Genomic DNA, 204510 nt, shown 5'->3' on the forward strand with positions numbered 1-204510 from the left:
CGGGTTTTTCGTGGTGCGGCGTCTAGGTGAGATAGGATCTTGGGAACCAGCCGTCTTGGTAGAGCGGTATTGGGGGGGCGCCGAGCTGGCTACCCTCCCCCCCTGTGGTTTCCGGAGGCTTGATCGCCCTGCGTTGCCGCAGGGTCTTCCCGTTTGAGTACTTTTCAATTTAGACCCAGTGCTGTGGAAGGGCGCGGACTTGTGCGGTGTTACCCCCTCGACGGGGGCTATCTCCCCTGGACTAGCCCAGGGAGGGAGAGGCGGAGGAGGGTAGTAGTCTCAGGAGGCTGTTTGGCGTCTTGTGGTGTGAGCTCTTTGCGCTCTTTTTTGCGTGAGGATTTTTGAGCTTGGTGACCTCCCCAGCCCGGGAAGACTCGTCGGGCTCCCGGTCGCCCAAGTCCTGGTAGCGAGCTCTCTGAGATGCTCGGTTCGTTCGGTCGGCAGGAAGAGCCCCCCAGTTGCGACTTCGTTTATGTTAGGAGACCAACGGGCATAGATCCCGTCTAGTTGGAGCGCCAAACAAGCGCTGTTGCGTGCCGGCCGTCGTTTCCCGTGCGGCCTGACCCGGGGGCGGAGTGCATGAGACTAACCAGCCGTATGCACCCGCCCCCCGCGCTGTGCTTCGGCCCTGGGCCCCCGGCTTTTCAGCCCACAGTGTAATCAACGTCATACATACATACATACATACATACATACATACATACATACATACATACATACATACATACATTCTCCTCTCTCTGAAGTCGGATGGGGTGAATGGATTAGGGTGCCCCTCTCGCAGGGGAGAGCATGGAACTGCCTCCAAGGGAAAGGGGGCCGCTGGTGAAGCTATACCACCCTGTAACAACATACATACATTCGCCGCGTAATAGTGGTGATATGGGGGATGGCCAGTAATGCGTTGTACTAACTGGCCGCCAAATCGGCCAATCGGGGTGCTGGAAGCGAAGTGCGCTATATATAGAGCGCGTATTTGTATTGACGATATGTGCCGTACTGCACGACAGCCACTACATGCGTTGCATAGAAATAACCCTAAGTGATCGCATGCTGGGACCCGGGGATATGTACGGCGTTCACGACCCCGGCAGTAACACAGCAAAAGGCGTAACCCGGTATACTCAGATGGGCCTTGCGTCGTTACACCGGCCCCCCCTGGCGGCAATAAGCAAGGCTGCCAGCAGCAAGTATATGTACCGTATGTATAGCCGGGGCTCGGGTCGGGCCCTCTGCCGGCCTATATCTGTATACTATCTAGACACCCCGATCGCGGGCTGGGACGGCCACTTTTTTCAGAGTTTCAATGGTTCACCGTACGACAATTGAACTTCGTACGATGGGTCGAAGTCTAGCTAGGATGGTGTCGCCGGCTGTCTGTATGCTCTGGTCGATGCATCCATGGCCATGCGTATATATAGCCGCCGTGGACCTGGCGAAAATATTATTAGCAGAGTTGCCAAATACAGAAGTACGGAGGGCCCTATGCCAACCCCGGATATCACACCAGTACGAGACAGTCCGAGTTTGGTCTTTCCAGCACAGAATGCAGAGTCAGACAACAGATACAAACTAAGCTTTATTAAGACAGGTTACAGAAAATAGACGACTAGAAAGACTAGAGAAAGTCGATGTCGCAAATCGCTTGACGAGTGATGTTAGATTGCCTTTGTCTTTGGTTTTGCCTACAATAGGACGCCGTCTCTTATATATGAGAGGACAACAACAACGGCGGCGCGCGGATCGACATTGTGGGACGACGGCCTCCATGCAAGTAAGTGAAGTGCGCGGGCACCGCGCGGGTGGTTGGGTTGGTTCGGCCTTGAGTAGAGGCACCTGATTAGTGGGCCCTGTTGCTTGTCGGTAGGCGGGGTGAATTCTAGTTGGATTCGCGAGGTCCGTAGGTTAGTAGGGGAGGTGGTTTTTATTTCGGCCTCCCGCAGTTGGCGAGCCTTTAGCTGGGAGTCCGGTTTGCCTGGAGTAGCTCTTGGTTGGCAAGGGGTTGCGAGTGGCTTGGTTGGCGTCCTTTGTCTTGAGTATCTTATTTTGAAGCCGAAAATGTGGTTTGAAGAGGGGCGTCAGAGCGGCGTCGTACGGTGCGGTTAGTTGGTTGTTATTTTGAACTGCTGTTTGCTCGGCGGTGTTTCGTCTTGTCGAATTATCTTCCGGGTGATCTCAGACTCGGCTGCTGATTGATACGAGCTCTCTTTACCAGAACAGCTGCTAGCTGCCGTTGTTATTGTCCATTGATCAGCGGTGTGGATTTGGCGGCCTTTCTTTTGTAATCTTCAACTCATTTCGGTCATATCGGTCTTATCATCCGCAGCTCATTTCGTCAGTTCTTCCGGTGTTGGTTGCTGTAGACATGCCGCCCTTTGACCATCTGCGCACGACCGCCGACTGCGACCGAGAGCTGGTCTCCTTCCCACCGCTTTCAGCGGATGAACTTGACATATTGCAACGGGTAGAAGACCAGCTCCTGGCCATCGACGAGGCGTTGGCGACAGACCTCGGCCAGCAGGAGCAGCATCTGCCCGCGCGGGCCTCGAAATCAGCCAAAGAGGCTCACAGCCAAGATCGAGTCCATTAGGCGCAAGTATGAGGCTCAGCGTTCGAGGCTCCTTCGAGCCAACCCGACCGTCACGGACCTGAAGACTCGCGATGCCGCTCGGCTCGCGATCCAGGAGCGTAAACTTCAGCTCGTCTCCGGCGTGCCGCTTCAAGGCTGGCACCCCCTCCCAAATGTGGGCGAGGAGGACACAGGTGAGCTCCCCGCGTTGGACAACGCGGGACCGGGTGGCTCGGGTGGGCCGGGTCAGCTCGGTCGCGTCCAGGGCACCGTGGAGGGCGGAGCTCAGGGGGCTCGCGTTCCGGCGGGATCTGACCTTGAAACAATAGTCGACAACGGTGGGTACAACCAGCTGGCGCGGACGATCATCGGCAACCTAGAGATGCAGCCCGCCCACGGCGCAGCTCCTACCCAGGCGGTCGCAGCCGCCTGGCCGGCACCCCGCCCTCCAGCGGCTGTTCGAACCGAGGTCCCTCGCCAGGCTGGCGTCGTAGTAGTTCGGCATGCGCCCCCCCCGCCGCACCCCTTCAACGCACCCCTCCAGCGCTCGCTGGGCCAAGCCACCACCGGAGGCCTGTTGGCAGCCGACCTGACCGCTGCCCCTAGCTTGCTGGGACCCTTCAGCGATATGCTCGGCCTCGCAGCAGACCGAGAGGACGTCCTGGACGCCGTGCCGGAGTGGGGATCGATGTTCAAGGCGGCAGGAGGACAGCGCCTGGCGTCCGACCAGTCAGCTTTCAACAGTCATGCAAACCGCGTCATCAACCACAACATTGCGGCCGCTCAGGCGGCTGCAGTGGAGTTCGACGGGACACAGGACCCCGAAGCACGGGCGCAGCTGGCCGTGCAGGTGGTGCAGCACTACAAGACAGCATCCGAGGCGCAGCAGACCCAGAAGCAGCTCAACGACATGTCACAGCTGCTGCCCTACAAGGAGGTCATCCGCCTGGCAAGGGATGGGGACCCGCGCAAGACCTCCCTCGTCGCCTGCCTCGCTTCTCTCTCCTCTGAGCAGCGAGCGTACCTGGGCGCGGCGCTTACAGGACAGACTCAGTCGGCCAGCCGGTCCGGCTCCAAGCGGCCCTTCACCGCCACGTTGGCCCCCGGGGGGGCTCCCAAGAGAGCCCCGAGGACATCACGTGCCTAATCTGCAACCAGCGGGGCCACCGCTTTCGAAACTGCCCACAACTCCAGGCCATGCCCCGGGACCAGCAGCAGGCAGCGGTCGACAGGGCTCGGGCGTGCTTGTGGGCGGGCGCCCGTGGGGCACCAGCTTCAGCGTAGGTCGCGGAGGCGCCGGCCGCCGCTTGCCCCCTCCCTGGAACGCCACCGGAGCGGCCGGGGCCTGGGGGCATACCCATCAAGGCGGCCGGCGCCCAACAACAAGCGGACGTCGCTGCCCAATGTGAGTTCCATAAGGGGCTGCTTGTGCACCCCGTCCCCGTTGGGCCTTGGTTGCGTGTCGTGAAGAGGCCGAGTTATAGTGCGGCGTGCCTTGCTTAGTGCGCCTGTCAGTGTTTTGGGGAGGGACTACTTCGCGTTGCCCTGTGTTGGGGTCGTACCTGCCTTGTCCGCGAGCCGGCGTTCGAGCTGCCCTCCCCGTTGGGCGATAGACGGGGCGCGCACCGCGATATCGGCCCCCTCCTCGGGGATAAGGAGGCGTCTTGCTGACGTTTAGCCCAGTTGGAGGGCCCCCACACGCTGCGGGTTAGAGCTGCCCTCCCCGTCGGGCGATAGATGGGGCGCGCACCGTGATATCGGCCCCCTCCTCGGGGATAAGGAGGCGTCTTGCTGACGTTTAGCCCAGTTGGAGGGCCCCCACACGCTGCGGGTTAGAGCTGCCCTCCCCGTCGGGCGATAGACGGGGCGTGCACCGCGATATCGGCCCCCTCCTCGGGGATAAGGAGGTGGCAGCTGATTGTTCCTGGGGTGCATGGTTCGGTTTCCCCCCCCCTGTCCCGTTCGATGAGTGTAGGTGCGGGCCCCGCGCCTCCGCAGCAACTTGAGATGGTCTCCGACGCAATGGCTGCAGAGGCCGCTGCAGCAGTGGTAGCACAGGCGTCAGCCTTAGTGGCGGCGGCCATGATCCCCGAACCGCTCCATCCGGCCCCGGGGCGCCCTTGGTTCAGGCAGGCGGGCAGCAAGCTCGTCACTGAGGCATGGCTGCGGTATGGAGTGGATACGCCAGCGTCCCGCAACGCGGCCGTCTGGACATTCCACACGGAGCCTAACCCGTCCCACCACCTCCGTAACTATCCCTCTATCCTCCCGCACCTCGCCGACATGAGCCAGCACTTCGATGACCTCCTGGCTTCCGGCGTCACCGAGCAATATGACCCCAGCGTGCATGGCTCCGAGACCGACTTCGCAGCCGTCGTCAACCCCCTACACGTCGTCCTCAAGCCAGATGGCTCCATCCGTCCCATAACCGACCCCTCCCGATGTGGGGTCAATGAGTGCATGACCAAGCTCCCCTGTCCGCTCCCCGATCTCGCCACGCTTCTCGAGCAGCTGCCAGCCAACGGCTTTCTGGGGAAGCGCGACCTGGCGAGCGGGTTCCACCACGTCAAGCTGGCACCAGAGGCGCGCCGATTCATGGCCTTCCGGCACCCCTCCACCGGCGCGCTGCAGTGATGGGTCTCCCTTCCCTTCGGTGCCAGTCAAAGCCCAGCGATCTTCGTGGAGCTTACCACCACCGCCGCCAGCATTTTCCAGCAGGAGTGCGACCGCCGGGGCCTGCAGGTGCGCATCTTCGTCTACGTAGATGACTTCATGATCATGGGTCACTCGCACGCAGACGTCCAGGGCGCCTTTCAGGTCCTCGACGACATCGGCACTGAGTTGGGCCTCGAGTGGAAGGCCAGCAAGGACCGGGGGCGCGACGCCCCCTTGCAGCAGCTGGAGTTCCTGGGCATGCTCTTCGACACCATCCGCATGGAGATGCGTATGGCTCCCGACAAGCGGCAGCGATATGCCAGTGAAGTCACCGCCATCCTAGAGGCGGCCGCCACAGGGCCCATCCGCCGAGGAGACCTTCAGACACTCGCCGGCCGCCTAACGTTTGTGGCGCGAGCGTGCAGATGGGGCTACACATTCCTGCAGGGCATCTACGACGCCCTCGGCACCTTGCAATACCCCCCGCCGTCATCAGTCGCCCTTCCTGAGGGGGCTCTTGACGACCTGCGCTTCTGGTAGGACGTCCTCCGCCCGGACTCCTCCGTCTGGGACGGCGTCAAGCGCTGTGTTATGGCCAATCTGGACTTGGTGAGGGGGGAATTCTTGGGGGAAGAGGGCGCCACCATCTTCACAGATGCGAGTGGCGCGGGCTTCGGGGCGGCCTGGGGCCAGTCCGGTTTGCCTGGAGTAGCTCTTGGTTGGCAAGGGGTTGCGAGTGGCTTGGTTGGCGTCCTTTGTCTTGAGTTCGCCGGATTTACTCTGGTATCCTCGCGAGTCGCCAGACAGCCCGGCGCAGGATACTTACCAACAGAACAGCTACCCTAAGTGCGAATGCGTACAGAATAACGAGCAAAACAGGCAGACACGTTGGCTTCAAGAAATCTGCAAGCAAACGAAAGTTGAAGTCAAGACGCGTGGACGGACCTGGAGTCTTCGGACGTGTGGACTGGCAACAGCTATATCATAAAGCTGCTGTGGCGGTCCGCTAAGTGCGGCACAAATGCATGACAAGCGGAAAAGATCAGATATTCTGAACCGTACATAGATACAGTAGATAGATACATACACATACCGTACATAGATACAGTAGATCAGATATTCTGAACCGTACATAGGCACCTCCCTTCCATGATTCACCTGCACGGCTTCCATCCTCGCCAACGGGTCCGTACTCAGGTCGACTATGTCCGCGGCCCACCATTCTACGCATTCCTTCTCCATTCCATTTGCTCCGTCGGAGTCCTCTCATTGGATCCCGCCATCAGGGGTCCGCGTCCCTGCAACCAACGGTCAGCCAGGCTTGGCTCGGGTAACTCCATCCTGAGCGCCCACTATCTCACGCCACTATTCTTGCCATCTACACCTTAATCTTAAAGAAATAGTACTAGTCCACCCTGGACCACCGAGCGTACACGTGTCCCTCGCCACCACTGCGCGTCCTATCGGACGTCTCACCCTCCCTCCAATTCGAATCGAGCTCTGTCTCAATCGCCGGGGTCTCCTCTTAAGTTCCCATTCGGTGAATGCAGTTCTCCTTCTCTGATGTCTGTCGATCCGATCACCGTACACAACTTTTCTTTCGATCCGCCCAATAAATAGCGCAACCCCTCCACCTTTTGTCCTATTGACCTACCGGGGCCCCTCTGACGGGCTGTACAAACAGTGTTATCGCGTCCGCCACTCCTTCCGGGGGCGTGTGACGCCACCGGCATTCTCGGCCTTCCGCAAGCAGTGGGCATGCCCCGGGAGTGAACCCCGCAGCTGTGTAATGGAAGCACAGCTTGTTCTCCTGTGTCACCTTGCGCAGGTCTGTGTCCGTCCTCTGGCTCCCCGGCTTTACAGCCTGTAGCCGCGCCCTCAACGGGTCCCAATTGATCTGTCGCTGAGTTGCCCTGGGACGGTCACCCTCCCTGGTTCTGCTGTCCTTAACAGGAGGTGGTGCCAGAGGCGGAAAACCTCTCGGGACCGGCCCTGCCGCCATTGATGCCAAGCCTGATGGCGCCAGCGGTACCCACTCTGACGGGCCTTGGGGGCCGCGAACCCTGTTATCCGCGGGTTATCCTGGGTCCCCCGCCATGCTGTTGCATATGACGGCGCCTCTCCCTGCAGTGGATATGGCGCCGGGGAATAACCTGGCTCTCCCCAGGTGCTGAAGACAGACCGGCCCCCATACATATCCCCAGCCGGTGCTCCTTGGGGGCCTTCAGCCCACTGAGTCCCACTAGGAACTCGATACGCACCGCCGAACAACTGCGGACCCTCCCCCCCCGGAAGACTCGTTGTGTACCTTGGTCTGGTATACTGCTCTCGCGCTCCGTCTCGGCGTTTACCTACCGCTATGACTTCTGTTTCCGCCAGCGCTGCCTTGGCGGCGATAGTTAGTCGTACCAGGCTCACTGCGGCTGGGAACAATCCCCGGCGCAGTTCCTGTTCCGAGAATTGGGCCCCGGTGTCTGAGCATGAAAACTTACTCCGGTGCGCCGCCAGGAATACTCGCCACAACGGAATTCCTTCGGCCGGGAGTTGTGGCTGAATCTTCTCGCACTCCTCGACCACCGCCGCGCCTCAACCAGGCGGACATAAGGCCTCTGCCATTCGCTGTGACCATTCCTGAACATCCGGCACCTGTGCAGCATCGCTTGCTCTCTGACACGCGGTAGTCATCAACTGGGGAACTGTACACTTTCCCCCGAAATCTGGACTCACACCCTGATAGGTTCCCGCTGCTGTTCGGAAGGCTGCTGCCAGTTGGTCTGCTATCTCCTCGATAAGGGGTGTCAGTCCACGTCGTAGCCTCGCCTCCAGTGATTCGTGTATCCATCGCAGAGATCCTGCCCTACTCGCCAGAACAAACTGTTCTAGCACGTCTGCCAGACTGATCGCCATAAGTTCTTTGCACCGCCCCACAAAAAGTTGACGGCCGTCCTCGGAGCCCAAAAACTCTTCGATTCGTAATGCCACTATCGCTCCTGGGTCTGAGGCCGGGTTGGACTCGAGCGTGCCTCTGAGTGACGTGGCCTTGTCTCCGTGTTTTGCAGCCAACGTCTTTCCCAAGGCTCGCCAATCCATTTGTCGCCCGACCGGGCCCCTGGATTCGGACCGGATGTCCCCTTCCGCTTGTCTGCCGGCAGCGGATGACCCTTCGGCTCTAGCCTGGCGTATGTCCTCCGATTCCGCCCTACCGGCCCTTCCTAATCATGTTGCCTTCCACAGCCGCAGAGGCAAGGATGCCGTGAGGGGAGAACGGCGCTCCAAAAAGCCAAGGCATGCCCAGGCGCAGGCTACGGAAGTACCAGAGAGGGCCGCTAGACTGCCGGGGCCAGTGAAGGTCACCCTGTTAAAACGCAAGGCACGGCCATGGGAGCGGAGGAAAATTGGCCGAGAGCTACCGGAGCAGTCGGCTTCCTCGAGCAGTGGGGAATCGGCGAGTGGCAGTGACGAAGATATGCAACCCGGGCGGACGACTAGGGCCAGGAGGGCGGAATCGGAGGACATACGCCAGGCTAGAGCCGAGGGGTCATCCGCTGCCGGCAGACAAGCGGAAGGGGACATCCGGTCCGAATCCAGGGGCCCGGTCGGGCAACAAATGGATTGGCGAGCCTTGGGAAAGACGTTGGCTGCAAAACACGGAGACAAGGCCACGTCACTCAGAGGCACGCTCGAGTCCAACGTGGCCTCAGACCCAGGAGCGATAGTGGCATTACGAATCGAAGAGTTTTTGGGCTCCGAGGATGGCCGTCAACTTTTTGTGGGGCGGCGCAAAGAACTTATGGCGATCGGTCTGGCGGACGCGCTAGAACAGTTTGTTCTGGCGAGTAGGGCAGGATCTCTGCGATGGATACACGAATCACTGGAGGCGAGGCTACAACGTGGACTGACACCCCTTATCGAGGAGATAGCAGACCAACTGGCAGCAGCCTTCCGAACAGCAGCGGGAACCTATCAGGGTGTGAGTCCTGATTTCGGGGGAAAGTGTACAGTTCCCCAATTGATGACTACCGCGTGTCAGAGAGCAAGCGATGCTGCACAGGTGCCGGATGTTCAGGAATGGTCACAGCGAATGGCAGAGGCCTTATGTGCGCCTGGTTGGGGCGCGGCGGTGGTTGAGGAGTGCGAGAAGATTCAGCCACAACTCCCGGCCGAAGGAATTCCGTTGTGGTGAGTATTCCTGGCGGCGCTCCGGAGTAAGTTTTCATGCTCAGACACCGGGGCCCAATTCTCGGAACAGGAACTGCGCCGGGGATTGTTCCCAGCCGCAGTGAGCCTGGTACGACTAACCATCGCCGCCAAGGCAGTGCTGGCGGAAACAGAAGTCATAGTGGTAGATAAACGCCGAGACGGAGCGCGAGAGCAGTATACCAGGCCAAGGTACACAACGAGTCTTCCGGGGGGGGAGGGTCCGCAGTTGTTCGGCGGTGCGTATCAAGTTCCTAGTGGGACTCAGTGGGCTGAAGGCCCCCAAGGAGCACCGGCTGGGGATATGTATGGGGGCCGGTCTGTCTTCAGCACCTGGGGAGAGCCAGGTTATTCCCCGGCGCCATATCCACTGCAGGGAGAGGCGCCGTCATATGCAACAGCATGGCAGGGGACCCAGGCCGCAGATAACAGGGTTCGCGGCCCCCAAGGCCCGTCAGGGTGGGTACCGCTGGCGCCATCAGGCTTGGCATCAACGGCGGCAGGGCCGGTCCCGAGAGGTTTTCCGCCTCTGGCACCACCTCCTGTTAAGGACAGCAGAACCAGGGAGGGTGACCGTCCCAGGGCAACTCAGTGATAGATCAACTGGGACCCGTTGAGGGTGCGGCTACAGGCTGTACAGCTGGGGAGCCAGAGGACGGACGCGGACCTGCGCAAGGTGACACAGGAGAACAAGCTGTGCTTCCATTACGCAGCTGCGGGGTTCACTACCGGGGCATGCCCACTGCTTGCGGAAGGCCGAGAATGCCGGTGGCGTCACACGCCCCCGGAAGGAGTGGCGGACGCGATAACACTGTTTGTACAGCCCGTCAGAGGGGCCCCGGTAGGTCAATAGGACAAAAGGTGGAGGGGTTGCGCTATTTATTGGGCGGATCGAAAGAAAAGTTGTGTACGGTGATCGGATCGACAGACATCAGAGAAGGAGAACTGCATTCACCGAATGGGAACTTAAGAGGAGACCCCGGCGATTGAGACAGAGCTCGATTCGAATTGGAGGGAGGGTGAGACGTCCGATAGGACGCGCAGTGGTGGCGAGGGACACGTGTACGCTCGGTGGTCCAGGGTGGACTAGTACTATTTCTTTAAGATTAAGGTGTAGATGGCAAGAATAGTGGCGTGAGAGAGTGGGCGCTCAGGATGGAGTTACCCGAGCCAAGCCTGGCTGACCGTTGGTTGCAGGGACGCGGACCCCCGATGGCGGGGATCCAGCGAGAGGACTCCGACGGAGCAAATGGAATGGAGAAGGAACGCGTAGAATGGTGGGCCGCGGACATAGTCGACCTGAGTACGGACCCGTTGGCGAGGATGGAAGCCGTGCAGGTGAATCATGTAAGGGAGGTGCCTCGATATACAGCCCCTCAGCTAGATCCGTTAACAGAGGACACCAGACAGCAAGCGATGGAGCGGCTACAGCAAGGATGGCACCGGATGCAGAGCCTACAATCCCCACAGGCGGTAGAGAATACACCCGATGCCGAATTCGAAAGCCAACTGTGAGCGATATGCCCAGATCCGGACGCATTCAGAGCCAGAAGGTTACAGCAGCACGGGGGGCTATGGGAAGCCTACTTCCGCATGTCTGGTGATGGGCGAATTGGGGCGCCGGCACGAGAGGTGTTGAAATGGGTGAGAGAAGGAGTACGACTAGAGTTCGTAGGAGTGTTCGCGCCTGGGCAAGACTCAGCCCCACAACGGTAGTTAAAGTTGAGGATAGTACGATCTATGGTGCAACAAGTACACCCCGGACAACAGGTACAGCGTTTCTTCGAAGGGAAAGAGCCACATCCCATCCAGTTTCCAAATCACAGCAGCACAGCTATGCACGACGAATTTGTGTCGGCCGAGCTAAAGCTGGCCCTGTCGCAAGGGGCTATACGGCTGTGGGACCAGCGTCTCCCGCCGACGGTCGTCAATGGCTTGCGGGTGGTCGAAAACGGGGTCAAGAAGCGGTTGTGCATGAATCCCATGTATGTCAACCTGTTCCTGCGTTACCAACCGTTGAAGTACGAGCGGCTGACGGATATGATGCATTACGTCCAATCCGGCGACTTCATGTATGCCACGGACGACAAGTCGGGTTATTGGCAGCTGTCGATGCATCCGGACCAGGGTTCGACACTGACCTTCCTGAAACTTGCGGGATCCCCCGTACCTCCCAAATTTTCCTTACGGAGGGGGCCCCGTACCAGGCTCCTGTACTGGCCGAAAACCCCGGGGCCCCCGTAACCCCGCAAAACCTTTACGGGGACACTGTCCTTGGCTGAAACGCTGTGGAAAGTGACGTTTTGCTTTTTTTTGCCCTGTAAATCGTTATTTTCGTTATTTTCCCGTGAACCATTACACACGGGGACACGGCACACTCAGCGAAAGCCAAGCGCCTTGGCCGCTGCGGCCGCCCATCCCTTCTGCTCCTCTTTCTCGTCCTCCTCCTCATCAAAATCCTCATCCACGCACGACTCATCGGTATCTCGTTCTACGTCGGTCTCGTAGTCACTGTCACTAAAAGCCTCATCGTCACTAGCGGGGTATGTTGCTTGTACCAGTACTTCAATCTCTGGGTCAGTCGCAACGTCCTCATTATCATCCTCTCCGTATGGATTCAAATTAATTTTGCCAACGTCAGAAAACAACTTGTGAATAATGCCTGTATAACCCTTACGCGAGTAGATCTCAGCAGCCTGATCAATCAGTGGCTTCGCCCCGGTATCAGCAGCAGGTCCCAACATCCCCACACGAAGTAGTGAATCAAGTGTGTGGCCTTATCCTTTATATGGTCCGTCCTCTCCCCTACAGGGCCCCGTACGGCCTCTTATAAATCCTTAAAATCCTTACGGGAGCCACCATAACCGGCCTTCGGCCGGTCCGGGGGCGGCCCCGTACGGGGCGCTTCGCGCCCCAAAATCCTTACGGGAGCCACCGAAAAGTCCTACGGGCCCTGACGGGGATACCGAAAAAAGGCCAAAAACTTACGGGCCCCGTACGGGGTGTCGAACACTGATCCGGACGCATACCGCTTTCTGGCGTTCCAGTGGCAGGGGCAGACGTATTACTGGCCCAGCTGTCCATTCGGCATTTCGCCGGCCTGCGGTTGGTACACCAACCTCAAATTAGAGGTCTTCCGCCCAATGTGAGAGAGGGGGGTTCGGATGACGTTCCTCATCGACGATCACGCGGGTACGGCAGAGGGAGCAGGCCGGTGCAAGTTCCTGTGCCGAACGGTAGTGCTCATCCTGGTGGCGCTGGGATTCACATTGAGCTTCAAAAAGTGCAGGACGATACCAAGCCAACGGCTCCGCTTCTTGGGTCTGATCGTCGATGCCAGGCAACAGGCGTTCCAGGTGCCCGAGGATAAGGTGGTGGCACTGCAGAACCTAGTGGACCAGATGGATCAGCAGCCGATGCCTATAACCGCACGACAAGGGGCGCAGCTCGCTGGCAAGGTCATGGCCATGAGCCCCGCCGTCGCCTTGGCGCCCCTACACAGTCGTTTAGTAAGCCGCGCCATTCAGGGGCACACATCGTGGGATGCCGCTGTGGGACAGCCCGACGAAATCCTACAAGCGGCAAAAGCTTTCCTAATGGTCCTGAAGACACGGAACGGTTTGGCCTGGTGGCACACCACTGCGGCGATTCAAGTCCAAGTGGCCGGTGATGCATCCGAGCAGGCCTTCTCGGCTCTTCTGCCCCCCCAGGCCGAGTTGGGCGCAGAAGTAATGAGGGTCCCCTTCACCACTGAAGAGCGGGAACGCATGGCTGCAGGCAAGTTCAGCAGCGCCGAACGGGAGCTGAAGGCAGCATTATTGGCCCTGCGGTGGCTGCGAGCACGACTCCACACGGGTATTAGGGGACGGACACTCCAGTACCAGACGGACAGCCAGGCGGCGCACTTCTGCCTGCTAGGCCAGAGAGGCGCGAACGAGTGCCTGTTCCTAGTACGGGACCTCTTAATGGAGAGTGCTGAGGCCGGCTGCGAGGTAGCACTGACTTGGGTTCCACGCACCGGAGCCATGCAACAAGAGGCCGATCGGATCAGCAAGGAAAGCGACAGTGGGCAGTGGACACTGGACGACGACGTGTATGAGCGAGTGGTTGGTCGTCCTTGCCTGCAGGGCCGACGACCGACAGTGGATTCCTTCGCGGATGCCACGAATGCCAAAGTGCCGGGGAACTTCTATTCGCTTACATGGAACCCAGGGTGCACGGGTGTAGACGCACTCGCGCAATCTTGGGCCCCGAGGGAGGACAACCCTAGGCCATTGTTGTACATCAACACCCCGTTCTCTCAGGCAGGCAAGGTGTGAACAAAGTGCGAACGAGCACCGACTGCATTGTCATTCTCCCGGTGTGGCCACGGTGGTGGGTGGCCCTACTCAAGACCTTGCCGGTCGTGGAGGAGTGGGACCTGCCGCTCGTACCCCACCTATTCCGGCCAGGAGCTTTGGTACGGGCGCCGGTGGCCAGGAGTCCCCGTTACAAAGTGTGGGCGTATTACATTCTAAGGCGACCATGAAACAGCGGGGAGATCGACAGTCACACAGAGGCACAATAAGGGCGGGAGAGGGACAGGGGCGTCCCAAGGTGGAACAACACAGGACATCGGAAGGACTCCCACCGGGAGAGGGACAGGGGCGGGGCCAACTTAGGTGACTTATAACGTGTGCCCGGGTGCGCCACCCGGTGGTGGTCGGGGGGACGCGGAGACGAGAGTGAGAGAGTTGGAGATACGAAATGGGGAGAGTTTACGGTGGGAGCAGGAGTAAGGCGAGGCAGAGAGGGGGGCGCGCGGAGCGCGGGTGGCCGGGGGTGTTTTAGGTTGGCAGGGGGATGGAGGGTGGGACGCCGTGCGTGGTGCGTGGGGCTCACTTAGGCTGAGAGCGTTACAAAGGTTGTAAGTGAGCCCTTCGTATGTATGTATGTATGTATGTATGTATGTATGTATGTATGTATGTATGTATGTATGACGTTGATTACACTGTGGGCTGAAAAGCCGGGGGCCCAGGGCCGAAGCACAGCGCGGGGGGCGGGTGCATACGGCTGGTTAGTCTCATGCACTCCGCCCCCGGGTCAGGCCGCACGGGAAACGACGGCCGGCACGCAACAGCGCTTGTTTGGCGCTCCAACTAGACGGGATCTATGCCCGCTGGTCTCCTGACATAAACGAAGTCGCAACTGGGGCAGTGTTTTTTTTTTCGTTTGGGGCCTAATACCCTAGAGTAATAAACTGGGTGTTTCTTGCGGTTACAATTCCTTTTTGTATAGTCGCTGGGGGGGGCTGCGCCCCCCCCAGACCCCCCCCTCAAAGGCTGTACGGTGTGCTGTACACAACACCTGACGTCTGGAAACACACATGCCGTACCACCATTTGCGCCAGTGTCTCTGTGGGCAGGGCGCGGAGCCACTTTGACTGTCCATAAACGCCGTGAGCACGCGAAGGCAAAGTTATATATATGTACACTGTCGGCACCATCAACACCACTGCATTGCACCAGCCGCTGACCAGTTGCTGGCTAGGCCTCTGCACCACATCAGAAGCTAGTCGTTCATGCGGTACCGCCCCTTGATCACGGCCTCACGCCACTTCTTCACCGCCACATCGAAGGGGAACGTGTGCAGGTCATAGAGCTCCTGCGTGAACATCCTGACGCAGAGCGCCAGGTGCTCGTCCAGGCGGTTGCGGACCTTGCTCTGCACGAAGTTCATGGCCGAAAACCGGCGCTCGTCCTCCACCGACCCCGGCACGATCACAAACACGAGCTTGGCCAAAGCCACGTACTCCTTTAGGCTCTCCGCATGGACAGGGGCGTTTTCCAGCTGCTTCCAAAGCTGGATGGTGGGGCTCTCCTCCTGCTCCTCACGTAGCTTTCGCTGCACGACCTTGCTGCCAGCAGCCGCCCGCTCCGCCTCAAGCTGTTCACGCAGCTTGGTGGTCTGCCCCCGAATCCGGGCCAGTCGCTGCTTGGTTGCCAAGGACCGCATGAGTTGCTCGAACTCTGTGGCCTTGGCATCCAATGCCGCGATGTTGAGCTTTGGCGGCACTTTACTCCTGTCGTCCAGCTCGCACTCCTTGCCGTAGTGGGTCTTGATCACCTTCAGCTTTGACCGGAAGTCTGCCGCTGTCGGCCTGGCCTCCCAGTACTCGCTGTAGAGGATTTGGAAGGCGTCCAGCAGGGCCGTGGGGGGGAAGCGGGCCTCCAGCTCGTCGGCCAGCACCTGCACTGCAGCAGTAAGCTCCGCCTGGACTGCTGCAGCAGTGGACGTGATGAGCTCCGCCGTTAGGCTGACCATGCACCCGCCTCTGCCCCGCCGCTGCTGCATCAAGTGGAAGGCAATGAAGCGGTCGCCAAACACCAGGCCGACGCTCTCATCCTCAGGGCTTAGCTCCCACTGGGTGCCGTCTAGGCTGTCACCCGCAGGGCCCGTGGGGATTAGCTGGGTGTAGTCCACAAAATCCACACCTTGATAGCACGTGGTGCTGTCCAGGTACATCCGGCGGAGGTCAGCCTTCAGGCGCTCCAGCTCGACGTTTAGGTGGCCGATGAACAGGTGCCGGCTCTGGCAGAGCTTGATGAAGAAGTTGGTGCGCCGCAGCGCGGGTAGTAAGGCGTGCATGGCCAGGTACAGGCGGGCGTCCGTCATACTGGGGGCCTCTTCCTGCCGACCGAACGAACCGAGCATCTCAGAGAGCTCGCAACCAGGACCTGGGCGACCGGGAGCCCGACGAGTCATCCCGGGCTGGGGAGGTCACCAAGCTCAAAATTCCTCACGCAAAAAAGAGCGCAAAGAGCTCACACCACAAGACGCCAAACAGCCTCCTGAGACTACTACCCTCCTCCGCCTCTCCCTCCCTGGGCTAGTCCAGGGGAGATAGCCCCCGTCGGGGGGATAACACCGCACAAGTCCGCGCCCTTCCACAGCACTGGGTCTAACTTGAAAAGTACTCAAACGGGAAGACCCTTCGGCAACGCCGGGCGATCAAGCCTCCGGAAACCACAGGGGGGGAGGGTAGCCAGCTCGGCGGCCCCCCATTACCGCTCTACCAAGACGGCTGGTTTCCAAGATCCTACCTCACCTAGACGCCGCAGCACGCGAAACCCGGTCTCGTACCCTGAAGAACCTAGTCCTGCACCACGCGCGCACCTACGAGTATGGCCCCTCCTGGGTGCCCACCTCCCCCTCATCCGCGCCCTCGCTACGGCCACCTGTTTCCACTCACCACCCCTCAACCCTACATCCTCTTGGTGCTCTCTCTGCCTCTTCCCCTCCCCCCCCCGGCTCTCCCCGCCCTTTCCCCGGTCTCCCCCCCCCTCCGCCGGTACGGCTCGCCCAGGCTAATAAACCCTCCCTCCCCCATCTCCCCTTGCGCGGCACCCCCCCAAGCCCCATCCCTGATCCCGCACCCCTCGCAATCTTTCTCCATCTCGACCTCCCTACCACCCCCACCACCTCCTCCCCCCTCCGCGCCTCGACACCCTATCCCCTTATCCCCTAGACTCCAACTCCCGCCGCGTCCGCTTGACCATTAGGTCGTGATGTCCACCGCCTCCGCGCAGCGCAGTGCTCCCCCGACGATTGACAGGATCGGGTGGTGGGGTCCCACTCCGTCCCAGCCCCGCCTTGGGACATTGAGCGCGGTGAAAGAGCGCAAGCGCGCCCAGAAGTCCACTACTGCCCGAGCGCGGGCGTATTCCAGGGGGGTTGCTGCTGCTGTTGCTGCTGCTGCTGCTGCTGTTGCCGTCCCCGGTCCCGCGATGGGCCCCTGCGTTTGATCCTCGAGTACCGGCGCGTTCAGCAGCGGCCCCTCGTGCGGTCTCACTCCGTTGGCCAGGTGAAAGAAGTCCGTTATCCGCCGCTGTTGGGGCCCTTGCGCCTGGGTCTGTTGCGCTTGCTCTGGCTGTTCTGTCGCGGGGTTGGCCGCCCTTTCCAGTCGCCTTCCGGTTGCTCGCAGGCAGCACCTGCCTACCTCCATAGCAGACAGGGCCGCCAGGGCGATCACATCCCAGGGGGCCTGCTCGCAGCCGGTCGGGGCTTGGACCAACCACAGCTGCTTCCGGGTGATGCCGCCTGTCGCTGCCTCCTGGGAGGGCTGTATGTGTCGGTCGATTTGCTCCCGGACAGCTTGTGCGACGGGGCATTCCCAGAAGTGGTGCATGCGTGGGGAGCAGTGCTGGTTGCTGGCGTTGCCGGACCCTCCACACCCACAGCGCTCAGGCACCATGCGGGCCAGGTGCGTGTTGCCGGGCAGGGGGATGCCGTCCACGGCAAGCCGCCACAGCGTTTCTTTGTTCTCGTTCTCCCACCGCACCCCCGACCACAAGCGGGCTTGCGTCGCCCTGAAGCGGCTTGTTTCCGCTGAGGAGGAAGGTGCCGTTTCCTGCGGGTCCAACGCTTCTTGCACAAATGCTGCCATCAAGCGTCCCCGTTTCTCCTCCGTGGCCCCGCATTGCAGTTGTGTCGCTAGGCGGACCGTCAGGCGTGTGAGTGGGACGTTTGTTGTGCCGCCCGGTATCTGCCATCCGACCCGCTTTAGGATCATAGCCATTGCCTGAGTGCTGTTGGGGGTGCTTGGAGCCGTCATGTCCCCCGGCGTTGGCATCTCTGGCTGCTGCTGTTGGGGTTGCTGCTCATGCGGCTGCGTCTGTAGCTGCTGCTGCGGCTGTTGCTGCTGTTGCGGCTGCGGCTGATGTTGTGTCTGTAGCTGTGGTTGTGTTTGCAGCTGTTGTGGCTGTATCTGCGGCTGTGGCTGCGGCTGTGGCTGTGACTGCGGCTGTGGCTGCAGCTGTGCCTGCGGCTGGGGTTGCTGTTGCTGTTGGGTTTCCACTGCTCTTGCAGCTTCGAGCCAGGCCGGGTTGATAGCGCCATGTAGCGTCTTAAGGGCTGCCAGGGTCGCTGACCTGTCCCGCGTGGGCGCTGGGGTTGACGGGTCGAGGTGTGTCCTGACCCATGCGGGCCAGGTCGACCTGGGGAGGGAGGCCACTCGAGTATGCACCACTAGGTCCCAGATCCGCACTAGGTCGCCAACCGTTTGCAGTTTCCTGCATGTAGCGATCCCCACGAAGTGCGCCTCCAGGCCCGGGCGGCGGTTCAAGCTGTCTGGGTCTGCCTCGCTGGTATTGGGGAGCAACGGGTTACCCCACAACGCGGTTGCCCAGCACCACGGTCCGGGGGACAGGGGGTTGGTCTCGATATCCCGGAGCGGTGGTAGGTGTCCCAGGGCGCCCACAATCCGGCTGATATCCGTGGGTAGATCGCTGCCGCCGAGTCGGGGCCCGGCTTGGCTGGCGGTCGTCAGGGCCCACGGTTGGAAGGCGGGGTGGGTGAGCAGCATATAGGCGGAGAGCGTCCGGACCCAGGGATGGAGACCACCATCTGCTCTCCCGTGCCCCCCGGTACCACCTGTGGTTCCTGCAGCTCCACCTGTCCCTGGCCCACATGACGCGTTAGATAGCCCGAGGGCCGCTATGATGAAGCGCACAGCCCATACCGCATGCCGAGCCTGGATGTGTTGCTGGAGGGGCAGCAGGCCAAAGCCTCCAGCCGACGGGTGGCCGGTCAAGAGATCCTTAGGCACCCCTGTCAAGCGGCGGCCGGGGTCTTCTGGGCCCTGCTGCCGGTCGACTAGGCGGGCCGTTAGGCGTTCTATTTCGTCCAGCGTACGGTTGGGGGGCGGCCCACCATGCTCCATGTGCCAGGTGACTGTCTGCATTCCGTACACTGATGCCGCTGTGGCTCGACCGAATGCTGATAGCGGGAAGCGGGAGAGCCGCTGCAGTCGCCGCTTGGCTTCCCCGGGTCTCTTCATCCAGTCGGGCTGTGGCGGGGATGGCTGGTTGTCAATCGGCAGGTTCAGGGTGGTGGTCACCACCTTGAGACCTCCTATTGACTCCTGCTGAGGGGCAGCTGATTGGGGTCCGGCCTGGGTTGCAGGTTGCGCCTGCTGTTGGTTTAATTGGCCAATCCACAGCAGCTCCACTTTGTCGAGATTTAGGCGTTGGCCAGATGCCCGGGCAAAGGTGTCCATGGCCTGGAGGAACGAAGGGACTGAGTCTTCACCCTGCAGCGCCACTTCCGTGTCATCCGCATATTGACACGCGGTGACTGGTTGTGAGTCGGCCGGCTGTAATTTGATCCCCACGTCTTGGCTCCGGAGCCAGCATTGTAGGGCCTGGGCAACGAAGAGGTAGAGCAAGGGCGCGAGGGGGCACCCTTGCCGTACCCCTGCCTCCATGTTCACCAGCTTCGATTTGTAGCCATTCACCATCGCTCGGGCTCGTGTTTCGCTCAGCAGCAGTCAGAGCATGCAGTCCAGACCATCCCCATTGTTTCGGGGCTCCTTCATCCTCTCCTTCATCCTCTCCTTCATCCTCTCCTTCATCCTCTCCTTCATCCTCCCTGGCCATGCCGGTTTACAAGGAATTAAAGATATCTTTGTTGAGTTCAGCACCCACCACCGGCATCCAGTGGGTATTATCGGATGCGATCAACGGCTTCATCAATTCCGACCCCGATCAGCTCGCTGGTCAGAATCCTGTACATACCAGGTTCCTTCAGCGCCCATTGGCACGGGAGTTGTATATCCTCCCTCTTCCGGTCGACGGGAGCTTAGCCCGCCCATTGTCGGATCCTATAACCTTCCAGGGTGAATGATATCAGATTTGCTATGTTTGGTGTCGGGTAATGTACACAACAAGGCATCATCTCCGCCTGATAAATGTAATGGTTTACATACCCATGCACCAGGCACACACACATACACACAGAGACACACACACACATACACACACACACACACACACACACACACACGCACACACACACACACCACCACCCACACACACACACTCCAATAGAGCGCCGCGCTTTGTTGCGGTCTCATGATATCATTCACAGTTCTGTTCAACATCTTCTTGGAACATCCAAGTTATGTCTACATTTCTTCTGAAAAAGGCTGACACGTCGCTGGACTACGGAGCCCACATCGGTACCCACTTCGGCCTTTTTTCTCGCCGCTCAGATATTAAAACACACACACACACATACACACACATACACACATACACACACATACATACACACATACACACACATACATACACACATACACACACATACACACACAGGCACCGGCACCAGCGGGATTCCCGCACCAGCAGCGTGTCCTTCATGCCGCCATCACGAATCACCCGCTCATTCGGCTTCCAAGGACATCGGCCGCGTTGCGACCCTAAAAAACCGCAAAAGAGGTTGCACCTTGCTTTCCCTCCATTGTCTTGCTTCTGCATACGTCCCATGCACACTCTTGATTTTAATCCATCTCTCACTATGCATTTCATGGGAATGCATATGGCTATTGGACTATTCATAATACGTCCCAGCTGCTGCAGCAGCAGCAGTTGCTACTCGATCGGCTCTGCCAAGCAAAATGAACTCAATCGATAGTGCCATAGATACGTTTTCTGTCCCTGAGGGGACAGTCCCACCGCCGTGATAATTATGGGAAACCACTTCCCCTAGCGCGCTGCAGGGAGTGCGCTCATCCGGCTTCAGCAAGAGCCTGCTGGCTGCGGGCTTCAAGCCGCTTGCTTGCTTGGAGAGATGGAGTCCGCGCAAACCAAACACTCGATTGCCTCTCGCAATCTCCCTTCTTCCTCTCACAACCCTCCTGCCGCTCATCAATAAACATAAAACGATACAAGCAATACGCCGTGCTCGAGCCCGATAGCAGCGGGGCTCCAATAACCGTACGTACGTAGCTTTTTCTTGTCCTGCGGTTAATGTGGTTAGTTACGTGTCGTACCGGCCGTACTGACCGGCAGCATAACGGGGGCTATCCGTCGAAGTGGGCGCAAGTGACCGTGGCTTACTTAAAAAGTGTGGAAATTCAATTCTGCATGATGAAAAATCTGTGTGATAGTGTGCAGCGGGTCATCCTCTCTCCTGTCCACCCCGACGGTCCCTAAAACCCTAAAACCCTAAAACCCTTACATCCTTCAGTTACGCCATCGCCTGGTTGTTCCCGGGACCAACAGCAGCTGCTGCGGTGGGTGGTTACAGACTCTCGCTATATACATTACGCCCATTGCGATAGATTCACTTGCTCGTACAGTCATCTATCAGCGAATTAGCTAGCTTCGGCAGATCACCGCCCGTAAAGCCGTCCGCCGCTGCTGGTGGTGCTGCTGGTGGTGCTGGTATTGCTCACACTACTTATATCACTTTGCTCCATCAATTGCGATGCTACTAAAAAACCAATGCAAGCAACCTCGCTGCTGGGTATCATGCAGCGCCCAAGCATCGAACTCGCTTGTTTGGTTCCTTTCCGCCGGAGCCATGTAGATGTAGCCGCCGCAGCCTGTCTAATAAAATGGCTTGGATTGATGCATTACCTGTCAAAAAAGTACCGCTTAGACAGCCACAAGCCACAAGCTAACCACAATGCGAGCGAGGACATAAATAGATGGATTCGTGTGCCGTCGCTGGATTTCTTATGCTCCGTCGTTTTTGTCGGCAGTTTTAGCTTTAGTTCCCGACAACAACAAAAGAAACAAGTCGCAAACAAAAGCTAGATTAGGACAAATAATGGAGTAGAACATACACGTGCAAACAATTCATACTTTGGCAGGCGGCTGGCAGAGGTTAAGGCCTGACTTCTGCTCCCAGTCGACCCAGTCGACCCGGGTTCAAATCCGCCTGCCGGCTCCTCGGGTGTTTGAGGAGTGATGAAATGGGAGGTGGCCCCCCATCATATGGACGGTGTAGGACGTGATAATATCAACTTGCGAGCTGACCAGGAACTAAGTTGATGCGCCGTTGATCCGCTAGATTTGGTTGGATGCTGGTGGTGAGTTGCCGAACCCAACGAATACATTCTGAAGTCGGATGGGGTGACGGATTAGGGTGCCCCTCTAGCAGGGGAGAGCAGGGACTGCCCCGGGAAAGGGGGCCGCTGGCGAAGTTAACCACCCTGTAACAACATACATACTTTACGCATTCCCGAACTCCTTTCCTTATAGCAGCAATAACATGAACCAACCTCGCTCCCTATCAACACATCAGTTCTGATTCTTTTCTCCTCATGCAGCGGCTCAACGAATAACAACAAAACTGTATTGGATAAAATTTTTACACTTTATCATCGCTCCCTGCCAGGACCACGGATAGCACTGCATCGTCGGGCACAGCGAGCAGAAGACTCTCCAGCCCGTCGCCCTGCTCCGAAACTCGCCTGGCGACGTCGGCGGCATTGGCGGGGAAGGTGGCGGCCGATAGCACCACACCAGCGGGGCTGCTGGCGGGCGCTGTCGGGGCGTTGGCTGCTGCCATGGCGGCGGCGGCGGTGGCGCTGGACTGCTGCTGCTGTTGCTGCTGCTGCTGCTGGCCGCCGCGCCTTCCACCAGGCCCCGGCTTATCCCCTCCGGCGGCGGCGGCCGTTGGTATCTCCAAGGGCTGCTGTCCCTCCACCTGCCGCCAATGGTTATAATTCCCCACAAAGCACTTCATAAGCTGCTGCGTCCCGGGGAAGGCGCCGGTGAGGGCGTGCAGCAGCGGCAGCGCCACGAAGTCGTAGAAGCCCACCTGGCTCTTGCTGACTCCTTGTTTGGCCCGGTCGAACAGGGGGCTGATGGGCAGCCCCAGCGCCCGCTCCCGATCACCTTGCAGGAAGAACTCCTCCTCCAGAGCCGCTAGCCACCTGCATGCATGCATGCATGCATGCATGCCAAAAAAACATTACTTACATGTGAAATGACATGACATTGGGCGCGTGGGGTTCGAGCAGTTGTGCGGCGGCAGTGCTGACGGCGTTGCTGGTACATACATCCAGGCATCCACGCCAAATTAAATCTAAGCTCCTCCGTCCCCAACTGCGCAGCTGGCCATCGCGAAGGAACACGTAGTTCAGAAGAAGCCCAACAGCAACCCGGCCCATGCGCCTCCACGGACACCAGCCAGCCAGCAGCATCACCTGTCTCGCTCTGTCCGGAAATCCCTGCGCTGTCGCTCTGCCGGTCGGGCTCTCTTACCTCTCACCCACCACGCGGCAGGCCCCTACCCACGAGCTTTTCTTTTGCACGTGCCTTTCTTTTGCATGTCAGAGTGAGTGTGTGAGTGTGTGAGTGTGTGAGTGTGTGAGTGTGTGAGTGTGTGAGTGTGTGAGTGTGTGAGTGTGTGAGTGTGTGAGTGTGTGAGTGTGTGAGTGTGTGAGTGTGTGTGAGTGTGTGAGTGTGTGAGTGTGAGTGTGTGTGAGTGTGTGAGTGTGTGAGTGTGTGTGAGTGTGTGAGTGTGTGTGAGTGTGTGAGTGTGTGTGAGTGTGTGAGTGTGTGAGTGTGTGTGAGTGTGTGTGTGTGAGTGTGTGTGAGTGTGTGTGAGTGTGTGTGTGTGAGTGTGTGTGAGTGTGTGTGAGTGTGTGAGTGTGTGAGTGTGTGAGTGTGTGTGAGTGTGTGAGTGTGTGAGTGTGTGAGTGTGTGAGTGTGTGAGTGTGTGAGTGTGTGAGTGTGTGAGTGTGTGAGTGTGTGAGTGTGAGTGTGTGTGAGTGTGTGAGTGTGAGTGTGTGAGTGTGAGTGTGTGTGTGAGTGTGTGAGTGTGTGTGTGTGTGTGAGTGTGTGAGTGTGTGAGTGTGTGAGCGTGTGAGTGTGTGAGCGTGTGTGTGTGAGTGTGTGTGAGTGTGTGAGTGTGTGTGAGTGTGTGTGAGTGTGTGTGAGTGTGTGAGTGTGTGAGTGAGTGTGTGTGCTTTACACCTTCTGGAGTTACGTTGCGTTACTCTCCAAAAGTGTAACCCAAGTGGGGCCCACACCTGGAGCCCCGAGGGATGGGGACCAAGGGCCTGCAGCCTACTAAGGCTGACATACATGCATGCATACATACCTAGCCTACGTATGTATCTCTTACTCTGCGCACATACATACGTGCATACGTACATACGTACATACATACGCACATACATACATACGTACGTACGTGCGCACCTTTGGTGGACCGTCAGCTCCTCCCCCAGGTGCCCGATGTCCGCGGCTTTGAGCGCCACCTGGAGACTCAACAGCCGCTCGGTCTCGTCCAACGGTTTCGGAGGCGGCTCGGACCAAAAGGCGGCGAAGGCAGTTGATGGCACTGCCGGCATGTCTTGAGTGCTGTCGTTTATCGTACTGTATCAGGAGCGAGATGGACATACATACATACATTACAACATATCAGGTAAGTGTACATGGAAATTGGCGCGCTGTTGTTGCTGTTGCTGACGGGGGGTGGAATTAAACTGTGTGGGCAAAGCTCGCCCTGAGAAAGGACGACGCGTGCCGGCCGTCGGGGGCCCTGACCGGGGGCCGAAACACAGCGCAGGGGTGGGCGCGCGGTTCCACGTCCGTCAGTTGCTGTTGCTACTGCTGCTGCTGCTGCAGACATAGGATGCATGCATATCATACATACATATATACATATGTACGCACACACATGATGAGGAAGTAGATACCTACTGCAGGCCATAGGACCGCGCGTGGCAGTGCAGGGTGCGTTTAAAACGAGCGCACCTTAGCGCGCGTGTGATAGTGCGTCGCATCGTCCGTTTTTGTTGCTTATTACTCGGGGCTGGTGGCGAGGGTGTAGCAGCCGCAGACTGCTGTTGTTGTTGTTGATGTTGCGAGTAAGCTGCCAGGCGGTGTACGGTATTGAAATGGGAGAGAATCGAAAAGTGCTGTTTCATGTCGGTGGCCAGAACCATATCGATTGCCTACGTAGATGATGCAGAAGTGCAAAGTAAGTAATAAGACGTACATGTACGGCGATTGAAGGCCTTTTCAGTTGCCAGCTACTACAGATCGCGAAGGAAGTTAGCGGCAATTTTGCGGGACCCACTCAAACTCGGTGGCGCGATGGGTATGCAGATAGATGAGAAGGGTGCGTGCTACAAGGGTAATTTTTCCTTAGTAATCGGTAATTGTGCCAATTCAGTAAAAGAATCAAATTTTTTTAGCTAATTGGTCAATAACAGCCACTCGCAAGAACCCCTTAAAAATGCTATGTCTACATGTACGGCGATTTCGTTACCTGTGCGTAGCGCCGTGTATGTGTGTGTATGTATGTATATGTGTGTGTGTGTGTAGGTGGGCCCCTCACAATATATAGCTCAACAGTCCACTACTACGACTCAACTCAAACTCCCTATGGCATATATATGTACTATTCGACCGGTCGGTCAACAATCGGTAACCCTCCAGCCCAACCGGTCGGTAGGGTGGGGCCTCGGTTGGGGCCGGAGGGTTACCGAGAGGGGGAGTCACCTACCGGGGCCTTTAAACTAACGATGTGTTACCCCGCCGATAATCGGTTTACCAGGCGGGGTAAAATCCTTTTTTTCCTTGCATAGCTTCACACGCTTTGCACAGAAAGACCATACGAATGATAAATCAGCCTGTACTAATCAGCAGCCAGCCTTTACATGCAATGATAGCACGTATGCAGCGTATGTGTGCAGCGTTGTTTTTTGAAAAAAATTCAGTCTGGTCAGAGCTCAATGTTCGCGCGTATATATGCATAGGCGACGTAATGGCGAATTACATAATATAATACCAGTACCAGGTTTGGGTTTTCCTAACTCACCCTGTTCTCACAATCGCTCGTCGCCATCATTAGTCATTAGTCGGGAGCTAGGCTATCTAAGAGGTTCATGAGCATGCAAAAAGGGGGGGGAGAGAAAAGGGCGAATGGCGAAAGTGCCTCCCTACATTCCCTGGCCCACAAAGGGACCCGAGTGACCCGGGCCGAGCAAACACACCTGCTTCCTGAATGTGGTCCGCTCGGCCTTCGTCAGCGGTGCCAGGAAATCCAGTTCTGGCTTCTGTAGCAGCTCAAAAGCGGCCGCGCAATGGTGGTTTTCCAGCGGTGACCGGTCGTTGTACCTGACCGCCAGCGGGTCCGAAACGGCCACCAGGAAGTCGTTGGTCACCCCCGGGTGCCCGTAGTCGTGCACGATCTGCCAGTGTTTACCGCGCACACGTGTGTGGGAATGTAGGAGAGGTATTACGGCAGCGGTGGGTGGCCACCCATGGGGAGGGGAAGATGTAAAGAGCGGGAGGGAGCATGTGTGCCGACGAGACGCCATGGGTTGGGTTCTCGGGTGAAAGATTGCGGAGGGATTCTAGAAGGCAGAATCATCTGCATTGGACTTGCAATACGTATGGCGTAGTACAGTGTGGTAATGGTGGATGGTGCTGTATGGTGTGATAAATCGTAGTAATGACAGTCATGATGTGTTCAAGTGGCCCAGAAGCCTCCCACTCTGTAAGAACAACATCACAAGTTCGCATAAGCAACGCAAGCTTGTACTGCGTCGCTCGCTCGTCGTACGAGGGTGATCGAGCGGAAGAAGCTGGTTCGGTTGGTTACGGTTGCTTATGGTTGTTTCAGTTAGTTCACGTAACAAGAAAGGTCGGCAGGCAGCAGCAGGGTTCTGGAATTACATTATTTTTGACTGCTATCTGGAGCTGGCAATGGACGGAGGGATGGGGGTCGATGTATGCATGTATGTATGTATATATGTATGGCTGGGATTTATATATAACCTTGGCGGCGGCAAGAAAGGAGCAACGGAAAGGCAGTACACCCGTACGCACATATTTACATGCAGATAAAGAAAGGTCATTCGTTTGTCCTCGGCATAAAATTACCGGCGAGCAGCGAACTACGTGTGCTACTATTATAAACGGGCCTCTACCCATCGAGTGATCGATCGCGACGACCTCCACCCGTATCCCAGCTCACCGCTGCATAGTACGCCGCCAGCAGCCCCAGAGGGTCAAGATAGTGGATGTGGAGCTGTGCGGTGTGGATGATGACGTGGAGGGTCTGCAGTACATCCGCAGCATGTACGGCATTATGGTACGGATTGTCCATGTAGCCAGCCTCGACTTGTCGGAGAAGCCTGATGAGCACGCGCGGGTAGCTTAATCGAGGCCATGAACCCCAGTATGTATGTATGTATGTCGTTACAGGGTGGTTAAGCTTCACCAGCGGGCCCCTTCACCAGCGGCCCCCTTCACCAGCGGCCCCCTTCACCAGAGGCCCCCTTCACCAGCGGCCCCCTTCACCAGCGGCCATGAACCCCAGTATGTATTGAGGAGCTGAAGATAGAGGTGATTGGGGTCGACATTGGCCACGCACCAGTAATGCATTCAAGGCGGGTTCCTTATCCCCTATCGGCTCCTTACCCATACTGCCAGCGTCCGGGAACCGTCCACGATTGGCGGTTACTCCAACCCGGTTTTGGACACTATCTCGGACGTCTCTTGACACATAGTCGGACTGCGGATATGTAACTGTAACTGTAGCACGTGGGCTCTGTCAACCAGCCGGACATTCCACCGAGAGTCTTGGACTTAATGATCTGAAACAACCTCGATCCGGATTTGAACTCGTGACCTTTTTTCCGCAAATTCTTTTCCCTATAGATTGGCTGCGCGATCCCGGCTATTTAAGAAGGAAATGCCCTCAGCAGCCCCCAAGAGAAAGAAAGCAACAGATCCTCCAAGGCCCATGCACTCACACATGCCTACCTGGCCAGCGTGACAGGTTGGATGCGGAAGGCCTTGATGAGGCCCTCCCTCTGTATGATGTAGAAGCCCAGAGCTGACAGCGCGTGACCGCCTGTGGCAGCCTGAAGGCCCCACGTGTCGAACTGCCAGCCATCGGCACCCGACAGCAGCCTCTCCACCTATGTGAGTCCGTAAAGAGTGATATGCCGTTACCTACTTGGTATTGGAAAGATCACACGACGTTTCTTTATCACTTGCTACATGTGTAGCAGATGTATACATATATGCTCATCGGTATGCGTGGTACGTACGGTTTTACAGTTTTCTTGGCTGTCTTCTTGGCTTCTACTGTGTAGGAAGTCCGTACTTAACTCATCACCCTGTACGATTTCAAAGTAGCAACGCGCATCGACCTGCAGTTTCTGTACGTAATACATTTGTTGACATGTTGTACTGGTCGGTCTGTCGGTCTCGCTGGCGTCACCTTCGTGGCTCCCTGCCACCCCGGGGCCACATGGGACGAAATGTAGCTGCACTGCACTTGAACGCCCCGAAACCACTGTCTAGATTCATGTTCTCTTCTGCATCGGATTGGTTGTACTTACCTCTTCAAGCACCGCTGCGGGTGGCGGCATGCTCTTCTTCGCGGCCTCCTCTGCGGCGGCAGCTGCCGCTGCTGCATTGGCAGCAGCAACTGCAGCTGCAGCTGTAGCAGTGCGCATGTCGATCACGGAGCTCACCGTCGCCACCTCTGAGGCTGCTGCCCGCACATTTGCGGCACGTTGCAAGGCGCTGCCGCCACTGCCGCCTCCAAGGCCCAGTCGGCTATGGGCATGCTGGAGCAGCTCCGAGGCCACAATTGACCAGGGGCTCTGTGTGCCAGAGGTACGGCGCGCTGTGAAACTTCGAGGACTCAAGGAGGGGCTTACACGGCCGCCTGCTGATACGTGAGGTGCTGTGTTTGGATTGCCGTCCAGGGTGAGGTTACAAGAGCCGCCGCTTGGGGTAGCGCTATTGTTATTATTCCTCTTGGACATGATGCCCCACACTGCCGACAGCCGCCTAGGCACGAGAGTCTCGACACTCGGCTGCAGTGGCGGCGCTGTTGCCGCCGCCAGCAGCCTACCGCCGCAGCTTTCCCCGTCACCAGTAATTGTGCCAGTGGCGGAGTCATCGATATCTTCTTCGTCCTCTGCACCCCCGTCGCCACCGCCACAACTTGCGATGGTGGTGGCGGCAGGGAAGGCATGCTCGTCCATGGCGACAGTAGTAGTGTTACTACCGGGTACCAGAAGCGACGAACAGCGGAAGTCCAGCCGCACAACGTTAACAGCGCTGCTAGGGTTACAGTTGTTATTACTACTGCAATTATTGTTATCATGACTGCCTGCGGTGGAGCCACACCGAGCAGATGCAAAGGCATGCAGTGATGTGTGGGACTTGGCGGTGTCACGCGCCTCATCCGCCACCGATGTAATCTGATGCTGTGTCCGTGTGTCAACACTCGCTCGCCGCTGGCGACGGCTTCGGTCCATCAGGCTCGTCGCCTTCTCCAGCAGAGCCCCAGCTGCAGTTTTAGACGCTTGCAACGCCGGTGCCCTGCGTTCACCCGTCAGCAGCGCAGCAGCAGCTGCTGCTAGCGATGCTGCAGTGGGCGGCTTCAGTTCCCGCCGCGCTTCAAGGCCAGCTTTCAGAACATTATTTTTTTTATTAGTGCTGCTGGTCATCATCGCATCATCCAGAGCTGTTGTGGTACCGGGATCTTGCCAGATAGTTGGCTGGGGTGTGAGGATCAGGGCCAAAGCACTAGTTAGTGACTCACAAACGTCAGGCTGCCGCAGAGGCCCGCTGCCGTTACTGAGGCGAACGGCCGACAACACGTCGCTTGGTAATTCTGCTGGCATGATGACGACATGCGGGTAGGTGTCCGCAGCACCGCCTGCGGTGGCAGAAATAGCCCTCCTAGTAGTAGTAGCAGCAGCGGTTGTGGTGATGGTAGCAGCCGTAGCAATAGAGGGATTGGGAAATCTGCTTGCTGTGCTGCAACCTTCACGACCTGCACCACCGCCATCACTGCCACTGCTGCTAGTGTGGGTTAACCGGAATGGGAAGCCCCTGCCGGCGTCACCTCCTCCACCACCCAGCTGGTTCATGAGGGACTGGGCCACGTCAGCCTATTGATTGGAGGTTGGATAAAAGCGGTGGATGTAGGAGTGGGTGGGTAGTGAGCGGGTGGTCGTCATCCGTGTGAAAAGGGAAATAATAAAAGGGCTTCCATCCAGTGCCACCACGCACCGAGCAAAACTTTGATTACGCGATTGTAGCTTTGGCATTAGACTCTTTCCTTGCAAAAGGCAGGTACACATGTACTCATATAAAGGCATACATAGTGGAAAGATACTGGTGCGTGTGCTGCTGGTGCTGCTGGTGCTGCTGTTCCTAGCTGCTAGAGGTTTCCCTGCTGGATAAAGGAGCTTGATCTGTCCTCCTGAAGCTTCCTGTAACCGCCAGCGGCCACAGGCACTGACACTACGCACACGTATTACCCCAGCCAGCGAGCCTAATTCCCAACAGCAGCAGCAGCAGCAGCAGCAGCAGCAGCAGCAGCAGCAGCAGCAGCAGCGAACCCTTACTGCCCTCATCAGTTTCCTTCTCACAACCAAACATCTCATCAAACCCCTATCATTAATAGTACGTAGTAGCCTCCAGCCTTCCTTGCCATCAGGAATATGACCCAATCAATATAAAATAAACCCGTCGTTACTATCCCCATGCTAACGCCGTCCATCTTACATCTAGGTTGGCGCCCTTAAGCGTGGCGCGCAGGTTGACGGGCTGATATACGTCTGCGTTGCTAAGCAGGGCGGTCCGAATGAAGATCACTTCCTGGGTGCTGGGTGCCCTGCCCTCTAGCAGGTCACCCATCATGTTGAGCAGCATGTTGGCGGGCGTGTCTGCGGAAGAGAAGACATGCCCATTGCGTCTGGATAAATACACAGCCGATAGATGTTTTACGGATGATAATGACACGGTGCCAAGATCACCTATAAGTATGGTGGCACGTGCAGGCGTGGTAGATGTAGTACAGCAGTACGGCACATACGCACACGCCATGTACAGGGTACTTCAGCACTTTGCCAGCAGCAGGACCTCTAACTGCACGTACCCATCCATCCTCTGATGTGATGTCTATCTCTAATGCATATATGTAGTAGCTGGTACACAGTACGGCACACATACCAACTATAAGTATGCGCGAAGCGCTTGGTCACTCGAGCATCTCGAGAGGCCTTTTCAGCGGCCAGCTACTACAGAAGCAGAAGTAGCGGAAGATATCGACTAGTAAGAAAGCTTTGTGAGCTAATTCGATACCGGGAGGTTGCGCAGGGCCGGCCAGTGGCGGCATCTGAATCCCAAGGTGCCCATTACGCGTAATTGCAGCGTGTGGGTAGGATGAAAGCAATCCAAGAAGCGGGGTTAAGATCCAAAACTGAGCGACGGAGCGAGCGCGACTGGGCATGGATATGGGCGAAGGAGCGATGAGTCTCTTTTGCGCAGGAGGACCATCATCAGACTATGTAAATGTTTTCCCAAGGACATGCATACATACATACATACATACATACATACATACATACATACATACATACATACATACATACATACATACATACATACATACATACATACATACATACATACATACATACATACATACATACATACATACATACATACATACATACATACATACATACATACATACATACATACATACATACATACATACATACATACATACATACATACCTGCTGGCGCCCGCCCCAATAGCGACATGATGCCATCTTGTGGGGACAGCAGGAGCGCCCCCAGCAGCTCCCGGATCCGTCGCCTGCCGTGTGATGGGTGGGACAGGGGAGCATATTTTCACCCGTGGCAGCTACCCTGCGGCGAAACCCTGCCTTCCCCGGTATTTCGGGGCACCCTCTTACAGTTACTCTAGCCGACTTCCCAATGGATCGCTCAGGTTCAGCACCCACCACCCACCACCCACCAAATCCATCGGAATATGCCGGATGGACGGTGGCTCAACTCCATCCTGGTCAGTCGTAGGTCTATTTTTCCGAGGTCACCACCGTCCATCGATTAGGGCCACTTTTATCTTCCATCGTCGGGGGGTTTTCGACCCTGACTGGTCTCGACCCCGGAACCTCCGGGGGCATTGGTGTGTACGTTACAAGTAATGCCTGACCCTGTACTTTTGCCTGACCCAGTAGTGCCTGCCCTATATATGTGGCATGTACGATAACCCAACACATATTTAGATATATACATATAGGTCAAATGATAGTATTCTCGGCCATTATTACAGTATAGTATTACCGCTGCTGTGTACGGCGCGGTACGGTACAGTTGGCGTGCCCGGGAGGAGCTCACTAACTCAGCAGGCAGGACAGGGGTTCCCTCAGCAGAGCATGATAACATAATTTACATACATATTTACACAGTAAATTCGTACATAGATACATATCTACGTACATACATACATCATTACATACCGTGATGTAGCCAGTGCGAAAATCAGCCTGGCATTGACGAGCGCCAGAAGGATGAGGGCCCCCAATGTGCATCCGAACGCAGCCTGCTGGTGGTGGTGGTGGTGGTGGTGGTGGTGGTGGTGGTGGTGGTGGTGGTGGCAGTTTGAATGTGTGCAAGCATTCATCAGTTGTGCCATGTTGGTCCATTTTAAACTGACACGTATTTACTTAACAAGTCACGATAAGTACGAGAAGGTTATGTGAGGGGTTGACCTGCCAGCCCGGTCCATCCGCCTGGTATCTGGCGGGCTTGGGTTACTACTTGTTTGCGGCCCCTGCACGCTACCAGGGTGTGATATGGGTGGGGCACTGCTACTCCTAGCTCTCCGCCGTTCATCCATTCAAGATATTGAGCCCTTTGTTCGTGCAGTCCCGACTTCAAATCACCTTTGCCGGGTTGGGCTAACGCGGTTGTGTGGCCGGCAGGGTGCAGAGTGTTGTTTAGTTGTTGTTGATGGCTAGCAATGGTCGTGCATCGGAAAACTCATGCAGCACACATATTGAATGAGGAATAAGTGTCCTGCATTAGATTGCTGAGATGCCGTACGTTCCCAAAGGGAGCTTATAAGCTAGCCTTCAGCAATAACGTTGTACAGCGGCTTGACTCTGGTCCGCATAGATAAAGACTCAGAGCTTCCTGGGGTCCGTCATTACTGGGGCCATACAGCGAACCGTGCGTGACGGGGCAGTCATGCACACACCTATGCGTGGAGCGTGTCGTCCCGTCAGTTGGCTGGAACAAGCTTCTTGTTTCATTCCTCCATTTGGCACGCTTTGGGGCCTGAACTGGAACTGACGGAAGTAAGAACCTCGGCAGGCAACCCTTCGTGCTTAAATGCTAGCGCGTACGCGCATCTCTTGGTGGCGCTTTTCTGTTTTGGGGTTGGTTCTAGCGAAACCATACGAACCGATAGAAGGCGACGAGGCAACCCAAGGCAACCCGAGCAGGTTTTCCTGCTGCATCATGCCGGAGAGGGCTTTTGATTGGGTGTGTGACATGAAGGGACCAGCGCCCCGGACAGCGGCAGCGGCACACACACCTCCTTCCGCCGGTTGCTAGCGCTGCTGCTGTGACCGTCCGCGGTCAACTGCTGCACGGTGCCCCAGAGCCCGACTCCGAGCACACCTCCCAAGGACAGAATCGGCAACAAATAATAGTCGCAGCGATAGTACCATGTGCCTTTTGCGGCGACCTGAAACCAAAGATGGCGGCAGGTTAAGGCAACGACATTTCAGCGGGTTGCCATTAAGGTCCAAAGGATGTGCCGGCCCAGCTTCTAGCGATAGGTGCATGAAAGCATGTAGGTTACAATACATATAAATCAGTGAATTTGGGAAATGAGAAATGCGACGCATGGCTCTACTGAAAAGGCGGTATGGACATCGACGGAGCCTCCTGGCAACAACCTTGCCTGCCGGTGCTGCTAGCAATTCCAGGGGATGCTGCTGTTTCCTACCATGATGGATTAGTGCGTTTCGTCTTGTACCATGAAAACGCCGCACCAACGCACCATCGGTCTTCCTGCTGGCCAAAGAATGGCTATTTGAAAGCGGACTCAAAGCCGAGCACAATTGGTACTCAGTCTATTTGGGTGATATAAGAGGAACAAAGAGAAGGAGAAACAAAAGCGCTTCATTGGATGACATGAGCCAATTACGCAGGCCTTCTACTCACTCTGAGCTGTAAAAATGGGTTGCATGTCAGACCTTAATCGATTCAGCCTCTCGCCGTAATCATAACTTGGCGGCATGGTCGCGCATAGTTGTACAGGATCGTAACTGCGGATGTCAGCTCAGCTCACCTACGGTTACATCCACTGGCAGCTGCAAAAGGCTGGTTAAACCATGTATTCCATGAAATCTCAATAAGAAATATATTTAACTTGAGAATGCTTGTTGAGTTTTGTTATGTCAATGGCTCACTTGCTTATCAGGTCGTCGAAAGACGCAAGGGCGTGTAACTGTGGACTGCAACGTGCAGATCGCCGCACCTGGAGCAATAGTAATAGCATATTTTAGAGCGCATATTTGTTGATTAAATGGACGCACCGCTCCACATTTTCGCACAAAAGCCTGGCTCGCCATCTTTAAGGTGCTTTACGACATACGCACGAGGAATCAACAGTACATTAAGAAAGGGTTCTGGAGTTGGAGAGCCGCCTCACGGAAAGGTCCATTCGCTCGTACTAACGGCGTGCGTCGGCTATCATGGTAACTGTTTTCAATCCTTTCTCCCCTGTCGCCCTTTTGCGAGGGCCACCTGTATCCTATGTTCTATGTCTCTGTGAGCTTATGCGCCACTTTTAGGCCGTCGGTATCCAGTGCGGGGAAGCAGTGCAGGGAAGCCTTAACTCCGGCTCCTTTTTTCCCTATCTCTCGTTAGCGCGGTACCGATTTCGTAAGAAGGGAGTCGGCGAGGCGCACAACTTCCGCCGCTTAATGCGTTCCCTTCGCACCGATGACGGTGCACGTTAAAAAAAGGGGGCTATGTAATGTTTCAAAGTTAGTTGACGACCTTCGGGCCTTGTGTTCGATCTTGTCGTTACTTCGGAGCTAGCGGAGCTAGTACTCAGACGTGTGAAGTTCATAATCGCTAGCTTGACTATATAAGCTGAACAAAGTAATGACATTGTAAGCATAATATGGGTTTGAAAAACCCGACTGTCTTGGCGTACGCCAGTTTCTCGGCAAGTAAGTCAGCTTACACTTCCTAACTGTTTAGGAGCGATCTGGCTCCTTTTCAGTCTCGACTATTATAAAATAATTATCCTATCTTTTATGCTGGCATAATCCCGTACATGCGTACGACCTTCAGGGTGTACGACCATCAATCATCGGTGTATACGCCGCCCGTAGGTGACGGGACGCGCTATGAGGCTTCCTCGCCCCTATCGGTGGGATTGTCAACGTCCATCTGCACACCAGTGGCATCAGGAAGATCAACAAGATCTCGATTATTTTCGTTAGCAGAATCCGGGCATGCCCCATGACTGCCAGAAGTATTATCATCGCGCTCGACAGGTGCATGAACCTATTCGGCACAGGACTGCGCTTCGCGCTTTTTACCATAAGACTCCTGAAAGGCAAGGAAGACTTTACGCAAGCGCTTTCGACTGGCGGCTTTGAAATAGAACTCCTCCATCGCACATCAACCGTAAAAGAGGATCGAACCTGACCCTCAATACCAATATAGCAGTCGCTCACCTGAACAAACGACTGACCTCGCAGAAGCGTAGGGCCGATCGTTTTGAGGAAGCGGGAAGGAGTCCAACCATACATAGACGGATACGAAGTAACTGGATCGCCGGCAGCAGAGTCTGTAAGGGTGTGTTCACATGTAGTCCAATTGAGAGTCTGATTGGGAGTCCGATTCGGGGCGGCTTTCTGAATTGTGTTCACATACGATTTGCGGCCACCGCGCGAGGTGCCACCGCGCCCAGCTGAAGCTCCGCGGCTACGCCCCATCACCCAAGGCAAGCCAGCATTATCTAGGAACAGAACAGTATAAGTATCGTTTCTAGGCGAAAATTATTACCAGGCTTGTACATACATAGCTGCAGGAGTTCGTGAAAAATGCTCGGTGCGCTTTGCGTGAATTAACAATTGGAAAATGTTCCTATAGTATTGTAATGGTAATTATGAGAAACGGTTTGTTAAACAACTTTGTTTTGAGAAAGAAAACTGTGAATCACGTCGAATCATACCCGAATTCCGACCGGACCCCAATTCCGATTCGGGTTCAATCAGGTCCAATTCAGAGTCCAATTCGCATGAATCAACCCTGATTCGCCCACATGTGAACACGTCCTAACACCAAGTAGACGTAATACTTAAGTGCATGGCGACAGCACCCTGGCCGGGTAGCGGTATACCTGCCTAGCTATAGTAGTAGGATACTGTCGATGGGGCCCCAGCCCGTTAGGTTCGCTACGAACATCTGCCATGTTCGTGACATGTCGCGCAATTACGTGACATGTCCGCAACTTGTGTTGAATCATCAACGAAGTTAACAACTATTGTTATATCAATAAATCGTTGAAATATGGAATAAAAAATTCTATCGTGGTAAGGAAAAGAATCATGTATTACAAATCCAAAAAGGATTAGTAAACCTTGTTTACGTATTTTATTCGAGCCATAAATTGAGGTGGTACAGGCATTGCCTAAGGGAAATGTAGCGTGCTACAACTGGTCCAATATGAATAAGGGGTTTTCGGGGCAGGGGAGTTAGAGAAATGTTGAGCCGATCAGCGGGCAGACCATGTGGGAGGGGCACCAAGCCGATCAGCGGGGCGGTGCAGGAAAGCAAAAGCTGTAGTGAGTAGTGGCTGTAACCGCGTTATTGACTGCGAGCTGTTGGATGAAGTTTGGTTAGGTTTGCTGCTGGTGGCATCGCTGCCGGGGCCGTTGCATTGTACTCTCAATGTAATTGAATATAATGCTGTTACAAACTGGATGGCTTCTGGGCCAATTGAAAACATTGCCATTTCTACGATTCATCACCATCCACCATTACTACATTGTACTACGCCATACGAACTGCAAGTCCAAGGCGGATGATCCTGCCCTTCTAGGATATTTCCTCATCCAGCCGCCCGAACATACGCAGATAAAGAGGGTTCAGCAATCGCCACCAATCTAGCGTGCGAATCTCGGTCCATCAACTGTGACCCCAACTCCACATCTCAGCAGCTCGCCATAATCTCACGCTCACAATCTGACGCAAATCGAACCCAAAAAACAAATGATAATATTTCATCTCTCTTAAGATCTCCGTTGTAAAATGCTCCTCAGGACTTGTATACTCGTGGCGCAGCTGTTTTTTGAGGCTGCGGCCTACGGGCGGGTGTGCGAGCGAAGTGGATTCTGTTCAAATGGAAAAATCAAAGGCTACATGGGGTCTCTTGACACCGCTGAGCAAATTCGCGAGGCTCTGCAGGCAACCCACTTCAAGAAAGAGGTCGTAGTCTTCGCCGACACACGGCTGCCGGACTCCGCCCAGACCTTGTCACGATTTCGCGACGCTGGCTACACACACGTGCTTGCTGTAATGGTAAGATGCGCCCAAATAAATAACGAACTGCCCGTTGCGCCCGCCGAACAAGAAAGTCGTTACCGTGGTTGCCGTGTGTGTGTTTCGTGTGTTGCCGTCCGCTTTGCAGGAAAACCCCGCGCAATGCAACCAGCTGAAGGCACTTTTTTACCCTTCGCCACCCGGGGAAGGCCCCATCAGCTGTGGGACGTATGAAACCCATGACTCCAGGTAGCCACCACGCGGGGCATGCGAGGCAGCGCTCCTCAAACTCCAGCTCGCGCACACCACGGGCAATATGGGCAGCCACCCCCGTGCGTCTTAACTCTTAACTCTCCATCCATCAGCTCAGCTCAGCTCGTTGCTGACATTGCTAGCAGTGCTTGGATGCACCCACCTACCTACGTATCGTGACGTTGTCCCTGACCCCCATCAGTTGCCCGTCCTATCCTTGCAACCAGCGGCAATCGTTACCCAGTGCTGTTCAAGTACTTGGCCCGAGGCGTTGGAATGACTTCTTGGTGGCGCAAGTGGTTCACCGTCGGTGGGTTAGCTGCCTTGCAGGGTTAATATCAAGCAGTAATTTTAGGCAACAGCTCTTCTCTAGCTGATTAGCAACATTAAGATAAGTAGCTGATGCGCAACGTGACTCGTCGTATGATAGATGGAAGCCCTAAGGGAGGGGGCTACCGAAGCTGTGTCTCTAATTGTTGATGAACTTGTGTTGGCGTGGCCACGCCCGCACAAAAAGATATGTGGCAACGGGCAAATGCCATCCGGGAAAGGCTCAACATGAGTACTACGTTAAGCCTTTCACGTACTAGCTGTACATTGTACGACACACATATCGTCGATAAACGCGTGCTAAATCGCTCCGCCAGCATCTATAGCGAGACCAGCCGTCTACCACATTCCAGCACATCATCACTTTGGTATGCTCTTAAGTGGTATGCAAGAGCATGCATAATGCCTCGCTGTTATGTACAGGTGCCTGGGATCATTGCATTCAAGCGCACTCACCATGACATGTGTGTTTGTCTGTGTGTGTGTGCATACCCACGTACGTGTGAAAATGAAAAAGTCGGATGGAGTCGGTTTCATGTGTGCCGAGTTTATGGGGTGCCGAGTTTATGGAGTTTCCTAATGTTCTGGAAGTGCGAGAAGTAATGCCATTACGGTCCAACAGGCGAAACTAGGCCAAACGTTTTGGCGAGGGATTCGTTGTAGAAACGGACCTCAACTTTCCTGAATTCTGGTCGTCGCATGTTCGCCCCTTGTCCGGATAGATATCCGTTATTGGGGGAACACATGTTTGCTGGCCAATACGGAATGTACGGCATGTAACATCTCCTGTGTATTGTCGAAGAAAGGACTCTTGACAGCATGCACGTGGGTTACGTTAAGAGTCCAGCTAGCTACTTTCACCTGCTTCATCGTAAATCGTTGGGGGGTGATTATCGTATATCCATGCAGGTTGGACGTACGACGTGCATGTTCCTTAACGAGATTTGTACAGATTCAACCTATAAGATTGTCGGGCTGCGATTTCACATACACGCATACATCACACGCGTTGAGGACGGCCTCGCAAGCGCGATATCAGAGAAGGCCTAGGCGCAGAAAGAGGTTTCTAGAGGTTACACTGCCAAAATCATATATTGCCTCTACTTTTGCTTGATAAAGTTAGCCACGCATGTAACCTTGACGCTCTGTGTCATTATCCTCCTCAGGTCGAGCCGTGGCGTTGGGATATAACGTGATGGCCGTGGACACGGTAAGCAATCACGCACAGCAGCGATGGCAAGGGGGGGGGCAGAAGGTGGAAGCAAGGGAGGGGAGGGATTATAAGCCAAATCCCACATATGGCCCCCTCACACCGCCCTGAGCGCCCTCGTGCAATGCCTTCATCACGCCTGTGCCGGTGCCGGTGCCTTCAGGATGTACTTGTGCTGGATGACTGGTAAGAGCGGCTCGCGTAGCGTTGGTGAATGCTGAGGTCTGCTGGTTGGGAGGAAGAGGGGGAGGGGGAGGGGGAGGGCTTACACGTGCAACGGTAAGCCACAATTTACTTTTACTTTTAGTTTTTTTAATTAAATTCACTTTTTAAAATAAGCTGTCAATTCTCAGGTAGGGTATAGCAGAGGGCTGCACTAAGCAAGAATTTCATGGTACGGGTGCGCTCCATCGGCGATACTGCCAGGAGATGAAATGAAGCGTAACACTGTTTGAGGTGCCCATGGCACTTCGTTGAATTCCTGCACATATGTGTGTGCGACCTCTGCCGATCACTTGCAGGTACTGGCGGGTGAAGCAGCCGCCACTTAGTGACTTCAATATGCTCACTCAGAACGAGTGGGGAATCAGCTTCAACGGCGGCTTTAGCTACATCCAGAACGCAGCTTCCTCGGGGCCAATCGCCTGGCTGCTGTTCGAGGCGCTGCATAGAGCGGGTGCGTGGGGCGATGGCGGTTATAAGGCTTACTGGGTATATATACAGCGACCGATGCGGGAAACGGGACCTAGCCTTCAAGCTAAGCTGTTGCACAAAGGTGATGTGTTTATGTGCCGCTTGTGCTGCTGCACGTGTGTATGTGACGTCTCGGTAACGACACGGCTTAGCTTAGCTTAGCTTAGCTTAGCTTAGCTTAGCTTAGCTTAGCTACTGTTCCTCATCGGCGTGTTTGCCCGGCCTTAGTCGCCGTGCGTGCGGTGTGTTCGTTCCCACGTCACCCAATCGTCACCTGCATGAACCTGCTGCTGCATTCGTCCATATATATATCCTAACATGCACGCCTCAAACATTATGTATGGTCTCACATATCACTGTATGTCTTTACTAGTGTGCATGCATGCATGCCGCCAGCCCTATGTCATATCACGACTTCAGAAAAGTACCGATCGGGGGATGCAGATCCCGTGATGTACCCTCCGGGATACTAAACCGTACCAACTATTCATTTTTGCCTCCCTCCCGTCTAACCCCTCTCGTATGCATAAAGCCGCCTTGCCATAACATTCCTTGCTTGTGTGACTTCCACGCGCAGTGCGATGGGCGGAGGACAACTCCGTCATCGAAGCGACATCCCCAGCATACCGTAAGCATCTTAGGCACCCCGCTGCGTGCCGTACATAAAATCTGATGTATCTTATAGATGTCGTAGCTTGACACAACCACTGTTGTGTAATCGGTAGTGCACGATGAGAAAATTGGATTATTTTTCCTCCTTGTAGAATCGCCGTGGCAGCGCTAGATAATGCAGTAGTCTTCGGAATAGATGGATACGGTGACCGCATGCCGCATGCGCGCCTGGCATACGTGTCGACAACTTAGTCCATGCCCAAGCAGATGAAAGATGCCACACATACATATAGTTGACCGACGCACTAAGGGCCGAAGAGTCGTTATTAATGCTCATACATTGCTTACTCCTGCAGAGTGTATGTCTCCCTGTGTGCAAGTGAATGTGTGATGTATGGGGCAGGGGGTTCATATGTTCAACCTATAGCCGCTACCCGGCAGACCCTGCCTTCCCCAGAAATTCGGGCCGCCCCTATCCAGCCACCCTAGCCGAACTCTCCGAGTTCAAAGAACACTGCTCAGAAATAGCACCACTGCCGGCAACCTAGGGAATCCGCCGGTTCAACAGCGACTTAATCCCATTCCTGGTTAGCTCGCAAGTAAAGTTATTACTGTCTATAGACCGTGCCCTAGACCCCGAGACCGTAAATAGGAACGGTATCTACCGAATGTACAAGGCCACGATCTATACGATGTATGGGACAGGGGGCCATATCTTCACCCTGCGGCAGCTACCCTGCGAAACCCTGCCTTCCCCGGTACTTCGGGACATCCTCACCCTAGTCACCCTAGACACCTTCTCGTGGATCACTTCGGTCCCGCCCCATCACCAACATGCTACGGGATTTGCCGGATCGACGGCGGCCCAGCTTCATTCCTGATCGGCTCGCGCATCAACTGTTTCTCAGGACATAAATGTCCACTCTATTAGGGCACATTACCTTCCAACATAGGTCTCGATCCCGGGACTGTCAGGAGCAATGGTCCGTGCCTTATCAGTAGTGCCAAACCTATGGATAATCTAAGTGATTTACATATAGACTGTAAAACATTGTCACAGGCGTTTTCCGTATGCATTCCTGCAGCAACTCTGTGAATGCGTGTACATACATATGTAGTACCTTTACGGCAGAACTACTACATCGCATGGATTGATTTTTATCCTCTGCTACTTTTGCGCATCTCCTGCAGGGGAGCAGGATGTGCCCCTGGACGACCAAGGCCTCCTGCAGGAGTGTGTCTTTAGCGCTGTGACGGGGCGCCCGGTCTTTCCCGCCGTGCTGTCTTTCTATCTTGAAGATGAAGATGCTTACCGACGTATCGGCGTCAACAGGTCCAGGGTGCGTGTGCGTGCATGCATATACTTGCAAATACGCATTGTGCGAGTAGCACGTCTGTAGGTGTGTGTGTTTGTGTGGGGTATGTTTGGGTACGTGTATGTGTGCTTGTGTGTGGGTATGCGTATGTCTTTATGTATGTGTAAATATATGTGTGATTGTGTATGGGTTCCTGTGTGTTTGTGTGTACGTGTTTGTGTGTTTGTGTGTATGTATGTGTGTCAAATGGCCTACTGGTGGTGTAGCCAAATGTGTGTGTGTCTTGATGAGTTGCATTATCCCTCAGAACCAAGTGTCTCTACGTAATAACTGCCGTACAGTACGGCACACGCATCGTCTAAAAATACGCGATGAGGCGCGCTGCTCTGCGTGCCAGCATCTTGAGATGCCTTTTCAGCGGCCAGCCAGCTACAACCTGGGGCGGGGTGTGGTGGGCCCCTGCGGTGGCGATGTGAAAAAAATTATGGGGGGCCGAATAGTGCATTGCTTTCGTGCATGCCGCAGCGGCATTTACTTCCGGTGATACTACATTTTAAAAAATACTACTTTTGCTGCTGCTTGCGTGCTGACGTACGTGTATGACTGGTGCGGGCTGTGCTACCAGTTTGTGATATCACGACTTCAGAAAAGTACCGATCGGCGGATGCAGATCCTCTCGCATATGCCCAGAATATGACACAGCTCGACTACTGCAGCTGTCGGTCGGTCCAACCTGTGATGTGCTTCTATAACACCATCCCAATAGAGCAACGTCCTCATGTTGAACTGCATTGGGCGGCTATCTCGCCGCTTTCCTGCCGGTGCAGCAGCAGCAGAAGCAGCTCTCATCCGCTTGTCAAAAGACACACATGCCTGCTGATATAGTAATAGCGCCTGTGGTGCACCCACCCCAACCCCCAGGCCGGTTGTGATGGACGTACCCGAACAGTTTCCCCCGTGCGTGCCCGTGTTTTGCAAGAGCTTGCACGCATGCTTGGATCGTCCCCGTGCCGTCGTGCTTTTTCTTCTGCAGATGTTCTCAGCGATTCATGACCCAGTCTACAACGCATGAGACTCGGCCAAGGTACGCAAAAGGCGCTCGATAATAATATGTGTGCGGCTAATGTGCGTGTGTGCGTGTGTGAATGTGCGCCTAATATCTGTGTGTGTGAACGCCTAATGTATATGTACAGGCACCTTGCTAGCCATGTGTGGCGCAGCTGCCCAGCACTAATTAACTATCTAGCTGCATGACACCGGACCGCTCGCAGTAGTGTTGGACACGTAAATAACCATGAGGGCAGAACACGTTCATGACCTTGTACGGCATTGGCATTGGCGGTGTACACGCTTTCCCCGGCGACCAGTCCCCAGCCAGTAAATGACCCTAAGTGTATGCACCACCCTTGGACCTCCAACGCTCCATTGTCGCCCCCGTACCCCACGACGCCGCGGACCGGCAGAGCTACCCTGTGACAGCTGAGCTTGGCGAGCTGGTTTGCGAGCGGTACATGGAGGCGAGTTGTCGCACCAATGAGAAGGACGCCGTGGAGGTGTCCACCGTCATGCTCAAGATGCCCCACAGCGGTGCGTCCACACCCCTAACCGGCAGGTGGATGATGTATGTATGGCACACACATATACATCATCCATCTGCTGGTATTAATGAAGTATGCCACAAAATAAATATGTTGTATGTGGCGGACGTTATGTGCGCTCCATGCAAGGTGTATGTGTCCACACACTTGGTGGATATATATGTAGACGCTGCTTTGCTGCTTTGCTGAAGAAGTTGCAACTGGCCACACATCGAGGGGCCGGCAGGCAGATATGAACCCGGAACCTCCGGGAGCAGTGGTCAGGCCTTAACTTCTGCCAACCATCTGCCGTGTATGATTGCTTTGGTGCGTGCATATAGGACTTTAAAGTGATTATCTGTTTCTTGTGCCTGGCTGCCGCGCCTCGCTTTTCCACCCCTGCACAGGTGGGCAGTGGCCCAGCGAACTGGGCGGGTAAGTCCAAGCATATATCACTTATCCCGAAGGGAGACAATCGCTCTGTTGCCTGTATACTTTTTGTATACAAATAAAATTACTGGGGCGAATAAAAAGGCGCCATGAAATAAATTTTATTGGAATAGACTCTGCTGCATTAGGTTGCCCAAGTTTCGGGTCGTTTAACTCTGGTTCTGAAGTTCCTCGTAATAATGGGGTTCGTGGTGGCGGAGGTTCATGACCTCGTACGCGCGGCACGTTCTGGTGCGGCTACTAGGTCGCACAACCTAATTATCCGAATGAAACACATGAGCACCTGGTGAAATGACCTACATAGGCAACACAGCCCCGGTGCGACCGAGCCACACCAGCCGTGCTCCCTTAAAAATAGGAGGAGAATGCTATCATACTCGTATTTGTATTTGTACGTAGCGGTGGGCGCTCCGAAATGACAACCAGCGCCACCAGTGCCTCCTCGATCTCTCTGTGTACTGCCGCTTGCCGTTGCCCTTGTTTATGTTAGTCATCCTCCGCATTCTCGATCCGTCCCTCGTGCGACCCATGAGCTCGTGAACGCTGTTTCCAGTTATGTATGAGTCATGGTAACGATGATGGGCAGAAGCCGCATGAGCTTGGCGCCCTATCTGCGACGGTACTTCCCTCATGCGATCTCGCTTGCTTCGAGCCGCAGCAGCAGCAGCGTTGACAGCGCCGGTGGCTGTCCCTCATGTCCTGCACCCGACCGCAGGTATCCCTTCAACCGGACACCGGGACCTCTCACCGTCGCATACCGGCAGGCGTACGCAGACCTAGGTGCGCGGAGCGGTGTGCTACAGTGCTTGCTTGCTAGGTGCACGAAGATGCCTTATGTATGGTGTATATGGTGTTTTGTGTGTGTGTGTGTGTGTGTGTTTTGTGTGTGTGTGACATGTCGAGGGTGCGGCGAACACATGCACACATGCCGATACGAGCCGCCGACTGTAATAGCTGGCCTCTGGAAGGGCTTCTTACTGCAAGGCATACACACACACACACACACAAACAAACGAACAAACAAACAAACAGGCAAACGTAATTTGTTCGCATACTCGTGCTGCACTGTAGTAGCTGGCCGCTGAAAAGGCCTCTCGAGATGCTGGTGGTCGCGCTTCGCACGTATTTGTAGAGCCGTACTGTGTATCAGCTACTACATGCACCTTTGTCCCACTACCTTAATCCCATCCCCCATTTGTATGATTCCTGTTTATTCTGAATCCTCTTGCAGGTGTGAAGCTGTGGCCGGATCCCGAGGACCCCAACACGGCGGCGGCGGCGAGGGCGACCAAGCCCGAGAGATTCGGCTACGTGTCGAAAGCATGTAGGTCCTGAAGTCTTTCCATTCACTGTTCATCTTTAGATCGCGCCCTGGTATGTTAGGTGCGGATGCCGTCCATTCTATTATACACGTCTAGGCATTTCTGACGTGAGACATGGATTTTCGTCGTGTATCCATCCTGGGGCCCCCCCCCAGCCGTCGGTCATGCACGTACTATCGATCTATGCTCCTCCCGCCGTTCGTACGTACGTAGATGACGGAGACAAAGGCTGTAGGGGCTGCTGGGCTGAATCCACGTGGTGGATGACGGGCCGCCATGGCTGGTGGCACCGCCAGCTGCAAGGTCAAGTGCCGCGCAAGGTGCGTGCACGCACGCACGTACACAGGCAGCAGGCCGAGCGCCGGGTCTCGTGCTGGGGGGGAAGCGACGAAGGGTGGCGCTGGAAACTGCAAGTGTTGCCATCCATTGCTTCATCAGCGCTGATTGGAGTGCGACACTGCTAGCAGGGCTGGACGTATACCTTATGCAACGCTTCAGTGTCTCACTCCAACAAAGTATGTATGTCTTAGTATATAGGCAGCACGGCACTTAGCCGCCTAGCTGGGTCCTTTACTATTAAGGAAAAGCGACGCCTACCTCTGTCAACAGGTGGGCACGCACGTCCATCCCTTGATAAGCGGTAATGAAAGCCCTCCCTAAGGATTGGGTTCGGCCATGCATGGTGTCTGTCTGCCGGGGTCCGACTGCAAGGTCGTCATCTGGGCTCCTGCTTCCTGCCTCCTGCTGTCCTGCTGAGACAGAGATTAATATATAATAGTAATCTAACCTTCTAGGTATAAGGCGCATACGCGGCCTCTCCAGGCCTGAAGACTGCAAGGGAAGGCAAAATCGTGAACTAAAGGCGACTGGAGGACACGGCAGCCGCGGGGGGGGGGGTGGGTGAATTAGCGCACCTAAGGTAGCAAGGGAGAGGCAGATAGAAGACAAGGCAAATGGGCAGGGGCCTGGGAAGGTGTGACAACTGTCAAATAGCCCTAAGGTGAACCTCTTATTTCTTACTTCTATGTAGCTAAGCGTATTGGCGCTGATTGGGGCAACGTATAACCGTCTACTCCTCGTACCCCTCTAACCTACGTTAACAAATAACTCAACCACCTACACGCCAACGTAGAGCCGTCGCCATCGCATTGCTATTGTCCCCTCCTCGCGCCTCTGCCGGTGTGAAAACAGATTATTACAGCCTAACTTGTTAACTACCTTACACCACATAGAGCATCAGCAAGTGGCGCGCCTCAACTCCCAACGTTCATTCTGCACCCAGTCTCTCTTCTCATCCGCTTTTCCTATGGGTGCCCTTCGCATAGATGGCGATGTATGCATGTATGCATGTATGTATGTTGTTACAGGGTGGTTAACTTCGCCAGCGGCCCCCTTTCCCGGGGCAGTCCCTGCTCTCCCCTGCTAGAGGGGCACCCTAATCCGTCACCCCATCCGACTTCAGAATATATTCGTTGGGTTCGGCAACTCACCACCAGCATCCAACCAAATCTAGCGGATCAACGGCGCATCAACTTAGTTCCTGGTTAGCTCGCAAGTTAATATTATCACGTCCTACATAGTCCATATATTGGGGGGGCCACCTTCCATTTCAACACTCCTCAAACACCCGAGGAGCCGGCAGGCGAATTTGAGCCCGGGTCGGCCGGGAGCAGAAGTCAGGCCTTAACCTCTGCCAGCCGCTTGCCTGTATGTATGTATGTACCGCCAGCCGCCTGCCTGCATGTATGTATGCCACCCAGCTAAACCTTGCCCATCAGTGTTTTTTTTTCGTTTGGGGCCTAGTACCCTAGAGTAATAAACTGGGTGTTTCTTGCAGTTACAATTCCTATTTGTATAGTCGCTGAAGGGGGCGCAGCCCCCCCCAGACCCCGCCCTCAAAGGCCGTACGGTGTGCTGCAAACAACACCTGACGTCTGGAAACACACATGCCGTACCACCATCGTTCTGTGCACCTATCCTTGTCCTCTGTATTATCTAATTCTTCTTCTAAGTGCTTGGGCCCCAAGCCTTGGGGCATTGCGTCTGCGGAGTTTCTGAGCCGTTTGCTTTGGTCAAGAATGAACGAATGCCCCGTTGACCTAAGTTGAATGCAACAGCGGGCCGTCTCATGGTGATATCATCAAATATTTATATATAAATAGTGTATAAGCTCCAAATGTTCAGCTTTATATGTGCAGAAGGCATTTGGGGCGACTTATGGCCGAAGTAACGAACCAGTACGGCCAACTGACCAACGATTCCATTTCTTCCAGGCTCAGACCCCCATTTATTCCCCCAAAAAGTAATATATTACCAAAAAAACTGTTGCCCATTCATCCTCTCACATTCGTACGACAGGTGGCCATCGGCCACATCTGGGCTAACCTGTTTGACAGCAAGTTTGCCAAGGAGATCATCCTCATGCATACTGGCTGGTACAACTGGCGGATAGCGGCCAGGTGGGCGACCTCGCGGGTCTTCCGGTGTGGTGTGCGCCGTTTGCTCGTGCGTGATGATTGGTTGAGGGATGATAGTTGGGGATGGGACTTGGGAGCAAGCCGAGGCCTCTTGCAGGAAACCACCAACCTTTTTTGCTTACACGCGGTTCATTATGCATTAATTATGTCCATTAAATAAACAGTCCTCGAGTTCACTCGTACGCGCCTTCCAGCTGTTTTTTCCACCCTACCTTCAACCTACCTTCAGTGAATGGCATTCACGTGGTCCCTGCTGCCCCTACCAGCTCACAATGCTGTTTGTTGGGTCGTGTTATGGGTCGCATGCCCAAAAAAGTTCATTTCAGTTGGGTGCGCTATAGGTTGCTGATGACTCCTCATCACCAGCAGCCGCACGGACAGATCATCATCACCAGTAGCCAGGCGTCAGCTTTCTCATCACGGCTGCGCGCCCCGCTCGGTAAACCATATCTGGACGCCAAGCCCCGTGCTTCAAACTACTGCTGCAGGTTGGCCAAGAGCAGGCCACGGACGTACTTCGCAAACCAGAACTGCTTTGAGGAATCGCATCCCGTGCCGGAGGTCCGCACTGTGGTCGCCTACCAGCCAGGCGTCGTACATGGAGGACTTAGTAAGCCGTAAACAAAGACAGTAGCAGCTAGCGCATAATTGCTAGCTAGCTGTCTATATGTGCCACGCTGCGGTGTGCCGTGCTGTGCTTCCTGGCGTGTTATGAATGTGAACGTGAAAGTGAAGTCAAATCTACTGCAGGACAATTTAGCTCCGGGCGTGCATAACGGGACCAGCGATGAAAGTGTTGGGAGTTGTGCTGTGCATCAGTGCTGTGAATGTTACAAACATTTATGTGATGACATGTATGGTGATAAACTTGTCCCATCCACGCAGCTGTTTTCCGCCTTGACACCAAAGCCACAACCCTACCCGCATTCCGCCGGCTGGCATGCAAGCAACCCGTAAATCGCCCAGCCTGTTTGTAATAGCGGTGATCGGAAAGGCCTTTTAGCTGCTCTGAATCAAGATTTCATACCGTAAATGTAAGTGCACGGCCTCATTCCTACGGGATGGCGTTTTGTAACATCGGTACATTATTGTTACCGTGGCTGTGTGCCGGCGCTCGTTTGGATTACTCTCCCTCCTTCCTTCCCTCCCTCCATCCCCACGCATCCACCCACCTGTCGTTACTCGTTGTCAGGCAAGGAGCAGTACGTGGCGGCTGTACGGGGGCTGGCGCAGGTGGCGGTGGCGTTGGGGGCCATTGCGGCGTGGCCCGCTGCGTCCTGCGATAGCGAGTGGGTGAGCATGAGCGAAAATCTGCTTTGAAATGGTGCGGTGCACTATCCTGGCTTACTTATCTCCTACCCAGTACGCGACTCGCGAGCAGTGTGCCTATATACCTTCCGTGGTGGGGAAATGGCGCCCAGCCCTGCTACTTCCCCCTACTTAAATTGGCCCCAAAAATGGCTGGCTGATGCTCTAGTTCGTCAGTCAAAAAGCTTTGAATTTTGAATTTTGGTGAATACAATAATCAAAGTTCTAATAAGCATGTGGGTCTCGGGTCCGAACTTGGGGGCCGAGAGCCAGCAGTGAGATCCGCTCTGTGCCTCCTAGATGACGAGTGACAACATCATACAAGGTGACTGTCAACATGTCATTACAACGGGAAAACCTGATATTATAGGTAGAAACACTGTTCGCCTGTAGATGCCAACCATTCCTGCAGAGTGGTGCTCCAGGACAGGTAAGGGCGCCAGAGGGCACGACGTACACCATCCATTGGCTTGGCTGCCCTAGGGACCAGCCATGAATGTACGTAGACGCCCATGATGAATCAAGTCCAACACGCTACTACGGCTGGCCACACACTCGTGAAACTTGGACGTGTCATCTGGTCATTTTTCAGGTCGTGGTTACCTGCTCCTGCTGCTGCTGCTGCTGCCCGCCTTCATGTACGTGCACTTGCTTCTGCTAGGCTGTCAAGACAAGAAGTAAGGCTCGCTGTCATCCGCCGTCCTGCTCCTTCCGAACATTCTACTGTCTGTATCCCAAACCTACCCCCGGCGACACCCCCACGAAACCCTAACCCTAACCCTAACCCCGCACTGCGCCCCTTTGCTTGTCTGTACAGGTGCTTAATAAAGAGGAGGCGCGACAGCAAGGACGGCAAGGGACCGGACAGCATGCCGTACCCTGGTCTTACCTGGACACGCGCTATATCGTACAAGCGTTCGGTGACAGTCTGGAGAATTTGCAGTGTGAATGGATGGCCTTGGCGCACCATGGTCGGTAGCAGTCGCTGTCGTACAGTGAGACACACCTACCGCAAGCAACATAGCCGAGTTAAAGCGTTGCCTAGCTACGTGCCATATTTTAGCTTAAGAATCTTAATTTGGACCGGAAAAAAGACTCTGTTGGCTTGCACTTTTTATGTGATGGTTGTGCGGCCGCACAGGGACCAATGGCTCCTCAGTTCCCCATCCCGCCCTGTCTTAAAACATGATGTCAAGCTAAACCCTAGGCTTAACCCCTAAACTCCGCCGCAAATCGATCTCGTATATGTGACTGCCTGGAGCCTCCCTCTACTAACCCAGCACTCACTAATTAACATACGAACGCGTTAGGGACACGCGAGCGGTATGCACGGTGTTTTGGAAAGAGTATACCTAGCGATAACTTAATAACTACTTACGGGCGAAGGGTCCGGACTTGGTCATGTAATGTGCGAGCACTATCTGACGCTACATAATCCCCATTCATCATAACTCGAGCTTTAATCATTGCAAATGTTTCGGAACAACCGTATCCAGGCCCTCTGCCTCCGGTTTGTCCGTCGAATGACGACTCCCGTTCGTACAGTGTGCCATTCGTATTGCTTGCCTCAAGGGGGCGTTCGATCTTGGGGGGCCAGTACGGAAAGTGCAAGCGCTACTAATGGGCAGTAATTCTTCATAGGTGGGCCCGTTTGTGGGTTGAACGCCGATGTAAATTGTGCTGCGGTCTGACTTCTGCTCCCGGAGTGTCCGAGTTCAAACCCGCCTGCCGACCTCTCGGGTGTCTGAGAGGTGATGAAATGGGAGGTGGCCCCCCCATCTCATGACGGTGTAGGACGTGATAATATCAATTTGCGAGCTGACCAGGAACTAAGTTGAGGCGCCGTTGATCCGTTAGATTTGGGTGGATGCTGGTGGTGAGTTGCTGAAACCAACGAATCCATTCTGAAGTCGGATGGGGTGAATGGATTAGGGTGCTCCTCTCGCAGGGGAGAGCAGGGAACTGCCTCGGGAAAGGGGGCCGCTGGTGAAGCTATACAACCCTGTAACATCATAGGTAGCTGCACGCGGCTTCCACAGTTATGGTTCCACAACATGTTATGCTGCCGTTGTTCTGAAGGCCATCGATCCGAAGACCCTTCGGACATGCAAATTAAAGCACGCGTAGGCGGCCGTATTCAGGCGGCGGTCCCATCGTTCCCAGCTTGCCAGATAATCCCATGCAACGATTGTTGGAAGTAACGCATGAAATCAGCACAGCGCCCGTAATCCTCGAAAAACCTGCCATTGCCTTGAACTAGCCCAGGAGCTGTTTGGTGCCATTTTCAACATCTACCGTGAAATAATATCAGGTTGCCGGCACCATTTGATTACATACGCACGCTGTGCACGCCGCACCAGTTACCGCAGCTGAAAGTTGCTCGTTAACCACTGGCACAGTCAGTAGAACCACAAAGAAACGCGCCCGACCACAAAATGGACCCTCATATGCGACACAGCGTCAATGGCAGACAGACCGAAATATTACTCTCGTGAGCCGAGGAACTGGATCTAAGGATCCAAGGCATTATCCCCGCACAGAAGGTTGGCTCACGGTGCAGCCGATCAAGCAGTGTCCAAGCTCAATGTCTGGGTCACGGCCACCTTGTCACTATCCCCAGCTCAATCCACGGCTTCCTACACAAACCGAATCGGGAAACAACCTAGGCATGCCCGACAACGACTCGCCAAGCCTGCATGACAACCAAGCTTGTATTGCTTTGAATCAAACCAGGCCTAAGGAAGCCCTGCTGCTTCATGCCCACCCATGCCTGACACCGGACAAGGCATATGCTGCTGGTTACCTGGTCAGAGGCCCAAATCGTCGCCAGTCCGTATATCTCACCAAGCTACACTGTCCTCCCCGAACACAGTTATCCGGGAGCACGATGAGCTGGGCGAAGAGCTCAGGGCTCCAATCTAACGACAGACCGCAAGTCCAGCCATGCGTCACAAGAAATGGGGCCGCTGACATGGCCGCCCTGCCGCCCCCACACCAAGGAACATCGATGCAGTGAACACTAGCCTTACATTAACCCCACAGATGGATGGCATTTACTTCAATAGACAAATGAAAACAAGATGCACACAAGGCAGAATGGTAAACTAAGCTATCAAAACCGGTTCATGCACAACAAGCGAAAAGAGATCTGTACAGTAGCCATTCATCTGTGCTTGGTGCTCAGGTCCCCCGAGTGTCGCACCATGAGTGTCAGGGGGACTTCCCCTCGCCCCGGATGACTGCAAGCCTTAATATAATAATGTTAAGACCTGTATTTAACTATGCAGCTTACGGCAGCGCCGCCGCAGCGGATATCAGCTAGGCAAGACAACCTTGCCCCTTCGCCTCGTGCTCCAGTAGCAAGGCCTCGAGGTTACAGTCCTTAGCGACCGACCAAGGCTTCAAGCGGGAGACACATGCAGTCCATAAACACGCAGAGCAACTGTTAGTCCCTAACACACCGCGTCTCACGTCGGCTGTTCCGCTGAATTTAGTCTTCCATCGGCCCTAGCGTCTGCGTTAAGACGGCCACATGCGGTGCTTATGCCTTCTTGGCCTGCCTGCTCAAGTCCTTGAGCATCTGCAGGTGCTGCCGCATCTCTTGGAGATCGAAGCCCTCCCAGGCTTGGTGGCAATGCTGCGAAGCATTCAAAATTCCAAGAAAGGCATAAAATTGATGTAATGCATGGTCACAATCAGCGTTAGGACCGGCTTCGCTGCATCTCAAACCGCCAGCCTGTAAAGCACTTGTTCTGTAAATCATGCCAAGAACAATCCATTACCCACCCTCTGGCGCCTATTGTGAAACAACAATCCATGCTGAGCAGTGAAGGCCACTGTTAATCACGAGGAGGAGTGCTGCAAGGGCAAACAGAAATCAATGCAATGGCCTACCTTAAAGGTGCGATTCGCGCGCCACACGGCGCTGTTGCACTTGAAGCCGCTGCCGAAGCCCATCTGCCAGATGCGGTCGCCGCGGCGCATCCCCTGGAAGCTCTCCAGGTAAGCCAGCACGTACCAGATGGACGACGAGGACACGTTGCCGTACCGGTACAGCGCCGCGCGCGAGGGCTCCACCATTTCGTTGCTGAGCTGGAGCTGCTTCTCGATTTCGTCAATTACCGCACGACCGCCTGCACGTTGTGACAGCGAAGAGAAACGAAAACAGAATTCAACAGCGGATGAACATGCATTCCTGCGCTGATCAAAGGTCGCCAAGTGTACAGTTCGCGCAGTGTGCCCGCTCCATCCAAGAAGCATCCACTGATGCGCCGTAACCTGCTAGAAACTTCGGTATGAGCTTCGGTATGAGAAAAATCGAAGGCGGCTTACCGGTGTGAATGCAGACCTTATCGAAGGCCAGCTTGAAGTCCGGAATGTACGGCTTGCCCCTGTAACCAAACACCTTGCGCGCCACGAGGTTGAAGAAGAAGAGCAGCTGCTCCGACAGCGGCAGCACCAACGGGCCCAACGTGGTCACGTTGATCTTGAGCGCCTCACCCGCCACCGCGAACAGCTCCTACTCGCCACATGAGGGCACAAAGGTAGGCCAAACGACCCTTTTAACTGCTGTAATTGAGATAATAAACCTAATCCCCATCACATCAAGCGCATGGGAACAGAAACATCACAATGACGGCACTACGCAAATCCCCACAGGCGAGAGCGCACGACGACATGCAGCGATGGCACCCTCATACCTTTGTGAGTCGGACACCAATATTGCGCTCCTCGTCCTCCATCTGGAAGATGCAGCTGTAGGCCGCATCCTTGGCGCCCAGGTGGGTGCGGACAGTGTGCATCAACTCGTACTTGGCGCGCCTGGGTGATAAATTACACAGGAGGAAGTCAGGCAGAGCGTGCACGTGACCTGCGCAGCATGCCCCTGCAGATTCTTTGCCTATACTCTTTGCCTATATTAGCAGGCCCAGCGAGGGCCTGGGTATCAGGTATCTGAATGGTGCTGCACTATTAGAGCAGTGTACGCGGTGGGTTGTTTGCTACCCGGCATCAGAGCGAGGGGGCAGCGTAATCGCCACAAAAGGCCGAGGGCGGCTAACGAGGCCCCCTAAGGACCCACCAGGCATCACGGCGGCGGTTGGACAGCAGAATGGCACCGCCACCCACGCGGAAGAGGCAGTTGGGCAGCAGCTTGTCACGGTCGTTGCCAAAGTACCAGTTCTGTATCGAGGCATTGTGGGCAGCAACGTTTTCATAGTAGTAACATTTTAGGATCCCCAAACCAGGGAAATCCGAGGTAGCAGCTTCATTAGCAAGCGAAAACAGAAAGCTTCCGTCGTATACAGCCTGCGCTGCATCGCCCCCGCTTGCGCCTCCAGAGCCTTCTGTCTGCTGTTGAAGAGCCTGCCACCAAGCCTGGGCAATTCCTTACTGAATGACCACGCCTTCAGGTATTCTACGTTAATTAGACTGCTTTAGCTGAGCTTCAAGATCAGGGGAGAGCCTAATAAAGGGACGCAGCTAAACGCACATTAGCGCGCGCACCTGAGTAATGTTCTCCGTACTGACTACCAAAGCATACGAGGAGGGATGCAACTGCAGCAGTTGTTTTGCAAGGTCGATAGAAATCGGAGATGCAGAGCAGCCCATCCCGGCCAGGTTGTACGACAAAATGTTCGAGCGCATCTTGTACTTGTTAATAATCATGGCGGCCAGCGACGGCGTCGGGTTAAACAGAGAGCAGTTCACGACGAGGATAGCAATCTGCGAACCAGGGGGGACAACGGGACGAGGATTCCATTCCAGGATTGCAAAGCAACGCTCCCAGCGGCACATGGATGGGGAAAAGGCCATCTAATGTTCCAAGCAGTACAACGGTCCAGCCACTCGGGTGCTAGCTAACACCGGCGAAGCTGCAGCATCCAACGTCTAGCCAAGTACCATGGACAGTCAACCTCTCTCAGCAATATGTATATAACTTAAGGCGACGCATAATGTTGCCAGGTAAGGCCCCTCTGGCACTGTTTCGCGCCTTTGACCCGCCTTCCCCCTCGTTTCGCACCTGCTTGGGATGTACACCGGTGCGTTGAAGCAGCTCCTCAACAATCGGAAACACAACCATCTCAAACTCCTTGCGCGCATTGGCCATGGAGCAATCCGGAGGCATAACTTGGACGGCTGCAGGTTGCAATAAGTATGGACCCACGAGCTCTTCAGGTACCGAGGGAAACACGCTAAGCAAGAACAGCAGCATAGGTAGCTCCCAGGTGATTAGAACGCAGGCCCGAGGGCGGAACAAGCACTGCAGCTTTGCGGCAGCACTGCTGGGTTACATGCCATTCCATAAACACAGTTCATGATCCAAAACCTAACAGGATACCCCTCAGGAATGGCATGCAATTCCGACGATTGCGGACAGCGCTAACCCAGATGCATCCACCCAGACGAACCGGGCGTTGTGCAGTGCATCCAAACATTCCCTTTCCTAGGACTGCGAAGGGATGCAACATGCTTCCAGCTGCCTCCCAGTTTAGAGGCCTAAGCACGACCAGCTGCACCAAGACCATGTAGGCGCCCAGCTCAGCACATCCACACAGTCAGCCAGTCAGGCGACAGGTGTTCACACCGGAGCGATAGGCCGCACAGTCGTGTCGTAAGGAATACCGGAAGGGAGAGGCTGGGATCCATGTAGATGTGCCATGCCAGCATTTTGGCTGAGTCAACACATCTGATCACTTAACCATGTTAAATGGTCTCAATTACTACCGCTTTGCATGCATACATCATTTTTCCCACGCCTCACGATTGCCTTACTGAACTCACACAGCACACGAAGAACAGACGGGTCAGCGCAACCCACATCCGAACACGTGGGGCTTTTTAGTTTCAACCGGAAACAACGGATTTTAGACATGTCATGCCTGGGCTGAAACGGCAGCAGCGCGAAAACTCGCATATATGTGCGCTCCTGCCTGTGCTGTGCCGCAGCCCTCTCCCCGGCCCACCAACATTGGAGCCGGAATTATCTCTACATACAAATGGTGATATGTCCAAACCCAGGAGGTCAGGAGAACTCACCCGGCGGTAAATACGTCTCCTGGCCCAGCCCCGACCGCTGGAGGATTTTTTCCTGGAACTCCAGAGCTTCGTCCGTGAAGCGCTGCGAGCGACGGCGGCATTTTCAGGTGCCCATGGACACAGTGGCATTCAGATGAGCCGCCGAAGCAATGCTTTTCCAGGTCATCATCGCGCAACGCTGGAATAGTAATCCCTTGGCGGCCCTGTTGTGCTAGACAATCTGGGATATGGTGGCGAGACGGTCCGTTTGTCTCAGCCTCCCCACCCAACACAGGACTAGGCCGGCTGGGCCGTAGTAAGAACAAAAAACTTTAGCCTTGAAAGGTGACCCTCCGTGTACAGGAAGACGGCCAAATTGCCGGGTGCATGCGTGAGCATGACACACATCCAAGCCCGGTACGTGTAGGAGTTAAGCCTTCATGTGCAAACCCACCGTGGCCCCAGTGCAAAAAGGAACAAAACACTGACGCACCTGACAACCACGGGAGCCAGCCATGAAGCGAGCATAAGTTGCCATCCAACTGCGGGTCAACACCACCATGGTCAACGTTGGACAGCCGTACTAAAAACGTTTGTAGTAAGGATTACACGATGTCTAACGTTACTGTGCCAATGCATGACATGGATTGTTTGGTAGGGGCCGTGTACAGCGTCTTTCCATACCTGTCCGGCGCGCGATACACCTGGAAGTCGACCAAGTACACAGGTCTCGTACGCAGAACATAATAGCTCACAGTTACTGCCACAAGCGCAGAGATAGTTGCTACAACAGTAATCTGCAGTGGCAAAGAGGCACACAGCTCTTGTGACACAGTTGGCAGGTGGTTGAAGTTGCGCCAACGCATACATACCAGGTTGAACGTGAGGTCCGTCTGCTTGGCGACGCTCATAAGCCGCGAAAGTTCACCGTTGCGATGCATATTTAAGAGCTCCAGCTGCATAAAAACCAATCTGGGTTTGGGGCGTGTCTGGGTTGGCGGTCCAAGGGGATGATGAAACTGTCATGCTCACCAACAGCATTCCCCCAAGCGGGACCAGCGCTATTGTTAAGAGGTAGGACATGAGAAACGTGTAGCCGCGCTTAACGTACTTCAGCGCGACGCTCCGACGGTAGTCTGCGCGCGAACAAAATTCAAGTGTTTAAGCTGCTATCCAAATTTGGTTAACATTTTCTTCCTGCGCACCTGGAAATTCCAGAGCTTTTTTGGCCGTGCCATTTGCATTTACAGCGACGCTGCTCATTTTGCAGCAAGCCGCGGAGGTGATCCCTGGTAACCAAGCTTTATAGTTAATTCAATAGGTTGCTTCCGACGGATCGCCAAGTGATAATCATCAGGCGCGCTGATTAACTGTCTGCGTTATTCCTTGTGTAAGGAAAAGGTGAAGCTTTGTCGTAGTGGCGCCGAAACCACTGAAGTACGGTCGCCGATGGTTGACAGAGCTCTCACGATGATGATTGATACACTGTCCTCCAAACGGTGCTGTCTCTGGGACTTATATATAATCGTTCCGGAGTCTCCAAGGTATCCTGGCAATCCTGGCAATCCTGGCAACCCAACGTGCTGAAAACTCCAAGTAATACGTTTGGTCCTATCCCTCCAATCCTCAAACGAATGCTCAAACAATCTCGCTTGATATGTATGTGATCATTTTTTATCACTAAGCATAGCCTCGCGTACTACGATACCTCTGTTTGCCATTGCAAATACCGAAAGCAACACATGGCAGCTAAGTCTGGAGGACCTCGGACCCTTACAAACACTATTAAGCTCCTCATTAACGCGGGGGCAGCTAAACCGGCACCACCCGTGGGTCCCGCCCTGGGCCAGGCTGGCCTTAACATTATGGCGTTCTGCAAGGTGAGCGCGGGCTTTGCTTGTATTCGTGTTTTCCTGGACCCAAACCCATGCACCACATGGCCATTTATGCCCACTAACGGCACTGCTGTGCATGGAGCCCCGCGCCTGCGTGCCCTTCCCGGAGTGCCACGGCCATGCGTGTATCCATACTGCAAGCAGCACATGTCATGCGATGATGTGAGCCGAATTCGCCCCTATCACAGGAGGTTATTGGGCAAACCGGTCCTGGCAGCAGCATCTCGTCTGCCGGAAGGCCAATGAGGCTCCTTGGCACAACTGGGATTGTGCAGCATCATGTCAGGCACAGCCACGGCTTTGGCTGCCGTGCTGGCCACGCGCATTCCCCCTTCCTTGGGTTCGGACCGCCCATTCCCTTCGAGTCGGTGATTCCCTAATTTTGGTTTACCTTACTCCCGTTCGGGAACAACGCCGACGTTCCTGTCCAAAGCACACGACAGCATATGGCACGACTCACACCCTTGGTAGAGCCACCAGCGCGCGGCCTCCATGGCCCTTGTCGCAACGAGGCTCTTGCCATGCATGACGTTTCATGCACGCACATATGCATGCAATGGCGCACGCAATTCTTACAGAATCCGTACACATATCTCTCACACGTATTCACGCAATCCGTGTACGTACACACACACACACACACACGTGCACGCACCACGCGCACGGCTTCCACGGCCCGACAGGAGTTCAACGCCAAGACGGCGGGCTTCAAGGACGGCACGTTGCTCCGTGTAAAGATGCGAGTGTACTCGGACAAGACGTACGAGTGGGATCTCAGGATGCCCCCCAGCACCTGGCTCATCAAGAAGGCAGCGGGTGGGTGTCAGCGGAAAGGCGATGGCTAGCTGGGTGGGTACGGGTTCCGTGTAAAGAGAGCTGGGAGCGCATCACAGACCCCATATACAGATGGTGCTGACTGGCATGCGTATAGGTGTTTCACCATCTAGAATCGTACCGTCTTATGAGATACCTGTCACGCTCTCCCCGTTCGCGCCTTCCTCAACCCCTTCCTCTCGCCGCTTCCCTACCTCCCGCTAGGCCTGGCACGCGCCTCAGGCACCCCGGGTCACGAGGTGGTGGGCATCATCTCGCTGAAGCACCTGTACGAGATTGGCCGTGTGAAGCAGCGCGACATGCCCAACGTACCACTGCAGTCAATCATCACCTCGCTGATGCACACCTGTCGAAGCATGGGCGTGCGGGTAGTGGCACGGCCGGAGGACTCCCAAGGGCCGCCTCCAGAGAGCTGAACGAGACTGATGCTTAGGGTCTAGCCCTCGAGTCGTCTATTCTGCCATAAGCTGGCTTGGCCTGGCTTGAGCAAGTTTGATGTGGTGAACCAGTTTGGCCTGAGCTGGTGTGCTATATGTGGCACATCCTGTCTGGCATGCCAGATGCCAGGAAGGAGTTGTATAACTCCTAAGGGGCTTAGGGTTTTACCCGGTCTCGACTATCTGGGAACAATGCGGCACAGCACGAGTCACAACGGAGTCTCAACGGGTCACAACGGCGCAAGTCTGGGCTGATAATGCGGTGTTTCCTTTTCTCCGTGGCTTTTAGGCGTTGAAGTATTGCCCTTGGGCCTTCGGCTCGTATGGGTAGTTTTACAGGTATGGGGTCACGCACCCCCCAACCATGTGAGACACACACACACACACACAACGGAGTCCACTGGACCCAAAAGCTGGCTGGCAGGCTGAGCAACCATAGGAGGGCCTAGGTTTTCAGGCGTGCCTTACCTCATTTCGGGACGTGGGACTGGCTGTCTTTTTTAAGCGCGCTTGCTTCTATGTGTGCGCGTTATATAGCCGCTGCAAACCCCGCTCTCAAACACTGAGCGAGGTTGAGGTCTGCTGTAACGAACCCGTGCGTTCTGTTCAGATGTACATCTGCTGTTGGGTGGAGTGGCCACCCGTGCACACCAGGGGAGCTACCTCTGCACAGTTCCCTCGGGCGGCTTTGGGCCGCCAAAGTCCGCTTGCACCCGTGCCTGCGCCCCCGCATAATTTTCACACGTGGCTAGCGGAGCCCCCGCACATATTGCCCATGTGGCGTCACGGACTCGACAAAATTCGATTCGTCAGAAGATGTATGCGGCCACAGCACTTGGGGGGTTCACTTTGCAGGGCCTGGCGAGTACCGCGCGAGCCCCCAAGCTCGTGAGCTGGAAGGCCTCACCAGGCGGTGGGCGGTGTGATGGGAGCGAACGGAGTGGAGAGGTTGAGCGTATAGAGTAGGCAGAATCGCAAAAGAGGCAGAGAGAAATGGGCCTCCTGGAGGGGATTGCAAACACGCCTCCCGTGCACCTTTTTTGCGTACTGTGGTTCCGGCACCTTAATTGGTTTGCAGTAGTGCTTTCACGCGGTGCCGGTGCCGCTGATGCTGAAGCTAATTGCGCATCCCAAACAGACGGACGTACAGACATACAGAGAAAGGCCTTCCACGACCGCCTTGTCAATGTCTGCAGACACACCGGGAGCCTTGATCTAAGTGACCACATAGATTCTGACCATCACACGTCGCTTTGCGCATTGACACGTGGAGGATCTCATGGTCAATCACGTAGCCAATAGTCGTCATCAGCATCGATATAATCCGCCGCTGGCACCTGCATGCTCGGTGGCAGAAGCTGTGAGCTTGAGCCAGCCTGGCCTCGGGCTTCAGCACCGTTGCCGGTACTGCAGATAATATTAGCGGCTCCATGTAAAGGCAAAGGTTGCGGCGGATGTGCGGTCGTTGCCCTTGCAACTGCAGCCGCAGCAGGTAGTCTTACTGCTGCCTCCGCTTGACCTGCTCGCCCAATGGGCAATGGAGGCACGGCGCCGTGGACGCTCGCGGGTGTTGCCCCGTCCGTTGTGGACGGCGCGCCCTCTGGAGCCCTCGGTGTGACGGCTTGACGGCTTACTGAAGGGCGCGCGTCTTCGGCGGTGGCGACGGTGGTGGACAGCTCGGCAGCCGACGATGACGGGACGTTGCGGCTGGCGCTGTCTCTGATCTTGTAACTTGCGACCTTGAAAAACGCAAGGGGTAAGAGTAGAGGTACAGCAGGTAACACGAGATGTGGTAAGGAGCAGGCGGGACGGCGGGAGTCATGGATGAAGGAAAAAGACTGCTGGATGAAGAGGCAGGCATAGGCCGTGGGCAACCGCCAAACGAAAGGACTGGCGTTGCTAGGAGACCCCCGCACGAGAGTGAGCCGTCGCTGATGCTGATGCCGACCGTCAATGCCGACCACGGGTTTTTGAGCCTTGGCGTCAGGATCGACCATCTCTCCGAGAAGGCCTAGGTACTACGAGGTTCCTAGCAGGTCCCGGCTTTCTACCAGGAGCGCAGGCTGGTTAGTTGGTTTGGTTCAGCTGGGCCGTCAACTTTGGTGTAGCAACAGTAACCAAAAACGTACAGTGACCGGGAAAAGAGCTGCAGGCTTATGCGCAGTGAAAACGCAGCTGAGGAGGGAAAGGGAAGAGCCTGTTTTTTCCCTCCAAGAATACATCCTGAAGGGTGGACCCACTCCCCCCTAAATCCAGTGGGAACGCTCTCCCAGCCCGCACACATACCTGCACCTCCACGCCGCTGAGTACCAGTCGGTTCTTGGACTGGGGCCTGAGCTTCAAGTAGCGGTACGTCGAGGCATTGCCGGATAGCACTGTGGCAGAAGCGCCTGCGAACACACACACACACACACATATATATACATATATACACACACACGTACATGCATGTAGGTACGTATGACGTGCGTGCACGCACGGGATATGTGCGAAGCTCGTGGGGCATCGCTTGTCGTTGCAGGTGGAGTGGACAATCTTTATTGTATACATAGGGCCTAGTTTACTAGACCCTATATACAATAAAGAACCTGGAAACAGTTTAGCCGGCTGCCGACGGATTCGTGAGGTACCGTAATCCCCCAGCTCACATACCGCTGCCACGGTGTGGCCTTTGTGTACCTGGACACTGCCGGTATAAGAAGCCGTCCAGACTCCGCCAAGCGGCGGCAAGGAAGGCCTCCTGTTCAGGTGAAATGGTGACGGCCGCGTTTTCAGATCTCCCGCCGCCACTGCCTGGTCGATACAACCCGCGTCGCCCGGCGGCTGACGGCACATCGTACGGCGGCGCCCCGAACGGCACTGCTGCTCCACTGCCATGATCACCATAGCCAAGAGCATCACCTCCATCGGCTCCCACAACATCCATTTCCGAAACCTCTTTGAAGTCATCGCCACCGTCAAGCCGGCCACCCCACGGGGGGTTGCAGACTACCAGATGGGGTGTGGCTGCCGGTACGACAGTTCCGCAATCGCCGTGGGTGAGCTCCAACATGTTGTATACGCCGGCCTTTTTCGCCTGCCGTACAGCGAGGCTCAGGGCGCCCTGCGCCGTACATGCACGACATGACACGCTCTTATCACGCTCTTTAGAAGCTTCTACTTTTAGTTTCACCACTGCTGCCGTGATTGGCTCTTCACCACATCTTCCGTTCTCGGCCGTGTTGCGGCCCCAACATCACTCCACACTGCAGCTGAGACCCCCGAAACGGCTATTTAGTAACACTAAGAAGTCAATGACCTTCCGAAGTTGACAACGAAATCCCTTGTTCGTCCTAGTAACTCCAGTATATTGAACTCCTGACATCAGACGTCCATAACACTTTTCCCATTCACTTCACGCAAGCACACTCTCCCAACCCAGACGACACAACCCCCACCCCGGCCTACCTCGTGTACATCCACCCCAAGCAGGCGACCCCTCCAGGGAGGTCGAACTCGATCCCGGGCCGTCTCCACCGCCTCACTCCACACTCTCGAGTCGTAGTCGCCCCAGCGCTGGAAAGGCCACGCTGCAGGCGCCAATGCCGCGTGCCGCCGGCCGACACCCCGGCCAGGACCACCGCCTCCAAGGCCGACTCCAACCGCAGCTGCTGATGGCGTTGGCGGCGCATCATCCAGCAGCAGCGACCGCATGAACCCCGGTGCTATGTCCCGGGCCATGAGAGCTGCCTCTATCAGGATGGTTCCGGAGCCGCACATCGGGTCAGCCAAGATGAGGCCTGGTGGTGTGGTGGTGTGGTGGAGGGAAAGAATGAAAACATCTTGGAAATGCAATACATACTGCATAACTACGTTATAAAAATACGCACGAGACAGAAATTGGGATGAGGGCCGAATGGAAGGTGGGTAAGGTCGGAGGGCCATATAATGAGGATAACGGCTGAAGTGACAGCTGGGGAGGAAGAACCAGGAGGAAGAAACTTAAAAACAGAAAATCAACCAGAAATCAACCGAAAAATTATCCATTCGAGATATTTGAAATTTAATCTGGAATTTCCTTAGGGTTCTCTTCCCCACTCGCGATGTCGCCCCACATCGCACCTTCCCCGTTCCCCCCCGCATCATCCACTGCCTCCTTCCAGCCACTCAACGTCAGCACACCCGCCGCAGCCGCCTCGTTGAGGGCCGCTCGGTGCATCACGTCCCGATAGCCTCGTCTAAAAACACGGGAGGAAGGAACGACAGTGGTCTCATTATGAGAAGCGCGTTGGGCATCAAATGCAATAAGCCCCAAAAGGCCAACATCGCGGCGTGCGGAGAAGAAAATGCGGAGAGGAAAAACGCAAGCAAACCCAGGCACTTCTAGAATGCGAACATGTGTCAAAAGAAAAAACATTGCAGAGTTGATCATCATCATAATGAGCTTGTTGAAGAGTATATCCACAGGTGCAGGGCGGTGGTGTGGGAAAGCGTGGAGAGGTGACACAGTGTCTTCGGGCCGCTCTTGCAAGGCGACCGCCTAAAACCCCCCGAAAGGAAAGGGGAAGGGAAGAACGCTTCTTCGCTGCGCTGGCAGAACGAGAACCGGTTGCGACAGCTGCAAAAACTGTGAAGCTCAGCCAACACGCCAACAGCGCACATGCACACCAAGCCAGCGCGTCTACCATCGACTACCAGAACCTTTTCGGTCCCTTCCTACGACAGACCTACGACAGTGTGGCGGATCCAGATCTCGTGTTTGATTCCTGCCTAGATAGAACGTGAGTTCACGTCGGTCTCTTTTTTCGATTACTTGTGTGACTCACGGCTTATCTCGCTCCAGGCCCCTACAGTCTAATCCGTCCTACGTTCCACCGTCCCGCACCCCACAATTCCCCCACCTTATGCACCCCACCTGTGCAATGACGTGCCGCTCATGTCACGAAACACACGCACGTGGTCTCGGTAGCATGACACGTACACGGGCACATCCGCCACTTGACCTCTGGCAGGCGGCAGGGGCTTCTCACGTCTGAGGCCATGCGGGCGGGAGGGGCCGGAAAGGAAGAAAAAAGATTGAAGGGGAAAGAATGATGAAAGAAAGGGGGGGAAGAGTCCATTAAAGCACTCGGGCGGGGCGGGGGGGGCGGGGAGGGAAGGAAGAGGGGACAAGGACAAGACGAGTGAGGGGGAGAAGGGAGCCCCGAAGGAAGGTCGGAAGAGAGGAGATACAAATCCACTAGGAGCGATGAAAACAAGCGGAGATCCAGCTATACAACAACCGTTTGTCTGTCAGTCCGTCAATCCATCCAGGCATATCGGTCCATTCACCCGTACGACGTGGCCACTAAACTGGAAACATAAATCGCCGTTTTTGTTGTGTTCCTTCTCCCCGTCCTTTTTTCCTTTCTCTACCTATCAGGTTGGTTACATTCCGGCTCGCAGCGCGCAAGGGTACAGCGTCGACACTGGCGTACTTAATGGTAGCGCTTAATGGTATCATGCCCCCGTACACCGTACCCGTAGCGCCGGATGTTGTCGCAAACAGCGTCCTTGACACGTGACCAAACCAAGCGAGTGGAAAAGATGTCGGTGCAGCTCCAGAGCCGCGGCTCCACACTGAAGGTGCAACCCGGGGGTACGATCTCGTGCCACGGCGCCGCGTCGTACACCATGTCATACAACTGCAATCCAAAGGGATGCAAATATGAACACTTCTGCTTTCCTTACTTCGGTCCCAAAAACAACACCGTAATATTCGTTTTTTCGATAAAATAGCCCCTTTCCACCAGCCAACCATCCTCATTACATGTATTACGTTGCCGTATCGTGCCGTATCCTAACTAACCAATCCTGCCAGCTCAAACCTAGACCGTTTTACCACCTGGGAACAACTCCGCCGGTCTCACTCCGACTGCATCCCCGCTCCCGCCCCCCGTCACTCCGAGTAGCCGCCGGGTTGGTTCCCACGGGCGCCCTTTGGCAGCTGCACCACCAAGAACCCAAGACCTCCCCTGGAGTCCGGACCCCGGACACCCCGCCGGGACCCGCCCAAAGCCAGCCGCCGACAAACCTCACCGCCTGGCCGCCACGCACACCGCCCCGTGGGTCGGTCCCCAGCTGCCCCTCCGCCAACAGCACCAGCACTCGGATGGCACTGCGGAGCCACAAGTTGGCCGCGTAGCCGTCCGACACCCGGCGACCTCTGCGCGGTTGGTGCAATGGGTGCACATGTACCGGTTTACAGACGTACATACAGTCGCATGCTTCTCACCGCCGGCAAGGAGAGGGAGAAGGAAAGGAGAAGGAGGAAGAGGGAGAAGGGGATAGCCCCTGGCAGTGGAAGCTCAACACCCAGTAGGCTATGTTGTGACTTGGCTTTCTACCAGACGGGTTCGAAGAAGCTGCTCCGGGGGCCTTGCTGAGAGGTTGGTATCTACCTACGTACGCGCACCCTGGAGAGACATACATACATACATACGTACATACGTACACACAGAGTCAACCCACCTGAACTCCACTCCCGCCTTGGACGGCACCACGTCCCGGTACCCCAGCTCCACCAGCTCGCGAGCCACCACCTGTCGCCGCAAGCCGGGTTACAGGAAGCCGGGTTTCCAAGTCTAACAATATCACCTAACGATGTTCAAGAGGTAGGGTTCGAGGTGGGGGTAGGGTTCGAGGTGGGGGTAGGGTTCGAGGTGGGGGTAGGGTTCGAGGTAGGGGTAGGGTTCGAGGTAGGGGTAGGGTTCGAGGTAGGGGTAGGGTCCGTACGGGCTTCCCCTGGCGGGAAAAGCTCTGAGGCCATGGGTTCGGAATGGGCTGGGCTGGCTGGAAGCATGGCGAGGGGCCCGGGTGCCTTTACTCCTCAGGTATTCGAGAGGAATCCGAACCGCCCCTTTCGCCACGGCTCGTGTCCATGCCGACCTCGTCCCTGCGCGTGCGGGTGCTAGTGCTGCCGTACCGGTGCCGTAATGGTGCCAGTGCTGGGTGGTGCTGCTGTTGCGGCGGCGGCAACAGGAGGCCCGTTTGGTGCGTCCTTCTCCTTCGCCCTCTCCCCAGCCATCTCTGGCTTTCTATTCTACTTGCAACAGAGCAAAAGTGACTACTGCCAAGAAGGTTATGTACGAAGAGGGCCAACTTGTACAGCGGGGGACGTGAGAGGAGAGGGGAAAGGAAACTGGATGGGAATGGTGGGTGCTGGGAGGGATGGGGGAGGAAGGAGTTACCGGTACGCGGGCCAACCGCGCGAACTTGCCTGCTCTAGGCCAGGATGACACGTGGCAAAGAACGTCATCCCGCCAGCGTGCGGGTTATGGCTGGCCGTGGGAGCGGCTGGGAGAGCTCCGGGACCGGCGGCACCGCGGGAGTACCCGGCATGGTGTGTGGCCGATGTGTGGGTGAAGATGCGGGAGGCGCGGAGAAGTGGAAAGTAGCTGGGCTGGGAGGGCCAGGAGGGGGGGTTTGGGAAGCTGACCCTGTTTCGTTGTCGCCAGAGGGAAAGCCGCCGATTGGGGTGAAGAAGATGTCGCTCTAGAGCAGATGCTGCAGAAGGGCTCAAACTATCTCGCGCGGCTGCTGTGAGGAGCGGGCCGCGCGGTGCGGCCGATGGCGCGACGGCGATGACCTTTAGGGGGTGTGACCATGGGTGATAGGCTTGTTGCGTCAGGCAGCAGCTCCCGTTTTGGTTCGTGAGGCAAAACGCGGTAGTGGGGCTGAGGTGACGCCGGGTTGTGAGCCTCGGGTGGCGAGCTGCCACACACATTGGCCAGCCGGTCGAGAACCTGTAAGTCCCCAGTCGTTCAACACGGTCGTGACTCCTGAGTTTTCCTAAACTATAAGTTATCTTTTGATTTGTGCGTCCTGATTGGGCCAATGAAGCCTTAGGCACCGTGCGCCTTAAAAAGGCGGCTAAACATAGAGCCCATGCAGCGGTAGGAAATCCTCCCCGTAAACATGTATAATCTTCAAAATTCTCTTAGGCCAGACGGCTTTCTTGCGTCGTGCACACCTAAAACAATTGATGCGCACCCATTCAGTGTCAGCTATGCCTTTACGGGTTACCTGATAAGAGGCAAAATGATTGAAAACGCAGCCTCATTGAAAACCTCAACCTTGTTAACGGGATGCTTAGAACCTGGATTTGGGCGTTTCCTATTTCGGGGAATACCGGTCAACCAGTGCCAACCGGAGATGCTGAAGGACGGTAATTCACGCCCTCAGAAAAATACGCTTGTCAAGTATCAGTGAAATACAGCTGAAGGTGCTCGGATCAATTGGCTGACGTCTTATTTAGTAATTGCGATGGGCTAGAGACGGGCTGACCCGGCGACTGCAGCAGCAGCATGCCGTGCAATAAAGCGTCCACAGGTTGCCAAGGCATAGATGAGAACATAATGTACGTTACTTTGGGGATATTTCTGCGCGCATTAATGGCATTATCATTACTCCTATGTGTGCCGTGGCAGTTACTGAAAGGAGCTTGCCTAAATTTTGGCGTTAGGCCTTAGCACAGACTTGCAATATTGTGGATAAGAATTAGTGATGGAGAACGCATTACTAACTTGGGCATGGCTAATAGTTGCCCACCTTCTGAAGTTCGTTCAGGTCCGGTACTTACCGTGATGGATCGTATGCTAGAATGGAAACGTTCTACCCCCGAAATGACACGTAATACCTGTGACTTTACAATATTATAAGTTTGTGTCCATTACACAGAACCTGAGGGCGGCATGGACGTTCTACTAATGGAAAATCCCACTCAGTTTCCGTTCAAAGTAATCCTTGCATTTAGCTCACACTAGACAGTAAAGCTGAAAATTTGCCGTTAGATATTTGGCTACCTCCCTCAGGTGCTTAGGGAGCACATACGCCCGGCACGTTCCCGTCGGATTGCCTGTGGAACTACCTGGTACGCCTGTGCCCCTCATGCTTCCGAATAATACATAATTAATAATGCATTTTTGGCATGTTGGCCTTTATCCTTCCGTGTTGGAGCCTAACGCTGTCCGACGGCAAAGTGGGAACAGATGCTACGCAAAGCTTGCAGTAACTCGTATACGCCAAACCTCTAAAACTTTGTGTGACTTCGATTTGGGAATTTCCTGGCAGGTGGAACCTTGTTGAGCTGCGGAGAGCTTAGGCACTACTAGCAATCGCACTAGTTTACCTGCTGAGCGCAGACTTCCGTTATGCGCTGGATGCTGAAAATATCGGTCAGCCCGACCATGTCAATGCGCCTGACAGCGCTTCTGCTGGTGGCCATCTTTGCCTTCTCGCCTGAAGCCGTATGGGGCGCCCGGCGACTTTTTGCAGCAGACTTTGCCACGGAAATTGAGGAGGCAACTGGTCGATGTCGTAACCACTCAGAACCTTGTCATGACGGCTCCGAAGCACTCCTTGGCGATCCAGACATCTTAGACCTCCTCGACATGGTTCAGGAAAGGGAGCCTGGTGAGCTGGTTCACACGAACTGTCATCGTTTTCCCCCCTTGAAAGTGACTTTCAAGTAGACTTACCAGGAAAGGAAACTTTCAAAGCGATTGTTGAGGCCTGTTCCGGCCGACTGCTCGCATCCCATAGTCCTATAGGAAACAACTTGCTGTTCACCAACGAGTCCCGTGCAAGCCCGTTGTGCTTCAGTTCCACGCTCTCCCCCCTCGCCCACCCTCCCGCCACCTTTTTTCCGTTCCCAACGCACCGCCGCTCTGCCGTTTTCTGAAAACACCGTCAAATCCAGTAAAATCCAGCCATAGTGCTGTGCACGTTTTGTTTGCACGCATACTGAATGCAACTGTTCACCTTATAACGCGCGCTTCCCGCGCGCCAACGACCGACCGGCTGCCATACAGACCCCATGCGGCGCCGTACGCTCGCGAATCCATCCATCCATCTGGTCGCGCGCCAGGCTGTTAAATTCTCACCCCTGCTTCCTCACCTTTCATACCTTTGTGCGTATTGTCCTGGTCTCCTCACCGCGGATGCGCTTCCTGGCCCAAACTCCGCCCGCCCTGCCATGCCATGCCTCGCCCTACTGCATGACGCACTGGGCTTTGCACCTCGAAGTTCTCTCCGGTCCGTACGGCGGCTACGGCGGCTATGGCGGCTACGGTTGCTACGGTTGCTACGGTTGCTACGGTCATCATCATGGCGGGTACGGCGATACATCCAGGGAATCTGACGCGGACTTCGAGGATCTGATCTTCGTGGGGGCTGCCCTGGAGTTATTGGACGAGCACACGAGTGTGAGCGACCGCGTGCGTGAAGCAGAGGAGGAAGCGCAACGACTCCTAGAGCAGGACGAAGGACGCCTAGAGGAGGCTAATCTCTCGTAACACACACCTTTTGATTGGGGATCAGTTATCAGGGGATGTACGGCGGGCCAGGGCAATAACGGTCAGGAGCCCTCAAGGGATCTCCGCGCATCTGAGTTTGGCTTGGTGGGGAGCAAGCCTTTTGGATGGCTGGGCCTGATTTTGCACCCAGTTAGTTGTCTTAGTTTATTACAGTTATCGCAGGCCCGGGTGGGGCCCCTAGGAGGCTTTTGCCAGCGCACGGATTTGTTCCTTTCCTAGGCCTAGCCCGTGAGCGACTGATGCACAGCCATGATGTGGCGGGAGCGAGTGCGCGATTGTTTGGTTGCGTGGGGCAGAAAACCTGCTAGTGGCAATGACGTAGGCTGCAGGTGCATAGTGTTGTGCGATTCTAAGGTGCTGGCCATGGGTCACCAGCGAGCTTGCTGGCAAGTTCCTGTCCTTCCTTATCTAGATACTTGCACGGTGATGTAGTCATTGCTACATTCTTTAGTCGGGGGCTTGCGTCGGCGTAGTGCGCTCGTTCCTAACCTCTAGCACTGCGACCTGTCTGCCTGATCCGATTTGCACGGTTTGCCACGGGTGTGGTGGCATCATGATGAGGTTTCGGTAGCGTGCTCTGGTGGGGGCGCACTCTGGCGGTACTCTGCTGCGTATGCCTGTGGAGCCTGACAAGGGAGAGTAGGAAAATAGGAAATTATGATGGCTTTGGGGAGATGGGAAAGGAAGGAAGGGGAGAGAGGGACGGAGAAGAGGAGCCCCGAACCGGGGATCATGATTGTCGGTCGGAAAAGGTGGCGCCATAAGAAGCACGGCAAGCCCGAATCCTAGATGGATTTCAAAGCTGTCAAAGCTGTGGGCGAGCCAATAGTTTTGGGAATTGCAGGAGTTTCAGCATGCTGCATATCCACAGCTTCGCTTGGGACAGTTTCAGGTAGCCACGAGTTTGCAGTTCCGTCCGAACCCTCCGTTCGACGGAAGGTTTAGGGTTAAAAGAGCCCTTAGTAGCAATCGATGTGGGAAATCTCCACGTATTTTTTATGGGTGATACAAAGTCATGCGGCCGGCCCAGGTTTCAGGTACACCTAGGAGTTCTGATTTGCACGTGCTGCCTGTCGAAGACACAGAAGGCTCACCTTCTTTGGAGTCAGGCAACGCACGGTCGTCGATCGCACGCACGTCATCCCTTCGCCATATGGGCGCCTGAAGGCTTTGATGAATGGGTGGTTGCTCAGGTTGGAATGTTGAACGTTGTGAATAAACTTGGCGTCTTGCACAACACTGCTGAGCCGCGGGTCGTGGGAGCCAACAGGTCATATCCTACTGACCCGCGAGCGACTAAATGGCAGCCTGATGCTGCATGGCTGTCGTGCTGAACGTATGGGAAGCATTAACGAAGAGGACTGTGTGGTCATTTATACACCAAGTCATGGACCTCATAGGACTAATTTTTTCCTTCACGCTGCTAACGGAAGCATGATGTTCACATCAAGTGGGTTGAACGCCTCGCGTGTGGTTGTGGTGCATCATTGTGTGTCAACGGTACTCCGCTTCCAAGGTGCATTATTACCGCTTGTTTACGTCTTAGGGTGAAACCGGCGGGTGCGCACGGAAAGTTAGTGTTGGGCGTTGGCGACATGGGGGCCCTCGTAGGTGCGTGTGCACTCTGCATGAATGCTTTTCCAACGTCAGCTATCGCCGTACGTGCAGCACGAGAACAGGCGCAGCTGGCGTCGTGCTGGTACGCACGTCACGTGGCTCGGCATGCGCATGTACGGCAAATGCTGTATGATGGTCTCCCGGACACGGGCATTTGCGTTCCATTTCACCGAAAACCTCATTCCGTGTGTATGCACGGTGCTCTGTTGTGGGATCCGCTATCGTACAAGTCCTGTAGGACCGTCGTAGTCGTATGCATCATCACCGTGCTGCGTTAGGTTGCTGACATGGCCAGGAGCTTTATACGATCATACGTCTGGCATTTTAGGAGTTGAGAACAATGTTGCCGCAGGTATGCACGCTGAGCCACTTTTTTCTGTCACGCTGCTGTGTTTTCCACGTCTGTGCAACAGTTCCGGTACGACGCACCGTTCTGGTACGACGTAGCTAGCCACGTGGATACAGTATTCTTGACAAAGCTGTAGATCGACGAGTTTATTTATGTGGGATGGTAGAACTGAGAAGTAAGTCCTGTTGTGCAAGGTCTGTTTGTGAGTATTGCTACTTTGGGGGTAGAAAATTTCGGATTCGCTTGTGCTCACGTACGATTGTAGTACGGCGAGAGGACATGGTAATTCGCGTCTGGTGCTTGTAATATCTCCCCATTACACTGCTGTAAGACGGCGCAGATTTGTGTTGCAGTGAGCAGATGAGAAAGATACTGCTGTCTTAGAAACAGCCTCCTTTTGTAAAGCGCAGCGCAAATGGCAACGCTTAAACACGGCGCAGAGCTGCCGGTCTGCCGGTTGCAAAGAGAGTGGACCCAAAGAGAGTGGATGTTCCAGTATTGGCGTGCACCGCGTCTCCAAGAGCCAACAGCGCTCAGATAAGGCCCGTACATGGCCACGGCCGAATCATCGCCAGCAACCATCATCCCCTCTCTGCAAATTGCGGTAACCGTCGCATTATTATGGCCACGACAGCCAGGCGCGGCCAGGCTAATCCGACCCTGGGCCTATACACGCCTTCAGCTGAGCGCTGAAGGCGCTTGCTTTTGGCCTTTAAGCAATCCCGAACCACTGTCATGGCTGCAGCAGCAGCCCGGCATCCGTCTCACTCGCGACCAGCAAAGCGCCGGGACCCCCGTTGGGTCCTATAACTGCTGTTACCATTCCCTGATATATGCGTGTCGGTCATTTCCAACAAAGAGTACAATGACCGGTGGGTGAAGGAGCCCTGGGAGCAGTGCGCTCCAAGGACAGCTGCCCTACCGCCTGGGGGAACATGAGCTTGACATGTGTTCTCATGCTTTTCCCATGCCTTTGATGCGGCGCCTGATAGCTGTTGAAATGGCCCCATGCTTAGGGTCCACGACTTAGGTTGTGGGACATAGCCCCAGGGCCAAACTAGGGATCCCTGGCCTACAGCGAAAACTGCGCAAGGCGTGTAGGTAGGTACCGGAACATATGACGGGAAGTTGAGGGCTGAGAAGGTAGCAACAGCGACGGCCGGCGTTGCGAGGATGGTACCGATATTCCCCAAGACCGCCGGTCCACCTATGCCAGCGATTGTGAAATGTGCGGCATGTGGAGTGGAATGGTTGGTAAGGTTAGGCGAGGCCGGACCCGTGGGTCGGAGTGACCAACTTTTTCCTTCACCCTGGCCCCAGTTGAGTTGGCAAGCAACACTCGTCCGCACACTCCCCACACACACATCCCTCAGTTGCACACTCGCTTCCTTTGCTGCCCTCTACTGCACCCCGCCTCGATAAGACAGACACGTGCACGTGCATACTTGGCCCTTCCCCCTTGCTGTCGCAAATCGTGCGCTGCACAAATAACGCCAGAAAGGAGAAGTGGATAGAACTGAACGCCAGCACGCCACGCGGCACATTAAATGGGTGCATGCACCCGTACACCATACATTGTAATGTAAACACGAGGACTTTAAGTCAGCATATCTGTACGGAACCGCACGCTTCAGAGCGTTTGCTAGACGATAGGATATCACCGCGAGGTTAAGGTAAACCTCGGGCTTGGATGCGCACCGCAAAGTTTGCCGTGTTTCATCGCCTGAATCCTTCCTGCCAGATGCCGTCCCCGCAAAAAGCTTTCTCAGACCATACGCCCTAAAAATCTCTTACAGGTTTCGTACCGGCTCGCCTGAAGAGGGTCCGGCTCTTGCTCATTCTCTTTTTCAGACATCGCTCTGCCGTAGCCCCTCCGCCCGCCACTATCAGCCGCCAACCCATGTCGCGCCTTTCTTCTTTCTTCTCACACCAAGCCATGCATCTACTGCGATAAGCTTGCTGGTCGCCACGCCGCGCTAGTTCCCCCCCTCGTCCTTTTCCTTGCCCTCTTCCAGCGCCTTCACCGCATCCTCCAGCTGCTTGCGCGTGTCCATCGAAATTTCCCCGAGCAAATCCAAAACTTCCTGGTAGAAGTCATCCTTAGGGGCAGCCTTCCAGCGCATTCCGGCCATGATGGCCATGTTGAAAATCTTGACGACATTAGTGCCGTCGGATGCAGACACGAAGAAAAATGGCAGCTTGCGTTTGGCAGCAAAATTGAAGCTCTTGGAGGTGACCTTGTAATCGATGTCGATCTTGTTGGCGACAACGACTGTCGGAATGCCCTTGCAATGCTCTTGTAGTTCGTCGTACCACTTTTCCAGGTTCTTGTACGTCACCTTGCGTGTGACATCAAACACCATGATGCAGGCATGCGCACGGTAGTAGTAGGAGGAATGCATGCTGTTGAAACGCTCCTGGCCAGCCGTATCCCAGATATCTGCAGGTGCAGGTTCATGGTAAAGGAACAACGCCGACGAGCAGGGAGCAGGGCGAAATGAGGATGAGGTCACTGACGGACGTTTCGGTCCCCGGCAAACCGGATATACACATGGAAATACTCATGTTCTCGTGTAGAAGTACACATGTGCACGCCGGATTACGATTGAAAACTTCGCCTGCAGCTGGCCAAGTCACCAGATGAGTAAGGACGAGTAGTACACAACACCATCTGCTGAGGGCAGGCGCCAGCACGTCTCCATCATCCCAGCTAACAACTGATTGCGGGGGCACGAGCCCTCGCTCTCGGTGGTGTTTGGGCACCAGTACCCCTGGACCACGTCACTGCGCCGGCAGCTGGTGCAAAAAAACCATAAAGTAAGAGATTCCTCTCGCCCACTAACAGCGTGCAAACGTCCATGGGGCTCCGGCTCCATGGAGTCCATATGGCGCGTGGGTAGGGAAAAAGATCCTTTGGTGAAGACCCTTGTTGCCGTGTAATGACTTTTGTTCGCGACTGTGACCATGAAGCATCTCGTAGATGCAGCGGTGGTGATCGAGATCCCTCTGGCATTGCCGGGAGAAAGGATGAGGTGAGGAGCGAACCCTCGCCTCGGACCAGTCCCGATGCTCCTGTGCTGCTGTATGGCATGGCTACAGCTGCCGCTCTCGTCTTCACGACTCTGTGCACCGATCGTTGGGCTATTTGCACACGCGGTCGATCCCACTGGCGACTGCCGTTGTAATGGCATTTTGGACAAATCGGTGTGGCGCCTTAAGCCCTTTCCCGGGCACGCCGTAGATTTGTACCCCCCCATTGCGTTTGGATCATTCGTGTATGCTTCGACTGTTTTTTGCTGTTAGCTGTGCGCGCTGGTCAGGATACGCCGTAAGGGGCTCTACCCCCGGATGCTGCGACCTGGGGCCCTTGTTTGTGAATGAGCTTACCGACGGGAACCACCTTGTCATCCTGGGTCTTGAAGTTGTATCTGTAAAGGGTTAGTGCGTATGTGGAGAGCTGGTGTGGCTTGTAGTTGTCCAGCAGGAAACGCTCCACGAGTCTGCGGACAGCGAAAGGTATCGCGTGTGGGCTGTCCGCACCATCCGGCGCTGCCCGACCCAGGACAGCAAACGCCGACCCACTTTGATTTTCCAACTGCAGAGTCACCGAGGAGGATAATCTTCACGGCATCGGACCCGGTAAGCTGCATCGAGAGGCGGACGGTCGTGAGCTGGCAAGGCAAAGACACCGAAACTTCCGAGGATTCGACAGCAAGGAGCTCGAGCCTACCAACGTGAGTTCCTCGCCCTGAGGCCCTGAAGTGCTTGCCCCTGTACACAGAGACACGCGTGGCTCAGTATGAGAGCCAAACGAACTACCAACCAAGGGACACGGGCAGCAACCAACGCACCGTCTGTCATACTGATAGCCCAAGATTACTCTTGATGTTAATAAGTTAAGAAAGCTTGAGAAACCTAAACTCATATATCAGAAAGTCTAAATCGTTTCGACAAAAATTTGCAGCGCCTTGAACTACGTATGCACTCTGTATTATCAGCTACTGGATGCTTATTTACGTGCTATGGGATTGCCCTCTCCAGGTACCTTTACGCGCTGTTTGGAAGAATGTACGGCGGTACTGCTTTTCTGTCAACACCGTATTCGGGCTCAACTCGCCGCCTTGCTTCCGGGACGCACATAGAACGTTGGTAGCATATTACCTTGGATATGGACCGATTCCTTTAATTCAGCTGGGTAGCTTATGAATGTCGCACAATTTCAGTTAACTAACTCGTTACTGCTGCAGCAATTAAAGCGAGTAGGCTGGTAGAACGTTTACACACTATACGGGTACCTTATTAGCTTTTTTATCATGAGTCTAAGCGTCGATGAATTATTGAAGGAGTTCGATGACCTGCCTGGAGGGTCGAGAGGTGTGGGTGGAGGCGTGCGTGGTCCACCTCCTACTCAACCTCCACCCAGGGCATCTACGGCCGGACTTCAATTGCCACAGACTACACGGTCGTTGACGCCAGCGGCAACTAGCCAGCCAGTTGTGGCTGTGGGGAGCCGCAGTGTCTCGAATAGCAAAAAAGATGACTTGGAGGCTTTGCTCAGTGACCTCGACTTTGGAGGGACACCTTACAACAGCATGAACGGACGGAACAACCCCAGAGCGGTAGCTGCGGCTGAGGCAGCAGTGCAAAAGCTTGCAGGCCCGTCCCGGAAGTCATCGGTGATAGGCTCAAAGCAGAAGTGCACTGGAGTCTTCATCGGTGGCACAAGTTTCGTGCGAGGCAGGATGGGTGCGGTTGGGTCCTTGACATGCTGCGACGCGCTGCGCTGCACAAAGTGCGACTTCCGCGTCGAACAGTTTCACAATCGCGACTGGAGTGACGACGTTGACTACCTTTTCTTCCGGAACAATTTCCCGACCGAGGCGAAGCTTGCCGCAAAAATGCGTGCAAGGCCAGGGTCAGTCGCGTACTGCTGCCAGTGCTCCTGGATGAGCACGGTTGAAGAAAGTAAATTGGACTTCTCCAGCGATGTTCGTTGGGTATGCGCCGGGCACCTTACGGAGTAGCGGTCCAACTAAGCGGCATGTTGGCACCACGAGCTGTGTACTTGAGCCCGATGGAGAGCCATGGATATGCAGGACGCGGAACTGCTGGGGATATTTACTACAACATGGCTTTTTCATCGTTGTGTTCAGCGGTGCTAGCCAACGGGTTCCAATTTCCCGCTTAATGTCCCAGGTTTGTGGTACCTGCTAGCAAGCCCGGAACCCCTGGACTTGGTTTAGTTGCAAGCCTGTCCTCGGGTAGGGGAATTCGAAGCGGCATACCTGAATCTCAGCCTGGGATTCCGGATAGAGTGGATAAAGGAGCTGTCGTGATTTAAGGCAGCAAACTGCCGCACGTGGTCCGTGTCCGCGTTTTGTCTCTGTCGCAGCGGAGTGGAGCGAAATAATCTTCTTATCGCTGGTCGTTGTGGGGTACTACTCTGCTGCATGGAAGCAAGCAGCAGCCTGGACGATGGAGCTGGAGAGGGGCTCTAAGAACTCCTACTTGCCTCTTTCCGCCTCTGCAACTAGGGCCGCGCGGTCGGGTATTGGACGTGGGAGGCACATCATGTAAGGTGTGCAGTCGGCGGCGGCATGCATGTACATTTCGATGCCTGCTGGGCACGTCGCGTGGAGGACTCGCCGTGCAAGCCGTGTCGCCAACGGGGAGCATGTGTGTAGGCTGCGTGCCTGTGTGCCGCAGGCAACTTGGACCCTGTGTGGGCCTTTTCACAACGTATTTCATATTGCTCGCCACCAGACGCGTGCGAATTTGGACTCACATGCCGTGACTTGCTGCTTGTTGGCAGCTTGGCGTGTCCCTGCGTGCCCAAAGCCGCGCATACTGTAGACTCGCAGGACTGAACTGATAATGCATTCTTGCCAGAGGATTGAGTCGTTACGGAGTAGGATGCCCTTATGCATGGTTGTATGTCTTACACACGTGACGTGACCCTATTTGGACGATTCTGAATAGAACTAAGAACCAGCAGCCGATGGCTAGCTACAAGCAGGGAAGCTGGGAGCACAGAAGAAAGCTCTAGACGGCTGTAGCCTCGGAAGGCAGGAGCGAAGTATGCACCAGTATTTTCATTGCTGTGAACCTGAAGAGCTCATCGAAGGCGCCGCCTACAGGAACGAAAAGCAAGCTGGTGCGCCAGCAACTCGACCAACGTTGTACGGACAGAGGAACGGACATGCATGGTGATTGTAGGGGAGGGGTGCAGCACTGGAGCTGTATAAGTAGAACTGTAGATGATGCTGTAGATATGCATTGGGGCTCTCTGGCGCAATTCATGTCCTTCCGACTGGCTTGCAGTTTGGCCACGGTGATGTTGTTAAGGTGTGCAAGCACTATTTGAATGTTATTGCCATGAGGAGGGGGTGTGGCTGGGCTTTAGGGTCAGGTCGTGCCTTGCTTTGCATGCTTGGTAATGGGCCTCCCTGGCATAGCGCTGGGGCTTAGAGCCGGGGTCTGACGCTTGTTGGCGATAGCGGTTGCCAGATCGTTATTTTGTGGTTGGAAGGCGAATGGGGGCCTAGCCTCGCGGTGGACCCGCACGTGCAGTTGCATGATTGCATGGGATGGCTGCAAGCGGGCAGCAAACTGTATCGTACCGCACAGTACAGGGTCACCCGACAGTTCCATTGGAGTCTTATGCACGTGGCTACAGCCATGGATGACCAATGCGATTGCGAAAAGCATCTCCCTTGGCGCCACCGCGGGAGCAAGCACCACATGTGTGTGCCTTTCTAACCTTGGACGACACATGGTGCTGCGCAGTGTCTATGTTTGAAGCATTGAGCAGGCGGTAAGAAGCGTTTCTGGGGCTAAGCGGGGCAGGTTGCCGTAGTTGAGGACGGGGCCGGCAACGCCCCTTCCTTGTAGTAATTGGCGTAGTGGGATGCCCAAACTGCGTGTGATGTCCAAACTACGCGGGCTAACGTAACGCCTCAAACACTCGCGAACGAGGAGGAAAACGTTGCTTTTGCGGTGCACGGGGTGGGGTAGCTATCGGTTGCTATGGCAAAACCCTGCTAAACCGGGTGGGAATTCGGAAACTACGGTTTTGCCTATAAGCTTTGTAGATGATGCGAGTGCGCCGTGGCTCCTTTGCCTCTCCTTTGCCTCAATCGGCTCTTGCCAGGTTAGGAACCTGTTCGCTCTCTGCTTCCGATTCTGGCCATGCATGGCACTCCTGAAAGATATCAGATAAGGGTATAGGCCACATCAACTCCAAGACACCGCCAAGGAGGCACCAAGAGGGGCATACCTGAGGTGTGAAGTGCGAGGACGAATAAACATTATGTTAGTTAACGGGCCCGAAACCCCAAGTGTGACAGTGGGCCGGTGTAACCCGTGTCCAGATCCCATCAGAGACGCACATGTGCCTAATCGTGCTGGCTTTGCTCTCTACAATTACTTGCTGCCAATCATACAATGGCCCCTGCAGCGCCGCGTCGATTAGTATGGACATCAAAAGACAGGCAGGATGATCACAAGGCGCCCGCAGTCGCCGATCCCACCGGTCCATTCGTCCGCTCCATCAGCTGCACGCTCATACGATCCAAATCCACCAGGAAATTAAAATCGCCGCGCCAGAGAAACCCTATGGTTCCGTTGTCGTACACCCAGAGCCGCCCGTCGATCCATGCCGGGTTTCTAAAGTTGGTTCCCGCCACCCGGCCTTCTCCCCGATACACGGCTACGACACGCGAGGCCTGCTTCTTGTCACGCCATGATGGACAGGGCAGCAGCGGCAACCCCAACGCCGTCGCCGCCACCGCCATGTGCTCCGACAGTCCCTGCGGCCCAAGGTAATCCCATGGGTCGACGGGGTCGGCAGCCGCTGCCTCTGCCGCCACCGCAGCAAGCTGATCCTCGATTGGCGCGTTTACATCCTGCACGCCTCCGGCCTCCGGCACTACCGCCTGCACCGCCGCCGCCACGCCAGGCATTGCCCACACCGGCAACGCCAGCACGCCTTGCACCGGCCGCTGCAGCCGCTGCTCTTGTTCCGCAACCGCGTCGGCCGCGGCCGCGGCCACCGCCGCCGCCAGTGCTGCGGCTCGGTTGGCGCTGAACAGCGGCCGGTTGGTAATAAGCTCCACCTCAGATAGTGGCCAGGGCTGCGGCAGAGGCTCGGGATGCGCGCGGAAGGTGATCTCCCCGGCGGGTACATTGGGATCACCCGTGATTTTGGTGGCCACAATCCTGGCCTCGCCGCCGCGGCCGTCGTACCCCACGGAGATGATCTCCATGCCGTGCGGGCCGTACACGCCTGCCCAGCAACAACAGCGGCGGCAAGAAGGGGGACGACGCGGTGTGCGCTATGAACCCTAAGTTCCTGACAGCTAACACCCTCCCCCTTATTTTGCACCCACCATCACATTCCCAAATCCTCACCTGTCCAAAGGCCCGAGACGGGCCGCTGCCGCGACGGTGCAGGCACCTGCAGGCGCACCAGGTGCTTCAGAATAGTCGCCTGACGGGCAGCACCACCGCTGCAGCCGCCGCCACCCCCGTAAGGCCCCGCAGATCCGGCGCCGCCGCCGCCGCCGCGGCTGCGGCTTTTACGGCTGCTGGACCTGTCGCCCGGTATGAATCCGTGCCAGTCCGTTCACCAGTCGTTCCCGGTGTTGGCGATGGGACGATGTCAAGCATTCGGGGATCAAGGCTTCCGGGTTAGCATTCGGTTTTGTTGGTTAGTAGTCGGTTAGTGTCATGTGGGGCGGATCAGAGAGCAATCCCGGCGCCTGTGCGTCCGAGTGTTGGCCTGTGGTTGCGCCGCCTCTTCCCCTTGGCTTCCATTCCAACACACACACACACACACGCACACACACACACACGCTCACCACATACGCGCACAAACGCCGTGACTTAGCTCATTACATGTTATATGCAAATACATAAATTACATTAACAGCATTTCATCAGCCGGCCTTGCAGCTCGATTGCGGACATACAAACATACATACATCCGGTCCCTCAGGCCCCCACCTGCTCCCGGCGATGTGGGCTGCCATGAAGCGGAGCACCTCGTAGCCGAACGAACGGGGGGGACTCGCACCCAGCAGCTCTCCGTCACCGCATCCGCCTGAGAGCAGCAGGGCGGCGGGGCCGTACAAAGCACCAACAACATAGCACGAGAAGCAGGAGAAAGGCCAGTGGGCCGTGATATTGCAGACATCGCAACTTCTACAGGAGAACCCACACGCACGCGTACACATGTGCGTCACCAGCAAGTGCCAAACCCCAAGTCCACACTCCACCCGCCCGCCCGCCCGCCCATCCACCCGAGCCCCTCCGCTACAAAACACCCAGGCAGGCGGACCCACCGGTGGCAACCGCTGCAGCTGCCAGGGCGGCAGCAGACGGGCGGCTGGGCCCACCACCGCCGCCTCCAGGACCAGCTCCAGAACCAGAACCACCAGCACCGTCTCCACCACCTGCTGCATTTCCCGTTCCCCCGGCCGCTGCGGCGCCCCTGCGGACGTCCCTCTTCCAGGGCTCGTCCTTCAATATGGCGAAGGACTGGGGGGAAGGGGTGAGGAAAGGAGTGTGTGAGGAGCAAAGGCCGTGTGGCGAAATCAATTACTCGTGCAAGTTCAAAAAAACACATCCTGCCAAAGTCCCATCAGCACCAACAGGGGCCCCGCCGTAGAGAGAGAGAGAGAGAGAGAAGAGGGGGGACTGGGCGTGAGGGGAGCGAAGGGTACGTGCGACAAGTGACACGACCCGCGTGGACCACAGAGAGGTTCAGAAACCTAGCTTCTGGACCCGGGCGCAACACACCTACCCACCTACCTACCTACCTACCTATTCAGGCTCCTCCTAACCGCCTAGCGGGGGAGTGGGAATACAGAAGTATGCAGGACCCTTCCACACTACATTAAGGAAGTCACTGCTGCTACCCACGACGCAACTCCATTCTAAGACATACCTTATCCACGAGCTTGAGCGATAGGCCAGGGAATGCAGGACCCACACGCGCCGTCAACTCCTCCACCACTGCCGGCTCCCCAGCCTCCACATCCGCCTCCACCTCCCCGGCGACCCGCTCATCGCCGCCCCTCGCGGCCCGCAGCGCCACCACCTCCACGTGCGGCTCACCGTGCGGGGCCCAGCCTACTCGGTACAGGGAGCCTCGGGGCGCGTCACCAGCGCCCTTCCACAGGCCCATAAGCGGCTGCAGGCGCCGAAGTGTTGCGAACACTGACCTGAAGCCCAAAGCGTACAATTAATAAAAAGACAAAAGTAATCAGTGCTTCCCTGGGTGGAGGAGAGGGGGAGTTCAAGGACAGACGTCCATGGCGGAAAAGAGGGCACAGCGAGGGAGGAAAGTGGGGAGAAAGACTGGATGCAGACACGCGGGGTGGGTGCGCGAGCTTGTGGACGTGTCTGCCTGCCCGCACATACCGGTATGTGGTGGGTGGACGCTCCTCGTCATCGTCATCATCGTCAGCAGCCTTTGTTATCCAAGGATATTGGCGATAAGAAGGTTTGTGATAACTGGGGATACTGGGGATGGTGCATAGCCAGCGGTCAGGGTTTGTGAGGCATGACCAGGTAGAAGTGCAAAGCGGCTGCCAAACGCGTGCGTCGTCCGCACAGACAGCTGCTAGTCGCTTGCACGTGAGGGCAGCAGCAGCTATTTCTCGCGGCTTTAGCCGGAGCAAAATCCGCGCGGCTAGGTCATCGCTAAGGTCCAGTAAAGTGGTGGTGGGCGTTGACGTGGACCATGCCCCATCGGGTTGAATGTTGTTCATTGTGTTCAAAAATGATTAATAGAAAACATACAGTGTTAGGATCTGCCAAAATGCACATCATGGCTTTGGACGCAGAACTCCGTACCGGTACCGTTTTGTTTCACCTGTTGACCTCTCATCGTCAACGTTTCGGATAATAACTGATACATGGTGGTCTTCAGTTCCGACCTCGCTTCTAGCAGACGACTTTGCAAACGCACAACAACGCACAAGCAACTAAGTCGCTCACAACTTTTGACTGCAGCAGTGCTAAGCCATGGCAGATCTTTTCAACACGACAAAAGTCGTGCTCAGGCACGTCGTGGAGACGCGGTCGCTGCCCGATGTTGACCTCTTGAAGCTGCTGATCAGCCAGGTCAGCCATCTAGCGTACGCCATCCCTTAAGTCTCCTAAGCGTACTGAGTTGCTTACAATTCTTTTGCAATTCCGGGGAAAAGGATGCGCGCTGCGCGGCTACCAGGCTACCCGAATTGCCCCGCCAAATTCGTGTTTGCCGTACACCGTGCTGCGCTACTTGCACTTCCCCATCATAATCTCTGGCAGTCATACCCTGCATTTTGCAGCAACCGACTAGCAGCCACAGTTATGTGTTTCACTGTCCTGCGCTTCATCGCATACCGTCCACCTCACAGCCCAAGCACTTGTCGCGCACACGCCCGCCCGCACGGTCCCTTGAAGATGGCCTGCATCAGCCCAATGCTTCAGCCTTGTCTTTCCTCCCGCTTTAGCTGCATCCCTTCCACTGCGCACTGCCGCGAGTCGCAGCCTTGAGCTTCACGGAATCACCCCTCCTACACGCCGCGAACCCACATCACAACACTCGACCCCTCACCCCTCGATCCCATCCTCCCCACCTCGCTGCCCCTGCGTATGCCTCTCCTACCGCCGGCGTACATATACACAATACTGCCGTACTAATACGGCACTAACGCATGCAGATGCTGGGCTACGCCATCCTGGCCGGGGCGTGCGTCACCAAGCTCCCCCAGGTAATCAAAATAACAATTTGGAACAGGAACACAACGTCGAAAGCGATCCCACGGGGGAAGAGGAAATTGGGAATAGCTGGTTGCGAGGGTATTATGTTCGCTAGTAGTCGTGCTAACTGTGCGGCCATGGCGGCATATCCTTGCTGCTGTGCTCTTATCCACTTGCCCACGCTTTGCTGTGCCTGGAGTGGCCGCTACCTCCTTTCCCCCCTCCCAGCATCATGTGCACCGCTCCAATGGGAGTGAGTAGGCGGTAGGCGGTAGCCTTAGATTGCCGCCGTCTCGCCGCCGGCCTTACAGCTGGTCTCGGAGCTTTTCTTCCCGTGCCGTTGGGCCCAGCCATACATATTCACAACACCTTTACAATGCTCCACGCAGGCCTCACCCTGTTGCCCCATTCCCGAAAACCTGTTACGGTTGCCACCGCCGCCGTCTTCATTGCCCGCCGTGTAGATTCTGCTGATACGGCAAGCCGGCAGCGCTGAGGGACTTAGTAAGGAAATGTTCGAAATTGAGACGTACACGTTACTGGTGTCGGCGCTGTACGGCTACACCCGACAGCTGTCGTTCAACACATACGGCGAGTCTCTCATCCTGGCGACTCAAAACCTGGTCATCCTGGGCATGGTGTACGGCTACAGTCGTACTCCTGCGCTGCGGCGGTTGGCGGTTTGGGGGGCATACGTGGCATTGACAGTTGGGGTTGTTACAGGTACGCACCACCACGATATGCCCTGCGAAGAGTTGCCGTTGCGTTTTTGGGTGTTGGGATGAGGCCGTGTAAGGCCCGCGCCTGCGTGCTGGAAGGCCAACATAGCTTTTGAGGAGAGTTTTGAAACACATCCCCTGCCTAGCATGTGCCATGGAAAGACACAAAAGGGGGCTGTCTTTCTGTCTACACGTCCTCCTAGACACAGTAGGCCGACATGGGGGATGTTGAAAACCCTCAAAAGCTTCCCCTGTCGAAGCCTCTCTAGGCCAGGTGAAACACGGTAGCTGGGAGGTGACGGTGGTGAGATCCTTGTCCTCTTCACATCCGCACCTCGCCTCCCTTTTCACCTGGACTGCCCTCACTTCGCAGGTCAGCTCTCTAGCGACGCCATGGAGAAGTTTGCACACGCCAACACTGTGGTGGTCTTATTTTCCCGCGTGCCCCAGGTGCGCCATGAAAAGACATGTTTGCCCGGTCTCGTCGGACTCATGAGGCCATTTTTCTCAACGGTGGTGACCTGAAGAAGAGAAAGCGGCTATTATGAAACGCAAGCAATTACATGCACGCGCATGCACTACTTCTCCTCGCGGCTAAGATTACTGAAATACGCACGCGCATATTGGTGGAGTCTCCATCCCCTCCATTCACTGATGATAAGACTTCCCCTTGCCTCTATCTGTACCGTGTTTGGGCCTCTGCCACTTCAAACAACAACAACAACAACCCCCTTGGGAAGTGTTCGTTGTTCGTTGCTCGTGGTAGTTGAACAGCTGGCCTTCAAGGACCAGTGTGCGAGTACTCGCTTTGTGTTGGTCTTCTCTGTGCAACCGTGTCTCGGCTTTTGTGGTGTGTCGTCTCAGGCCCGTGGTCCTCCGTGTATCTCTTGCCTTGCTGGCTGCGTGGGGCCCTGGTTTTTGAGTGTGTAGAGGAGCCCCCTGAGTAGAGCCCCTGCCCCCGGTGGTGTTCTCTGTTTGTTCTTGTTTTGGTGGTCAAGAGGGACGAGAGCGCACGAATATGCAGGCCAGGCGAAGTGGCGCCTTTCGTGCGGCTCTCGCTTAGTTCGGTTAGCAGTCTTCTGCGCCGCTGTGTCGCCTAGCCAGGGGCTGGGAGAGCGTCCCGGTTGGCGTGAGTGAGGGAATGAGGCGCGCGCGGAGGAACAGACGGACGTAGAGCCGCGCGCCCGGCCCTGCGCTGTGTTTCGGCCCGGTCAGGGCCCCCGGTGCTCGTCCTTTATCGGGCGAGCCGCCCACAGTGTAACACCCCATCAACAACAACAACAACAACAACAACAACACCCTCCCAGGTGGTCAAGAACTTCGCGGCTGGCTCTACTGGCACGTTGTCCGGCATCACCACAGGCATCAACGTGCTCGGCTGTGTGGTGCGCATCTTCACCACGCTGCATGCGGACGGCGGGCCCGCAATGCTGCGCAGCTACATCGTCAGTGAGTGCGAGTGTTGCCCTTCTTATGAGCCATCGCATTTCTTTTGGCATGGTCACACAACCCCGCATTGCGATGCGACGGCTTGGCCGGGCCCTCCGTCTTCCCTGCCGTCCACCTAGCCTCTGAAGGAGCCTCGCCTCATCCGTCTCTGTCACCGTAGCCCCTTGCTTTATGCGTTCCGTGCTTCGGTCCTAAGTATTTGGGCCTGTTAAGTCTTGACGATCCTCCCTTTCTTCTTCTACCCCTCTCCACCCACCTGGTCGCCGCATGTGACCACGTGCCATGCTTTCTATGCAAGTCGAACTCCATCCCCCTGTCATTTTCGTCTCAGCTCAACCAAGAACTTCAAAAGTTATTCCCTTATTACAGCATGTCTTACACCGCCGCAACCCCCACCCTTTCCTGGGCCCATCCCCACCCCCTCCATTTGGGCCGCCTCCGCCCGCGCAGGTCTTGTCATCAATGCGATATTGCTGCTGCAGATCATTGCCTATCGCAAGAAGACGGCGGAGCAGCTTAAGGCGGCCCAGGGGCAGAAGAGGGAGAAGCTGGCGGGGGCTGAGAGCCGAAAGAACAAGTAGAGGAGATGAAGCGGCTTGGCGGCGGCTTCGCTGGATGGGCTTTGTCGGTTGCGAAGGACCGTTACGCCCGTTGTCACAGCGGCGCGGAACTGCGGATGGCTGCGCCTCATGCCCAGTTCAGGTGTTTTTGCAAGGTGGGGTCCGCTTCAGCCCTTTCGGTCTTCCAAGGCGATTCCCGGGAAGTGGTGTGGTAGATGAGACCCACGAATGCTAGACGCACGAATCAAACGGGGGCTTTGCGGGATCCTGGAGATTGAGGCTGGGCTTGGGGCATGGGACAAAATAAAGTACGCTTCGTGAGGGGGCCGTGAGTGGTTACAGAGGGTATCTAATGTAGACGGCCGATCGGCTGTGTGTGTTTGGATACAAGCTTGTGCGCGAGGTTGCCGTGTCCTAAACCGTGGGCAGGAAAGCTGTCGCGCGAGGGTTTTGCAGCCGCTGAAAAAGCGTATTACTGCTGCAGTTTGAGGGGGCATGCATTGAGAGCCGCGTGTGGATGTATACTGGGGGGAGAAGAGAGGGAAAACTTCCACGTTCATAAGCTCCTGAGGAGCAGTTCACGCGATGTGTGTCTTTTAAGTGCCGCGCGCCGCACCCATACCTACTGACGTTCAGTTCCAGCATATGGGCATATGCCGCTCTGTCGTTTCGTTATGACCACGTATTTTGAACACCTCGAACTTCAGGGTCCCGTTGTCAGCCTATCATCACCGCTATTGCAGGGTATGCAATAGAGCTTTTTACAGGCGTATGTGTGCCAGCCAGGGCCCCCAACAATCCTGAAAAGCAGCGCCCCAGCCTGGCAAAGGAAGTTCACAGCTCAACAACAGCAATATTCCTACATTCGAGATGAGGCCCACTCACGTATCCGCGAGGCCCCTATCGCGGATCTAGCCAGTCAGCTATCGCAATGCAGTCCCCTGCGGCCGAAAGGCGAGGAGACCACAGAGTCTTCCTCCCCGTGTCGACGGAGTAGCTCCCACCCTCCTTTTCCCGCCCGCTGCGGAAAAGCGGCATTACACCCAATGCTCCTTACCCCCGCAGAGGCCGAGGGGGAACTCCTAAGGAAAAAGAATCACAGGACGGCATCTTTCCCACAGAAGCTGCCGCTTCGGCTTTTGATACTTTGGGGCGCTGGTATCAGTACTCGCCATTCGCTTCCTGCAAAAATCCCAATGCACCCAGCAACAACAATGCATATGCGGCTGACTGCCTGTGCCCTTGTCCCCGTGTACCTACCAAAACATACGTACGACACGGTACACGATAAACAACAAACAGTATAGACCATATACTGCCAATACGCACAAGCATCTCATTCCAATCCCACATCGCCATAATCGCCACCGCCGACTCTTTGTACCAACCAGCTACCAGCGAGGCTAACGATGTACAACCTCTCCAAGCACAGACCCCCGGCTGTGGGCGCGTCAGCAGCTTTGCCACCAGCCGCTCCCACACACAGGATGCATCGTGGGATGTTGCTGCGTGGTTGCGCGTGGGAGCCCCAGAAGCTCGACGTCTCGTAAAGCCACAACCGGCCTCCCCAGCACGGAGAGGACGGCGAGCAGGAGGCGATGAAGAGGCGGTGCAGCGGCTGTATCGTGGTTATGCTGCGCCTAATACTGGAAGAAATACAGCTTTAGGCCCAGACCCAGCGCGATGTGGGCCAGAACGATGAGCAGTAGCACCAGCACAGCTCTGCAGCAAAAGCAATACAGCAGGAAAGAATAATAAGACCGTGTCCATGCAAAATTCAAGTAATATTTCAGCAGCCCTAAGTTTTAAAGAAAGTTTCGCGGACCTTCCAGCTGCCAGCCCCTTGCCGTCCGATCACGTTCACACCCCCGGTCAACATCAACACACCCGACTAACACACATGAAGCCGCGGTCCCTCCCCCAAGGGGCGCTCTCCACAGATTCCGTCGCCGCGCCGGTTCATTGTTTTTACACATGCCACATGTCCACTCGCCGCCTATCAACACCTCACCCACCCACCTCGCTGGCGCTGCGCTGTATATCGTGGCTCTGAAGTTCATGAACAGGAAGCCTGCCGAGAGGGCTGTAGCGGTCATTACCATCACCCAGCGCGCCCAGTCGTAGGGGACGATGCAGGCGATGGAGACGGGAATGTAGATGGTCATACAGTAGCCTGTGCGGAGGGCGGGGCCGAAGGCGAATTGTATAATGGTAATGCCAAGGCAAACGAGAAACGGACAAGTTGCAGGAGGAAGGACAGCGGCAGACACGATTGAGGTGGAGTTGGGAGGATTAAGATACAAAAAGAAACGAGTCAACTGTTTAAGGGGGAAGCGCTGCTTTCCGAAAGTGGCCAAGCGTGCCTTGTGCGACAGTAAGCAGTTCAGACGATAACACCTAAAGCGCGAGGTGGCCTGCAACACTAGCAACGCGCCGGCATCGGCCGTAACCAGTAGCAGCCCCTTACCATGGACCCCCAACCCTTAACTGCAACCCTTCCCTCCCTCGCTCTGTGGTACGGCATTACAGCGCTTCCCTCTTCCCCGTTTTACCAACCTCCCCACCCCTGCGGCGCGCCATATCGGGTCACCATGCCGTACCGTAGATACAGAACACGTTGGCCAATCGCAGCTCGCCCTTAAACCACTTGACAATAAAGAACAGGACGAGACCCACAATGAAGATGTAGCCGTAGAAGATGGCGGCTGAAGTGGCGAGCTGCAAAAGAGAACAAGAAACGCGTGAGCGTGCTTTTTTTGTGTGTGAATGTGTACGCAATTACGCAATTAGGTCAGAAAACTGAAACGAACCGTCTCGACCTCCACCTGGTCCCGGAGCTTTCGGAATTTTGAAAGCTCCGGGCCACCGGAGCCGCCGCCGGCTGCCCGGACAAGGACAGCTGATACGGCAAAACGGGCCAGGAGTATCCTTTCCCATTACAATATTCCCACCTTGGTATAGTCCGTGAACCACTGATTCTTTGTAAAGTCGGTGTCGCTGGAGCTAAGCAGCAAGCGGCCAGCACCGTTGGAGAGAGCAGTAGGTGGAGGTGATGACGACATTAGCGGTGACGGCGGCGGGGGGCTGCTGGTGCCGGTCCCGCGACGCCATTCGATGTAGTCCACAAAGTTGCCCACCACAGCCGTCACGAAAATGAGCGTGGTGGCGGTCCAAAACGGACCGTACCTGTCCGCGGATGGTGGAGATGATGGAGCAGATCGAGGTCGTGCGTGCGGTGGGCCGCGAGGATGGCGGGGGGGGGGGCGTGAGAGGGACGTCAGGAAATGGAACTCACCGACTCAAACGACCAAGAATCAAGCGCGTTGTTGTGTTGAGGATGCTGTGTGCGGAGAATCCAATGGCAGTCACGGGCAAGGGTCAAGTGGGATAGCGGGCAGGCGCCCATCCCACCACGAGCTCAACAGCACCGGAGACCAACCAGCACCCTGCGGCGTGCAGGCCTCTTGTTACTACTATCCGCGCTCCATCCACAACAACAAACTCAGCCCAACGTGTGACTCACAGGTCGGGGTTCTTCATGGTGACCTCCATAAAGTTGGGTCGGAAGGCCCCGATCATGGAGTTACCCACTCGCCAAAGGACGTCCTGGGAGGTTGGGGAGTCAACAGGACATTTAGGAGGGTTTGGGGGGGAGTCATACGTAAGGAAACGAGGAACGAGCTACCGGCGTTGTAAAATGGGGGGCCCCCGGTTTGGGGCTTTCGGCCAAGCAGGGAGAAATTGCAGATTGCAACAAGACCACCACGGGAACCACGGACTGCCCAACAGAGCGCAGGGTGGCCTGTTGGGAAAGTGTAAATTTCAGGGGGGGGGGTTGTAACGATACGCCTCAAAACGTGCAGAAGTGCAGCGAACCCTCAGCCAGAGGTATGAGGCGAACCTCCACCTCGCAATTTACGTACCAATGCAACCCCCACGGCGTCCGCACCCGCCACCATACACACCGTCAGGACCCATCCCAGCACACGCCAGCGCGTCCAATCTCTTCCCCGCAGCCTGATTCACTCTCCACGCGCCGCACCCTGGCCGCCCGCCTTCCGCTTACCAACCGCCAGCCGTCAGGACACGCACCTTCGTGTCAACATCAAAGTACTCCCGGTAACGCCGCACATTGTAGAAAGGATACTTGGTGTAATCCTCCTTGGGGGTGCTGGCGCTGGCGCTTCCCCCGGGGCCGCCGTCTGCAGCCGGTGGCGGCGGGAAGGGCTGGAGGCCCGGGGCCCGTGGGCCTGAGAAGCTGGCTGGGTCGTCGGAACGCGCCTGCATCCCAACTGTACGGCCCAAGCCGCCGAGCAAGACGTGACGATGTCCAGGAGGACACGGCAAGTTCCAAGGGGGGACAGCGACACCGGGGTGGGTTCAAGGTCAGGTTGAAAAGCTTACGATTTCATTTTGGCAGTCTTGGCCATCGTGTCTCGCTATATCAGAAGTAACGAGGGCCGTAGGTGTCCGCCGCTGCAGTGAGTCCCGCTGGCAGCGCCCCTCTTCCATAATCCCCATAACCCCCGTGGTATTGCGGTCTCGGCTAGGCATTAAGCCCCCTTGCACTTCCCCCTTGCACTTCCCCATCCCCCTCTCTCTCTCTCTCTCATCACCCTCCCTAGTATATTATCCGTTAAATATGCAACATTAGTGAGTCACGGACGCGTGATCCTGAGGGCAATGCCTGGGGGAACTCCATCTGAACGGTTCGCATGCACTGCACGCACACACATATTGATGGGGGTGAGGGAGGGAAGGAGGGGTGATGTGCGCACCTAGGATTTGCCGCTCCTCCTGTCGTTGAATATTGCCCGCCACGTATTGTGGCGCTGTCGTGTCTGTACAGAGGGCGGGGTTCCCGAGCCCAGGGGCCAGGAGGACCGGGCCCCGGGGCAAGGGATTCCACCATAATCATTTCTTGCAACAAAGGACGGATTTCCCATTCGGATGTCTCAAATACATAGAAAGACAAGGGACCATCCGGGAAGTGGCCCATCGAAAGGAAGGCGTACTAGAAACTAGGCCACAAGCTGCCGGGGTTGGATAGCCTTGTGATAGAGATGTCTTGAGCCCGGAATGCCCATATGACAGGCCTCTTGACGGGAGGCAAGCCCGTACTCGCGGTATGGTGCACGTCGCGGCCCCAGGGACGTACCTGTGAACTGCAGGGCGACATGCTGTGGCCCGTACCCCGCGCCTGGGGGTGCTGGGGGTCCCCAAGCTCCTTGCTGGACTGGTGCAAAGGAAGCTGAGGGCGGTGGCCCTTGGGGAGCTGCGGGCATCACCTCATCGGCGAACTGCGCCGTGGTGTTGACGTTGTACGCTGGGTACGCGCCCTGGCTCGCTGGCCCAAAGGGATTGTGACCACCTGGCGGTCCAGCTCCCTGCGCGGTGATGACGATAATAGATACGCAACTGGTCAAGATGATCGAGCTTAGGCGCGATGAGGAAAATCTTCGTGAGGCACACACACCTGCATATTTGCAAATTAGTTCACACTATCAAGAGGTTTTGGAACAAAGCTGTCCAGCAGCAACTGAAGGAACACAATGAAATGCAAGGACTCTAGCCTGGTGTTTCACTCTAAGAAGTCAAACCACTACAGGTCGTGTAGGACATGCTTAACTTTTGCAGACGCTCTCGGGAATGATGTCCAGGCCTAGTGAAAGGGCAGGAGAGAGGAGTCGTACACCCTCGATCGGTTCTCGCCCCAGTGCAGAGCAACAACAAGCATTTCTGAAATTCCTATGCTGCACTTCACCTCTCAACGAGTGTGCACATAATATTTGGTGTAGATCTCGGTTCTAGGCCGCCACCATGGGACAAGAGGAGGAGAATTGCCTTGATTTTGTTCCGCGGCTGTCTTTTTTGCCAATTGAGTGGCGTAACATAGGCTCTGCATTTGGCCTGAAAGATCGCTCTGGAACGGCCGCCAGCGGGCGCTGCTCGTTTGTCGTCAAGGAGGGAATCGATGTAGCCGAGCTGAGCACAACGGGTCGCGTCGTTGAGGGCGCATCGGACGTGGGCGTTGCATTAAAGCTCAGCACGTTGGCGATCGGCATTTCGGCTGGCAATTTGAGCTTTCGCACGGGTCTCGACAACCCGACGGCGGCGCTTGCCCAGAGAATTGGCGAAAGCAGCGTGCCCAGCCTGAAGCTCATGGCTGCGAAGCAATTCAAGGGTGAAAACTATGTCGCTGCTAGCTATGACCTGAAGACCCGGAAACCGGAGCTATCCGCTTGCTGGACGGGCGACGCTGACACCGAGCGCGCGACGCTGCTCGTGCGCGTTGACCCAATCATGCGGTCAGTCAAATTGGCCGCAGCGGTCAGCACTCCAGGGCCCGAATGGCGCAAGGTCGTATTCAATGACGTCACCGATCGCATTGAGGAGCCCGCAGACGACGGCGCGCGCCACACACTTTACGTCCAGCACGAGGTTCGGGGACGCGACTTGCTGCACGCTACTCGCATCGGCTGCCGCCTCGATCTGGGTCGACTTGCCAATTACGCGGCGGACTTTTTCGACTATAACATTGAGGAGCGCATCCCCGGCTTTATCTGGAACATCCCCCTTCTGCCGCAGCTGTACTACATGCTTGTCCCACCCGAGGACGAAGAGCAGGTACGGCACCGTATTACCGGTTGGGAGCTGGACATCTCCCACGATTTCAGCCGGGGACCGCAACCCTCGCTGGCGTTGTGCAAGACCTTCAAGTACGGCACGCTGGCCGCGTCGTACGACCTGGCGGAGGAGCAAGCAGGGTTATCGTACAGCCGCCGAGGGTTGACGGTCGGCGCGCGCGTGGGCCGTCTTGAGGGGCAGGGCTGGCGGAAGCCCTCACTTCACCTCAGTGTGGACCCGCTCACCCTGTTGTGCTGAGCTGTGGGTTATTTCCGTGTAAAAAACGCGGCAAGATGCTGCCATGCGTCTCGCTGTGTGTGCGCACACGAGCAGGGCCCCCCGTGCATGCATGCGTTAAAAAATTTCAGGGGAATTGTAACCTGAGGCAGCCTTCATCTCGTCGCCTGATGATCGCGAGGTGATGGGTGATAGGAGCTGTGGCTGGCTAGGAGGGAGGGGTTGGAGGGGTACAGGCGACCGCCCCTCTTTGGTAGGGGGCTTGCTTCCGGAGCAGCAGCAAGCCTCATGGTGTGCATGCGGTGCAGGAGGAAGGCTGCGGCCAGGGCCTGGAACAGGCGGGGGCCATCCGTAGGGCTCTGGGCCGCCGCTCCCCAATTCTTGGGTCACAATGCACGCAACTTTTGGTACCTGGTTTTTCCAGTGGAATGGTGTGGAGCTGGGGTGGGAGGGTGGAATCTCGAGGGACAGTAGATGCGCGAGAAGACCGTTTGGCTACGTTGTCCTTCCTCTGTGGTGTTTGTAGAGGGTGCTGGTAGAGGATGGAGGATTGGTCGCAGTGGAGAGACAACGCAGACGCACGGCAATCTAGGTTAACCCGGTACGACAGCAGTCGTACGACGGCCGGCCGGCCGGCCAGGCGCACAGAGGACAGACGCGGGCATCCAAAAGCTGGTCGTGGGGCGTGGATTGGTCATGCGCAATTAGGTTAGTCCCGGCGTGTATGCTTGCTGCGCAGCCAACAGTGAGGTAGGCAACAGCTGAGCTGTTGGCGTTCTCAGAGGAGTAGTGACATCATCATGGATGCAGCCAAGGCCAAACAAAGTCCAACATTCCGTAGGAGCCCGTGTACTGCAAGGGTCGCTGATTGTGGTGGTCCACGATTTGTTGTTGTTGCTGTTGGGAGGTGCTTCTTGGCGAATGTGGTGGCAATGGTGGTGTGGTGGTTGCAGCAGCCTGCGGCAACTGGAGAGATCTGGCCGCTGTGTATTGCTGCTGATGTTGCTGAAGGCCATGAGCGCCAGCAGCGGTGCAGTTGGGGCGGGTTGGGGCGCTCGCGGATGTGCAGACCTGGGAAGTGGATGCTATGGCAGCGGGGTGAGTGTTCTGTGTGGGGGACGAGGAGAAGGGCGCTTAAGAGTAGCTGGATAGGAGCCTTGCAGGGCGACCCGCCGCTGTGTCGTTGCTGCTGGAGAGGCCGGAATGTGGAGAACGTGTTGACGGCTTTTTCCCCAAAGACAACAAAGTTTGTTAACGGAGTCGGGAATTCGGACTTATTTTCGGACACTCCATCCCACCCACCCACCTTTTCCCCCGGGTGCGGCTCACTTAACCTTCCACTCATGCGGTGCCAGAGCAGTGGAGGTACGCCGCCCAGGCGCAATAATGTAATTTGTATTAGGCCAGGAAGGAACGAACTGGGCGGGCACAGGAGCACGATGTTCTGGTAGAGGATGGCGACGAGCAACCAGAGGGTTGCAAACAGCCATTGGAAGGCGTTGGTCTATGAAGGCATGAGCAGGCGGGTGCCCTCGTATCCCGTCTTTGCGGAGGTAGACGGAGGTATCCCCTGGCTATGTAAGAAATCCTGATGTACAGCGGCCGTCGCCTTTTGTAGTCGGCCTTTGTACGTCAACTTCATATGGACGGCTGGCCTTGATGCCGAAATATGTGTGGGAGCTGAGCGTGACGCCTATCCACGCAGATCTACAAAATGCTAAGCGTATGGTCGTTTGATCAAGGCATTGGCAGAAGGAGTTGGCAGCTCGGCCCGCGGGTCCATGGATGTCCTGCTTGCCTTTGACGATAGACATGGCGATACACCGTGGACCTTCGTCGACGCGTTCTATGACAAATCTGCGTTCCGTCGCTAAGGACTACCGCAAAAGCGGACCAGATGGCTGCTATGCAGGACCACCCGGAGCGTACTACGTATCGTTATAGATTTTAGCGAGCAAGACAGCCACTGGAAATGCTATCCTCAGGTGCACTCTGGCGCCAGTTATCTGTTGAATTATATATCCTTTTCGGACACGTTGCCTGGCAAAGGCTTTACGGTCACGATTTATAACGATGAAAGCAGTTTTCCGTTACAGCAAGTTGTGCGCCGCAACACGCAAGCTCACAGTATCATTTACACATTGATTTTTTGAAAAATGCGGGTGACGATTTAATCTTTCGGCATCTTGCCGATAACCTCAGACCCCGTTGTTGAGTTTGGCACAGTTTGTTGCGCCTCCATATTTCGCTTGGCTGCCTAAACTTATAGAGTAGATCCGCATCATGGGGCTGCGCAGGACAGCGCTCCGGCTGCTCCGCGGTGGGGAGCGATCAGGAGGACTACGATGTATTAGCACAAGCGGGTTGCTCACAGCGGGCGAGTTAGTTGCCGGGACATCAGGTTCTGGTGGTGGATCCGCCGCCCCGCACGATTTCATGGACTGGCTTAAAGATGGCACAAAACGAATTACAACGCCGCTGTCACATCCATTGCCGGGCGTTCAGCCTGAACGCCCAGGTCTGCCGCCCTTGACACCGCCTCCGACCCAAATTACTGTATTGGATAATGGTGTCCGGATAATCAGCGAAGCGTCTCCTGTGAGTCGCCAAGATTGCCGACGACTGCTTCCGATGCCGCCGACCAGTTAACCCAAACCCCAAACCCCCTGCCTGCAGGGGCCAACAGCAAGCCTGGGCATGTACGTCAACTCGGGCAGCATCTACGAGACGGCAGAAAACTCAGGTCCGCCGGGTACCCTGCGCCAGCCTGGGCCCCGTACATGTGCTTTCCCCAGTTTACGCTTTCTGAAAAGCCCATAGCACTCATTACACCCGCACTCGCACGATCGCGAAAATCGAAAGGTGTAAAAGAACCCCGGCGCCCATGTTTTCTTCTCCCCCTCTGCTCCAACTGTTGTTCACCTCCGCCACCATCGCCACCATTGCCACGCATTCATTCCCCCGTTTTGCACATACTGTGCCTCGGGCACATAGCTTTAGCGTTTACTGCAGCACTGGACGTCCGCATATGTGGACGCTTATGCCGTATCTGACTGCCGTACAGGTTGTAGCGCATTGTTGGAGTGTCTGGGCTTCAAGGCCACCCTTCACAGGCCAACACTGAGGATTATGAAGGAGGTGGGAATTCAGATGATGGTGACGAAGGAAGTGGGCAGGGTGTTATAAGATTGACTTTTCAGCGGCATGGTAAAGAATGAATGGTGGATGGCTACGTGTGATGGTCGTGGGTAGAGGGTGGGAAGGTGAGATGGAGATGGAAATGGAGGTGGCGGGCCTCTAGAGGGGCCGCAACGATCGTCATTGAAAGGCCCTGGAGACCACCACGGCAGCGCCAGTTGGTGTCCGTTCGTGCACTGCTTTATGCTTATGGGGCACCTGATCCGCCCCGCGTCACATAGACAGACAGACACACAGGCAGACAGACAGACAGACAGACACACAGGCAGACAGACAGACGCACGGGGACGAGTAAAATAGCCACTCGCAGCTCTCACGGTCTATTTTCCCGCTGCCTCAATCACGAGCGGCAGTTGTTGTTGTTTCCGGTCCTTGAACTCCCATCGCACCCACTCACGGCACTCGTCCCTCGGAATCCGATTGCATCGTATTTCCCAACGACCCAAGACAACTGCTTAACCGCAATTTCTAATTCCGCACACACACATACGTACATACATACACACATTCAGGTTGAGAAGTTCGGAAACACGATTGTAGCCAACGCCTCTAGGGAGCAGGTAAGAGGGGTGTTTGTGTGTGTGGGGGGGGGGCGCTGGTTGGCTGACTGATTAGGAGGACAATGAGAACCGGAGGGTGCACGGTGCAAGGTAAGTGGGGGCCCCTGTGGGAGATCTGAAGTCTGGTGAAATCAGATGGGTGAGCTAGGTGCCACCCGGCACGGCGAGGGGGTGAAGTGGGGATGGGGAGGGGGGAGGGGGAGAGGTTTGGGTGCCGAGGCACGCAGTTTAGTCAACGCTAAGCTGACTGAAAGATGTATGCATGACGTCTCCTTTGTCGTACTTCCGCGTAGATGTCATACACCATTGACTGCCTTAAGACCGGCTTCCCAGCCGCGTTGGAGCTTTTACTGGACTGCGTTCTCAATCCGGCATTTGAGGCTCAGGAGGTCGAGGATCAAAAGATGCGGCTGGCGATGCTGCTGGGCGGCAAGGATATTCACGCCACGCTCATGACGGAGGTGGGGATCGAACGCGGAACTTCTGATCACCGGGTGGTCATCTCCATCTTGTCGCGCCTCACCTGCCGCAACCCTGCTGCGCTGAGCCTTCCTTGGTCGACGGAGACAGACCTGCGGTTCGGTTGCATGGGTTGTATCTCTCGGGCGTTGGCAATCGAGCACAGTGTTTTTTAATTCCGGCCCCAACCCGACCCGCGCATCAACCTGCCTCAAAATTACATACATACATACTTCGGCCCCCGGCTCTCGCGGCCCACAGTGTAATCTAAGTCATACATACATACATACATACATACATACATACATACATACATACATACATACATACATACATACATACATACATACATACATACATACATACATACATACATACATTACATATTTATATAACCCAAATGTGCGGTAACCTGTCATCCAACCCACACACCCACACACACTCTTCTCTCCGCCCCCCTTCCGCCCCTCCGACCCACCCACAGCTCCTCACCCGCGCGGCCTATCAGGGTCCGTACGGCAACCCCCTGATTCCGGAGCCCGAATCCATGGCCCGCATCACGCCCGACGTGCTCCGGTCCTTTGTCGCCCGGCACTTCATCGCCCCGCATCTGGTGCTTGCGGCCGCCGGGGTGGATCACGGGGAGTTGGTGGAGCTGGCGAAACCCATGCTGCAGGGACTGCCCGGGGCTACACCCCTGGCGGAACCCAAGCCCGAGTATGTGGGTAGGTGTGGTAACGGTGGGTAGGGGGACGGCGCGTAAGAAGACCGTCGTACGGTGGGGTACGGGGCGAGATCACATGACGAAGCAGGTGTGGGGGGTGCGGCCTAAGGGTTCTCCAAATCTGCCTGGGCTGATAAAGGACTATCGAACATTTAGAACATGATAACGTGTCGGATCGTTTCAAAGGTAACCCTGATTTCCAGCACCGTGAATTGATTGTGGAGCTAGAATCCGCATGACATGAGCTGTCCACATCATGTAGCCTTTCTCACCCGCGGCCAAACATATGATCTCCGAGCATAACCCGTGAGCAATGCCCATTTCGTCACCTCAATAAATAATCCTAGCACCCATCCTGCATTGCGCGTGTATGTCGGGATAAAAGTCAGTTCCACGCCGTAGGTAGGTTTTAATAAATCCCTCTCACCTTTTGAATCCCATTCAAACGCTCGGAAGCAGCCCAAAGCCCACCCGAGCCCATGTTTGCACTGCCCCAGGCGGCTTCGTGCACCTCCCGGGCTCATACGCTCAGTCCAATTTGCTGCTGGCCTTTGAGTACCGGGGCGGCTGGCGTGATGTTCACGGCGCGGTGGTGATGACGGTGCTGAACTACCTGCTAGGGGGGGGGAACTCCTTCTCGTCGGGGGGCCCGGGCAAGGGCATGCACAGCCGCCTCTACACGCGGGTACTTAACAAGTACGGCTTCGTACACTCGTGCGCGTCGTTCAACTCCACGTTCAACGGGAGTGGTCTCGTGGGGATACAGGTACGTTACGTGGTGTGTGTGTGTATGTATGTATGTGTGTATGTGTGTATGTGTGTGTGCCTGTTGTTTGAATGATCCAAGTTGCGGTTTTCCTGTCTGTCCGTCTGTCCGTGGGTGGTTGGACTCTGTTGCGGCGGCCTCTGTTGTGACGTGGGTAATCTGTGTTTTTATTAAGACTGGGATGCGAGTGGAGAGCATCGGGGTTGCTTGCTTGTGTGTGTGTGTGTGTGTGTGTGTGTGTCTCTATTTGTTTGTCGGGCCTGACGACGCTGGCCAGGGGCTGCTGACCAGCTGCTCCAACGAGCAAGACCGCCGGCCGAAGCACCTCCCCGGCCCCCCCAGGGGGAAGGGGAAGGGCGTGAGGGGCCACTGTCCCTTCCTTTCCGATGCTCCCTAGAGGGGGCTGCATCCCTTCAAGTTACACTGTTAAGGCGGCGGTTCTCTTTTCCTCTTTTCCTCGACGGACATCACTTTCCCGCATCCCTTCAGACATCCATGTCCACCGCGCCCCACTCCAATCCACCCCGCCTCACCCCACCTCACCCCGCCCCTCGGTCCCCTCTATACATGGCCTCTCGCGTGGTCGTGTGTGCAGGCCGCCAGCGAGCCCAACCGCGTGGGGGAGATGCTCAACATTATGTGCTCGGAACTGGAGGCGGTGGAGAAGTAAGCAACCCTGCCATACACAGCCGTACACCGCACACGTCTCCTAGGACCTCCCTTTTATCGCCATAATAATGAACACAATCGCTCGCTCGCTGAAACGCACGCGGTCGCAATGTGGATTGATTTGGGACCAGGATTTGGGTTTTAGTGGTGATAGCTCCGGCCCCTGCTAGTCCGGTCCGACGTCCTTCGCGGCCTCCACCCTGCATTGCTGTTTGTTCTCAAGCACTGGATTACTTTACGTGAACCTGTATCATTGCATGCATGGATTGCATGTCCCCACCAGCCCGCGGAATTTTCCCTTTCATTGTCTTAGTAGTAGTCTTAGTCTTAGTAGTCTTAGTCTTAGTAGTCTTAGTAGTCGCTCCCCTCCCCTCCCCCCTGGGTGGGTGCTTTGGACACCGGCAGTCAGTGGACCCTTTGCGTCTTGCTTACTCCATTTCATTCCCTCCGCCCTCACGCCCTCACGCCCTCCCTCCACGGCAAACTTTATTCCAGCTCACGTCATCAGTTCTTTTTCGCCGCCTCCACACCTACCTTTACTTCTTTACGGCTTCGCTCTACTGCTTTTCTCCCGCTCTTACCTTAGTCTTGGCGGCTAGGTAGGTAGGTAGATTTCCGCGGTCGTCATCATCCCGAGGTCGGCTTCTTCAAAACCGCCGACTGGTCAGTTCTGCTTCTCTTTCCAATTGGCAGTAGCTTCACTCGTTCGTGGTTCGTCTTTCCCTCCTTCTTTCCCTCCCTCCCTCCCTGTGCAACGCAGCGGCACCAACCGTGTGGAGCTGGAGCGGGCCAAGCGGTCCGCAGTGTCCGTCATCTGCAATGCACTGGAGTCCAAGGCGACCAGCGCAGAGGACATCGGCCGCCAGTACCTTACGTACGGCCGCAGGTAGTAGGAAGGGGGGGAGAGTGAAGAGGGAAGAGAGAAACCTGTTGGCGAATTTGCAAATTTGTTTGCAAGATGAAGTACAAGGCGCAGTACTAGTACTAGTACTAGTACTAGTGCTGTTGTTGTCCACGGCTCCGATCAGCGACGCGGCCGACTTCGGAAAGTGTGCGGGGAGTTGCTAGGACATCGTACGGAGTCCCCCTAACGCAACCGCGGGGAAGTGCGGACGTCCCAAAACTGGGCATTTTATATATTTTATTTATGTTTAATGAAACATTTGAAATAAATGAGAACCGTCAACCGATATGTATTAGAGGAGCTGGGAGCTCTGACGCTTCTTCCGTGTTGTGTGTCCGCGCGGCCCTCGAAGGATAAGCGGCCGCACCTACGTCGAGATGCTGGAGGCGGTGACGCAGGACGACATACGGCAATTTGTACGGCGATTGCTTTCCTCCAAACCGTCCCTTGCGGCGTACGGCGATCGTACGGAGACCATCGACCCGTATATACTCACCCGGCGATACGGCTGAGCGGCGGTCCTAGGGGGTTCGGGTTGTGTGTGCGTATGTGTGTGTGTGCGGGCTGGGGGCAGAGGAGTAGGGGATTGCGCAGGGCGGAATATGTGAGCTGTGGGGACGGACTGGGTAGGCAAGCCGCCTCCTTCCGCGGCGGAGGGTGCTGCGGAGGCGCACAACAGGATGCACAGCCAAACATGTTTTTCCTCTGATGCCGCATCCGGACTCTCATCCGGACTTATTTTTTTCGAGTCAGGTTTTGAATACGCGGATGCGATATCCACACTGGCCCATTGGGCAGGTCTGGGTGTAGAAGTTGCGGACAGATGAACAGCAAAAAGCCGCGAGGGACGTGAAGGTTAAAGACCTCAGCCCATGTATTGCGGGGCCTGAAGGGCTGCCTGCTAGAGAGCCGCTTTTACTGACTGAGGCAACCACGTTGGCTAAGGGCGTGTCGCTGGCTGGGCTTTCCGCAAGCGTGGAAAATGCATGGAGCGTATTGTGTGTGTATGTGTATATGTGTTGTAGGTCAGTAAGCCTCGGATAAGGTAGAAGGAGTTGCAGGGTGTAGGGCTCGGGGAGCCCATTTGTTGCGGACTGTGCTGGAAAAGCCAGTGGACTTTGTGTGGAATGGGTGTACGAGGGTTGAGGAAGGGTCGCTTTCTTTAAATTCGCTATGCAGAAATGAACTAGAGAAGATGTGCATGTAAGTCTTCATACATCGCAAGTTTTCCTAGAGATTGATGTGGAAATGGACACGCGGGCCTGGGGTTGCTGTTGTAGACGGGCTAGTCCTGACGTGGATGAGGTGATACAAAAATTTCGTGGAAGCCACACTTCGAGAGAATTTCCGTTTGTCAATTGAATGTCATGTTTCCAGATTGATGCTCTGAAAAATGCACCATGTTTGGCATCGCTGCTCGAGACCCGGAGGGTCGGCCCTTGAAGTATGGATGCAAACAAAAAATAGGCAGAGCTGACGTGTATTAGTATCTAAAAATTTGAATATCTTATTTTATTGGTGGTACGCTGTTCAAGTTATTTCGCAGTTAGTGCCTGGTCGAGAGGGTGCATGACACCACCGGAAAGACCACGACTCTGAGGGGCCTGCATATTCCTGATCATAAATTTGCAATACATTTCAGTTTTATTATAAGGATTACTTGTGCAAGCAACTACGAGGCCACTTGGCTACTACTACGCAACACATCTCACCACACAAACGCCTGGCAATTAGGGGAAAGCCTCAGCTTTCATGTTGGCCAAGGGCCAACCTCTTACCCGGCCTGCGGCATCTCGCAGGTCTGGACAAACATTCCGGCCGCCCAGCGTGAAGCTTTTTGCATCGCTGCCGAAGGCGTCGGTGAACCCGTATCGCACCAAGCCTGGCGCTTCCGGATTAAGGTGTGACTTCTGGCATTTTGCACTCGTCAAGAATGAGCATCTGGTGGGGGCGGCGGGGGCAACATCTGGATGAGCAGCGAGAATGCTTTAAGCCATATCGTTATGACTACAACGTGAGCCCCTAGAGCCGAAATCGGTTGCAAAATATGTAAAGTGTCCCCATTCAGAATGGTTCATGAAGCGAGGCTAGGACTGTGCTCTGTTTTGCTATGGTTTGCTCGTCAGTTAGCGTAACGGCGTTATGGGCTGTGTTCAGTTATTGCTTAGGGATGCAGGCGAATAGCGGCATCACGGAAGCGAGCAGCGTTGCTGCCCACTCGCGCGATGTCTGCGCCGCGATATCCATACAACAGACCCCGCCAGCCTTGCCTTCAACTGCTCCTGGCAACGCAATCGATTGTGCTGTTGGGTACTCACTTTACATGAACTACCTAAACCTAACCTGCTTGTGGTGGCGTCCCTTTGTTTGCTTCGCCTCTTCCCAACCCCCACTACCCGCAGGCATGCTCCAGCAGCGGCTGCGTCCCAGGTATTCGGCCAGAGGCGCCTGCCAGCTCGGTGGCTAAAGCAGCAGCACCTACAGTCTTCTCGGCCAGGCGGGCCGGGACGCAGCGCAGCCAGCTCGGGGCCATGGATCCATGTGGCCGCCTACCGCCGCGGCGCGACGCTGGTGGTGTGCACGGCCCTGGTAAGCCACTTTGCGATGACTCACTCCACACAAATCTTGCTTTTGCAAGAGCACGAACACGATGCAACTACGAGCCTTACTGGCGTACCTGCTGGGCGGTGCCTCGGGAGGGCCGAGTCGGCGGCGCCCTACTTGCCGCAGCTTTTTGCGATTTGGGTCGGCGGCTACACCGGTGGGCTGGTATGCAGCAGCAAATGGCAGCGCATGAGTCGTCTTCGCTGCCACTGCTTACAGCCAGTGTCGCGGCACTAGCAGCGACACCTCTCCGGAACCTGTACCTCAGAAGACGCTGTTCGTGCCGCTTGTGTCTGCCTGCTTGCTTTGCTTTCCAACGCTGCCTCTCAGGCCCCCACTGCCGCGGACACCTCCTCCGTGGAGTCCCTGTTGCATCAGCCCATCAAGCGGGAGTCGGAGTTGGTGGTGGGCTGGCTGGAGAACGGAATGCAGTGAGTGGGTGGCCGGGGGCAGGGGCCGCTCGGGAAGAGGGGGAGGAAAGGTCATCATCACTGAGTGAACCCCGCACTGGCCGAAGCCAAGGGGAAACCGATTACGTGGGTGTCTGGGGAAGAGGAGGAGGCGGGGAAGAGGAGGGGGTGGCGTGCGGGTGTGGGTGGCGGGGGTGGGGGGCTTAGCGGCTGAAGAAGAGGGTTGTGGGCCAGGAGGAGAAGGAGGGTTCGGTTGTGGTGTGTGGTGTGGTGTGGTGGAGAGGTCGATTGGGGAGGAAGGAGAGGGGGGAAGGAGTGGCTGAGTCCTTGGGTATGAGAGGGAAGGAGGGCAGAGGGCATACTGGCTGACTGGGATCTGAGGAATTCGGGAGGTTTGGGGGGGGCTGCCTCCTGGCGAGAGGGTTCGTGGCCGTGGTGTGTGCGGCCTGGTAACGTGTCGGTGTGAGTTTGTCCTGCGGGGACGTGTGAACGTGTCTGGAGGTGTGCTACTATGGCTTTAGATGCTGGGTGGTTGGGAGGGTGCGAGGAGGAGGAAGGGGTGGTTGGATGAGCGTGCGTACCTGTGTGTATATGTATGTGTATGTGTGTGTACAGTTCCAGTTTTTTAAACCTCCCACCTTTTTCGCTGTCATACCTGAAGAGCGGTGTAATCGCATGCTGTTGTATTCAGGTACGTCTTGCTGCCCAACAAGCTGCCCCCGAAGCGCTTCGAGGCGCATCTGGAGGTTCACGCAGGCTCCGTGGACGAGCGGGAGGACGAGCAGGTGGGCATGTTGTGTGTGTGTATGTATGTGTGTGTGCGCGCTGGGGGCCTGGGGGAAGGGGCAGACAGGGCTAGGGGCTCCCACAGGGGACGAGGACTCTGATGGATGGCGTATGTATTCGGGTTGTAGTGGGTTGTAGTGGGTTGTGTTAGGAAGCGGTGATGGGGTGGGGTGGGGGAGCGTTGTATGGGGTTTGTATGTATGTATGTACGTGGGGGTGGGGTGGGGGTGGCTTTCTACCTCGATCACGACCACCACAATCACAACCACCATTACAATCACCACAACCACCATTACAACCACCATTACAACCACCACAACCACAATCACCACGTTCATTTTCTCCTGTCTGCCCGCCCGCCCACCTCCCCGTACATCCTCCCTGGTTGTGCCGGGTGTACAGGGTGTTGCCCACCTCGTGGAGCACGTGACCTTCCTGGGCAGCAAGCGGCGTGAGGACCTGCTGGGTACGGGGGCGCGTGCTAACGCCTACACGGACTTCCACCACACGGTGTTTCACGTGCACGCGCCCGCCGTCAACAGCATCACCGGACAGCCCATGTTGCCGCAGGTTCGTGGTGGGCGGATGGGGCGGTTAGGGGGCCCCCTGAGGGGAGGTGCGGGGGCGGCGATGATGTGGGGTTGTATATACATCTGGCTTTTTCGGGTCAGGCGGAAGGCCTGGCGCTCGGGACTCAGCTGGTGGGCTACGATTTCTCCCTCTGTCCCTTCCTTGTGCTTCATCTTCTTGGTTTTATATATGACAGGTACTTCAATCAGCCGAGGGGGGGCTCTCCTTGCGGTTCCCGGGCCCCCTTTCCTCGTCTTACCTGGTTCTCTAGGGTGGGGTGGGGTGGGGTTTTCCCGCTCAGCCGGTCAGCCGGGGGCTGCACGAGCGTTTGATCCACATGGTCTCTCGATAATCTCCAGCCCATTTGCCGCAGAGCTTTTATTCCTCTCTCCTTCGCCAGCTAGCTTGAAGTACTTTTGTTGGAGATCTACTCGTCTTTTTTGACGTACACAAAACGAGCAAGGAACTAGAGACACATGCACATGCGCACGAATACAAGCACGTGCAGGTATGAAACGCATACATGGACACACACACAGACATACACACAAACATACAGACACGCGCTGATTGCGGTCCCGAATATTAAAATCCACCCACACGCGTTTTCCCTCCCCTTTCCTCACTCTCCCAGGTCTTAGAGGCACTGGAGGAGATCGCCTTCCACCCCCAGTTCGCTGCATCCCGCATTGAGAAGGAGCGCAAGGCGGTGCTGGCGGAGGCGCAGATGATGAATACCATCGAGTACCGCGTGGACTGCCAGCTGCTCACCTACCTCCATGAAGAAAATGCCCTGGGGTGCAGGTAGGGTGTGGGTGTGGGTGTGGGTGCGCGCATGTGTGGGTGTATGTTTGTCTGTGCTGGACGGGGAGGAGGTTGCGGGCTCCCAGAAGTGGGCTGTGGGAAGAAGGGAGATCTCGGCGAGGAAATCATTTGTGGATGTGGGTGGCTGGGTGGTTGGGTGGGTGTGGGTGGATGTTGATATGTGTCTTGCGGGTGGGGCTGTGGTGGGCTCCATCATGGTCGACATCATGGTGACTCTCCTCAGCTGCTCTTTGCCTGCCATGCCCTCGTTGCCCTCCTCTGATGCCGGTGCCGGAGTACCCACCCGATGCCGTCGCGGCCTCCGCCACCTCCTCCTCCGCCTCCCCCACCCCCCCCCACACACACCTCCTCCCCCCCCTCGTGTGTTTTGGCGCAGGTTCCCCATCGGGCTGACCGACCAGGTCAAGTCCTGGCCGCATGAGACTCTGCGGGGCTTCTGGGAGCGCTGGTACTTCCCCGCCAACGTCACCCTCTTTGTGGTGGGGGACCTGGAGAGGAGCACACAGGAGACAATACGGCTCATAGAGAAGGTGTTTGGCAGGGTGGCCCCGGGAAGGGAGCGGCTGCCGGCAATGGCGGCGGCGGCGCTGCCGCCCCCCCTGCCGCTGGCCGCGGCGGCAGCGGCCGCCGGTGTGCACGGCAACGGGAATGGGAACGGGAATGGGAACGGCGCCGCCGCTGCCGCTGCCGGGCAACAGCAGCAGTTAGGGCCGTTGAAAGTACGGCATGCCATACGGCCGCCTGTGGAGCACAAATGGGGCTACGGGCCGCTGGCTCTAGGTGAGATCGCGTGTGTCTGTATGTATAGTAAAACAAGTTTAGCTAGCTGGTGTGGTAAGGTCATTTTGGAGAGGCTGTGTGTCTGTTGGCTGTGGGAGGGGGCTGTTGCTGATGCCATGGGTGTGGGGCACTTCCTGCTGTTGCGGTTGGTTGTGGTGGTTGGTGGGTGAGTGGGTGGGTTTTTTTTGGAGGGGTTGGTGAACTCATTAGTCTTTGTCAAATCTAGATTCCGTCATTCGTCGCGTTGCTTAATTTGGTGCAATCGTAGCTGCTGGTCTCCTGTGCCGTACAAATACAAACCTTGCGCCGTTACAAGTCCCCGGGGATTCCACGGTGCCGTACCGCCGCGAAACACGTCCCGGGCTCCCATTAATGCCGTACTATTACGTCCGTAGTGACGTCACATGATGTAGTAGATGCACTCTCGCTGTCTCGCGCTGCCTCGTATACATCACTCGTTGTGTATTCTTCCCGACTACCCGTGAGCCACTCCGTCGAAATGTTTAATCCCCCTTTGCTGTTTTGCCTTCACCGTGCTATCCGTACTGCTGCTGCTGCTGCTGCTGCTACCCGTACTGCTGCTGCTACTGCTACCCGTACTGCGGCTGCTACTGCTACCCGTACTGCGGCTGCTACTGCTGCTCCTCAGGCGAGAAGCCCGCTGAGGTGAAGGTCTTCCGCCACCCGCTGCTGCAGCACTTCATGCTGTCCGTGTTCTGCAAGCTGCCCATACAACCCATGACCCAGATGGCGCATCTGAAGCAGCTGCTCATGCTGCGGATCATACTGTCCGTGTTCCAGTTCAGGATCAACGGCAGGTACGGCAGTACGGAGGGTCTTATGGACTGTCGCCGCAGTAGCACCTGTGTATGTATTGTATGTGTTGTATGTATGTATGTATGTATGTATGTATGTATGTATGTATGTATGTATGTATGTGCGTCCCCTCTGAAATTCGTGCTCCTGTGTGTGCATAATCGCCTCCGGGGCCCTGGCGCCCCGAACGTGTGTTGTCCGGCGGTGCGAGGAGCTTACGCGCACTTGGGCAGCTGCCTCCCACCGGCCACCCCCACACCCCAGAGCTCCCCCGCTACACGGCTCTGAACGCCGGCATTTGCTTGTTGTAGATATTGTAATCATTACCGCAGGGCTCCATCCCCTCAGATTCACCACGCCCTCGTCCTCCCCTCCACCCCCTCCTCCACCCCCTCCATCCCTTCCCCTTTATTCCTTGGAGCCGTACACAGGTACGTCACCGGTCAGCCGCCCTTCCTGTACATCACTCTGGACATCAGCGACTCGGGTCGGGAGGGCTGTGCCGTATCCACCCTCACCATCACCAGCGAGCCAGCGGACTGGCGGGGGGCGGTGGCGGTGGCGGTGCAGGAGATGCGGCGCATGCAGCGGCACGGACTCACGCAGGGTGGGTGGGTGGGTGTGCAGGGATGGGATGGACATGGCTGTGGGCAATCAGACCTATATCAATAAAGAGCTTGGAAACCTAGAAGGGAAAGGGACGGTGTGGGAGGGAAGAGGCAATCTCCAAAACCCTCCGTTAAGGAGACTTTCAGCGTCTCGTGATGTGATACCTCTCTCCCACCGGCCATCAGGCCATTCCCCGTCACCCTACCCCGCCCCCGCATCACCATCACCATCACCACCATCTCCCTTCTCCTTACACGCGCAGGCGAATTCGACCGCTACCGCCAGGCCATTCTGAGGGACTCGGCCCAGCTGGCAGAGCAGGTAGGGAGGGGAGGGGAGGGGAGGGGAGTATCCTTGTCGGGAAGGTTGTTGCATCTGGGTGGATGTGGGATTGTATCGGAACCCCACTCTGCCCCCTGCTCCTGGGGACCCCGGGATCCACCCACCCACCGGTGAGGATGCATGTTGCCCGGTCTACATTACTTATCCCGCCCGCCCCTTTATATCTTGTTTTCTTGGATCGGCGCATATGATTCCCTCCCCTCCCTTCCCTTCCTTGGCATCAGCTTCACTCGTTCGTGGTTCGTCTTCCCTCCCTCCCCTCCCCTCCTCTTCCCCCCTTGTCAATTTACACCCACATCCACCTACATCCACCTGCACCCATTAACCATCAACCCACATCCGCACCCCACCGCAGGCCAACAAGATTCCCTCCGTGGACACCCTCAACTTCGTGATGGAGTCCCTGGCGTGCGGCCACACGGTCATGGGCCACCGAGATGCGCACGAGGCCATGAGCGCGGTGGCGGAGACGGTGAGGGGGGTTGGGGTGCATGAAAGGTGGCCTACCCTGCCTGCCTGCCTGTCTGTCTGTCTATACGTCTGTCCGTGCTCAATAAATCTTAAGTTAACTTTTCCATTCTTGCTCGCTCGTGTAAACCCAAAACAAACCCCTGCAACCCTTCCCCCCGTTCAAACGACGCGCCTGCAGGTGGAGCTCTGGGAGGTCAACGCCCTGGCTCGGTCCATGCTGACATTCGCATCCGACTACGGCGCGGAGGGTGCCGTACTGGCCGCCGCTGCCGAGGAGGCCGCCCTGGAGCCGGGTCGGTGGCCCTATCTGGGCCCTACGCGGTGTACGTCAATCGTGGCCTGCATCCCCACTTACGTGGATGCCTCGGGCGCCTCCGTCTCCGCCGGCAGTACGGCAGGTCGTGGCGGCAGCTTGGGGGCCGCGGGTCATCTGGACGCTGACCAGATCGACCTGGACCAGCTGGAGAAACAGAACAAGCAGGTGCGAATTAAGGGAGGGGGGTTATATAGGGGAGGAGGGAAGAAGGAGGAAAGGGGTTTTATGTGATGGGGGCCGGGCGGGGGGTGGGGAGTGTGGGAGAAATACAATTCCTGTGTAGGTGTGATGGTGGGACGTGGGCTTTACACCATTGCGCATCAGCAATCTGTACAGACAGACAGGCAGAGACAGACAGGCAGACAGACAGACATGTACCCGTGTTCTTGCAGATAGAGGAGTTTGAGGTGCCCGAGGGCGCTATCAAGTTCGACCCCTCCCCCGCCGAGATCGCCGCAGCACTGGCAGACCCCTCCCTGGACTGCTCAGCTGCGGAGGATGTGGATCTGCCCGATTCGCTCATCAGTACGGAGCAGCTCTCGCAGCTGGTTTCGGAGCGGAAGCCCGAGTACGTGCCCGTGGTGCCCGGATCTGGTAGGTGTGGTGTGACCCATGGGCCATGGTACACTGAAGATTTGTATGTGTAATGCCTTTTTTTGCGCTCCGATTGGGTGATTTCCATGGGCTCGGGGCGCACATACAGCCATACATACAGACATACGCACGCACGCACATACGCACATGCACCCGGGCCGTGCCCCAAACCCCATCCTATCCCCCCCGTTTCCGCTTCCGCAGGCGAGCCCTTCCCTCCGCCCGACCCCCACAGCGGTATCGTACAGCGCCGGTTATCTAACGGTATCTCCATTAACTACCGCTACACGGATAACGAACCGCGGGCGGGTCTGCTGCGGCTGATTGCCAACGGTGGCCGTGTGGCTGAGCGGCCCGGTGTGGGGCAGTTCGGTCGCGTTGTGGTGGGCTCCAGGACGCTGAGCGAGAGCGGAGCAGTCGGACCCTGGGGACGAGAACAGGTGTGTGTGTTTGGGGGGGGGTTAGGGGGAGGGGTAAAGGTCGGCGCGATGGCGCGTGGAGTTTAAATGTTGTGATTAGCCATCGCATGAGGCACCGAAATGCACTGCCGTCGCATGCGTACGTGTGTGTGTGTGTGTATGCATTTGCATTTTTGAGTAGAGCATGTGTGTTTATGAATGTTTGGTTGTGTGGAATTCGTTTTTTTCGTTTGTATTTTGTTGCAGCTGCCCTGACAGAACCCTACGAATCCGTTTTGTCCCAAGGCCACCATGTTGCTGGTGTGACTTTCTGTGTGCCTGTCTGACTGTCTGTCTGTCTGTCTGTCTGTCTTTTTTGGGGGTGGCGGGAAAGGGTTTCACATACCGGTTTCCGCGGGATAATCGTGTTGTACATTGATATGTACATTCTTCATCTGCATACAGCGCGTGCTTAACGTGCCCACGCGCGCGCGTTTGTCCTTTATCCCCTAAAGGGGAACTGCGCGCCCGCTTGCCTGCCGCTCGTCCATGTACCCCTACTGAGTACCCCTACAAGCGTGTCGTCCCCACCTCTATACAAACCCGCTGGAAACGCCCTACGAACCCCCCTCTCCCCTCCCTTCTCCCCTCCCCCCTTCTCCCCCTCTCCCCTCCCCCCTTCTCCCCCTCTCCCCTCCCCCCTTCTCCCCTTCCCTGCCAAACCTCCACACGTCCACACGTACCGGTCCCTCGCATCCCTCCCGGCAGATTGAGGTGTTTTGTGTGGCCAACCTGGTCAACTGCGCTTTGGAGGCGGATGAGGAGAACATCGTCATGGACTTCCACTTCTCCTCGGTGGACGGGGGCATGGAGGTGAGTGAGGGGGAGCAGCACAGGAGGGGGGGGGGCTCTTTCCGCCTTCCGTCTGACCACCTCGTCCAGCTCCGTCCTCTCCATACGCACACACACACACACACACACACGCATGTATCCTTCAACACACACTTTGTAACCTTTTCACGCACACCCACAGACACACGCACAGAGAGACACACAGCGAGAGGCACACACGCTCACACACCCTCTTCTATCCAACCCCTACTCACCGCCTACTACCGGGCCCCCCTCGTCTTCCTCCCCGCCCGCCCCCCTTTCAGGCCATGTTCCAAATGATACACATGTTCCTGGAGTCCCCCCGCTGGGAGGAGGGAGCCATGGACCGGGCCAAGCTGGCTTTCCTGGCATCTGTCAAGTGGGTCGAGGGGAGGGGGAGGGGGAGGGGGGTTTGTTCCTCGGCGGCCGTCCTCCGTCGCTGTGGTTGTGTCTTGACTACCTTTTCGCCTCGCCGCGCGTTCCTCCCGCACGGCACGGATGGCGTGTGTATGCACACGTCTACACACACACACGCAAGCAAAACACACACGTTCACATACACACACCCCGGCCCAATTAGCACGGCCCTCCTACAACCCCGGCTGTCTTCACCCGTACCCCCGGCCCCCTCTCCCACCGGGATCTACCCCCCCCCGCCCTCCCCCGGCCCTCTGCCAGGTCCGTCCACAAGTCCCTTGAGCGCGCCACCTCGGACCGGGTGCTAGACTCCATGTTGGGTCGTACGGAGAGGTGCTTCAGAGACCCCACGCCCGAGGAGCTGGAGGCGCTGACGCTGGATGGGATGAAGGCGGCGGTTTCGGAGCTGCTCACGAGCGGTAGGATGATGGGGCGCGCTAGGGGGTTGGTGGAGATCGTTGAGAGCTCGGGTTAGAGTGGGCAGCTGGCTGATGGGTGGGGGAGAGCCCCCATCGCAAGTGCCAAGGATCCTAACGCACGACCTCGTCATCTCCGTGCCTCTTGCCTCTCTCTCTCTCTCTCTCTCTCTCTCTGGCCCCTCAAGGCAATTTCGAGGTGAGCGTGGTGGGCGACTTCGACGCCGCGGAGCTGGAGTCCCTGGCGCTGAGATACGTGGGCACGGTGGCACCCCGCCCCGCACCCCAACCGCTGTTCGTACACCCCATCGCGTTCCGAAACCCACCGGTTCCGGAGCGACACCAGACCTGGCACCTCAAGGTGTGTTGCGGGAGTGAGTGGATGTGGAGTTGGGTGGTAGGGGATCGGGCTGGGCGGGGCTGTACGACGTGTTTGCACGGGCCGGGCCGCAGCCCCCGGGGTTTGCCCTCGTAGGGTACTCTACGTGGGTATGCATGTATGTATGTATGTCGGTTCACCAGATTAACAAGCCTGGCACATACACCACGGCCTGTGTTTTCTCTCAGCAACATGATTTCGTTAGCGCTTCTCACATTAGTGCTATCACCATCCCACTCTCGTGTGAACTTTGTTGATATATCGTACGGTGGGTGTCGTACAGGACTCGGATGAGCGTGCCGTGGCGTACATTGGCGGTCCGGCTCCTGCCCGCTGGGGGCCCCTGGGTTACTTCGGAGAGCTCAAGGCACTCAGCGGACCTGTACGACCGCCTCTGCAGACCAAGGTACGGAAGTAAAGGTTACGGAGATGAAGCCAGGCCGGTGGCGGAGGGAGGAGAGGGGCGGGTAAAGAGGACAAGGCGGTGCTGTGAGGTGGTGGTTGGTGGTGGTTGGTGGTGATGATGATTGGTGGTTGGTGGTGAGATTCGTCCAGGTGATCGAGAGGGGTCCCTGTGGGTCATGGACGAGGCTTTTGGCCGTACAAGTTGGACGTGGGTTTCATCTTCATGCCCTCCCCCCGCCTCCTCCTCCTCCTTCCCCTCCTTCCCCGCACTCCCCCTCCTTCCCCTCCCCCCACCCGCCACAGGCCATGATGGACGCAGCGGCTCGTGCGGATGCGGAGTCCAGTCGCCGCAACCACCCTCTGTTCGCGAGTGTGATGCTCATGCTGCTGACAGAGATCATCAACTCGCGACTTTTTACCACGGTGGGTGTGCTGTGGTGATGCCGTGTGTATGTATGTATGTTCGTTCTTAAGACGTATGTACGTAATTTTTAAGTTTCCAGCATTGTACAAAGAATGTTCTTTGTTTGCTATTACTAAAAACGGTATTTCCTTTGTTTTCACCTTTCATGACTTTCGAAAGAAGGTTTTCATAAGTTATGACATGAAACTGCACTGATGTTGCGGTGCCGTGTATGCATATATACATACATACATACATACATACATACATACATACATACATACATACATACATACATACATACATACATACATACATACATACATACATACATACATACATACATACATACATACATACATACATACATACATACATACATACATACATACATACATACATACATCATGTATATACCCTTGCAGGTCCGTGACTCGCTGGGCCTTACCTACGACGTGTCGTTCGAGGTGACCTTGTTCGACCGCATCCGGTCGGGCTGGTTCATGGTGCATGTCACCAGTCATCCAGACAAGGTGAGAGCGGGGAGGGGAGGGGAGGGGAGGGGAGGGTTATACTCACACAGTATGTAGTGATTGTGTTGCGTGGCTTACGTGGATTGCTGCTTTGCATTCATGAGTGGTCTGGAAAAAAGAAAGAGGGTGCTGCGGGTTTGCGGTGTATGCATATGTGTGTAGTTGAGAGGGCATGGACTTGGTTAGGGGCACGGCAACTCTCGTATCCGTCTAGATGTCTCCCGCCTCCTCCTCCGCCTCCTCATCATCATTATCATCATCACCACCATTACCATTACCATTACCATAAGCAGCAGCATGGCAATCATGACCATCATCATCATCATCGCCACCATCACCATCAGCATCGCCATCACCATCATCGCTGCCGTTATTGTGGTAAAAGCAAGTCTTTCCCTAGGAGTGAAAGCGTCTGCTCCCTTCCTTCCCCCCTCTTCCCCTCCCCTCCCTCGTTCATGGTTCTTCTTTCCCCTCCCTCCCCTCCCTCTCCTTCTCGCCCATGATCTGCTCATACCGCCGTGAAGATCTACGACGCCCTCAACGCGAGTGTGTCTGTACTTCGCGACATCCGGTTCGCCCCCGTGAACCGCCGGGAGCTGGCCCGCGCCAAGACCACACTGCTCACCCGCCACGAGAGCGACCTCAAGGATAACGCTTACTGGCTGGGGCTGCTGACGCACCTGCAGGTACGGGGTGGGGTGGGGTGTGGGGAGGAGGGGGTGGCGGGGAGGTACGGTTGGGCTAAGGGAGGGAGGCCTGGTGATGGTGAATGATATGAGGAGGGGTGTGGTCCCGCTCCGCCTCCTCCCCCTCGCCCTGCTCCTCCTCGGCCTCCAGTGTAACACGTGTGTTCGTGTGCAAGTGGCGTCGTCCGTGTCACCCGTGTAACTTTTCGGTCTTCCCCTTTAAATTGTGCCGTACCTTAAGTGCCGTACCTTATGTGCCGTACACGTGTTACAGAACCCGCACGTGCCGCACAAGACGCTGGAGTGCCTCCGCGACCTGCAGCGATTGTATGACGCCGCCACGGTGGATGACATAAAGTTCGTGTACGAGCAATTCAACTTTGACGACGACCACATCTTTACGTGTGTGGGCACCAGCGGTGAGTGTGCTCCTGAACCTGGTTGGTTGGTTGGTTGGTTGGTTGGTTAGTGCGGTTTGAGAAACCCAGATGCGGGGGCGGGGGAAAAGGATATGGCAGCGGCCATGGGTTTTTTGACACGTGTGCGTATGTATGCATGTATGTGTTCAGCTTCTTGCAACACCACTTAAGGCGCACCGACGTAACCCCTCCCCCCCGCAGGCAAGGAGGCCCCGCCCGCCCCGGAGCATCCCCTGGGGGCCTTATCCTTCTTGGAGGAGGAAGATGAGGCGGAGGAGCAAGAGCTGGCGGCGGCGGCGGCGGCGGCGGTCGGAGGTGGTCGCAACGCTGCTGGCGGCGGCGGCGCGCCGCTTAACCCCATGGCCATCTTCACGGCCTGGATGGCCGCCGCGCAGGCTCAGAACATACGGAGCGCGGTGGGCGGGTTACAGCAGCCGCCGGGGCCCCCGGGGCCGCAAGGGGGCCAGCAGCAGCAGGGGCCCCCGGGCCAGCAGCCTTACTAGCCTTACTAACAGTACCTACTAGCGGCGCTTACCAGCAGGCGCACAGTTGCAGCAGCAGCGGAAGAGATGGCTGTGGGGGCTTTTGCGGTCGGACGGGGGGAGGGGGAGATGGTAGCGGCCACTGAAGGTGCGGTGCTGTGTGGTGTGGTGCGGTTCCCATCCGCATACTGCCTCCTGAGCTGTCGGGCTGCCTCCGCTTAGGATGGTGATGATGAGGGCTGGGCTGGGGGTGCTGATCTTTCCTGCCTATGCATATGTGGTTTGTGCATATGCGTGTGTGTGTGTGTGTGTATGCCTGTTGGGCGTCGTGTGTGGACTACGCGGGCCTGTTGGACCGCAATCGGGGGCACGGTGAGGAGGGCGATTGGGGGGGTAAACGGGCGTTAGGGAGCTCAAAAAGGTGACGTTTGGTGGGAGTTTGGTGCTCAAGGGAGGGGGGGGGAGGGAGCGAGGAACAGGAGCGACACACGGAGAGAGAGGGAGTGGAAGGCACTGGGGTTTTAGAGTGAAGTGAACGAATGACAGCGAAGAAAGTAGGGAGCGAAAACGAGGGCGAGAGCCACGGGTGTGTGGGTGTGTATGCATGTATGTATGTGTCTCTTATGTAATGTGTTGTCGTTGTTGATGATGATGATGATGAGGAGGAGGAGGAGGTGGCGGAGGAGGAGGAGGGGGAAGCAGGGCTGGGCGGGGACGAGGGGATGTGAGGAAGGAGTGCCCCGCGGTTCTATGGTCGCTTCCTGGCCGCGACAGCGCCCCGTGCCTTGCGGCCGTTGTGGCGGGATGTGTCGCAGCGGTGGTCGGGTGTGAAAGTTGCGGACGAATGCCTCCATCAGCTTAGGAAGTGTAGAGGCAGGGCGGCAGCTTTGGTGGAGTGGAGGGGTGTTGCGACGGCACGAAGAGGGTATGCCGTGTATTGATTGGGCAGCGGGGGCCGCAGGACACCAGCGGGACGAGGGCTTTCCAGGGAGGGGAGGCCGGAGGCGGCTCTTGACGTTGCTTGCCCTGGTCTTCCATCCTCTTTTCTGCCTATCAGTCTGTCCGTCAGTCTGTCTGTTTGGAAAACCCCAGCAAAGCTCAGGAAGCGGTAAGCCTGGTAGTCTTCTCGCCGTAGGAAGGATCAATCTTTTCGATTGTAGGAAATGCAGCCCAGGAAGGGGAGTGATCCGGGGCGCCGAATCCTGTGATGGCTGGGGGGAGCCGCGGGCTGTCGGTGTGTAAGGGAGGAGGAACTCCTTACCTCTGATACCCGCAGGGCTGCTGCTTGTATCTCCTTATTTTACGCGTCCTTTTTTGCGCATTCATATTTGGTTTACGCGCCTCCGGTGTCCAAGCACGAGATAAAAAAACTACTTCGTCGTTGTCGCGGCGATGTTCTTGTTTGTTGCGGTTAGTCCTTGAATTTGTGCTATCATTTGTACGAGCAAGCGTTTTTGTGGGAGTTGCCACAAATCTGAGTTTGTATATGTGTCTGAAACCCACATGTTTCCCATATACGTGTGGTAGTCTTGCTGTTTTGCTGTGGATAGGAAGCCGTTAATCGGTCCTAGATTGGTTCTAACTGGTTGGCGAGGTGGCTGTTCGGTTGAAACGGCTGCGCTACCTGGGGTGGGTGTTGCTACCCCGGCATGCGCCTCCAGCTGCGGTGTGAACCTCCGTTTGGTTGTTGAGCTTCGTATTCGAGCGGGCTGTTCCAAGCTGGTGTTGTGAGGGCCAATTTGCTGAGCCTCGATCGCGGGTAAGAGGCGTGGGCGGGTGGCGCTTGGAAAGGTTCCGTGGCTATGGAGCGCGAAACTGCGTTTGCTTTCTTACGTTGCTCCTGATTCGCTTCCTGTTCTCGTAGTAGCCGCGTTTGTGTGTGCGTATGTGTGTGTGTGCCACTGTTGTCTGTGTGTGTTCTTTTGTGTTATATAGCTTGCCAGCCGTACAGAAAGAAGCACGGGACGGTATTAGACGATGCCCGTCCAGTTACGAAGTGCGTGTACGGTGTGAAGTACGGAAGTGTGTTCCTCGTTGGCTGGCATTCGGGGTTTACGGGTTTTGGCGATGGAGAGTTCCCTTCCCTCGGCGAGGTGACGTGAACAGAAGTGCAGCAATACTAGTATAGTACTGTAGAAGTAGTAGTGGGCTGGGGCTACTGCAGCTACTGCAGCCGCGATTTGGATGAGGGGGCCTTAGGGTTTTGCGGTGTTGGTGGTGAAAGGTGTGGGTAGCCCGAAACCGGGGGAACACGTGGCCGGCTGGAGGGAGGCCGGAGGAGGTTCTGGTGGAGGGATGAGAGGTGGAAAACCGTCTTTTGCCTGCCTTTGCTCATCTTGTGTGTGTGTGTATGTGGTGGTGCATGTAAAGTGGCAGAGGCGGATGATCAGAAAATTGACGCGCGCGCGCGCGCTCTGTACGGCACCTGCGACACCCTCCCGTACCTGTCGCGTTACCCCGCGTGAGGATCACCTGGCAAAGACGGTGACCTCCCCGGGCCGTGAACCTCTCTTTTCCTTTGAAAGACTTCAAGAACCCCCCGAAGATGATTTCCCCTTCGAGTGGCCTTCTTCGGGCTCTTTTTAACAAGCTCTCAGCTACCTTGAGGAGCAAAGCGGCATGTTGCGATTGCTTTGGGTATCACAGCCCAAGTGACGGCGGTGCTACATCCGCATCCACACCCTTCTCACATCCATCGCTCCCACATCACCTAGAAGGGGCTGGCAAAGGGAGAACTCTGGCTGCCGTACCTACCCACATTTGTTCCCACATTTCAGCTAGTCGCTCTATACGAGTACTGTACAGCACTACCCAGCACTACTGGGTTGCTACTATAGCGCATCTGGGGCAGCTGACCACCTCGTCCGCGGAGAGGGCGCCGCCTGACCGCTCTGTTAGCTGTAAAACGACGAGGCATTTACATCCCGCAAGAAAGCCCACGTGATTTCTTCGTAGATTACTAGCCGGCCGACTGGCTGAGGTCCGCTCTGCAGACGGAGGTGGACAATCTCATACAGGAGCTGTCCTGTTCCAATCTCTTTTCCGCGATTTTCCCTCTCCCGTGCCTGCCTGGTTTCCTCCTGGGCCTCCGCCCTTCCAACCCTCTTCACCTACTCCCCCTGTCCCCTCACCAGCCGCCTCCGGACTCCCTGCTAAATAGGCAACGTTAACTTTTTGTACACTGCAGTATTTTCAGGTCCCGGCCCTCCGAACCGTACTTACTAATCGTACACACACGCATTGGTACACGCAATACACACTGCGCAAATCATCCCCCCATCCCCCGTTCCCTTTTCCCCCTTCCCCCTTTCCCCGGTAAGTAATCCGCCGGTCAGAAGATGCGACCCCCCGTGTGCCGCAGTGAGCCGCCGTCCAGCTGCCCGCTGGTGGTGGTGTTCAGGAAGATGGCGGGCAGTAGATCCGGACCTGGAGAGAGGGGGTGGGGTGGGGTGCGAAGGTGTCGGATTTGCGTGGCGGTGGCGGTGGCGGTGGCGGTGGTTCGGTAGTGGTAGGAGGAAGTGGCACGGCAGTGGTTGCGTTGGCCATGTGTGCACATGCGGTGCGGTGGGTGCGCTGCAGCTTTACCACTTGCCACTGTGATTCACAGTTTATTGAGTCGGTTAGCGAAGGGATTGGTTGGGGGTTGGGAGGGGGTTAGTGACCCCGCTACCCTCACACAGCTTCCCCGGGGGGACCTCCGTACCCTTGATCGAGGTGGGTGTCCTGCCCTGCTGCAGGCACTTGTCCAGGAAGGGCAGGTCGCGGATGTACGGACTGCCGGAGGGTACCTGCTCCGAAGCCAGGGCCGCTATGTACTGCTCCTCGTCGGGACGCAGACCGGCCATGACCTGGGCCGGAAGGGTTGTGACGGTTGAAGGAGCTTCTTGGCTTTTGAGATGGCTTTGGTGTGAGATTGAGAATACCAGGCCCGTTCTCTCCCTCTCTCCCTCTCTCCCTCTCTCCCTCTCTCCCTCTCTCCCTCTCTCCCTCTCTCCCTCTCTCCCTCTCTCCCTCTCTCCCTCTCTCCCTCTCTCCCTCTCTCCCTCTCTCCCTCTCTCCCTCTCTCCCTCTCTCCCTCTCTCCCTCTCTTCCCAGCAGCGCATACACGCTCGTGGTCAAGAGGCTGGTGACTCAATCACGCAGGAGCGGCCTTGTCCCCCAGATGCCGCTGTAGAGTCCTTTCCCCCCCTCCAATCCCCGCAACACCGCCACCCCCCTCACCTGCCGACACGCCTCCACGAATGTCCCCACATCCACACGGCCCCACACGCCCGCCACCACGTCCTTATTGCCGTCGTGGCGGGCGCCCACCATTTCCGTTGCCCGTCTCAAAATCTGTGGCAATACGACAGCAGTACGGCTGTTTCTGGGAGCCTGCCTTGGCCAATCAAGGAAACCAGGTCATGTGTGTGTTCCCAGGGCTCGGGCCTGTCTGTCTGTCAGGTACTCAGGGTCCGATTCACAGCCTCCACCTCTTCCTCTCTCACGCAAAGAAAAACCCTAGATCCACCTCCCTCCCCCCTCCCCCCTCCCACTGCCAACTGACTCACCTGTCGTAGTGAACAAGTCCAGGCTCTTGGTGGCGCCCCCCGAGCTGGTGGTGGTGCTGAACAGCGACCGCGTCAGGGTGGCGGGGGGCGGATCTAGATCGGAGGGGTGCACCCGGCCCTGTGTTGTACGATAGGTACGGCAGTAAGAGAGCAAGTAAGGTATTTTGCATGGCAAAGGAGGCGCACGACATGAGCTGCAAAGTGGTTGAGCTCCGGAGCAGCGGGGAGAAGCTGCTGCAGGAGAGGAGCAGCAACAGCGGAGGATGGTAAAGCAGTACGACAGTCGTACCTGCACGAGTGCCGCGTGAAGAAAGTCCAGGTCAGCGAAGAAGACGTTGCTACCTCGGGCCTGTTGGTTGGTTGATGGGTTGGTTGGTTGGTTGGTTGGTTGGTAGGTGGGTTGGTTGCTTAGGTAGGGGCAATGGCAACTCCTTGACAAAGGTGCACGGAACGAGCATTGTCGGTAAGGGAGGAGGAGGTTGGGGGCCCCGGCGGCGAGGGGGATCCCGGTCGGGTGTGAGAGGCCTCCCCTCCCCTACACCCCCAGACGTGTGGTCGGGTCGGGGGACCGGGGCTATCCCCCAGACAAGTAGACAGACAGACAGACAGACAGACAGACAAAGCGGGAGAGATGTATGAAGGGGGTTAGGCGGACTGACTGATTGGCAGTCCATTGAACACCTTCCTGTCCCAACCCCACCCGCCTCGGATCGGATCGAGACCCGATCAAGACTTTTGGTTGGCCTTATGCCGCCTCCCATTCCTCCATTCTTCCACGCAGGGGTCACAGCACCCAACCCCGCCACCACCCCCACCCTGACCGCCATCCCTCCCCCCCTGCCTCCATGTCGCTTTGCCGTACCTCCTGCAGTACAGCCAGTGATACCCGTCTCATGTAGTCGTCTTCCTCGCTGCTCAGCTCGGGGAGCACCCCACGGACCGCCTGTGTGCGTGTGCGTGTGCGTGAACACATGTGTGGACGTGTGGATGTGTGGATGTGTGGCGGTGTTAGGGAAGGGGCACAGACTGCCTGTGACCAGGATAGACACACATGTATGCATGTACGCATGTATGTATGTATGTACGTGGCCATGTTGCCGCGATTGTGATGCGGTGTCGCGTCAGGCAGCCGACGGAGGTGGTCTCTCCGGGGGGGGGGGGGTCGACCCACCCCGGCGGCGGCGGGAAAAGGACCAACAGCGGCAACATATGAGTGCGCATGCCACGCAGTGCAGCATATCGCAAAACAAGGGGCTGCCGACCCGCGAGGGAGGGGGGCCCCCAGGGAGGGGGGCCGGGAAAGCACTTAAGTGATGACGGGTCGAAGAGCATCACAGACAGACTCCTGGCCACAAAAGGCATGAAAGACACAGGTGAGACGCTAGCCGCCGGTTCTGCCGCCAATGCCGTAAATCAGGTTTAAAAAAAGGTTTCGTAGGCGGCTCGCCTGGGCCGGGGCAGGGGGATATTAGGCACCACTAGGCTAACTACGGGCGGTATTGGTCGCCGCTGATCCCTTCCTCGGAATCCGTTGCACCGCTGTGTCCCCACCCCACCCCACCCCACCCCACCCCACCCCACCCCACCCCACCCCACCCCACCCCACCTCACCACCCCACCCCACCCCAAGTTTAACCTGCTCAAGTTGCAAAGCAAAGCCAATCCCACTCATTCTCGGGTTTTCCCTCCCCCACAAATACACATACCCCCACATACATATACATAGATGTGTACATACAGACGCGCACACAGGACATTAAGCATGCAGACACGCGGGCACCTCGATGAAGTGGTCCCGGGTAACTCGCTGGGGATCGCCACCCGCCAGGTGGATGCATCGCTCCGAAACCGCTTGCCAGGCGCCATTGAGCTTGTCCGGGAAGCCGGGAGGGACCGGCCACGTAGATATGGGCTTCCGGCCGCCTGTGGTGCATGTGTGTTCATGTGTTTTGTGTTTTTTACGTTCTTTTACGTGTTCATGTGTTTATGTGTTCATGTGTTTATGTGTTCATGTGTGTTAATGTTTAGGGAGAGGGAGTGAAGAGGGGCGCCTGAATCGCAGGACATGAGAGTGGAGTGATGGAGGAGTCAAGTGCGCGTTTCTCTTTCCCGGGCAAGAGAGACGGCCGCTGTGCCAGCGGGGGGTTGTTGGGCGCCCAGCAGTGGTGTTGGGGGCCCAGATAATGAATATTGGGGAATGAGACTGAGGTCCTGGGTAGCACAAATGTGTAACAGGGAGGAGCTCATGCTCTGGAGAAGTGATACTACTCCACTTTACTCCACTTCATCAGGGCACTGGCATCAGGAAAACTTAGTGCGAAGGACACGGCTGCAGGTGGCGGTGGGATGACAAAGAAACTCAAACTTCCTAAAAGCCAATATGTTCATAATCTTATCCCAACGACCTGTACAGCTCGCGTTGCAGGATCCTGCTGGATCATGGCAACCTAATGTCAAAGCGCATGGGGCCTATCGTAAGAACCGTGATATAGCCTCTCCGTGCAAGACCATACAGACTGAAACATTGCGCATGTAACATCGCAGAAAAAGATTCCCACGAATATGACTTTGGCAGTCCAAGCTGACCAGGCCTCATACCTGTGACGCCCAACATAGTCTTCCTGTGCGCTTTCTGTCGGTAAAGTTCAGGTGTTGATGAGATCGTTGGTATAGTATTACTTTTGGTAACGTTACCCGAGAGAATACAGGCTTGAGGTTACAGGCTAAGACTATCGGAAAAACCTCATCAACGCCCTTCGCTTTATTGTGATGGCTTCAATTGTACGTTAGGGCAGTTAATTTGTGACAAAACCAGCTGGAGCGTCTCCAATACGTTAATAGACGAAACCATGAATTAGGTCGTTACAGTATAACGGAATAACTGGACATTATCAAGCCTAATCCTCTCGAATGCATTTTGGGATTGAGTGGATGGAATTGTCAACGAAGGCTGTGTAGTCGATATATCATATAGCGCTGCGAGCGGGGTTATTCGACGGGCCTGTGCCTACCCACAGGCCTCTGCATGAGCGACAGCGGTCGCCAACGCTGACACCCTATCGACTTGTCCGCTGGAGCTACAGCTGATACCGGAAAACATGTCGGCAAATGACGTTCATTCGCAACACCAAAAGCTTTTGCAAAGACGTGGCAGCATCAAGGTGCACCCAGCACTCCCGGGTGCAGGGACGCACAAATGCTTGGAAACGATATCTGTAGCTCCTGGACGCGATATGTCAGCTCAACATATTTAGGGACAATCGGGATATTTGTTAAATTTTCCACCTGCGAGCAGTACACCAAACAATAGATACCAAACAGTTCACAGTTCTTTTGCCAGCAGTCAGTGCACACGCATCTCCGGGCTTTCCGAGCCAGTCGTCTCCAGAGCGGATGAGGTCATCTCTCCATGCGAATGCAACACATGGAATGCAACACTACAGCTACAGCTACATGAGTTCCCTCATGCTTCAAAAATGTTGTTATGTGGTCATCAGTACGACTGCCGCACCGTGCCAGCTGCTCTTAGAAGTGCCACTCAATACACTCACCCCCCTCTCCTCCTCCTCCTCCTCCTCCTCCTCTTACGCCACCATGCGACTTAAATGACGGACGAACTCTAAGTTGATGAATGCGCGAGTTGTCTTCACGTCTCACCCTCCCGCCCCTCCGCCACAACAGCCAACCCAGTTCCCGCAACCCAGCTTACGTCCACTCAGCCCCCACCAGGGGGAACCACCCCCAGCCCCCCCAGCCAACTGTGCAACACGAAGTCTCACCTCCTTTCCCCCCTTCCCCTCGCTCCGCCGCGAAAGCAAAGCATTTCTCCATCATCGTCACCTCTCTTGCACCGCCTGCACCACCGCTTATCTTCCTTCGCCACTCGGTTTTGTGAAAGCACGAACCTCCTCCTCCTCCTCCTCCTCCTCCTCGGCCTGCCTCCTCCTCCCATCGCACATTCTCACCAACCAAACACGCGCTGCCAGCGACCCCCCCCCTTTCACCAAAAACCCACACACACCCAACAATACATACATACATACATACATACATACATACATACATACATACATACATACATACATACATACATACATACATACATACATACATACATACATACATACATACATACATACATACATACATACATACATACATACATACATACATACATACATACATACATACATACATACATACATACATACATACATACATACATACATACATACGCGTGCATGCTCTCACAGCCCCTCATATAAGGTTAAATTAGCTCTATAGACCAGTACCCTACCACCATCACTTCAACAAGGGTCACGATACTGTACGGCAATCTCCTTTCCCCTCCCCAGCTCAGGCTCCTGGTTGCCCTCCCCACTCCACACCCCGTCAACACCTCCTCCTTCGAGAACCTCAAATCCTCACATACATAACAAAGTGAAAACGGTCACGCAGACACGGACGCAAACACACACACACACCCCAACGGTCAACGACCAACCGTAAAGGTGTCATCCTGAGCGCTCAGCCGCCGGCGCGGGACCCCCCAACCGCCCGCCAGGAGGGGCCGACTACAGCGTGGGGCGGCACGTTGGAGAGCGCATTGCCGCCGCTGTACATAACTGGTGACGGTGCCGCTGGCGGCTGCGTCCCCGCCGTCACTGTGACGTGGCCCAGCATCACTGACGGCAGTACGGCCGCCGCCGCCGCCGCCAACTGCCGCGATGCCCGGCTGGAGGAGTTCTCCCGCTGGGGGAGCACGGAACGACAAAAGCAGGAGGCAGTTACGGTTGGTAGTTAATGCAGTCTGTCTGTCTGTCTGTCTGTCTGTCTGTCTGTCTCTTTGGCTAGTTGTAGACTGTCTTCCAAACTATGTAACGCATGCACTGCAGCTCCCTTCCTACACCACGTACAGTTCCCAACCCGCCCATTACCGCCCATTATTACTGCTCACAACATATTGAGCGGTGATGGCGCTATATGACCACATGACCATATGACACCACAACCACTTGAGCCGCCTACAACACAGTCCAGTTTCTGCTGCAGCCTCAGCCCGTTGGGGGTCTCAAAACACACACCCAAACGTAGCGCCCACACGCGCTCCGGCTCAAAGGGAACTCACCAGCTCGCTGACGGCCCCCCGCAGCGACCGCTGCTGCTCCTCGCTCTCGCCGCCACTGCCGCCACCGCCGCCCACGGCGGCATTACCGCCGCCGTCCAGCAACCCGCCGGCCCCCTCCCAGCCGCGTGGCCGTTCCCAAGCAATCACACCCTCAGGTGCGTGCGGGTCATAGCCGGCAGCCGGAGCGGGCCCGATCAGGCTGGTGCTCTGCCGTATCTGGCTGGCGCCGGCGGCGGTGCCGCCGCCGCTGCTGCCGCAAGCGGCAGCTGGCAGCTCCGAAACCAGCCCATCCCCGCCGGGAACCCCTGCCATCTCCGCGAGTAGGTTTCCAATGATGCTGTCACGGCGGGACACGCGGCCGCGGCGTCCGACGGGGGCGGTCTGGCCGCCGCCGCCGCCCCCCGGTGCACGGCCTGCGACGCTGTGCGTGGGGCTCGCGCTGACGGCGGTGGGAGGGGCTCCGAAACTCTCCGAGGAGAAGTAACCCGTGGCTGACGACGCGACATGCGATGGGCCCGCCGCCCCCATGCCGGTTCCCGACCTCCGTGCACCCATGGACGAGCCGCCAGCATATTGCCGGCGGTGTACGATACCAACACCGGCGATGGCGGCGGCGCTGCCGCTGGGCTCTAATGACGGCACGACCACACCAGCATATTGCATTGACGCCGGCAGCTCTGAGGCGACCCGCTTCGGTAGGCGACGGTTCGGTCGCCTGTCGGCGCCGGCCGCCGCCGTCCCTGCCGTACTGCTGCCGCTGCTTTCACTGCTGCCGCTTATGGCGCTCAAGGGGCTGAGGAGGGATCGCAGGAGGCTCTGCTGCCGCCGCGGCAGGGCACGAACCTGAGGGGGCGGCAGCAGCACCGGCAGCGGCGGCGCGGCCGCCGCCCCCGTCCCCGAATGGTCGAGGCCGTCAGACAGCATGAACGCGCCCTCTCCGTCCGACGGCAAGACAATCGATGCCCCAGCGGTGATGACGCCGCCGCCGCCGCCGCCGCCGGGGCCACCACCGCTCATCCCGGCCACAGCTGCGGATGCGCCACGCACGCTCTCTTGGCGGATAAGGGCCTGGCAGCTGAATCCGCCGTACATTGTCCGTTCGTCTAAACAGTGCACAAGGGGCTGCGGGGTCTGCTGCGTCGGCGCTGGGTTCAGCTGTGTACGAGCTGGCCTAGTGCCCAGCGAGCTTCCCCGGGCAGCCCGCCGCCCTGGCGGTGACGTCGCCGCCGCCGCCAGCTGTACTGCCGCTCCAGGCGAGGACATCAACGCCGCCCAAGTGGTGTTGGAGGCAGCAGCGCCGGAGCTGCCGGTGCCGCCGCCTCCGCCGCCGACACTGAAATCGTCGCCGCCACCACAACTGCCGCCGCCGCCGCCGTCGCGGCGCACGTCCGAGGGCGACAATGGCCCCTGGCTGGTCGTGAAAGCGCTCGGCGGAAGCTGCAGTTGCGGCCGTTGCGGGACGGGTACGGCGTTGGTGCCGCTGACAGGTGTGGCGCGTCCCGAGGGGCTAGGCGGCATCAGCACCGCCGCCGAGCCGCCGGCGGCGGCGTGGCTTGGGGGCGAGGGAGGAACGATACCGAGGCCCGTGCCCCGGCCAGGCAACAACGGTATGGAGGGGGAGGGAGAAACAACACCCGCAGCCAGTACGGCAGCTGCTGCGTCCACGGCAAGGGCGACGCTGGACGATTGACGGAACTGGGGGAGGCAAATCCCCCCACGGGGGGTTCACGGAGATCAAGTACGGCAAGGGGGGAAAGGCGAACATACCAGAGATAGACAAGTGAAGCTGATGCCACGGAAAGGGCCCGCTTTGTCGAGATAGCTGGGACACAACATGCAAGGCATTTTCTGACCAGAGGCGACAACCTTGCGAGGCTTCCAAGGGGTACGGCAAGAGCGGAGGCGGCACGTCAAGAAAGGAAAGCCCATAATCCCGTGCCGAGCAATTCGTACATTCAAGCGCCGTACAACTCACCGGCAGCCGCCGAAGCGAGGGACGGCTAGCAGTGTCCCAACCGCCGTGCGGTGGGTTCTTGCTACTGCCGAAAGCGCCACTTACGGCAAGTGCGTTCGTACCAGTGGAGCCGCTGCCGCCGCCGCCGCCGCCGACTCCGTCGCCGCCCACTGACGCCGGCGGCGGCGGCGGCAGCGGAAGCGCAACGGGCGTCACGACGTCTTGTGAAGTCAGCCTTGGGCTGCCGAGCCCTGTACGGAAGGAGTCGTACTCCATGGCGGAGGTATCGGCCCCGTCGCCGCGGCTGACGGACCCCGTCCCGATCATGCTGCTTAAGCCGAAGCCGCCGCCGCCGCCGCCGCCGCCGCCAGTTCCCGCACCTGTGCTATTCAGCCGTGTCAATGCACCCAGGCCCAAAGTGCTTTTGCGCCGTATGGATGAGGACGCCATGGCGGCTCCCCAACCCGCCCCAACCCCCGCCCAGGGCGATGCAGTGCCACGAGAATCCCGGGAGGAGCCTCTCAACGCGGCACTCCCCTGGTGGTGGTGTACTTGCGACGACACGGGGGATCTGGATCCAGCGGTGAACGAACCGCCGCCGCGCCGTGCAGCTTCCGCTGGCAGCCCACTGCCATACAGCACTTCCCCGCCGCCGCCGCCGGCAATGGCGGCAAGGCCGCCAACGCCGCCAACGCCGCCGACGCCGCGCTGAACGTCGTGGGGGAGGCAGTAGCTGCGGGAACGGCCCAGCGCCATCGCTACCGGCATGTCGTACGAGTGGAACGCCGCCGCCGGCGTTGCGGCGGCAGCAGACGCGGAAGATGATACCGACGGATTCAGAGCTGCAGCGCCGCGGCTGGACTGGCGTGAGAGGCGTGAAATTGACGCCGCGCGGTACGGAGATGGCGGTGTGTCGTACATCAACGCCGCCCTCGCGTCGCGGCTCTTGAGGTCAAGGACGTCTTGCCCCGTGGCGGCCGCGGCTGCGGTGGCGGCAGCGCCGCCGGTGATTTCGGTGGCGGCAGCGCTACCGCTCATGGGACGACGAGCGCCGCCGCTGCCAGAGGCCCGGCTGCGCTTCAACCCCAAGGCGGTCTTCAGGAAATTCCATCCACGTACGAGCGCCATCTTGCTAAGGGACCGGCCGTATTCCTGGCTGGGTGCTGACGTCAGGCGGCGTGGCTGTGCCGCCACCGCCGCCGCCGTTGCCGTCGCACTGGCCGCGGGAGCAGCTTTGGTCAAATGCTGCTGCGGCTGCGGCGCCTCGTCAGGCTTCAACCCTGCCGTATATGCCGCCGCACTTCTTGTCACAGGCGATGCCACAGACTTCGCGGCGCTGTACGGCAGCACTGGCGGTGGAGGCCGTCGAGCCGCATCTGCCTTCACCGCCGCCGCCGCCGCCGCCGCCGCAGCAGCAGCTGCCGCCTCGTCCGTCGCCGCCGTCGCCGCTGCCTCCGTAGCCATAGCTGGACCTGTTCGAAGTATCGCAAAGTCGATGCTTCCGACGCCGGCCTCGGCCCCCTGTGTGCGGCGGGATGCATTTAGGGTTGCTAATGCTGCCCCCAGCGACGCCGCCAGGGAGCCTGAGCCGCCCAGGAGCAATGACGACGTGCCCCCTATCATGTCGCCGTCATCACCATCCTCGTCCCCCAAGGTAATCGCCGCCGCCGCTGCCGCCGCAACCGCCGCTGCCAGTGCAGATTCCCCCGGCGCTGCCGCCGTCGTCCCCTCTCCGTCTTCGCCACCGCGTCCCGACACGGCCCTAATCATGTCGGGCAGGCATATGTCGTCAACGGCGCTGACGTCACCGCCGGCAGCAGCGCTTCTTTGGCCGCCGCGGCTGCCGCCACGTTGCTGCCCGATTGCGATTTCTTCGCGCTCCGGAACGGCCGATAAGCCGCCGCCGCCGCCGCCGCCAATGCCACCTCGGCCGCCAGAGCCACCGCCGCCGTCGCTGCCGCCACCACCGCTGCCGCCACCACCGCCGCTAGCTCCTGCGCTGCAGCGGGTTTCAGGCCTTCCCGACGGAGATGGCGACAGCGGCTCCCGTCGCGAATGCTGCTTGGGGCTGTGCTGATGAAGACGCAACTGATCCACAATCGCGTCAAGGGTGGCGCTGCGCGCCTGATGCGGCCGAACCGTCTCAGGCAGCATCCCCGACGAAGACGCATGCTGATGCGTCAACTGCCGTACAAAGTCAGCACGACGCCAAGAGCCGCTGGCGGCGCCGCCGCCGCGGCCGTCACGGCCACCCCAATACACGGCGCCGTCAAGTTCGCGCATCTGGCCGGAAGAGATGAAACCACTTGCCGTGGCGAAGCCGCCAGGGCCGCGGGAGCCCATTCGAGCGAGGCGCGCAGCGGCGGCAACGGCGGGGAAGATGAGGCCGCTGCCGCTGCCGCCGCCGCCGCCGCCGCCAGCCGCCGACGCTGTGGCAGTCGGGTGCGGGGCCCTGCCGGCCGCCGACCCAGATACCGCTGCCAGCCCCAGGGGAGCACCTCGGCCAGCGCGGGGGCCCTTGGCGCTCACAGGCAGTACGACGCTGGCCAACTGTGCAGCACCGCTGACGCCGCTGCTGGATGTGGCACCGGGGCTGCCACCGCCGCGCTCAACCAGAAGCAAAGACTGGACGCTGGCATGCCGGCGCGTCAGCGCCGCCACCGGCCCCGCGGCCATACCCGTCGCGGTACGGATGCCGCTGCCGCTGCTGCCGCCGCCACCACCGCGGCCTGTGCCCTCCTCCCCCGCCGGCATCGCAGCCGGCGGGAAATCCCCAGAACGACCTCCCAAGCCTGAACCCTGTCGTACATCAATGACCCCCTCCGGCCGCCCGTCGTTGTTACCCGCCTCTAGCAGCAACTGTACGAAGTCGTCGTTCCCGAGCACGTTGCTGAATGCAACCGTAGAGCCCCGTCGCTTCGCACGCTGTGCGCCAGACCGTAAGCTACCGCTCGCCACGCCAGCAGCGGCGGCGGCAGAAAGCGGCGGCGGCGGACTGGTAAGCTGGATAGGCCCGCTGCCGCCGCCAGCACCGGTGATGCCCATACGCAGAGCAGCGCCGCCGCCGCCGCCGCCGCCACCGCCAAGGCCACCGCCGCCAGGTGGGGATCCGCGTTCATTTATGTAAAACATCAACGAGTTGCTGCCGTACATCTGTGCGTTGGGGTGAAGCGCCCGGGAACGCAGTCTCGGCGATTCCAGCACGTCAATGTCCTGCATGCTGCTCAGCAAGATGCCGCCACCGCCATCGCCACCAAATCCCGCAGCAGACCGAAGCTGCGACGAGCGTGGCGGCCCCGCGGCGGCAACTCCTCGTACACCGTTGACAGAGCTGCGCGCAATGGCGCCACCCCTCGAGGCCGCCAGCAGCGCACTAAGATTGCCGCGAGGCTGCGAGGTAACGAGCAGACCACCACCGCCGCCGCCGCCGGCCACGCCGGGAATCGTTGCGCTGACAATGCCGGCGGCGGTGGCGGTGCTGCTGCCGGCGGCAGCACCAGCCATGGCCCCGCCACCGCCGCCGCCGCCGCCATCACCAGCGCTGAACTGATCCCCAAAGGAGGATCGATGAGGGGGCATCACGCCGCCAGCGGCGGGAAAGCTCTCGTACATGTCAATGTACGGCCTTGCATGCGCCCGTGCAGCAGTCTCCGCTGCCGCCGCCACGGTGGCGGCAAGCCCCTTTCCGGCGGTTTCGCCGCTGGGTTGCTTCATTCCGGCCGCCAGCGCCGGCCGAAGTACGTACGAATCCCCGACGGGGAGAACCTCGTAGCCCGACAGCATCGCCGGCGGCAGAAGCGACCCAATGTCGCGTTGTGTCGTCCGTACGCCGCCGCTTGAGGAGACCTGCCCGCCATAGGCTGAGTCCAACACGCCAGGTTGTTGCGCGTTAGATCCGCCGCCGCCGCCGCCAGCACTGCCGCCATTGCTAGCAAAGGCCGCCGCGCGGCCAGCATTCGGCCCGGAGGACCACTGGCCGGCGGAGCCGCTCCGCGCAGGCGACCCGTGGGTCAGCCGCTGTACGGCGGAGTTCAGGATCACGGTGGCAGCGGAGCCGCTGCCGCCGCTCGGCAGCGCCGACCTGCTGTACGGCAATCCGAGGTTGAGGCTGCCCGGTGAAATGAACATGTCGCCGCCGCCGTCGGGGACAGAGGACGCCGCCGCAATGGCTGTGGAGGGTGCGGCGGGAGTGACCCATGGTTCTGCAGGTACGATAGGGGGACAGGACGAATGAATGGGGCGATAGGTTCAGCGCAGGGCTTGGCAGAAGATGGGAAAAGGTGAGGCCAGGAAGGAAGGTAGCAGCGGCACCGGGGTTCCGAAAACTCCGAAGCACTTTTCGTCGATGTAGCGTATGTTTGAATATTTCATACAGCCCGGAAAGTATGTTTGGTTCCGGGCTGCCGTTCCGGGGGACGCATGTCAGCCGCCTCATACAGCATGGCATACCGCACAACCCCACAACCGCTTCCCTGGGTTTTCGGACTGCGATTAGAAGCCGGGGGGCAGCGCGGACAGCACCGGGGGAGAGAAACTGAGGAGAAGACATTATTCCATAAACCTGTCGTAAGTGCCGTACCGGGTATGGGGACGTAATCTGGATCTGGCCCCTCTCCGCCGACGCGGATACCCAGAGACACCGTCGACGCCGCCGCCGGTGGCGGCGGCGACGACGGCAGCGACTGTGGCGATGGCATCTGTTGCGGAAGGTGATGCTCCGCCGTAAGTTCCCGCGGCGGCGCCGCCGCCGCGCTGCGCAGGCGTGGCGCCTGAACAGATGCCGCCGCCGCTGCTACGGCCTGCCACTCAACCGCGATGTCAGTCGCTGCTGCTGCTGCTGCTGCTGCGGCGGCGGCGGCGGCGGCGGCGGCGGCGGCGGCGGCGGCGGCGGCTGCCGCAACGGGAGATCGCTGCGATTGCATCGCGGCCTGCCCGACGTCACCGCCGGCAGTGCTGCCTACGACAAAGGGAACGGTGTGCCGCGCCCCTGCCGCCGCCGTCCCGGCTTCTGGTGCCAGTACGTTAGCGGCGCCGGAACTGCCGCCAGGCGACTTGGAGGCGGCAATCGCCGCCTCGATGGCATCATCGCCGCACTGACGGGGCTCCGGCCCCAACACGTCGACTTCAATTTCTGGATGGGAGTTTAGATGCGCCTCCGGGCCAGTGCTCGAGCCGCCGTACTGCAGTACGGCATACGGGCCAGTGACCGTACCAGTGGCCGCGCTGGCGGCTGCGGCCGCCGCCACTGCCATTCCCATGGTGCTGCCGCGTTGGCTGCCCAACCGGCTGCAGCCGAGACTGCTACCGCGCCTGGATGACGTACCCGCCGGCGGGACGAGGGCGCTAGCACCGAAGAGCGACACGGGCGCGGAGCTGCCGCCGCCGCCGCCGCCACCGCCGCCGACCCCAGCTGCAGCTGCCGCTGCAGCTGCCGAGACCCCCGCCGCCGCCGAACCCATCAGCAAATGAGCAGATGTGAAGATTTCCAGCTGCGGCTCCGCTTCGACTTCCGACACCTCGACGCCGGGTGCGTTCGACGTTCGACTGTTCAGCAGTAGCTGCAGTCGCGACGCGTTGCTCGTAACGGACACCTGCGCCAGCGCGGCGCGGCTAGCCGCTTCCATGCTGACCCGCCGCGGCGCCTCAATGCTTCGTCGTCGGTCCATGCTGAGCCGGCGGTCCAGCAGCGCCCGTCGGGACGGCGACGGCGAAACTCCCGTCACCGTCGATGGGGCCGTCCTATTTGCCGCCGCCGCCGCCGCAGCAGCAGCGGCAGCATTGCTCATCATGCTGGCGCCGTCACCCCGCAAAGTCAGTTCGACGGCTTCAACGTCATCGGAAACCGATTCGCGGGTCTTTCGGCGCTTGTACGGCGACGATGACAACGACGCGCCGCCGCCATCAGCCTGAAAGAGTGGCCGGTAGTCAGCCGGAGTGTACGGCGCGCATGAGCTGAACAGCGGTGCACAGCCGCCGCGATCCTGCGGCAACGACGAGCGATGACGACGACGACGACGACAAAACGGCGACAACAACGACAGCGCCGACAGCGGCGACGGCGGCAATGTTATGTTAAGCCACCATTATCACCTGCTCCGCCGCGACGTACGTACGGAGCAAGGCAGACAGACAGACGAACAGACCTAACTACCGACCGACATACAAACAGGCTCGCAAGAGAGCGAGAGCGACGTCCAGGAGTTCCTAGGATAGGTCCACAGTAACGAAAGCAACGCCCCCCAACAGCCCCCAGGCCTCACCCCCTGACCCCCCAAACCACCCCCCGGACACACCACCACCACCCCCCGCCGCACCCGGAGCCGACCGTGCACACCGAAACCCACACAGCCCACATAACACAGCCACTGCGCCCTAGGGGGGTGGGGTGATGGGTTTCTGTCCAGACTTGTGTTCTTCAAGTTTGTGTCGTGTTGGTGTTTCCCAGTCGGGCCCCCCCTCTCCCCCCCCACCTTGACCTCCACGGGCAGCCCCATGTCCTGCAGCAGCTGGTCGTGGTACGACTGGGCGTACCAGTGGACCAGGCTGCCGCGGTTGTGCTGGGGAGGGAAGGCACGCCGCCGCCACCTGAAAACACATACATACATACATACATACATACATACATACATACATACATACATACATACATACATACATACATCAGGCCCAGGCTTGATCAAGCCCGATCAGATACTTGAACCTTTGCATACACACACACACACCCAGCAAAACACACAGCACAGGCCGCATAGCCAGACTCACACAAAACACACCACCACTGCCGCACCCGCCTCCTCTTGCATAAAATTCTCCGTTACTCTCTCTCCCCCCCAAACACACAACACACATACCCACATAACCCCCCGTCCCCCCCTCCCGGTCGCCGCTCCCCCCACCTCCTCTGCCTGTACACGTCCCGCTTCATGACCTCCAGGGGGGGCAGCCTCATCCGCCCGCTAAACAGCTGAGCCACCCAGGCCGCTTGAAGGCTGGTGGTTAGCCAGCTATACGGCGAGGTGGTTTGACAGCCCAGGAAGGCCAGGGAAGGTACGGCAGGGGGAACCAAACTGCGGTACAGATGTAAGCCGTCCTTCCGTACACCCAATGTGGCCTGTGGGAAATCGGAAATGGGACGAAGTTGTGTTTTAATTGGGGGGAAAAGAAGGGGACAAAAGGGGGGAGGAGGGGGGAGGAGGGGCAGAGCAGAAGAACGCGGGAAAGGGAAAACGGTTAGAACGGAGCCGTCGTACAGCAACGCGCGAGAACCACAGGCCCCCCTGCTGTGCCGTGAAATGCTCCTACTAGTCCACATCTCCCCTCCACCAACCTACGAACATCGCAGACGACGACACAGGCACACATACAGGTACACACACACACACACACACACAGGCACACAGAGAGACTGACCTGCAGTTCGGGGTCAAAGACCACGTAGTTACGAGTGTACGGCGTACAGTGTACGACCACCGTGGCACGTAGACTGGAATTATTCTTGAGTACGACGCAATCGGTTCCCAACCGGCTGATGTCACCTTTTGGGGGGTTGCGGGTGACGGGCGTGGTGAGCCCAAGGTAGCCGCCGCCAGGGGAAGGGGGGGGAGAGGTAACGGTTGCGGTGAGCTGCGACCCACACCGTATCCTATCTACTGGCACACCACCGGAGAAGGAACAAGGAGAACGAGGAAAACCCTAGGGGCACAACGGAAACAGGACAGCAACACCTACATCCGCGCCCATCTCTACCCCTACCCCTACTACCCCCTACCTCCCCAGTTAGCCGTACATTTCCCCTTTTCAGCCCCTTTTCCCGACCCCTCCGATGTCCTCCTTTTCTCCCTCTTCCCGTGTTTCCATCCCACTCGCATTTCCTCCCCCCCCCCCAAAACTATACCCCAAACTGACCCCCCCGGGTAAAACACATATGGCCATGTGCCCCCCTAGCATCGGGTGCTCAGCTCATGCTCCACGAGAGGCGGACGCTTCGTTACCACGCACACCACCCACACCACTTGCCTAGTCTTCTCAAGGCACACCGCTTTACACGTTTCGCGACTTTGTGTGGAAAATGATATCACTTTTATTGCCCAATCCACGTACCTCGTACAAGTCGTACGGAAGTTCCTTGCAGTACACCCACCCAGTTGTCTTCCCCCGGGCAAGCCTGCGGGACCAAAATGTACGACCCTCAAGAGCGAACATCGGACGAGCATCTGTCCTCCGTGCACGGATGCATCATGCGGTCCATAAATTGATCATGGCCTTGTGACCGCTATGATTAGGTAATGGATGGGCGAATCTCGGCTTTCTTAGTTGCGGCTTCCCTCTCCCCCCCCCCTTCCGCACCTGCAGGCTGTAAAACATATCCCGCATAACGTTAACCGGCGGCCGCGTCAACTCGTCCACGCCGTACTTCCGTACAAGTCGCCGTTGTAACCGCCACCAGAACAACCGCCGCAACGGCGCCAAAGCGGAGTTGAGGGCGCGCATCGGTCCACCGGCCGTATAGTACGGCGGGAAGAGCAGTGACGGCAGGCAGCGGTCGTACGCCAGGTGCGGCAGCGCTCTCCCCAGGAGCTTGGCGGGTAAGGGCCAGTGGGGCTGTGTTTCGGGGGGAGGGGGGGAACGGGAAGGAGGGGAAGGGAACGAGGGGAGAGAGAAGGAGTGTCACCTCAACCCTGAAATAGCCCTCTCTGAAACCAGATCCGGACAGACAGACAGACAGTCAACCCCGAACTTCACAAAACACACAACCTCCACAATTCATTCTGTCTTTTCCCCCCTTTTTCCCCCTTTCCCCCCCTGGCGCCGGTGACCCGCAGACCGGCACCTGTCGGAACACAAGTGTAACGCTCGCCGCGCCCGCATCCGCCGCCCCCCGTGCGCACTCCACTGCCGTACGGTCATCTCCCGCCACTACCACGTGTTGCCCCGAAACCAGCGGCGCCACTTCACGCAGCTCCCGGCCTTTCAGCTCCCGCGCATGGTACTGTACACCCGCAAAGTCAGCGGAGCCCTGCTGGGCACGGTCAACAGGGTGATCCGCAGATCGTCGCCCGGGCTGCGGCTACACAGCTGCAAACTGGAGATTGGAGTCCAGAGAACGGAAAGAGGTGCGCATGAGCAAGCAGGCACGTATGTACGGAGTATGTACGAACGCAACTACCCTCCCAACCGCCGACACCTGAGCGGGTGCCAGTGATTCGTACAGAGGCGCCAAACTGCCAACTACGTAAGTACGGAGGAAAAACACGTGGGCGCCACGGGAGTGGGTTTCTTTGTTTGCGGCACATCGGAGCGGGGGGGCGGGGCAGGGGGGAGGGGGGAAAGACGAACCACACACGATTGAAGCTGCTGCCAGGAGCTGCTGGGGGAGGGGGGAAGGGACACGAGGGAGAGGCAACACTGCTGGCGACGATGGCACACGTGCTTGGAGGATGGCACGTGCGCATGTGTGGATATTTCCGTGGATATGTCTGTGGCTATGTTTGTGGCTATGTCTGTGGATATGTGTGGCGCCGGAAAGCGAATGGAAAAAAGGTAGGCCGAACGGAGGGTGCTGAGATTTTGAGGGAGCCGGGTAAGGGTTCGTGTGGAAGGCGCCGCCAAACGCACTGCTTCCTGACCTTGACCGACCCAGCCCGGTGGTCCGTTCCTTGACCGCGCCGTACACCACCCCGCAAATACACCCAAGACTCGACATGCATACACACATACATACATACATACCCAACCACACAGCCTTCCCTGAAACCCCGTACTTTTCTCAAAATTCGCCCGGACCGTGGTGTATATGTACGCATGTACGTACGTACGTATGTATGTGCTTGAATCGTGCGTTCCAGATCTCGCCCCGCATACTCACCGGCAGTTGTGGAATGGAGGGCTCCAGACACGCCCCCGCAGATATGATCAGGTAGTCCGAGGTGAGGCGGTGCAGGCGCTGCGGGTCAAGAAGGTCGGAGCACACGATACACCACCGCCCGTCCTCGCCAACCTGCGAGGAGAAGGCCATGGGGGGGTTGCGCTCCCTGAGCGTGCGTGCGTGTGAGTGTATGTATGTATGTATGTATGATGTGTGAAACAGGGGGGTGTATCTTCGCCCGTGGCAGCTACCCTGCGAAACCCTGCCTTCCCCGGTATTTCGGGGCACCCTCATCCAGTCACCCTAGTCAACTTCTCAGTGGATCGCTCAGGTTCCGCACCCACCACCAGCATCCAACGGAATCTGCCGGGTCGACAGCGGCCCAACTCCGTTCCTGGTCGGCTCGCAGGTTAACTTTATCCCAGGTCACCACCGTCCATCATCTAGGGGCGCAATGCCTTCCACCATCGGAAGGACTTTTGACTCCAACGGGTATCGATCCCGGGATCTCCCGGGGGCAATGGTCGCGCCTTACAAGTGGTGCCAAACCCTTATATGTATGCATGTACGTGCCTCCTCCCTCGCGATGAAACCCCTTCCTCAACCTCCCCCATCATCCAGACCCCCGCGCCGCAGCAGCCCCCATGCAGCCCTTTCCACCGCCGCCGCCATATCCGCTGATCCCCTACTGTACAATTATCTGGAAGCTGACCCATGGGTCACTGCAGCGCCCACAATCCGGGTCGGCACTGATGTGAGTCGGGTCGCACGTAGAGACCTACCCCGACGAGAATGCAAGCCACCGGGGCCATCCTCACCCACTCACCCCCCCACCCGGCCGCGGCTGCAAGGCGGGCCGTACGGGTGGTGGTCAGGTGGGAGGCGGGGTAGGCCGGCAGGGGCGGGGCACCCGCCGCCCCTCTCACGCGCTCTAACCGGTTTGGAACCACGGGTGGAAGCAACTGATTGACTGACTGACTGACTGACGGCTTTCGGGGTCCTAGAGCGGGTTACGCTTCTGTTTTAGGAGCATTGACCGAGTGGCGCACATACACGCACGCATCAGGCTTACAGGCATCCTTTCTGACCCGCATGTAGGCCCGCGAGCCATCCAGGACATTACATTACACAACGCCGCGCCAGAGACCCAGGTTGCTGCGCAGCTGCCTGCTTAGCAGCTTGGCCGCTGCGACCTGCGCAGCCCGCACCATCACCCCAGTTACTGCAACTGCGGCTGCTGGTGCGCTGTCCTTGCTGGCCCGCCTGCTGCATCCTGGTCGCCCCAGCGTTCACCTCGGGGCCCGCCTCCCCGCTACTCCGCTGCAGCAGCACCTCCGTCGTCGCCGAGGATCACCGCCGTGGGCCGATTTCAATAGCCGCGCTACTGCTATAGCTGCTGCTGCTGCTGCCGTTCTCTCTGCCTTCCCGTGCTTGCTGCGGCGCTGCTGCTGCTGCTGCTGGACAGCCTGGTTGCACCCGTCCGTCCGTCCGTCCGTCCGTCCGTCTGCGTTCGTTCGTCGCATGACTAGCCCCCGGTTGGTACGCAGAGCGGTGCCACTGCGGCCCTTTGCACCCACCATCGGGAGACGGTAGGGAGCCATCCTCTCTCAACTTAAGCCCCCCCAAACACACCACCCCCAAACCATTACATCCCCCCACCCATCCAATGCTGTGACAAAGCTGTCAAGCTACTCTCGCCAGGAACCCGAACAAGTACCCCCCCTCCTTCGGCTCCTTAAACCCCACCACCAAAGCCAAAAGCTACTCCAAAACCGGACCAACGCAGCCGAGCCCATCGATCCGGCCCACCAATCGGCCACTCAACCGACCTGTGCATGTTCCAATTTGCATGAGAATATGGTGTGCTGTCGCAATTTGAAATGTTCCACATACGCCAGGAGATACTGGTGCAAGTCATCAGGCCGTACATTGGTTTGCGGCCGAAATTCCGGTAGACTGAGCAAGGCCGCAAGATCTGGGGGATGGGGCCGAAGGGAGTAACATGCAGACATGCAAAAGAAACAGAACGGGAATCGGCGGGCGGAAGGCAATAGGGGGAGGTACCGGTTCGGAAAGGAGGAGCACGTACGCCTCGTGACTCTCAAACAGCACGCGGCGGAGGGCAGGAGAGGGGACGGCTGGAGGATAGTGCAGGACGAGGGATAGACGAGTGGGGTGCGTACGCAATGAGAGACACGGAAGGGACGTGGGCAATGTTTTGGACGAATGTTCAGAGCAGGTGTGGGCGTAATGATGTGGTCATGGGAGAGGGCGGGGAGGAGGAGGACAAAGTTGGAAGTGGGGATGAGCAAGCCTTAACTTTGCTGTGCGATAGGTGGTGCTCATCCCCTGGGTTAGGAAGGAACAATAAGCTACATATGAACCCCTGCCTCGGAGTAAGCATCTTATATTAACAGATATTAGTACACTACAATCCAAAGAAGGTTGGGAGCAGCCGGCGCTGAACAATAACTGTGCCGGAGTTACATGGCTAACAACGACTGTCCGCAAGCGTTGCTCAAGAGATTAATACTTCGCAGCTATTTCCAGACGGTTTACCTGGGTACTTCTCGACCAAATCAACCGAGAAGCGTGCGCTCGCAGAACCAGGAAAAAGGTCCGGGGCTGCCTCGACCACGACGACGCTTACACCAGCCTCCAGCAGAGCACATGCACAGACCAGACCAGTGACTCCAGCCCCCACAATAACGCTGCTTATTGCCGAGCGCTGCTGGGATGGTCCCGTTGCGCCGTCCATGAGACGCCAGATACGCAGTATTTTGGAGCATTTCACGTATGTTGCATCAAAAGCTTGTCACGAGTCTTGCGAGGCACGTGCTCTAAGAAAAATTGATCCATTCGCGCTACCCGTCCCATACCTTCCTGCTTTGGATTCCAAATTTACTGCTGAAAAGAAGTACCTAATGCGTACGTACAGCTCCACACCTGTAGTAAAAAACCAAGTCACAGCTTGAAAAGGCTGGTCCTGCAGGATCGTACAATTACTTTTCAAACTAAAAAAACCTTAAGTATAGAAGACGATGGAACGCCAGGCAGGCGTTGCCACATGGCCTTTGACACGCGTTAATAATTTAATTTAAATTGAAATCTTTGAGCTTTTATGGTTCACATTGCCGTTGTGAGCGGGCTGCAGTTCATTGCTCTGCTGGCTGTGCCTCTTCACAGAGGGCTGAAGTTGGTTGCACACGGAAGATGATAAATAAATAACATTAAAGCAAAGTAAATTGTGAAACACGGGTTGGCTTCAGCCTCGAAGGTGGTTCGGCCCGTCTTTTTCACAGCCTTCGTGAACTGAAGTTTATGTACGTCCAGGATGGCTTTATGGATAAATCTCATTGACTTTGGACTATTCATGCATCACCTCGACTGGCGTTTGGATTATTGGACGCCGACAGCAAGGTTCGCATACGTGTCGAGCATCGTCCCGCGCCAGGCACATCGTAGGCGTGTGACCCACTGCATTCGTTTTGCTTCTAGACGATTGTGGCCACCTGTACCACGTGTTGCCGCAAATGACCCAGATGAACCCAATGCCAGCCATAATAAGCTTGAAATGGCTGGATCATGCATGAATCTGAGTTCCCCCAAAAATTCCCACCGCCAAGGCCTTGCCAGTAAGCAGTAATTCGCTGTGCGTGGGTATCTTAAGGGATGGAGGGAGGGATGGAGGGAGGGGTGGATGTCTGGAAGGAGGGGGGAAATGTTTGGAGGGATGGAGGGGGGTAAATGTCTGGAAGGAAGTTTTAGCTTACCGTGCAGTTTTGGGTGCGTCTGCTGTGAGCTTTTGTACGCCAATTATAAAGCAGGATGCAACGCAGGCAGCAGGAACGTTTATACTTTCACGAGCTAGCTACTTTCTCTCTATATATATGCAATATTCAAGCCCAACTTGGCTTTGAAAGCCCAAGCCTGCTGCTGTGCCAAAGGCAAGCCTAAGCTGATAAGCCGCCTGTGCCAAAGCCAAAGCCTGCTAGCTGCGCCTATAATCAAAACTCGAAGCTTGATTCCTTCCTTCTTTCCTGCTGTTGTGCTGGACGTTATTGTTATTATCATCAGCATGCATTCATCACAGCAGGTTGCTTTCTGCTGTTTGTGTCTTCTGCTTTATCAGGGCAGCTAACGAACCTAACCGAAAAGCCATATTCCCGACTTTCGCTTCGGTTACAGGGAACGAGCCGAAACTTGACCAGGTCTGCGGAAACTTTTCGTAATCGGGAGGCCCTTTGCGGAAAGGCTGCGGAAACTGCGGAAAGCTGCGAAAATTATAAAATGAATATGTAATGATGTTTTTTAGCTCTTCTCAGTGTGGCGATAACTTGGACAGTCTGAAACCAGCTTGTGGCAGTGCGGTTCTGTCCGGTGGGATCTAGAATCTGGTGGATTCCAATCGTGCTCGAAGGTAGAGCCATCTAAACGTATTACTGGGGGTGGCGGGGGCCAAGCGATCAACTATTGTGTGCCCACACCCTTGACGGTGTTCACCCTGCCCCCTTCAAGCAGCCCGCCTCTCTTTAAACCCTGAGACCCCAGGCCTGAGCAGCCCTATCGTATACCACCCCCATAGTGTTGTTGGCTGACGGATTGCTCTGGGATGCTCAGAAATTGCCACTCGTATGTTACATGGGGTAAGGGCCCGGGGAGCCCTGAAACACTGAATAATTATCGTCTCCCTGTCCGTTGCGGAGCAGTGACATGTCTGCATGCCTACTCCACATACCCGTCCGGCATGTCTGCATGCCTCACGGACAAGTCTATGCTGACTGTGCATTAATCCAGTAATCGTCCAAACAATATGAATTCAAAATAAAAAATTAAAAAGGAATAAAAAGGCGAGAGGGCTAAAGTATCTAAAAATGGCACCGCACAACGATAACTGCAACGACGTGGCTCTGTTCAACTTCAACCACGTTTACGGACATTGTGGAATCAATTATCAAAAACCCTTCTTCTGAGCAGAAACACAGTCAATCTCTATGACTTCGGCAGCCCCCAGGTCGGGGCCAGTGGTTGTTGACATTTGACTTAATCTAATAACTCCATAGTGTAAAACGCAGTCTTTAAATGGCAAACGCATGCCTGGAATCTGTTTTCCAATTTCCGCCGTACAGCAACGCGGAAATGCGGATTCTCTTTCCGCATTTCCGCCAATCTGGGCTTCGCTGCGGAAAGCGTGACGAAACCTATTTACGCAGGTTTCCGTTTCCGCAGGTTTCCGTTTCGGCTCGTTCCCTGTTCGGTTATGCCTTATCGGCCTTTGCTACTGCCGAGAAAATGTTGCATCCTTTAAGTAGTGTCACTAACATTTTATAGATTGCTAATTACCCGCTGGATTTCCTTCAGCTGCCTAGGCAGTGCAAATTGCGGAGCGACAGAGGGCATCTCCCAATGATTAGCAAATATTTACAAACAGCGCCAGGCCAGTCTCATAGATTCTCTGTTTTTATGGTTACTATGTCGTGCGTTCCTTGGTTGCAGAGCGAGCTTGGTGCGACCTTGGTTGCAGAGCGAGCTTTTACTGTGAGTCAGCAGCAGCCATCCGTGCCTTAATACTTATAACATCCATTAGCCAATACATTGTAACGTGAATTGACCGAAGAGCTTGCAAATCGGGGACAATCCTGTGATTGAGGACACGCCGTGCCGTTGACCATTTCTATTTGCACTGAACGTAGTGTTTCCAAAGCTGATTTGATCCGCAATACTTACAGTCTTCGCTTACCAGTGCCCCTCAAGGCAAGCATTCTTGTTCTATCATGGACGTTCTGTCCCCACATCAAAGTGATATAAGCGTAGTCTTCGATCAGCGTACGCGGAGAACGTAAACGCATAATTCTGTCGCATCGTTCCCCAGACATGCTCAACATGCGACACAGCCTGCCACTGTTGCGGACGGTAGCATCACTTCTCAGATGCACGCTGGGGCCCGCGCTGCAGCTACTCTTCACCCTCGTGCTCATCTCTACCGGCGTACACCACACTGCGGCTGCCTATGGCGCCGGACTGTCTTTCTTCACCTCTGCCGGGGCTTCGGCATCCTCCGTTACCTCAGCATCCGCTCCTAAAGTTGCCAACCTCACCGGATGCCCCAACCTCCGTATCGGTATCATCAACGGCGTCCCCTACCACTATGAAGTTCTCGCTGGCCTCATGCACACCTTCCGGCCTTACGCGCGCCGTACCGACATCTACGTTAACCCCTACACACGCACCTCCAGCGGCGACGGCGCCTGGGAAGTCCTGCGCCGTTCCCGCGTAAACTACATCTTCCTTACTCGCAACATCCTCAAAAACATCGCACAACAGAAGCCCTTTTACGACCTGCTAATCTTGGTCAGCCCCGACTACGAATTAGATGCCAACGAGGAGTTGCTACGCCACATCCGGCGCCATATGACTGTGGCGATTGTTCACAACAGCGACTTCAACGAGACGGAACGGCTGATAAGGGTTGCAGAAGGCGGAAGCAGCGGCGCTCGCCTGGTTACGCTGTCGCCCCACACCGCCACCTCCCTGGCCTCCGCCACTGGGCGTCAGGTGGACTGGGTCCTGCCGGTGTACCCGTTCAAGCCCAAGACCAACTGCCTGGATGCCAGCGAGGTGGACCTACTGGGTATGTGCCTACGTGGGTTTGCTATACAGGTGAGTTGGTAGCGGAGGCGAGTTGGCAGCGGGTACGTGGGTGGGTATTCGATATGGGTATATGCATAGGAGGGCCCGGATGCGTTGGACAGGGGAGGAGCTCTGTAAGAGACCAAGGACAAACAGGAAAGCAGAAAAACATAGAAAGCAGAAACAACACCTTCCAACCTTTCTAACCACTTACCCACTTATCGCGGCCGGTCATCTGGCTCCCCATAAACCCATAAGAAAAAACTTTAGTTACAACCGCTATTTCGACGCTAGTTTATACCTATTTATACCGCTTTATATATGTTTCCCGCGCTCCACCTGCCTCAACAGTCAAGTCACTGGGGCTCGTTAAGGGTCCACATGCTATAACTCGCGTCGCTCACTTTTTTTGTCTTGTACCTGCGTGTCGCCTCTACATCGCAGGGTAAGTTTTCCAGCCTGCGCCGCAATTACAGCGCCGTGTGGCATCAGATGTCCAGCCGCCGCGAGGAGCTCACCACGGGGTATGCCAAGACGCTCTTCCACATCAACGTGATGGGCAAGGGCCAAGACGACCGACTGGGGCTGCCCGACGACCTCGTACCCTTCGTGACGGTGCTGCGCCGGCTGCCGTTCCGCGGCTTCTATGACCACCTCCACCACAGCTTTGCCATCCTGCCCATGCTCGGCAACCGCCGCTACCTGACGCATAAGTTCTCGTCCTCCATCCTTTCCTCTTTCATCTCCGGCACGCCGCTGGTCGCAAATCGCGAGTTTCTGGCGTCGTACAGCATGCTGAACGAGCGATGCGTGTATTTGCAGAAGGACGACGAACAGGAGCTGGATGTGATGTTGCGCCTGGTGGCGACGCCGGCGACGGAGCTCTTGGCTGTACGACGGCAGATGGCTGAGACAAGGCGACGCGTGAATGAGCGCGCGGTGGGGTATTACGCGGGGCTGTTGAGGGAGCTGTGTAGCATCAGCGCTACCAGGGATAATGGCGCTGCGGGGACGACGGCGGGCAGCAGCGTCGTTGGCGGCGGGTGACGTGATGGGCCGCGCACGCCGGGGCGCGCTGTCCGACACCGCGCCGCCTCCGCCACCTTCGGGGCCTCCGTGGGGGGAGACCTAGTTATGTGCGGCCCGCAGTGCGAGACGCGCGGCATGGCGATCAGGCCAGCTAGGAAACGGCTGCGGCTGCGGTGGGAGGGACAGCGCTGGCGACGTACGGTCCACAGGCGGCCCCCACCCGGCGGTTTCGGCGCAACCAGCGAGCACGGCTGCTGCTGCTGGTCTCAAGGCCAGCGAGTCAAAGCGCCTCTGTCCAGGCCAGGAGGCTGTTAAGGGGAAAAAGTGTTGTTAGGGGGGAACGTCTGAAAGTTACCTTTTTTACCGCTCACTATACCTCATCGTAATTCATTTGTTCTCTTTGGACACGACCTTCACTCGCGCCCATTTGCTCGTCTAAACCGCCTGCTGTGGCTATCCATCTATTGTTCTTCTCCCTTTTATGTGCGTTTCGCTGCGATTACCTTGGGGCAGGCCTTGGGCCCTATCGTACGGGCTCCCACGGGCAGGTTGAGGGCAGGTGCGGATTTTGTGCAGCCGCCTCGAAACAGGAGTGTGTGTCGCTGCCTACCAACATATGAGCGCCTGTGGTGCGTGTGTGGCGCCGCAATACCCAAAGGGCGAAAGTACGACAAATGGAGGAAAATCCGAGTGCCAGGGCATCCATTGTAGGTGCATGACTTCTATTGATCCGAGCCGCGTGTGTGTATGTATGTATACGTTTGTCTGTTGGTGATAATTTATATGTAATTGGTGGCCAGTGAGAGCGGGATATATCATCATGAGCTGAACAGGGAGGCGAGCTGGGTGGGGCCCCGCATGGCAGGATCGTGCAGTGGACGGCCCCGTGGGTCACGGCTCCTGCATTGGTCGCTACGAAAGGCGCCACGCAGGAGCTGGTTACACCCTCATCAGCCCTGAGCGCTAAGGAATGCAGACGCTGATCAGCAGGGGGGTCCGAGGAAAAGAGGTTCTGTCCGAGGCATCTGACGGCGTCTGTATTCCTTTCGTTGCATTTACCCTCTTGTCCAAAGCACTTCGCTGAAAGCCGCCCGACTAACCATTGAGCACGAGCACATCCCTTGATGACGGGAGTGTGGGGGAGCTGGGCGTCACGTTCTTTGTTTTTGCGTGACACTTCAATCCGTCCAAAAAACGTCTGGCACATATGATCCAAGCTTTTGAGCATACTGCGTACGTACTCGTACGAATTTTCCTACCTGCCGTCCTTCCTCGCATCGGAATCCTGCTTTCGCCGACAGCGGTGTCGTATTTTAAGGTACCTAGCCTGTGGCATGGACCTGCCTGTTGGGAGGGATATGGAGCGGAGGACCGCTTGCGCGCGCGTGTGTTCGAGTACAACGTTGTGAGATGTGATGACGCCGGTAGGCACGCGTTCAGACGCGAGATGATGACAGGGAGACCTCCCGGGCCTGAGTGTTCTCTTATGCGCTTTCCTTCTCTTTCGCCCTCTGCCGTGTTAACCATCTGCCACCCAGGTTCACCTCCCTCCTTCCACGCCAGCACCTCGGTAGCTAACGCACAGCTTGCAACATGACAGCTGCAGTTAAGCTGTTCTTCATCGCAAATCCACGCCACCCTACCATTCACAGGTCCGTGTCGCAGTGTCCTTCAGCCGGTCTGCTATGGCTGACCACAACACCTTCCTGCACACTCCATAGCCGTTCGCCGCTTTCTTCGCAAGTACGGCCGGCCTCAGGCATTCGAGTCCTCAGTAGCACGCCAAAACTGTGGCCCAGCTTGGCCGGAGAGACGGCTAAGGTGCAGAGCGTCGCAAGCCGCATCATCATCACATATAAAAAACACGAAAGGGCGCGACATGCGCTTCTTTGCATCCTCCATCCCCTCTTCCTTACCATAAACGTGATCGTCATAATCACAAACCCCATAGTAGCCCTTCCGCCATACTTCACGCGTCTGTCTGTATGCCTCTTCGTCAATTCACCTGTTTCATATGAAAAACGTCAGGCAGTCGATCCGCTTGCCCCTCAAGCCCAGGCCCCCAAGTGAAGCCCACACCGCCCTAGGCGGCTCACGACGGACTCAAAAGTGTCCTGGACGTGACCTCCAAGTAAACGGCCCCGGAGAGCCACCACCACAGGTGGCTGGGGGTGGCGCATGTGGCGGACGCAACACACCGAAGCCCCAGCATGCCGAGGCGGCCAAAAAGCAGAGCCAGACTGCACGAAGACGCGCCTGCTGGTCGTCGCCACCCAGACATGTCTTCCCACAGCGGAGCCAACAAAAACTGGATCGCGCGGAAAAAGAGATCTGATCCACACACACCTAGGTGTTGCTCGAGGCCCCCCCGACCCCCCTTTCCGGATAGCGGTAGTTCATTCCTTTTTTCCTTGCATATAATTTCCCCCTCTCCGCAGCCCTGGAAACTGGCTCAGATGGACGCCCGCACCACACGGCATGCAAATTGTTACACATTGGTAGGGATACGAAGTTTAAAGCTCAGCGCCTTGGGCCGCCCCTCCCCGCCGCCCCCAGCTACCCCCGCCTCGCTCCACCCACCACCGCCCTCCACCATGTCCTCCAATCCCCGTCGGTCCATTGGCCCCGACCCAAGACCCGTTGGAACGAGCGCAGCTGTGCTAGATGGGCCTCCCGGGGGTTCTCCAGGGGGGGGAGGTGGCGGCCCTCCAGCCGCCGCTGCCGTCACCTGCTGCGGATGCTGTTGAGGAGGCGCAGGGCCGGACGGTGGCTCGGACTTTCCTGCCGCAAAGGCCGCCTCCTCACCCTCCACCATCACCGTTGCCTGCTGAACCACCTGAGGGCGTGTGGAGTCCCATGTGCGGGCGTTACGTTGGTGCAGTTGCAGTTGCAGTAGCAATAGAAATAGGCGGTTACAGGAAGATAAGTAGAAGGGGGGAAAGAGGAAGAGCAGGGATCACCCGGGACGAGGAGGAAGAGGGGCAACACTAGCAACAACAACAGCAGCAGGAAGAGGAGGACGAGAGGCAGCAGCAACAATCGCATTAAGATGCGTTCCTTCCGCTTCAAACGCAATCAAACAATAGAGCATCGTTCTCGCCAAAAACCTGAAACAGGGATTTTTGAGGCAAGCCCGAACTGACCTGTGCCTGGGCTCTGTTCCAGGATTCCAGCCTTCACGACAAACCCCAATGACATCTCTCTTACCCCCTCCTCCCCCCTCACACGCACCGTGTTCAGGTCTTCTTGTGCCTTGGACAGCTCTGTTTGTGCCGCCTCCACGCCCACCCTGGCGCCATCCACTCTTCGTAACGCCGCCACAAGACGAACCAGCATGTTGCCGCGGTTCTTGGACCGCTCAGCAACGGCACGGACCTGAGGACGAGGAAGGGGACCGAGAGGGCGGGACGGGAGGGGGCGAAGTGATGGAAGCTGTGGGCATGCGGACAAGGCGTGTGCACGCAAGCAGGCGGGCACATCTCGTGTGTTGTGACAGGGGGCCATAATCGGCAAGGACCCCTCTTCCCAGAGTGACGGGTATCTCAAGCTGTGAACTGAGTGGGTTGGTGGTGGCGGCATATGTGATGATGCCTGTGGGGAAGGAGCGGAGGCCCGTCTTCCTCCATCCAACCCCTCTCTCTACCTTGTCGCTCACAAACTCCAGTTTCTTCCGGTCCGCCTCGTGAGCCGCTTTCTGAGTGGCGAGCTCCTGTTCCAGAGCAGTTACTTGGGACTGAAGCTCGACTTCGCGACGGGTGGCGGCAGCGCCGCCGCCGCCGGCGGCGGCAGCTCCGTCGGCGCCGGGCAGGGCGCGGCCGCGGCCTGGTGGTCCACGTCGGGGCCCTCGATCTGTTGAGACGGGGAGGAACGTCAGCAAGGTGGGCGTGGAGAGACAACAATTCATTGGGGATGAACGTGTAGAGGGGGCTGGATGAGTGGTGCGGAAGGATGGGCCAATGCCTGGCGGCACATGTAGGAGAGGCACACGGGAGCAAGGCTGCCCTCATCCCTCCCTATGCACACACATAAACGTATATACATACGCGCACGGTGGCCAAGGCCTAACGGCCCGTTACGTTCTCCCCACAACACACACCCTCGCCCTGGCGAGCAAGTGAGGGAGTCCATCCAAACCTGCAGAGACATATCCATCCGTTCTACACGAAACGATTGTCACATTCATCTCTTCATCTCTTCTCTTCACCCTGCCCGTATCATCAGCACATTTACGTATTCTGTGTTTGTGTGTCTGTAATCGAATGTGTTTTCTTCTGAGGGCAGAGAAAAAGTGTCTGCCTCTCCCATTTTCCTGCTTCCCCTGGCAGCTCTCCGAAACCACCCTGTCTCTCCACACCCCTGAGTCTCGCCACACCACTCACCGGATTCTCCCGAGGAGGACGAAGAGGCGCTATCGTCGCTGCGTCCGTCGCGGCCAGGGCTGTAGCCGCCGTTGTATCGTTGAGGTGGCGGGCCCCCCCGGTAGCCGCCAGGGCCAGGTGGTCCACCGCTGTAGCCGCCACGACCTCGGCCACCCCCGCCAAACCTGCGTGGTCATGCCGCCAGAAGGCATTACGACCGTAGCACCAACACAATCACCGGCAAAGCGGAGTTTAAAGATAGGGCGCGAAAGTGAAGGAGAGAGTATTGCCTTGGGTGGAGTTTAGTTATCCTCAGGCCTAACGAGCTGAGGATGCCGATGAAATTTGGGAGGCGGGGTAAGCGGGGTCAACCCAAGTCCTGGTCATAGTCATGATAAACCAAAAACAACAATACAACAACAACAACAACAACAACAACACAAGTGGAACGGGAGAGAGGAAGGAAGGGAGAAAGAGACAGTGCATCCGATCTGGCCTGGTGTGAGGGACGGGAGTTTTGCCCCAAGGGGGGGCGGGTGCCGCAACGTGCCGCGTGGGGTGTCACAGACGGAAAAGATGCGGACGGGGTTCTGCCTTTTCATGGAAAAGCCCGCCATGATGTCATCTGGGGCTCCAGGGCAACTCAAGGGAAACGCAGCTCACCTGCCGCCCCCTCCACCGCCTCGGGGTGATCGCGAGCGGCTCCGCGACCTAGAACGGCTGCGTTCACGATCCCATCCCGGCCCAGGAGGACTTCCTGCCCATCTGCGTGCACCATCAATTGCCAGGGGCCCCCGGACGCCATGGCAGTAGGTAATTGGCGCTACGGCAAAGGGGTATGTGACGACCAGCGCGCCCATGCAGACGTTTCAGAGCTTCAACATGGATTACTGCACAGCTGCGGAACCCTGAAAACATTTGAGTACCTGTCTGGGGAGCGAGGTCTGCCGGCACGCTGCATGTTGGGCCACGGCCGCCTTACAGCTGATGCCGCTTTTTACTAATTCAAATCAAAGTTGTATACGAATGTATGCTTCCGCCTTATTCCTTTCCGCAAGAGCGTCGCGGTTCTGAGCAAAAGCTGCTGTCCAAGCTAGTGCTTCTTTAGGACAGGAAAAACCAGGCCATCCTTATGTGAGGGTTTAACCAGGAAATGAGCTTGCTTGATTGTCAGTTGCCTTGTTTCAAAGTTTGACTAAAGCTACGACATCCCGGCATATTACCTGCCAAGACGCTGCCCGCAAAAAGAAAAATTGATCCTCGCGGTATCGTAAGGAATTAATTTCGCATGGTATTCCAAGTAGCTCCTGCAATAGTATAAGGCCCTTGGCAGCCCCGTTTCCGCCTCGCTCTGTCCTATCGGGCACCTCGAACGCAACTGTACAGCAAGCCTGAAGGCTATAGGACACCAGGCATATTACCTGCCAGGACGCTGCACGCAAAAAGAAAATTCCATCCTCGCGGTACTGAAAGCCATGAATTCCGCATGGTATTCCATGTAGCTTCCCGGTCATGCCCGCACCGACACCCCGTCGCGTCCCCGCAGCCCTACCCGCGTGCTGCTGCTCGCGGGTAGGGCTGCGGGGGCTGCGGCTACATGTCAGCACGTGATGATCCAAAGATCTCCTACTTCTGAAACAATTCTTCTTTCGCCTGATTCCTTCGGCCGGCCTGTGGTGACATTGTTTTTCAACGCTCGTGACCCACGTCCGCATAGGACGAAAAGTAGAACCAGCTGTCAGGACGGTGCTTTAGGGACGCATCTCGAGTTTTTGACGTACGTTACAAAGCCGCCGCTGGAACCCTGCGTGCGTCACACAGCTCCAACACGAACAAGAGTCAAGCGCGCTGACCAGAATCATGACCTCCGGTTTACACCCGTCTCATATCGTCCCTCCTGCCAAAGAGATCCATCAACGACGTCCGTCGCAATCCACTCAGAAGAGGACAAAATGCATGCCCTCGTACAGTCGCTCGTCCGTCCACACTTTAACCCAGGCAATCAAGGTGCAACGGAATCATTACGCCCTTGACGTCCTTGACAAGTCGTCAACCGCAGCACCTAACGACCTACTGCCTACCGCGCAGCTCCAGGACTCTAGAATCGAACTCTATCGAACCGGTGCAGCTAATTGCGCGATACAGCATCTCCACCGTCAACAAGGCTGCGCGTAGTTCACATCCAACCCTTTCGGAACGCCCTGTCTTCTCTTGTTGTATGTACCGTACTCTACACACCCACACCCACACATACACACATGCACACATACATACGCACACACGCACACTTTCGCGATGACCCCATGAACGCCCACGAGATCTTAAAGCCGGTGTCTTCGTACCTTAAAGGACCAAATCCTTACAAAGCACTTTACGGTGCTCCAGCTGAACTCTCTACAGCGACCCGTCGCAAAACCAGCTAAGATGAAGACACACCTTCCGTCACCCTCTTCCTTTTACCCGTGTTCACCAACACAAAGCCGAGCTGACCGCGTCGCGCTCATGAGGCGCGTTTCATCAAAACCCTCCGGTACACGCACACGCACACATACCCGTATTCACTTGAGGCCCCACGGCTCGCCCGGGGCGCCTCGAAAACTTGTCTTCACCACTCGCAATCGCCTCGAGAACTAGAGTACGCCTGTCACTACGGCAGATGTCGTGCGACAAGTCGTACGTGACCACACGCTCGCCGAACACAAACCACGCCCCCCGGGCTCAGCTCGTTTGGTCACACACACAGTAGCGCAACAGGGTGTTTGCGGTACAACGCGCCTTCACACACAGGTACACACACACACACACACTCTCTCTCTCTCTCTCATTCGGAGCCATGCTTACTCACGCACTCACGCACTCACGCGCCAACACGAAAATGCATTCAAGGTCGCCGCCGCCCACACCCTGCTTCCTCCAGCTCAAAGAGACCCTCCCACGCGGTTTCACTGCGCCCTAGGACCGGGGAGAAAATCGTCCAAGGAAAAAGAACTGAAAGCGTCGGTACCCAGCCAGCCCTCTACAGAACCCGGCTACACATCCACACCCATACCAAAAAGATACAGACACATACACACACACGCACACGCACACGCACACACAAAACAACCTTCTCGCGGCTCACTTTATTCGTGCACACAAACGCACACAAAACACACACACACACCCACACACACACACAAACGCACACCCACACATACACACACCCACACATACACACATACATACGGATAAACGCGCACGCGCTAACCCGCAACACCTTTAGCTGCATCGGACACAGCAACGGGCAACGGGCGAGCGGCGGCAGCAAGCCACGCGGGGCCGTGGCAGGATCCAAATATCGGTTAATGCCCGTGGCCTCGTGCGCCGCCACCTGCCTCCAGACCCGTCGGTTTATAACGCGCTATGACGAGCACTCGAACACGCTAACTTCATTTCAGCAACACCCAGTACTCAAGATGTACATTCGGTATGTCGCGGACACTGGGCAAAATGGTGGACGGAAACGCCGTCATGCAGCAAGCACGCATGTCGCTTAGGATGGGCACCCGGGTTTCGGAGCTGTGCGTCGCGTCGCGGCTGTCCATTGTAACGCCAACCGTAAGGAGCTCCAACACGGCCACAGGTCCACAGATTCCCGCCGCCCGTAATCGATATTCCTTCAACAGAGTAGGATGCGCAATGCTGCCGCTATAAAGGCAGCATTTTGTACGAAGTGCAGTACAAATACGACAACAACAAGCCAACAAGGAACAACAGCAACGCCATTTGCAACACCGTCAAAAGCAGCAACGGCGGCGCAACGACAAAACAACACGAAAACCATGGGATGGATTTGCGGGCTGGTCGTACATGTACGGCTTACATAAGACATGTAAAACTTACTTAGATTGCCCTACCCCCCGGTTGACAACACAGTCTCGGGTGTCATATATACACACTTACATACATACATACATACATACATACATACATACATACATACATACATACATACATACATACATACATACATACATACATACATACATACATACATACATACATGCATACATACATACACACAAAAACGTGAAATGCGCACGCTGCTGTCCTTTCTGATAAAAGCACGGACACGCAGACAAGGACTGCGAGCCGCCAAAGCTGCAGCTGCAGCTGCTGCCTTGCCGTGGTGGCGGGGTGTGTGTGGTGGAGGAGGGACTCTTAGCAGCCGGGAAGCAATGTATGTGTATCTGCAGCAAAAACGCCACAGTCGTGAGATCGGGCGGATGCTCCCCTCCAACCGTTGCGGTGGCAATTGCAGCTCAAACCGAAGCAGTTGCAGCAATCGAAGTAGAGACGAAATTTCAAATCGGACCAGCGAGCGAGCGAGCGGGGTAGGGATATACTAGTAGTCGGTGGCGAGGTGAGAAATGATCAGCGCCACCAGGGCCTGCGTGTACGACAGAAGCGGGAATGGCAGCAGCGGCTATAATCCAGGTACAGCAGCGACCATGAGCGGTTCTTCATCACTGTCTTACGAGTGTTGTATTGTCTTTGGACTGGAGGCGATGCTGCTTTCAAGGCTGATGGCCATAAGCAGCCGCACCAAACGGAAAGCAGATAGCGACAAGTTACGGTGGGGCCGGCTGCTCAGCAATGGCCTGGTCATTTCAGGTGTCGTACTTCCGTCGTACGGCACGTACCGTCGGTCACGCCATTGGTCGTGTGGCCGGAAGAGTCTCGACACCAGCGGTGTGGCGTCCGGGGGGGGTTGAGCTGGCTTGGCGGGGCGCTGCCAGCACGGCACCTGCCGTACCTTGAGGCCAATGACGCCCCACCTCTTCTCAGACAACTGCCGTACATTTCCGTTCAGGCATGTAGTACAGAGAGTTTAGGTTTAGTGCAAAACATATAGGGACATTTTGCTTCTGGTCAAAGGACGTCAGAGCGGCGATGTGGGTCGCCCGGAATAACACGAGGTAGCGGGAGATGTCGCCAGTTGCACTAATATGCTACCCGGGGGGCAGAACTATACGTGCCGTCCGGCCGGCAGGTGAGCAGATCCCGGGAGAATGAAAAAATTGCACGAGAGCCTCTTGGTCTATGAACCGTGAGGTCGTCAGACTACGACTTTCCGACTATATATTGTGCCGCATCCCTATCGTACAACCATGTACGACTACTCTTTTTTTTAAGTGCGCACCTTTTCAAACGCCCAAACTGACAAGTCCAGGTGATACAGATCTCCGCAACACTGTCATGGGGGTGTCATGGGGGTTGTGTGGCGGTACGATAGCAGTTACGCGCGAATAGCAGTTGGTTTGGCAGTTACGTTGGTTGCTGCAGTTCAATAGGTTGGCGGCTAGGCTAGCAGTGATTGGCAGCTGGAAACAGTGGGGCATATGTGGAGAGGAAATCCCCCGCTTAGCGCCGGAATATACAGAGCAGCAGCGAGCGACCCCACTCACAACCACAACCCTTACGGGCCCCCTCATCCTCTCACCCATCGAGTGTTGGAGTAGGCATTTCCCGGGTAGTGGCAGGGGCAGCTGTCGGTTATCTTCGGAGGGGTGAAAGAGGAAGATACATTCATGGATATAGATATAGATATATAAGATAAGAAAAGAAGGGAGAGTCACAGACGAGGGTAGAGGAGGGGCCTTCAAGGGCGGGGGACAAAAGGCGTGTCCCTTAACGGGTCGCGAGAAACGGATTCTTGACTTCGAGCGACGCGAGGCGGATCATTCATGGCTCATAAAGACAGGTTGGACGAGCACTGCCAAACCCCGGCCTGCAAAACCGAGGAAGTCCCTTACTGAGCCATTCCCTCGGCGTCTGCCGGTCTGAGTTACGTAATCCGGTAACAACAACCTAGTCTCCCCCCCCCGGGGCCCCATGCGAGTCCGAGGAGACGTAAAAGTCTAGGAAAGGTCCCCGTTTGTTTTGGTGACCAACCGACCCACTGACCCACGCACCTGCACGATGACGCTGGCTTCCGGATCCCTACACACATGGCGGCGGTCGATCTTCTGCCCGTAGCCGTCCGTGAACGTCATGGGGTCGCACTTCACTTCCATACAGCGTCTAGGGGGAGCGGGGGATTGAGGTTGACCGGCGAGCGGGAATGAGGTCGGGCCCATAGAGGGGTGAAAACTGTCCGGGTGAAGAACGGCGCCCCACAAGATTGACGGCCCTGTCTCACCCGGGTCCCCATGCGGAGGTGGTTAGGCGGGCGTGTGGTACTCGCGCGGCGGCGCGCACGTACTCCGGCCTCCTCCTGCCTAGGAGACCTAGCGGCTTACCACCACTATGCCTTCCGGCCGGCTTCAGATACACTGCAGCGCTCTTGCAGCCGAGCACCTACCCACCTTACCAGCTCCCGCGCCCTCCATCACCCTCCCGGGACCCTAGCCAACCTAGCTACCAACGGATCCTCCGCCCACCCGCCCACACGCTCCTCAGCCATCCCTCCAGGGGTGCGGGTGCGGGTGCGGGTGCGGGTGCGGGTGCGGGTGCGGGTGCGGGTGCGGGTGCGGGTGCGGGTGCGGGTGCGGGTGCGGGTGCGGGTGCGGGTGCGGGTGCGGGTACATACCCGCACGAGCCGCTGTAGTCCTCGCACGTGTCGGACAGAGCGGCAATGTCCCAACCGGTGGCCACCCCCTGCTCCAAATACCCGTACCCGCAGGAGCCCTCGTGGATGGACCACCAGTCATCAGGCCCATCTGCAGGTTAGGAGGGAATGCCCCGCGGGGTAGGGTAGCGTATCAAGGAGTAGTGTAATTTCAGGTTAGGAGCGGCCGCGCGTGCGTGTGTGGATGTGTGTGTGGGGGGGGGCGGGGGGCGTATGGGGGGTTTCAAAAATGGACAGACAGCGAAATGCGGACAGCAAGCAGCGGTTGTCTCGATTTCTAATGGCACATTGGTGACCCGGTAGGGGACGTTTGAGGCACTCTGTGTCCCTAGGGTAGAGTGAGAACAGTCCGCTGTGCCTGTACGGCTACTATACGGCTATTGGTCGACTTGGTTGTTGGTGCGTATTGTAATATCGCCTAATACCGCAATGTGGCAACAGCAAAAGAATCCGTCATGCTGCATTGTGAAAGAAACATTAATTTTTTAAACGAAGCCTTATCGGGAAGGGAAGCAAGCGCAGTATGGGAAAGAGGCGAGACCGAACAGCGAACGCGAGCGTTACGTCGCGAGCGTTACGTCGCGAGAATTACGTCGCGAGCGTTACGTCGCGAGCCCGTACAATGCACCCCTTCTCCTCAAACGCTCACCGTATCGGGTCGCGCGCGCCGTCCTCCACTCCCCGACTGCGCGGCTGGTCTGAGATTTACCATTGTCAGGCCCCATGTTCCGCCCCGCCACCAGTGGGACGCTAAAGCTGCCCATGCTGCACAGCGTCACTACTATGACCACCTTTACCACCAGCATCAGGAAATGCAGGGAATTGCAGCCGGCCCGTATGCCAGCGCCCAACATCTGAACCATTCCTTCCTCTCCCTTGGACGATCCCGGTAAGGAAAGCTGCTGGCTGCTTTGGTCGCGCGGGTAAGTGTGGATGGCTCAGGACCTGGCTGACTGTGTCCAAGCCGCGCTCCAATTAAGAAGCTGAAGGACACGAGGAGAAGCAGGAGAAGCAGGAGAAGCAGGAGAAGGAGGGGAAGCAGGAGGCACGGACACCAGATCTGTCAAGGCGATGTAGCTGGAGCGTTTGTGAGGGTGGGGTCCGCCGCTCTTTGATCCGCCGCAGGGAAGTTAGTTAAGTCTGGCGGTTGGATGGAGTTGGACGAGTGGATCTCGGCACCGTGCTGCCTTTCAGCCGGGCTGCTGGCGGCGCGGCTCTGAACGATGGGACTGCAATGCGACAGCGCGCAGAGCGTCCCTATGGCGACGGGAGTTCGAGTGCCCCGTTTTTGTTATGAGAAGTGATGCACACTAGGTGGGAGCACCGCCCCAGCGGTGAGCGGGTTTAAGATGATCAAGGTGCGTTGCAACGAACGGCTAGGAGTAGCTGAAGTATGGTGCTAATATCAGGTGAGAAGCTCAGTATGTATGTTTGTATGTCTCTTAGTGCGTATGTATATGTAACGACTCCCAACTTGTTGAAGGCGCACAGCGAAGGCGGATTCTGGATTCTGGATTCTGATTAACAACTTTTGGTGGGATTAATTACTTCACGTGCATGAGTGGCATCTACGATCTATGTGTCGTACTGTAGGAAGAAGTGGAAGTCGAATGGTCTTGCGGTGAACAGGGCAGCGTGCGCCCGCGCATCGGAGGGTTACGACTCCTCGGGCCATTGGCCGCCGTTGCCTCGCACTGCGCGATACCTCGGAGCGCTTTTGTTTGTGAACTATTCAGTTCGGACCATTCAGAAGCTTCCTGTATGCCGGTCGTGGTTACAGAGTCCTAAAATGGAACATGCAGTGGAAATCAATTCGTCTGGCAGCCCGCTGAATGGATAGCCCAACGAGTTGATTGATAGTCAAAACGTTACCAGGACCCGCAGCCCCGCCAGCCGCCCGCCTCCTGTTCTGTGACGGATACGGCACAACCTAACATTCCGCGCATCCTGCGTTTCTCGAATTAACCACAAGGAGCTTATTTAAACACTTTTTTCCTTGTCGCCCTGTATGCGCTGATGAAGCGGCCTACCTACATTTTGTCACCAGATGCAAGCCTGCGATGCAGCACGACGAGGACGGGGTGTTTGAGGACCAGGACCAGGAAGCACACGAATATGCAGCAAGCTTGAACTGTGTCACGAAGCGTATTTACAGATAATACATAGAGGAACTGAGGGGCTCGCAATCACGCAATGCTGATATGTGCTCGGTATATGTGCTGACTCGGCCTGAAATCGGGCTGATACCGCACCTGGAGACCACTACCTAAGGCTCCGGCGCTCCGAAACCCATCTCCCCCTGGCCCAGCCCCTACACCAACACCACCACCACTAATATCGCAGGAGCACCTACTTCCCTTGACCACACGGTCTTACAGCTAGCAGGCATATAATTCAGACCGGGACCTTCACGAGCCGCTTCATTTCGGCCGCTGATGCATATCGGTTGCCATGTCGTGTGTCGTGCCACGTCACATCGCGGCCGCATAGTAGTTTCCTGTTCTGTTCTATTCTGTTCTGTGGTCCGCAACTCCCCGCCCACATTCCCAGGTCCGTTATCACTCAGATCACTCAGCGCACAGCTCACCATACACAGCACCTTCCCACAGCCCGCGCCCGGGTGCCCTCCGCTTCGCCCGGTGTACGTCCACGCCGCTATCCAACCCTGCTGCCGTATGTTCGTCCGTCCGCCCGTCTCACACCCTCTCAGCTCATCTCGCAGCCCTGGCCAACTCGGTACATAGCCACCCACTCAGCTAGTCAGTCAGTCAGTCAGTCAGTCAGTAAACCTGTCGTCCTCCTCCAATTAACACTCGACCCACATCACATATTGTCGTACAACACGTGGCCGGCACTTCCCTCGCTCCCCCTTCTAACACGCATGCTGTGCCAGCTTTCTCCCCTCTCCACACACTCACACTCACACGCACACACATACGCATAATCCACCGTTGCCCACCCGGCCACGTCTCCCTCCCTGGACCGGCCTAAGGAAGAGGTTCAGGGATAATATCTCATCTTCTAATTCTTCGGAAGTCTTATTGCCGGCGGAGGTTTTGCTCTGGCAGCTGCCCGGCGGCTACCGAGGGGCCTATCCGCACCCCATCCCCCCCCGCTCCCTGAACGATTAGAAACGTCCTTGGGGCAGACCCCCTCTTCCGTAACCCTTCCGTACAGCCCTCGCACTGCACCTATACAGCATTTCCCCCCCCCCCAACGCTTCCTCCTCCTCTGACTCCATGTCCTCCACAGCCTCCACCAACACACACACAGACGCATACACACACACCGCAACCACGTTCTTCAACTGCATTACTTTCCAACACCACGTCTTATTCTCGGACGAGACCTCATCACCACAATATGCACGACTAAAACCGACAATCCCTCCCTCCGTACTCCGGATATTTGTACGCATGCGAATGCGATAAGCACGTATATCACGAGGAGGGAGTGATCGCTTTGCAACGCAAGGAAGAGAACCTCAGAAACATGGCACGGCACCCGTGTCAGAGAAGCACCCGGAGGACGTATCGACCCTCGAGCGGGGGCACCTCCCCTCCGGACACCTTCCGCATCACCGCAATGTTGTGTAGCAGTCCAATCGGTCCGGTAGAGGGCCCCTCGTAGGAGGCTGGCGGAGGGTGCGTCGGAGGGGGCGTGTCATGCCACCGGCTCGCCTGACGCCACCACCAGCGGAGCCGCCTCAGCGCCCTCCAGCGCCTGAAGCTCCTCAGACAGGTGTCTGTGGGTGTGGGAAAGGGAGGGGGGGGAGAGAGAGAGTGGTAGTAAAGTGGTGGTGGCGGAAAAGCCGGGTTTTTAGCCGTACCAGATTACCCTGGTAAAACATTCAGCCAGCGTTTTTTGTGACCCGTGCGAAAACCTTTTCGCAGGATGATGGATATCATTTACCCTCACCCTCGCCAGTACACCAACCCCTCAACGCGACACACCTCCATCCATCCATCCATCCATCCATCCATCCATCCATCCATCCATCCATCCATCCATCCATCCATCCATCCATCCATCCATCCACGCACATTACCCGCGCCACCCAACCCCTCCTTACCCATCCTCCAACGCATCCGTACCAATCACAATCACGAGGCAGCTACCGACACGCGAACTCACCGGTAGTATTCTATACTCGCCGAGAACCTCTCCAGCAGGTTCACCAGCGCAATGACCTCGTTCCGCTCCAGAACCAGAGTACTCAGGACGGGCGAGGTGGGCAGCGTCCCGCTGCAGTCGGAGGAGCTGAACAGCACCTTGAGCGCCGTCGCCACCCCCAAGGTCTGCAGTTTGCCCCACAGCTTGCACTTCTCGCAGCCCACACAGTCCATGATACGCGTGATGTTGATGAATGCGGATCTGAGCTCTTCGCGTAGTGCCAGGCCGTCACTGCCCTTCCACAGCCGTCCCTCGTCGAAGGGCATGGGGCAGGAGGGACGCAGCTCGGGCAACTCGACCTGCGGTTGGATTGCTCCGAAACCAAACTTCAGAAACAGACACGCTTACAGGCAAGCCCACGCGGATGTACGGAGGGTTAACCAGTCGGGGGTTGGGATGGAGCGTGCGCGGGCTACACACACAGCGCACGAAGGAGAGGGAAGGAAATAGAGGATAAGGTCATTGGAATACTACCATACTTGCGCTCTGTCCATCACGGCAACATAGTGCCTTGCTCCGCATCCCCCTTTCCTCCCCCCTCCAGTCTGCCCCTCCCCCTCCTACACATCACCGCAGCCAACCGCCAAGCCTTCCTTCAATGCCCCCTAAAACTCCCCCCCTTTTCAAATCCAGACCTCGACACTTTCCCCCCCATCTACCCCTCCTCACCAACCACACCCAGCCCCGCCCTCCCACACCCCCCTCACCCCCAAACCCTGCACCACCTTGCATTTCCCCCCCCCCCACCCCCCCACACACTAACCCACCAGCTGCTTCATCAGCGCGGCCGTCGCCGCATCCTCCTCCTCCAGCCCCGTCACGTACTCATAGCGGGCCAGCAGCGGCCCCGCCTTGGTCACCGCCCGCAGGACAAAGAGGTACGCGAAGTACAGGTTCTCCACTCGGTACCGCAGCTCTGGTGAGCCCAGGCGCTTGCGGAAGTCCGTCAGGTTGTGGCCCCACAGACCCCTCTCCTCGTCGAGCAGGTAGTTGGCGGAGATGTGGGCGGAGATGGAGGCGTGCATGCCCGAGATGAGACGGTAGAACACGCGCTTTTCCGTGCACATCTGATCCGAGGCGAGGGATATGGTGGGAACGGCTAGGGAGATGGTCGGCAAGGAGGACGAGGAGAAGGAGGAGGTGGCGGGGGAAGGGGACTGTTGCTGGAAGCAGATCTGCGAGTAGATGGCGTTCCAGATGCGGTGTGCGTGTTCTCCAGCGTAACCTGTTCGGGCGATAGGACGGTGAGAGGTAGAGATGGCGGTGGAGGGTGGAGGGGAAGAGGTAAGAGGTGGTGGGATGGGGGGGATGGGGTAGTCACTATATTTTGAGTGACGATGTTGGCGGTGAGGAGGAAGGCAAGGAAAGCTCCCGGGAGGGCTCCGGAGGGCGAACCCGTGTGTGTGGTGGCGGGGGGTAGAGTTGGGGGTGGGGGTGGCCCGGAGGTAGGGGATGTTGTGTTTGGAGGCCGGGGAGTTGGGATGGGAGGTTCGAAAGGGGGACGATAGGAGCAGACTGTACCATGCTATGTGGAGGAAAGGAGGAGAGGCGCAGCACGGCACAGCATGACATGGCATGACACGATATGTCACCGTTCCCGTGCACGTAAAGACGACCCCCGAGTGACCTGTCCCCCGTAGTCGCCGGGTACTAGACACGGGCCCCCACCCTGGAGCACCGGCGGCACCTCACCCGTGTAGCGCTCCGGATTGATCAACAGGTTGACGTACTGGTAGTCGTCAGCCCCTTCCGGCTCAGCCATCCAGGGGTTGTTGAACCCCCGCCAGCCCTGTGAACGACCCACGGGTCAGAGAGAGCCCGCCAAGGAGCAGAACAGCGGGTTAAGGTGGGGCCGCGGTATGTAGGTGGTAACCCGCTGACACGGATCTGCCCACTGACGCACGATTCATTCCCCCCAGTGGCGCAAAGACGCCCTGTGACGGGGTAGGGCCGGAGCCGGAGCCTGCCAAGGATATCCCACTCTCGAATGGCCCGGCTTTCCCCCCGGGCAAAGCTCGGCCCTTCCGAACACGGAAGCCCCTACCTCCTGTCCTACCTTCAAGTTCAGCAATCGTAATGCCGTATCTGGATCCACAGTGCTGTCCACCCTGCTGTCCAGCTCAGCAGCACCTGAAGAGTGTGGGGTGGGAGGCGGGTCGAGGAAGGGGGAAAGGGGGGAATGGCGGGTAGCAGGGGGGGGGATCCCAAGCGAAATCCAGCCCTTTCTTCCCAGCACGTGAACACACCCGCCAAGTAGCTTCAAAGCAGGTGCGGCTTGGGGGCTTGGGGTGATATAAGGCCCGGTGCTATGAACCCCGGTGCTATGAGGCCGAAGGAGGCTACCCCCCGACGTAGTGTTTAAGCGGGTTTAGGGGGCAGGAGACAGGGACATCCAGCACAAGCCCCGAGACCCCACTTCCCGAGATCCACCCCAACCCCCCTTCACACACACATTGGTTTGTGTTGCACCATCCCTCCTCCTCCTCCCTCCTCCACGTCTGCGGCACCTCTGCCTGCTCGCACTCGCACACGCTGCAGGCCCTCAGACTGCACATCGAGTCATCTGGCCACAGAGGGCAGTCGCAGTAGATGTTCACCTGGGGTTACGAGGATATGCGGTGGGGATGGGAGGATTTGAGGCCGTGTGTTCGAGGGCTGTAAAGCCAACATCTGCCTCCCTCGCCCATTTTCACCCTCCCTACTGCTCTCCGCACCAGTCCCGCAGCTCCGCACCCGCTACTACTGCTCTCACCCTGCTACTATCGCCGCCGCTGCTACTGCTTGCCCTGCTGCTGCCGCCCTGGCGCTCTGCTGCCGGCCCGGGCCCCTGCCGTCGTTTACCTTGAAGTATCGGAAGAACGCCGTCCGCACAAGCTGCCGCAGCAGAGGTTGCACCACCGCATTCAGCCTATCAACATCCTGGTACGTGCAGTTACCTGGGGAAGGGGGAGGGAGAGGGGAGACGAAGGGGGACGTGATGGGGTAGAAGAAGTGAGGCTGGTAGGCTGGGGGGTAGGCTGGAGGGTAGGCTGGAGGGTAGGCTGGAGGGTAGCAAATCCGGGGGTTGCGGTGGGGCAGGGACCGAGGATTGAGGGGTCGGGGTCGAGGGAAAGCAGCACGGATATCGACGACGCAGGTCGGATGGGAAGTGAAACGCCCAAGGGCGTGGATGGCCAGACGGTTGCGGCTGCAGAGGTTGCGACGGAGCGGCAGCGGCGATAGGCAAAGCATTCCGTAACACGGCCTTCCTCCACACCAACAGCTCCGTACGTCCGTTTTGCCGCATCTGGCACCCGAGTGCGTGGGGGCTCCAGGGGACCCTCACACAAACAAACCACCCCTTAACCCCTGTCCCTGCCGCGCTCACAAAGCCTCGGCTGGATCCAGAATAACAAAACACGACATCATGCCTTAGATCCGGACCGGACCGGCTCCCGCACAGGATGGCTATACTGGGCTTTGCTCGCTGGGTCAGGGGGCCAGGGCGGTGAGAACTGCCTGCTGTGGTGTTCGTGGGGTGAGTGTGCGACGCGTTCAAGGTGGTACTCACAGCATTCGTCAACGTGGCCGCTAAGCTTGCAGGACTCCCCCGCGACCAGCTCATTGGCGGCCATTGTTGCGGTCCCCTGCGGGGAGCATGCTGCAAGCATATCAGCAGAAGTGCAACAACCACGGGCAGCAACTGCGGCTGTGCGCCCGTGTTCACATTCACATTCAGAGCTTTCAAATGTTGCCGGTGCGGTGGGTGCGAGGAGAAAGTTTCAAGGCCGTTGCCATCTCTCGGGACGATTCGTGTACGACGGTTACTCGCCTGCTCCAATTCTCCTAAGGCTAACTGGCTATTCATAATGAAGGAGTCGGCAGCTGCCGCCGCGCCCAAATCCGCGTTTGGTATTGCGGTTACGTTTGGCGGAAGGGCCTCGGCAAGGGCATTGCGCTGCGCGACGATCGAGGTAAGGTCTGAGCCGTAATCTTTCCGGCAACTACTTGATACAGCGATAGTGCCTACTTGTAAGACCGCCAGCAAGATCAGTCCAGCGGACCACATAGTCAAGAGCCGAACAGTCATGGTCAAGTAAGCCGGAAACAGCGACCAAGCCAATCGTCAACCTGTATACCTCATATAATTGAACGCAAGGTCAAAAATAGACTTTCAAAGCTAAGAATGTCGGTGAAATTTCCATGATCGCTAGAACGCTTGTGCCTGACAGGTGTCCCGGCCGACGTGTCCGTTTCTAGGATTGGATCATGGTCAATTTGGAAAGGAGTGACTTCAACTCCTACATATAATGCTATCCTCGGATGCAGAGTTTTGCCGATTTGCAAGGAGGTGAAAGTATATCGTGTCGTGTACGCCCCGCAGTACGGGGTGGTCTTAGAGGGTTACATCAATCAAAGCGAAGAGCAGTAATGAGCTATCCAGGCTGCACACAAAAGATAACTACTTAATTTAACTGAAAACGTATGCTGTTTGAAGCACCAAAGCAACACCTCCACCTGCTCAAAGCCAGAAATGGACAATGCCTGGTATTTTCGATTAAGTAAAACTGCTTTATTAGAGAAATGTAGCTAGGGGTTACCGTGTAAGCGCCCGCGTGACTCGCGGTTTACGTACAAGTAGTTCGCGGGGTCTACGCATAGACAAGGCTTCTGTGAAAGATCTGATCATGGATGGGTCAGCCTTGCCTCCTGTCAGCGGCGCTTCACTGCCCCCAGATGCGCCTGAGGCTGGCCAGGAGCGACCAGGTTCACGCCAACGTGCCAGCGAACGAGCAGGGGAGTTGTTCTCAGACTTTGCACAGGAAGACGGAACGCTGGCGGTGACCGCGCTGGGTGACCTCCTTTCCGCTGTGGACGTTAATAGCTCCCCGGACACATGCATGCGGGTGGTCAACACACTTGCCGGACCTCACGCAGAGAGCATGACAAGGGACCAAGCGTGAGTACCATGGATACCAGAAGAGTTGTTACTGGTGGGCAGAGACAGGGTCAGGATAATAACTTTGTTACTTAAAAGTTAAGGGGCCGGCCTTATCGGAACGAGAGGAACGAGGGGCTTACCAAGCCCACCTACGTTTGAGACCTTGTAAGGGTTTGTCTATGCGTAAGATGTGGGACACTGAGGTAAGCGCCATACAGCGCTCTAACGTGTTCAAATTCTCTGGGGTGTTAAGGTCGTGAGACGTACAAAAAAGCCTAGTGTGAAGCAGGCGGGGGATCTAGCCCACGGTCCGGCGGCAATACCAGCAGCACTACCAACATCCAACATTCAATATCTGCCCTTCTTCTCGCCCAACCAACATAAGTCGCAACCAAAACCATTCTCCAAAGCAAAACCCACATCATCATCGCCATCATCATCGCCATCATCATCGCCATCATCATCGCCATCATCATCGCACCCTGGGGCCCCTACACACACATGTACACATACATAAAGCCGATGCCGATACATCGGCCCCACCCAACCCCGCACAGGCTTGCCGCTGTGGGGATGATCTCCACCACCCAGGAAAGCACCCCTGGAGAGGCACATCAACAACAACAACAGCAGTTCACACAACAACAGTTCATACCACAGCAGCACGCAAGTCAGCCGCTTCCTCAGTCTCAGCAGCAGATGCTAGGTCAGGCTCAGGGAGGCCAGGTGCAGCAGCAACAGCAGCCCCAACAGCAGCCCCAGCAGCAGCAATATCTACTGTCCACCTCATTGTCTTTAGGGGCGGCAGCAGCAGGGGGTCCCCCATTCCGGTTGGACACTGCGCCACCCTCGTCCTCCCAAAGCTGGACGGCGGGCATAAATGGAGGAGGAGGAGGTGATGGGAGCGGCGGCACCTCGCGGCCATTCCGCAGGATCCTTACTAAGAGTCGGTCGTACTTGGAGGTACGAGCAAGGGTGTCCTAGGGTACCTGGTCTGAGTCACGCGGCTGGCTGCTGGAGGGGTCGAACTGGGGCCCAAACATGTTTTTCAACTACATACACACATACACATACGCGGCTGCGTTCGTCATATACACATGCGTAGGTGCATGCGACAGATAAATGCACGTACAGATATACTGCGCACATATATACAGACGGGCACAATGTGACGGACACATACCGGCGCCTATTCACACTATCATCCTAAACCTCAGCCTCACAGCATGGATGTACACAACGCACTGCCACACATTAGGTTCGTCTTCCCCCGCACCCCCAACCCAACACTACCCTCTTTCCGCCCCGCGCCGCCTTCTAACTGTGTCGCATGGCCGGCCCCTTTCAACCTCCCTCTGCCGCCACGGCGCGGCGTCTTCTTACCGTGCAAGTGCCGTACAGACCGGTGCCCTGCATTTGGACGAGGCTGTCGTACAATACATGGCGAAACTTGAGGAGCACCGCCGTAAATGTGAGGTCGAGGGGCGGTATCAAGAGGCCAAATTGGCGTCGCGGCGGCTGGCGGATCTGAGAACAGCGCAGGTGAGGGTGGAAGGTGTGTGTGGGGGGGGGGGTAAAGGAGGACCTCTGGCCGGAAGGGAGTGAGGAAGTGAATGAAGGAAGGACTCCCTTGTTCCGCACACCCCGGCTTCCCCCCGTCGTTCCCCCCCACCCCACGATTCTCACCCACCCACGGTCCACCACCACCCCCACCCCTTTCAGGTGGACAGTCTTCGTCAGGAGCTGGCTTGCAAGCAGGCCCGGGAGCTGGAGGAGGTGCACGCGGTGTACGAGGAGGAAACCGCCAAGTTCCACCAGCTCTGGGACCAGAGGATGAAGGAGTACGGGGCCAATGTGACCAAGGTGAATGAGAGGCAGGGCGGCCGGTCAAGGGGGTCTGCGTGTGCCGATGGAAGTTTTGGGAATGGGGGTAAAGGTCGGGGGACGGGGAGGAGAATGACAGCGCGACAGGGTGGGTGCGGGTGGTTAGGTGGTTTTAAAATCCAATGTGTGTGTATGCATACATATGTACATATATACACAGGCATATGCACACACATAGAAACATATAGGTATGTATACATGTAGGTATGTATATAGGTTAGGCACTACTGGTAAGGCGCGGACCATTGGCCCCGGGAAATCCCGGGATCGAGACCTGTCAGGGTCGAAAATCCTTCCGATGGTGGAAGGTAAAGTGCCCATAATCGATGGACGGTGGTGACCTGGGATATAGTTGACTCGCGAGCTGACCAGGAATGGAGTTGAGCCGCTGTCGATCCGGCAGATTCCGTTGGATGCTGGCGGTGGGTGCGGAACCTGAGCGATCCACTGAGAAGTTGACTAGGGTGACTGGATGAGGGTGCCACGACATACCGGGGAAGGCAGGTTTCGCCGGGTAGCGGCCACGGGTGAAGATATACCCATCAAATATACGTATATGCACGCACATACATACAGACAGACATACAGGCAGAGACACGCACCGGGTGATTCCGCACATACTCAAACCGCCTAACCGCTATTCGTACGCGGAAGGGGGTAGGTGGCGGGTTGGGGGAACGGGTCCCGTAAGCTGGCGGTAGCAGTGGGTGGAGCCGTCTTTGGAACCCTTCCTGCGGGGTCACGTCTTCCACCGACCCACATCCCCTCCCTCCCTTCCTCCCCCCCATCACTCGTCTGCGGTTCCTTTTCGCCTCCCCTCCCCTCCCCTCCCCACGTAAGGCCCTGGAGGACCTCAAGTCCAGTCACACCACCCAGCTGGCCGCCTACGTGGAGGACCTGCAGCGCAAGAAACCCACACGCGCACGCCCCTCCCGCGACTACCTGGTGCAGCGGGAGATGCAGGACAAGCTGGTCAAGGCCAAGCTGTACGGCAGGGCTACTAAGGTCAAGAGCATGGCGGATGAGCTATACCAGGTGCGGGGCGTTCTGTTTTTCACCACCGAATATTCCCCACCCCCTCCAACCCCACCCCAGAAGTCTCCCAATTAAAGGCCAACCCTGAAGCCCTCTGACCCAATCTGAACGAGTAGGGAGGGTACGGGAAGGGCCTTATAACCGGGTGTGGCTGTGCTCTGCTGCTGCTCCAGGGAGGGAGGGAGGGAGGGAGACTGCGGCCGTCTAGCCTGTTATCACCTCTTCTCCTCTTTCCTCCCTTCTACCGCCTCACCTCCTCCTTCTTCCCCGCTCCTGCCGGCACTCCTAAACCCTCTCTTTACGAAAGGCGGAGCTCGAGACCACGGTCGCTGCCTGGGAGGCGGAGTCCAAGCTCAAGATCGCCAAGCTGCAGTCCAAGCAACAGAATGAGTACGAGGTGCTGCTGCAGAGAGGCGCCAAGGTGGGGGGGGCTCCAAAGGGGCTTAGGGCTATTGGGGAGGTGGGTTTTGGGGGGAATTTGCGATTTGTTGTGTCACACACGTGCCGAGGACCCCTGACCCCGGACAGCGTATGTCGCGTCTCTCCCTTTCCTCCGTGCGGCGTTTGCTTGTATCCCTGTACGGTACGGTACGGTAGTCGTACGCCTGGTGTGAGATGCGGCTCCTCCCTAGCTGGGTAGGCCGCACCTCCCAAAGTTGCTGTCCACGTGTTTCAGCCGTTCACTCGGGGGGGGGTTACCTGGGAGGTACCCGCACACCCACCGACCATCACACACCGGCACAGCCGCCGAGAAGGGACGGAAGGTTGAGAGGGGGAAGCTAAAACACGGGCATGCACGTACCACCGGTACACGAACGACCGCCCAAAGAACAAAATGTGCGACGCGGGAAAGGACACGAGCATCGACGCGGGCATATGGTGTGTCAGATTGCAAGTGCTAATAAATCTCATTCAAGGGAAGTGGGGAACGTGGGGACGTTCACTCCCCCTCTGAACGCTCCTTCGTGCCAGGGCCGGGATGAGCTGGAGCTCAAGAGGCTGGCCGAGACGGAGCGCCGTACATTGCGGTTTCGGAACATCGTGTCGGTGAGTTGCGTCATCGTGCTGCTGCCCAGGTGCCGTACACGGATGGGGGCGAGGGGCGGACGAGGGTCCCCGGGGGCGCGGGAAAGAGGGTGACCTGCCCTGATCTCATCTCACCTGATCTGATCTGACCCCGCCCGGATGGGAAAAAGACAGGCAAGGGGAGGAAGCGGTGGCCAGAGCGGTAGGTATCGCCATCAGTGGGTTTCGGGGCTATCAAGTAACTTTTAGACATGCGGAGTAATTGCGCTGCTCTTAAACCAGTCGGCTATTAGGATCCCGTTTCGACATGTTGTGCGCTCTGTGCTGCTCGTAGTGGCAGTGCACCCGGCTCTCCGCAACTCTTGTCTCTGTCCTACCGTCGCCGCTTCCTCCCTCCACCGCCTCCTCGTACTATTGTTGGCGGCGCCTCCCAACCCAAACGGCCCTCGTCCTACCCTCCAACCCTGTCCACCACCACAACCACCACAACCGCCACAACCGCATCGTGCGAGGGCCTGGCAAATTAAAAACATCTTTCGTCGCCTCTGGAACCAACCAACCAACCAACGACCTTTACCCTGCCTCTTTTTTTGACTCCTTTCCTCCTCCCTCCCTCCCTCCCTTTCCCGTCCCTGCCTTCTCAGGAGTTAGAGCAGCTGCACAAGGTGTGTGAGCGTGTGTGTATGTGCGCTGGGGTGACCTGGAGATGTGGGGGGTGGGTGGGGGGGGCTTAGGCTTTAGGTGGAAGGACCTTACCCAGGACGTATGGCAGGGGACAGGGGGACGCAGCTTGGAGGCAACGGAGGGGCTGTTATTCCTGGATACTCATGCATCGGGGTGTGGCCACAGTGCCTGCTGCTGCTCGTACCATTCATGTGTCGTACTGCCGTATATAAGCGCCAAACAGAAACAAGAATCCCGCTACCTACCACTTCAAACTTCAACAAGCCCGAATCCTTCTGCCCTGTTCCTTGGGCTCTCCCTCTCTCACCCCCGTTGTCTTTATGTCTCTACCCTTTTCTCTTTCTTTCTACCCACTCACCTACCTGCCTACCTACCTACCTATCTGCCTGCGTACCCCTGCCACTGACCCGCACGAACCCTTCTGGCCCCGGCTCCCTTACTCCTCCATCCGCTCCTGCAGCCTAACCCCCAACCGAACCAGCTTCCCCCGTCCCCCCCCCCCGGCCCGCCGCCCCTCCTGATCCTCTCCAGCACTGCTCCCCTCCCTTTCCCCCTACTCCCCACTACTCTTAACCCCCTGACCTTGTCCTACTTGAACGCGCTACTTGAATGCATCCTCGGTTAAAACCTCCTCCTAATCCACCCCCCGCACTGCCAGCTGGAACTCGCCCACCTGGAGAACTTCCTTGATGCCCAAGTCCTGGCCGGCAAGGCCACTCCGCTCAAGGACCCAGGGGCATTTCGTCGTAAGCGGGAGCAGCTGTTCAGCCTCTCCCTTTCCTGAGGTGGTGGTGACGGAGTGACAGACAGACAGACAGACAGACGAACAGACGGACTGGCTGGCTGGTTGGCATGGATTGGCAGATGAACCGGTGGACGGATTTATGGGTTGATTGGTACGGGATAGTGGAGGGAGGGTAGGGAAAGAAGGAAGGAAGGACGGGAAGGTAGGCAGGGAAAGTGGTGGTAGTGATGGCGATGGTATCTAGTGATAGTGGCGATGGTGTGTGGGTGCGTGGGAGGATAGATGGGACAGAGGAAGCGCAAAAAAGGGGGAAAAGTTGGGACGTCGACTTAGGCTTGGTGGGCGCGGAACAGGTCGCCGAGAACGGTCGGGAAAGAGGGGATAGAAGCTGACCTGTAGGGAAGCGGTATCAGGTACAGCTACCTTTTCTTTTTTTATGTGGAGGTGTGTTTGTGGCGGACAGGGCATAAGCCACCCATCATGTTTGGTGGAGTTGGAGGGTGAAGAGGGGGGGTAAGGGGGTGCACGATGTCAGGTATGGGAGGAGGTTCCGGGCCCGGAAACATCTCGAACAGAGATAAATGTCTGTGATGACATTCGGCCGTTGTCTTGATGTGTGGTGGGACCAATGAAGCAAAGCTCAGCTGGGGGCCTTAGGGAGAGTGCACATGTGTACATGTGTATGTATATATGTGGTTACACCAGGAGGGGGTTACGGGGTGCCCGGGACAGGCGAACAAGCCTTTACCTAAGCACACATCCACATCCAGGCGCACATCACATGCGTGCACAAGATATCCACAAAAAAGCCACACACACATATACATATACCAATACATTCATGTATACATACGTAAATTACCAAGCCAATGATCCCCAGAAGGATGAGGTAGGGGAAGGCTGTGTGGGATTGACCCCCGGACCGCGACCCTTCTCGGGCGTAGATAGTAAGGGGGGTTGGGTGGCCGTGTGGAACCACCCACCATCAACTGCATGCCCACCATGAGCTGCTGCGTCATGACCATCAGCTGCAAGCGAGAGAGGACACGGAGCGACGTCTAGCAGAAGACCGGGACTGGGAAAGGTGGTGGTGGTGGTGGTGGTGGTGGTGGCGGTACTGCTTGGAGCTGGGGCGGCGGTGCGGAGGGAGGAGGGAGGGCTGGGGCGGGGGGGGGGAGAAGGCGGGAAGGGGAAAAGGGTGAGAGATGTGTGTGTTGGGGGGAATATTCCGGAGTCCAGCAGGCACATTGGAATAAGCTGAGCGGGGTGACCGCAGCTCGGTGAGGCGGACTTGACAAGAGCGCGTTATACGCAGGCGAATGGTGGGGGGACTGGTAGACCGCTGCCGCGCTTCGTACAGGTAACAGGTAAGGTGCCTATAGCAGGGCTCGTCAGTAACCCCGTGTGTGACCCACATCGCCCGTGACCCCCTCGAATAAGGATTGGGGCCGCAGGGCAGAGTGTGTGCGGTGTATCGGTGACCGGGGATGAGAGGATTGCAAACAGTTTTGCAGCCATCTAACTTATGCCAACACGGACTGCCTGTTGGCCCCTCGTATTCTCCAAGTCCGTAGAGAACTGTGGATGAACTCCCTGAAGCATCGGTTCTTAAATACATATGACATTTCCGGCCGTCGTCTGACCCAAAATAAATGACATTCTGCCGCAGTGGGCTGGCGGGCGGAGATTCTCTTTCCCAGCAAAAACGACAGCTAGCATTGCAAGGGAACGTACACAAGGAAGAACAGTAGCTAATAAGGAAGTGCTAGTTTAATTAAATTAACCATCTTTAGCGCCTAAGTGTTTTTGTTTGCGCGCTGGGCAGCCTAGGAAAAAGTGAATCAAGCACGTGGGGCGAGTATCGGAAGCTAGGGACTAGCTGCAAGCTACATAATAGCTCTCACTGTAATCCTAGAAAATCCCAACATAAGCTCCTGTTTCAAGTATAGTGACATGGTGTAGCCTTTTTTGCGTTTGCACCATTGAGCGCAAGTGTATGTGGGGGCTAGCGACGAGTTGCGCCGTGTCCTAACATCGCCTAACCCTCGAAAACTCCTTTCCTGTTTCCGTTGGGCTCTTGTGCTTAAGCATTTGCCTGCACCAACAAAGGTTTATGATTTGTGCCCATTGTTATGTTATCGAACGCAGGCCGCTTCCCACCACACGCCGCTTCCTTCGCGCGCGAAAAGGGCAGGAAGCTGAAAACATTGACCGCATGATATTGACAGCTGCCGCCGCAGGCGCTGTGCAGAATCTGGATTTTATTCAATTGATCTGTCCATTGTTGTCATTCGTAAATGCCCGCGAAGAGCACTGTATGCTCTCTATTGTCTAACTGTATATATGACTAATGCAATACGTGAAAACGTTCACACCCGCCCAACAAAAATCGACATATATATCCTTATGTGCAATGTAATATTATGAATGTCAATTTAAGACTTCAGCAATCCTTGCGAGGAAACTGGCCTGGCATGCGAGGAAACTGGCCTGGCATAGAGCACGTTGTAGCGAAAGCTGCCCGATAGTGACATTTTCTTCAACACAGATATATTATTTTCTGGTCCGGTGGCTTTGCGGTCCTTATGTTAATCCCTGCGCGCTGGGTGACTAAGTTATTGCAATCGTCTCATATGCTGGTCTCGGAGCATTCGATGGCTATATTAGGTGTAAAATTCCAAGGCTGTCTTGGAGTTTCTCCCATGTAGTAGTAGGCATTAAGTCCGGCAGGTGGCTTGCCCGCCTCGTCGGTAGGTGGCTGCCACGCCGGCAACCCTTAGTCTCTACTGCAGTGCACGGCCAGCTGGCCCGATGGCTCTACTCTTCGGGAGTCTGGAGCCCACTGTAACAACCACACACACAACCCTTAGTTCCGTTTGAGTGAAGCGTGGGCGAAGTCCAGCCTGACGGACAGCACAGGTAGTAATAATAATAAATATTCACATGTAAACCGATTGATGACAAGCTAATGGTAAGCTTGCCCATCGGATTTGGACCTCTACTACAACGCCGTCCTGGAAGCTGGAAGAGGTAAGGTGCTGCGATGTGCGCGTGGTTGTGCCTGCAAAGGATTTATAGCACTGTCAAGGACTGTATATTGTTGCTGGGTCCTTCATATTTCGGAGTAGTGAAGTATGCGGAGCGATTTTCCAACGGACCCTTGTGTTCGTCCATGGGCTCGACGTTAAGTTGATGAACGCTTTCCCGCCGGCTTTAAGGAACGCACTATATCCCATCCTTGCATTAACAAAGCGATGCTGCCACCAGTGTCTTCTTGCATGTCTGGCCTGAGCGGCCGCCCGCCAGTCACGCAGGAAGTCCTTGTCAATCTTAGCGATGTTTTCCCTGGAAATTCGCAACTTCCTCTAAAATCTTAGAAACCTCACATATGGTTATCATGGGCTCTAGCGGCTTCCGTCGTCGCAGTCGCCGATGCTCAACCCTGAGGAAGTCCCTGGATGTCCTTTCAGGGATTATCCGGGATGTTGGGGTCATCCTTGAAGGGTTACTGAAATCATGCGCCTACTTAAGCTGCTGAAACGACTGAAACAAAACAGCAATTCCTTGCTTTATTGCCCGTTTGTGTGCCAACGTTTGGATACAGGCGGAGGCGTGTCTGCTGCCGGGCTACTGGGCAAGGCGGCCAGGCCCTTCGGGCTGCTTGATGCACGTCTTATTGTCAGGTGGACACTTTGACATGCTTCGCCACATCCTTGCTCACCGCAAATAGCTTCAGTACGCTAGGCTCGCTTCTGCGCCGTTGGGATGCGGATTGGATGCGCCTTGGCCAACATGCCACCAATAACCACTCTACCCGCCACGACAACACATTTTCGATTCGCCATGAGGGGAAGAAATGATCGCTTGCCAAGCATAGGTTCGTAATCTCGATTGGTTAAAATGGTTTATATACTTTGGAGTTATGTACTTCATCCTGGCGCCTCGTGACAGACCCAAGTCCATCGCATGGAGAGGCGCATCCGATCATCGTAATCATTATTATAGATGTTTTAAACTGATTCGACGTTCTGGCACTTCACGGATCTTCCCATGCCCTCCTGATACATCGGGTATGAAATTTGTCAGTTAGCTGCCAGCCGGCCTGGCTACTCCATTTTGCAACTTAAATACTAAGAAAATCATAATCGATCTGATAAATTAGCGAATTGGTTCTTAAATGTGGAGTCGAACGCAAAGGCGACAGTGCAATGTGTGCATGCACGCGGCTGCACGTGCAGTAGCGTGGCTTCCCGGGCAGGTTCACACCAAGCTGCAGCTGTTGGGAGCGGAAAGTGGCTGGTCGGGCACATGCCTAAGGTATACGGTAGAGTTAGTATGTCTACGGATGTACCCGCCCAAATCGATTGGCTGCACGGATGGATGCCTATCTGATGCTCCTGGTGGCGAGCAAAGTATGCGCGCGTTAGTGCTTCTTGCTTGAGCAAATGGTGCACTGCCTGTCCTACTGCCTGCCAACCAGAGTCACGTGTCATTTCGCTTGCTATGGATTTTTTTGCGTGTTTTGTAGTGTACTGCTTTCCTGAGGCGGTTTTGAAACCCAGCCATCGGAAACAGATACCAAAGGCCGGGTACTTTGGCTCGGTTTTTACATGCACACCAGCGCCATCTTGCTGTCCGCCATTAGGTCGTGCGGGGCCAACCCGGTTATTCGTGCCGCGTGCTCTGGTCCCTCACTGTCGCCCTGAAGGCGTCCGACACAGTTAATGGGTTTTGATGGAGGCGGCGCTGCTTCATGCTACTTTATATTTCCTACCGCATGATCTCATGGAGACAGCTCCTAGTTCAAATTCAACCCACCGCGCAACGCATTAGGATAGATCTCCGTCGCCAGGGAGGAATAGTGCTGCTGTTGGGGCAAGGTGGTAAAAAGGGGCCTGGGTCTAGGCCAGGCATCTCCGTTCTCCGTGGCGTGTTGCCCCGGCCGACTTGGAGCTGGCCTCGTATACATCTGTCTTCCTCCTCTTCCTCCACCTGGGACCGCCCGCTGAGGACGTGCTAACACTTTTTGAGGCGAAAGCGATTGTTGATGGCAGTCATCTAGCCAAGATGTTGGATGGCGACAGCGTATGTGACTCGCTTGATTACAGATCAGTTGTTGTCCTATCTGGGTTTGCGTTATTCCTTCTCGCTGGAGTTTTGTGGCGCTGGTAGTGTTGTTTCGAAGGTTTGGAAGACCAGGCACGTCGCGCTCAGGCGTGCCGTCGTCCCCCCCGCACTTGTGCGGAGATTGTAACTAGTTTTTTCTAGTTTTTTCTAGTTTGCATCGTTCCATCTTGCCGCAGTTTTGTGGGATTCCACATTTCGTGCACGTCGGTCAGCGTACCTGAAGATCTCCGGGATGGGCTGCCGCATGTGCCAAGTTCTGTGCGGCTCGTCATGTTCAACACGGCCCAACCATGTAATACACGAGCTATGCACACGCGGTGATGTAATGAACTCGTTAGTGGCCATGTTGCGCAATACATACAGTACAGCAAAGGAGAAGCATCGGATGGGGTTCCGTGACCGTGATATGCAGTGCCAGCAAGGTGACGGGGCACGAGCCCTGTCGCATGTACTATTCACCTGTTACTTTCGTGCTAATTGCCATAGTAGTATATACACACGCATGTGCGTATACATGGCATGCAGAAGGGGTTGTTTACGGCTTGCCGAATTACCTTTGTTCGCAGGACAAAGGCTAGGGCAGGTAGCGCGAAGCTACATGGCTCCTTGCGACCTTTGATTGTTGCCTTGAGTTCGCCAAACTCAGTTCGTGAATGCCGTTACAAGTTTGTACGTCCCATGAGGTTCGTAAGCGCTTGTCGGGTTTGTACGGCCCAGGGGAGCCAAAAGGCTCATGAGCTACCCGAGCTAAGCGAGAAAATATACGGTAAGAAACGATTTTCAAATATCTCGACGAATTTTGCGTCACAAACCTACGATGTGAGAGGAGCGGGACGAGAAATGCTCGATAATCTGTCAAACATTTTGAGTTCCGTAACCCTTTCCAAATATATCTTCGTTATAGATACTGCGTATTATATACTAGCGCAGGATTTTCGCTGGGGATCAGGCATACAACCAGTCTCGACTAGATGCATATAATGGGTGGGCAGCAGTTAAGCATGGGTCGCACTTCTCCACCTCGACAAGTGGATATTGCCATCATAGGTGGAGGTCTAGGTGGCCTCGCTTTAGCCGTAGGTGAGGTGCCAAGTTTTGCGTTGACGTCGGGACGTTCCTTTTCGTTCCTGATGCGCCTGCGACACACGGGCAACTCTATAAAAATGCAACATGATGCGTGTCGTGTGCTAGGAAGAATTGCTGGTTTGCTCAGGGAATGGATGGGTGCAACAAAGGCGAATGTTAGAGTTTGCCGAGATGTTTGGCTATAACCATTCTAAGGACACGTTTGGAGAACGGCCTCTGAAACAGTTGAGCACCATGATGGTTGCTCGAGTTGCGTGTCCCCTGCGTGTCCCCTGCGGCCCCTAGCCATCTTTGCCTTGCAACCCCATCTTTGCCTTGCACCTGGGCACTTTTGGACCTTCTAGATTGACAACTTTAAGACTCAATGACTCAAACCAGGGCTTCAACATATGGATAATCCATTCTCCCCGCCTGGCATGAAGTTATCGAACATTTTACCGTACACGCTCCTTCCTTATCAACCGCCATGTACAACCCCCGACCGCCGTCATCCGTCTGCACACACAGGCCTGCACCGCCGCGGCCTGGCCGCCCACGTGTTCGAGGCATCATCAGAGCTGCGCAAGGAGACCAGCACCATGGTCGGCCTGGGACCCAACGCGCTGGCGGCCCTGGGCGACTTGCACCCCGACCTGCCGGAGCAGATCAGGTGGGTGAGCGGTGTGGCTGAGTGCTTAGCACGTACCTGCAGTACTTGGGTCGTCCGGCAAAGGCTAGCAGAGAGCAGCCAGTGAACCACACAAAGGGGGAGAAGAGGAAAAAAGAGCGAGGGAAAAGGAAAGCGCTATACCTTCTTCACCACAGATACACTTATCAAGGTCCGTGTCGCCGTGGTGGTGTCTGCATGTCGCTTATTGCTGGTCAGTTGCGTGACTGCAATACCGGGCCGTCAGTGGCCTGGTCGCAGCCAAGAAGTATCCTCGTTCTGTCGGCCCACATTCAGTTTTATCTGCACACGGATTGCGGGCTTGGGGCATCCTGTTATTCCGTGAGGCATTACAAAGCCCTTGCACAGCCCTTAACAATGCTTACACAGCCTGATATTACCTACCTAGCGCTCAACTAGCCTGGGCAAGCTTCACCGGCTTCCCTGCAATCCGATCTGGGCCCAACTGTTTGCGGACTCACTTTCACTAAGAGTGCGAATAAGCATATCGGCACAAGTGGGTTAATGTTATATGAATCAGCAAAGCGCCGGACCCCCTCGGGTCCTATTTCTGCTTTCACCATTCACTGGTGTATATGAGTGTTGGTCACTTTCCAACAAATACCATCGTGTGCTACTTTCAAGGACTCGATGCCGTGTAATGCACCGCAAAGCTGTACGTCACTTGCCGTACGATGTAGCCGGACGACAACCCTATGCCTTGTACCCGCAGGCAACGTGGGGTGTTGAACAACAACGTCAAGACCATGAACTTCCCCGATGGGGCGGATAATCCAATAATCAACGTTCGGCCCGGCGGTGGCGGGGAGCTGTGCACCATTCGTTGGGCCCAGGTACCGGGTGGTCTCACGCGCTTTGGCGCCATTGACGTGCCCTGAGCACAGTGCCGTGGCCTGATTGTCGTTTGGAAGGTCATGTCATATCATATCATGCCATGTCGTGTGTTGCAACTACATAGCCCTGTGGCGACCAGAGCTGCATAACGTAGCAAAGCATTCCATTTCGTCTATTCTTGGTTGCACAGTCTACTTGGTGGCCGGGGTGTCCAAATCGTGCGCAACGGCCGCAACTGTGCCCAATGTGCGCTCTGGGTGAGTCCATAACCGTGTAGGGGTAGGAAAATCGTGTAGGCGAGGCGAGGCGAGGGGGCTTCAATTGCTAACGAGCGTGCCGGGTCACAACCGTATGTGATCAGAATACCTGGTAAGACCGTCGAAAGCATTTTTGTCCTAAGCCAACGGTTTCGACTAACGGAAATTGGCAACGGTAAACGACAGGTCCATGAGGCATTGGCCCAGGTCGTGCCGCCAGAATTCGTACACTGCAATCACGCGGCCACGGGGTACGACGAAATCTGGGACGAGCAGGGGATGGATAACGGTACGGACGTAGACGAGTCAGCAACCGCAACAACGGCAATGGCGTCCTCGACATCAGCTGTCAGGCCAGCTCACCGTGCTGTCGTACACTTCCGAGACCAACCCAGCGTAACGGCCAAGCTGGTGGTGGGAGCTGACGGAGTGTTTTCACCCATTCGAGCTGCCATGTACCCCAACGACCCTGGCCCGCGGTAAGGACCTCCGTGAGTTGGTGCTGGAGCCTTAACCGATTGGTGCAAAAGCCACGTCACTTATCGTCCCTGTTGATGTGCCCCGTTTTCAACCCCCTAGCATCCCTCTCCCTGACCTCCGTTCCCTCCTCTTCCACGCTGCCTCAGCTACCTGGGCCACATGAACTGGAACTGCCTGATCTACAACCCCGGGGGCAACACAGTGGCACACGCACATGAACCAGGTGTGTACGGCTAGGTGGATGTACGGCAGTGCGGTCTGCGCTGTCATGAGCACGGGTAGTATTGTAATTTCCATCGCTGTATGCTTGGCTAGCCTTCAGCGGAGGTGGAGTTGCGCTTTCCTGAATCGAAGTTTAGGAAGGGGAGCTGTACTGCGATGTCATTTGCCCAGCTCGTCGATCGATATGCTCGACCCAAATGGATTTCGGTTAGCTCCTCACCCCTCCCTAGCCCCCTCGTCCGAGCTCGACACAGTTCCTTCCACCTGAATCTGGACGCGCCAGGTCAACTGTGTATCGCCAACAACGGTTTGTTGGGAGCCGGGTTGATCGTCCCCTCGCTCTTCGCCATCGTCTGTGATGCGGGTGGCGGTTACACCTTCTGGCAGGTACGGGCGGATGGTCTGGGCGGTGTTGTGAGGGACACAGTGGACGTCCACAGGGGGACCTCTGAAACGTCAAGTTAATTAACATAAAACACCGACAGAGATACATTTTTCATTTTGGGATGTATTGCACTGGTGCAGGTACGGATGCGCTACGACGAGCCCTGCTTCACGTCCCAATTGGCACAGCCGCCGCCAAGGGAGGCAAACGGCACAGGTGCTGCTGGTGCTGCTACTGGCGGTGCCCCCAACGGTGACAGCGATGCAAGTGGCAGCGGTGGCGCCCGACGTGGTCGTGGCGGGCAGGGTGTTCCTGGCAGCAAGGCGCGAGTCATTGAGCGACTCCAGGTGAGGTGATACACGACCTCATGTGGGGGGAGGGAAGAGAGGAGGAGGGATGCTGAGTGCTCCTACATGCCCATCTTTCCCAGTCAGACCCCCGACATTGTTCGGAAATTTAAGATGTACTATGGGGATCGATCTGGGATTTTGCCAGAATATTGGGAATCATTTCTCGATTTGTGCTTGTCATCCTTGCGCAGAGGCCATGCTAACGCTGCTAAGATGCGGAGATGAGGTCTAATTGATGGACTAAGTTTCGCATGCTGATATGGTGGTGATGGCTGATCTGTCTCGGGATGTCGGGTGACGGGTGACTGGATGAGGAGGGGTCTAGTCGGCAGGACCCAAACCGCCGTCGGTTGTAAGGTGTAATCAACTTTCAATATATATAGTCCATGGGCCCCCCGGCTTTGACGGACCCCCCCGCACTCGTGCGGCACTTGTAACTTGTAGCTTTACGCGTTCTGTTGTACCGCACCTACCCTTCTTTGATACTCCGCCACAGCACCCCTTCCCTGCGCCTTAATCGAACCCAACCGCGCTCACCCCTCCCCTCCTCCCCAGTCCGCCGGTTGGCACTGGTGGTTGCCCCTGGTGGAGGCCACTCCGGAGTCGGCCATATTCGAGAGGGCGCTGTACGACAGGGTGCCTCTGGAGCGTTGGGCCAGTTCCGGAAGAAGGGTCGTGCTGCTGGGGGATGCAGCACACGCGATGCACCCGATGGCTGGACAGGGAGCCCGATCGGCATTTGAGGTGATTGCTTTATGTTGTGACTTGCGGGGCGGGGCATGGGGTTGGGCTTCCGCTCATTTTGTCAATTCGTCAGTTATTGCTCCAGTGAATGCCACTCATGCATACAGAGCCTATGTTTCATTTGATTTGTCGTTGTTGTTGTTGATGGGGCGTTACACTGTGGGCGGCTCGTCCAGAGAAAGGACGAGCACCGGGGGCCCTGACCGGGCCGAAACACAGCGCAGGGATGGACTCGCGGCTGCGTCCATCTGTTCCTCCGCGCGCGCCTCACTTCCGCACTCACGCCAGCCGGGGCGCTCTCCCAGCCCCTGGCTAGGCAACACAGCGGCGCAGAAGACTGCTAACCGAACTAAGCGAGAGCCGCACGACAGGCGCCACACCACCTCTGGGAACCCTAAACGGGCTATCTGCCCCTACTTCGCCTGGCCAGCCTACTCGCGCGCTCTCTCCCCTCTTGAACGCCAAAACAAGATCAAACCGAAAACGCCACCGGGGGCAGGGGCTCTACTCAGGGGGTTGCACTACACACTCAAAAAACCGAAGCAAGGGAAGACATGCAGAATGGGAGGCTTCTGGGCCAATGGAACACATTTGGAGTGTCATCTCTAGGATTGAACACCATACAGCACCATCCACCATTACCACACTGTACTATGCCATACGAACTGCATGTCCAAGGCGGTTGATTCTGCCTTTTAGAATCCCTCCTCGTCCTGCCACCCGATCATCCGTTGAGACAGAGGGTTCAGCAGTCGCCACCAATCCGGCGTGCGAATCTCGGTCCATTAACTGTGACCTCAACTCCACATCTCAGCAGCTAGTCATAATATCACGCTCCCGACAGTGTCAAGAGGTCTACGCCGGAATCTAACCCAGGACCTTAAACCGCAAATTGCAGTAGTGTCTCCCAGCCCAGACCGGTTTTAGTTGTAATATGTGGCCGCACGTGCGACGGGTAACACACGCTGTTTGTGAAGTCGCGTTGCATTGTGACGGCCGAAAGCGCACATAGAGCTGTTGTCCCGAACCGCTCTCATCCTTAATGTCTAAACAGTGCGCGACCACAGAGCAGTCGCCTCCCATTTGGGGGCGACTCCAACCCGTCGCGTCCCCTCAAGGCCTTACTCTCTCCAGTCCATAGCCCTCTCCTCCCATCCTCCCCGTTACTCAGGACGCCCATCAGCTGACGCTGGCTTTGGATGCCTTATGGCCCGATGTGCCCACCGCCCTGGAGCGATACCAGCAGGCACGCATCTACAGGCACGTGCTCTAATAGCTGCGGAATAAAGGGTCATTGGGCATCCACCTCAGAAATAATGGGGGACAAGGGGGCAAAGGGACCCAGCGGATGCCAAATGCAGCGGCAAAAACCGTGATGCCATCGTAACACCCTCATTCTTCCTGACCACAAAGCCTGCATTCTTTTTCTCCTCACATTCTTGCTTCCCTTCCATGTCTCTTGTCCTCCTCACTGGAGCCCCGCTCATGCATCTACATACAGGGCCAACCGGGTTCAAAAGTTCTCCGCCGAGTCAGCTGGACTGGCCACCATCCGTGAGGCGTCGCGACCCGCGGGTTTGTCAGGCAAGGAGGCGTTGGAGCGCTTTAGCGAGTTGCGCGCTTGGCTAGACCAGTACCCCGAGAACATTACCGGCGACCCCAACTCCAAATGGTGGAAGCCACCAACAGCTGCGGATACGAGTGTCGTGGATGCGGTGGATGTGGCCACAGCGACGGCGCACCTGGATGGCCTTCCCAAGTGTGTGGCGGCAGCAGGGGTCGCTGCTGGACGTGATGCTTGCGATCGCGCCCACGGTGCTTAGACACAGGCGCTTCGTGATGGCGGGCGCAATGACTCGCAACCGTTTGTGGCTGACGGGGATATTTCCAGGGTCCCCGTGTGAAAAAGGGAATCACTTGAGATGGAGGGATATGAGGCACCCGCGTGGCCCAACTTGAACCAGCAGCAGAGGCATGAGGGGCATGGCACGTATTAACAAGCACACTAATATTGATGTGGTTTGCAAGGTAGATTCATACTTTCGTAATTTACTTATCGTGAGCATCGAGATCGTTGAGGTCGAATTTACGAAGCAAGATCGTCGTATTGGCAATTTGCAGCAGACTTCGTGAATAGCATTGCAGACTTCTGGGCAAGACTAAGCTCCCGCTAGAGAAGAGCCCTCACCACCATACCTACGATTGTGGTTAAAGCTGAGGCACTTGTACGACTGACCCAGAAGGCCAAACTGGGTTTGTCCTAAAGATACATCTCGCGAGTACTTGTCGTATACTTGGCACCGGATGGCACCAGATGCCACCGGACAGTGTTTATTGGCATATATGTGGCCACATATGCTGTCATGTATCACGTATCACTGTCCATGGAAGGTGCTTACAGTGGGAAGCCCGGCGATGTATGGAATAATCAGCTGGGAGCAGCTGTTCCGAAGGGCAGTCCTGGGCTGGAGCCTTGAAGAAAAGCAGGGACGGTGTGTATAGTACAGACCTGGAAACTATGCTAAGGGCACTGTTAAGGCGGAACGTGCACTCCAGGTTTACAAGTCACCTGCGTACAACTTAACTTATCATGTGGCAGATTGCCTACCCATTAGGACGCAGCGAAAAGACCGCAGGGCAAGCGAAAAGTCCGCTAGACGGACCGTCCCACCAAAGGCCACTTTGGACTTGCAGTAAGCATGCATGATGCAAAAGTGAACGGACGGTGTGCTGAGTGCTTATCGCAGGGGCAGCTGTCGCAACCATAGGAATTCAAACTTCCCGGAATTGGGATCCAACAAACCGAACATGGTCTTTTCCAACACAATGAGCTACACAATGTAGGATAACTATCGCATATGTATACTCATACAGAAACATGGAAATATGCTTTGAATACAGGCGGTCACTGGGGGTTGGGACTTGGAAGTATTGCCAATTGTAACGGTAATACCGTCATCATGCCAGAGCAACAGACTGTCGCGTGGACAGCTGGGCTGTCCCAATATACACATACCCTACTGTCCTAAGGCCTGCACCCTGAACATGAACAAGCATCCCGTCTCCTATATCTATGTAATGTGTGCCTCCCCGAAACGGCTTTGGACTGATCGGAGAATGATGTGCACTTTGTGCAGAGCAAATATCTTTGCGCTATGTAAGACTGGGTGGTTCCCATACTTGCGTATTCATAGCTTTTAGATGTCGATCCCCCACAACGGCAGTCAACGACTGTTTTGCGTTCGGTGCTATCCAATGAAAGGCGCAAATAACGTTTCCCTTGGTATTGCGAAAATGTATCTATAAATGTTTAAATCAGGAACGCATCTACATATGGGACCTCCACCTCACGAAGTGGAGGTCGCCATCATCGGGGCAGGGCTGGGCGGCCTGGCGCTGGCCGCAGGTAAGGTCCCAAAGGTCTGTATCAATGTGTTTTATGGGTCTATACGTACATGTCTGTTCTAAACAAGTTTTGAAATCAGCAGGACATGGGTTGCAGACAAGGTTGATAGTGAACGTTGAAACGGACTGGTGAAGGTGACTGTGGCTTTTCTTTGACAAACCCCCAGACATCCTCACAAGATTTTGAAAACCTGGTTGCACATATCATTCAATGCCTTAGTTTCAAAATTCAACGTCCCTAGCATCCGTACATCCGCCCTGTGCAACCCCCGACCGCCGTCATCCGTCTGCACACACAGGCCTGCACCGCCGCGGCCTGGCCGCCCACGTGTTCGAGGCATCATCAGAGCTGCGCAAGGAGACCAGCACCATGGTCGGCCTGGGACCCAACGCGCTGGCGGCCCTGGGCGACTTGCACCCCGACCTGCCAGAGCAGATCAGGTGGGCCATGTAGATGCCTTCTGAACAACGAGCCGGGGGCTGAACGTAAGAGAGTTAACCATTGCGCGGAGAGAGGCAGTGGGGAGGGCAGAGGAACGCTGACCGTACGCTAAAGCCGATGTGCCATTGCCGCATCTTTCACCCGCTGCACTGGCTGACGGGGACGTGCCCTACGCGCAGGCGGCGAGGGGTAGTCAACGCGAATGCCGTGTATTCGTACTTCCCGCCGGGCCGAGATCCGGTCATCATCGAGCGGCTTGCCAGTGAAACGCGTCTGCACACCATTCGATGGGCTCAGGTGCGACACGTGAACTGCATTTCGTGCACGGGCGCGCAGTACGGACGGACATCAGCAATATGTTATCCTCGGCGACGAAACGTCCGGAGTATGTTGACGGAGATGTTTCGTGGTCGACAGGTGCATAACGCGCAAAGGAAGGGCATGCCTGCAACGTTGACATGCTTGTGACAGATGCTGGGGCCAAGACTCGTATGCGATGTATTTGTAAGGACGAAGTCTGGCTGGCTTTGGTCATTACCTGCCAAGGCTGTCGTGTCGAAGGTATGAGTGAGATGACTTTGTGCAGGAGATGAAACGTCGTCGCCCGCGCACTTCCCAGAACAGCATTTTGGCACCAACGACCGACTTTATCTGATCCAACGGTAAACAACAGGTCCATGCGGCATTGGCCCAGGTCGTGCCGCCAGAATTCGTACACTGCAATCACGCGGCCACGGGGTACGACGAAATCTGGGACGAGCAGGGGATGGATAACGGTACGGACGTAGACGAGTCAGCAACCGCAACAACGGCAATGGCGTCCTCGCCATCAGCTGTCAGGCCAGCTCACCGTGCTGTCGTACACTTCCGAGACCAACCCAGCGTAACGGCCAAGCTGGTGGTGGGAGCTGACGGAGTGTTTTCACCCATTCGAGCTGCCATGTACCCCAACGACCCTGGCCCGCGGTAAGGACCTCCGTGAATTGGTGCTGGAGCCTTTACCGATTTGGTGCAACAGCCACGTACTTATCGTCCCTGTTGATGTGCCCCTTTTCCAACCCCCTAGCATCCCTCTCCCTGACCTCCGTTCCCTCCTCCTCCACGCTGCCTCAGCTACCTGGGCCACATGAACTGGAACTGCCTGATCTACAACCCCGGGGGCAACACAGTGGCACACGCACACGAACCAGGTGTGTACGGCTAGCTGGATGTACGGCAGTGCGGTCTGCACTGTCATGAGCACGGTACTACTGTAATTTCCATCGCCGCATGCGCGGCTAGCCTTCAGCGGAGGTGGAGATGGGCTTTCCTGACTCAAAATTGAGGGAGGGGAATTGTGCCGCAATGTCACTTCCCAACTCATCGGTCGATTTGCTCGACTCAAATGGATTTCGATTTCGTCCTCCGAGCTCGACACAGCTCTTCCACATGAATCTGAACTCGTCAGGTCAACTGTGTATCGCCAACAACGGTTTGTTGGGAGCCGAGTTGATCGACCCCTCGCTCTTCGCCATCGTCTGTGATGCGGGTGGCGGTTACACCTTCTGGCAGGTACGGGCGGATGGTCTGGGCGGTGTTGTGAGGGACACAGTGGACGTCCACCGGGGGACCTCTGAAACGTCAAGTTAATTAACATAAAACACCGACAGAGGTACATTTTTCATTTTGGGATGTATTGCACTGGTGCAGGTACGGATGCGCTACGACGAGCCCTGCTTCACGTCCCAATTGGCACAGCCGCCGCCAAGGGAGGCAAACGGCACAGGTGCTGCTGGTGCTGCTACTGGCGGTGCCCCCAACGGTGACAGCGATGCAAGTGGCAGCGGTGGCGCCCGACGTGGTCGTGGCGGGCAGGGTGTTCCTGGCAGCAAGGCGCGAGTCATTGAGCGACTCCAGGTGAGGTGATACACGACCTCATGTGGGGGGAGGGAAGAGAGGGAGGGGGGATGCTGAGTGCTCCTACATGCCCACCCATACGCGCAGCTCCTTCTGTTGTACCGCACCTACCCTACCATAGCACCCCTTCCCTGCGCCTAAATCCAACGCAACCGCGCTCACCCCTCCCCTCCTCCCCAGTCCGCCGGTTGGCACTGGTGGTTGCCCCTGGTGGAGGCCACTCCGGAGTCGGCCATATTCGAGAGGGCGCTGTACGACAGGGTGCCTCTGGAGCGTTGGGCCAGTTCCGGAAGAAGGGTCGTGCTGCTGGGGGATGCAGCGCACGCGATGCACCCGATGGCTGGACAGGGAGCTAGATCGGCATTTGAGGTGCGTTTTAAGTGACGTTTTCCCATTAATGCACAAGGATACGAAATGACGAAATGTACCAACAAAAAAGGACGGTCGGGAGGTTTAGGCATTTTTTTCAGTTGCACCGGCAACTTAAACAACTGCATGTCGTAATGATTTATTGTACCTTATGGCACAGGGCCCAGCACGCTTAATCTATAAAGCCCTTTATGCAACTTCGCGAATCTTTACGGTTTACAGCAGCAGTTGCACTGATGCGAGCGTGTTCCTTTCCATCCATCATTTTTTTTGCAAGCAATTGTACATATGAAAGCTAAAACCAGAAGACACGTAATTGTAGGTAGCCAGCAGGACAGGCAGACAACTAGGGCCTCAAGCCTTGCGGCTTGCTATGAAAACAACGGTGTGTGAGGCCTGCTTTTTATTAAATCTCGGAAAGATTGGCTATTCGTAATAAACGCGTTTGCATTACTGGCATCTAGGGCCGTACGGTGCAAAGACGACACAAACTTTACTTCCGACGTTCTTTCCATGCGTATGACGTATGACGAGTAGGATGGGGCTCTTCCTCCACGCCGACTCCCCAATCCCTACCCTTCCAACCCGCCTCCACCCCGTTGTCGTCCTCCTCAGGATGCGCATCAACTTACTCTCGCTCTAGAAGAGTTCTGGGCAGACGTGCCCACTGCTCTCGAGCGATACCAGAAGACCCGGATCTACAGGCACGTGCCCGTTGATGCAGCCTGGAGAGGGGAGGGAAGGGAAGCACAGCGGAAATGAGTGACTACTACATTTTCGGAGTCGTGGGTGTGCATCTAAACCCAATTTACTCCTCACTACAGGGCTCTCATCCGCACCCCGTTCTCTGCTAAGTTTACCAAGCCCCATTCGGCACACTCTCCTCCACCTGGCTCCTCCGCTCCTCCATACCCTCAGGGCTAACCGGGTCCAAGCATTCTCTGCGGAGTCCGCCGGGCTGCCCGCTGTCTGCGATGCGGCGCGACCCTCGGGTCTGTCTGCCGCAGAGCTGTCGGAGCGATGGCGCGAATTTCGTGTTTGGTTCGACCAGTACCCTGACAATGTCGATGGAGACCCCAACACCAAATGGTGGAAGCCACCCACAGCTGCAGATGCTGTGGATGCGACCACGGCAGCGCCTAGGACTGCTGCGGCTAAGTCTGCAATGGCAGCTACGCCGGCCGCGCCTGCAGACACTATTCAGAATGGTGAGCTTGCCAGGTGGACCGTGAACGCGTCTGAAAGCATTAGCAGCCGTGGCCCAGAGCGCGGCCGGGTTTATGGAGGTCCTGGCAGCATGTGCGGCCATGGACGTGCGGCCCCACAGCCAGCTACGACGAACGGTCGGGGGTGGAAGGGGGCCGTGGGTGAGGAAGAAGCGGCGTAATGCACATGCCAGGAGAAGCAAGAGCTGCGGCCGCAATTGCGACAACAGCAACCGGGGGAACTGTAGCAGGCGCAGCAGGAGGATTAGCAGCAGCTGGAAGCAATTTGATCAGCAAGAGGGTGTAGCAGGATGGCGGAGGTATTCACGGGAACGTGGCGGAGGTCAATAGAACTCCAGACGAGTTCCAAGGCCGCACCAGAGGCCCGCCCATACCCGGGAGCTAGCCCTGGTGCGCAGGACAGTTGTTTGACCTGGTTTGGAATAAGTACTTCAATTGGAAAACAATGACTGCGTCGTTAGGACAGAAGATCACTGCCTCCCTGGCGGGTCGTTCCAGTAGTACCATGACGTGGGCAGATCATTCCTCAGAGGCGCGATGCGGACTGTTTAACACTTGCTTGCGGATGACGAGGGCCGTACCAGGAGGTCCAGGTCTTCACTTGCTGTGCCGTGTTTTGCAAGTCTATGACGGGTATCAGAATTGTAGGAGAGGTACGGTCCTACTTTTGCAGCGCATTTCATCCAAGAACCGTCACAGCACGCCAGGTTCAAGCCGTTTGGCTTTTGTCGGCTCACGGTTGCGAACCTCCTAACGATGGGGCAGGATGGGTGACTGGGTCGGATTTCGGCAGAGGTCAAGCATGCGGGGCGTGACCACTGGCGGAAGAGCATTTGCGTGCAGGTGGTTAAGAGCGTTTGAGCGTCCTGCTGGTCGCGTTTCCTTTCCATCAGACGGGAAGCAGCCGGTGTGCAGATCTGGGGATCACGTTGGACGCGATGATCGTCGTGTACAAATACATAGGGGATGGAGCAAATGGTCTGAATCAGATCATTCGTATGAGCAAAGCAATGAGCGATGACTTTGCTTGCCTAGCGAACTTAATTTGTAATTTTAAATGGTCAGCTTCCCGGCTAAGATGGGTTCCCTGAACAAAAAAAGAGTTTTATTTTTGCCAAATGTGCATATCTACTAACCTGGCTATCACACTTATAAAGACTTGCATCCTTTCATATGCCCACTGTCGCAGTGCACCGCAAATATCACTGTGAAACCACTGGATAGTAAAATTTGGACCGAGATGCTGCAGCCATTTTCTTATGCCACTGCCACCCACATAAATACCGGATCCACATCTCCGTTAGAATGCATCCTTTGCCAGCGCCGCTTTGGCATCCTATCCTGTCCCGGAAGCCCGACACTTTGTCCGTCGCGCCCCGTCCACTAGTCTGGTCGCCGGTACCTGTCCAAATCAAACAGGCGCAACCCTGTCCCCATACCGGATCCCTATACCGGATGAAGCTCAACATCATCTCAAGATCCTGTCTCATATGCTGCCGTCCTCAGTGCTGCCAGTCCAGCAGCTCCAGAGCTTGGCGGTGCAGGGCCGCATCCCCAGCTGCGCACACCTCCCCCGGCCACCCTGCCTTGAGGTCGGTGCTCCCCGGGGCGGGCTGCCACACCAGTGGACGGCCCCGCCAGTCCGTCATCACGCCACCAGCTCCCTGCGGCCGAAATCCCACATCCCGCGGCGGAAACAGGGGCCGCGAGGGTCAGTGGGAGAGCAAGGAAACCATGCAAACGAGGAAGAAACGAAAAAACGGAGCACGAACAAGACCAGGGAGCGTTTCTCACAGTCAACGGTGAAACGCATACAACTCACTCGACGCGCAAAGCCCCGCTCGTCGTACCTGTACGATAGGCACAAGTGCCATGTAGTCGTACGGCTTCAAATCGGCCTCCACTACCAGATCACAATGCCCCGCTGCTAACAGGCCGTACGCGTAGCAGTCGCAGCCGTACATAGGAATCCGCACTTTGTCCCGCAATCGATTGAAGGCCTTTTCGTTGTCACCTGGATCCAGATTCCGGAACCAATAGAGGCCGTGGGCGGGAGAACGTAACACTATTGGCGGTTGAATTAGCATTCAGGACCAAACACCGCAGCAGTTGAGTCCATTGGCACTTGTGACGAGGTACATATCTGAAAAACATGGAACCAAGCAGCGAATGCAGTGGTGTGGAGTGCGCCACGGCGACCTTGCAGGGGCTGCACCAACGCAATGGCCTTCAAGACCATGCTCAAGGCATCTTAGGGTTTATGATGAGCATTGGGGCGTGTGATTAACATTATAGGCGCAATTACCTATAGCCGCCGTACACAAGATGGTATCTTACCTGAGAACATGTGTGGCGTCGTTGCATACAGGTATGCTAGCTTGACATCAGGACAGGGCCGGGTCTTCAGCACCTGACCGTTGAGAAATGTCGACCGTCCCGCTACACCCACCCAGCGCTCCTGTATGACGGCAAGACAGCGGCAGCGGTGATGGTGGATCCCATGAAATCAAGCCCCACCCCTTGCTTTGCTCTAGCGCCGAGGGGTTGCTGACCCTGTCCATGGTATATAGGGATAGGATCCCCGTACAAGTTGGGAAAGACTGGCAAGCCGATCTACCTTGGTGATAGGCTGGTCGATGATGCCCAGAATAGGGGACCCCTCATACACTAAGGAGATTAAGGTCCCGAACAGCGGCTTGCCTGCGCGGTGGAGTTCCGAAAGCCGACTCCATGTGACATAGATGGGTTACACGAAGAGGTCGGCAGAACACATTCGCCCACCCAGGATACTACTTATGTAGTATGTAGAACCTTGAAAAAGTACACACAGATTTATATCGTGCCGCTGTATTGATTACCCCTTACCGGTGATAAAGCTCTTGGTCCCATCAATCGGGTCAAGCACCCACATGTACTTTGAACCCGCACCGCTTCCGAACTTCAGCCCGTGTTCCTCGCCGAAGATACCATGCTCCGGAACTGTGCGCTCGATGATCTCTCGCATGATAATTTCAGCCTGGCGATCAGCGATGGTCACAGGACTCGCGTCGCCCTTTGACTCGACATCAAACGACGTCCTACACAAGCCGAGAGCAGCTGCCTACTAATAAGTCTTAAAATGAAAAAACAATTACCATGTTAAGCTACTCGTAGAAGCTCTCTATTTCGCACCGGAAGTACTTGCGCGTGACTTGCGAGGCCGCATCGGCAAGCTGGTGTGCGAGGTCAACGTAAGCGTCCCTAAAATCCGATGGCAGCTGCATGCTAGCAGCAGGCCGAACACTGACTCGCAAACGCTGAGAGCGCCACAAGGACCGATCAGCCGTCGCTCGGCAGCCCCTGCACATATAACGTATGATTGTAAGCCCGGGCTCGATTTCAGAGCCTCCAGCGATCAAATTGAATTCGCCTAAACAAATGCAAGCTGCACCTGATCACCTGGGCTGCAAGTTGGCCCTCATTACTAATCTTGCACGCCTACGCCGCCCAGGCAGCAGCACGTCGGTAGGTTGTAATTATGAAGCTAATTGTCATGGTTCACTATAACTCCCCACAAAGCCGAGCTAACGGTGGCCGTACATTCGTCCAGAAGTAGTTCCCGTACGATCGTCCAGAAGTAGTTCCCGTACATTCGTCCAGAAGTAGTTCCCGTACGATCGTCCAGAAGTAGTTCCCGTACATTCGTCCAGAAGTAGTTCCCGGTACGATGGACAGTCCGCTGTGCCTGTAGTGACCGACTTGCAATATCGCCTCCTATCGGTAATTCGGGAGACCTTAGTAGGAGAGAAGGCATTCCACCTTGGTCCCTGTTGTTCAACGAACTGCCAGCGTTACAACTCTAGGTGTGCTTGGGGTTCGGTAAGCCAGGGTAAGCGGGGCCCCAGATGAGGCAGCATTACGATCAAACGGCTTTTGAGACGAAGCCTGCGGACCAAGCCATAGGGGTGACCAACATGCAGCTACCTACGGACGGAGCAACCAAAAAACGATTGCAGACAAGGCACATCCTTGTCAAAAAGGAAGAACCCTGTGGAGCCAAGCTGCATGCGCCTTCCCAGGAAACCTATGTACAGAGTATCCAATACACATCACCGTTGCCCTTAGAATCCCCACCATCATCAGTTCACCGCCCTGGCGCTCCAGAGGTCAAGCCCCGCTTTCGCCGCGCCTTCAACTATTGAAACCCTATTTGTTTCTCAAGTCCTCCGTTTGGACACACCCAGACTCCCAAGACAGCCTAGCCAAGCCTAAAAGGGGGACATACGGGGCTGCTGCACCGATGTCGCCAACCACTACAACTGTACATTGCCGCAAGCGCGGCGTCCAGGTGCAGCAGTTTCCCCCTCAACTAGCTGTGTATGTACGCGTGTGTAACATCTCTTGTGCGTATTTCGCAGTGCGCAGATGAGCGCAGAGAGGGCCCCGCACACACCGACGCATTTCACAGCGCCGCCATGCATTGCGTCCCCTCTTTCTCGCGCGCGTAGCGCTTCAGAAGCAGTTGTCACATGAGGAAAAGCACCGACGGCTACTGGTAGGCCAGCACTGCTGGAACGCGCGATGCAGCCCGCCGGGCCTAACCCTCGTCGAGCATCCTCACGACGCCGGCACCACGCACGCAGTCAGCACCACCACCATAACTACACCGGTGCCAGAGCCACCTAGCCAGGGCCAAACAGGCATCCGGCCCGACAAGGTTCATCCAATCACACCACGCGCCGGACATCTGGCAACCTAAGCCCGGTTTATGATGGCTCACGTCTGACAGCTCGCCAAGGGCACGCCACTTGCAGCTAGGGAAAAACACAAACCCCAATGCACGCGCGCAAACATGTTCCCAGTCCATTCCCCACCCCACCTCATGTCCCGCCATCCCACACCAACAGACTCCCTCCCCCGCCCCGGACCGCCCCGGAGGCGAACAAACAAAGGGCCGGTCACGGATGGTCGACCCAAGCCTCAAAGCTGCAGCACGTTGGCCGAGCCTGTGTCGAACGTCTGCCCACCCGTCCCCGGGCCGGCGGCGGCAGCGCCACCGACGCCTACCCCCGGCCCGTCCACGTCGCGGATGCCTCTCGCCAAGTTGAGCTTGAGCTGCAACAGCCGTATCATGTCGTTCATGATGTCGATCTGGCTGAGCCCCGTGGTGTGCGTGTCCTTGATCTCTCGCTGCCGCTCCCGCAACATCTTGGTGGCCTCCTCCGCCTCCTTGACTTTGGTCTCGTACCTAAGAGGACAAGGCGCGAGGAGAGATACCGTTGTAAATGCACATGCAGGAAACAGATGCATGGCAGCCTTTCCTTCTATTTTAACGATTGGGTCCTAACCAGCCAGCCAATCAGGCGGTCAGCAAGGGGGAGATTGCAGGACAAAAGACATGGGAAATGCAGCTACACAATGGGTGAGAAGTAATGCATGGCGAGGTCCGTGCGGTACAGGTTAGCTGGCTTGCCAGTGTGTGAAATAGCCGAGGTGACCCGGAAATTCGAACATACATTCAGGCATGCCTAGCACAAACCACCCTGGCACCTCTCCCTGAGCCAAGCCAAGCACATCATCGCAGCTCCCGACCCCGCCGTGGGGCCTGTGGGTCCCTTCTTACTTCTCGCGCAGGCGCTCTGCTGCGGGGCCGCTGGTGACCTTTTTGATATTCTGGTCGGTTATGTGCAACTGACAATGCAGCAAGTGGTACTTGGACTCGTTCTCCGACACCTCGTGCTGCGGGGCGCAAGTGGTGGCAAAGGGACTTAGTCGGGGAAAGTGCCGTGTGTGGGGCGGGAGGTGAAAAATGGGGTTTCACGTAACTTTTCTTGCATGGAAAGCCAATGCATAGCCAGACAGTTTAGTGCAGAGACTGCAGGGCCTCTATGCATGCGTAATCAACTGCGCTAATCGGGCCCAATCCATCCCCACCAACCCCTACGCCATGACGCCCCGCTCACCCACCTTGAGCCCCGAGACTTCAGATTCCAACGCTGCGGTACGCGCCTCGAACGTGGCGACTACATTGTCGTACGCACCCTTCTTTTCCACGTACTTGGCCTCGAATTCCTGCAGTGAACAAGAGAGCGGACTGTGCGTGGTGAGATTTTACCCGCTCATCCCCTTCGGCAAGTTTGTAGCACATACTTGCTACACGTTATCGCGTGCAAAAATGATCCAAGCTGCCGTACTGCCCCTCCTTGTATCGAGTACCAGCCGGTTACACCAACGCACCGCGAAGTCTTGCCGCACGGTGCGCAGTTTCTTGATCTGGGGCGCCAACTGCTGCTTTCGCTGATTGATGGCGTTGTTGATCTCCTCCACGGTGCGAGAGATCTCGATAAGCGTCATGCCCTTCTCCTCATCCATTTGACTCTTGGCCTCGGAGACCTTCTCCAGGTGTTGTGCCACGTCCGTAAAGCCCTGTGGAACATGCAACGGAACGACAGGGAACCGTGGGTAGGCGTGGGGACATTGTCAAACGGCAGATATGCGGATACGAGGAAGTATGCAGATGGGGAAAGCGGAACAGATTCCCAAAGCGCGGCCGTAGGTGTACTACACATACATGGTTTTGCCCGCGCGCAACTCTTGAAGCTTTCAGCTACAGCTCATGACTAAAGCTACGGTTACTCCCGCGCCGCTCATCGCAGCAATAGCACAATTATGGAGACATGATTACCCTCTCCCCGTGTCCCTCTTCGCACCGTGATGCCCTGCTGTTTCTCAATCTTTTTAACCTTGTCCACCATGGCCTGCTCTTGGGCCGCCAGCAGCTCCTCCGTGTGCGCCAACACGAACACCTCCGCCTCCAGGTCACCTAGCTCTTTCTTCATCTTTTTGTAGCTGCAGCGCAAGGAAGAAGTGTGCAACGAGTACGCATGGAGGACAAAGCGTCACCATGATGTACATGCATGGAAGGAACGGGGCAAGGTGAGGTAGCACCCTGGGTTGTGGCGAAGAAAAAGTGGCAGGGAGACAAGGGGCTAGTGTCCTGCGGCCGAGCTGGTACGGAGACTTACATGGGCAGCTTGTTCTTCATGCTCTCGTATTTATTGCGCCACTCCTCCTCGCTGAACACCGTGCCGCTGCCACCTCCTGTAAGCGAGAGTTATTGATCCGATCTCTCAGCGATTTTTTAACGTACAATGTTTTCATTTCTTTAAGACAAGTCCTGCCCGGTTAGCTCAGTCGGTAGAGCGCAAGGCTCTTAACCTTGTGGTCGTGGGTTCGAGCCCCACATTGGGCGTTAATGAAATATATTATAGTCCAATAATACGTTTTTGTTTTTGGTAACAAATGTTTTGTAAATTAATTTGCGTAACGACGCAAATGTTTTTGCCCAGAACGTTAAGGCGCCCAGCAAAGCCCTTGGTTGCCAATCCTCCCTTTCACCGCCGCCTGGCGGCCCTGTCCTTCTTAGCCCCATCTGTAAGCAGCTGAAGTCTTGGTATCTTGTTTTGGGGACATTTACCATCTCCATTGCATGCATCCTTTTACGTTTTTCGGCGTATGGCGGCTTCGCTTCACAATGTTTCTCCGCCGTCTTCATCCTTTTCTTCGCCTCCTTCAACGCCTCACAATATAAATTGACACAGGCAAGCAGGACACGTCCGTATGGCGCACACACCAACCCACCTTCGGCGTTCATCTTGTCTAGCTGCGCCGTGAGCGCCCCCTTCTTCTCCTGCAGACGCTCCATCTTAGCTGTCAGCTCCTCCTTCTTGCGCGCCGACACGGTAGCCATCTGCTGGGCTTGGCGCAGCTGCAGGTAGGCCTTATCACCCTGCGGACACAAAATCAATTGGCACGGACGGTTTCGGCCGCGGGGCGGAAGTACGATGATGGCCGCGATCGACGCGATCGCGCACCATATGGGCCCGCTGCCAAGATGGGAAGATGCTTTATGCAGCAATGAAGTATAGGCTGCCCCGCCGTGCCCCGCACCTGCCGCGCCTTGTCCTGGGCCACCTTGCGCTCCTGGATTTCCGTGATCTGGTTGTGTAGTGTGGTGGCCTGTGCCTGCAGTCGCTGCAGATCCATCTCCGTGGAGATGCCCGAGGCGAGCGCCTCCGACAGGGCTGCCAGGCGCTTCTGGCGCTTCTCGACATCCTTGGGGTACCGCTCGTTCACCTAGGGCCGGGGCCAGGGTAAGGGCAGTGGGGCTCAGGAAGGGAAATCGCAGCTCAGAACGGGACCAGCCACGTGGCGCGCGAACGGAGAAGGACGAACCGGAGAGAACCAGCCGTGAACGGGGCATGAACCAAGTGTAGGTCCTGTGTGTGCTCATCGGCTTAGTTGCCATCACGTCTCGGGTCATGGAGGGCGGTGCATGGCAATGGCCAGGAGGTTCAAAAATTTTAGGTGCTACGACACCGTCTTCCCGCCCGATGCCGTCTGGCTGTCCCGGAAAGAGCGAGCAGTCCCGCGCCGTGCAGACCCAAACTCAGTTCTGCCTCCTAAAGGCATTAAACCCACCCACCACCACAGCATCCGTATCATGGCTCCACGTGCTTGAGACATACATAAACAGAGACCCTCTCTCACCTGGGCCCGCACGTTCTTCACGTCTTCGGCCAGCGTCTCAAGAAGCTTGGTTGCCGAGCCCTCCTGATAGGACAGCTGCAGCTCGCGCAGGCGTGCGGCAGCGCGGTGGTACGCCGCCTCGGCCTTTTCATGGAGCGCCTTCTGGGTCTGCAGACAGTAATAGACCCGGACGAAGGAATTTCAAAAGCAGCGAGTGAAAAAGCAATCGAAAGCGCTCATCACACCGTATCGTTTCCGTACCGCCCCTGGCCTGTGCCGCACCTGAATAGCGGTGGACAGGTTAACTTCCTCGTCCTGCTGCTTGCGAAGGTTGGTGCACACTTCCATGTAGCTGGACCTGTCCGGCAGCTTATCCACTGCTCCCTTGGCCCGCTCCACCTTTTCGCCCAGCCGTTCCTTCTCCTCCTCCAGCGACTTGATCTTGTTCTTCAGCGCTTGCGTGTCCCTGGGGAAAGTAGCGAGGGGAGTGAAGGAAAGAAAAGCAAAACTACTGTGGAGGAACGGGAGAGGCTTCTCGGCTCACTTGGACAAGTTCTTAATCGCGTCGCTGTTCTTGTGCAGCTCGATGAACTCCTGTTGCATGCCTTTGATCTCCTCCTTTAGCTCCATAATATCTGGGTCGAAGTTGAACTCCTCCGGCATCTGGGTCACGTAACGTGGTTGCGGGTCGAGGGGCACTTCTCAGGGCCACAGGTCACTCAAGAGTGCGCTTCAGCGGAATAGGCCGGACCTCATAACAAGCAACAGGAGAGGTACCTCGCGTTGCCCTGTGAACATCCGTGTGATGCTCCCGGCCATATATCCATGTATCCATTTTGCATGATGCCGGCCCAGCTATCTAGTCTCCGGGTCCGGCAAGAATTGCTTTGATGCGATACTGTAATGGTGCCCTGCTTCTATTATCTGAAGGCTGATCGGGTTGGCAGGCCCTGCCGGCGGCCCGCCAAGCGATGTACCCGCACAGGGTACAGCCTCCCTGCCCCGCGCAAGGTTCCATTCGGGGCCGGCGCAGGCTGTTCTGGGTCCCACCCCCCCTTGTCTAATGCAGAAATCCCTCTCGACAAGACTAGCGCCGCTGCTACGGACCCACACTAAACGGCTAGCAACACGTTAAACCAAAAACGTATTGAATAGGGCTTCCCCTCCCACGCCCGGCACTGCTCGTTTGGAGTGCGGTCGCGAACGAGCCCCAGATGCCACGGAAATTGCCACGGTCCAGCCCGGGTGATAAAGGAATGGCCTGCGGCCTCCCACCCGGGTCGGAGGCCTCTGGTCCTCAAAATGCACCCGGATGTGGCAGACGAGCACACCATGCACGTCCCAAAGTCTTGCACCGTGCCGGGCAGCCCCGGGGTCGCGCCCCACCGACCCAGCAGACCCGGACCCACATCGGGGAAGCTCAGGTAGTAGCCCACGAAGGCGCGCTTCTCCAGCAGCTGGGGCTGCGGGACCACCCATCGGAGGATTTGGTACAGCGTTTCTCGGTCCCCCGAGGCGACCAGCTGGCGGAAAAGAAGCCTGTTTTGGGAACATGCACGAGGTATGACTAGCAGTTCGTTGTGAACATCGGAGGGGTATGCATGTCTGGTGTACAGGGGTTCAACAGCGGTGGGGCGATGCTTTAGAATTCCCATGAGAAGGCATGCGGTATGCGCGAGTGTCCCAGACCAGGCCTACAGGAATACTTCACACATGCACATGGAGCAAATGCGCACACTTCTGGACATATAACTACCAGCATCCAAAGCCCCAATGTAATGTTAAGGAGCCCCCTGCCGACTCACGGGTCTTGCACGCCGGGGCGATACTTGACGATCTTCAGGAAATTAATCAGGCGATCGGCAGTCTGATCGGGCACCTCTTTGGAGACATCCACTTTCTGCGCAATCGGGTATCCAGCCAGGCGTTCAGCAGGTCCACATGCCATGGAGCGCCTCACACAGTCTGCAGCTCCCTACCTGGTGCTTTGGACTGATTGTGCTGAACACATCGCTTAGAAGCTGCAATAGCTCCATTGGTCCCTTTTCACTGCAACAACGAAGCCGCGGCGCAGGCGAGTCAAACGTTGTGCCCTCATGTGCTCTAGCTGACCTTGGGAATCTTACGTGAAGCTTAGAAGCGACATCTGGTATGAAAAGGGCGGCAGCCCAAGGCTGTCGACAATATAGGACACATCGCCCATTTTTGGGTTGGTCCTATTGCTTTGTCCTGCTCACAAATATAAATAGAAATACGCAGGCCGTATCGTTTCGAAAAAATAAGAACAATTTGTGAATGTATCTGTGAACAGCAAGATTGAAGTCAAGCGGGACAGAAGTTTGCAATCATAAAGGCTCATACAAGCAAATGAGCGAAAGATTGTAATTACAAGCTGAACTGGTTGTTGTCGTTAACGGATTTGCAGAAGACATACAAGTACGGCAGCAACACGGGAAGCAGCCCCAACTAGCCGGCATAAGCTGGTATCATTTATATTGTCTGTATTTTCTTGAGTAGCAGGAATAACTGAAATACAGCCTACAAAATTTGTACGACGGTTTTGTACAGGCTTCAATCCGTACAGCTCGACACGTAGACGCAGTGTCATAGTAACGTCTCATTGTTTTCAGCCTGAACTTTGAGGTTAAACCTGGCGGTGCAGCATGGCTTTGCGGGTGACAGAATCCTCTGCGGCATGCCTCACAACTTCGTCGTTACTGCAAATTACCAAGCAGAACTACAGGGTCCAGCCATACACATAGCACGCTAGGACATGACCTTGATACACCACGCGCCATACGTTTTTCCTTCCTTCCCCCTCCCTCCGCACAGACTTCCCTGAGTTTCTCTTCTTGGCAACAGCCACGGGACGAGGACAGGGCCAGCGTCATTACATCTATATGCCTTATAACCCGCCTGTAAACACCATTTCATATCGCACATTCGATGCAGCAAAAAGGCTAAAGTTCAATCAGAGGCCGAGGGTGTCTGCCTGCTGCTAGAGTCATGTGGCCTACGCTGATTTTGCAATGGCAGATGTTCAGGCTTGTCCTTTCCTGGTATACAGCTGAGGAACAGTTCCCAGGGACACTTCGAAATGGTCGAACCCATAATATAAACCACCAATCGTTACACGTTTGGAACGAAAGCAGAGAACGAAGAACAAAGGAACGAAGGCAGAGGTGGCGCAATACAAAATAGTACATCAGCTCCTAGTCCACGGTATAAGGCCATGAAGCATCATCCCCCTATCTGTCAGGGCCGGTTACAAGACTGCTACCAATCAGGTACAGCCACGCTGTCAGGGCCAAAGGAGATTCGGCCAAAATGGCCCAAAAGCAGCACGCTGACAATATGCTGACACTGGAGAACGCAACAAACATACCACGCCACCGGACACCACGCTTTTAAGTGACACATCAGGCATTAACTGAGGGCTGCAAAGATTAGGGATTGGGGCCCGGTCCGGCCACAGGATCCAGATTGGGCCCCCACTGGTCAGGATTAGGATAAATACCCCAAATCCAGGATTAGGAGTAGTACAGTGGTGTTGGATGAAGATTAATACACCGCAACAATTGGCGATTAGGATAATGTGTAGGATGACTACCAGGGCCATCCCCTCCAGCTACCATTCAGCCTGGGTTAGAAAACTGTTGTCATGTACTTAATTAATAATTAGATCCTGTTTTATAGAATATAAACTTTGTCGTCCCCTCCCGTCCGTTGACGGAGATTGGCAGGGGAAAGTTGCTTTTCGATGGATACAAGGGTAAACCACAGGGAATAGGAAGGCAAACAACCAGAAAAAGGAAATTACATGTAAATGAACATCGGCGCACCAGGGTGCACAGTGCCCACTCAGGCATGCACTGACCCATGGGTCAGGTCATATCTACTGTTCTTCCAGCCCAATAAACAAACCTACACAATCGGCGAGCATGAACCCATATCATGCTCTACGTGAACACCTTTCCGCTTTCCACCCATCCCATATGCCGCCCCATGGGACAGGACGGGGGCCATGCTTGATGCTGCCAAGTCAAAACGGTAAGTTACGAAGGCACAGAAACCAGACAGTACCTGGAACACGACAAATAATTCCTAGTCACCCACTCAAGCCTGCATTTAAACAATACTTTTCTACGCAATGTGGCCACGGGTTGTATGACAAACGAACTTCCCGTGTCATGATTAAGCATATCCTGCACGCTAGGTAACAGCATTAAACATGCACCCAAGCGACAGTCAGCCCTTTACACCACCGCGTCCTTCGAAAGGAGGACCTGGCCCTTAACGGCCCGCGCCGTCATAAACTTGTCGACCTCGCCTCCCGTCTCGAACACCGCTGCAGCACCCATGCCGCTGCCGATGCACATCGATACGACGCCAAAACGCGACCCACGACCACGACGGCGCAGCTCGTGCAGCAGTGTAGCCGTACAGCGCGCACCCGTGGCGCCCAGCGGGTGACCCATAGCAATGGCGCCACCGTTGGGGTTCACCTTGTTCTCGTCGATACCTAGCTTCGCAACGCAGTAGGACGCCTGCACAAAAATTACGTAATCATTGATGTTACACAGACAACTTTAACATCCGTGTATATAGAAATTGCCATATGCACATTACCGTGTAGTAAACGCAGAGCTAACGACAGCAAGTAGCGGTCGTAAGTGCCCATGGGCAACTAAATCTTCGCTCTGCTTTTACACTCCGTTTCACATGTACTGTTTATGGACAGTTTCACAGTGGGTGCAGACGCTCACCTGCGACGCGAACGCCTCGTTGATCTCGTACACGTCAATGTCGTCCAGCGAGAGGCCAGCGCGTGCCACAGCCTCGGGAATGGCCACAGCGGGGCCAATGCCCATAATAGACGGGTCCACCCCAACGGCCGCAAAGGAGCGGAAAATACCCAGAATCGGCAGTCCTCGGCGATGAGCCTCCGCGCGGGTCATCATCAGCACGGCGGCGGCGCCATCCGTCACCTGATGCATTCAGATGTGGGCAGGAGGCGCTACCACGTTACTACGTAATGTTTCGACACGGATAACTCAATGCGGATATTCCAAAACCCATTCCAAGCTGTACTAAGCTGTACTAAGCTGTACTAAGCAGTTAGTTCCCTTACGGGGTTTGGGCTAAGGCGCACTTTGGGGGATGGGATAAGGAAACACGACGTCTGGAAATGCAGCCCCTACCTGAGACGAGTTGCCTGCCGTGGTGGTGCCGTTCTTCCTAAATGCAGGCTTGAGCCCGCTCAGCGACTCCACGGTGGTACTGCCGCGCACACCGTCATCCTCCGACACAACCACCGGCGTCTCCGCTCCCATCTTCGGGTCCTTGACCTTGGTGGATACGGGGACAATCTCATCCTTGAACTTGCCGGCAGCCTTGGCAGCGGCGGCCTTGCGATGAGAGCGCACTGCAAATTCATCCTGCATCCGCAAGGCGGACGGGAGTAACTTTTTACTTGGAATAAGTATTCGATTCTAAATAAGGTAATCGATTATGCGAACAGATTGCTTAAATTCTCTCAGCATAAATTAACTAAAAATCAAGAACTCTTGTAGCCTGGTCTGATAAATTTTGTTACGAAACTAGAGATGCGAGCGTTGCTCATGGTCATCTGCGAGGCCGGAGGATGTTCCCCGGGTAACTTGGGTGAATCACGGGAATGGGTTCTAGCACACCACGTGGTGTGAATCCGAGGGCTTCAACATGTGCGAGGACCCACCTGGCTCTTGCGATCAATGCCAAACTTGGCCGCCACATTTTCCGAAGTCACGCCCATCGGCATCATGCAGCCCTGAGCACCTGGGAAGTTCTCAATGCGAGGGTTGATGCCGCCCTCCCACGCCATCGGGTTGAGTGACATGGTCTCCACACCGCCCGCAAGACCAACCTGCAGCAAAGCGACGGTACGCAGGTGAAGTACGGCCAAATTGTTTTGGAAACATTTATGCTAAGCAACATGGATGCGACACACAGGTGCTCCTGCTTCGGACGGAAGATCGGTGTCGTGCGCAAACTAGGCCACGCCAGGCAGGCTGATGCAAGAATGTTGGCCGCACCAACACAGAACGAAGATATGCATACCGTGTAGAAGCCGGCGCGGATGGCAGCTGCGACATCCGCGATGGCCTGCAGACCCGAGGAGCATTGCCTGCAGATTCAAGCAGACCACAAGACGACAGGAGATGTAAAATTGGGTCTTGCGCCAGGCACCGAAGGGTGACATTCGGTCTCTCCCTCGCAAAACATTTAGTCTCGCACGAAAATCGCAACGCGTATTCCCGCATTGGGGTTGGACCAAATTGGACCGAAGGACGTGTAGACCGATGGACCATGGCGGCTTACCTGTTCACAGTGCGCACCGGCACGGTTTCCGGGATACCAGCAAAAAAAGACGCGATGCGGCACTCGTTTGCACGCTGAGATGAAGGACCCAGAACAGAGCCGATGACGATGTCACCAATGGCCTGTAGTGGAAACAAGAGCACACGGCGTGTCCAGGATGACAAGTAACTCTTGCCTCTCTTATTGCACTATATCTACTGCTATGTAGAGACCGTTCAACAGATTGCAGCAGTGAGAAGATGTGTCCACGCGCAGTCCTGTGCACAACGGTCAATCACAGTTACAGATAGAAGGGCCATATTCAGGGATGTGGTATACCTGGGGCTCGACGCCGGTCCGGTCCAAAACCGCCTTAAACACTGTCGCAAGCAGATCCACGGCATCCGTGTCCTTGAGACCGCCGCGCCGAGCCTGCACAGCGAGCGATCAGCAATCACCTATTAGCGTGGCGTTGAAAGGCATAGGTATGCAAGACATAGGTAGACGTAGGAACAGCAGGAAACAACATTGCCTTGTCCCGGTCCTTTAGGAAACTCCGTTACACAGGAGGTTTATGTGTAAGATGAGGGTTAGAGGGCAAAAGGCGGTGACTGTATGCGGGCAGGGTCTCTGTTCCAAGTCCTTAACAAGGGTGTTTGCGCACCTTCGTCAACGGGGTGCGAAGCGCCGCAACAATGACGACATCGTCATCGGCGGTGTTGTGGCGCTCATAGGCAGCTGAATCTCCCGCCGAACATCCCTGCATATGGGGCCACAATTTTGGTCAGTACATCGAATTGAGGCGAACATCAGTAAAGCGAGTTACGCTCATATCGAAAACAATACCTGCAGGGACAGGCCTTGCACACCGTTCGGAACCTGCAACGTGGCATTTCAAAGGCACAGCAGTTTTGTAAACCTGAAGTTTCGGCTTGCCAACGTGGCAACAGACGTCGTCCAGCCTGTTTGGCTTTTGTGGCTCCTCTAATTTATAACCCACCGGGCAAATGTGCTTAGCCAGAACCGACAGGCGGACTTGTGCAAAGGCAGTGGTGTCCATTGTGGGAACGTTTGGTCGAGGAGTAGTCAAACAAAATGGAATAAGATGCACTGGATTGTCTATCTAATAATACTGCAATTTAAGGTGGCCACTCGGTCGTTATACATGCGAATGCATTGGTTCAGTTATGCTGACGAAGAGAGTCGTACAACGTTGCCAGTCGTGCTCCGAGACCTTATTGCAGAGTTGGGCCAGGCCCTCTGGTACCAGTCCTTGAAAGTTTCATGCATTTTTTGCTCATGGCAATTGCCATGCGAAATGTATATAGCTGAAACCCGTAGCCGCGATCTTGGACACAGGTCCTGCGGGAACGGGCTTCAGCAAGTGTAATGCATGTCTTGCTCATTTGCACGCTTTGGAGTTGTCCTCTTTGCTGCTCGAAATCTTTTGCTTTGGGGACGTCCGTCCTGGCCTGGATTTGGGTTTAACTGCTCCTTAACGGCATCACAAGGGGCAAGGAGGCCATGTCCCTAGTAGCAGGCACAGTGCGGTGTACACATTGCGGTAAACCGTATCGGAGAGTTTAAACTCACAATGAGCCGCCTCGGATTCTCTGGCCGCTCTGGGGCTTACCTTTAATTCGGTACTTTAATTCGGGCACCCCTTCCGCTATACACAATATGCCAGGGACCTTGTGGATAAGGAATGGCTTGGTATATTGATAAACTTCTGTTTATAGATACGATACGTCCTTGTCAATTGTCATATTCCGACGCCTTTACCGCAAGCAAGACCCATATGCTATTATGGAGGTCGAAAGGCATATGTGTAAAACAAAAGCTCACATAGGCTGGTAATACAGTCTTCGGCCTTTTCTGGCGACCTCACCGCGACAAGTCGGGTGTCGGTTTCCTCGGGCCCCCCCTGCATCCGTACAGGCCGGTAGCTAGCACGGTACGTGTGACAATTGATGGGTAGTGTCACTGCGGTGGGAGATGTGCTTTGCTGCAGCAGTACTGATGGTGTGGGAGCTAAGCTTGCACCGGCGGAATCGTCAGCACCGCCTGCGGGCTCCACGCGAATCGCATCCATCCCGGGTGCATGCCGCATGGACAGTGCGCAGACCGCAAGTCGGAATGCCCGTGCGGGCAAATTGGTAACGCAAGCTGAGTGAAGCTCGGTGCTGTCTGTGATGTTTATCCCCGAAGCGCCAGCGGCCTCAGCAATCCGCCCCACAGCCGCGAGCTTCATCGCGGCACACCGCAAGTCTTCGGAGGCCCCATGCATTGGCCAAAGAAAATGTACAAACAAGCAGCTTGTGTATTTCATATAGAAATGAAAGCAAATTTGTTGGCCTGCTGGTGGCAAGTCGGATTGCTCATGCCGGCAAATGGTATCACAAGCTGGGTGTCCGAGTTATCATACGCCGTCATCTCAGAATTCCATTATGACATACGCGGCAGCTTTCGGGATGAAATTTAGCGCGAGAGGCGTTGATGTGACTTTTGAGGTCGGTGAATGGAGGCAGCTAAACTTGTTTGTGCTCATACGGTCTTTGTTAGCTACATGCGAGATACCTTGCAATAGAGAATGCTGTATAGTACCGATAACGCGTTTCAGCCGGGTGAAATATTATGTTTGGTCCGTTACACACACACACACACACAGACACACACACACAGACACACACACACACACACACACACACAGAGACACACACACACATACAGACACACACACACACAGACACACACACACACACAGACACACACACACACACACACAGACACACACACACATACAGACACACACACACACACAGCA

At 56.5% G+C, this 204510-nt stretch overlaps 26 protein-coding genes across 26 annotated transcripts; 11 read left to right on the forward strand and 15 right to left on the reverse strand.

The window, feature by feature from the left end:
* Window positions 1-11799: 11799 nt before the first annotated feature.
* On the reverse strand, window positions 11800-12165 carry VOLCADRAFT_102684 (uncharacterized protein; the record flags this gene model as incomplete). The annotated part of the gene is made up of 1 exon (XM_002946018.1): window positions 11800-12165. The coding sequence occupies one exon, from the start codon at window positions 12163-12165 to the stop codon at window positions 11800-11802; it is 366 nt and encodes a 121-aa protein (XP_002946064.1).
* A 10714-nt stretch (window positions 12166-22879) lies between these two features.
* Window positions 22880-28106, reverse strand: pde3 (3'5'-cyclic nucleotide phosphodiesterase; the record flags this gene model as incomplete). The annotated part of the gene is made up of 6 exons (XM_002946019.1): window positions 22880-23126; window positions 24283-24416; window positions 25092-25157; window positions 26202-26399; window positions 27188-27347; window positions 27979-28106. Coding segments are annotated over 6 exons (933 nt in total), but the record flags the coding sequence as incomplete, so codon positions are not given.
* A 7092-nt stretch (window positions 28107-35198) lies between these two features.
* VOLCADRAFT_85954 (uncharacterized protein) lies at window positions 35199-50096 on the forward strand (the record flags this gene model as incomplete). The annotated part of the gene is made up of 19 exons (XM_002945660.1): window positions 35199-35247; window positions 35413-35450; window positions 37373-37609; window positions 37719-37819; window positions 38050-38132; window positions 39319-39362; window positions 39526-39548; window positions 39884-40038; window positions 40633-40683; window positions 41859-42007; window positions 43447-43570; window positions 43968-43995; window positions 44726-44790; window positions 45242-45334; window positions 45546-45652; window positions 47691-47791; window positions 48298-48419; window positions 49002-49102; window positions 49935-50096. 19 exons carry the CDS (start codon window positions 35199-35201, stop codon window positions 50094-50096), a joined length of 1833 nt encoding a protein of 610 aa, XP_002945706.1.
* A 2537-nt stretch (window positions 50097-52633) lies between these two features.
* Window positions 52634-57474, reverse strand: VOLCADRAFT_109539 (uncharacterized protein). Its single transcript, XM_002946020.1, has 13 exons — window positions 57340-57474; window positions 57167-57270; window positions 57007-57090; window positions 56819-56931; window positions 56628-56676; window positions 56156-56237; window positions 55140-55255; window positions 54623-54841; window positions 54198-54298; window positions 53818-53938; window positions 53450-53636; window positions 53012-53250; window positions 52634-52754 (listed from the first exon to the last, which is right to left on the reverse strand). The coding sequence occupies exons 1-13, from the start codon at window positions 57395-57397 to the stop codon at window positions 52659-52661; spliced, it is 1569 nt and encodes a 522-aa protein (XP_002946066.1). The 5' UTR covers window positions 57398-57474; the 3' UTR covers window positions 52634-52658.
* Window positions 57475-57639: 165 nt separating this feature from the next.
* On the forward strand, window positions 57640-59902 carry mrpL11 (mitochondrial ribosomal protein L11). Its single transcript, XM_002945661.1, has 3 exons — window positions 57640-58014; window positions 58713-58845; window positions 59068-59902. The coding sequence occupies exons 1-3, from the start codon at window positions 57877-57879 to the stop codon at window positions 59277-59279; spliced, it is 483 nt and encodes a 160-aa protein (XP_002945707.1). The 5' UTR covers window positions 57640-57876; the 3' UTR covers window positions 59280-59902.
* Window positions 59903-60934: 1032 nt separating this feature from the next.
* Window positions 60935-69223, reverse strand: VOLCADRAFT_115653 (uncharacterized protein; the record flags this gene model as incomplete). The annotated part of the gene is made up of 12 exons (XM_002946021.1): window positions 60935-61039; window positions 61587-61690; window positions 61980-62040; window positions 62293-62403; window positions 62748-63079; window positions 63402-63517; window positions 64195-64311; window positions 64800-64963; window positions 65358-65484; window positions 65790-65860; window positions 68449-68558; window positions 69217-69223. Coding segments are annotated over 12 exons (1425 nt in total), but the record flags the coding sequence as incomplete, so codon positions are not given.
* A 3661-nt stretch (window positions 69224-72884) lies between these two features.
* rabL2A (rab-related GTPase) lies at window positions 72885-75607 on the reverse strand. The gene is made up of 5 exons (XM_002946022.1): window positions 75452-75607; window positions 75331-75371; window positions 75183-75244; window positions 74988-75100; window positions 72885-74040 (listed from the first exon to the last, which is right to left on the reverse strand). Exons 1-5 carry the CDS (start codon window positions 75459-75461, stop codon window positions 73577-73579), a joined length of 690 nt encoding a protein of 229 aa, XP_002946068.1. The 5' UTR covers window positions 75462-75607; the 3' UTR covers window positions 72885-73576.
* A 585-nt stretch (window positions 75608-76192) lies between these two features.
* On the forward strand, window positions 76193-76987 carry mot25 (uncharacterized protein; the record flags this gene model as incomplete). Its single annotated transcript, XM_002945662.1, has 1 exon — window positions 76193-76987. One exon carries the CDS (start codon window positions 76193-76195, stop codon window positions 76622-76624), a length of 432 nt encoding a protein of 143 aa, XP_002945708.1. The 3' UTR covers window positions 76625-76987.
* Window positions 76988-78885: 1898 nt separating this feature from the next.
* On the reverse strand, window positions 78886-81786 carry VOLCADRAFT_120169 (uncharacterized protein; the record flags this gene model as incomplete). The annotated part of the gene is made up of 5 exons (XM_002946023.1): window positions 78886-79884; window positions 80010-80191; window positions 80604-80700; window positions 80942-81137; window positions 81547-81786. 5 exons carry the CDS (start codon window positions 81784-81786, stop codon window positions 79100-79102), a joined length of 1500 nt encoding a protein of 499 aa, XP_002946069.1. The 3' UTR covers window positions 78886-79099.
* A 756-nt stretch (window positions 81787-82542) lies between these two features.
* On the forward strand, window positions 82543-86784 carry VOLCADRAFT_102689 (uncharacterized protein). Its single transcript, XM_002945663.1, has 6 exons — window positions 82543-82727; window positions 83312-83362; window positions 83816-84074; window positions 84444-84520; window positions 85378-85519; window positions 85970-86784. Exons 1-6 carry the CDS (start codon window positions 82629-82631, stop codon window positions 86098-86100), a joined length of 759 nt encoding a protein of 252 aa, XP_002945709.1. The 5' UTR covers window positions 82543-82628; the 3' UTR covers window positions 86101-86784.
* A 21-nt stretch (window positions 86785-86805) lies between these two features.
* Window positions 86806-91561, reverse strand: VOLCADRAFT_102690 (uncharacterized protein; the record flags this gene model as incomplete). Its single annotated transcript, XM_002946024.1, has 10 exons — window positions 86806-87801; window positions 88099-88252; window positions 88680-88797; window positions 89031-89265; window positions 89375-89419; window positions 89603-89685; window positions 90172-90281; window positions 90858-90920; window positions 91238-91466; window positions 91556-91561. The coding sequence occupies 10 exons, from the start codon at window positions 91559-91561 to the stop codon at window positions 87720-87722; spliced, it is 1125 nt and encodes a 374-aa protein (XP_002946070.1). The 3' UTR covers window positions 86806-87719.
* Window positions 91562-91832: 271 nt separating this feature from the next.
* On the forward strand, window positions 91833-92964 carry VOLCADRAFT_102691 (uncharacterized protein; the record flags this gene model as incomplete). The annotated part of the gene is made up of 1 exon (XM_002945664.1): window positions 91833-92964. Exon 1 carries the CDS (start codon window positions 91900-91902, stop codon window positions 92962-92964), a length of 1065 nt encoding a protein of 354 aa, XP_002945710.1. The 5' UTR covers window positions 91833-91899.
* Window positions 92965-95379: 2415 nt separating this feature from the next.
* Window positions 95380-101585, forward strand: VOLCADRAFT_85964 (uncharacterized protein; the record flags this gene model as incomplete). The annotated part of the gene is made up of 12 exons (XM_002945665.1): window positions 95380-95541; window positions 95620-95686; window positions 96008-96081; window positions 96654-96701; window positions 96995-97162; window positions 97645-97881; window positions 98417-98650; window positions 99543-99558; window positions 99919-99922; window positions 100080-100205; window positions 100576-100707; window positions 101504-101585. The coding sequence occupies 12 exons, from the start codon at window positions 95380-95382 to the stop codon at window positions 101583-101585; spliced, it is 1350 nt and encodes a 449-aa protein (XP_002945711.1).
* A 2341-nt stretch (window positions 101586-103926) lies between these two features.
* VOLCADRAFT_55336 (uncharacterized protein) lies at window positions 103927-114325 on the forward strand (the record flags this gene model as incomplete). Its single annotated transcript, XM_002945666.1, has 20 exons — window positions 103927-104022; window positions 104426-104593; window positions 105228-105397; window positions 105795-106198; window positions 106848-107016; window positions 107446-107621; window positions 107886-107944; window positions 108321-108437; window positions 108615-108812; window positions 109169-109374; window positions 109582-109786; window positions 110513-110617; window positions 110902-110996; window positions 111296-111453; window positions 111639-111811; window positions 112113-112235; window positions 112538-112657; window positions 113063-113170; window positions 113695-113856; window positions 114131-114325. Coding segments are annotated over 20 exons (3207 nt in total), but the record flags the coding sequence as incomplete, so codon positions are not given.
* A 3763-nt stretch (window positions 114326-118088) lies between these two features.
* VOLCADRAFT_85966 (uncharacterized protein) lies at window positions 118089-120979 on the reverse strand (the record flags this gene model as incomplete). Its single annotated transcript, XM_002946025.1, has 8 exons — window positions 118089-118183; window positions 118461-118605; window positions 118979-119135; window positions 119308-119363; window positions 119494-119541; window positions 119597-119656; window positions 120170-120250; window positions 120914-120979. 8 exons carry the CDS (start codon window positions 120977-120979, stop codon window positions 118089-118091), a joined length of 708 nt encoding a protein of 235 aa, XP_002946071.1.
* Window positions 120980-123834: 2855 nt separating this feature from the next.
* VOLCADRAFT_85967 (uncharacterized protein) lies at window positions 123835-139816 on the reverse strand (the record flags this gene model as incomplete). Its single annotated transcript, XM_002946026.1, has 19 exons — window positions 123835-124059; window positions 124436-125125; window positions 125279-125566; window positions 125921-126130; window positions 126411-127725; window positions 128416-130591; window positions 130969-131086; window positions 131351-132370; window positions 132860-132974; window positions 133286-133500; window positions 133800-133924; window positions 134490-134553; window positions 134736-134990; window positions 135220-135408; window positions 136255-136386; window positions 137081-137098; window positions 138084-138229; window positions 138814-138910; window positions 139733-139816. The coding sequence occupies 19 exons, from the start codon at window positions 139814-139816 to the stop codon at window positions 123835-123837; spliced, it is 7482 nt and encodes a 2493-aa protein (XP_002946072.1).
* Window positions 139817-141248: 1432 nt separating this feature from the next.
* VOLCADRAFT_85968 (uncharacterized protein) lies at window positions 141249-146048 on the forward strand (the record flags this gene model as incomplete). Its single annotated transcript, XM_002945667.1, has 8 exons — window positions 141249-141268; window positions 142185-142914; window positions 143329-143823; window positions 144427-144472; window positions 145215-145337; window positions 145499-145565; window positions 145635-145734; window positions 146001-146048. 8 exons carry the CDS (start codon window positions 141249-141251, stop codon window positions 146046-146048), a joined length of 1629 nt encoding a protein of 542 aa, XP_002945713.1.
* Window positions 146049-146401: 353 nt separating this feature from the next.
* On the reverse strand, window positions 146402-149310 carry VOLCADRAFT_102692 (uncharacterized protein; the record flags this gene model as incomplete). Its single annotated transcript, XM_002946027.1, has 6 exons — window positions 149198-149310; window positions 148935-149036; window positions 148293-148456; window positions 147557-147762; window positions 147145-147288; window positions 146402-146749 (listed from the first exon to the last, which is right to left on the reverse strand). Exons 1-6 carry the CDS (start codon window positions 149230-149232, stop codon window positions 146402-146404), a joined length of 999 nt encoding a protein of 332 aa, XP_002946073.1. The 5' UTR covers window positions 149233-149310.
* A 3345-nt stretch (window positions 149311-152655) lies between these two features.
* VOLCADRAFT_85970 (uncharacterized protein) lies at window positions 152656-155744 on the reverse strand (the record flags this gene model as incomplete). The annotated part of the gene is made up of 6 exons (XM_002946028.1): window positions 152656-152700; window positions 153454-153504; window positions 153754-153810; window positions 154226-154334; window positions 154702-154972; window positions 155531-155744. The coding sequence occupies 6 exons, from the start codon at window positions 155742-155744 to the stop codon at window positions 152656-152658; spliced, it is 747 nt and encodes a 248-aa protein (XP_002946074.1).
* A 2800-nt stretch (window positions 155745-158544) lies between these two features.
* Window positions 158545-162668, reverse strand: ero1 (endoplasmic reticulum oxidoreductin 1 family protein; the record flags this gene model as incomplete). Its single annotated transcript, XM_002946029.1, has 8 exons — window positions 158545-158626; window positions 159016-159353; window positions 159822-160279; window positions 160747-160843; window positions 161111-161184; window positions 161507-161651; window positions 161896-161990; window positions 162605-162668. The coding sequence occupies 8 exons, from the start codon at window positions 162666-162668 to the stop codon at window positions 158545-158547; spliced, it is 1353 nt and encodes a 450-aa protein (XP_002946075.1).
* Window positions 162669-163725: 1057 nt separating this feature from the next.
* Window positions 163726-169388, forward strand: VOLCADRAFT_115660 (uncharacterized protein; the record flags this gene model as incomplete). The annotated part of the gene is made up of 10 exons (XM_002945668.1): window positions 163726-163729; window positions 163771-163993; window positions 164533-164701; window positions 165377-165517; window positions 165698-165838; window positions 166700-166894; window positions 167202-167315; window positions 167867-167941; window positions 168565-168585; window positions 169263-169388. The coding sequence occupies 10 exons, from the start codon at window positions 163726-163728 to the stop codon at window positions 169386-169388; spliced, it is 1209 nt and encodes a 402-aa protein (XP_002945714.1).
* A 6068-nt stretch (window positions 169389-175456) lies between these two features.
* Window positions 175457-180774, forward strand: VOLCADRAFT_85973 (uncharacterized protein; the record flags this gene model as incomplete). The annotated part of the gene is made up of 9 exons (XM_002945669.1): window positions 175457-175556; window positions 176070-176211; window positions 176942-177062; window positions 177507-177799; window positions 177947-178023; window positions 178306-178409; window positions 178596-178754; window positions 179313-179501; window positions 180673-180774. 9 exons carry the CDS (start codon window positions 175457-175459, stop codon window positions 180772-180774), a joined length of 1287 nt encoding a protein of 428 aa, XP_002945715.1.
* A 2060-nt stretch (window positions 180775-182834) lies between these two features.
* Window positions 182835-186537, forward strand: VOLCADRAFT_102693 (uncharacterized protein; the record flags this gene model as incomplete). Its single annotated transcript, XM_002945670.1, has 10 exons — window positions 182835-182907; window positions 183206-183347; window positions 183528-183645; window positions 184043-184314; window positions 184462-184538; window positions 184796-184899; window positions 185038-185244; window positions 185425-185613; window positions 186229-186321; window positions 186532-186537. The coding sequence occupies 10 exons, from the start codon at window positions 182835-182837 to the stop codon at window positions 186535-186537; spliced, it is 1281 nt and encodes a 426-aa protein (XP_002945716.1).
* A 1242-nt stretch (window positions 186538-187779) lies between these two features.
* Window positions 187780-190330, reverse strand: VOLCADRAFT_109540 (uncharacterized protein). Its single transcript, XM_002946030.1, has 7 exons — window positions 190278-190330; window positions 190011-190178; window positions 189705-189916; window positions 189457-189539; window positions 189177-189297; window positions 188690-188853; window positions 187780-188503 (listed from the first exon to the last, which is right to left on the reverse strand). The coding sequence occupies exons 1-7, from the start codon at window positions 190298-190300 to the stop codon at window positions 188342-188344; spliced, it is 933 nt and encodes a 310-aa protein (XP_002946076.1). The 5' UTR covers window positions 190301-190330; the 3' UTR covers window positions 187780-188341.
* A 1196-nt stretch (window positions 190331-191526) lies between these two features.
* On the reverse strand, window positions 191527-197550 carry ift81 (uncharacterized protein; the record flags this gene model as incomplete). The annotated part of the gene is made up of 15 exons (XM_002946031.1): window positions 191527-192066; window positions 192442-192557; window positions 192786-192890; window positions 193056-193244; window positions 193529-193667; window positions 193844-193919; window positions 194460-194607; window positions 194769-194954; window positions 195369-195515; window positions 195630-195813; window positions 195892-196010; window positions 196757-196886; window positions 197153-197247; window positions 197327-197396; window positions 197474-197550. 15 exons carry the CDS (start codon window positions 197548-197550, stop codon window positions 191799-191801), a joined length of 2049 nt encoding a protein of 682 aa, XP_002946077.1. The 3' UTR covers window positions 191527-191798.
* Window positions 197551-199149: 1599 nt separating this feature from the next.
* Window positions 199150-202807, reverse strand: VOLCADRAFT_102696 (uncharacterized protein). Its single transcript, XM_002946032.1, has 10 exons — window positions 202687-202807; window positions 202533-202565; window positions 202351-202446; window positions 202026-202118; window positions 201708-201829; window positions 201447-201513; window positions 201085-201252; window positions 200549-200785; window positions 200114-200335; window positions 199150-199894 (listed from the first exon to the last, which is right to left on the reverse strand). The coding sequence occupies exons 1-10, from the start codon at window positions 202744-202746 to the stop codon at window positions 199604-199606; spliced, it is 1389 nt and encodes a 462-aa protein (XP_002946078.1). The 5' UTR covers window positions 202747-202807; the 3' UTR covers window positions 199150-199603.
* Between the last annotated feature and the right edge of the window lie 1703 nt (window positions 202808-204510).

The sequence above is a fragment of the Volvox carteri genome (assembly GCF_000143455.1).
Source record: "Volvox carteri f. nagariensis unplaced genomic scaffold VOLCAscaffold_1, whole genome shotgun sequence".
NCBI classification, from domain to species: domain Eukaryota; kingdom Viridiplantae; phylum Chlorophyta; class Chlorophyceae; order Chlamydomonadales; family Volvocaceae; genus Volvox; species Volvox carteri.

Excerpts from the sequence above, each read along its gene's own strand:
- VOLCADRAFT_109539 (XM_002946020.1), bottom strand. The coding sequence starts at position 57,397 with ATGAGCAGCGTCGCTGTAAATGCAAATGGCACGGCCAAAAAAGCTCTG. Across the intron at positions 57,091-57,166 it reads CGCTTGGGGGAATGCTGTTG|CTGGAGCTCTTAAATATGCA; the intron begins GTGAGCATGACA and ends GTTTTTATGCAG. Across the intron at positions 56,677-56,818 it reads GTGTATCGCGCGCCGGACAG|TTGGATGGCAACTTATGCTC; the intron begins GTATGGAAAGAC and ends GTTGACCCGCAG.
- mrpL11 (XM_002945661.1), top strand. The coding sequence starts at position 57,877 with ATGGCAGCTAAGTCTGGAGGACCTCGGACCCTTACAAACACTATTAAG. Across the intron at positions 58,015-58,712 it reads ACATTATGGCGTTCTGCAAG|GAGTTCAACGCCAAGACGGC; the intron begins GTGAGCGCGGGC and ends ACGGCCCGACAG. Across the intron at positions 58,846-59,067 it reads GCTCATCAAGAAGGCAGCGG|GCCTGGCACGCGCCTCAGGC; the intron begins GTGGGTGTCAGC and ends ACCTCCCGCTAG.
- rabL2A (XM_002946022.1), bottom strand. Across the intron at positions 75,245-75,330 it reads AGGGCGAGGAACTCACGTTG|CTTACCGGGTCCGATGCCGT; the intron begins GTAGGCTCGAGC and ends CTCTCGATGCAG. Across the intron at positions 74,041-74,987 it reads TGACAAGGTGGTTCCCGTCG|ATATCTGGGATACGGCTGGC; the intron begins GTAAGCTCATTC and ends CTGCACCTGCAG.
- VOLCADRAFT_102689 (XM_002945663.1), top strand. The coding sequence starts at position 82,629 with ATGGCAGATCTTTTCAACACGACAAAAGTCGTGCTCAGGCACGTCGTG. Across the intron at positions 82,728-83,311 it reads TGAAGCTGCTGATCAGCCAG|ATGCTGGGCTACGCCATCCT; the intron begins GTCAGCCATCTA and ends TAACGCATGCAG. Across the intron at positions 85,520-85,969 it reads GCTGCGCAGCTACATCGTCA|GTCTTGTCATCAATGCGATA; the intron begins GTGAGTGCGAGT and ends CCGCCCGCGCAG.
- VOLCADRAFT_109540 (XM_002946030.1), bottom strand. The coding sequence starts at position 190,300 with ATGAGGGCCAACTTGCAGCCCAG. Across the intron at positions 190,179-190,277 it reads AGGGCCAACTTGCAGCCCAG|GGGCTGCCGAGCGACGGCTG; the intron begins GTGATCAGGTGC and ends TTATATGTGCAG. Across the intron at positions 188,854-189,176 it reads GACGCCACACATGTTCTCAG|GTGACAACGAAAAGGCCTTC; the intron begins GTAAGATACCAT and ends ATCTGGATCCAG.
- VOLCADRAFT_102696 (XM_002946032.1), bottom strand. The coding sequence starts at position 202,746 with ATGGACACCACTGCCTTTGCACAAGTCCGCCTGTCGGTTCTGGCTAAG. Across the intron at positions 202,119-202,350 it reads TTCGCACCCCGTTGACGAAG|GCTCGGCGCGGCGGTCTCAA; the intron begins GTGCGCAAACAC and ends CTCGCTGTGCAG. Across the intron at positions 200,786-201,084 it reads GCATTGATCGCAAGAGCCAG|GATGAATTTGCAGTGCGCTC; the intron begins GTGGGTCCTCGC and ends TTGCGGATGCAG.